Source organism: Pecten maximus, chromosome 16, assembly GCF_902652985.1.
Source record: "Pecten maximus chromosome 16, xPecMax1.1, whole genome shotgun sequence".
Taxonomy (NCBI): Eukaryota; Metazoa; Mollusca; class Bivalvia; order Pectinida; family Pectinidae; genus Pecten; species Pecten maximus.
The window spans coordinates 4,085,914-4,374,271 of NC_047030.1; the positions used below are offsets into that span (position 1 = coordinate 4,085,914).

The 288,358-nt window shown below is 35.9% G+C and overlaps 17 protein-coding genes across 20 annotated transcripts; 10 read left to right on the forward strand and 7 right to left on the reverse strand.

Annotated features, from left to right (window-relative positions):
• Positions 1-10,858: 10,858 nt before the first annotated feature.
• LOC117314636 (poly [ADP-ribose] polymerase tankyrase-2-like) lies at positions 10,859-18,468 on the reverse strand. The gene is made up of 7 exons (XM_033868715.1): positions 17,666-18,468; positions 16,042-16,929; positions 14,655-14,852; positions 14,059-14,157; positions 13,093-13,416; positions 12,169-12,285; positions 10,859-11,879 (listed from the first exon to the last, which is right to left on the reverse strand). The coding sequence occupies exons 1-7, from the start codon at positions 18,065-18,067 to the stop codon at positions 11,724-11,726; spliced, it is 2,184 nt and encodes a 727-aa protein (XP_033724606.1). The 5' UTR covers positions 18,068-18,468; the 3' UTR covers positions 10,859-11,723.
• A 19,699-nt stretch (positions 18,469-38,167) lies between these two features.
• LOC117314641 (probable S-adenosylmethionine-dependent methyltransferase At5g38780) lies at positions 38,168-61,206 on the forward strand. Its single transcript, XM_033868719.1, has 9 exons — positions 38,168-38,358; positions 43,666-43,778; positions 44,161-44,271; positions 55,759-55,857; positions 56,775-56,916; positions 58,591-58,718; positions 59,769-59,896; positions 60,266-60,436; positions 60,855-61,206. Exons 1-8 carry the CDS (start codon positions 38,351-38,353, stop codon positions 60,383-60,385), a joined length of 849 nt encoding a protein of 282 aa, XP_033724610.1. The 5' UTR covers positions 38,168-38,350; the 3' UTR covers positions 60,386-60,436; positions 60,855-61,206.
• LOC117314637 lies at positions 44,412-50,671 on the forward strand. The gene is made up of 5 exons (XM_033868716.1): positions 44,412-45,050; positions 45,688-45,770; positions 46,391-47,123; positions 47,540-47,646; positions 48,077-50,671. Exons 1-5 carry the CDS (start codon positions 44,462-44,464, stop codon positions 48,458-48,460), a joined length of 1,896 nt encoding a protein of 631 aa, XP_033724607.1. The 5' UTR covers positions 44,412-44,461; the 3' UTR covers positions 48,461-50,671.
• A 7,200-nt stretch (positions 61,207-68,406) lies between the features above and the next one.
• On the forward strand, positions 68,407-78,069 carry LOC117314635 (serine-rich adhesin for platelets-like). Its single transcript, XM_033868714.1, has 3 exons — positions 68,407-71,850; positions 73,886-74,093; positions 76,823-78,069. Exon 1 carries the CDS (start codon positions 68,750-68,752, stop codon positions 71,213-71,215), a length of 2,466 nt encoding a protein of 821 aa, XP_033724605.1. The 5' UTR covers positions 68,407-68,749; the 3' UTR covers positions 71,216-71,850; positions 73,886-74,093; positions 76,823-78,069.
• LOC117314542 (zinc finger protein 569-like) lies at positions 71,223-77,094 on the forward strand. Its single transcript, XM_033868607.1, has 4 exons — positions 71,223-71,443; positions 71,697-71,850; positions 73,967-74,093; positions 76,823-77,094. The coding sequence occupies exons 1-4, from the start codon at positions 71,223-71,225 to the stop codon at positions 77,092-77,094; spliced, it is 774 nt and encodes a 257-aa protein (XP_033724498.1).
• Positions 78,070-79,826: 1,757 nt separating the features above from the next.
• On the reverse strand, positions 79,827-84,059 carry LOC117314643 (echinoidin-like). The gene is made up of 4 exons (XM_033868721.1): positions 83,933-84,059; positions 82,221-82,502; positions 81,757-81,933; positions 79,827-79,954 (listed from the first exon to the last, which is right to left on the reverse strand). Exons 1-4 carry the CDS (start codon positions 83,988-83,990, stop codon positions 79,857-79,859), a joined length of 615 nt encoding a protein of 204 aa, XP_033724612.1. The 5' UTR covers positions 83,991-84,059; the 3' UTR covers positions 79,827-79,856.
• A 515-nt stretch (positions 84,060-84,574) lies between these two features.
• On the reverse strand, positions 84,575-84,979 carry LOC117314543. The gene has a single exon (XM_033868608.1). It carries the CDS (start codon positions 84,977-84,979, stop codon positions 84,575-84,577), a length of 405 nt encoding a protein of 134 aa, XP_033724499.1.
• Positions 84,980-87,093: 2,114 nt separating this feature from the next.
• Positions 87,094-89,263, forward strand: LOC117314651. Its single transcript, XM_033868726.1, has 2 exons — positions 87,094-88,401; positions 88,468-89,263. The coding sequence occupies exons 1-2, from the start codon at positions 87,214-87,216 to the stop codon at positions 88,516-88,518; spliced, it is 1,239 nt and encodes a 412-aa protein (XP_033724617.1). The 5' UTR covers positions 87,094-87,213; the 3' UTR covers positions 88,519-89,263.
• Positions 89,264-90,153: 890 nt separating this feature from the next.
• LOC117314650 (serine/threonine-protein kinase mTOR-like) lies at positions 90,154-140,112 on the reverse strand. The gene is made up of 54 exons (XM_033868725.1): positions 140,013-140,112; positions 137,109-137,394; positions 135,538-135,773; positions 135,167-135,268; positions 134,862-134,960; positions 134,411-134,545; positions 133,603-133,665; positions 132,987-133,154; positions 132,644-132,756; positions 131,822-132,001; positions 131,393-131,521; positions 130,633-130,796; positions 129,957-130,040; positions 128,554-128,672; positions 126,977-127,073; positions 126,420-126,625; positions 125,963-126,085; positions 125,219-125,302; positions 124,862-124,954; positions 121,625-121,759; positions 121,129-121,267; positions 119,364-119,611; positions 118,764-118,850; positions 118,071-118,238; positions 114,861-114,973; positions 114,361-114,616; positions 113,195-113,338; positions 112,501-112,643; positions 111,997-112,159; positions 111,433-111,566; positions 111,224-111,302; positions 110,763-110,902; positions 109,281-109,381; positions 108,779-108,894; positions 108,316-108,393; positions 107,937-108,044; positions 107,354-107,479; positions 106,654-106,785; positions 105,429-105,547; positions 104,592-104,709; positions 104,275-104,469; positions 103,845-103,942; positions 102,937-103,132; positions 102,465-102,587; positions 101,970-102,152; positions 100,513-100,647; positions 96,982-97,156; positions 96,459-96,594; positions 95,513-95,660; positions 95,081-95,203; positions 94,108-94,190; positions 92,514-92,661; positions 91,493-91,628; positions 90,154-91,095 (listed from the first exon to the last, which is right to left on the reverse strand). Exons 2-54 carry the CDS (start codon positions 137,332-137,334, stop codon positions 90,758-90,760), a joined length of 7,485 nt encoding a protein of 2,494 aa, XP_033724616.1. The 5' UTR covers positions 137,335-137,394; positions 140,013-140,112; the 3' UTR covers positions 90,154-90,757.
• A 195-nt stretch (positions 140,113-140,307) lies between these two features.
• LOC117314652 (ubiA prenyltransferase domain-containing protein 1 homolog) lies at positions 140,308-142,283 on the forward strand. Its single transcript, XM_033868728.1, has one exon. The coding sequence runs from the start codon at positions 140,398-140,400 to the stop codon at positions 141,367-141,369; it is 972 nt and encodes a 323-aa protein (XP_033724619.1). The 5' UTR covers positions 140,308-140,397; the 3' UTR covers positions 141,370-142,283.
• Positions 142,284-148,732: 6,449 nt separating this feature from the next.
• LOC117314653 (E3 ubiquitin-protein ligase TRAIP-like) lies at positions 148,733-154,912 on the forward strand. Its single transcript, XM_033868729.1, has 4 exons — positions 148,733-148,859; positions 150,447-150,551; positions 151,601-152,126; positions 152,804-154,912. The coding sequence occupies exons 3-4, from the start codon at positions 151,607-151,609 to the stop codon at positions 153,628-153,630; spliced, it is 1,347 nt and encodes a 448-aa protein (XP_033724620.1). The 5' UTR covers positions 148,733-148,859; positions 150,447-150,551; positions 151,601-151,606; the 3' UTR covers positions 153,631-154,912.
• A 5,019-nt stretch (positions 154,913-159,931) lies between these two features.
• LOC117314613 (beta-1,3-galactosyltransferase brn-like) lies at positions 159,932-168,005 on the reverse strand. Of its 2 annotated transcripts, none has more exons than XM_033868682.1 (2): positions 167,742-168,005; positions 159,932-163,427 (listed from the first exon to the last, which is right to left on the reverse strand). In XM_033868682.1, the coding sequence occupies exon 2, from the start codon at positions 163,390-163,392 to the stop codon at positions 162,136-162,138; it is 1,257 nt and encodes a 418-aa protein (XP_033724573.1). In that variant the 5' UTR covers positions 163,393-163,427; positions 167,742-168,005; the 3' UTR covers positions 159,932-162,135. The 2 variants fall into 2 exon arrangements, with proteins under 2 accessions (XP_033724573.1, XP_033724572.1); XM_033868681.1 differs by lacking the exon at positions 167,742-168,005 and adding an exon at positions 165,086-165,222.
• Positions 168,006-169,402: 1,397 nt separating this feature from the next.
• On the reverse strand, positions 169,403-183,164 carry LOC117345228 (endoglucanase G-like). The gene is made up of 10 exons (XM_033908252.1): positions 182,962-183,164; positions 179,826-180,039; positions 178,946-179,116; positions 178,363-178,707; positions 177,927-178,038; positions 177,010-177,160; positions 175,476-175,620; positions 174,790-174,955; positions 170,124-170,314; positions 169,403-169,508 (listed from the first exon to the last, which is right to left on the reverse strand). Exons 1-10 carry the CDS (start codon positions 183,142-183,144, stop codon positions 169,462-169,464), a joined length of 1,725 nt encoding a protein of 574 aa, XP_033764143.1. The 5' UTR covers positions 183,145-183,164; the 3' UTR covers positions 169,403-169,461.
• Positions 183,165-189,126: 5,962 nt separating this feature from the next.
• On the forward strand, positions 189,127-197,242 carry LOC117345246 (endoglucanase E-4-like). 3 transcript variants are annotated; one of them, XM_033908281.1, is made up of 12 exons: positions 189,127-189,198; positions 189,893-190,101; positions 190,843-191,056; positions 191,564-191,734; positions 192,178-192,362; positions 193,586-193,745; positions 193,939-194,053; positions 194,341-194,491; positions 195,119-195,263; positions 195,689-195,854; positions 196,381-196,571; positions 197,160-197,242. In XM_033908281.1, the coding sequence occupies exons 2-12, from the start codon at positions 189,898-189,900 to the stop codon at positions 197,195-197,197; spliced, it is 1,740 nt and encodes a 579-aa protein (XP_033764172.1). In that variant the 5' UTR covers positions 189,127-189,198; positions 189,893-189,897; the 3' UTR covers positions 197,198-197,242. The 3 variants fall into 3 exon arrangements, with proteins under 3 accessions (XP_033764172.1, XP_033764170.1, XP_033764171.1); XM_033908279.1 differs by lacking the exon at positions 197,160-197,242 and adding an exon at positions 196,919-197,050; XM_033908280.1 differs by lacking the exon at positions 197,160-197,242 and adding an exon at positions 196,919-197,050 and having other exon boundaries at positions 189,127-189,153.
• An 8,287-nt stretch (positions 197,243-205,529) lies between these two features.
• LOC117345247 (endoglucanase G-like) lies at positions 205,530-215,796 on the forward strand. Its single transcript, XM_033908283.1, has 12 exons — positions 205,530-205,632; positions 207,141-207,338; positions 209,130-209,334; positions 209,754-209,924; positions 210,986-211,170; positions 211,766-211,925; positions 212,116-212,227; positions 212,820-212,976; positions 213,523-213,667; positions 213,973-214,138; positions 214,911-215,101; positions 215,708-215,796. The coding sequence occupies exons 2-12, from the start codon at positions 207,147-207,149 to the stop codon at positions 215,743-215,745; spliced, it is 1,722 nt and encodes a 573-aa protein (XP_033764174.1). The 5' UTR covers positions 205,530-205,632; positions 207,141-207,146; the 3' UTR covers positions 215,746-215,796.
• A 5,335-nt stretch (positions 215,797-221,131) lies between these two features.
• Positions 221,132-230,035, forward strand: LOC117345187 (endoglucanase 15-like). The gene is made up of 11 exons (XM_033908193.1): positions 221,132-221,318; positions 222,031-222,346; positions 222,598-222,765; positions 223,020-223,207; positions 224,072-224,231; positions 224,498-224,609; positions 225,298-225,448; positions 225,878-226,022; positions 227,375-227,546; positions 228,997-229,181; positions 229,804-230,035. The coding sequence occupies exons 1-11, from the start codon at positions 221,139-221,141 to the stop codon at positions 229,860-229,862; spliced, it is 1,836 nt and encodes a 611-aa protein (XP_033764084.1). The 5' UTR covers positions 221,132-221,138; the 3' UTR covers positions 229,863-230,035.
• A 14,239-nt stretch (positions 230,036-244,274) lies between these two features.
• On the reverse strand, positions 244,275-256,791 carry LOC117314544 (extensin-like). The gene is made up of 2 exons (XM_033868609.1): positions 256,555-256,791; positions 244,275-245,408 (listed from the first exon to the last, which is right to left on the reverse strand). The coding sequence occupies exons 1-2, from the start codon at positions 256,789-256,791 to the stop codon at positions 244,275-244,277; spliced, it is 1,371 nt and encodes a 456-aa protein (XP_033724500.1).
• Positions 256,792-288,358: the final 31,567 nt, after the last annotated feature.

Consider the following 288,358-nt stretch of genomic DNA (forward strand, 5'->3'; position numbering starts at 1 on the left):
TTTAGTTATATAAAGTAGGTTTGTATGGTTATTATTTTGCCTTAAAAGGGCCGCGGTGGCCGAGTGGTTAAGGTGTACCGACACTTTAACACTAGCCCTCCACCACTGGGTTGCGAGTTCGAAACCTATACGTGGGGCAGTTGCCAGGTACTGACCGTAGGCCGGTGGTCTTTCTCCGGGTACTCCGGCTTTCCTCCACCTCCAAAACCAGTCACGTCCTTAAATGACCCTGGCTGTTGATAGGACGTTAAACAAAAACAAACCAAACAAACCAAACCTTAAAAACATCGCAGGCCATCAATTGCAGGTCGATGTCTGTGACATATTGCCAACTTTGTCTTTATTTTATTGAATTCTCTTTTTAAAATTTGATGTTCCTGGTGTAAACACGCAGGCTCTCGTTAAACAAACTTCTATTATTTTGGTGAATAGACATTTATTAAACAGCGGCGTGGGCGAGGAACATGAAAATTTAAATTCTGTTTGGGGATCCGGAATATGTAAATAAAGTCAAGAATATTATCACCGAAGTTATAGCACAATACAGAGTCGATAACGATAATGATTTAGAAAATGCAGAATTTAACATAAGTGATCAATTATTTTGGAAACCTTAAAACTAATGATAAGTGGAAAAACAATTACTTGTTCATCATTTAAGAAAAGGGAACGAGAAAAACTGGAGAACGATTTGGACACTGAACTAAATAAACTGTACAGTAGATATCATTCACAACATAATTTACAATTACTCTAGATATTTCAGAAACAGAGGGAAAATTGAAAATATTAAGGGATAAAAAAAATCAAAGGTATTATTACAAGGGCAAAGGTAAGGTGGAAGGTCGAAGGCGAAAAAAGTACTTAATATTTCTGTAATCTTTAGAAACGTCAATACAGTGAAAAAAATGATTCCAAAACTAATTACTGATAATGATGCTTGATGATGATTCAAGGTCCTTAGCTAAATCTTTATATCTGATCGACATCTAAGGAGAATGTTCTGGTTTTAAAAACAAATTTTGATAAGTCACAGGCAGTATGGATTGAGGTAAAACGGGCTGCGGAGATGGAAACAGAGCATAATTTAGCCTGGAATCGTGACGGGGAATTTAAGTTGTTAGGGGTAAGATATGATTAATCAAAAGATGATATTTATGAGGATAATTTTGTAAAAAAAATAATAAAATCAGTGGAGTCGCTTCTCAGATTTGTCGTTTAGGAATATCATTGAGAAAGTGTCTGTTATCCAAACACTAGTATTTCCTATTATTGTACAAATACTAACTGTTATTCCTAGTCCAAATGTTAGGATCCTAAAACTATTTTAAATATTATTTTTTAATTTTATATCGAAGTGTAAAGTTGATAAACTAAAAAGGAACCTTTTGATTTGTGATTATAAAGATGGAGGTTTGAAAGTTGCGGATATATTTTCTTACAGTAAATCATTAAAAATAATGTGGATAAAGAAATGTTTGGATCCAAGAAATCATGCAGATTGGGAAAGATTATCAATTGATGACATAGAACATGTTGGAGGAAATAAAGTATGAAGTTTAACAAGTTATTGCCTAGAGGAAGTAGTTAATAAGTATAATTTGATAAATTTTGGAAGGAAATTATGTCTATTTGGGGAACTCTTTACGAATCCTTCCCGGCAGCCCGAATTTCCTCTGGCCCTGACACCATGTCTGGTGTAGGGCCAGAGGAAACTCGGGCTACCTTCCCGGCAGCCCCGGAATACGTTCTCTCTCACCCTCTATAGTTTAATAAAGAAATAAAAGTTAATAGACAAACTATTTTCTTCAAACAATTATGTAATGAAGGCATCTTTTATGTTATAGACGTAGTAGACGAGCACGGTAATATTTTGTCTTTGGACAGTTTTATTCTGAAATACAAAGTAAATATTAATTTCATTAATTATAATAGTCTTAGTGCAATACCGAGAGGCTGGAAGGGAATGATATCTAATTATGGAAAAAATATTGAAAATGTGTTAAATAATAATTTGACGTAACTGAAAAATATTGAAAACCATCTAAGTATTTTAGTTTTCCGGTATAAGTAACAGAATTACACTGTCTCTAACAGTTTGTTGGTGTTGACACGAAACACTGGGCTGACGGTTCGAACACCGTCAACACGTGTTATCAACACTGGGCAATAAATACTCTTTATAAACCAATAAAATTGACATGTTTCAATCGACACTCGTTCATTTTCCATACCCACTTGAGTAAGCCACACGACGAGTTTACGCCAATTAGCGGTCAGTTGGTATAACTAGCCAGTGGAATTGGTCACTACGGGCCTCCAATTAGTGTCAGCGTGGTTCTCCCCGGTGGTCAATTGATAAGAAAACATGCCCGCTCAAGTGTGTCTACGTAATAACAAGGCCAGATAAACTGATAATATGGACATAAACAAAGAGATGTTAAACAATACTCTGCTACTTGTTTTTACACCAGGGTACCTTGTCGACGTCCGGTGTGGTTTTATAGTTTTACACCAGGGTACCTTGTCGACGTCCGGTGTGGTTTTATAGTTTTACACCAGGGTACCTTGTCGACGTCCGGTGTGGTTTTATAGTTTTACACCGGGGTACCTTGTCGACGTCCGGTGTGGTTTTATAGTTTGACACCAGGGTACCTTGTCGACGTCCGGTGTGGTTTTATAGTTTTACACCAGGGTACCTTGTCGACGTCCGGTGTGGTTTTATAGTTTTACACCAGGGTACCTTGTCGACGTCCGGTGTGGTTTTATAGTTTTACACCAGGGTACCTTGTCGACGTCCGGTGTGGTTTTATAGTTTTACACCAGGGTACCTTGTCGACGTCCGGTGTGGTTTTATAGTTTTACAACAGGGTACCTTGTCGACGTCCGGTGTGGTTTTATAGTTTCACAACAGGGTACCTTGTCGACGTCCGGTGTGGTTTTATAGTTTTACACCAGGGTACCTTGTCGACGTCCGGTGTGGTTTTATAGTTTTACACCAGGGTACCTTGTCGACGTCCGGTGTGGTTTTATAGTTTTACACCAGGGTACCTTGTCGACGCCCGGTGTGGTTTTATAGTTTTACACCAGGGTACCTTGTCGACGTCCGGTGTGGTTTTATAGTTTCACAACAGGGTACCTTGTCGACGTCCGGTGTGGTTTTATAGTTTTACACCAGGGTACCTTGTCGACGTCCGGTGTGGTTTTATAGTTTTACACCAGGGTACCTTGTCGACGTCCGGTGTGGTTTTATAGTTTTACACCAGGGTACCTTGTCGACGTCCGGTGTGGTTTTATAGTTTACACCAGGGTACCTTGTCGACGTCCGGTGTGGTTTTATAGTTTTACACCAGGGTACCTTGTCGACGTCCGGTGTGGTTTTATAGTTTTACACCAGGGTACCTTGTCGACGTCCGGTGTGGTTTTATAGTTTTACACCAGGGTACCTTGTCGACGTCCGGGGTGGTTTTATAGTTTGACACCAGGGTACCTTGTCGACGTCCGGTGTGGTTTTATAGTTTTACACCAGGGTACCTTGTCGACGTCCGGTGTGGTTTTATAGTTTTACACCAGGGTACCTTGTCGACGTCCGGTGTGGTTTTATAGTTTTACAACAGGGTACCTTGTCGACGTCCGGTGTGGTTTTATAGTTTCACAACAGGGTACCTTGTCGACGTCCGGTGTGGTTTTATAGTTTTACACCAGGGTACCTTGTCGACGTCCGGTGTGGTTTTATAGTTTTACACCAGGGTACCTTGTCGACGTCCGGTGTGGTTTTATAGTTTTACACCAGGGTACCTTGTCGACGCCCGGTGTGGTTTTATAGTTTTACACCAGGGTACCTTGTCGACGTCCGGTGTGGTTTTATAGTTTCACAACAGGGTACCTTGTCGACGTCCGGTGTGGTTTTATAGTTTTACACCAGGGTACCTTGTCGACGTCCGGTGTGGTTTTATAGTTTTACACCAGGGTACCTTGTCGACGTCCGGTGTGGTTTTATAGTTTTACACCAGGGTACCTTGTCGACGTCCGGTGTGGTTTTATAGTTTTACACCAGGGTACCTTGTCGACGTCCGGTGTGGTTTTATAGTTTTACACCAGGGTACCTTGTCGACGTCCGGTGTGGTTTTATAGTTTTACACCAGGGTACCTTGTCGACGTCCGGTGTGGTTTTATAGTTTTACACCAGGGTACCTTGTCGACGTCCGGTGTGGTTTTATAGTTTTACACCAGGGTACCTTGTCGACGTCCGGCGTGGTTTTATAGTTTTACACCAGGGTACCTTGTCGACGTCCGGCGTGGTTTTATAGTTTTACACCAGGGTACCTTGTCGACGTCCGGCGTGGTTTTATAGTTTTACACCAGGGTACCTTGTCGACGTCCGGTGTGGTTTTATAGTTTTACACCAGGGTACCTTGTCGACGTCCGGCGTGGTTTTATAGTTTTACACCAGGGTATCTTGTCGGACGTCCGGTGTGGTTTTATAGTTTTACACCAGGGTACCTTGTGGACGTCCGGTGTGGTTTTATAGTTTTACACCAGGGTACCTTGTGGACGTCCGATGTGGTTTTATAGTTTTACACCAGGGTACCTTGTCGACGTCCGGTGTGGTTTTATAGTTTTACACCAGGGTACCTTGTCGGACGTCCGGTGTGGTTTTATAGTTTTACACCAGGGTACCTTGTCGACGTCCGGTGTGGTTTTATAGTTTTACACCAGGGTACCTTGTCGACGTCCGGTGTGGTTTTATAGTTTTACACCAGGGTACCTTGTCGACGTCCGGTGTGGTTTTATAGTTTTACACCAGGGTACCTTGTCGACGTCCGGTGTGGTTTTATAGTTTTACACCAGGGTACCTTGTCGACGTCCGGTGTGGTTTTATAGTTTTACACCAGGGTACCTTGTCGACGTCCGGTGTGGTTTTATAGTTTTACACCAGGGTACCTTGTCGACGTCCGGTGTGGTTTTATAGTTTTACACCAGGGTACCTTGTCGACGTCCGGTGTGGTTTTATAGTTTTACACCAGGGTACCTTGTCGACGTCCGGTGTGGTTTTATAGTTTTACACCAGGGTACCTTGTCGACGTCCGGTGTGGTTTTATAGTTTTACACCAGGGTACCTTGTCGACGTCCGGTGTGGTTTTATAGTTTTACACCAGGGTACCTTGTCGACGTCCGGTGTGGTTTTATAGTTTTACACCAGGGTACCTTGTCGACGTCCGGTGTGGTTTTATAGTTTTACACCAGGGTACCTTGTCGACGTCCGGTGTGGTTTTATAGTTTTACACCAGGGTACCTTGTCGACGTCCGGTGTGGTTTTATAGTTTTACACCAGGGTACCTTGTCGACGTCCGGTGTAGTTTTATAGTTTTACACCAGGGTACCTTGTCGACGTCCGGTGTGGTTTTATAGTTTTACACCAGGGTACCTTGTCGACGTCCGGCGTGGTTTTATAGTTTTACACCAGGGTACCTTGTCGACGTCCGGCGTGGTTTTATAGTTTTACACCAGGGTACCTTGTCGACGTCCGGCGTGGTTTTATAGTTTTACACCGGGGTACCTTGTCGACGTCCGGTGTGGTTTTATAGTTTTACACCAGGGTACCTTGTCGACGTCCGGCGTGGTTTTATAGTTTTACACCAGGGTATCTTGTCGGACGTCCGGTGTGGTTTTATAGTTTTACACCAGGGTACCTTGTGGACGTCCGGTGTGGTTTTATAGTTTTACACCAGGGTACCTTGTGGACGTCCGATGTGGTTTTATAGTTTTACACCAGGGTACCTTGTCGACGTCCGGTGTGGTTTTATAGTTTTACACCAGGGTACCTTGTCGGACGTCCGGTGTGGTTTTATAGTTTTACACCAGGGTACCTTGTCGACGTCCGGTGTGGTTTTATAGTTTTACACCAGGGTACCTTGTCGACGTCCGGTGTGGTTTTATAGTTTTACACCAGGGTACCTTGTCGACGTCCGGTGTGGTTTTATAGTTTTACACCAGGGTACCTTGTCGACGTCCGGTGTGGTTTTAGATGCATGGTGTGTCTAAGTCGTAGCTTTTCTTATTAATTCAGATGAATTTTGTATTTGTTTTGGGAAGTTGCAAAAACTTGTGACCAATCCCTTTGTACGTTTTGACAATAAAATATGTTTGAATCAATCAATTACAATGTAGTCTTATTTTAGCAGCACACGTAAATAGAGTTGATGACGTATGATTGATTGTAAAATATTGAAAGATTTTTGTCGGGAAGTTAAATCAGAGTTAGTAGCATTCGATTGTCACCCTACAATAAATCATTAGTATTCTCTGTCATCAAACACGTTTATCTCGTGGATTATGAAGTTAAAATGATGCATTAATTCAATTCCTACAGGCTGGCTTGTTGGTATTATAAGTAGGGGATAAATAAAAACTTTTAGAATGTCATTCATGGGATAGCATTACAACAAACATTTTAGCTAAACATTCTTACGCGTACATCAGGAAGTCTGTAAGGTCGCCAATTCTATACATTCTCATGCGTACATCAGGAAGTCTGTAAGGTCGCCAATTCTATACGAATGTATACGATGCAGTTTAGTTTGGTTTGTTTTGTTTACGTCCTATAAAAATTTAACATTTAAGGGCGTGGCTAGTTTTGGAGTACCAGGAGAAAAAAATCACCGAGCTCGTAACAGGCAACTGTCCCACGTGGGTTTCGAACTCGCAACCCAGAGGTGTCGGGACACCTTAACAACTCGGCCACCGCGATCCCCACGATGTCTACACGAGCCTTAAACGTCTAAAAGTCGTGTACTATTTAGTTTGCTATTCGTTTTCGGAAATGTGTCACTCATAAAGCTGATTTTTATTATCAGCGTCAAAAGTAAATGAAGGTTACAATGATATATACCAGCAATACTAGCAAGCCCAGGCATTCAAAGTTCAACTAGGCTAATTGCAGATTAACAACGTTTTCAAAACTACGAGAACTTATTTTTTGGTAAAACTAATTTGACTAAATATTACACAACATTAAAGTACTCTTCAGGTTCCGCCTACTTATTTAGGGCATGTCAATTCATCTGTCTTTTGGCCACTCTACCTCTTTGTGATTGTATTTCCTATATTGCCTCATGTGGGCCGGAAATACGTTAATAAAGAATTGTATTGTAATGTACACACGCTGGCTCCTCCTACCTTCGTATTTTAGGTTAACACACGAAGGTCTTGAAGTAAAGGAGAAATGAGATTTTCACTAATCAAGTGATTAAACTAAACCATCTTTTGAACAACTGGGCCCAGAACATAAAGATAAAGCGTACAGTAATAGGGGGTAGGTTTGAGTGTCTATACTAGAGGTCGAACCTTCCCAGTAAGTGGTAACAGAATCCTCCATAGCTCCTTAATAGGTCTCTAGGGCAAAAACAAGGCAACCTTTTTCACTTTACTTACTTTTAAACATATTTTATTTCAATTAAGGAAAAGGGATTAGGCACAAGTTATTGCAACTTACTAAGGCCTTCTCCCATTACACATATAAACACATGTATATTACATATAGAAATAGGCATAAAGTTTGAATGACTATGAAAATTTAATACAAACACAATAGTTCACAAGAACTTTATAAATATTTTAAAATCTGTTGCTGGATTTTATGAATAAATGCACAAGTCTAAAAATACGACAATTTAGATCTACGGAAAATTGAGTATTACCATACAATAGAAGTTTTAAACTAGGTTCTGTTCCAAAGGCATTTATATGTTGTAGCATAATACGTCTTTCCTGAGCATAAAGGCGACATTCAAATAAAAAGTGAAAGGCATTCTCACATGGATATCCACATGAGCAAGCTGGATCATCAACAAGATTTACACGATACAAATCGTACTTAAGTGGACTACACTGGTGTCTTAGTCTGGTGTGCATAATATTGAATTTTCTTTCACCCAAACCGAAATAGATAGGTGGGGATGGTTGCACGTTTAAAGCCAAAGAATTTACAAATAAAGGTAAAGAAGGTAATGATCGTCCGGATAAATCTAATGAATTCCAACTACGAATAGTAGATGGTATAAAAGAACTATTTGTAAGAGAAAGCCGAAATGGAGGAACTCTGTAATTATTATTATTTCTAAGAGGATATCGGTTATTTCCTGCTACTGTAGATGGTAGGAGATCATTCAAATAAATTGGTGTTAAGTTATTTTGCATTTTATATAAAAGTTGGAGTTTTCTTCGATTTCTACGATTTGATAGGGTATCTAAACCTTTTTCACATATATGCTTTATATAATCTGAAGAAAAGTTAGCATACCGGAATGGGAAAATCCTACACTAAAATCTCCGATATATTCTTACACGGTCGGAGTCTGGATCCGGGCAATTAACATGACAAAGTGCGTGTTTATAAGCAAAGTAAGTAAATATCAAGCAGTGGAATTGACGTCTGCTCCTATTTAGACTGTCAGCAATTCGTAACCCAATTAGTCAATTAGTGACACATTGTTTGTATCTCCGCGACTGAAGAGTTCCATGGGAAAATTAGCTAGTAGCTAATTATGTACCGGAGACGTATCACATGTCAGCTCCAACAAGTTAGGCATACATGACATGGTGGATTTATGGCAGGATTGGGGTGATAAAAGGCGGTCCCCGAAACATGAGAAATGGCCATAGCGGACCACGATACAGCGTATAGACAGAGAATACCCCCACCTTCCTGACAGTCGTCAACACCTCACCACCACCTCCTCCGGTATATCTCAGAGGTGAATCAATGTAACAAGCATGTAGTGCTTCGATTTTTGTGATTATACAAACGGTTATACATTGAAACCTCGTTATTTCGAAGGGGGGGGGGGGGGGGGGGGGGGGGGGTATTTCAAGTTTGAAAAACTCCGAGAAGTCCCGAGTATTCGATAGAAGTCCGTGTTTTTGATAAAGAGGACTGTCATGATTGTAGTTTTGTATTAGACATTATGATTTGATAACAAACGCACGTTCATATATTCCATATAAATGTATGTGTTGTTTCGATACGTTTTTTTGTGGGGAAACTGATCGGGAAATTTCTTTCCATAGAAAAGTTTTTGTGATTGTGTTGTTACACCTTTTATGTGATCACCTTTGCTTTTTGTCTCATATCTTACATTTTATTTAACGATTGCCGGCACTTTATAAAAATGAACTGGTTATAATGAACACCGGGGTGTCATTTTTACCGAATTTTGATCCAATAAGTCTGAAGATGTGCTAAACACACTAGGGAAGTTCAAAATACACGTGGACTGTAACATATTCTCAGGTCCCTGTGATACACACTAGGGAAGGTCAAAATACACGTGGACTGTAACAAATTCTCAGGTCCCTGTGATACACACTAGGGAAGGTCAAAATACACGTGGACTGTAACATATTCTCAGGTCCCTGTGATACACACTAGGGAAGGTCAAAATACACGTGGACTGTAACATATTCTCAGGTCCCTGTGATACACACTAGGGAAGGTCAAAATACATGTAGACTATAACTAATTATATTATAATATTATCAAATACCCGATACATATCACTATTATCAAATACCCGATACATATCACTATTATCAAATACCCGATACATATCACTATTATCAAATACCCGATACAAATCACTATTATCAAATACCCGATACATATCGCTATTATCAAATACCCGATATATATCACTATTATCAAATACCCGATACATATCACTATTATCAAATACCCGATACATATCACTATTATCACATACCCGATACATATCACTATTATCAAATACCCGATATATTTCACTATTATCAAATACCCGATACATATCACTATTATCAAATATCCGATACATATCACTATTATCACATACCCGATACATATCACTATTATCAAATACCCGATATATATCACTATTATCAAATACCCGATACAAATTACTATTATCAAATAACCGATACATATCACTATTATCATAATATCCTATACATATCACTATCATAATATCCGATACATATCACTATTATCATAATATCCTATACATATCACTATTATCAAATAACCGATACATATCACTATTATCAAATATCATATCACTTTTGTCAAATGTATATCGTCAAATCAAAGTTAAACGAAGGGAAGTAACTCTGATAGATCAGAATGCCTCGGTTGAGTCTAGTGCCGGACAGCTCCCTCGACAAACACAGGCGCGGCTAGGTGGCCCTTCTTGGTCCTGTGTCGAATTCTATACGACATATTTCCCTACTAAACATTACATATAACGTGTCAGCTTTAGTTATTATACATAGAACTATCTATCAGAGTTACGTCCCTTCGTTTGACCTGTCGTATAGCGATAGTTTGATAGCCGTTGGAGACCGAGAGTGATAAACCATGATCAACTAGAATTTTCACAGGATGTCAAACTGGAGAGGACGCCATCTTATTGTATGATGTTATGCAATACAGAGGGAAATGAAACACCAGGCATGATGTTCTTACCCTTAGACTCCATATCATAGAATTTTATTGGAAAAGTCTCAAAACATTGTACAATAATGTATCTGTCTGTCACCATTTTTTTCTGGATAAAACGCAAATACAGACATATTAAGACCTAAGATCAATGTATGTTAACAACACTCAGGTCATTTGAATTGTTAGTAAGAAATAAAGACAAGATACATTTTTATCAAACTTCGATCTAAAGTGGGGCTCAAAACTGTTACATACATTGGGGAATGATTTGATGTAGATAAAAATGAAAATTGGTAAAGCTCAAAGGATTCATTAAAATTTGGAGTAGAAGAATTCTTACTCTATTTGGTAGAATTCGCTTAAAAAAAATCTTCTGATATCCCAGTTTGATAATTTTTTTATTTCTTAACCAAATCCTTTTGGTAATTTTAGTAACAAACTAAACTACTGTAGAATTGGACAAAGAGATGTTACGATAAAAAGCTATGAAGAAACAGGTAAAATGGTCAATATTACAGCATTCATTAACTCCTTAAAGCTAAATCAGACGAATATATGATTAAATATACGAAATCCATGTATATTTGGACAACACGTTCGAACATTTCAAGCAATATAATGTTTGTGAACTAATGCATAAAAATGATCATAAAATCATATGGTTATTTCGTCTCTATTTTTCCTTATCCGGAAGTTCAACATATCCTCTGTCTAATGATACAATGCATGTATGGACACTTTGTGTTGTCCTAAATAATGTATGTATGTGGTGCTCGAAATAATGTATGTATAGACACTTTGTGTTGCCCTAAATAAAATTTTCGGACTTTCGTTCGGAATGTCTTAGTCCCTTTCCTATATTGTATTTGCCGTTCATTATGACCGTCATTGGTGCCACAACACAAGGAATCGCTCCTGTCGAATTTGTCCTTGTACGTAATAAAGGTATTTGGTTTAGACAATGAACACTATTTTGCGTTTAATACTCTTTTAGAAAAAATATAGTTACTGATGCTAGAATATACTAGTTTTGGTTGATATAATTAGCGGAAGAAACTGAAAGGAAAAACGAAACGCAATTGGAAATTGCCCGGTTAACTACGGTTTCCCCGGGATATAAAATATGTCTCAGAATGATTGGTGTAACTGAAAGATCGGGGGACCACTCTGTAATCTGTGGACATTCCATCATCCATGTAACTGTACACATCAGCCACTTAAAGTCATAATCCAACACACCAAACAGTAATCACAATATATCACAAGAGCAGCTCTTCGGTGGGATTTCACTGACACTTCCCGCCGCGACACTTGACTTCCGGGATGTAGATTGCACTTCATTCATGGCGTCATCAGTTGACGTTCCCAATTTTTGAGGTTTTATAGACGCCCGTCTCGCCGAAATCTGAAACGAGAATATTTTATTTATCTAACCGGACTTGTTTGTAAGTCTACTAATTCGGCATGGGTCAGTTTTCACTTCACGTGGAATATTGTATCAACTCGGGACAAACAAATACCCATCTACTGCAATGTATGGTAATGACGTCGTATTTACTGAACCAGACAGTGTGTCACTTTTAAATGGCGGGTTACAACACGACATACTTATCGAATACTGCATCGCTTCAGACAATAAAACAATATCGAATAACAACGTGGTTCATATTTGGAATAGTTTAGATCATACTTACCTTCGGCGATTCGTGTTTTGGCTTTTCCAAAGTCCGTTTAATCCAGTCCGCCATTAGATGAAGCCCTTTCTCCGTGACGACATCAAGTAAGGGAATTTTCATAGTACCATCTGAGTACTGAAATAGCAAAAAGGTCATACACCAGAGTACACGGGATAGAATATACCTTTACCAAACTTTAGATTTGGTTGTAAAACACACCCCACCCCTATACCCAGAACCCAATTACCAAACACACCCACCCCTATACCCAGAACAATTACCAAACACACCCCACCCCTATACCCAGAACCCAATTACCAAACACACCCACCCCTATACCCAGAACAATTACCAAACACACCCCACCCCTATACCCAGAACCCAATTACCAAACACACCCCACCCCTATACCCAGAACCCAATTACCAAACACACCCCACCCCTATACCCAGAACCCAATTACCAAACACACCCCAACCCTATACCGAGAACACAATTACCAAACACACCCCACCCCTATACTCAGAACACAATTACCAAACACACCCCGACCCCTATACCCAGAACCCAATTACCAAACACACCCCACCCCTATACCCAGAACCCAATTACCAAACACACCCCACGCCTATACCCAATACCAAATTACCAAACACACCCCACGCCTATACCAAATACCAAATTACCAAACACACACCCCACCCCTATACCCAATACCAAATTGCCAAACACACCCCACCCCAAACCGCCAACCCAACTCCCACCTGTTATCTATACAACTTCTGTGTATGGTCTTGATTATTTTTCTGACTTCCCTTTAGAAGTTTGACAATCTTGACTCCTACTTTTATTGAGGACTCCTGGAACGACGAAACTGAGATACGGTTCAGTTCCATCATCAGCTTTTATTGTACTAACAAGACACCGTCATTGGAACCCTACCTTGATATCCCAGGAAGCACCTTCCTCCAGCAAATATTCTCCAATCATATCCTCATTATTGTCAACACATAGGGAGACAAGATCTCTATATGGAGCCTCGACTTGGTGCATTTTGTTTGGCACTTCATCCAATGTGACGTCACTAAACATGAACTTCCGAATGTTCTTGACACTCGGAAGGTCTCCAGATGTTATGGCTTTTGACATTTCCTGATAAATCTTGAGTAAGTAAACGTCCAGGCCATGGTCTGTATTACGCTCGGTCACCATCGACTTGTACATAACATCTGACTCCTTCCTGTAAGCTGCTGGAGTCTTTCCATCCTAAAACAAACAAAAATCTTCCTTAATTAGAATACCACTGATGTCCAGAGAGAGGTATTGCCTTTATTTATTGTATTAAACATGGAGACGAGCAGTGTTATTTTGATGAACTGAATAACCGAATCGGTTTAGTTATCATCAACATATGTATATGTTTATAGAGATAAAAGACTTCCGTAATATTACTATTTGCTATGTGGAATTGTACAGAGGGACTTGAGAATTTGTTACAGTCTACATGTATTTGGACCTTCCCTAGTGTATATAGCACATCATTTTGAGACGTTTTTTGGGGGGGGGGGGGGGGGGGGGGCAGGATAAAAATTCGGTAAAAATTGAACACCATATGAACATCTTGGGTGTCATTTTTACCGAACTTTAATCTAGCCACCCAAAACGCCTCAAAATACACACTAGGGAAGGAACAAATACATGTAGACTGTAACAAATTCTTAAGTCCCTGTGGAATTGTATATGTGTCGTCAGCATAAAGATATTGATGGACCATCCTGACGTCACTGAAATATTTGCTTTTCCAATTTCGCGACAATATTAACACGTGATTCGAATGAGAAGCTTAAACTGACATAACATGGCATTCATAATCCCATTAACGACAAGTTGAGAGGTTGAATAGTATACCTTATCTACGGCCTTGACATCAGCGCCAAGATGCACGAGAACTTTCTCCACTTCCGGTTCCTTCAGACAAGCAGCCCAGTGAAGCGGAGTTCTGTGGCACTGTAATACAGCATGGCTATTTGATATTTCGTACGTCAGTAATATATTATATTAGCTATATCAGCTCGTCAATCATGACAGAGTACCATCGATCAAAATCATTAAAGTTATTTATAAGCAAAATCTGACGCAGACATGTAAGTTCAGTAGAACAGAGTGTTGTCGACCGAAGGACAATTGTAAACTATTCGGTGATCGGAAGGTTTATATAAACATATTCTATATTAATCAAAGAAACCCACATATTGATTTAAACATACCACATGGCTTAACCGAGTAGTAACAGATATTCCAAGTACAACGAGTTTAAAACTGTTTCTGATGCAGTTTAGTCCGACGTTCTAACGTTAGATGAATAGTCGTTGATTTTCCTAAATATGCCGACATACAAACCATACCAACACTTTTTTTTTTAATTCGGTTAATGAACGATTTGGAATTTCAAAATAAATTAAGATGCTTTATTATACCAATATCAATGGCAACAGTTTACATACATTATCACGAATCTTCATGGTGGCCGGAAACTCTTTTAACAAGTAGGAGATGACGTATTTCCGCTCAAACATGACTGCTTTGTGAAGTAGACCACGCCCTCCCATGTCACGACATACCGATAACTTGGGTGTAATATCCTCTTTCAGCTTTGCAAGGTTGCCGATTGTAACAGCATGATGCAGCTTTCTTATAACGCACTGTAAGTAATAATTCCGTTAAAGATTAAATTTTTACGGTGTAAAATGAATGGTTATTGTCTAGGTTCATCGTATGTTGTTGTTTTAATGCATGTAAGGGAAGGGCGGTTCAGAAGTTTTAATAACTTGTTCCGAATCCATTTGTGCATTTACTTGACAATTTAACCTAAAAAAAAAAAAAAAAAAACTTACAAGTATGAGAGTCTGTTGTCTGTACCAGTTACATAGCTATGTCACTCCGATATATACTTATGTTGTTTCTTCTATAATATAACATTAAACGATTGTTTTAATGACGGGTAAAATAAAAGTATCTGATAATTTATTGATTGCTATAGGACCCTCGGAACAAATCTGTTAATGCTATAGTTAAAAAGGACTGAAAAGTATGATTGCTATAATTCTATCTATGCGTTAACATATAGCAAACTAAACAATCTGTATTATACTAGAGGATTTACGTGCTAATTTATTTATAAAACCGTTAAACTCAAGGAGTTTTTACTTTTTTTTTCTCGAATTTTGTGGTATGTCTCTCATTATGATATGATCAATATGTTTTGTCAATCTTCTTAATTGACTAGATGTTAGTATCATTGTTGTCTAACCCCACCCAGCACATATATCATATATATATTGTTGCTTTCAAATAGAATGGTTAGCAAATGAAAAAAATGTTTTCGATTATATAATGAATTTGTTTGGCTTTGACATATAGCTTTTATTGAAGTCGTCTCGAGGAAACTTTGATTTAATGAAGTTGATCGACCTTTAACCCATGTGTTCCTGAAAATTTAAAATTGTGGAAGTCTAGGTATGAAAGATATGTGGAGAATGAAGCAAATATATAGTTTTGTAAAGAATACATTATTTTTACATTAAATAACTTTATTTCAACTTTTTTGTCAATGCTTCAAGGTGCTTTCTCATATTGCAGCAGATTTATACAGGATAGAGGGTGCGGAATTGGCCCAAATCTTGTCGGAATGGTTTGAACAACCCTGTCAACATTCCTCCGAATTTAACTTTTTTTTACCATTTTTACAACTAAATTGGTAGCTTAAAGTAAAAAAAAAAAACGTAATTATTCATTTTTAGGTTATCCGTTTTAGCAGTCTTTTTTAACTCATTAATATGTTATCATTTTTCGTAAATGGCCTTGTCATGGTTCATAATTAACTTTATTTACCTGATACTCGAGAAGATATCCCAAGATGTCGACCATATGTGCATTTTTACCGTCTTCCATGATGATACTAATCAGGTCTTTTCCGTTTTTGTCTTCCACCGATCTAAGGTCATAGGAGTCATTTGCAAGCTTTTCCAAGAATTGTACATCCCCCTCCAGCGCCCGGTCGATGATAAGCTGGTTGACAAATGCCATACGGGTCCGAAGAAATTGTGGATCAGCATCGACATTTTCTAGATAGATCAGATCTGTTAAGGAACGTCCATCCTGGTCTCGTTCGAAGAACTGTAGTCCTTTAGAGGTCAAAAGGTCAATAAGAAATGATGGATAATCTTTATCACTAATAATGTTGAGAATTTCCGAGGAAGATGATCTTATAAATTTATCATCAGCATTTTCTAAAATGATTTCCAAAATCTCAAAGGCATTTGTAGTCGACGGCAATGTTCTCATTAGAAACAAAAACAGGGGCTCAGAGGACTCTGTGTCATCCACCGTTTCATTGACATCGGCTCCATAGTTAATCAACTTCTGTATCATACTGCGCATGTACAGGAAGACAGCCTCACCAAGCAACGGAAGTGCTACTTGCCGTCCATACGGGTCGATGTGTGTCATGTTTTTCATATTCACATCTAAAGTTTTGTTCGATTTGAGAATCTTCCTTACAAGTTTCTTGTCCTTGGCCAAAACCGCGTGTGCCAGTCTGTACACAGGGACACTGTTACGGAGTAGGTCCTGAGTTTCCTCATCACAAACTAGACTACATACATCCATCAGTTTCTTGCCGTTGCGTTCATCGTCAGTCTTACACCAGGACCCAATCAAGATCATAATAGATTCGGTAGATCTTTCTATAACAGCTTTCCAAATACCCTGTTGATAAACCTAGTAGGAACAATGTAAAACAATTCACAAGTATCACCTACAAAATAATACCATATATATTAGTTTGCGTAACAAAAAATACAACTATGTTGTTTTGCTGAAAGTGTGTACTAACAAATATTTCTCATATGCTAAAAGCTCAGCATTTCCATTTTTTTGACATCGTCTATTAATTATCGATACGCCACATCTTTGTTTTAAAATAAAACAATGCAATGGGAAACATATTCATTCCTGCCCACGTTTATTCGATTTTGAGTTTGAATTATGGTTTTATTATGTTGGTATACTTCGTTGTTTTTGTCATGAAAGCACAGCCTCCGAGATCGACACTTTCATGTGATTGTCTTTACATTATTCTGTCTTTGTTATCATTGGGAAATCTTGACGTTATATATAAATTCTGAATCTTTCCATTCGTGTATTTTCGCATATCGGCAAAAGTAAAATATGGACATTGATATTTCGCCGATTGTTCAAATAGTATGCTTTAAAAGGTCAACAGGAATAAGACAAGGTATAAACGTAAACGGCGGTCTACCAGATAAAATTTACACATTATGTAACCGACTTGGTATAATTGTCAGGCACATATACTTTAATCAGATAGATATATTATTATTTTTGGAATGTGTCAATTCAATACCCGGATAAAACGGATGAACGTATAACAGATGAGTGTTTCTCTTTCTTTAATTCATATTACATTCGTATTAGAGTGACGTTAATAATATACCTTTATCGTCTTGAAGCTATATGGATCACAATCCTTTGCAAGCTCCAAAGCTGTTTTTCCCGAGGAGTTCCGAATGTTGGGATCTACTCCGATCATTAGTAGTGATTTCACAAGTTGATGACCTCCAAACCTAGTCGCTGATATGTGAAGCGCTGTAGCTCCCTCGGTATCCTGGATATTGGCTCGAATCCCGGCATTCGATAGTTGAAACACAATTGGTACTAATGTCATTGCATCGCCCTCTCTTTCGTAGCTAGTGGCAATATGATGGAGAAAATTTCCTCCCTTCAAACTCCGCAGATTAACATCTAATCCATTTCTTATGATGTGTAGACTTAGATTGGGAGTATCGGGTGATTTCTCAGCTATCACCGCAAATAATTCTGAACACTCAAACTCCATAGCGGATATAATTTCTTTAGTTTGTTTTCATTCAAATTAAAAGCACATTATTCATTGTCATTATCAAATGTTAATATATTTATAATGATTTTGATATGACGTCACAAACTTTAGGCATATACACATTCGTAATCATTTTGATATTCTAAACAAGTCAATAACACATACATGTAGTCGTTACAAAACATCGCGTCTTCAATTTGGAAACTAACGACCGGAGATTTTCCCCATTAGGGCCTAATATGGAATCTGAATTCAAACCTAATTCAATAAGTCCACGATGTATACACAAGTCCTGGAATCGTCAATCCATTGTAAATTCATTATTTTTGACACATCCAATACAGCATTATTATACAACTCACATATCCTATACTATTATATCCAGTAATCCCAAGATACTTTAACTGTCACTTTCTCGTTTCTTAAATAAATAGAAACCTGGTGGAATGTTCCGTTATAAGTCACGTGACTTTGGACAACTTTGTTAACGGCTATGGTTTTCATTGATTTTCCTAATACAAAAGTTCACAAGAATTCCTTCAATATGTTCGATAAATTTCATTTATTAGTGTATATAGGTTTTCCTGTTAGTTTAAATACATTTTTTTCTTTCTGATATTTATTCATGTTAAATGTTTAGCAACTCAAAACGTTAAACTGGTATATTAACAATAAGGTAGCAATGGATGTCGTTCTTGAACACTACTGTATTTGTATCTCTAACATTGTGGTTGAATTGGATATATACCTATTTAAATTGTATTGACTATATATCGTCTTATTTGCCTTTAAACTAGGTCATAGTTAATCATGGATATCATACAATGAAATCAATACCACAACGGTCCTTTATAATGGGACAGGTTGAGATCAGAACTGCAAAGTGAGACGTAATTTCAACACATTTAATTTTCTTACATGTTGGTCTTTGTTTAATGAGGTTGTTAATTTTAGATACGCAAAAGATATTCCACTACACAAATTGATTTTCGTTAAAACAATGAAAACAAATAAACGTAATGTTGTGCAATAAATTTGGTAGAGTTACGCATGTTTGGTTTGTTGTGTTAAAAATAACTGTTAAGAATTTAGAAGCTGAGTGTCAAGTAAGATACAGAGTGGGTTTAAGTTAATGTATTACCAGTACAGTATCTGTTGATCCTCTATACTGGAATACAAAATACAGTGAAAACAATAAATACAATCAATAAATGGTGACAACAGTTCGAATTCCTAAATAATTTCACAAGTATAGTTATATAAAAGTTCTTGATCTTCTCAGGACCTATCCAGTCGGTTTTTTGAAAGAATTTACTGTTGGTGCTAAAACAAGGTTTCTAAGTCGAGAATGCAGCGGAAATAACTGTTTAACAGGTCCTCTTGTTTCCTGTCTTTGGACGTCGTCACTACAGAGTTTCAGAAAAGTCCGCAGCCTAACTATCGCTGATATTGCTGGTCAATTTGTAGATTTCAATCACATCGCCCCTTATCCCTCTGAAAGTGAGTGTTGGTATATTGGAATAGGACATGTCCCCCAAATCCAGGTTACTGTTAGTTGTCCTCCGTTGTACAGCCTCGATCATATCAGTATGTTTAACTTTATACGGGTGCCATACAGCATTTCCGTATTCAAGAAGGACTTTAACTAGTGTCTGGTACAGCAACGAACGGGAAGTTGTATTCATTAAGAAAATTAAAAGACCGCCTTGTTTATCCAAACATAGAGTTTGCTTTTTTTTTTAACTTGGGTACTTATATGTTCATCGAAAGAAAGAGATTGATCTATAATTACTACCAATTCATTTTTATTGTCGACTTCGTGTAATTCTTCATTTTTTAGATAATATTTCCATTCATCGTTGTGCCTGCCAATGTGCATTGATTTGCCTTTTGGGGGATGAAATTTAAACAGCCATTTATCACTCCAAGATGACTGATGATCCAGGTAATCTTAAAGCTAACTTACATCAGCACTTCCCTGTATACATCTCAATAATTTTGTGTCGTCGTCATCAGAGAGATACACATCCGACTGAATAGTATCAGGTGGGTATTTATGTAGATCTCGAAAAATGTTGGTCTGAGTACCGATCCCTGGGGAACTCCGAAGGATACATTGCTCCTGTAGGAATGTTTGCCCTTTAGAGTGACTCTCTGTTTCCTGTTGATAATGAAACTGGCCATCCATTTGATAAATTCCTCACTGATTCCATATGATGAAATTTTGCTTAAAAGTCTTTTGTGCGGAACAGTATCGAATGCTCTCTGGAAATCCATGTTTACTATCGATCGAATGTCAATTATCTAATTGCTCAGTCCATTCATCTGAAACTTTCAGAAGATGTTTTCTACTATAAATACATATTATAGTATATACCTTCCACAATACCTATAGTCGGATAATAATTTGATAATTAGAAACAAAAATGGGATGGGTTTTATCAAATGGCAATAAAATCCGGTTGCTTTCAACGTTCAAATTTAAACTGTTGTCTTATTTCAGCGGTTTTTATCGTCCAAAGCATGTTGTTTACAACCGCATTAAAGCTCTGATAGCCTGTCGCTTACAAACACATTAAAGCTCCGATACACTGTTGCTTACAAACTTATTAAAGCTCGGTATCGATGAAACTTTGTATTAGCTCGTTAACAAACGTTTTTATTTAGCATTTCTATTGCATTTAGTTATCTAATCTTCCTAAAGTAGTACGTGAAGTTCTCGTGATAGCAGATTAGTATTGTCACAGTTATATCTACATAACGTATGCCAACCTCCACTATGTTACCACAAGATGTATATACCGTACTTCCATTATTCACAGATTTGTCTCAAGATTTCTCTGTCACCCCTAGAGTGTGATATCTCTGTCACACCCTAGAGTTTGATATCTCTGTCACCTCATAGAGTTAGATATCTCTGTCACTCCTAGAGTTTAATTTTTCTCTACCAACACCCAGGGTATGACAGATATCACGTTATGGCATCAATGCAATCACGTCACGTGGACATTTAAATCAAGCCAAATTAGTATCACGTTACATGCCTCGGGTTAGACAACCAGGAATATCACACCGAGAGTTGGACTTTTCCCCGTCACACGAGGTGTAATACAACCAAGAACATCACCCCAAGAGTTTGATATCTCTGTCACCCCCCTAGAGTTGGGCATTTATCTGTCACGCGAGGGGTTAGACAACTAGGAATATACGCTGTAACACCGAGGGTTAGGTATTTTTCTGTCATGCTTAGGGTTAGATAAATTATAAAAGATTTTACATGTATATTTGTTTATTTCAAAACAGGAAACTGAGTTACTCTTTTGTTCTCATTACCAAGTAACTTGTTTGCAGTATAAAATCAATACAATCTTACTTAATACGAGTTGTAGGAGAGAGTGATCAATATTAACGACATGCAAAACAAACAACTGCTATTATTAGCACAAAGAATGTCAATCTATTATCTTATAGAACCTCGGTCGCATTTCTTTGTCTAGTTTTATTCAAGACAGAATGGATGTGAGAAAACAAAGAAACGAACATAGCTGTGTTTTTACCATATTGGCTTCTGAACCAGGTCTAATTCTCGATATTGAATTGGATCAATAACATGTAAAACCCTACCATATGTCCATTCAGTGAGATTACATGGCGTTTCACAATGTGAAGAGAATATATTTTCATTATCGCGTTCAATTTTATCTGGTATTCTAGGGAAGACAAAATATCAGGACATCCTATATGCAAAATGTAGTTGGTGAAAATTGACAGAAAAAAGGAAAGTTGAAATATCAGTGTACACTAAAAACTCGAAAACAAGCCCACCTCAAAAAATAATTTGATTCGAAAAGTTTTTCTCGTGTTATTCCAATATTTTTATTCCTAACATATTGCAACGAAATAGTGTGGATGGCACCTTTATCATCGGTCTGTATATTGCTACTTAATGGACCGTAGGGATTCTAGATTTGTCACATTTCATCAAATTGCAGAATATCGGTTATAGTGGACCGTTTACTATATAAACTGTATCAAAATGACCCTCATTTGAAAATAAGCCTTTCCTTTAAAAAAAAATAAGCCTGTATTTGATAACTATTAAAGAAAATAAGCCGCTATCCAAGATTATACAGCTGTTATCAAAACTACAAGGAATATCGACATTAGGGTAAAGATGAACAAAATATTTTTTCTTTAAAACCCCTCAATTAAGTTAAAAGGATAAGACCAGATGATCCTAAATAGTAAGCGTCGTCAGCTTTGATAAAAAGGATATGAGCATATGCATATAATTTAGCTAAGTAACAAAGTCGCCCGAGCATCTTAATATGAAGTGTATATCAGTTTTGGAGCTAGCGATCCAGAAAAACTTTGAGAACAGAATGTTACCATTGTAAGTACAGTTTTTGTCTGTAACAACTTATACCAGGGCTGATTGATATGGTGTGAGCCTCGTATTGAAGGAGGTACTCATGGATGTTCTTGAGACTGGTCTCATTCGGTAGTTTATATCGACTAGGCAGCACTCTAAAGTAATCAAGACAACCAATCGGTTAGGGTTAGGGTGAAAGAGTCTGCCATTGCCATGGCTGCTATTTACGATTGTGGCTTTAAATTGATTGAGCATCTGCCTTATTCATCTGATATCGCTCCGTCAGACTTTCATCAATTTCCCAAACTGAAAACAGCTATTTCAGGCACTCTAACCCTATCCCTAATCCTAACATGCAGTGAATGACTTTCTGAAGAGCCAAGAAAATGAGTTCTATAAAAGTAGCATTGAGGCACTTAAATTCCGCTGGCAAAAGTGAATAGATACTGAAGGGGATTATGTTGAAAAGTTATACAATATGTCCGGCAAAACTCAAATCCTTCAATGCGAGGCTCACAACTTATCAACTAGCCATCGTACCTTTGGTATAGCATCTATTAACACACTACTAAAATATTGAGTTATTCATCAAATAGTGAAAAAGAAAAAAAAACAAATAATAAATTAATTCTTTAGGGTGTTGCTCTAAAATGTCCCTGGTTTAAGGACATCCTCGTGAGTTCTGGAAACAGAAGCCTATCTTATTGTAACCACATAACTGATTCACCCATGCTATATAAACTATACTTATCATTTCACTATCCTCAAACAAAATATATTTGATTAGTAAAGTGATTTAGTGTGGGCCAGCTCAGCTATTCAATTTTCATATACAATATTGGTGAGCTGAATGTAAAAAGCTACAGTATGTTCACTTTCAGAAGATTCCAAACCATTTATTCCGTTGGTGGTATAGTAGTTTCCATTAATAATCAGTCTCTGTTATGCAAATTAATCATCGATCATAGCAAGAAGTAACAAAAAAAAAATTGTGAAAGCAACAAGGTCGAGGCTTATCAGCTAAATGGACCTGACAAGATATCTTCAGATTTCTGTCGCACTTGCATCAAAAAGCTGATGGAATGGAGAAGGGAATTGCAATGTTGTGTGTTTTTCTCTTTTTACGGTTAACAAGCTCAGGTAAGCAACGCTCAGGTCAAATTAATATATATAATATGACTACTGTATCTTAAAACATAATAATTAGCAGTCCTGAAATGTAGAACATTTAAGGTTAAACTGTTTTAGGGGGTTCGGTTGGTTGTATTTATATCTGTTGTATTTTTTTTCATTTCTTTTCTTTTTTTGATATCCATTGCATTTAAAAAAAAGTTTAAAAAATTCTTTCGTATAAACAATACCTTTAATGAGACAAGTCGCTCTTTTTTATGTTATATATATTCCACGTATATATGTATTCTGTAAGTAACTTTAAAGAGTTTCTTTGACGGTACTAAGTTATTGTTTATTAGGGGTTAGCATCTGAGTATCATTTTTCACGAATTCTTCGTGTAGTACGATGCTTTGGTGTCGTAACGGATACGAGAAAGAAGACACTCGAAATGATATTTAAACTTGTTTAAATATTATTGACCGTGATTTGAGGTTCAAAATGATTAAATAACATGAACTTTTCATATTTGCCCTCGTGTTCAGTACATCTATTTTTTTGTCTTTTCTTGCAATTTCTTTGTTTTTGATACTACTAACATTTTGTGTGCATTTTGCACATTCCTTTGAGATTGTCGGGAACAGACACCGCTGGTAGAATAGATTGCCAAGTGTTTGTGGTATCCTATATACCACAATTCAGAATATACAGGTGTGACTGACGTTTTTTCAAATCTAAAAAAAATCATTACATGTATCAAATTCTTAGGCTATTGCACCTTCCTATCCTGATTTTGACATCTCTTTGGTTGTATTTTGAGATCCCTCTCTCACCTCCCCATCACGATATTGACATCTCTTTGGATGTATTTTGAAATCCTTATCTCATCGTCTAGGTATCATTACTTTAGGTCATTAGCATCAATGACTCCTAGAGGGATGTAACAGAGGAATGATGTAGTTTGATTCATCTTGTTAACTCTATAGTATCTGTTATCAGTAAATCTGATTATGTTTTTGGAAGCGTCTATACATGCGTATCATTTGTACACTCATTCGATGCATTATCTAACATACATGTTAAAGTAATCATTTTTATTTGTAGAATTCCTGGAGTTCTGTTTTCACGAAGATGATAGATTTGCAGACATCCTGCCATTAGCGAATCCCACTTGGACACTATCCGGATTAGGTTTGACCGAATGTGTACAGGCATGCAGTCTCTTGGAGAGATGTTTAACAGTCGTGTTCGGAAATACGACGTGCTATGCATACAGACGGAGAGCACACTCAGCGATCGAGAAAATCAGCCAAGCTAACTTCGTTCTGTATGAATCAAAGGGTAGGTAATGACTTTAAATGAACTTTGAACTGTATGTTAATATATTTACATTGCCTCTAAATTCGACCATGGTTGTATTACTATATTAACAATATTTACGGCTACAAAATGCCGATCCTGGATTATGTTTGTATTACTATATTAACAATATTTACGGCTACACAATGCCGATCCTGGATTATGTTTCGAGATTGCAGTTTATGGACTACACTACCTGTTTTTAAAATGGACCACAAAATAAAAATAAAAAACCGATGTCATTCTTTTACATGTTCCATGCACATCGACACACTTCGGGAGTCTGTTCATAAGGTATTTCGCCTTTTGGTGAAAACACTTATTTTTTGTTATGTTTGCTTTTTTTCCTGTTTTATTTATCTCCAATCTGTGTTTTGAAAAGTAGCAGGTTTGTTAATAATGCTGAAAGTATATTGTGGGTCTAGGTTTGTTCTTTTTATAGTTCCATATAAGTTAATAATCCAATATGGTTGTCATGACATCACGACTCAATTATTACAAAAATACAATGTATATCTGTAGATATTTGTCATTATGTTAGATCCATTGCAACATCTCGGGAAATTCTTCATCTATTTTATTACAAAGGTATGCCAATATGTCCTTTCGACTTCCGTCGAAAATGCATGGGTATGACCTAATTTCAATGTCAAAGGGGTCAAATGAGATAAATCATCAAACGAATACTTTTGTTGATAACATAGTCCTCGAGAAACCTGATTTGGGTTTGTAGCATGTTTAGATGAATGAATGCCGAGTTTGGCCATGTGTAGGATCTTGTCCAACGTTAAAGGTTATCGCGTCAAATCAATCATTCTCATTAACGAAGAGTCAAAGGGGCATGCCATTTGGCGTGTAACATACTGGCCGTAAAAAACTACGAATAGTGTTCATATGAATGACCCTGGCGTATTTTCAAATTCAGAGGGTCCAATGTGTTGAAAACATCTTATTTTTCATAACAAATAGGCTCATATTCATTAGAATTCTTTGGCATAAGATATACATTGATGGATGAATATCGATTTTGTTCACATGGTCTTACTAAATCTTCCCAAATTGCAAGACTCCTAAAGTTGAGGGAAATTCGATATGTAGCATATTTAAATGAATGGTTGACAGGTTGACTTATGAATGAAATTGATATTTTTTTACGATCCCTTTGGACATATGTGCATTTTCATAATTATCAATAATACTCTCATTGCTTTGATTTTCAGTAAAGGAATTACAGTTTTATTGTAACCCAGTAATGTTTTTTATTTATTTGAAAATATAAAGCCTTTAAATAATTAGTGTAAGACAGGTAAATCTTGCTCATGAGTCGAAACGGATGTGATAAAAACACAAACACTGCAACCCCAATGCGTACAACCGCTTTGCGATATTTTACTGTCAAAGATAGCAATGCCTTTTGAGTATATAATGTTATGTGACATCCCAGGACGTTACCATTTATGTAAGCACACCCACAATAAAAACTCTACCTATTTAGATTCACGTCTACATGTCAGAGCCAACAGAACGATACCGTATCCTTGTGGCGTGCAGTGTCTAAAAGACAACATTGAAAACAAGCAGCTTACTTTATACCTTTATGACAAAACACCTCTTTTATCAATATATTGACTGTTACGAACTTTAAAAACGGATATTAAACCAACATTTCAAATCTGATGTAACCACATGGTATGTTAATTTTACTTTTCTCCAATTGATAACAGTAATACAATAACATACTTAGTAACCTATACTAATCGTCTAGTGGAGAGAAATGTTCCGTGACGTAGACTCCATTACCGTAACCATAGTGACCATAGACCAATCTATAAAGTAGTTAAGTGGTGGGAATTGACAAATGAAATCGCTATTCACGTAAACCATTAAATGTTACTTCTGTTTTTGCATCTAATTTAAATAAATAAAAGTAAAAAGGTCATGTTGCGTTAATCATGAAAGATGCTGGTATGGAATTATATGGAAATAACGAAATATTCTTTCCATGATGATTTTAATATGCATATATATATAAATAGATATCATCATGTCAAAGATAAAAAAAACCTTTGGCTACCTTGTCAACTTCACTAGACAAAAGACCAGTGAATCTTCAGGTGTTAAATAGCGTCCAAGTCAATTCGGCTACATTGTATGTCTTGATTTAAAACTGATCCTATCGTCTATAGGTTTCCTCGTTCAGATTTAGAACAGCCCGATGATAATATTTAAAAGTATCTAATGTTACATATAAGGTAACCTTCTTAATTGGGTTAATTACAAATATTTATATTGATATGTTTGTATTTACCTGTCAAAGGTATCTATGGAAATCTGGCTGAGAACAAGCCAGCATCTCAGAAGTCAACGTATAACGATTCGTCACCCAGGCTGCACACAGCCGGAAAAGCCGTGGATGGTGTGCGGGGCCACCGAATAATCAGCCCGTATGACTCATGCGCAGTGCTTAATAAAGGTGTCGCCATCTGGTGGCAGGTTGACTTGTTACAGGCCTACACAATCACCAGTGGTGCCATCTTGGCTCGACGTAATATATGTAAGAGTATATTTTTTGTTGAGGGTAACATTTTTTTATTCTTTATCAATACGTTGTCAGCGACATAGCTGTATAATGATATTGCTATAAAACATCTATACTTTATAAATATAAAGTTTAGATGTTTTATAACAATATCATATCAACGTACATCTACCATGTTGGCCCGGATACAACCGCTCGTTGGTGTTATTGTAGTAGGGAAATAGAGTGTATGCAGAAACCCCGCGTGGCTGCGCAGACGATCCAATACTTTTCATGGAAATTGTTAACCTACCATCCCTTTTTTGTAACGTCCCATATATATCATATGATTTTTGTGAAAGAAATATAGACAATTAACATAACATCTGTACTTATTTACGTATTTACGTACGTATTTATTTCGTTTTATGATGAAAACAATGTAGTTTCCGAGGAAATGATGACACAGAACCAACATGTTTTGCTCTTATAATTCATATTTAAAACCTATTCTTTTTCTCGTTTATATTCTCCTAATGAAAAATTACAAAACAAAACCGATTTCGTCAATGCTTTCGCTATGTAGAAAATTAAATCTTACCATATTTTAATTTTCAGCTGATCAACTAATGAACCTTGACATTGATGTTGCATCACCTGGACCATTTACTCCCTGTGCCAGAATCGGTGGACATGCAGGACAGTTGCGTTTTTTCACCTTTACCTGTAGTGTTCCAGTGTATGGTCAGTTTGTCAAAATCACAGACAGGAATGATCAGCAAGTAACTATCTTATGTGAGGTCGAAGTGTATGGAATCTGAACTGAACACAACGATTAGGGCTGTGAAGTTGAATCTATAAACGATATACGTAGCTTCATGTTGCTTATATTTCCCTGCAAGACAACAATCGTTAATAGTTTCGAAACCATATTTTAAAACTTAAGCGAATTAAATCGAATATCCCCTCATGAAGCTCTGTCCGTTCATGTTGGAAAATAGATACTGGTGGGCAAATAAGGTGAAGTGACTATAGGAAGTATAAATATTGTTTTCAGCCCGTATTTCGAATCATTGTAAGGAAATAAGTATTTAATGTTTGTAACTGGATCATCACACTCAGTCTTTGATTAAATTTGACATTTTTATTATGAGCCTTTTGTTGCCTTACTATTAAACAAAGAACTCAATTGCTGAGATTTCTTTTTTTGTGGGTGGGGGCGCGGAGGGGGGTATCGCTCCGTGAACAGTCAGTATCTTTTGAGATGGGGTCCCCTTGTAGTACCAACTAACTCGCTGAACAGCATACAGCAGGCCTGTCGCATGCCACTCAGAGCTGTGCTTTGCCCGAGGACACAACCGCGACAACACAGCTCCCCGAGACACACAAGCCAACAGGGAGCATGGAACCACGCACCTCGGACCTTCTCCTGAGGTTACACGGCTGGCGCTTAAACTGCAGAGCTGCCCCGGCCACTTTTTTTCGAAGCGAATCGGCCGAGTTCCGAATTCAGTTTTCACAGCCGATCTAAACACTTATGTGATCAGCGTTATACATTAGGAGAATAACAAATGTACATGTGGAACTGAAAATAACGACTGTGAAGCCGAAGCGTGCTTGATGTTTGCACTTTACACATAAATGATGCCATTAAATGTCACTCTTGCCTACAGAATTCGGACTTCCTCGAATGTGACTACGCAACATCACATGTGTTTGAAGCACAGCCGAGGAGTTCCAAGTGCACCTCTAGCTGACCAAGCTGTCGCGTACGATGGCCGACAGCGGACTGTCAAAATGTTGCTTGACTAACGACTTTTTGTACCAAAATATGTTACAACATTACGTAAAACCAGCTATTAGTGATAGCGTTTTCTGTACATATTACAACTAGAATAATTGGTACAAAAATGTTGTTATTAATGACATTTTGTACATAATCATTTAAACACAATTAAGTACAAAACGCTGCGAGTGACGACATTTTTTGTACATAATACACATTCAACAATTAGGAACAAAAACAGCTGCATATCCCCTCCCATCTCAATACCAGTTGTATCCCGTTTCTTCGGGTGTGTCATTAATAATCCTGATAAGGTGTTGACGAATGTCCACTTGCAGCGTTTTGTACTTAAGATGGTTGCCTACACCTGCATGTACCATTAAAATTTGACTGTGGATGGAAAATTGGAAGAGTCAAAATTTGAATGAAAAAAGATAATTGGTCTATTAGATTATTTTACAAAAAATCCAAAATATGCTCGTCTTATTTCGCGTATACAAATACGGTGTACACAAAGTCGATATATTTAATTATCTTGAGTAAAGTCTGTGATAACCCTTCACAAAGTCAATATATTTAATTATCCTGAGTAAAGTCTGTGATAACCCTTCACAAAGTCAATATATTTAATCATCTTGAGTATAGAATATGTGATAACCCTTCACAAAGTCGATATATTGAATAACCCTGAGTATAGTCTGTGATAGCCCTTCACAAAGTCAATATATTTAATTATCTTGAGTATAGAATCTGTGATAACCCTTCACAAAGTCGATATATTGAAGAACCCTGAGTATAGTCTGTGATAGCCCTTCACAAAGTCGATATATTTAATTATCTTGAGTATAGAATCTGTGATAACCCTTCGCAAAGTCTATATATTTAATTATCTATTTATAATTTATGTCGGATGTATAAGCTTCAAATTGTTCTACCAGCTCTCCCAAAACACTTACCCTACCTTTCCTTCCCACTTCCTTATGCTCCCTGTAGTCCTATTTTATCCTTGTAGGACTCGTCAATGCTGCCAAGGGCCTAAAACGTTTACGCTAGGAGGCGATAAAAATTGTCAAAATAGACGAAATAATATGTCATTATGTGATATCTGATTAAGATTTATTCATATAAATACAACTTTTGTATTTATGAATGTTAGCAAAGCTGACCCTATCCTTAGACTTGGAACACATTAATAGTACATTTAGTATTCTCATATCTCATACACATTCCCTTTGTAGTTTGATACGGTGTAAGGCGATTTGTGTTGTAAATGTGATGTAACGACTAGACTCGTTGTTAAGTTTTACAGACCTCCGGAGAGGGTAAAGAACTGCAAAGATATAAACAAAGATATTATGAAAAGATTTTGACTGGAATGTAAACGAATGTTAACGAAAACGAAAGTAACGACAGTTCGACTAAATAGTCCTACTTGGACTAATTCAGGGCATAAACTATAGATAATTGTTCATAAATCTGATCATATATCAATCATGCACACATTAATATCATCGTCACTTACTCTGTGGTTGTCAACAATGACTTGGTTACTCATATGGCAAGCCGTTTTAACATTTAATCCCATTTCCTCTTAAGGTAAAATATGCTTCAAATTTATTACATGTACCTTAAGGTAAAAAGACTTTTATTGCTGATGTTGAGTAGATAGGACACCCACTGTCATGACTCCAACATGGACTAGTCCACCTATTGACCAAGCATTGGGTGTTTAATTTCTGACCGATTCGACACCTTTTCTCTACTCCATTTGTTCTTAGTAAAATCAATATTATATCCCATATGTGATTTACTTTCACTTATGTTTTATTTCCATTATGTTTTATTTCTATTATGATAAGGAATAGGAACGTGTCATAGTTAAAGTTTAATCACACGGTTTCTTAGTTCACATAACATTGGATTACAGTGTTTAATGGTTGTAACAATATCGTCTTTGTCAAAATCAGTTATTATCAGTTAAAAGAGAAATAGAACATAAGAAAAATAAAACATAAGGGAAATAAAACATAAGGGAAATAAAACATAATGGAAATAAAACACAAGGGAAATAAAACATAATGGAAATAAAACATAATGGAAATAAAACATAATGGAAATAAAACAGAAGGGAAATAAAACATAAGAGAAATAAAACTTAATGGAAATAAAACATAATGGAAATAAAACATAATGGAAATAAAACAGAAGGGAAATAAAACATAAGAGAAATAAAACTTAATGGAAATAAAACATAATGGAAATAAAACATAATGGAAATAAAACATAAGGGAAATAAAACATAATGGAAATAAAACATAATGGAAATAAAACATAAGGGAAATAAAACATAAGAGAAATAAAACATAATGGAAATAAAACTTAATGGAAATAAAACATAATGGAAATAAAACATAATGGAAATAAAACATAATGGAAATAGAACATAAGGGAAATAAAACATAATGGAAATAAAACATAATGGAAATAAAACTTAATGGAAATAAAACATAAGGGAAATAAAACATAATGGAAATAAAACATAAGGGAAATAAAACATAATGGAAATAAAACATAATGGAAATAAAACATAATGGAAATAAAACAGAAGGGAAATAGAACATAAGAAAAATAAAACATAATGGAAATACAACTTAATGGAAATAAAACATAAGGGAAATAAAACATAATGGAAATAAAACATAATGGAAATAAAACATAAGGGAAATAAAACATAATGGAAATAAAACATAAGGGAAATAAAACATAATGGAAATAAAACATAAGAGAAATAAAACTTAATGGAAATAAAACATAATGGAAATAAAACATAAGGGAAATAAAACATAATGGAAATAAAACATAATGGAAATAAAACATAGGGGAAATAAAACAGAAGGGAAATAAAACATAAGGGAAATAAAACATAAGGGAAATAAAACTTAATGGAAATAAAACATAATGGAAATAAAACAGAAGGGAAATAAAACATAATGGAAATAAAACATAATGGAAATAAAACATAATGGAAATAAAACATAATGGAAATAAAACATAATGGAAATAAAACATAGGGGAAATAAAACAGAAGGGAAATAAAACATAAGGGAAATAAAACATTAGGGAAATAAAACTTAATGGAAATAAAACATAATGGAAATAAAACAGAAGGGAAATAAAACATAATGGAAATAAAACATAGGGGAAATAAAACATAATGGAAATAAAACAGAAGGGAAATAAAACATAATGGAAATAAAACATAATGGAAATAAAACATAAGGGAAATAAAACATAAGGGAAATAAAACTTAATGGAAATAAAACATAAGGGAAATAAAACTTAATGGAAATAAAACATAATGGAAATAAAACTTAAGGGAAATAAAACATAATGGAAATAAAACATAATGGAAATAAAACATAAGAGAAATAAAACTTAATGGAAATAAAACATAATGGAAATAAAACAGAAGGGAAATAAAACATAAGGGAAATAAAACATAATGGAAATAAAACTTAATGGAAATAAAACATAAGAGAAATAAAACTTAATGGAAATAAAACATAATGGAAATAAAACTTAATGGAAATAAAACATAATGGAAATAGAACATAAGGGAAATAAAACTTAATGGAAATAAAACAGAAGGGAAATAAAACATAAGGGAAATAAAACATCAGGGAAATAAAACATAATGGAAATAGAACATAAGAAAAATAAAACATAAGGGAAATAAAACTTAAGGGAAATAGAACATAATGGAAATAAAACACAAGGGAAATAAAACATAATGGAAATAAAACATAATGGAAATAAAACATAATGGAAATAAAACAGAAGGGAAATAAAACATAATGGAAATAAAACATAAGAGAAATAAAACTTAATGGAAATAAAACATCAGGGAAATAAAACAGAAGGGAAATAAAACTTAAGGGAAATAAAACATAATGGAAATAAAACATAATGGAAATAAAACATAAGAGAAATAAAACATAATGGAAATAAAACATAATGGAAATAAAACATAATGGAAATAAAACATAATGGAAATAAAACAGAAGGGAAATAAAACATAAGAGAAATAAAACTTAATGGAAATAAAACATAATGGAAATAAAACTTAAGGGAAATAAAACATAATGGAAATAAAACATAATGGAAATAAAACATAAGAGAAATAAAACTTAATGGAAATAAAACATAAGAGAAATAAAACTTAATGGAAATAAAACATAATGGAAATAAAACATAGGGGAAATAAAACTTAATGGAAATATAACATAATGGAAATAAAACATAATGGAAATAAAACATAATGGAAATAAAACATAAGGGAAATAAAACATAATGGAAATAAAACATAATGGAAATAAAACATAATGGAAATAAAACTTAAGGGAAATAAAACATAATGGAAATAAAACATAATGGAAATAAAACATAATGGAAATAAAACAGAAGAGAAATAAAACATAAGAGAAATAAAACATAATGGAAATAAAACATAATGGAAATAAAACATAAGGGAAATAAAACATAATGGAAATAAAACATAATGGAAATAAAACATAAGAGAAATAAAACTTAATGGAAATAAAACTTAATGGAAATAAAACATAGGGGAAATAAAACTTAATGGAAATAAAACATAAGAGAAATAAAACTTAATGGAAATAAAACATAATGGAAATAAAACTTAAGGGAAATAAAACATAATGGAAATAAAACATAATGGAAATAAAACATAAGAGAAATAAAACTTAATGGAAATAAAACATAATGGAAATAAAACATAGGGGAAATAAAACTTAATGGAAATAAAACATAAGGGAAATAAAACTTAATGGAAATAAAACATAATGGAAATAAAACTTAAGGGAAATAAAACATAATGGAAATAAAACTTAATGGAAATAAAACATAAGAGAAATAAAACTTAATGGAAATAAAACATAATGGAAATAAAACAGAAGGGAAATAAAACATAAGGGAAATAAAACATCAGGGAAATAAAACATAATGGAAATAGAACATAAGAAAAATAAAACATAAGGGAAATAAAACTTAAGGGAAATAGAACATAATGGAAATAAAACACAAGGGAAATAAAACATAATGGAAATAAAACATAATGGAAATAAAACATAATGGAAATAAAACAGAAGGGAAATAAAACATAATGGAAATAAAACATAAGAGAAATAAAACTTAATGGAAATAAAACATAATGGAAATAAAACATAATGGAAATAAAACAGAAGGGAAATAAAACTTAAGGGAAATAAAACATAAGGGAAATAAAACAGAAGGGAAATAAAACTTAAGGGAAATAAAACATAATGGAAATAAAACATAATGGAAATGAAACATAAGAGAAATAAAACATAATGGAAATAAAACATAATGGAAATAAAACATAATGGAAATAAAACTTAATGGAAATAAAACATAATGGAAATAAAACACAAGGGAAATAAAACATAATGGAAATAAAACACAAGGGAAATAAAACATAATGGAAATAAAACACAAGGGAAATAAAACTTAATGGAAATAAAACGTAATGGAAATAAAACATAAGAGAAATAAAACTTAATGGAAATGAAACATAATGGAAATAAAACATAGGGGAAATAAAACTTAATGGAAATAAAACATAATGGAAATAAAACATAAGGGAAATAAAACATAATGGAAATAAAACATAAGAGAAATAAAACTTAATGGAAATAAAACATAATGGAAATAAAACATAGGGGAAATAAAACTTAATGGAAATATAACATAATGGAAATAAAACATAATGGAAATAAAACATAATGGAAATAAAACATAAGGGAGATAAAACATAATGGAAATAAAACATAATGGAAATAAAACATAGGGGAAATAAAACTTAATGGAAATATAACATAATGGAAATAAAACATAATGGAAATAAAACATAATGGAAATAAAACATAAGGGAGATAAAACATAATGGAAATAAAACATAACGGAAATAAAACATAATAGAAATAAAACATAATGGAAATAAAACAGAAGAGAAATAAAACATAAGGGAAATAAAACTTAAGGGAAATAAAACATAAGGGAAATAAAACATAATGGAAATAAAACATAATGGAAATAAAACATAATAGAAATAAAACATAATGGAAATAAAACAGAAGAGAAATAAAACATAAGGGAAATAAAACATAATGGAAATAAAACATAATGGAAATAAAACATAATGGAAATAAAACATAAGAGAAATAAAACTTAATGGAAATAAAACATAATGGAAATAAAACAGAAGGGAAATAAAACATAATGGAAATAAAACATAATGGAAATAAAACAGAAGGGAAATAAAACATAATGGAAATAAAACTTAAGGGAAATAAAACATAATGGAAATAAAACTTAAGGGAAATAAAACATAATGGAAATAAAACATAAGAGAAATAAAACTTAATGGAAATAAAACATAAGGGAAATAAAACATAATGGAAATAAAACATAATGGAAATAAAACAGAAGGGAAATAAAACATAAGGGAAATAAAACATAATGGAAATAAAACTTAAGGGAAATAAAACATAATGGAAATAAAACATAATGGAAATAAAACATAATGGAAATAAAACATAAGAGAAATAAAACTTAATGGAAATAAAACATAATGGAAATAAAACAGAAGGGAAATAAAACATAATGGAAATAAAACATAATGGAAATAAAACAGAAGGGAAATAAAACATAATGGAAATAAAACATAATGGAAATAAAACACAAGGGAAATAAAACACAAGGGAAATAAAACATAGGGGAAATAAAACTTAATGGAAATAAAACATAATGGAAATAAAACATAATGGAAATAAAACATAAGAGAAATAAAACATAATGGAAATAAAACATAATGGAAATAAAACATAAGAGAAATAAAACATAAGGGAAATAAAACATAATGGAAATAAAACTTAAGGGAAATAAAACATAATGGAAATAAAACATAATGGAAATAAAACATAATGGAAATAAAACATAAGAGAAATAAAACTTAATGGAAATAAAACATAATGGAAATAAAACAGAAGGGAAATAAAACATAATGGAATAAAACATAATGGAAATAAAACATAAGGGAAATAAAACATAATGGAAATAGAACATAAGAAAAATAAAACATAAGGGAAATAAAACTTAAGGGAAATAGAACATAATGGAAATAAAACACAAGGGAAATAAAACATAATGGAAATAAAACATAATGGAAATAAAACATAATGGAAATAAAACAGAAGGGAAATAAAACATAATGGAAATAAAACATAATGGAAATAAAACATAATGGAAATAAAACATAATGGAAATAAAACATAATGGAAATAAAACATAATGGAAATAAAACATAATGGAAATAAAACATAAGAGAAATAAAACTTAATGGAAATAAAACATAATGGAAATAAAACAGAAGGGAAATAAAACATAATGGAAATAAAACATAATGGAAATAAAACAGAAGGGAAATAAAACATAATGGAAATAAAACATAATGGAAATAAAACACAAGGGAAATAAAACACAAGGGAAATAAAACATAGGGGAAATAAAACTTAATGGAAATAAAACATAATGGAAATAAAACATAATGGAAATAAAACATAAGAGAAATAAAACATAATGGAAATAAAACATAATGGAAATAAAACATAAGAGAAATAAAACATAAGGGAAATAAAACATAATGGAAATAAAACTTAAGGGAAATAAAACATAATGGAAATAAAACATAATGGAAATAAAACATAATGGAAATAAAACATAAGAGAAATAAAACTTAATGGAAATAAAACATAATGGAAATAAAACAGAAGGGAAATAAAACATAATGGAATAAAACATAATGGAAATAAAACATAAGGGAAATAAAACATAATGGAAATAGAACATAAGAAAAATAAAACATAAGGGAAATAAAACTTAAGGGAAATAGAACATAATGGAAATAAAACACAAGGGAAATAAAACATAATGGAAATAAAACATAATGGAAATAAAACATAATGGAAATAAAACAGAAGGGAAATAAAATATAATGGAAATAAAACATAATGGAAATAAAACATAATGGAAATAAAACATAATGGAAATAAAACATAATGGAAATAAAACATAATTGAAATAAAACATAATGGAAATAAAACAGAAGGGAAATAAAACTTAAGGGAAATAAAACATAATGGAAATAAAACATAAGGGAAATAAAACATAATGGAAATAGAACATAAGGGAAATAAAACTTAAGGGAAATAAAACATAATGGAAATAAAACATAAGGGAAATAAAGCATAAGAGAAATAAAATATAAGGGAAATAAAACATAACGGATATTAAAATCTGTTTCACTTTACTTTCATGATGACAAAAAAAGTATCTTCAAGTTATGGTTGTGGATATATAAATGTAGTATATAACCGGTTTGGAGACAGGTCGAAGGGGAGGGTTCATTCCATTATACAATTGGGTAGATAGGAGGACAGAGTGGCAGTAAGAATATATGGTCAGTTTTATTTACCTTAAGATTAAAAGAATTTAACTTAAGGGACAAGTATTTTGCATTATGTCTGCACATCATTTTTTTTCACTTAAGTGAAATGCTTTTTGTCTTAAGGGAAGTAAACATTTATTTGCATAATGTTTTATTTCACGTACGTGAAAGTGAATAATTTGTTTGCATGATGATTTTTCGCTTAAGTGAAAAAAATATCCCCTTAAGAGGAAATTGAATTAAATGTTAAAACGGCTTGCCATATACTCATTTTGACAGAGAGCGATAAGTCTTATCATGTTGTCTCTTAGTTCCTGTCAGGGGGGGGATCACTCTAACCGAATGATAACTCTCAGGTGTCAATACATGTGATGTGATTTATAGTTTGAGTTTGAGTTATAAGAGACATATACTAACTCATTCATTTCATTGACGATACTATCAGATGTATCGCAAAGTGATGTGCCCACGCATTTCACGTTTTACATCTGGTTCAAAGTCCTGAAACAGGTCACTGACTTTTACTTTTGATGTCAAGTCAAAGAGACAGAAAAACTGAACTACCTGAAAAGATCACGACACAAGGACTATGGCGAGGTATTTGTTGTTGTTGTTGTTTTTTATACTATTGATATGTTTTTAATTGATACTAGTATTTATTTACCTTTGTATTTGTAAAATGCTATTTTTTAAATGTATATAACTGGATGATATATCCGGAATACATGTAGGTATTTTAATTGCTTATAATACAATTAATATATTTTTTTATGATTGGATATTTTTATGAGGCAAATAATTTTACTGAATTAATGAATGGAGATCATTTACATATATTCAGTTATTGGTGTGAACTGTGTTTGTCTGTGTTTTAACCTTATCCATTCCTACGAGTCCAAAAATCGACCAATGTCAAATTGAATTTGATTTCATTAATTCTAAGTATAACCCCGGTTCTCCCTTCATAAGTAATAGGCCATCACAAAATTTACTTTGACTTTCAGTTACGAGAGAATTCGTTTTATGAACATATTCATTATTTTTATTTCTATTTATATATACTTGTACAACTTTTCATAGAAATTACGTATAGAGTTAAGAACTTCACTAGGCTCTGATACTACATTTCATGCTTCATCTTTAATTCTTCGTATTAATCGTTTTGCTTGTTCTAACAAAGAATGTCTGAGGATGCAGAATTTTCAAGATTGTTTACTACTGCACGACTCGTTAAATCAACACTGCTTATGGAAACTAGCAATTTATTACCCAAACTGTCTCGACAATATAAGTTATATAACCAAAACAATTGTTTCCATTCGAAATGTAGGTTTAAAATCCTAATGTCCTTAGTGTGGATATATTTATACTGTTATTGTGAACCATGTAATTTTAAACTGTTCACTAACACAATCACGTGACAAATTGTGGTGTACACCTGTATCTGTTACAGGTAATATTTCAATTTCTACTCAAGTTGGACTCAATGAAACTACCAAACTTAATCTGTTTCATTTGCTCATGAATTTGACCAGATTAACACTGATCAGTGCGTATGAATACATGCTTAAAATCCTTTCGCGAAACGATTTCACTTTTTCTACATTGTTGTGATAAACATGGAATACTTATTAAAATTATCAAATTTATAATGCATTCTTGTATTTTATGAAAGACCAGATATGCTAAATACTTCTATTTTGACAAATTAATGCTGTTTTTAATCCTAATATTGCGGACTATTTTACTCGACCGACTAGACATGCACAATCCGGAACTCCTCGGGCTTTTCCGCAATTGGACTTTCACAAGCTTCCAGACATTAAAATCTAGACCGACTTTTTTATTCGAAAAAAATAACAATTGAAATATAAGGATTGAATCTTGATTTGGTCGATTTCATGGGATCATGAATTGAGTTGCTCTTGAGACAAATTCAACATGAACTGCTTCGCAGTTCATTAAATTTGTCTCAAGAGCAACTCAATTCATGACTCCATGAAATCGACCAAATCAAGATTCAATCCTTAATTGAATTTATCTCATATTTGTATTCATTGCCAGAATATATCTTAGTTCACATTTTATTGGGGAGGCCCTATGGCCTATCAATCGGAAACCTATATACAGTCAAACCTCGATGATTCGAACTTCGTTGATTCGAATTTCTCGCTGTATCGAACTTTTTGCTTGGTCCCGAATTTTTTCACTATATAACACTACTAACGAAACTATGTATGATTCGAATTTTTATAAATCGAAGTTTTCGATGTATCGAACTTTTTTCATGACCCGTTAGCTATGATATTATAGGTAATTGACATCTCATGATTCGAACAAAAAATTTACCTGTACTGAACACTGGACAGGTGTTTGTCGTGACCCCTGCGGCAAGATTTCACACCTCTCCCCCAAATGCCCTGACTGACAATAGGGATAACGATAGCGTGTGTTGTCACTCCCGGTCATGGGGTTAATTAATAATCAGACCAAATTGATAGATAAAAGGTGTATTTAGAAGCCATGACATTTAATCACTCCGGTAAAACATTTCGGTAGTCGTCTCTGATAATCTCCGCCGCCATTGAAATCAGCGGTCGGTGAGTAAATTTTACGGAACTGTAAAACAACCGGACCAATTTTAAACACAAACAATTAGCGATAGCTTCACTCATATTCAAAGTGTCACGTTTCAAACTTATACATAAATATCCAAGTAAATCGATTATTTGTCATTCAATCATGCTTTCTCCAACCGATCGGCATTCCGTATTTTATATGCACAACGTAAACGCACATGTCTTTAGCAGAAAAGCCTAACGACTTACGTAAGTGTGCATTGTACTTCTTTTGCTTTATCTGTTAAACGCGATATAAGTGTTTTGTAACCGATACATATTTTGTTTAATTAATAAAATGCTTAGGTATAATTAATGAAAAGAATTTTTATTTTGTTGTGTTTGAGGTATAAATTAACTAAACTTTTCGATGTGAGCCTGACAGGCGACGATCAACACGAAGACACTGAGGACATGTAACGTTAACAGATATGGTCATTATCAAGAAAACATCGATCTATTGTCAACCATGAATAATTCGAAGTCCCGCTGTTTCGAAGTTTTTCTGTTAGTCCCTTGAACTTCGAAACATCGAAGTTTGACTGTACTAGAACAGTTTAGGTTGAATACAATATACATGTATTATGTAAAATGTATGCTTGACCTGTACGGCACTATTCAATACTAGCTTCTTCAAAAGTAATCTATGTAGGTCCTGCTTATTGTCAAACTTAAACAAATCATTATACCATTTATGTTTACCAAGCGTTTAGATATTCTATGTTGATTGATCTTTATAACATGAACTGAATTTCTTAAAACTACCACTACACCGATGACAATGGCGAGCTAATTTGTATTATTACTTATATGTTTGTTGTAAGTTATTTAGATATTTTGATTTTGTTTCATTAATTTTGTGACATGCTTTCCAATTCATATAGATATATCGCAATAGCCTTTTTTTCAAGTTTAAATATGTCTATTCATACCAGAGTGTCAGTATTTTAATTGATTATATTTTAACAATTTATATCAAAATAGATATTTTTGCCGTGGAATCATTGTATGTAAAATTCGTTTACTGTACTGTTTAAAGGAAGGCATCCACGTGTATTTTGTTTATTTATACGAAAAATGTATGTTGATAATGTGAAATTAGTGTTTTAAATAATACTGACTAACGTCTTTCATTTGTGACAAATCCTTTTATGGTTAAAAGTCAGACCTTGACACAAAAGTGTTATGCAATCCTTTAATCATTGAAAATATCAAGTGGCATTCCACACCATTGGGTATATCCTCAATTACATGTTATTGTCATACATACACGTGACACAGACCTGTCAATGCATCATTGATCAAATGTTGATAGGCAGTCACAGGGCGACATCCACTTATCAGGTCTATCTCGTAGACGAAAAGGGGCATTATTGAATACATACCGGGGTATTTAACTCCATTAAGTTATATTTTTAAGTTTCTGTTTATGAACAAACAGGGTTTTTTTTCTTTTTTTTTTCTTTTTTTTTTTTGGTGAGAAATTCCGTAAGGAAGACTAATATTTTCATTATTTTGTATTTTGATTACGAAACATATTAACATATATTTTCATTGTTTGTATTAATCATATGTTGAATTATGGGTGACAAAGGGATCATACAATTATTTTGTACTTCCAGCACGATGCTTGAAAACAAAAACGGTATGAAAATCCATAAGGAAAACTAATATTTTCGTCATACTTTTTAATATCCTCGAGAGCGAACGTTAGCATACTTTTTACGGGTTTCAGCCCCTATTATCAGTAATGATACTGAATATCCATATTAGAATGCGTATATTTTCAGTCTTCTCGATTTTTGTTCGTGTAATATAGATAAAAAAATCAGTCTTCTCGATTTGTGTTGGTGTAATATTTATTTGATAAACAGCGGGGCTATATGTAATTGTTTATATGTTCGAGCAGCAAATATACCGCCAACTTACAATAAATTATTTTCATAATGCAGGAATCTTTTGAATCAACTCAACACCAGGTGAAACTAATATGAGAAAGTTTACATGCAATTTGACAACAGGCTTAATATTTCTTTCAAACTTACATAAACCATGTTCTTTTACAAGCAAGGTTGGGTGCAAGCTACAACACTGTTTCCTAATAATGTAATATACAATGGATAAGTGCAACAAACATGTTACTCCCGAAGGTGCATGCGGCAAAGACCTGCAAATGCCTCACAGAACAATAGGCATCCACCCCTCAGGTCATTCGCGAAGCCGAAAAAGTTAACAAGAGCATGCTTGTATACTGAGATTATATATCAAATTAGCAGATAAGTCCCACCCAAATAAAACATGTACCATAATCACTGGACGGAACCAGGAGTTAAATGCCTGTCAAAGCACTAGTTTAATGTGACATGTAATCGATCTCTCCTCAATAACCACGACACTGAGTCAAGATATTGGGCCAATAGCATGCTATGATTAACGGCTAATCAATTTGTTAAATGAATGACCTATTTTCAATGTTACATGGTTCAAGTGTTTTAAAATCTTTCAACCTCTTCTCAATAACTAGTAGATCAATGGTCAAGATATTTGGCAAGTAGCATGCTGGGGAAAATAACTTCAAAAAGTTGTTAAAATAGAAGACTTTGGTTTACCTTCAACTCACAGAGGTCAAATGTGTTAAAATATTTAAACAATTTCCTCTCGCTATGTTCTGCTTGTAACAAAGTAATTAGAATGTTCGATTAATTATCAGCTTTATTTATCGATAAACCTTCGGATGAACTACAGGGCACACTGTATTTCCGCCGGTCTCTAGGAATAAGTTATAAACAAGTTTACTGTACATTACACTTACCAAAGAGGTTTGGTCGTTTTCCGCTATCCTGACCTAGGCCACGGACAGCGATAGTCTGGGCTAAAAATACAGGTAAAATAGCAGGTGACCCCAAGTGATTCCCACATTATCAAAATAGATTGCCATGGTCCATTGGCGCGCAGTGTGTTGTGAACGGATTCATGTATATAGTCAATCAATACCATAGGAAATCAAGTTAAATTGACATGTTAAATTAAACAGGAATTTTACACTACTCATCCATGTATGTCTGTGGTCGACGCTGCAGTTGATTTACATTTTACTTTGAATGGTATGGAGTAAATCGGTTATGGTTTCACTCTTATTTTTGTCCAAGTGAAAATTAAATATGCATTTAATGTTAAAAAATCTTTCAAATATCTAATGATGATGTGATTTAAGGGAAAAAGTTTTGATAATTTCCTTTCTTTGTATTAATTTTCATAACTGTATTAATTAAGTCTTCTGTTTCAGATACTTCCCAACCATGAAGATAAAAAACATTTCAAATGGAGAAGTGGACGACATGTACAATGTTCATGGCCATGCCCTTAATCTCTGTAGGACGCCAATATTGACTTGTCTAAGTAAATATATATTCACTGGTTTTTTTTTACTTACAGTAGAGGTGTTTTTGTTGTTGGTTTTTTGGGTTTTTTTTCTCGATTATCTTTCGATTTTTTTCTTTCTTTTTTGAAACATTTAGACTGTTATGTCTAAAAATCATTGATTTGTATTTATTATTATCTTGATTTTATCTGTTTCTCATTTTAGATGAATTAAGAATGAATGGAATGAATGAAAACGTGATAATTGATTTTCTGAAAAAATTATGTATATTTGAAGTTATCGGGCATACATGTAATAATGTACTCCACATATGATTTCGATTTCGAGATAAAATTATTCAAAATGCTTTCATAATAACACAAAGATTTAAATATATCACATTTATTTTTGTATATATAGGAAGAATAATTGATTTAAAATCAACGTACAAAGAGGGGGATCCAGTGCAGATTGCAGATTTCGGAACAGCAGACGGCCGGGCGTCTCTAACTCTCTTCAATGAAATGATAGGTAACCAGAACAATGAGTCTCATAGAGTACAATAAAACATACATAAATATGTATTTCATTAATACTCCTCCTCGTACGTATATACTTGTGTTAAACCTTCATATAGCATGAGTTGTCAGAAGACAGCATAGCTCGTAAATTGGGTTGAAATTAAGAATTAGATTTTCCAAGTAGGTAAAAGGTCACAGCGATGTGTTTTGAAGGTACATGTCGGGCAAAAAACATCATGGTCAAAGTCCGCTGGTCCGCAATGCAGTACCCATGGAAGGGTCTTAAGACAATGAACACACACATGTATGTGAAATATGAAAGCCCTTATATGGTTAACATAAATTGTACTGGGGTCAAGAAAAACTTCGTAAGGCAAAGGTCACGGTCAAAATTAGCGAGTCTACAAAATGTAGTACCAATGGAGAGGACTTGTCACAAGATGCACACATGTGAATACTCAAGCAGCATACTCCTTAGAATTGACACAACACTGTTATATATATATATATATATGGCCCACGGTGACTCCTTTCTTAATGAGTTCCTCATAAATATTCATGACGCGTCGAAAACGAGGCTACCGGTGTCTCTGGTGTATACAAATATGGCGGAAGCGAACGTGTCAGAAATCACCAACAACTCAACGCGAGATTTGCGGGCAGTTCCTGATGAGATAACGTTCGGATTTGTAGAGAATGCCATTAAAACATCATCTTCAAGCACCGGAAGCAGGGAGGTATCGAAAGGATACAAATACTTCAGTGAAAAGTATATCTATGATATAAGAGGTTAGTCATGAGATCGTTTTAATTTTACTTTCACTTTGTCTTTTCGAAGTCGTGCTAACAAATTCGTAACAAACACATTCCAAAGTTTCTTACTTTTCCAATTATATAGCAATATCTGTTTCTCTGGCTTGTAATATTTATTCCTTGTCTTCAAGTATTGTTAAATTTGTTAAATATTGCAGGACATAGCAAGAACGGTACACTGTGCGTGATTGTTTACAACACGTACGTACAATTTATGACCAATGTACGCCACCCACAGGCGTCTGAAGTTCTGACAGTAAAGTGAGATATAATACCATATAAAAAATAAAAGTATCTACTATTAAAAAAGATACTCTTATTGTTTACATGGTATGAATTTTATTTTATTATTTTTGTGACATCATTTAAAGTGCTTGTAGCCTATATACTGATCAGTTTAACTTGAACCAAATCTTGCTAATGGACCTCATTTCCAAGTCAGGATGCTTATCTGGTTGTTATTTCATTGATTGCGAGTTTCTCTGTGGTATTCTATTCTCCTATTACACTGACATTTTGGTTTATAAAGATATTGATTGCATAAGGGGAATTAATGAACCAAGTTGTCATATCAAAACATCATATTTAACAATGATTTTTTTTTTTTTTGTAGTCCATCAGATAGATCAGGGTTGCTTAATTCGTGCCAGATCCTATAGATCACAGCGGAAAAATGAAGCTCCACATGATGTAGAGGTAATTATCAATTGGTAGAATATTTTGACTGATTATTTAGGACTTGTGCAGCTCAGATGCACTTTTAAAATTTGCAGATTTTGCATTCTTAACCAAGTCATAATTCCTGTAGTAGCTTTGATTTTGTCATACTTTAAAGAAGGTCCACAACTACACAAAATTTATAAAATTTTAAAGTATAATATTTTTAACATGAAAAGTGTAGAGAATGAATTTCCTTACAGGTGTAATCCATCAGTTGAGCAACAATACATCTAAATGTACCAAGCCATTTGATAGCTTAAACACACGTTACGGTTAAGGTCATACATGCATGTCAAAAAGTTGAAGTAATAATTAATGGTTCTAGGTAATTACATGCTGCGAGTGCTGGAATTGAAGTTACAAGTAGGAAGTTTTTAGGTTCCTAAGATACATATGTAAAACCTGCTTTAGCAACCATCTGTGTATAAAGACCTCCTGCTGTTCTGACTTTTTTTGTCTCGAATGTAATATTTCAATACAAATTGACCTCAATATAGCATCATCCTCCTTAGTCTCGTTATCTCCTGATTCTCATAGACAGGTTAAATGTTTTTTCTTTACTCTATTGGTTAATTTTTTCTATTATGTTACTACAGGTTGTTATCAGAAATGGTCCATCATTTGATAGCAGTTCCAGTAAGTGTTCCTGTGCTATTGGCTCTGGTGGCTGTTGTGGACATATTGCTGGTGTACTCTATTCTGTTGCCCATATGAAAACAACTGGAGTGTCAGCAGTACCTTGTGATGTAGCAAAAACATCTCTACCACAAACCTGGCACATTCCCAGAGGTGAAAAGATAGGTGGGTCTGTGTCAAGTGATGTAACATTGCAAGGATATGATCCTAAATGCCCACAGCGTCAGACCAGAGGATTAAGGTCAACATTATATAATCCAATACCTTCTGGTGTGGAGAAACTTGATGTCCAGAAATTGTGTGAAAACCTGTACAAAGTTGACAAAACATGTTTATTCTTATCAAATGTATCTTTAAGTTCTCAACAAAAGGAGATTGATACAAAATATGGAAAGTTTCCTAAAGGCTCTCCACTTGCCACCCAACAAAGACTCCACAGTGACTTTGTGTTAAATATCTTAGATGCAGGAGATTTTCCTAAACTACCTATGCAAAATCTCATGGTTAATGAACTAAATGTGGTACTTGAGTACAGCAAGAACATTCAATTTAATTCATTGATAATCTCGGAGACTCAGTCATTGGAAATTGAGGAAAGCACCCGTCTGCAATCCCAGGATCCCAAATGGTACAGAATAAGGAGAGATAGGATTACAGCCTCAGTGGCGGGAGATATCGTAAAAAGGCAGAAAGGTATGTTAACAATAAGTGAGATACCACATACAATTCATTTCATAAATTATATTGATATTGTTTGTGTCAATAGCACTTAATTTTTAGACACTCAGTTTTTGCTTTATTATATATACCATCTACATCTGACAGTTGTATAACTTCAGTAATATCAAATATTAAAATACCTAAATGCCAATGCAACCTCCTAATGTCACACGTAATATCATAATCAAGTCTACAACTCTATCAAAACAGAAAAAAAACATGACTAGATATGTTTATATTATGTTATATGTGAGACATGTTGTTGTATATAGAACTGTATTATAGTAATCAACTATCTCTTAATATGGAAAAAATGTTGAACAGTTCACAGCCTAGCCTTTTTCAAGTTGTTTTAATTTTTTTTTCGTAAATGCACTTCTATTTTTCAGAGTGTGATCCACTCATTAAGAGACTCCAGTCAACCAGAAAGGTTGTAACTGCCAACATGCGATATGGGATAGCCAGTGAGCCTGTTGCAGCAAACGCATATGTGGAGGTATACAAATTAAAACATCTTTAACAACACAGGGATATAATATAACATTTCTTTTTCATTAGTTACGAGTTACTAGTTGGAAACAAATTTCACTAGTAAATAAGTCTTATGACAGATATTTACCAGTTACACAGACAGTGTCCATTCCTCAATCTCTCTCTGAATTATATTGACTTTTTAAAAAAATATATAAACAGAGTTATGAGATATAAGAAGGAAAAAAAATACACTTTCTTAAGTTGAAGATATTGATATAAGCAAATCATGGAAAAAACAGACAAAAAAGGAAATGATGAATTGAATGTTGTACATGTGTTACAAGTTTTAAATTTCCATATCAATTTATCATAATGCATTTTATCAATTTAACTAACACATCTTTCTAGCTGATAATCTGAATCAGTGCTCCTTATTTCAATGTATTTTTCAGAGGTTGAATGGGGAAGTGAACATTTATCCGTGTGGATTAGTAGTGAGTCCGTGGTCCCCATGGTTGGCTGCATCTCCAGACCGCAAAGTCTACTGCCCAACACTGAATCCAAAGTATGGTCTGCTGGAGATAAAGTGTCCTGTAAACCCTTTGTCAGAGTGCCAGTACCTCACCAAGGATGAAAATGGATACAAACTGAAGGAGAGGCACAACTATTTTTACCAAGTTATGATGCAGATGGCAGTGACAGGGATGGAATGGTGTCACTTCTTTGTGTGGACACCTGAGGAAAGTCATTTGGAACTCATTCTTTTCAACACGAATACATGGAAAGAAATGAAGGAAAAGCTTGATGATTTCTTTTTTTACCACTACTTAAGTTAGATAAAATTTGTAGCAAGATACAGTTTGTAGTTAGATACAATTTGTAATATGTCAATTGACTTTGTTATTGAGAGCTCAATAACTTTCATGAATCAAACTTAAAGAACATTTTATGACATACATGTACAAATGTATCATTCATACTAACCTTACTGTTATTTGGCTAGTACTAATCCAGGGTATAGTTTATAACAATACAAGATAGCTTACTTCCAATCTTTGACAAGAGGTCCCTTGAATAATGTTAACATATTTGCAACTGTCCATATTTGATTAATTGTTCCTACCATACTTAAGGGGATGATACTATCAAATAGGTGATACTCCTTGACTCTTCGGATATGCCTCTCAATATGTATCCTCAATTTAGCAATTACCTGAGTCTGCTCCACTTCCTGTCTTGTAAATTGACCTTGACCTTGAAGGAATGGAGGTGTGTTCACTGAAATACCTGTACCTTCAAGTACCTTGTTGAGTACAAACCCTTTGTCTGCCATAATTGAATCTCCCCTGTCCAGGAGTTCAATTAAGCCAGAAAGCTTAGTAATTTCTACATCTGACATACTGCCTGTATACAAACTTGAAACAAATGTCAGAGCTCCATGTGGAGCAATACCAACAAGACCTTTCCATGTATGTGAGCTTTTATATGATGAGTAACATTTAGAGCTAAGTAAGAGAGAAGATGGTCGCTCTGCTTTTAACTCTGTGCAATCAATTATTACCCTGGTAGATGGATACATAGTTCTGAATTGGTTAGGCATTTTCTCATCGATAGATTCTCTAGTTGGCCAAATATTTATGCTTCCCAAAGCAAAGTACAAAAAATTTGCCCATGTTATTATTTTTCTACTCACTGTAGATAAGTGACAGTTAAACCGTACAGCTAAATCCTGCTCCAAAAGACCACATCTTAACCGACATAGGAACATAAACAACTCGTCAATCAACAACATATTCCGTTGTTTGCCTACTAACCCCTGTTGGTTGATTCTGTCGGAACATTTATAATAGTAACTGGTCATTGTACTAGCAGCTGGTTTGATAAATTCAAAAAAAGCTGAAAACATCAGCATAGAAGCAAAACCTGTATAAAATGAAATCATTGCATTGTCATTACAAAATCTTTGAATGCCAAATCTCTCAATCTCTAGCTGTTGTTGTAACTTCTTAATTTCATCTTCCCTTTTCTTTAATAAATCCTCCAAGTCTTCAACATTTCTTGTCTCAAACTGGTTTGTTTCTTCATTCACATGGCTATAAACAATAGATATTTCATTATAAGCATTCATCATTTAATTTTCAGACTAGATATGCATGAGATTTGAAATAATTTACATGTAATATTATCTTAGAAACAAAAGTAAAAGTCAACTAAACAGATTCATTGCCAGTGAAAGAATACCCCAACCCTCTTTCTAATAGATTTTTGTCTGGGTGTCATGCCATGGTGAAATAAAACTTATGATGAATAAATAGAAGACAGACATACATGTATAATTAAAAAAAAATCCCAATATTTCCAATAGTTAAATTAGTTTGGAATGATACAACATTTCATACCTCAACAAAGATCTTGATGATCCAGCATCATACTGTCCAGCAGCATTGATCTTGTTGTGAGTTGAATTATACAAAATAGTTAATACAATTGCAAACCAGCATTAAATAAAGACTGACGTTTGACAATTGATTAAACATTCTGAGAATAATTCACATTATGTTGGGTTAACACACTCCACATGTTCACCGGTATGATAAAGACGCGTTGAAAAACACTTAAGCTTAGACTAAGAATCTGAGAGTAATATTTTATCAAATGTAATTATATTTATTTTTATTTCAAGTGTTTACTACTAACTAGTACACTCTCAGTATCATGTAAATGTAAGTTATACATTAGAATGAGAATTCTGCAGGCTGCATAGTTTAATTCATGTATGGTAATAATTTATTTCTATACTTTGTACATTATCATAGGGCTAAAGATATACTTTTGGAATTGAAAAATAGAAACAGTTGAATGGAGGAAAACCTAGATGTATATTATACATGTATACAACTATTAATTCTGAATAGTTTGAGACTGGTTGGATATTCTAATTTTCAAATGAGTATATTGATGCAAGTTTATTCAATATTGAAATTGACAGTGAACTGAATAACAAATTACCTTTCTCTGATCGAATTAAAAGTTTCACATGAGCTTGACTCTGAGTTGTTGTTTTCCAGTCTACGTAATTTTTCTGGAACTGAATGCTTAAAAACCTCCCGACGTACAGATATTTCCCCCGATCTCCAGCTAAATATGGAAGGAACAACATCTTTCCTGAGTGTTTTCCTCACCGGATTCCATTTGAAGTCATCCTTCTTAAAATGTCTTGAACAGACAACAGTTTGATCACAGATCTATGAGAAAATAATCATTGTGATTCAAATCAATATGTTTTCTTTATGGATATTCTCATCATACAAAAAAAGACAGTATTTTCCATAGTTTAATCCATGAAATTTATAATTAAATCTAATGTAGCAAGTACAATCATACCACAGGAGCATGTCTAGTTTTATATTTAAAAAATGTCAGAAATACCTATAAATTGACAATATATATATAGGCCTAAGTATTTCTGACTATTTTCTTAATATAAAACTAGACGTGCCCGTGATCATACTGAATCAAGTGAATGACTCAATGAGTCTGTAATCATTTAAAACAATATTCCTCTCAACATCATTCCACACACAAAAAAAACACCTATTTGAATGTTTCTATCAAACGATTGTTCAACACTTCATGACTTATAGCGTCATAATTTAGTAAGCGAAAATAAAAGGGCCACACTAAAATACGCCATAGGGAAATATACGCCATAGGTACGCCATAGGAGTTTTTCGCACGCCATAGCAAAATGTAACCGATATATACACAAAATAACTTGTTTTTTTCATTGATATACCTATTTTACAGGTTCTGATAAAGTTTCATTTCAAACAAATGTGTACTTTGTAAGAAAATCGGTCTTATTTGCGTAGTCAGTTTCAAGCACTATACGCCATACGTGTTTATGCACGCCATAGCAAAGTTCAGGGGTTTTTTCTGCAAAATCAAAGAATTTTTCACATTGTATGTGTATTATACATGATTTAGTAAAGATTCATGAAATAAAAATGTGTACTTTGTAAGAAAATCGGTCTTATTTGCGTAGTCAGTTTCAAGCACTTTACACTACTAGATCCTCTACAGTACGCCATACGTGTTTATGCACGCCATAGCAAAGTTCAAGGGTTGTTTCTGCAAAATCAATGAATGTTTCACATTGTATGTGTATTATACATGATTTATTAAATATTCGTGAAATAAAAATGTGTATTTTGTAAGAAAATTGATGTTTTTGTCTATCGCAATTTCAGGTCGATTTCAAGGGAAGTAACTCTTGCAAAATGATTAGAAGGACACTATTAATTGGTATATATATGAAACCAAAGATATATGTTGACATCTCTGAAATGATATATATATTATATATATATATAAATTATGTAATTTAATACAGAAAATATTCTGAAATTTTCAGAAGATGAAAGATGGAAGCATGGAAGATATTAATCTATATATCTTAAATCATGTTTACTTATATATAATGAGCACTAAAAGATTTCAACTATTATGATTATGTTGCTCATCATTATTTTTCATGTCTTCCCTTTATGAAATTGTATGTAAGTGAGTGTGAAAGGTGTGCTGTTTAGACTATGTATAATTATTATACCTATCTGCAACCGGTCTATGGAAAAGACTTATATAGGGTAATCCTGTTGTCTGATCCTATTATTTCATAACGGTATATAAATATTTAAAATAAAACTTAACAAATGATAATAATATACATAAATAACATTTAAATTTCTAATATAATTATGTTTATTGATTGTATGGATATTGAACATGTATTTGTATATATTTGGAATAATAAAATAATTTTTGAATTGAAATGGAAGCATGTATTGTACAGACATTATTACACTACACCAGAAACATATATATATACATCTGTATATATGTCTCTGACTACACATAATATCATACATGTATTAAAACAACTTCAATTTCAAAAGGAATCGCACAATAAAAGTTTTATTTTCAACATTTTATTTTGTGTTTTTTTTTTTTTTTTATTGATTTTTCCACTGGCAGCAATGTTTCCATCATCAAGGTACACTAGTATTTGTTGTTACAAGAATACTGAACACTTTTCATTACCTTTACCTGTACAGTTAACATCAGTCCAAATACTTAATGCATGTGTTAATGAACTTAGTGATTCAATGCTGTTCACATATACACATAATCCCAAACCATTAAACAATTTGTGAACAGTGTTTTTCATTATTAATGAGAGTGGTCAAATAAATTATGTGTTGTTTACTAAATGAATTAATATTTTCTAATAAGTGTTCACAATTACATCACATTGAATAGTGTGTAAACATAGATACTCATAAACAGGTTGATGAAGGATGTTGATAAATGAACTTAAAATCAGGACATTCCATGAGCAATTAAAGAAAATAAGTTTTTAAAGGTAATTAAGCTGTCCCTGTATTGTGTCAGATGGTATAAATAAGACCCTTTTCAATTTCTGTTCATTCTATTACCTTCCCCCTACAAAGAAACATTCATACTCATCTATTACCCAGCAATGGCCAAGTTTGCAGTATTTGGGAGCAGCTATGTTACTCGTCTTGAGAGATATTGTCATGGTGATCTTAAGGTAAATAATGATAGCAAATGTGTTTGAGAATAGAATAAATATCAAAAACTCTATTTGTTGGGTAATTCCCAAAATGCAAGTAATATTAAAAAAAAAAAACAATAATAATAACTGTCAAAGTTGGTATTTGAATTTAATTTTTCAATCTTGTTCACTAATATGAAATATTATGCTTATTCATACTATTGTTTCTTATGCAGGTTCCTGGCACCGTCAGATTCTTCGGGAAGGGTGGCATGCGTTCTGATTCGATTCCAAGACAACTACTTAGAGACCTGATAGAGTACAACCCTGATGTTGTACTCATCCAACTAGGAGGAAATGACATCTCAGCGACATCATCCCCCAACGACATTTTCCAGAGACTTCTGACACTGCAGGTGGACCTACATCATGCTGGAATTCAGGAGGTGTACTTTACAGAGATTGTGCGACGTGGTAACTTTGACAAGTCCCCAGGCCTGACAGCGACGTCTTTTGAGAAACAACGGAAGAAGATAAATCGACTACTGCTGACTAGACTGAGATACATCAAGATTATAGAGTTAACTTTCCAGAGGACTATGACCGTGACCAAGTGCATTTCAATGACTCAGGACTCAGGACCCACTTCCATGCTTTGAGACGACCATTTTTTGCATAATTGATTGAAATTGATAAACACCTTTTATTATGTCATGTTACGCTTTGTAATTTATAATATGTTTCAAGCATTTAATCTTAAAAATGATTGATTTATTGATAATGGGTAATAGAGACAATGTTATAAAACATATACTTTAAGTGTGTCACTATTCGCTAGATTTGAAAATTTATGACATTGTAAAATAAATAAAAAGGTTGTATTAAATTTATGTAATTCATTTTGAAATAGAAGCTGTTTTGATATATATTATGTATATTGTTATAATGTATGTCATATGTTTCAATATTTAATCTGTTGAAAATGAAAATACACATGCATCATAATTCTATGTGTACAATAATGATTTCTTTAAATATATCATTTGTAGATTTGATAGTAACATGAATTTGAAAAATTAATATTTTTATTTTACTACAAAAAATAAATAAGTTTTCAGTATTTAATTGCAACTGGTCATTTCTAATAATATATGATTATATCACAATTTATATTTGTTTATGTTATTTGTATTACTAAATACAAATTGTTTTACAAATGTTGTATATATTACATTATGATTTGTGTTTTCATAAATAAATAGGCCAGTGTTTCATAGTGAGTCAAATATTGTGTTGTTCATTTTGTAAGTGTAAGAGTTACTTCCCTTGGGATTGACTCGGAAATCGTGATGGACAAAATCATCGTTTTTCATACAAAATACACATTTTTATTTAATGACACTTTTACATATCATGTATAATACATATACAACGATGAAAAAACATTGATTTTGCAGAAATAACACTTTGATTGTTCTATGGCGTGAATATACACGTATGGCGTATTTTAGTGTAAAGTGCTCTCACCTGGCTGCGCAAACAAGATCGATTTTCTTACAAAGTACACATTTTTTTTCAATGAAACGTCATCAGAACCTGTAAAAGGGACATACCAACGCAAAAAACAATTCATTTTGTGAATATATCGTTTCTATTTTGCTATGGCGTGCGGAAAACCCCTATGGCGTACCTATGGCGTATTGATTGATTGATTGATTGATGGGGCTTAACGTCCTTGTTCCGGTTATAACCGAGCCTAGGACACTCCTATGGCGTATAATTCCCTATGGCGTATTTTAGTGTGGCCGAAATAAAACGACCAGCTAGCAGTGCACTGACTGATGATGACGTGAGACCTAGGCCTAAGAGTAACACGTAGTCTCTGTGTGTAATAGGAAGGAGTAATGAAAAATATCCTGTAATAGGAAGGAGTAATGAAAAATATCCTGTAATAGGAAGGAGTAATGAAAAATATCCTGTAATAGGAAGGAGTAATGAAAAATATCCTATAATAGGAAGGAGTAATGAAAAATATCCTGCCCGTGTCGGGCTTCAAACAAGCGACCAAATTCGGTCTCGAGGCAAACATCCTACCAGTCACTACACTTAACACTAGTCAGTAAGGTGACCTTACGACCTTACTCTACGTTTACATGTGTATCGTTGGATAACTTACTGTAAACAGTGGACTCGGATCCCTCCGTATGGCATGTATCCATGCTTTGCGAAGCTCTTGTCTTTGCGGAAACTGGTGAAATGATAACTCTGGATGGCGGCGCCCATTTCCGTTACATAATGGTACACAACAGTGTCTACCGTTCACAGAATCCAAGGTCGCCGCCATCTTGTTTATGATGGTTACACCGGTAGCCTCGTTTTCGATTCGGAGGCGCGGCTTATGAATATTCTTTGAGAAAGGAGTTATAATAACCCCCCGACTTCGTCCAAGAGAGCTAAAATTGATTTTTGTTTTGTTTTTTGAAATAGAAAATACAAATTATCTGACATTTTTGAGAGTCTTACAGACCTATTATGAATGTATAATATATTTCTTTACAGATATAATACAAGCAGACCTTGGTAAAGACCAACCCATTGTAGTGTATCATAATGACCAACCAAGAAACGACTTCAATATCCTGAGTAGTGTTATTCAAGGTGTGTTACTTGTGTCGTTCTAGCTTGATGTACAGATATTTCTATTGGAAAAGTCAAGATGAGTTTCTAATCTTATAGTCATATTTCCCGTTCTGGCGTACAGTATTAAACCAAATACTGACATTCACCAATAGTTTGAAAGGTTCTTTGCATGTTTTCATCTTTTTACGTTACGTCATTTTGTATATAACCTATATGTGCTACAATAATGCATTTTCTTCAGAGAAAATACAAAATTATATATGTAGGCATTATGGCTCATTGTATAAATCATTCCTGTCTTTCGTTAAATCATTGATATAAAAAAAAAATCTAATTCATCAGAAATAAGAGCAACTGAGGACCTAGCAGTATACCATTGTATTAAGTCGGTGTAATAAGGAATAGAAAACAAAATCAACAAAGAATACTGACATAATCACGAAATTATATTTCAATCACAAAAACGAATATGAAGGCGAAATATGAGCACAAATATAGATTTGAAGGGAAACCCTTGAAAAGTTCAAGGTAATTAGACCAGGTGTTTCGAAAGAGTGAGCGTCTTCTGCTGCTTCAAACGATGCCCGCCACAAAAAGCATCGAATAGATCGCATATCTTTATCAATTTGGTCTCGCCTCTTGCTCTACAGAACGAGGGTAAAATCCCCATGTTTGTAATGTTCATATTTATATATGTCTCCATAATAATGATAAAATACCCGAGTACGAAAACACGGATCATGACATTAAAGCGTACTTCTAAACCTAAGCCGATGAAAGAAACGATCTCAAAATATGTACAAAGAAAGAGCACCGCAGACGTTAAAATCACACAATAAAACTTTCAAGTTTATCTGTGACCATTATGTATTTGAATACGTTACAAGATAACAACGTTTATACTTCAAACTAATTCCTCTCCAAATTTTGTTCAGGTGACGAAAACAGTTCCGGACTAGCGATTTCCAGGAATGTATATCCCGTTATGTTAGCCAGGACTATGTATGAGCAGTGTCTCCCTAACGACACCCTGGACCTGTCCATCTCCTCTATAGCTGGGCATTATCTGTCTAAACAGTACGCAGTCAACAATTATCACATTAGCATTTTTTTTCAATGATTCATTTTATTTCATTTCATTTTACTCATGTTCTGATAAGAAAGTAACAATTATTCACACATGTTGTTATTGTCTTGTATAACGTTGATATCTTCGTAAAGTTTAGTGGGGAGACTTATTGCTATTCTTCTTTTTTGTCCGTCACTTATCTCCGATAAATTCTGATCATTTTTACATACATTCTCATTTCTTAGTATGAAGTTGTACACCTTGCTCTTTTCTTCTCCTGGTCGAGCATTCCAGATAACAGTAGCTGCCTCTGATTGGTTAAATTCATATCCAGTAATAACTCTTGTTCCATTTGATGGAACATAATGACCTTGGTCATAAGTTTATAACGGGACAGCGGTCGTTTTGGACCAAAATTAAAGGTTGTCATAGTGACAAAATGGCCGTCAAACGCAGGCTTTCAATGGACGAAATTTAAAATCAGCCGATTTCAAAGACATTTTCCATGTAAATGTAGCGTGGCACTACGAAACCACTGTTGTGTTCGTTTAAGCGTTTTTACAAAATGGCTGCTATTTACTATCATATGATGGGTCGTTTTTAAATATTGTCCAATTAGGAACAAATGGTACGTGTAACTTTCTTTGTTTTTGAAGTAACAAATGAAACGTGGCAACGGTTTTCTTTTGTACAAAAAAGGCGATTTGTTAACAAAATGGCAACCAAACGGTTGTTTAAACTTCAGCTTTCTAATGTAGGTGTGGTATTGCGCTGCAAAAACATTGATATTTTTCGTATTGTGATATTGTTAATTGTCTCCATTTTGTGGTCTCCGATTGGTCGATGAATCGAAGTATTCTATGATTTCAATGACATTTCGTATGCAGGTCAGCGATCACTTCCGTAACCTCAGCTTCACACTGTAAGGCCTCTGATTGGTCGATATTTAATATTTTCACATATTTTAACAAAATGATCGCCATTTGTAGCCTCTGGTTACTCGGAGTTTGGATATTGTCCGATTTCCATCAAATTGGGGATATAGGTATAGTAAGACACCACGAACTGTTCCGGCTTGTCAAGGTGGTTGTCGAGACTTGTTGGGGGGACGAAATGACATCAGCTATTTCTCGCAGTTGCAAACTTAGTTGAGTTTGAATTTCATTTTCATAAGGATAAAATGAAAGCTAGATATTAAGAGCTGTGATGTTTTCATATTTCTATATGATTTATTATGATGAAATTAGGTATTAGCTGCCTTTTATTTATTACAAAAACAGCTGATACCGATGAAATAAAGAATCCGTAATTCTAACTCCACCTCAAAATCGATAAAACAAGGTAGAAATACGAACAAAAAATCTATTTGCACGTAGACCCTAGAAAACTTACAAAGAGAATACGACGGATATTCCTAGAATTTCCGTTTCATCAACGACACTGAGAACTAGGGTGAGGACAACGGAGCCAGGATCAACATCGACCACGTGACTTTATATCCGTCAAGGAAATAGAATATATCCAGGTGATATCGACCATTAAATTTTCGTAGGAAGTCGACATCGGTCACACACTTACAATATAGATCAATAACCGTGAGGATTAAATAGAGATACAACGATATTTACATAATGAGATCATCTATGTATGATGACTACGATAAAATTGTTTTGTTTTTCCAGTGTCTGCCAAATCAAGAACGGTGTGTTCATGGGCGAGGCAGACGAAAGTGAACAAACTTTGATGAGGGAACAAGGAAAGAGTGACTGGCGAGATTTTGTGATGTCAAGAGGAAGAGAACTAAAACCTGGTTTGTAATTGGTGACTCGGCATATTATATTTTGTTTATTGCTTTTGATACAATACATCAAACTAAACATCATATGGAAATTGGAGAGTATTGATTAGTTAATTCCTTGATGACCAATAATTACGAGTGGAGCGAATATTTGATTTTTTTTTTTTTTTGCTTAAATGAAGTAATCACGAGTAAAAAAGGAAAGACGTAAAATATCAAACCGGACAGAAATACTCTTTTCTTTATTACGGTTTCTTTGGGAAGATATGAAGGTCGGTGATCCGTGTGAGGTTTTTCAAAATTAAATGTTTCCCTTCCGATTGTTTAGCATTATGAAATAATAATTAAATTATTGCTTCTCGCAGCACAAAATCGCCAGTAGATGTAATCGATTGTGACGTCATAATATAGACAATGGCGTGAGGTCATGAATTGTAAATGGCTGTATCTGTTGGATCTTGTCCTCCACATTTTGATTTTAAAGTTTTGAATGTTTTCTGAGTTGTGTTATGAAAAGTAACCTAAATTTGTTTTCATGACAAATGAGATTTTATGAAACTCGTCTCGTAGCTCGCAAAATGAAAACTTCTAGGACTCGTTTCATCAAACCTCGTATGAACCCATTATGTCATCTATCGAATGTATAATGACATACATTTATACGTAGCTATATAAGGTAATTTTATTTACAGGTGTCACTGTTGTTTATTTCTACTATTAATTCTAGTCACCACATGTATATATGTCTATTGGTTTTAATTGTAACCAATAAATATCATTATTTCATTTCATATTGATGTAAGGTGTTCCAGTTCGAAGATTTATATTTGCCTTTGTATGTAAATGGGAAAGGAATTAATATAAGCTCTAAGCTTGTTTTCCCATCCTATGAAAAATATTTGTATATGTATTGATTATTTTGATTAATGAATAAAATATTGTTTAAACTAAACCTCGTATGAAATGAAAACCCTCATAATATCCTATATGGATGTAGCAGGTTTTGATAGATAATAATTAACCCCATTTTATGCTGATACACCATGTCTTTATATTTTGCAGGTGGTTTTCTGATAACTATCAACGTGACATCAGATGAAGAAAATAATGTTGTGTCTCAGTTAGACAAAGGCATGCATCACTTAGGGAGTTTCGTGACCGATATGACAAGAGAGAGGGTCATTACACAGGTATCAACAGATCTAATATATACCACGCTCTTGTTGTCCATACGTCCTTTTGTTATTTATGTTGTCTTTTTTATAACTTAGTTGAAAACTCGCGATAGTCATACATACACTTTAAAACAAACCATTACTCTGATATCATACCTTATAACGGCTTAACAGTTCAGTGAGGGGGGGGGGGGGGGGGGGGGGGGGCATGTTCACAATGATATGCCGACAGACCATAAAACGAACAAGGGACGTCACAATAGATTCGCGCCATTTGATAATCCCCTGTGGAGCCAATATTATCACCTCTTAGTACCCATGTGTGTAGGAAGTCAGCTTTCTATCATATGATGTATCAATGTATGCTTTTATTTACATTAACAGGCGGAATACCTTGCAATCAACTTCAATGGTCATTACTTGAGAAAACCGGCTGATTTTAAGGAGCCGTTCACCAGTGAGGTACTGAAGTACGAAAGCTTGGACTGGAATTGGTGTCTGTAAAATCAATGAAACACTACTTGTGTCACCCGTCGTTTGGTAAAGTAAACAAAGGTAGGATATGTCAATAACACTATAACTAAAACCGAGGTCAAGCCAATCCATATGATGGAGACAGCATCTCCAGAAGTGTAATGGATTCCTGGACCACGTTAGTCAAATTGTCGTACATAGCACACCTTTCCCATATGTTTGTAGTGCCAATCTTAAGGACAAAATTGAATGAAGCTTTAGATTATTTTGATTACTACAATATTTATAATCAGTGTGCATTTTCTAGAAGAATATCATCAGGGTAATACTATGAATATAGAAAATAAAAGCACATAGGAATGATTAAGTGGCTAAAATTACTCTCCTATTGTAAAGCGATATATCATAAAGATCTAGCCCTGGTAGAGTCAATATGACATATCAAAAACACGACGGTACATAAAAGCTTTTATATAAATAAACTTAGCATTGTTTGCAGATACAACGGAAAGAATAGAGTACAGCCGCCAAATAGTAGCGTCAGTCAGATCATGGATGGATCACGTGATACGAGGAGGACTGTCGGATACCCGAACGGAAGACGAGAAACAGTCCATCTTTGATAATTACTTGGATAGAATAAAGACCTATTCATATTCTCATTCTGACCACAAACCATATTTGATACTAACAGAGGTTGTTATCATGAAAAAAATCCTGGTCTGAACTTTACGTAAAAGAGCTATGGTGTCATCATTCTCCGTTAGCGGATTACATTTCTGTTGGAGAAAGATTTCAAGATTCACATTTAAATGAAGAACTCAGGTGAATAAAGAATGCTCATTTGTGTATTGAAAGTTTTGTGGTTTTTTTTCTCTCTCAATAATCTGTATGGGAAGTACAGTCTCGTTTACTCTCAGTGAGCGACGCCACTAAGAACCTTATTTTTCCGTACAAAATCTCCACCCACCTATATATAACTACTACCGATCTGAAGACTTCAGTCTATCGGTTCATACACGTGTTATATATGCAACATCCATCGTAGTGGTTGAAATACAACATTAATCAGGACACGCGACAAGATTTCCAGCTTCCCAGCGCTTGATCTTCACCTGGACTAGACATGCCCCTGTGGTTTACCTGTAATTTTCACAGAATAACATTAAAATCGTAGCTTATTGAGACGTAAGTTCCCTTGTACAAGTACTTAGTATATCAGATTGAAATTCGGATGAGATAGCCCCTAGGGTCAAACACTTTTGCGATAGAAAACGGACTCTGACTTATTTAGCAGTCGTTAATGGCTATTCGTTGGCTGTTAACGATCTTAATTGGTGCGATCAGGTTTTACCGCATAACAAGATAGAAATAGATTAGCATCATGACGAATTGGCGCACAGATAATATTTGCTTTAGAAAACAAAATTAGGAAACTAATAAACGCAATCATAGTTTATCGAATTGTTGTCTGCATGAAGAGCACTTAGATAAGGTAACCACTAAAACAAAATTACCACTTAAACAAAATTACCTCTTAATTAAATTACCTCTAAAATAAAATTACGACTTAAATCATATTACCGCTAAAATAAGATTACCACTAAATCAGATTCATTATTGCTAAAATAAGATTATCACTAAACTCATATTACCACTAAACAAAATTACCTCTAAAATAAAATTACGACATAAATCATATTACTGCCAAAATAAGATTATCACTAAATCATATTAATTATCGCTAAAATAAGATTATCACTAAAAGATATTACCACTAAACAAAATTACTTCTGAAATAAAATTACCTCTAAAACAAAATTAAGACTTAAATCATATTACCGCCAAAATAAGATAACCACTAAAAACATAACCTCTAAAATAAAATTACCTCTAAAACAAAATAACGACTTAAATCATATTACCGCTAAAATAAGATTAACACTAAACAAAATTACCTCTAAAATAAAATTACGACTTAAATCATATTACCGCTAAAATAAGATATCACTAATATCAGATTGCCGCTAAAATAAGATTATCACTAATATCAGATTGCCGCTAAAATAAGATCTTCACTAATATCAGATTACCGCTAAAATAAGATTATCACTAATATCAGATTACCGCTAAAACAAGATTATCCCTAATATCAGATTACTGCTAAAACAAGATTATCCCTAATATCAGATTACCGTTAAAATAAGATTATCACTAATATCATATTACCGCTAAAATAATATTACCACTGAACAAAATTAGCTCTAAAATGAAATTACGACTTAAATGATATTAGTGCTGAAATAAGATTACGACTTGAATAATCCTAATAATTTTACTATGCGGCAGCATTAATATTAATTACGTTGACCCAATAACAATGTCCCTACATTCATAGCCATGTGAACATATTGGTGATTTTTATTGGCATTTGTAAACGACTTAATGATTAATCACGTACGCGCCACTAATTAATATTTTTTATTGCTGAGTGTTTTTTTTTTCATTAATGTCTACTTGGCATATCTAATACATTGTACATATCCCTAGTGGTCCATTTCAACGCTAAGAAATGCAATATAATCGAGACAGGAAAAAAATGTTCTTAAAATATTATAATCTAATTTTTTTTTCACATCCATTAGTATGAACAAGAAATAATTGGACACAGTGGTTTGTTCCGTAAGGGACTTTTTCAGTAGTGCAATCAACCGTGGGTATACGCGTATAATATAATGGATACATATTAATATATTACTATTATATTAATATTATGCTATTATACTTAATAATACAATATACGTTGCTGTATTTATCGGAGGTCCGGAACCTTGGTCGTCGCGAACTGTCTTTATATATGTGTGAATGCGAGAGTGAAAATATTTTGTAATAATTAATTTTTCTTTGTTTTCATGGTAAATACTCAAATGTGATTGGTCGAAAAATTCTTTTCATTAAATTCTATAATTAATTTTTCTTTGTTTTCATGGTAAATACTCAAATGTGATTGGTTGAAAAATTCTTTTCATTTAAGGATTGAATTTGTCTCAAGAGCAACTCAATTCATGACCCCATGAAATCGACCAATTCAAGATTCAATCCGAAGGATATTTCAATTGTTTTTTTTTTCGAATAAAAAAGTCGGTCTAGATATTAATGTCTCGAAGCTTGTGCAAGTCCAAATGCGGAAAAGCCCGAGGAGTTCCGGATTGTGCATGTCTAGTCGGTCGAGTAAAATAGTCCGCAATGTTAGGATTAAAAACAGTATTATTTTGTCAAAATAGAAGTATCTAGCATATCTGGTCTTTCATAAAACGCAAGAATACATTATAAATTTGATAATTTTAATAATTAATCCATGTTTATAACAATGTAGAAAATGTGAAATCGTTCGGCGGAAGATTTTAACCATGTATTCATACGCACTGATCAGTGTTAATCTGGTCAAATTCATGAGCAAATGAAACAGATTAAGTTTGGTAGTTTCATTGAGTCCAACTTGAGTAGAAATTGAAATATTCTTCTATGAAAGAAATTCCGAGAATGGCGCGAAAAATGTGACGTCACAATACGACAATTGACGTTGCGTATTGATTTGAGAAAAAAGAATCCCATTTAAAACCAGTAAAATTGTACATACAACATGTTTTAAATTAGAAAATCATTTTCAAAAATTAATTATAAGCGTTGATGTAAATTTTTTTTTAGTTTCATCGGGGTATGAAACAAATTTTGTTTGCAAACTTCTGTAGGAATCCGCTACGCGATGAAACTAAAAAAAAATAAATGACATCAATGCTAATTGTATCGTATTTGTAGGTCTGTTCGATGATAGTAAAGAAAGAAAGAAAGAAGCATCCTCTTTGTTGATGTGGTGACTGCCGAGGTATCGGTGACAACAACTAACTTATTTTACCATTCGGAGAACAATATATTAGATCTATACATATGTACATCTTGACGTTTTAAAATAATACAAAATTCATCGGTTTATATCATTTTTTATTTATTTTATATCTATTTGATCATTATCAAAATTCTTATTTATAATTTTTAAAGGGGCAATCGTTTGTTCAGACAAAATTTCTATTGATAAAATCTATGCCCGGATGAGGATTATATGAATTTTTGTTTACCGGTAATGAAAATAACGCCGAGATGTACAGCAAAAATGACGTTTCGTACACAAACACCGTCTGCCTTTGCGGTGATTACTTCGGGTCGAGTAAAACTGCCGTATTAATACAAAGATTATAACTTTTACTACTTGGACAATACTCTTTTCCCATTAAGTTTCATTTTGGCAACATATACTTTATTCAAACGAAGGAATGCCCCTTTAAAAATTCCCTCCGTCAAATTTCATGTTGGCGCCGTTGAATAGGAAATCTCTAGATTTGGAGGTACGATTTTCATTCCTACGTTGATGGATCGCGGGAAACAGACATACTTTGAGCAAGATTCTATGCTCCCGGACACATTGGTACAGTATATTTAGTTGAAAGTTTCTTGATTCTATCAGAGACCTATATATGATCTAGACTTTTGTTTATCAATTCATGTTTCGTCTTCCGTGCTGAATTTTCGTTCAAGCGTGGAAACACGTGAGTGCCTGTGGAATTCCAAAGAAGTGACGTGATTAGGACTTATCAAATTACAGTGGATGCTAACAAGCAATTTAAATTATTATGACATTTATTAAACATATGATAGCAACCGATATTACAAGTATAGAAATCTAGTTACACGATGTGTGTATGTACATGTATGCTTGCCAAATGCCCGCCCCGTCGCGTCGCGTAACGTCCCACCTGTCCGATGCAATCTCCGGAACAGCTGATTCGATCACTACCATCCAGTGACAGTGGGGCCATTTCAATTCTTTGTATTTTGTTTTATCTTTAAACAATGTGTCAATGTCAAAACAAAAAAAAGTCATAGGTTGAAAAAAAAAATAAAATCAGTTTGAAAACTTTACTTTTTAATAATATCTGTACAACTTTTTTTGTGCTACTTTTTTCCGTCCAAAATTGCCTGGTAATTTTCTCTGATCTGCTACATTTTGACAAAAAATAAGCAGTTATTGTAACAGCTTTTTATTTCAAAGTTAATTTTCTGCTCATGCTAAACTAATCTAAATATTGACACATGGAGTGCAAACGGACTACCTATGTTCAATGTTTTATGTATAAAGTATATTTTCCACAAAGTTTTGTGTAGGAAAAATAGGGTGGTTCGGTTGGGTGAAAAAATGTTAACTTTCAAGGGTGATTGCAGCTGCGCACCGATAAGCACACCTTTCTTCAATTTCAGGGGGAAAAAAACCCATTATATACAAATCAAAATAATGTGACAAGTGACAATTGTTTATAGATCTACCACAAGAAAAGGGTGTTACATGAATAATATACTCATAAAATACTAGCCCTTATACTATATTTTATTTAGTGTGAGAACTAACATTTTTGTAAGTGTATCAAATTAATATTGAAGAACTTCCAATTCCTGTGTATTTGTAATATTAGTTCAGGATTGAGTCAACTACAGGGGGCTTGGGCCTTACACAATTTATTTATTACAACAAGAGCAAGTTGAAAATAGCTGCTTATTAGCAAAATGTAATCACAAAAACTTACAATATTCTTTATAAAATGTCCATCCAGAGACCTATAATACTGTTGCCAAAACAAAGAATGATATGATAATTGTGATATTGCACTATGGGCTGATTTGTAGATCCAAATTTCAGTTAAGTTTACATTTGATACAGTGATCGATATTCAATATTTAACGAGTAAAACAATGTTAATAGTTTTTGTTGATAAGACTTTTTTTTACCAATCAAATATTGAAAATAAAACCTTTTTCTCGGTCTTATTGCATTACAGAAGACATCCAGACACTATAATACCACACCAGTAGTTATAAATACACATAAAACCGTGATAATTGTGTCTGTAAACTTTAATGGCAGGTGGTCAAATCATGTTTTCATGGGGCTGCCATGTTGGAATTCAAAATGAGGCCAGGTAAAAACAAGAGGGGTAGGGGCAGACAACTTGTATTAAATGTGTACTTTGTCACAAGAAGATATACCAAATTCAAGAATGAGTATCTTTATAAAGGTTTGAAGTGAATCATTAACTAGATTTAAACTTTAGAAAGGGCAAAAACCCATTTTCCTAATATTTCTCTCGCTGCCTGTTTTTCACCCAGAAAATATCATAAGTGCTAAATTAAATAGTGAAGGCACTTGCTTAAATATTCCATTAACCCAGAACAATAACATTTAGAACAAAAAAATAGATTTCATTGTGTAATCAATGTTAACTTCAGCCTACCACAAACGCCAATTTGATGTTGATTGTCATGACTCCAATATAAAGTATCGCAAAAGTTATGTCCCTTTGCTTTGGCAATCCTAGTGTATGCATCATAAAAAAGATTGTATCGTGCAGGCAAATGTGTGAATGATCGTAGAACGAAACAAATGTGTACAATAGGTATTGTAGTTGATATCATTCAAGGAATTTATTATGAAAGCCAGTCGTTTCGTACCATAACATTTTGTGCAATATACAAAAACCTTTTTGTACCATGTCCATTTGGTACATGTACCAATGCATTTTTGAATGATATGGAAAAAAATGTCTTGTACAATAAAAAGAATTGTCATCGACAATATATTACTGTCTTAGCTAGCACAACTGACTTTATGGAAGTAAGTGGATGAGAAACGGTTTTGTCAAGCTCAAGGTCACTGGGTGAAAAGTAAAGGACATTTGGTTGGAAAGGTCAAGGACAAAGTGGATCACTGATTTTCAATGTCTTCAATCTACTTACTCTGTTAAATGATCCATTAATTGCTCTGAAATTCCAAAAGTTTGCAGTTTTACTCCTGAAAATATCTTTCCCAATTCACTAAATTTTCTTCCCAAAATGAGACAAAAAGGCCCCTTCCCAATCCAGTGGGAAAAAGCCCTGTGTTAATGTTGAAAAGCGGGGTGATTAATTCATATCACTTGAAATGCCTCATTCCGGTCCATTGAGATTTGCTTTATATTTGTCTTTTTTTTTATTCCAGATAAAAATGAAATCAAAAGGGATGCTGAAATCAGTTTGTGAGTCCAGTGGCAGATTGGATGGAATAGAAACTTTAATGAACTTCCCATCTGAGCCACTGGATCTCAGTTTAAGTACAGGACAGTCTGACACAGTGGGCTGGCAATCTGCCACTCATCATACAGTCGTCGACAAATCTAAACATTCAAAAAATAATGAAGTGTCAAGCAAACTTCAAACATCAGCAAGATATTCTGAAATGGAGAAAATCCACCAGGATTACAAGACTCCACAGCATCCAGCCCAACAACAAATGTCCATTTTACATCCCACACCTATCTACTGTTGTCAACCAGTGAATCCAGCGGTTAGCAACACTATTCAATGACAATTGTCGAAGGAAAACCTTTAACCAACATGCCTCCATGTTGAATTCAGAGAATTTGTACAGCAATAGCATTAAGTCCAATGTATCTTTAACACACCAATGGAATCCAGAAACACAAGTTGGCCAAGGAATATTAGGAATTTTCAGAAGGAAAAGAAAACGTGAATTGATGAAGTTGGATCGATGGAATTCTGGGCCACTTTTAAGTAAAGAAGTGATTAGCATGGTTTATAAAAACCCTGAATGTAAGTTGATGAAATTTGAAAATAAAAGGGATAAGAATAGATTGAAGGATCAATTATGGCCTGGTGTGGGTGTTGAGAGAGATAATGACAATATAGGTGTCAGCAAATCTCTTGACACTTGTGAAGAAATTTCTTCTGATGGTAAGAGCAGAGATGACCTAGACCAAGAAAAATGTCAGGTTGGGTTGAGAGAAGGAACAGACACCTCATTAGAGGTCGGTAACTCATTCGAGGTTTTATATGAATACCTGACAAACAGAGATGGACAAAGCATCTTAGAGACATTACTATGTGCTGAAAAAGAGGAAAAGTATGGATCAGAACAAAATCTACCTGTGCTTGAAGGGTGTGAGGAAATTCTAGATCCTGAATCTCTGAAGGAGAGATTGAAGGAAGGAGAAAGACTTCCGGATCTGGTGGAACCAACAGTATCACTAATCCCGGATTGTAATGAGGGCTCTAATAGTTTCAGTCCTTTTTCAGTGGTCAACCAATCCTTACAACTTTCCAAATGTTCTGATCAGATTCTGTATCCATCGGCAACGTCTCTGACATCATTTGAGGAAAAAGGTGAAAAAGCTGCCAGATTTGCACCACAAAATTTCAAGCCTATTGCTTCTGTTATCCCATTTCAAGAGAAATCTGCCTCTAATCTTTTCAGCACATGATAAAATATCTAGGGCATTTCCTAGAGACGGTATGGTACAGACGCCAGTGACCTTTTCAGTAGAAGCTAGTGAAGGGAATGCTGCATTGGATCTGTCCACAAGCAGAGATCATTCCTCTTTACCTATTCCCACTGTGCATGCTGACAATACACTGACGGAAAAGGCACACAACACTCAGAAAGAAAACTTTTTGTTTGCAAACACACCAGCAGTGTCATTTCTTCAGGGAAGACCAACAGAAACATTTGTGTCTTCATCTCAAATGGAATCAACCTCTGTTTCTGGTGCAGTATCAATTTTGCCATCACTATATACGGAATCAACCTCATTTTCCAAAAAGGAATCAATTTTGCCACCACTATATACGGAATCAGCCTCATTTTCCAAAAAAGAATCAATTTTGCCATCACTTTACCAGGAATCAACCTCATTTTCCAAAAAGGAATCAACTTTTCCATCACTATATATGGAATCAACCTCATTTTCCAAAAAAAAATCATTTTTGCCATCACTTCACAAGGAATCAACCTTATTTCCCAAAAGAGAAACAGTTTTGCCCTCACTTCACCAAGAATCAACCATATTTTCCTGTAGAGAACCAACTTGGTCTTCACTTCATGGAGAATCAACCTTATTTCCTAGCCGAGAATCAAATTCTTCATCATCACCTCCAGATTCTGCCGTGTCAACATCTAGTGTAGGTTCGAGGATATCATCCTGTGGGAAGGAACAAACTTTATTTCCTGGCAAATGTTCAACAGTTCAGTCATCATTTCAACAAAACCTAAATATGTCACATCTTGATCAGGAATCCATCTCGGCTTTTCCTGACACTGACTTTGTTCAAAGTAGTGCTTTAATTGACCTGAGTTCATTTGTACAAGAACATGTGACAAATTTGGAAAGAAAATCCTCCTCAACATTGTCCATGTTATGTGAATCCAATAAGACAAGTCACAGAAATACAGAAAAGATTAATTCACCTTTTAGAATCAACTTTAACAGGGACATAAAAACACCATCTTTATTTTCTGCTGAGGAATTTCACCAGAGAGTAACACACGAAGTGACAAACTCCCTCCTCACCACCTCGAGTATCTCCCAGGCCAAAATCACTGATTCACTCACCACCTCGAGTATCTCCCAGGCTAAAAACGCTGATTCACTCACCACCTGGAGTACCTCCCAGGCCAAAATCGCTGATTCACTCACCACCTGGAGTATCTCTCAGGCCAAAATCGCTGATTCACTCACCACCTCGAGTATCTCCCAGGCTAAAATCACTGATTCACTCACCACCTGGAGTATCTCCCAGGCCAATAATGCTGATTCACTCATCACCTGGAGTATCTTCAAGGCCAAAATCACCGATTTACTCACCACCCGGAGTATCTTCCAGGCCAAAATCGCTGATTCACTCACCACCTCGAGTATCTCCCAGGCCAATAATGCTGATTCACTCACCACCTGGAGTACCTCCCAGGCCAAAAATGCTGATTCACTCACCACCTGGAGTATCTCCCAGGCCAATAATGCTGATTCACTCAAGACCTCGAGTATCTCCCAGGCCAACATCACTGATTCACTCACCACCTGGAGTATCTCCCAGGCCAAAATCACTGATTCACTCACCACCTGGAGTATCTTCCAGGCCAAAATCACTGATTCACTCACCACCTGGAGTATCTCCCAGGCCAAAATCGCTGATTCACTCACCACCTGGAGTATCTCCCAGGCTAAAATCACTGATTCACTCACCACCTGGAGTATCTACCAGGCCAAAATCACTGATTCACTCACCACCAGGAGTATCTCCCGGGCCAAAATCACTGATTCACTCACCACCTGGAGTATCTCCCGGGCCAAAATTACTGATTCACTCACCACCTGGAGTATCTGCCAGGCCAAAATCACTGATTCACTCACCACCTGGAGTATCTCCCAGCCCAAAAATGCTGATTCACTCACGACCTCGAGTATCTCCCAGGCCAAAATCACTGATTCACTCACCACCTGGAGTATCTCCCAGGCCAAAAATGCTGATTCACTCACGACCTCGAGTATCTCCCAGGCCAAAAACGCTGATTCACTCACCACCTGGAGTATCTCCCAGGCCAAAATCACTGATTCACTCACCACCTGGAGTATCTCTCAGGCCAAAATCACCAATTCACTCACCACCTGGAGTATCTCCCAGGCCAAAATCACTGATTCACATACCACCTGGAGTATCTCTCAGGCCAAAATTACTGATTCACTCACCACCTGGAGTATCTCCCAGGCCAAAAACACTGATTCACTCACCTTTGATGCCAAGCTCACCAATTCTCATGAGGCCAAATATGCCGGTTATTACCCCTTCTTTGCCAAACTCACCAAATCTTGTCATCTCCGTACCAACTTTTACTTCATCACCAAACTTTCCAATGTCTTCATTTTCATGTATGCCAAACAGGCATGTTTTCGGCTCTTCACCAAACTCACCAAGTCACCTTAATGCTCCCATGCCAAAGATGCCTGGTCTGACGTCTGTTGTGCCAAACTCTTATCCATGTCTGAAAACCTCCTCTCCATCAAACTTGAAAATGGACATCATCCCTTCTGTGCCAAATATACCTGACATATCTTCTCCGCCTTCCTGTAACAATGAGAAGACGACCCAACAAGGGATAGGATTATCGACGCCCCTTAAACATAAGCAGATCATGATAGAGAAATACAAAATGTCTGTTCACACCGACAACTGTACATCAGGAATCAACCAATACGATAGATTCCTCTGTGAGAATACTAGTGTAGAAGAACCAGCTGTTGATTTTCCTGTGGCAGGAACAGAAACAAAAAGGAGAAAACTCCAGCTTTTTCAGAAATGACCAAAATCACGCCTTTTCTAAATCAGAGAAAGAGTTGGTCTTTCCTGAAGCCAAACAAATTTTGACTCGGGAATATTTTGATTTTACTCAATGTTCTGCCATTAGCCACTCTTTACAATATGATCATCTGGATCCATGTGAAACATTTTACTGGTGTCATGTTTGTGAGAAATCTGTCAAGAGTGAAAAAGATGCCAACCGTCACATGACTACTCATGGTTTCAGCACCAAGGCAAATCTCCTCCTCTACTACCTACAGGTGAGTCAGTGTTATGTATAAAAACAATATTAAAGTAAGGTTTTATGAAATACACAAGAGAGCCATTAGGTCACAACGTCAAGGTCATCACACCAAGGTCATCACACCAAAGTCATCACACCAAGGTCATTACACATAGCTATTAAGGGCATCGCACCAAGGTCATCACAACAAGGTCATTACACCAAGCTATTAAGTTCATCACACCAAGGTCATTGCACCAAGTCATCGCACCAAGAACACCACAAGGTCATCGTACCAAGGTCATCACAGCCAGAACACACACCATCATCACACTTTGTTCACATCAAGAACACCACACCAAAGTCATCACAAATAGGTTGCCACACCAAGTCACCACATCAAGTCATCACACCAAGGTGACCGCAACAAGGTGACCGCAACAAGGTCGCCACACCAAGTCATCACACCAAGTCACCACACCAAGTCATCACACCAAGGTTGCCACACCAAGGTCTCCACATCGAGTCATTACACCAACCGCACCACACCAAAGTCGCCACACCAAATCGTCACAAAAAGGTCTCCACACCAAGTCTTAACACCAAGGTCTCCACACCAAAGGTCACCACACCAAGGTCGTCACACCAAGTCTTTACACCAACGTCGCCACACCAAGGTCATCACACCAAGGTCATCACACCAACGTCGCCACACCAAGGTTTCCACATAAAGTCACCATGCCCTGTAGGTAGGGCATAAGAATTGTACCTGCAGCACCCCTGATAGTAAGAAGCTCTATTTTCTTAACAACTTTCTTCTTCCCTAATGTCTCCTTTGACAATGCCTAATTTTTTGGCCTTGGTTGAACGCTTGCCCCTGTGAGGAAGGCTTTGGGTTGTGTCCCCTGGCCGAGACATACCAGAGTCTTTAAAAAAGGTAGTTGCTACTCCTGCTAAGTGCTCAGCATTTTGGGTGTTGGAGGACTGGTTTGTCCATTGTCAGTATGAGGTGACTGGGTAAGGTGTTCTACTGGGTGCCTTTGCAAGTATGCTTCAAAGAGGCAGCATTATAAATCGGCAAAAGTTCCAGAGACTTAACACGAACATACCGCAGCCTCACAAATACACATATGCACTCATCACATATGTTGCCGCAGGCACAGGAGGCTGTCCTTAAATGACGTTAGCTATTGATAGGATGTTAAACAATAATAAACCAATAAATACCAAGTCACCACACCAAGGTCTCCACATCAAAATAACACCAAGGTCACAGCACCAAGTTAACAACACCAAGGACACCACATTAAGTTAACAACCCCAAGGTCATCACATTAAGTTAACAACCCCAAGGTCATCACATCAAATTAACAATATCTAGGTCAATCAGCTTTACACCAAGGTCACCACATCAAATTAACAATATCTAGGTCAATCAGCTTTACACCAAGGTCACCACATCAAATTAACAATATCTAGGTCAATCAGCTTTACACCAAGGTCACCACATCAAGTTAACAACACCAAGGTCACCACACCAAGTTAACAACACCAAGGTCACCACACCAAGTTAACAACCCCAAGGTCATCACATCAAGTTAACAACCCCAAGGTCATCACATCAAGTTAACAACCCCAAGGTCACTACATCAAGTTAACAACACCAAGGTCACCACGCCAAGTTAACAACCCCAAGGTCATCACATCAAGTTAACAACCCCAAGGTCACTACATCAAGTTAACAACACCAAGGTCACAACATCAGCTTTGCACCAATGTCACCACATCAGCTTTACACCCAAGGTCGCCACATCGAGTTAACAACACCAAGGTCATCACATCAAGTTAACAACACCAAGGTCGCCACATCAAGTTAACAACATGTAGGTGGATCAGCTTTACACCAAGGTCGCCACATCAGCTTAACAAGAATTATCCATGGATGCATGTCTAAACTAAATGTTATATATTTGATTTGGTGATCTTGCATTTGAGTGATCATGTGATTTTAATGTTATGCTTGAGTGAACCTTCCTTTGTATGACTAATGATACAGTTGGTTGCCTCTATAGGTGTATGGTTGTGTGACAGTACATTGGCGCGGCTACAACCGGTTAGAGAAGTGTGTTTATCTGTGTGGCCTCTGTGACCAGACCATTCCATACATCAACGGATTCAAGCGTCACATCCAGAAACATGGGAACAATATCGTTTGTGACGTGTGTAACAAATGTTTTAATGATGCTGAGAGTCTCCTTGAACACAAGCTATCACATTCCGGTAAGTAATTTCAGATTATTTAGTTACAATTTGACAGTGTTTTCTTGGGAAATTGCCAGTCAGTACCAGTGGTGCCGGTGGTGGATATTGGGATATTGCCAGTCAGTACCAGTGGTGCCGTTGGTGGATATTGGGATATTGCCAGTCAGTACCAGTGGTGCCGGTGGTGGATATTGGGATATTGCCAGTCAGTACCAGTGGTGCCGGTGGTGGATATTGGGATATTGTCAGTCAGTACCAGTGGTGCCGGTGGTGGATATTGGGATATTGCCAGTCAGTACCAGTGGTGCCGGTGGTGGATATTGCCAGTCAGTACCAGTGGTGCCGGTGGTGGATATTGGGATATTTGTAGCAAAAGTATAAAATAAGGAAAGAATGGGGAACACATATTGCTGGGTCTCTTGTCCTCTCATTAAAAATTATCAGATTTCGAGATTTTGGGAATTTCAATGCTATAATTGGTAAAGATAAGAACAACATACACAACAGGAAAAAAATTAGTACTTTGTTTAAGGCAGGAAAGACACTATCTTGTTAGGTCACCTGACACTATGGTTCATGATGATCTATATAGGTACCCTGCTTTGTCTGCCTTTGTCCGTCGTGTATAAACTTTTCATTCAAACGATTTCTTTTCAATAACCAGAAAGCCCAGGGTACTGATATTGTGCATGTAGCATACCACGTTTGTTCAAATGGATGACCTTGAGCTTCCTTTAAGTTAACTTGGGTCAAATAGGCTAAAAAAAAATCAAGCAACCTTTTTCTCAATAACCAAGAGGCCCAGGGGCTTAATATAAGGCCTGTAGCATGCTGGGGTAAAGGGCTACCAAGTTAGTTCAAATGAAAGACCTTGACCTTCATTCAAGGTCACATGAGTCAAATGGGCTAATTTTTTAACAACTTCTTCTCAAAAACCAAGAGGCCAAAGGACTTGATATTAGGCCTGTAGCATGCTTGGGTAAGTGGCTACCAAGTTTGTTCAAATGAATGACCTTGACCTACAATAAAGGTAACAATTAATCAATTAGGCTTAAATCTTTAAACAATGATTTTTTGACATTTGAGAGACTCCTGAGACCTGATATTAGGCCAATAGTATGCTGGAATGAAGGGCTAGTAGACAATTTATTGACATGAGTAAACCTTACCTACTGATGTTTGAATAAATTGGTAATCAGCTTAGTATCTGCAGAAATGACCTAGATCAACTTCAAAGTTGCTGTAAGGCCATTTAAGCGATACGGGACCTATTGTGCCTCTTATTAGATTTACTAGTGAGTGCATCATAGAAATAAAACTTGCTGTCTTTACATAAATACGACAGCTTCACTCACAAAGTAAACCAAAATTCCCTCGCATATTAAGTCATAAACATTCTTCATTCGCCCTGAAGCATCAATAATGACCAAAAAAACTTGACATTTGTTTGTGTGCAATTCATTCTTTTCCTGTACATTTGGACGTTGATATCATCACTAGTCTGCACTATCACTCATCAAATCCTTCTTTCCATCAATAGAATTTTTGTATCTTTCTGATCTCGCACCAAGAAATGCCCCTTTATTTACTTGCTATAGTAGTATGATTTTCTCAGGGTAGTCAGATGACCATTAAGACCCATTGGGCCTCTTGTTTCATATATTACAATATGATATTGAGGTATTATATTCTTATTTAGTAATTTTATTTATCTTCATTATTATTTTAGAAAAATAAATTTTACAGGGAAGAAAAATCATTATATTTCTATAATGAAAATGAATTGTTAAATTTCCCCTTTTAAAATACTGAGAGAATGTGATGTTACACAAGATTTTCAGTATACTTGTCCCTAACATATAATTTCTTAAGTTTATAAATGCAGATACTCTGTGTGAACAATGTGTTACACACATACAATGCAACATGCTTGTGTCTTTTGTCAAGGTCATTGTCATTGTTCAAGGTCAAATGACAAATCTTGCCTGGTAAAAACCTGTCTTGTTTTAATCTTAACTGATTAACTATTACATCAATACAATTTTACACCACATATATATATATATGCATATTCCAAGACAGGATATTACCGCCCTTTGTGTGTCTTAGGTCAAGGTCAGGTCAAAGATGGTTGTAAATTCTAAATTTGGTTAAATAATCTTAACACCTTGTTCCAGGATTTAATCATTGTTGCAAATACAAGATGTACATGAAATAAAATTGTATGTATACATATCTCCCACTACATCCCTGTTTCAATTTATCCTGCAACTGCCACCGCATTGTCGGAATACACCCACCGTATAGATTTTTGCTGTATACGGCAGTGACGGAAAACAGCTGTATTTTGGAATCTTAGCACGTGCGTCAATTCGACTGACCTACTTCAAAGTGAAACAACGTTTAAAAGGCGAACATATTTCTGCCATTTTTGACACTGTTTCACTTCAAAATGATTATTTTTGATGATTATTTTTTTATTGTTGCAGGATAAATAGAATACATGGTCAGTGTCTTAAAATATAAGCTGTATTTTTGGCTCGATTTATATTTTAAGACACTGACCATGTATTCTCTATATATGTACAGTACATTGGTTACTGGTAAACAGCTGTTTGTTGTCATATTCAAAACTGTATGATGCCTTTCCATTTAATATCAACATAAAGATATTGTTTCTTTACACTACAGGCTGGGTCATGGCTTCCTTGTCTTGAAATGCTCTCTTTATATGTTTTCCAATCCAGAATCCAAATCTAATGACCATGAGGGTGGTGAAGGGTTTACCAGCAGGGGAAACAGACTAGCAAGCAACTCCCGGACATGTTCTTCTGACACTGTCAAGTGTAGTTACTGTGGCAAGTTCTTTTCCAGTCGGGGCAGTTTGACCATCCACGTTCGACTCCATACTGGACAAAATCCTTACAAGTGTCGACTATGTGACCGAAGTTACCCACAGAACATTCAGCTGAAACTCCACATGAAGTCACACATCCGACTTGGTGATATCAAAGAGTGAGATTTACAATCATCCAACTTAATCCTCTGTTATGGTACATTTAAAGTGAACATAATTTAGAACCAACTTGAATGTGGCTGGTGTCATTATTTTGTTTTACAAATTGAAATCAGAATGTTGTGGAGTTGATACCTGACATATATAATGATTTACTTACATCTCTTTTATAATTAAATATGTTACATTTACATTGTATGTACTTCTGGCAGGTTATTTTAAATGCCGAATATTTTGGTTCTTTCATAAAATAAATGTTAAAATTTGTCTGTTTATGCCCCCACCATGAAATGGTGGAGCATGCATATAGTGTTACGCATGTCCGGTCCCGTCCTGTCCAATTCCGTCCCGTCCCAATGAAATGTAACTAGCAAATCACAGGAACTGCTATTTTAATCCTCACCAAACTGTGTTTCAGGGTGTCAAGTGACAGTGGGGGCATTTCTATTTTGTGATTAATTTTTCTCATTACTCTGCCCTTGGAAAGGTCATTTTATTGTTGTTTTGTGAATGGTTACTGGAAACATTTTTCTCAAGTTTCATGTGTGTGTTCCTCTTGGACACTGGATTTACTTACTCATTTTCTGTGTCATTTGAGTTTTGTTATAATATGGTTAAGAAAGAAGTCTATTTTTCACTATTTCTCAGAAAGTGCTGGATGGGTCTTTTTCAAATTATAAATGCTGTTTTAAAAGTACCAAGTTTAACTTTATATTGACCTTCTGTAGACAAAATCTTGCTAAACAAAATCTTTATTGGATTTAAAATTATCATTCTGCAGGGTGTATGTGACTGAACTTATCAAAGTGGCCAGCACATATTGAAGAGATACATATTAGTGAGTTGTTTGTATTGTTTGTTTCACAAAGTTGTTGTCAAGGTTACCAATATATCTTTTTTCAGTGTTTCATACTTAATATGTAGTACACGTTTCTTATTGTTACTTTATTTTCAAATTAAAATTGTTTTCCTTTTGTATCAAAAGTGTGTTTATTAGATTTGCGCTGTCTCGTAGAGAAAAAAATTCAACTAACTAAGATGCCTAATGTCACAAAACATTTAATTCTGGAATGTTAAAAACATGTAGATCCAAATTTGGCTTGTTAATTTTGGTCTTAGGGTAGACCTCGTCCTAAAGTAAACAGCCATCTACACCAGGTCTCTGTACCAGTGTGACGTCAACATTTAATTCTAGAAAGGACATTGCTGAGTTTTAACTCGTTAGCCGAGCGGACAAATGTTGAGTTTTTACTCGTTAACCCAGATGACAAATGTTGAGTTTTAACTCATTAACCCAGATGACAAGTGTTGAGTTTTAACTTGTTAACTCAGAGGACAAATGTTGAGTTTTAACTTGTTAACTCAGAGGACAAATGTTGAGTTTTAACTCATTAACCCAGATGACAAGTGTTGAGTTTTAACTCGTTAACCCAGAGGACAAGGGTTGAGTTTTAACTTGTTAACCCAGATAACAAGTGTTGAGTTTTAACTCGTTAACCCGGATGACAAGTGTTGAGTTTTAACTTGTTAACTCAGAGGACAAATGTTGAGTTTTAACTCGTTAACCCAGATGACAAGTGTTGAGTTTTAACTTGTTAACCCGGAGGACCAGAGAGCATATGCCATGGTCTGGTGTCCGTTGTCTGTCCAGTGTCAAGTTTTCCCTTCTACTCAATAAGTAATTTAATAGGCTAGTTGTATGGTTGGGTGAAGGACTACCAAGTTTGTTCAAGTAAATTGCATTGACCCACTTTCAAGGTCACAGGTGTCAAATGTGTTCAAATCTTTCAACAACTTCTCAATAACCATAAGACCCAGGGTCAAGATACTTGGACAGTTGCTGCATGCTATGTTGAAGGGGCTACCAATTGTGTTTAAATGACTGACCTTTACATACTTTAAAGGTCACAGGCCTAGAGCTCACATGATAAAGTCTTTAAATGACTTGCCATTAGCCAACACACACAGAGTCACGACATTGGACAGGGCTACCAAGTTTGTTCGAATGGATGACATTGACCTACACTCTTCACACACCTTCTCACTTACCCAGAGGTCTTTGATTGTTATACTGGTCCAGAAATATGTTGGCATGAAAGGCTATGAAAATTAAATAAACTTGACATTCTTTTAATGAAGAGGTAATGTTTTAAATCCAAAAGATAAAAAAAATACATAAACCAATTTTGAAGTTGTATGTGGACAGTACAGGCCCATTGGGCCTCATTTTGAATGGCTAGTTTTCCACATTATAGATAACACTTAGGGTTATCAATTTTATTGATCGTTAGATAAATATAATCAAATAGATATACTGTTGCCTTGTGCTATTACTATAACCAGTGATTTGACCAGTCCTCTTTACATTGTTTAGCTTGTATGTGAGAGGAGGTTATATTTTGATTAGATTCTCAATCCTATCCATGATAATTAGAAAAAATTGCCTAGCACTCCCAGCCTTCAAAACCTGGATCAATTAAAGATCACTTCGGATTTCATAGCTAGATTTTAAATTATTTCATCAAAATGTACAATGGCATGAAAATTTACTTTTAACGACTGTTAGAAGGCCCTGACTAGTTCTACAGCCCTTGGTGTATACTTAGAACACTTCATCTTGTAAAATACTTTCAATAAATTTTGATGTGCAAAATTGTCAATGAAATAATGCCTGGTGTGTCTCTAGGCAGGTGACATAGAATTTAAAGCATCAAAAGAAAAGGTATTCAATATTAGTGATTTCAAATAAGTTTAATGTACAATGTCTATACAACCGTGGCCATGTCTGGACTTTGTGTTGTCGCTACATGTGTTGTCGCTACAACAACAGGTTTGGGTGTAGTTATCACTTCTGGTAGCTTATCTGAAAAGGTTTAGAATGAAAATATATTAAGTGTATCAACATTGACTATAACCGTTCTCAGTTCCATAACAGCATATTTCTTTGTTTTCAGGCATAATCCTAACCTTTGTTCGCATTTCTCAACAAATGAATGTGTCTTAGAACTTAAAATAGCTATGAAGTACTATTTTAGGATTTATTCCTGTTAAGTGATAATTACTTGCATGTATTGTATCCTGAAAAGAATAAGTTATATAGACAATAGAATACCCGTAAGTTATATCGCCAAAAGAATAAGTCGGAGAAAATAAGAATAAGTTATATAGCCAATATAATAAGTTATATAGACAAACGAATAAGTTATATCGCCAATGGAATAAGTTTTATTGTCAATAGAATAAATGATACCGCTAACAGAATAAGTCATACCGACAAGAGAAGTTATGTCGCAAAAAGAATAAGATATACTGTCAATAGAATAGCTTACATCGTCAGCAGAATAAGTTATATAGACAGTAGAATTAACTCTATCGCCAACAGAATAAGTTATATAGACAGTAGAATAAAGTCTATCGCCAACAGAATAAGTTATATAGACAGTAGAATAAACTCTATCGCCAACAGAATAAGTTATATAGACAGTAGAATTAACTCTATCGCCAACAGAATAAGTTATATAGCCAGTAGAATAAAGTCTATCGCCAACAGAATAAGTTATATAGACAGTAGAATAAAGTATCGCCAACAGAATAAGTTATATTGACAGTAGAATAAACTCTATCGCCAACAGAATAAGTTATATAGACAGTAGAATAAACTCTATCGCCAACAGAATAAGTTATATAGACAGTAGAATTAACTCTATCGCCAACAGAATAAGTTATATTGACTATACAATAAGTCACAACGACAGTAGAATAGGTTATATCGCCGATAGAATAAGTTATATTGAAAACAAGAATAAGTTATATGGCCGATAGAATAAGTTATATAGACAAAAGAATAAGTTATATAGAAAATAGAATAAGTTATATCGCCAAAAGAATAAGTCAGAGAAAATAAGAATAAGTTATATAGCCCATATAATAAGTTATATAGACAAAAGAATAAGTTATATCGCCAAAATAAGTAGAGTTTATAGAATAAGTTACATCGCCAAAAGAATAAGTTATAGAAAACAAGAATAAGAATATAGTCAATAGAATAAGTTATATAGACAAAAGAATAAGTCAGAGAAAATAATAAGTTATATAGCCAATATAATAAGTTATATCTACAATATAAGTTATATAGACAAAAGAATAAGTTATAGAAAACAAGAATAAGAATATACTCAATAGAATAAGTTATATCGACAAAAGAATTAAGTTATATCGACTATTAATAAGTTATATCAGGGACACATTTTATGTTTTAATCAACAACACCCAAACACTAGTAGTACTGGTAAGAACAAAGAGACGGACTGTACGCTCGTAACGGCGCCATCTTTTGGCTTATATCGAGGGCTGTGATAGTATCAAGATTTTAAATTCACAAAATTATATTGTATAATGAAATTCTTGGAGATCAATTAAGGTCAAACTACAGAACACTTGTACATATTTTAATATAGTATGTTCTTTAAATTACTTAATAATTGTAATATGTCTACTTCAATAAACCTTGAGACAGTACCGTCACTGATGTCGAACAGAGTTATCTGATAAGAACTGACCATAAACTCAGGCTCACGAATTCTGCTGACCGGTCAGAATTTAGCACTCCGCGATTATTGTCAGTTATAGCTAACTAAAGTAGTTATTATGAAAATACATAATTACTGAATTTGCAAACCCAGCCATAATTTTCTGGGATAAACAAGATGGAGGAACAAGGATAGTCGTGCCAGTGGCCGGAGTCGCGATATTTCATTAGGGTGCAGTCTTCCTGTGCGGCTGCTATCCCTCCCAGTCCGGCCGGCTGTCCACTAGCCCAGTACGTAAAGTCTACAGGACTACCTGAACAATAAAACGAAACAAATAACACAGACTCTCGATATATAGACACATTGCAAGGATTCATTTTTGGAGCGGGGATGTCGGTAAAATGAGATATCATTAATACTTTATCTTTTTACGTCCATGTTGAAGAATTGATGAAGAAAACTCGGCCTGATTTAAATGTATCCACCTCTGTAAGATAACGGACATGGACAAATCAAAGTCAGCGATGAGAGAAAATGTGTTAAAATTTAAAATCACTTCGGTTTTCAATTGTCTGTAATACACATTGAGGAGTTGTTTACCGTCAGCCCAGATAAAGGTTCCCTCTGTGTTCTGATCCGTCAGCCCCAGCCAAACACCGTTCCCTGCGAAGTTTAGAGACCCTAGTGTTGACATAATGAAATTCTGCTCCTTCGATGAGTGGATTGTCAGAAGATGACCACCCTTGGCCTGACAGTCGTTATTAGCGTGAGCCCAGTCCTGGTGATGGTGAATTTCAAAAAGGTAGCATTGATCCTCGAAGCTTTGAAGGGAAGGTCCCCTCTGTAGGTTGATAGGACAACGTGACACATCTGTTTGTGTAGCTTCCCATTTGATGGTAAAAGAACAAAAAAAATATGTATTAATGTGGCTGTGGTGTCGTGGTGTAAACTGCAGGCATTTCTGGCTAGGTTATTGGGTGCCGTAGATCGGGAGTTCGAGGAGCGGTCAGGGTAAAATTGTCTATTAAACAGTAGATATGTACTTACAATGTATACTCTGGTCAAGATTTGTAACTGTATGATTTATATACATTTTTTTTTCTCGTTACATTTCCACCGACTGTTCGCTTGATGATGTAACCGAAGTATTTGGCAAGTCATGGCATAACAACCTCAATCACCCATGGCTCGTTGATTTAAATTAGATATTGTGCCACCGACGGGTGATGATATTGTACGACGACCATTCAATAAATCCAACCATTATCAGGCTCAAACAGACAATAACATTACGCAGAGCCTTGGTAGGAAAAATAAATCGCAACGAACGGTCAAAAGTTAAATAACCTAACAGGAAGTGAGCAAGTTATGCATTGATGAATGGTATGCATTCCTGATCAGTGACTTTATTGTGAATGTTAAATAAATCAAAGTTAAGACTAAGTATACTTGAAAAACAGTCACAATGTACATGCAGATTAGAACGAATATTCATATCATGCCCATATCCCGAGCCCCGGTGTTGTCTATTTCCCGGACCCTAGTGTTATCTATTTCCCGGACCCCGGTGTTGTCTTTTCCCCGGACCCCGATGTTGTATATTTCCCGGGTCTCCATGTTGTCTTTTCCCCTGGCCACGGTGTTGTCTATTTCCCGGACCCCGGTGTTGTCTATTTCCCGGACCCCGGTGTTGTCTATTTCCCGGTCCCCGATGTTGTATATTTCCCGGGTCTCCATGTTGTCTTTTCCCCTGGCCACGGTGTTGTCTATTTCCCTGACCCCGGTGTTGTCTATTTCCCGGTCCCCGATGTTGTATATTTCCCGGGTCTCCATGTTGTCTTTTCCCCTGACCACGGTGTTGTCTATTTCCCGGACCCCGGTGTTGTCTATTTCCCGGACCCCGGTGTTGGCTACATGTACTATCTTATCTTGTTGGTGTCGGCTATATGTAGTTTTTAATCTCAAACATTGTGACCGTTTTATTTCTACATTCCTACCAGCGCCGTAAATAACGCCCGGTCATGTTGTCCAATTAATGGTCATGTGACAACAGGATGAATCTATCGGAAATACCGGCATGACTATGACAGTTCTAATGATAATATTTGAATGTTATACAAGCTATGAGCGAGTATCCCTAGGACTAGTCGGTATTACTGTTATAATCTCTAACATATACGGGAAAATATCCTACCGCGTTATCTTCAATTAAAAAATATCCAACTATATCTGAGATTAATGGTTTAAAAGATGCCGGAAATGTAAATACATGTACAACCAAAAATAACATCTTACAACAATTAAAGAAATACCTGCAAGTTGTAGACCCACTAACAGTAGAGGAATGCTTAGAAGCGTGAGTGAGGCCATAGTCCTAGTCTGATGTTCAGATGTAGCGCCCTACACTGGACTCAAAAACGATATCGTGTGATCAAGTTTAAAGATAAGCATTGTCTCGTGTTTAGTGACATGCGATGTTAAGTTCTCACAACCATTGATAAGCCTAGGGAGAGGCCATCGAGAGAACACCGCCTCTAGTTTGTTATATTTCTATCAACCCGAGTTTCCTCTGGACCCGACACCAGACTTGCATTTTTGACATATATATTAAAGTGTCCAAGTCTGATGTTAGGGTCTTAGGAAACTGGGGCTATATGCATCACTACTGTCCAGCTGACAATTTTGTTTTCTTTGCCTGTTAGTCTGTAAAACTGAAATGAGTGAACTGGGAAATATTATATACATTTTAACTATAAGACATTGAACGCAAGTCAGTGTCATTTATTTGAACAAACGTGTCTTTCTACGATAGTCTCGTCATGTGTCTTCTCCATGGTAGCCTCGACACGTGTCTTCTTTACAGTAGTCTCGTCATGTGTCTTCTCCATGATGGTCTCGTCACGTGTCTCCTCCACGATAGCCTCGTCACGTGTCTCCTCCACGGTAGTATCGTCTTATGCATGTGTCTCCTCCACGGTAGCCTCGTCACGTGTCTTCTCCACGGTAGCCTCGTCACGTGTCTTCTCCACGGTAGCCTCGTCACGTGTCTCCTCCACGATAGCCTCGTCACGTGTCTCATCCACGGTAGTATCGTCATATGCATGTGTCTCCTCCACGGTAGCCTCGTCACGTGTCTTCTCCACGGTAGCCTCGTCACGTGCCTTCTCCACGGTAGCCTCGCTACTTGTCTTCTCCACGGTTGCCTCTTCACGTGTCTCCTCCGCGGTAGCCTCGTCATGTGTCTTCTCCACGGTAGCCTCGTCACGTGCCTTCTCCACGGTAGCCTCGCTACTTGTCTTCTCCACGGTAGCCTCGTCACGTGTCTCCTCCACGGTAGCCTCGTCACGTGTCTCCTCCATGGTAGTATCGTCATGTGTCTCCTCCGCGGTAGCCTCGCTACTTGTCTCCTACACGGTAGTCACGTTACGTGTCTTCTCCCTCGTATTCTTGTCACATGTCTTCATATGGTGTCGTCAGTTGTTTTCTCCATGGTAGCCTCGTTACGTGTTTTCTTTACAGTAGTCTCGTCACGTGTCTCAATGATGCTCGTCTTAATAGCGACAACTTCTAAGACTCGTCTTTATATGTGTAGTTCTTCAGGATTTTAGTATTGGTGGGATTAATGGTATGAACCGTGTTATGTATTTCTGGGATCTCGATTGATGTTCTTTCAGTCTAATGGTCTGCCTGTTTCCCCCACATAGTCGTTGTTACAATGTCAGTTTGATCTTTCACATGCGTAAGTTGTTGTCTGATGGAATTGTAAGGTTTATGGTAGATGTTTACTCCATGCTTTCTGAGGAAATTACGTATTATACAAATGAATGAATTGTCCGATACCTTTTAAATGCCTTGTGGTTCCGATGCCACTACTCTAGCACGTTTGACTACTACTCTAGCACATCTGACCACTACTCTAGCTCAGTTGACCACTACTCTAGCACGTTTGACCACTACTCTAGTACAGTTGACCACTACTCTAGCACGTTTGACCACTACTCTAGCACGTTTGACCACTACTCTAGTACAGTTGACCACTACTCTAGCACGTCTGACCACTACTCTAGCACGTCTGACCACTACTCTAGCACGTTTGACCACTACTCTCGCACGTTTGACCACTACTCTAGCACGGTTGACCACTACTCTAGCACATTTGACCACTCCTCTAGCACATTTGACCACTACTCTAGCACATTTGACCACTACATTTCCTATCCTTATTAGTCCTTAACGCCTGAGTGGATTCTGATGAAATTAATTCATCTGAAGCATTATTGGGCAAAGGATAACTAGTGCTGTATAAACTGAGGGTGTGGCTCTCTTGGGCCAGAGGAGCGGGCCCGATAGGGAAAATCGAGGTAAATCCTTAAAATCCCTACTAGTCCTTAACGCTGAATGGATTTTGATGAAATTTGGACTGGGGCATCATTGAGCAAAGGAGAACTGATGTTGTATAAACGGAAGATGTGGCTCCCATAGGACTGGAGGGGCGGGTCCAATAGGGGAAATTGAGGTTAATCCTTTAAATCCTTACTTGTTCTGATCTCCTGAATGGATTTTGATGAAAGGTTATCTGGAGTATGTTTGGGGAAAAGATAATTAGAGTTGTATAAACAGAGGGCGATGCTCCCTTGGGGCCCAATAGGGGAAATTGAGGTAAATCATTTAAATCACTACAAGTCCTGAATGCCTGAATGGATTTTGATGAAATTTGGCTTGGATCATCATTTGGCAAAGGAGAACTACGTGATGTTGTATAAACGGAGGGTGTAGCTCTCTTGGGGCAGGGGCCCAATAGGGGAAATTGAGGTAAATCCTTTAAATCAGTACTAGTCCTGAACGCCTGAACGGATTTTGATGAAATTTAGTTTAGAGCATTATTGGATAAAGAAAATCTAATATTGTACGAAAGGATTTTGAACCATTGTTGAGAGAGGCAGTTCAAAAGTAGGAAAATATTTGAGATACTGTATAACTTAAATTAGAGTATTTTACCACAATTACTAAAACATCCAGGTGATCATTGCAGGCTGTCTGGGCCTCTTGTCATTGTGGATGTTAATATGTGAAAGCCAGGGTCACATTGTGTAAGATTCTTCTTGTAGTAGTTGGTAGCTAACTCACTGTACGACATACGAAGATCATGGAAAACTATGTAGAGTAAATGGTGTGACAAATTGTCTTGCCCAAGAAAACAACTACGACATCACGGGATGGTCTGTAATCTCAGCAAACTTGGGAGAGATCAAAAGACATCCTTAACTCATTCACCCCTGAAGACACATTTGAACTCTTCCGATTCAAACATTGGAATAGTTCATTATGACACTTCAGGGGTGAATGAGTTAAACCCTCAGCTAAAGTTTCCATTAATCCAATGATCATCCAACTAAGCTATCATGGCCTTGTAATCAAAATTCAAGAATTCGAAGTCAATGTCAACATAATTTTTATTTGATTTCACATCAACAACAAAAACAAAGCATTGGAATCTAATTTGTATCACAACATACTGCAGCACTCGATAACAGACTAGCTCCATGACAGGATATTTAACACAATAGTAATACAGTATCGGCCTTGTGTTAACATGATAGTAATACAGTATCGTCCTTGTGTTAACATGATAGTAATACAGTACCGGCCTTGTGTTAACATGATAGCAATACAGTATCAGACTTGTGTTAACATGATAGTAATACAGTATCGGCCTTGTGTTAACATGATAGTAATACAGTACCGGCCTTGTGTTAACATGATAGTAATACAGTATCGGCCTTGTGTTAACATGATAGTAATACAGTATCGGCCTTGTGTTAACATGATAGTAATACAGTATCGGCCTTGTGTTAACATGATAGTAATACAGTATCGGCCTTGTGTTAACATGATAGTAATACAGTATCGGCCTTGTGTTAACATGATAGTAATACAGTATCGGCCTTGTGTTAACACGATAGTAATACAGTATCAGCCTTGTGTTAACATGATAGTAATACAGTATTGGCCTTGTGTTAACATGATAGCAATACAGTATCGGCCTTGTGTTAACATGATAGCAATACAGTATCGGCCTTGTGTTAACATGATATCAATACAGTATCAGCCTTGTGTTAACATGATAGTAATACAGTATCCGCCTTGTGTTAACATGATAGTAATACAGTATCGGCCTTGTGTTAACATGATAGTAATACAGTATCGGACTTGTGTTAACATGATAGTAATACAGTATCAGCCTTGTGTTAACATGATAACAATACAGTATCAGCCTTGTGTTAACATGATAGTAATACAGTATCAGCCTTGTGTTAACATGATAGTAATACAGTATCAGCCTTGTGTTAACATGATAGTAATACAGTATCGGCCTTGTGTTAACATGATAGTAATACAGTATCAGCCTTGTGTTAACATGATAGTAATACAGTATCAGCCTTGTGTTAACATGATAGCAATACAGTATCGGCCTTGTGTTAACATGATAGCAATACAGTATCAACCTTGTGTTAACATGGTAGTAATACAGTATCAACCTTGTGTTAACATGGTAGTAATACAGTATCAGCCTTGTGTTAACATGATAGTAATACAGTATCGGCCTTGTGTTAACACGATAGCAATACAGTATCAGCTTTGTGTTAACATGATAGTAATACAGTATCGGCCTTGTGTTAACATGATAGTAATACAGTATCCGCCTTGTGTTAACATGATAGTAATACAGTATCCGCCTTGTGTTAACATGATAGCAATACAGTATCAGCCTTGTGTTAACATGATAGCAATACAGCATTGGTCTCGTGTTAACATGATAGCAATACAGTATCGGCCTTGTGTTAACATGATAGTAATACAGTATCAGCTTTGTGTTTATATAAGCTCCATGTATTAAGAATATAATCCACATCAAACATCTTTTGTTAAATCTGGTTTAGATGCCTTATCCATAATCTTGTATAATACTGAAGAGATAGTTGAATACAATGGACTGTCTTTTAAAGATAAAATCACAAACTGTACATGTACATTGTATCACAAGAATGATTTATGTATGTTTACAGACAATTTCTAGAATTCAGCAACAACTCAAAATGGTTGGACAGTCAGAACAAAGATCAAAGGAGTGGCTGATATACACTGTGCCTTTGACCTTGCATATAATTTTCCTGCTTAGGAAAATAGATTATGCATTTAAAATATATTGAAGTGTTTATAAAATATTCATTAGCAATTAATAATCATTTAATAAGTTAGTACAATTTACATTGAAATATTTTTTGTATTTTTCCACAATATACAATCAAACCATGATATCTGGAAGTCATGATCAATGTGGTTGTTAAAGAACTTTTGAGATATTGCGTTAAACATATCCTACTAACACATTATTTTACCTTGGGAACTGAATGTTTACTTTGAGTTAAGCAGTGTCTTTGAGTTATCAGAGTGAGATATAACCAAGTTTGACTATTAAACAGTGTTGTTCATCCCAAAAGTGCATGTTTTAATTGTTTTCTGGGAGAGCCTTGTACAAAATAACCATACCACTTCTTCTTCAATCTTCCTGTATCATCCACACCGAGTCTTTGTTCCCAAGCATGCAGTGAATCCAGATATTGGTAAAGGTAAGTACAAAACAAAAATGTTTCACAGTTTTTGTAAAATGAAATTTATGTTAATATCAACTTCACCACCGAGACTCGCTCCATTCAGACATGTCCGACTTAGGAGAAATTCAACTCTTTAATCACTTCCAGTTATTAGTCCATGAAATAACAGTGACTACATAATTTGGAATTTCTAACATTAATTTAGATTAATCAGAATTAAAACCATTATCGGTTTGCTTTATTGTACAAATCAATCAAAAGTAATTAATTCAAGCAAGGGTAATAAACATGGATCAAATTTTACAAATACAGTATTAATGGGACATCTCGTTATCCAATTAAGAGGTCCAGGCCCAGGGTCATTCCAGGAAAATATCTTTCCAACAGGTGGTCTAAAGTTTGTCAAGCAGGGACCACCTATAGAAGTGAACATTTAATCATACACTTTAATTACAATAAAAGGAGTTTTCTCCATCAACTGCCATACATATAATTACTTTATATCTGGCGTCCTCCCTTTGGCTTTCTGAACCATGATATTTTCATTTTCAATTTCTTATGTATCAGTCTTTTCTCATGATCAATGTTTACTTTGCTCCTGTGTGACCACTCATCTGAACACTAGATATCTGTTCTCTAAGTTAAATGAACACAATTACAGCACATTGTACTTGTAATCAAAATAGGTTTTATCAATATTTCACTACAAATTACCAGGTAATTCTCTTGGATTTTCCATGCATTTTGTCGATAGTATCAAACATGTTTCGAATACCAGGTCACTATTAACAAGACCAAAATGATGTGTCATGATGACCTTGATCTGTTAACCATATAAAGTCCAGTTGACAATCATGTCATACAGATTACATCCTAAGAGTAAATTATTACTTGTAAAAATGAAAAAAGACATCAAGTTCTGGGAAATGTATATTGTATCTGATAATGCTTATCAAAGGAAAGGCAGGTATGCCCAGAAATACACATAAATATACAGTATCATAAAATAGTATCCCTTGTAATGTTCAAAGCTACAAGCAATTTTTGAGACCATATCATGATATCTTAAAATTCCTTTGCCTTCTGTAAAATCATCAATGGAATTGTCAGCCCAATGGCATATAGATAGGCGAAGATAACATTACATTTTGGAAAGTTTCTGCATCACAATAGCATGATCCAGTTTTTACATGGAATTCCAATGAAAATGATTGAGTTCTCGCAAAACCTCTTGGTTTTACTACAAAACTACTCATGTAGGTACAAGAGCATGTCATATATGCTGCATGCTACCAAGTTAAATTGTCTACAGTACAACGGCGACCTTATCAACAACTGGCACCTGCCAGAAGTGGCCCACATTGTTTATTCTTTTCAACAAGTAGCATTCTTCATCATTTTGAGAACAAGTGCTTCCATACATTTTGAAAAGACATGTTCTATATGATCAGTATCGGTGGTGAGTCTGACTAGCAATGATATGATACAGATTTCGTTACAATGGTTAGACTATCAATATCATCACCAGAATGGACACCAGCCAATGTAACACTGACACAGATTTTCATGTGAGGTGGCCTGTTTGATGAGAAGTTCCACTTGAGTATTAACATCTATAGAGTCCTTAGTCGGGAAGTCCTTGCCGGTCAGTTTGTCCCTTACTCTGTGTACAATCGATATTGCCTTTTTGTTGAGTACCTCCGCTTGAGTGTTGTCACCTCCTGCCGACCCGGGTCCCTCAGGGGCAGTCTTCTTGTGGCTAGCCGCGCCCATTTCCACACTGTCCAGAATATCTCCCTTCTCCTGGCTTCCCGTAAATGAATCTGATCGGTTCGTCTTTGTTTTTGTTTTGGTGGTAGCTGACAAACATAAAGAATGTATATAAGGGGTGCCACTCTCTAACTAATGCTTTATAGGGCAAATAGAAATGGGTTGAAGGAGTGGTCATACAAATTAACGATATCGTGATATATATGTTTATTTAGACTATTTCTGCTTTCCTTTAATTTTCAGATTTACATATCAATCTCGAGATTTTTTCATGGGTTCCAATTTCTGGAATTTTTAAAGAAAGATTTTAAACAAAAAGGTGTATTTTTGCAGATATTAAATTAAACATGACTTTTTCATAAAGTTTATTTTTTTGAAATTATCTATTTTATTATCTCTGCGAAAATATCTGAAAATAGAACCTGTTGTACAAATTAACCAATAAATCAGACCGTTGAATGAATCTCAGTGTTGGGCTGTACTTACTGTCCATAAGTCTCCAGTTAAGGAGAGGATCATACACGAAGGCTTCCAGCACAGCCATCAGGCTGTCCTTGTGTTCACGAAGTACCTCCATAACACTCTCACAGGTCATACGGTAGTTACCATCAATACCCGTCACCTACAACATATCAATATAATTATCTCATTGGGCTCGCAGTTAGTTATCTTCAATACCCGTCACCCACAATGTATCAATATAATTATCTCATTGGGAAATATTCCATACCATTTTAGGATATGAAATTTGGTGTGTTTTAAATTCACGATTGCTCGCCCAGTATAGTTTTGTCTTCACTCCACATGTTCTCTTCTGGAAACTTAACAATATGAGGATTACATGGATTTGTAATATATTTACACATGGAAGGTGTCACCGCAATACGTGGATTTGTAATATATTTACACCTGGAAGGTGTCGTCACAATACGTGGATTTGTAATATATTTACACCTGGAAGGTGTCGTCACAATACGTGGACATGTGATACATTTACTCATAGAAGGTGTCATCAATGAAGCATATGATGCTTACTCTTCAGAAACACCTGGTCTTATTTCCCTTTTACCTTTTACTCATAATTTGGCAGAGTTTTATCTTATTTGAATAAGAGTTACAGTGTTTAATGTGCTGATTTTTCATTTAATTTATTTCAAAATAAGTTGTTGAAGTATTCCATCTTTTCGTAATGCAGAGTTACTGTCCTTGTGAGCAGGTATCGATCGTTACTTAATTTGTTTTTGAAAGTAACATTACTAATTTGTGAGAAAACAAATGTAATTTTCGCATGCAAAATAATGAAGTAACAATCAATACCTGCTCAAAAGAGCAGATAACTCTGCATTATGAAATGATAGATTATATCACAATATATATTAACCTATTCCCTTTGTATTTTTGAAAGTTTTACCCTGGATTTCATGTCAGCATTCATACAAACAATCACATTGCTGTAAATATCTCAATGTTTTGTTCTGTGTATGTTTGAATATTTATGGACCAGTACCTCCATAGCACTGATAAGCATTCTGGTGAGTCGGAATGGGATCTTCTCTGGAAATTTCTCTCTCACCATGGCAACCTCAAAACAATCCCCAAAATCGATGTGGATGACCTTGCCACTGACTCTATCCAGCATCAGGTTAGAAGGATGCCTGAAATAAAACAAGATCAGGTTACATCAATGTTTTATATCACTGATACGTACATCAATGTTTTATATCACTGATACGTACATCAATGTTTTATATCACTGATACATCAATGTTTTATACCACTGATATATCAATGTTTTATATCACCACTGATACATCAATGTTTTATATCACTGATACATCAATGTTTTATATCACTGATACATCAATGTTTTATACCACTGATACATCAATGTTTTATATCACTGATACATCAATGTTTTATATCACAGTTACATCAATGTTTTATATCACTGATACATCAATGTTTTATATCACAGATACATCAATGTTTTATATCACTGATACATCAATGTTTTATACCACAGATACATCAATGTTTTATATCACCGATACATCAATGTTTTATATCACCGATACATCAATGTTTTATACCACAGATACATCAATGTTTAATATCACAGATACATCAATGTTTTATATCACTGATACATCAATGTTTTATATCACCACTGATACATCAATGTTTTATACCACTGATACATCAATGTTTTATATCACCGATACATCAATGTTTTATATCACCGATACATCAATGTTTTATATAACCGATACATCAATGTTTTATATCACCGATACATCAATGTTTTATATCACCGATACATCAGTGTTTTATATAACCGATACATCAATGTTTTATATCACCACTGATACATCAATGTTTTATATCACTGATACATCAATGTTTTATACCACTGATACATCCATGTTTTATATCACTGATACATCAATGTTTTATATCACTGATACATCAATGTTTTATATCATCACTGATACATAAATGTTTTATATCACCACTGATACATCAATGTTTTATATCACTGATACATCAATGTTTTATATCACCACTGATACATCAATGTTTTATATCACTGATACATCAATGTTTTATATCACCACTGATACATCAATGTTTTATATCACTGATCATACATCAATGTTTTATATCACCACTGATACATCAATGTTTTATATCACTGATACATCAATGTTTTATATCACTGATACTGAGACATCAGTAAATGGACAAATCAACGAAGTAAATAGTACAGAAAGTAAAATTGAATGATTTGCTGAAAGGAATAATTGGGTGGTTGGTTTGCACACTCGCCTTTCACCTAGGTGGCGAGGTTTGATTCCCTGATCGAACGTGAAAAAGTTAGAGGTCAACACACCACGGGGGTTTTCTTTGTGTAGTTTGGTTTTCACCCACAGTTAGACCTGTTGCACGCTTTCATCTTGGCCAACAAGCATGATTAATATAAGTTGGTATAGCTTGTTTTGCAAATGTTGAAAAATAAATAAAGTTTATGTAAATGGTTACAAATGAAATATGAGCCATGATTATAATGTACATTAAGTTATTGGTGTGTTTTAAACTCTTACCTGTCTCCCAATCCTAGCACATAGCCTACCATAGACATCACAGCCAGGGATCGCGTGTAGTTGGTTCTGCGATCAAACCAAACCTTGAAAAAGAGTACAATGTTTTAGAATTAGATTCAGTTTTCTTCAAACTTCACAACATTAATGAAACACCTGGCAGAAAGTGCCTGGTGTGTGAATGTGGAAAATATCCTGTTTTATTCTCCTTATACTTTTTCTAGGATGATCAAGCACGGCTATATTTTGTTCTTTTTACAGTTGTTTTCATCAATTTTGAGTTAGAATTACAGTTTTGTTGACATTTTGGTATTTTCTGCTGTTTTTTCTGTGCCAGGTCATGCATTTTAATAGATAGTCTACTGTTTTTTTCTGTGCCAGGTCGTGTATCATAATAGATAGTCTACTGTTTTTTCTGTGTCAGGCCGTGTATCATAATAGATAGTCTACTGTTTTTTCTGTGTCAGGCCGTGTATCATAATAGATAGTCTACTGTTTTTTCTGTGTCAGGCCGTGTATTATAATAGATAGTCTACTGTTTTTTTCTGTGCCAGGTCGTGTATCATAATAGATAGTCTACTGTTTTTTCTGTGTCAGGCCGTGTATTATAATAGATAGTCTACTGTTTTTTTCTGTGCCAGGTCGTGTATCATAATAGATAGTCTACTGTTTTTTCTGTACCAGGTCGTGTATTATAATAGATAGCCTACTGTTTTTTCTGTGTCAGGTCGTGTATTATAATAGATAGCCTACTGTTTTTTCTGTGGCATACCATGTATTATAATAGATAGCCTACTGTTTTTTCTGTGGCATACCATGTATTATAATAGATAGCCTACTGTTTTTTCTGTGGCATACCATGTATTATAATAGATAGCCTACTGTTTTTTCTGTGGCATACCATGTATTATAATAGATAGTCTACTGTTTTTTTCTGTGCCAGACCATGTATTATAATAATAGATAGTCATCTTACCTCAGAGCTAGGACTTTTGTACCAAAGTATTTTTGCAAGATCATCTCCTTGTGTGTGTTCTAGAGCATGCTCAAAAACTTCCACCTTCTGCATTAGTGTCAGGTGGTCATAGTCCGGTGCCATCTGTTGGGAGACAGTGAAACTATAGAGTGACAGGGGGAACAACTTCATCTACATAACAGCACTAGGCAAAGGTATGGTTGTCAGATAAGAACTGGTTATACAAATGTCTTTGAATATGCACACAAGTGATAATATGATGTGGAGGGCAATTTGACTTTGACATCAAATCTGCAAACGTTGAAATTACCAATTAGAAATAAAAACTGAAAAATACGTGATTTTCTCATAATTGAGAATGTGATGCGTTAAAGTCTAATTTATCATTTTATAAATTAGTATTATAATGACAGGAGAAATTTTGATATTTACCCGCAGCATCAAGCGGTGTTCGATATTCAGAAGGATCTTTTTCTTCTCACGGTAATCCCTGATCAAAGCGTGGAAAGTGTCTGTATGGGGGACCCAGCCAATCAGCCCAGAGTTGGTGGATAATGGAATCACAGAGAATCGCTGGATCCTGTATTAGGTACAAACAAAGTACTTATAAATTAAAATAAATTTCGTATTCCAACATTAAACACAAAGACAGGAAATACACCAAATTCAATTTTAATAGGAAATTGAGTGTGTTAATTAGCCATCACAGAAGTACAAACTAAACAATTAAAATGGTTTTTGCTTTTAACATTACACAAGATTTAATCTTCAATTTTGTTGTAGAAATCCAATAAACTAATCATCTGTTTTCTTCATCGATTTCTTATCAGGCATACTGAATGTACACAGTTGGTCATGCGAGGAATTAGATTTGCTATATACTTGCAGTCATTAAATAGCACAAATTACCCAGCAAATGGTAACATACACAAAGTTTAGATTGACTGAAGTAGTGAAGTGCTTACTGCCAAATATTTACATTCACTATGGTTGTGTGTGAAATTGAATAACGACAAACTAGGTCTGACTGGGACAACCATGAAATATTTGCTAAACTAAACTCTACAGTATATACAGGTATTATTCAACCATAAATGGAACTGAATGCAAAATTTAGTAAAAAATATTTCAAAATTTAACATAAAATAGTTTTTCAATCTCACGCAAAATATCATCTATTACTATTAACGTGTGTACGAAGAATTCTGCAAAACTTTGAAACCAAACTTGTGACTTACAAAAGAAAAACACTATATGCATGCCTCTGATCACACTGGCAGGGACCAAGAAAATACTCCAAACTCTCCAGTTTTTATTTTTTTTATTAATGAAACCCAATAGTGATAACAGTAATTCTAATATCAATATTGCTACTCACGTGAGGTTTCTTCTCAATGTTTCGGGATTGTTTAGGAGGAGTGAGTTCACCAGTCCGAACAGCTGCATCACACGTTCATCCTGTCTAAGATCTTCGTGTCCCTTCAGCAGGAACATGTACTCCTGTCCATTGTTTCCTGCATAGTCAACAGTTTATCACCACTTAGAAGTTGAGATTAGTTTAGTCAAGGATGCCGGGGTCATTTCACCATGATTCAAAATACCATGCTTCATTGAGTACGTTAATTTATATAAGAAATTAAAAGGTTGTGTCTTTACCTGCATTGATTCCTTGAGGAAAAGTAATAAAACCATTTGTTTCCATGGTAACCATGAAAATATTGAAACTGAAACCACTCCATAGCAAAAGGTACTACTAAACCACTTGAATGAATTATTGATGTGCGCAAAAAGTGTTGTTTACTTTATATCGTGAATGGTTTTGGAAATGCTCCAGAGAAGCGACCAGACAGTAGTATATGTAAGTAAATGAAAAAAAACATCAAAATAACCACCCATCTCACCAAATATGCTGAGTTTTCTCGGGCGCTGTTTTGAGGTGATGACCTGTAGTGAACTTTGCACCCTCCTAATTTTGATGACAGGTTGATTGGGGTCGTAAGTCCCTGGCACAGCCAGTTCTAGATCCTGACATCGTAATAATTTTGGGGAGACATACTGTAATTCCAGGGATGTCAACTGTAGACATGAAAACAAGATAAACAATATTAATTAGTAAACAAAATCACTATTAAAGAGTTTTGAATTTTTCTTCAAATCTGCATACTACTTAAACATCCAGCCTGAGGCTCAATAATTGACATAAAAGAAAAATAAAGTTGGTGCTTTTCTTTGAATACATTTATATACGAGGGCTGATTATTACGTTGTGAGCCTCATATTGAAGGATTTGAATTTTGCAGGACATATTGTATTATTTTTCAACATAATCCCCTTCAGTATCTATACACTTTTGCCAGCGGTGTTTAAGGGCCTTAATGCCACTTTTATAAAACTCCTTTTCTTGGCTGTTCAGAAAGTCATCCACTGTATGTATGACGTCATCATCAGACTGAAAGTGGGTGCCTGAAATAGCTGTTTTCAATTTTGGAAATAGATGAAAGTCTGATGGAGCGAGACCAGGTGAATAAAGCAGATGCTCAATCAGTTTAAAGCCACAATCGTGAATGGCAGCCATGGCAATGACAGACTTGTGAACAGGAGCATTTTTCTGATGGAATAACACACCTTTAGTGAGCTTTCCACTGCACTTAAGTTTAATATTTTCCTGTAACTGCCTCAGAACTGAAACATAGTATGTGCTATTGATTTTTTGTCCCATTTGGAGATAATCCAATGTTGTTCCATTTTGCAAAAGCCGCTTGGCTTGTTTACTATAGAGTGCTATTTCATCAATATAAACTAACCAAATGAGACCAGTCTTTGGGTACACGACCCTATATATACATGTAGTTAGAGAATATTATGACTTAAAAAGAACATCCTTGAGTACCTCCTTCAATACGAGACTCACAACATATTAATCATCCCTCGTATATATAATGCATTTTATGATGATTTTTACAACATATGTAACTGTTAGTCAAGACGATGTGGACATTTCGAAGCACTTTAAATTCAATGATTTATTGTATACGTGTAACTGAAGTATTTGTTCAACATGTCATCATTATGAAAACCATACCTTGACATAAAAAGTATCCCACTTAGATACAGAGTAATCACTACTATCATGCAGACCAGAAACCTTAAAATTTCAATACCATGATTTGTATCTCAAACACAGAATATTGAATAACATGAAAAGTTGACAGAGAAGCATTTCTTATAACTTGATATTCTCTTAAATAAAAGTCCAATCAAAAATATGTCAAAAACATAAAGTGATCCTAAAAATATATACCCCATGCATTTTCAAAATTAAATGGTCAAGGAGTTATCAATAAGAAAAAAATACCCAACCAAGCCCTCTTTCAAAATAAAAAAAAGAAATAGAGCCTTTTTTTCATAGCTCTGACTGCCACCACATACCTCTGGGAGTGGCTTGTCCCCCTGCAAGTCAAACTGGACATGTTAGACCAAATTAAACTAAATACACTACACTTTAGCCCATGCCATGGGGATTACCACTTTTTTTTTGCACTTTTTTTTTGCACTTTTTTTTTTTGCACCATGCCATGGGGATTACCACTTTTTTTTTGCACTTTTTTTTTGCACTAACAAAATAATACTTCTTGGACAATTGTTGTAAATATGGGGTAGTCAGACAGTGGAGGACATGTTTGCCCTTCACCACCAAGGTTGGGGTACGATTCTCTGATAGAAAAGTACAGGGTTATCTGCCGAACTGTATGACTTCGCTTTGTATGTATGTACCACTGATTCATTCTATATTAATCAGCTCCTGCACACTAACGTCCGAGCTAACAAGAGTAACTTTACATTTATCAATTATAGACATTTGGTGAGGACAGTATAGCGTTATACCAGTTTGGCATAATGCTTGGCCCTCAATCAATTCTACCATTTCAGTATAATAGCAATTTGACTGAATCAAAGATCATTTTAATTTTCTTATTAAATCTTATCAGATATATAAGATTTGTTTGCAAAAGTTTAGAATTGCATTGTGGTTCGGTCAATAATACCAGGTCGGTATAATGCCTGGCCCACAATCAATATTTTATTCTACCATTTCATTATGATAGCAAATTGACTGCACCGTTATATTTACCTTGATAACAAGAAATTTACACTAGGGCGTTGCGATGTCACAATGATTATGATATCATAAACACAATACTGACTTGGTGTTTCTATTTGTCAGGTTAACATCTCAAAATAATGACCTGGAAGTGACTATATTTTAGCCAATAAGAACTGAGGAAAAATAACACCATATCTAATATTGGTGGATAAAACAAGATCAATGTAATGCTATCTTCTAAACAGGTGCAATGTTCTAGGATATTGAAGTTGGTGTAATTCCTGTAGTACAATTAGCTGACTTTATGTTTGTATGAACCTACTACTACTAAAACGGTTATGAATAGTCGTGTTACCAAGGCAGGAGTGGAAAAGAATATGCTCACTCCATCTAACTGCATGTGTGAGTGTCAGTGAAGTAATTGTTAGGCCCCCTGTATGATCAGAGATGGTTTATCCTGTGTCTTAGGGGACAGGCTTGTTAACTGAAGAATAAGGACAGCTGTTGATTATAAGACACAGCTAAACAGTCGTCTACTGCAAAATCTCAAGGGTTTCCTTCTATCATCTATTAGGGGGCACTGAAGTGACGATCTACATTTGTTTTTGCAATGTATTCCATTTACTTATTTACTGCACAGTCACTGTCAATTTGCTGTTTTACCTGATTTACAAATACATGCCTAAAGATATAAATAATTATTTTGTGCTTTTGACAACTGTTGATATACTGCTTGATTAATGAAAAGGAAATATTAACATGCATCATTGAACATTTAAATTTGATTAAAATGTTAATATCATCACTATCAATACTTTGAAAATCTGGCAGTCAGCTTTGGGTAAATCCCCGATGGGAAGTTAGAGGTTATATAGCACTTGTTTCGCTGTATTGAACCTCTAACATTGTTGGAGTAAAACTTTTAAAAGGTTAAAATCCTGTTATCTGGGATAGCTGGAAAAAAAAACTGATGCCCTGAAAGGAACTGGTTTTTAAAAAGGTCACAAACAATCTTGTTACTTGGGGTAGCTGTTTGGAAATGATCCTGATGTCTGAAAGGACAATGAATTTTAAAATTGAAAAGGTTATAATCCTATTAATCATCAGGGGTAGCTGTTTGGAGATGTATCTGATGTCTGAAAGGACATGTATTTTAAAATTGAAAAGGTAATAATCCTGTTAATCATCTGGGGTAACTGTATAGGGATGTACCTGAAGACATAAAGGACAATGTATTTTAAAATTGAAAAGGTTATAATCATTTTACCTGGTGTAGCTGTTTGGAAGGACATGTATTTTAGAATTGAAAACGTTATAATCCTGTTACCTGGGGTAGCTGTTTGGAGATGCGTCTGAAGACATGGTAGTAGAGATCCCAGGCCTGAGTCAGGTCCTTCACATTACCAGACCTCTGATGCTTCCTACACCACTCCTGGGCATCCATCAGGTCTCTTCCATAAGCCTGTAATATCATCAAGTATTGGTCAAGTGTTCTGTACAGCTTCAAACAACATCAAATATAATAGGTAAAATAAAACTGTAACTTCTTGGTTAGATATTTACGTGAAAACCATTTTTTTATTGGTTTCTTTCAATATTTATATTAACCAATGAATGACAACATGTTTTACACTAAATAACAATTGTCTGCCTTAGAGTTCATTTGTCTGCCTAGAGTTCATCTGTCTGCCTAGAGTTCATCTGTCTGCCTAGAGTTCAATTGTCTGCCTAGAGTTCATCTGTCTGCCTAGAGTTCATTTGTCTGCCTAAGAGTTCATTTGTCTGCCTAGAGTTCATCTGTCTGCCTAGAGTTCATCTGTCTGCCTAGAGTTCAATTGTCTGCCTAGAGTTCAATTGTCTGCCTAGAGTTCATCTGTCTGCCAAGAGTTCAATTGTCTGCCTGGAGTTCATCTGTCTGCCTAGAGTTCATTATTCTGCCTAGAGTTCATCTGTCTGCCTAGAGTTCACCTGTCTGCCTGGAGTTCATCTGTCTGCCTAGAGTTCAATTGTCTGCCTGGAGTTCATCTGTCTGCCTAGAGTTCATCTGTCTGCCTAGAGTTCATCTGTCTGCCTAGAGTTCAATTGTCTGCCTGGAGTTCATCTGTCTGCCTAGAGTTCATTATTCTGCCTAGAGTTCATCTGTCTGCCTAGAGTTCATCTGTCTGCCTAGAGTTCATCTGTCTGCCTAGAGTTCAATTGTCTGCCTAGAGTTCATTTGTCTGCCTAGAGTTCATTATTCTGCCTAGAGTTCATCTGTCTGCCTAGAGTTCATTTGTCTGCCTAGAGTTCATCTGTCTGCCTCGAGTTCATCTGTCTGCCTAAGAGTTCGTCTGTCTGCCAAGAGTTCATTTGTCTGCCTAGAGTTCATTTGTCTGCTCAGAGTTCATTTGTACGCCTAGAGCTCATATGTCTGCTTGGAGTGCATTTATGTGTTTAAAGTCCTTTCAGATAAACTAAGTGGAGTTCCAGGTGCATAACTTAGTAATTGGGATTCTCTGATAATCTCTTGGGAATAATTAATTGGGTTATTCGAGTCTCTGGCTGGGACCTCCTGTGAATGACTAATTGGGATATCCGAGTGTCTGACTGGGACTTCCTGTGAATAACTAATTTGGTTTTCCAAGTGTCTGACTGGGTTCTTGCTACAGACAGATTGATATGACCCATATTAAGGCCAGTATCCTCTGTACACCACTTACTGGCTGGGTTCTGTTTGAGGGGACCAAGAGTGACACTATGTCAGACTGTAAAAACTGTGGGTTAGTTACTAATCAGAGTGTGTACCTGGTTAAAGGACGTTTCCTTGAGTGTCTGAGGTCCTCTCTCCATCATGGCATGTAGAGGCTCCAGTGTGGCAAACATTCCTTTCACGTCCCGCTCCCCAAAGTACAGACGTGATGCCTCCTCCAAGCCCTCATGCCACAGTTCATGCCACAGTATAGCCACACGAATCAGTTCCTCACTCACCTTAAAATAATTCAACAGTTATCTTCAAACACATCAATAATTTCTCATCTTTAAGTATTCTTTTTAAAAGATTCTTTAGGTGGTTATTTTTTCAAGTTTTCTTTTGAACTTTTTATCTTTTGTTTTATTTTTTTCATCAAGTTTTCTGAACTAATTAACTGGTTTTATTTTGAGATTTCTAATTGAAATTTTCATATTATGTTTTATTTTGATTTTTTTTTAGTTCAAATTTGTACATAGAAACAATTTCAAGGACTGTTTTATTTACTAAGACCAAATATTGCCAAAATGCTCCGATATATTCACGCTTACCAACATGGCCTGTTGTACAAGTGTGTTGCTGTGTTCACACATACTCTTCAGGATCTTGTTGGCCGCAGACTGTCGAGCCGTGGCATTACTCTTGGATGCCACAGTCAGAGGGTAAATCAGTGCCTGGAATTATGAGGTCATTGTAACCATGGCAACAGGTCAACAAAGACAATCATGTATTACTTTGTGATGTCATTCAGATAAATTTGTTTACAAAAGAAACATTCTGAAAATATGAACGATTCTTAATTTTTTCCATTTGGGATTCCCTTTCCCCCTCCCCCCCAAAAAAATTAAAATGTGAATTTGTTGCATAAATGGTCATGGTTTATAACTATTTACCAAATTTAAGTAAACATTTTGCAAATAAAAATATTCTACCATAACAAAACATTTAAAATCACTAAAACAGCAGCACAATTTTTGTATATAAGCGTACATTTCACAGCTGGTGACACGACAATATTCCTACCTGAGGGTGAGTTTTACCGACGTCTATGAGCAGCTGAGAGATGAGGCGACCCACCAATAGTCGAGGGGTGTCAATCCTGGCGATAAGTTGTGGGATAACCTGTAGCCAGTTGTCAATCTGTATGGTCTTCAGGCCTTCAACTAGAGCCTCGTACACCTCGGCCCACTGGCCATAGTCAAACCAAAGAGTCAGAAGTCTGGAGAAATAAAACATGTTATTACAGGCCTTCGTCTAGAGACAAATACACCTCGGCCCACTGGCCATAGTCAAACCAAAGGGTCAGAAGTCTGGGGAAATAAAACATGTTATTACAGGCCTTCGTCTAGATACACAATCACCTGGAAAAACCGACCGTAATCAAACCGAAGGGTCACAAATCTGGAGAAATAAAACATGTTAATACAGGCCTTCGTCTAGAGACACAATCACCTGGGCAAACTGACCATAATCAAACCAAAGGGTCACAAATCTGAGGAAATATAAACCACCAAGAATTATTCAAAGCCTTCCTCTAGAGCCTCATACACCTGGGTACATTGGCTGTAACCAGGTCACAGGGTCAGAAGTCTGGAGTAAACAATAGGTGGAGTATAATTAGTCTTCCTCTAGAGCCTCATACACCTGGGTACATTGGCTGTAACCACGTCACAGGGTCAGAAGTCTGGAGTAAACAATAGGTGGAGTATAATTAGTCTTCATCCAGAGCCTCATACACCTCCGCCCACTGGCTGTTATCAAACCACAAGATCAGATAAGTCTGGGAAAAATTAAAAACCCATCGTATCGGACTTTACAAATATGCTGTATCTATTCTGTAAAATTTTCCTCAGTGTGTGGAGTACCATTAATGAAAGAAATTTATATTTAAAGTTCAAAACGAAAACATGACCACATATATTTTAATATACCTCAAAGTGTCTTGAAGGCTGTTTTGCTGTGACAAAGAAATGGATCGGAAGAATCCATGTACAGCTGGAACACAGTATTTATGCATCTTAGCCGTATTCTGAAACATTCGAATTCAAATTATTTAGCCACAAACATATTGCAAATATATTCTCAATGACAAGATCTGCTGTTCTTGTTAATATCTATATCTACCTCTCAAATTATTGCAAAATCTTTTATAGTGCCAGCACTGCTTGTGGCATTAGCTGTGGCAAACAAGGCCACTTTGTTTATCTGTATTATTCTTCGCAAGTCTTTTAACTGTTGTGATATAGTCCAAAATAAAGAAGAAAATTTGGGAATGAATCAGATTTCATGCTTAATAATATTAACACATTGTCAATTAAACAAGAACTAAATAAGCACAGAAATACATGGGAGTCTACTTACTGATTCAATCCTGGGAGAGCCTGGGGTATCACTGGATCTTGACAAGTCCCCTGGGTTAATGACAGCCCGGCCAATGTCCCCAGGGCCCAGAGAGGCTGCCGAGGAGGAGGAACTAGAGGTTCCATCTCCAATCTGGTTTTGTTGTTTGTAGAACAGGACAGCCTCATAGTTCATTAGAGCCCAGGCATGACTAGCCTACAAGGAACAAACATTAAACTGTCAGTTAAAACAAGTCCTTCAGAAGGAGATATATCTGCCAACGGAAATTCTTCAGAACTGAAGTGAGAATTACACTACTCACTACATTAACTACCTACCTTGTACCAGGCTTTGTCATGCTCAGTTGCTAGGCTGTAGTTCTCCAGTACCTGGGGGATGGCTACCTCATTGATGTTCATTATAGCCTCCGTCCACTCACCCAGTTTCAGATAGCACCTGTTATTGCATTAAAGTATATTGAGTGACTTCAAAGTCTATCAAATGTTTGACACCTGCCTTACAAAATACTGCTGACACAAACAACTCTATGTTTTGCTTGATGTGTTTTGCTTTACTTTGTTCATTAAAATTTTATACAGTATATAAATATAACCAGAAACAAATGGATCATGTATTGTTGATCAATGACAAATTTCTTGATTGCAAGTGTATGGAAATTAAGTCTTGTTTACTAGATATATACTCTATGATTATTTACCTAGTAAGTAATTCACTATTACATTTATTGCTTTAAATAAAACTGAATCAGCTCAAAAGGTTTTTAATATCAATTATGATTTTAAAGATTTTGGTTTGTTTGTTTTTGTTTAACGTCCTATTAATAGCCAGGGTCATTTAAGGACGTGCCAGGTTTTGGAGGTTGAGGACTTGACTTTCATTTCATCATTGACATTACTCTTAACTTTGACTTACCTAGCCATGAATGACCTTGACCTATAAATACATAGCCATAGATGACCTTGACATGCAAATACCTAGCCATGAATGACCTTGACCTATAAATACATAGCCATGGATGACCTTGACCTGTAAATACCTAGCCATGGATGACCTTGACCTATAAATACCTAGCCATGGATGACCTTGACCTGTAAATACCTAGCCATGGAAGACCTTGACCTATACAAACCTAGCCATGGATGACCTTGACTTACCTTGCCATAAGTTTATTGAGCTCCCCTCTCTGCTGAGCATCCTCTGGAGCATTAAGCTGCATGGAGCGTGTTAGCAGTGAATGCTGCACAAAGTGTTGGAGTTTACCATAAGCCTCTTTCTGTAATACAAAACAAAAAAGTATCATTTTGCAAGTCTCTTTTTGTAATAACTCTTTTTGTAAACTTTAAACAAAATTCATCATTTTTGTAAACGTTGGTTGTTAATGTACAATTACATCAAGTTCAATATAGTCTGTAGACAATTACAGAATTTGTAAAAGCCTAGCTTATATTTCATAATTTTTGAAATCCAAGATATATCATCTACCAGTGTCAAAAATCTAATCTGTATTCCAATATTGTATATTTATACATCAACAATGTTTGTAGTACAGAAATTATTACACAATCAAATCTTTTCACAACCATTATGAAGCAAGTCATCGAAAATTTATTTTCACCATTTTGTGACATAGATGAAATCATAAATGGAAGCTTGATGAAGAAGGAAACCCAATTAGCCAGAGAAAACCCACGTGATGAAACCCGAGTGGCAAGAGAAAACACACATAATTGGGCAGGTAAGTTCCATACCTTTTTTCATGTCCAACCAGTCTTGATTGACATTGAAATTATTACTGCTTTCACACTCCATTTCTTAATACAGATTATATCAACTCCATATAATATAAATAGTTCTTGTTGGCCCAGGTGGTAGTGGGCTTAGGAAACCCAGATAGTTAGACAAGTGACCACCTACATGTTCACGTCTGATCAGAGAATCTAACCCCGGTTATTACCCAGAGAGGCGACCACCTATATGTTCACATCTGATCATCAGGGAATCGAACCCTGGTTGTTACTCAGAGAATCAAACCCCGGTTGTTACCCAGAGAGGCGACCACCTACATGTTCACATCTGATCATCAGGGAATCGAACCCTGGTTGTTACCCAGAGAGGCGACCACCTATATGTTCACATCTGATCATCAGGGAATCGAACCCTGATTGTTACCCAGAGAATCGTACCCCGGTTGTTACCCAGAGAATCGTACCTCGGTTGTTACCCAGAGAATCGTACCCGGTTGTTACCCAGAGAATCGAACCCCGGTTGTTACCCAGAGAATCGTACCCCGGTTGTTACCCAGAGAATCGTACCCCGGTTGTTACCCAGAGAATCGTACCCCGGTTGTTACCCAGAGAATCGTACTCCATCCCCACTTACCTTCAAGTTACTTTTCCACATGTGTTTCATATAGGCGAAGGTGACTTGTGGGTTGACAGTAGGTATTGGCTGGTCCGCCCTCTTACTTGGGTCACCTCCCAGCAATGTCACCAACATTTTGTGGGACAATGCCTATAAACAATACAGAACAACACAGTAAAACCTTATGTAATTTACATACTTTTTTGGGGTAGAAATTCCAGTGTTGGGCACAGTAACTGTTAAGTTATCAAGTGAACAAGAACAATATATTTGATGGTCTGGAGTAGCTTATGGCTACTTACTTAAGGCCACTCTATCAGCTATTCCGAAAATGCTAATGCTAATTCATAGTGTTCAAAACAATTGAATGGGTCTGTCAAAAATATCTATTCCTTGAAACAATCAAGGTTGAATGGATTGGTTGGTCAGATTATTTTTTCTGTTTGTAAAGAATATTTGATATAGAAAAAACACAGGCTATATTATTTGAAAATATCACATACGACAGCATACAAACTAATAAGTTCACTCACTGTGTTATTTAGTTAAGCTTATTCAGTCTCGGTTTAAAACTAAGGCATCTGACTGCAAAAAAACCAGTATTCTTTTTGGAATGCTAATTTAATACTCAAATATATGAAATATTTTATAATCTTTCTTTCCAATGTAACAACTTAAAGCAAAAATATTCAATGTTGTAAAGACATAAGGCACATACAAGATGTCCACTCTTGCGACACAGGCTGGTGTACTTGAGCCAAGTCTTCATGTCCTCAACAGGGGAGACAACCAGTGAGCGCACCTGGATGATGCGTTGCCAATCTTCCACCACCTTCTGACATCCCTGTAAACAACAAATGATATACTTCTGTAAACCCAAAGATATAACCAAATCCCCTGAGGACAAACATTTTTTATTATTAATCCATAATTAGAGCTACCCCGAGTATTAATATTTCATTGTTAACAATTATTTTAAAGTTAATTTAATTGGACGAAACATTATAGAAAAATGTTTCACAGAGTAATCCACACACAAATTTTCTTTAAATCCATATTTCATCCTTAAAAGGCTTGAGGGACTTATTAATAACAGATTTGGGGGATGTCTTTACTATTTCATCCAATGGGTATTAGGGATATCTTCATTATTTCATCCCAGCAGTGTGAATCACTTGATATATTGCATTTATATTCCATTGACCCACAGCAACTGCAAATTAAAATATTTCAGCTTCTGAGAAAACAGGGCTATACCAGTGGACACAGGACTATCCCTGTCTGGAAACACATTGTCGTACCTGTAATCGGTCCCACCACATGGCCTTGATTGTCTCCCTTCTCTCCGGCACTAGTTTGTACTGAATCACCTCCTCCAGCTCCGACAACATCTGTACATTGACCATAGCCTACAATAGAAATATGACCCCTGCATATTTATGTTATGACCTTGGTCCGTAAACTACCATATCATCAAACACATCTACATATCATCATTACACATCCGAGTGTCAACATCAATTCCACTGCAGTCCACCTAGGTACCATATTTATTGGTAAGGCAATTTGGTGTCAAAGTGTGAGCTTGAAACCTAGACAGGGCATGTGTAAAAATTGTCTTCTTTCATTATTTGTGTTTTATGTGGTATGTCCATTATATATAAAGGATTGAAGACTTACCCCGTATGCACGGTTATAGCTTTCTCCGACCATGGCCGTCAGCTCTGTGTCCAAAATATCACGGGCTTTGTCAATACACTGCAAAACCACATCTATTCAGTCAAACAACATTTTAAAAACACATATCTGTACGAACTGTAACAGCTTAATGATTTAATTCCTTTTTCTGTTGGAGGCGGACTTTTGTTGTTGATTTTTTAGCATGTTTTCTTGTTTTGATATGACATTCTTTTCTCAATACAATACTGTGTGCTTACAAAACATGTAAGTGGTCTTCTTACAAAAACTATGTACAGAGAAAAATTTCCATGTGAAGTTTAGGTAGAAAAAGTAACCCCCCCCCCCCCCCCCCCCCCCCCATTTATGTTTTCCATTAGCACACCCATCCTCTTTCCCTGATTTAAACAGCTTATATTGTTAGGCATGAAATGTCACCATTATTTCCAACACTCATTATTACTACCTGTTGAGCTAGTTGGTAGTTTTCAGAGTGTAAGGCGAACACAGCTCTGTAGAATGCACCATCGTAACTCGTCCTCGGGATAAGGCAAATATACTCCTCCATACTGTCCCACTGACCTGTAATACAAGGTCACACACAAGGTCACAAACCAAGGAACTTTAAATTCAAATGATGTTGAGCTACATGACCAGGAGACAACTGTGCAAACTTCTGCTATTTGTAAACTCTTGTTTTCTAAAGTCGTTATTAAGTTTTGTGTAGTTAATAAACTGGTATATTTTGTGTAGATAATAGACTGGTATATTTTGTGTAGACAATTGACTGGTATATTTTGTGTAGATAACAGACAGGTATATTTTGTGAAGATAACAGACAGGTATATTTTGTGTAGATAACAGACAGGTATATTTTGTGTAGATAACAGACAGGTATATTTTGTGTAGATAACAGACAGGTATATTTTGTGAAGACAGACAGGTATATTTTGTGAAGATAGACTTACCAAGTCCCCAGGATGCAGCAGCTGCCATTCTGGCCATCTTTGCACGGTTTTCATCACTCACTGTAGGCCATTTATCACAGGCAATCTGGTGGAGCTGGTTCCTGTTTAACACAATGTGGAATTAACATCTTATAATAATGTTCAAGGATAATTAACAGTTGACCATCAACTCAAAAACATTTCCTAAGATTAAGAAGAAGAAAGAAAGAAACAGAGGACTATTCATATTGTGTCTATGGACCGCCTTGGCATAGAAAAATTGTGCGCCTTCTGAAAATGAGAAACACTTTTAGTATAGATCTTCAAATTAGCATCTAAACTGTGATACATATAAATTTTAGTATGAATTATAATGTTTAACAATCTCCTGACAAAGTCTTTTAGATATGGATATAGAGGCATTGTTTTTGCCAGCATCCATTATGAACTTAACTTATATCCAATGAAAGGGGACAAAATAAAGGGATTTGTTCTCCAAAGATGGAATAGTTTATATCAGACAAGAATATTTAATTCTGAAATGTGTAACCATTATCATGATTTCTCTTAATGACATAATTGACCATTTGGGACAATGTAAATGTTGTCTTTTTTTGTTTTGTTCCAATTTGCAATGTTTTATCAGAATTTCAAGCACAAAGAATCTAAAGAATGTACAATATTATGAAACAGGCCATACTTTTTTTCTTGATGGTATTTTCAATTATATATTATCAGTTACTGTTAAAAGTAACTTCCTTGATTAACATTATTGACACATGAACTTTTCGTGTACAATTAGAGATTTCTGATGCTGATGGACACGGAGAGATGCAGGTTGATTAAGACTATGGGGTAGTTTTATTTTATTGGTAAATATGCTCGTTTCCTGTATGATATAAAGTTCCATGGGATTTTACATGCGTGAGATCTATGCTAAAACCAACATCCTTGAAACTCGCTTAAGTCATAAAATAGCAGTCTAAAAGGAAAACCTTAACATTGAAAATAATATCTCATTTGAGGTTTTTCCAAAACTCCTTCAAATCATCGAAAAAAAATACTAATTCAGATATCAGAATTTTCATCAATAGTGTTTTAATCTGAACACAAATTGTGTATTTGAGCATTTTGCTCACGAGCATTATACAATGTACATATATTATATATATTTTGCCTTTGTTTCAACACTTTTCTAGACAAGTATCTTAATTTTGGCTACATGTCAGTAGTATCTTATTTTGCAAACATAAATCTGTTGAGGAAATCATATGAGTGTCGACAAGGAGATTTCTGTACATACAACCTTATAATCAACCCAACGTTATCTTGGGAAGGAATTTTTAAATTTTCAGAAATAGACAGCAAAGGAATATGAAATGACAATTTATCACACTTTTAAATTTCCAATCTTCACCATATAACAAATTTGTGTGTGTGACTGTTAAGAGTAAATCATTAGGATACTTTTAAAGAAGAGACAAGCCTGGATCAGGTACATACCATTCTGCAAGTGCTTCTAGACAGCGCATCTTCCCAAGGGTAAGATTGATGTCATCAGCGGCCATTTCTTGTCGTCGATTGTAAGCATCTAAGGCCTTATTCCACTCATGTAGTTTCTCATACCAACCCTCTTGGATTTTCTGCAATTTTTCATTTAAGGTTACACTATTTTTAATATTTCAAAGCCTTCAGTTATTTCAATTTTAATTATTACATTTTTACCAGTGAAAAACAAAATTTAGAGCACTAGAAAATTTCTATATGAATGCCCCTGCTACTATACAAAGACATTGGTGTTATGATACTATGGTGTAAATATATATCAATCAAATCTATTGAGAGGTTCTCAAGGTATGGCATGAATCTTAACGAGACAGGACACATCATATCCCTATTATGAAAGGTAAATGTCACGTTGGGCTGAGTTATCTCCCTTAACTAGTAAATGCCCTACCACTCACCAGGTCAGCCCTGTGGTGCTTCATGGCATACTCCAAAACTCCAGCTGCTGACTCCGGCTGTTGTAACTTGTTGTTGATACTGAAGTACAAAACAAACAAAAACAACCATATATATTACAGTATACTATTCTGTTTTACATTTGGTTGAGAATTGAGCCTTGTTTTAATATGAACTTTTTAGTAGGAAAAAAAACAATATAAAATCTAACCTGATGAGGGCTTCCAGGGTTTCAGTGTTTGGACCCCGATGGAATTCCTCCTCTTTATAGTGCAGGGCTTTAGCATAGGCTCTGCACCTCATGGCCCGACCCCCTAGTAAGGATGTATCCAGGGGCAGGGGACCCTGAAACATAGTGACGGTTAAACAACTATAAAACTTGGGATATCTAAAAAGTAAAGCTCTAATATAAAACTAACCACGCATTTATGTCTTGCTGTTCTTTGCTCTAAAAGATAATGATAAAAAACGAAAACAAAAACAAATCAGAAACAAAATTAAATCTGACTGAATGAGCCAAAAAATCACCTCAAATTTAAAAGTACTTTTAGTATTATGATAGAGTTTATTACATGTGTGTATAAAGCAAGTCAGCAGAACTAGCTGTGTTCTAGCCAATTTTCAAAATACTCAAAATGTCTATTTTCCTCCTGATCTGACTTGTTCGCCTTTCAATTAACCTACATATCAAATTTAATTGCCATACATAGTACTTAACAGAAGTCACAAACAATAGGGAGAGATAGAATAATTATGTGAGTGCTTGAAAATTTACCTTATCACAGTGTTCCATGAATTCTGCCAGGTTAAGCAGGGTCTGCATGATCTCTGGAATCTCCTGAGAGGTCAACGCTTGTTCTAAACTCTGAATCAGCTCATCCTGCTGGGTCTCTGTCAGCTCTGTCCAGCACGAAACAAACGCTGCGTTGAACAAGTCCCTGTCAACAGTAAATAGATATTGTATTATTCACAGTGGGTTGTGGGTCTGACACGAGACACTATCTGAGGGATGGGGAGGAGGACTTAGCCAGTGGGTTGTAGGTCTGACATGATAGACACAATCTGAGGGATGGGGAGGAGGACTTACTTAGCCAGTGGGTTGTAGGTCTGACATGATAGACACAATCTGAGGGATGGGGAGGAGGACTTACTTAGCCAGTGGGTTGTAGGTCTGACATGATAGACACAATCTGAGAGATGGGGAGGATGACTTACTTAGTCAGTGGGTTGTAGGTCTGACATGATAGACACTATCTGAGGGATGGGGAGGAGGACTTACTTAGCAAGTGGGTTATACGTCTGAGCTAAGGCCCAACACGACCTGAGAGCAGGCGAGGGAGACTCCTTCAGAAGTTCAATGCTCAGTCTCCTTAGCCACTCCATCCAGTCTTCCTTGGACTCTCGGCGTCCAGCACCAAGTGCCTGAATATGAGGAAAAGTTCTTATTCCTCTGTAACACTTCATTAGTATTACCTTCTCATTTTGGGAAATTCAAAATTTCTAGTTAGTATGGAAATTAACAAGAGGCCAATGGCCTTGAAGCACGATGGTCTAGTTAATTAATGATCTGTCAAGAAATTATTCCTTTTAATTGTTGAGAGATTTGAGTAAGTCATCACTGAAATTACTTTATTCCTTTTAATTGTTGAGAGATTTGAGTAAGTCATCACTGAAATTACTAAGGGTATTGTAAAGCTTACACCAACATACTGCAGCCTTAGCTCCAAACACTCAGATAGATAGGGATGCTATTCTTTATTGACACTTTTTTGGAAAAGATGACACAGTGACCTAATTTTGAAGAAAAAACCTAGTGTATATTCAGTACAGATAGACTACAATACCCAGTGTAAATTCAGTACAGATAGACTACAATACCCTAGTGTAAATTCAGTACATATTAGACTAATATGTTAGTGTAGACTATGGCACCCTAGTGCGATTTCAGTATAGATATGCCTTTACTGTATTACCTTCTGTAGGTTAGGAAAGCTGACATGTAGTTTCTTAATGGTGGCAACCTCAATGCTTGCCTCCCCCGTTTCCGAGACCTTCATCTTATTCCTTCGATGACTAGACAACATTGGGTCCTCCTCCTCCTCAGCTATAGTAGAGCTCTACCAATAAAAATAGGTCAAGGTCATTTATATGAGGATGAAGAATTTCATAGCATTCCATGGTAGGAATCTACTGGCCAAAGATGAGTACCTGGGGTCTTTAATAATTTGAGAATAAGATCTTTTTGGCCCGTCTAACTTTGAAAATAGGACAAGGTCATTTGTATGAGGAAACTGTATATCACTCTATAAGTTGCTTACAGTTTTCTGTGAGCTAAAAGTCCAAGAAGACATTAGCTAGTTTTAAATATTGCATTCAAATCTCTGATTCTGAACTATTTTTTCCCACTAAAATTCATTATAAACCAGTTTTACTGCATAATTATTATAATATGGTACACTAACAAATAATATAATGATATAATGATAAAATATAAATTTACCTTCAGTCTTAAACAAGTGTTTAATGTAAAGGGGCCCATTACAGAAGTCACAAAATCTAACCCCCCTCCCCCCTCAGTTGATAATTAAGCTTAAAGAAACCACTGTGACAGTATTATTCCTGAAGTTGAAGTCATAATACCTTTAAACACCACATTTAATCAAAATTGAACAGCTAAATTTTCATCAATCTAAAGATTGCAAAATGGCAGCCATTTTTATCATATCCAACGATGGAAGTCAAAGTTGTATTTGAATTGAATTATCATGAATCATTGACATACCAAATTTCATCAGAATTGAACTATATCTATATTTTTGACCAATTAGAGGCTTCCTTTTCATTACCACGGCAACCATTGTATCATCCATCCTTCAAAACCTGTATGTACCACACTGAATTTACCTAGTACCAACTTTCACCAGCAAACTTTAAGCATGGCTGTGAATAGTGTGGAAAACTGAGTAGACGGATGGACAGACAGACAGACAGACGCTACAGGAGGAAACCTATAATTTCCCAAGTTTCACCAGTAGGGGACTAATAATAGTCTTAAATAATCAAATTATGAATGGGCTGTCAACAAAACAATACCCTCATTGTAATAGACCTAAATAATCAAATAATGAATGGGCTGTACCTTCATTATCCGGCAGGTCAGGATTGTGTATCTCTGGTGCATGATTTTATTCTTGGTCATAACTTTGTAGACCATAGGAAGAAAAATGGCAAACTTTGTTCCAAGCTGAACCACCAGGGCACACAGTGTGTCCATAGCTGTTGGCTGTAGTTCTGGACAGGAGTCCAAAGTCCTAACCAAGGGATGGATGATCCGTGATGCATAATCTGTCAGGTCAAGTGTGTAAGTCAGACGGTCAAGCGTTTCTAAAGCCACTCTAAAACAAACATATAAAAACATATATATATAATTATCTACCAATAATAAGCAAATCCTTATAAACTGGCAAGATAAGATTTTCGCACTCCCTTCCCAAATGTCTAGGATACTAGACAAGGCTTTGAGTACTCCAAGTTTCCCTTCCCCACTAGCTAGTATACTGATGTAACAGGAAAGCGGATACCCAAATCTATTCCAGTATCCTATGGGGAACTCATCTCCTAGCTGGTGACACAACTTACTTTCTGACAGGAAGTGGAACATCTGAACCATCCAGCAGTCTGACCACTGGCGGCAGAATCAGGTGGAGATAATCATCCAGGTTAGCACCAAACAGTTGTAGGGCATTCAGCAACTGTGAAATAGTGAAAACTGTTATGTTCATCATACCATTTAAAATGAATACATTCTCAACTCTCAGAGATTAAATTATGTTGACAACATTTCTAAAGATCCCTTGCTATACACCATGCATAATGAATAGCCAGCATTTTGTTTAAACATTATCAGACCCATTACTTATACAGCCAAACTTTGGTCACATGTGATAACATGCCCCCCTGTGTAACAGATAAATGATAACAAGTCCGCCTGTGTAACAGACAAATGATGACATGTCCCCCAGTGTAACAGATAAATGATAACATGTCCCCCTGTGTAACAGATAAATGATGACATGTCCCCCTGTGTAACAGATAAATGATGACATGTCCCCCTGTGTAACAGATAAATGATGACATGTCCCCCTGTGTAACAGATAAATGATGACATGTCCCCCTGTGTAACAGATAAATGATGACATGTCCCCCTGTGTAACAGATAAATGATGACATGTCCCCCTGTGTAACAGACAAATGATAAAATGTCCCCCTGTGTAACAGACAAATGATAACATGTCCCCCTGTGTAACATATAAATGATAACATGTCCCCCTGTGTAACAGACAAATGATAACATGTCCCCCTGTTTAACAGATAAATGATAACATGTCCCCCTGTGTAACAGATAAATGATAACAGGTCCCCCTGTGTAACAGACAAATGATAAAATGTCCCCCTGTGTAACAGACAAATGATAACATACCCCCCTGTGTAACAGATAAATGATAACATGTCCCTGTTTAACAGATAAATGATAACATGTCCCCCTGTGTAACAGATAAATGATAACATGTCCCCCTGTGTAACAGATAAATGATAACATGTCCCCCTGTGTAACAGATAAATGATAACATGTCCCCCTGTGTAACAGATAAATGATAACATGTCCCCCTGTGTAACAGATAAATGATAACATGTCCCCCTGTGTAACAGATAAATGATAACATGTCCCCCTGTGTAACAGATAAATGATAACATGTCCCCCTGTGTAACAGACAAATGATAACATACCCCCCTGTGTAACAGATAAATGATAACATGTCCCTGTTTAACAGATAAATGATAACATGTCCCCCTGTGTAACAGATAAATGATAACATGTCCCCCTGTGTAACAGATAAATGATAACATGTCCCCCTGTGTAACAGATAAATGATAACATGTCCCCCTGTGTAACAGATAAATGATAACATGTCCCCCTGTGTAACAGATAAATGATAACATGTCCCCCTGTGTAACAGACAAATGATAACATGTCCCCCTGTGTAACAGATAAATGATAACATGTCCCCCTGTTTAACAGATAAATGATAACATGTCCCCCTGTGTAACAGACAAATGATAACATGTCCCCCTGTGTAACAGACAAATGATAACATGTCCCCCTGTGTAACAGATAAATGATAACATGTCCCCCTGTGTAACAGATAAATGATAACATGTCCCCCTGTGTAACAGACAAATGATAACATGTCCCCCTGTGTAACAGACAAATGATAACATGTCCCCCTGTGTAACAGACAAATGATAACATGTCCCCCTGTTTAACAGACAAATGATAACATGTCCCCCTGTGTAACAGATAAATGATAACATGTCCCCCTGTGTAACAGATAAATGATAACATGTCCCCCTGTGTAACAGATAAATGATAACATGTCCCCCCGTGTAACAGATAAATGATAACATGTCCCCCTGTGTAACAGATAAATGATAACATGTCCCCCTGTGTAACAGATAAATGATAACATGTCCCCCTGTGTAACAGATAAATGATAACATGTCCCCCTGTGTAACAGATAAATGATGACATGTCCCCCTGTGTAACAGATAAATGATAACATGTCCCCCTGTGTAACAGATAAATGATAACATGTCCCCCTGTGTAACAGATAAATGATAACATGTCCCCCTGTGTAACAGATAAATGATAACATGTCCCCCTGTGTAACAGATAAATGATAACATGTCCCCCTGTGTAACAGATAAATGATAAGATGTCCCCCTGTGTAACAGATAAATGATAACATGTCCCTCTGGTGAACAGACAAAGTGAAAAACATTATACCTGGCTTCCACTTTAATACTGAAAACAAAACTCAAGTGATTTTGCATGAAATATATAGATAAGATGTTAGTGTAATGTTGTTTGCTCAAGAATATATACTCCCACACCCTCATCAACAGGCAAACTGAACATTGCTAAAAGTGATACATGTCCCCTACCGACCCCCACTAGCTACACTGCAATAAATTATATAGACGTTGTCCTTAGGTGTTAATTTGAGAAAATGAAAAGTATACAATTAACTTGTACGGTTTCTGATTTTAATGTAATGATACAAACAATTGTAAAGTTCGTATTTTGACTGAGAAATCATACAAATTGAAGGGGGATTTCCTAGAAATAGTAACGGTGGCAACAACCTTACCAGCCTGAAACTCAAAAAATATTAATATCATGGTCTTTTATAAATGAATGAAGTTTTTCAAACTAACTCAAATGATATTATCATGGTCCTTACTAAGTGTCTGAAGTTTATCAAACTAACTCGAATGATATTATCTTGGTCCTTTATAAGTGTCTTAAGTTTATCAAACTCATTCATTAGTAAGCTACTAGAACACTGACAAAGATTTTCTAAAAATAGAAATGGTGACCTTGACCCAATAACCAGAAACTGAAACTTGTCTAAAATATAATGGTCCCTAATTAGTCTCTGTGACTTTTGATTAAAATACCTCTGAAAGAATGAAACTGCTAGTGTGCTGACAATGGTTTCTAAAATAGTAAGGATGACCTTAACTTTGACCTAACAACCCTTAAACTTGGAACTTGTTCAAAATTTTATGATCCATCGTAATTGTCTTAAGTTTGATAAAAAAAATCCCTCAAGTGTTGACAAACTTTCATGTCACATAGTATTAAGTACAAGAGAGACAAAGAGAAAACTTATAATCACTGTGACTAATAAAATAAATCTGTCACAGGGCTCATGAGATATCCTGTACAAATGCTTATCATGGACATATGGACACACTTCAACGAATAAGTTTCAGTAAGTTATGAACCTTGGCAGTGACAACACGATGCTGGCTTGTGTCGTGCATGAAGACTTTGAGCATTTGCGGTACAATCTGGGGAAGGTAGACCTTGAACTCAGTTCCCAGGGCGGTGACAATCTGTTCCACCAGTAGAATAATGGTGTTCTGCATGGAGCTGTTTGGTGTCCAATAGTCCTACAACAGTACATTATTCTATGTCATTACACTGTTGTTAGGTTGTCAAGCTGTTGATAGGACGTAAAACAATACAAAACTTAAACGGGTGCCTTGGTAGCCGTGATCGCTAATGCACTGACAGTCGTCAGTGCAGTCTTGCCTGAGCTTCAGACCACTCTTCCCTAGAAAGTGGTTTCGAGCCGCAATGGCGGTAAAGGGTGATGTCTGCTGGGTTCGTAGTTTCCCCACCGATGGCACGTTGGTTTTCCCCACGTGGGTGTTCTTCCAACATTTAAAACAATATTTGTTCCCTCAGCGGTGTTGTTATAAAAGCTCTACTGGGTTATGTTGCTTGTTAACTATGCAATACGATAAATACAGCTTATTTTCATTTTTCGAACCTTCCAATGTGTAGACATTTTAATAGAATAGCCCTAATTAGTAGCAGCATAATTCTAGACAAACAGTACATAGAGACATAAAGGGACATAACTCCTGTATCAGCTAATTGGGAAAACACAAAGGTAACTAATATGTGCAGACCTTGATAAGACTGAAGATGTCGTCCAAGTAATTCCTGATGTGCTGTTTCACAATGGCGATTATTACTCCTAGTTGTTGGAACAGGAACTGAAAAGAAACAAACATGTGTCATGTGTATACCTTGTGTGTAATTCAGGTTGAAATATGACAAAAGTTGTCTGTTTATAAAAATTCCTATCATGTGCCATGTGTATCCCTCGTGTGTAATTCAGGTAAAAAATATGACAAAAGATGTCAATGAAAATTTTCATAAGATTTTATGGACTACTTTGTTGCCAATCTTTTTTTTACACGCATAAAATGTTTCAAGCTCCAGCTACACTGATAAAATAGAAGACTATTATAACAATACACTTGTGGTTATGTATTATAAAATTTAACAAACAAGTCCAATAATTTGATATACCATGACAATGAGCCTTTAACTGTGTAAGAGTATAGAGTATATAGTCGCCTTACTAACTCAGACTAGTGGGAATTTCCCTTTAGCCTAGTGGTGGGATGTTTGCCATGAGAGCAAAAGTTAGACGCCCGGTATGGGCAGGTATATTTCATTACTTCTTCCATTACAACTGAATGGCGTATCAAATAAACACATACCTCCCTAAAGTTTGACTCTGCTGTGCGTATAACAGTGAGGTATGCTGGGATGACCTGTTGTATGTAGGGCACACACTTGATGCCCAAACTTTTGAAGATAAACGTGATCGCCTGTACGCCCATGGTGTGGTGCTGGGACAGTGTAGAGTCACGGATTATCCTCATCAGAGTTCCTATAGCAATGGCCGGGTAGAATTCCTCCAAGGTTGTTGTAGCACTCATATTAGCTAACATCTCGCTTGTATTTTCTACAACAGATGATGTACTGACTATTCAAGTATGTAACATCTCACTCGTATTTTCTACAACAGATGATGTACTGACTATTCAATATGTAACATCTCACTCGTATTTTCTACAACAGATGATGTACTGACTATTCAATATGTAACATCTCACTCATATTTTCTACAACAGATGATGTACTGACTATTCAATATGTAACATCTCACTCATATTTTCTACAACAGATGATGTACTGACTATTCAATATGTAACATCTCACTCGTATTTTCTACAACAGATGATGTACTGACTATTCAATATGTAACATCTCACTAGTATTTTCTACAACAGATGATGTACTGACTATTCAAGTATGTAACATCTCGCTTGTATTTTCTACAACAGATGATGTACTGACTATTCAATATGTAACATCTCACTCGTATTTTCTACAACAGATGATGTACTGACTATTCAATATGTAACATCTCACTCGTATTTTCTACAACAGATAATGTACTGACTATTCAATATGTAACATCTCACTCATATTTTCTACAACAGATAATGTACTGACTATTCAAGTAAGTAAATAATAAGACTGAACTTAAGAACAACATCACACCTCTACATGTAGTACAGTATGTTTAGATATTTTACTGAACAGATGATGTACCGACTATTCATTGACAAGTATGTACAGTTCAGTTTTATATCAAACACATCATTATGCATCTACATTCAGTACAGCATGTCTAAATATTTTATTGTACAGATGATGTACCAACTATTCAATTATGTACAGTTCACTTTTATATTCAGAACAACATTACTCCCCTACATTTGGTAGAGTATGTATATTTTGCTGAGATGGAAATTTAACAGGGGGAAAAGCAGCAGCTAAAATGATTTTAAAAATAATTTTAAAATAGATTGGTAATAAAGAAAATAAATCTTATTATCCTCTCAGAGCTATTCCATTAAAATATCTACCTGACCCCAGGACTCCACATTAAATCACTTCTATACATGGTTGGAAACCCTTCCTATTACTTCTATGTAATTTATTCAATAAATTCTATGGGTAGTACCCCTTACCCAACCTGGAGTCCTGGGGTGGGGTAGACGTTTTACTGGAAAAGCCCTCAACTTATTCATACCTGATACTCTGGTTCCTACCTGGCTACTGATTGCTCTGGTACCTACATGGTTGCCTGCTGCCCTCGTACCTACCTGGTTACTGGTTACCCTGGTACCTACCTGGTAGCTAGTTACCTTGGTATCTAACTGTTTGCCGGTTGCCCTGGTACCTACCTGGTTGTTGGTTTTTTTGGTACTTACCTGGTAGCTAATTGCCCTGGTACCTAACTGGTTGCCCTGTGTACCTGGTTGTTGGTTGCCCAGGTACCTACCTGGTTGTTGGTTGCCCAGGTACCTACCTGGTTGTTGGTTTTCCTTGTACTTACCTGGTAGCTAATTTCCCTGGTACCTAACTGGTTGCCCTGGTACCTACCTGGTTGTTGGTTGCCCCGGTACCTACCTGGTTGCTGGTTTTCCTGGTTGGTTTTCGGGTCAGACATACTGAGTACAGCTGAGGCCTCTGTCTGCTGGATCAGGCCAAGGTTCAGTTTGTGTTTGTGGGGATCCAAAGCACCCAACAATCCCAGCACTCTGATCACCTGTATTCACAAAAAACTTCCTCCTGAATACTAGTTTCACTTCTGTTACAGATTACATGTATTGCTGTTGCTTACTGTTCTACCTTTGATATTATTTCACAACAAATTATTGTTGAAATCTGTAAGGGCCATATTATTTTTATAATGACTGATCCTATTACAGGAGATTCTGTGAATGGCAGTGTGAGGCTGCTTTACTGCTTTATTTGATGTATACTGTATCTACTATAATATAATACAATACGTCATTATTATCAAGTATGTAGGGTTTTGTACAGCAACTTGTCTGTCAGGACAAATGTACTCCACAACATATATGTACTAATTATCTTCTATTGTCCGACAGATCCCCCTTACCTCTCTGCGAATCCCTGGTGACTGTTCTGTTTTAAGGAAGTTCAGGAGAATTTCCAGAAGGCTTGGATATTTCTTGTACAACTCAATAACATAGCCAGTACTCTCAACAAGCTGTCCCAATGTCCACAGTGCAGTCTGAAAAAAACAGTAAGTTTAACACTGCTTCATTGTATAACTGGTGATGATTTATTTTCAACCCCTACTTTCCAAACATTAAGTAAATGATAAAAGTGCTACATACAATACTATAATTGTTTTTGTTAAAATCATTATTTCTTGCATAAAAAGTGACATTCGTTTCAAATAACATTGCATATCTCAAATTGAAGTAATCGCTCATTACATAAAATTTCAAGTGATACTTCATCGAAATGGCTCAGTCATATAAATATAAGCAAACTACATAATTATCATTTAATTCTATAACTACATATTCAAAAAGTGAATAGACAAATCGAAAGATATATACACATGAAGAAGGATGACGAATTTTCATTTGTGCCATATCTAGGCCTGGAATCCCACTACTGCCCAGCAAAGTCATTACAAATCTATTACAAACCCATTACAAACCCATTAAAAACACTGATTCCATTAAAATTGGCCATTATTTCTCGTTTCCATTTTTGGGACAAACCTGGAGTTAAGTAATGTAATGGGCATTATTTTTCTAAATTTCAATTACTTTCCTATTAATATTTTCTTTGTAATGGTCATTAACAAAATAATGGCCATTACTTCATGTTTTGTATTTTTCTTAATGGCCTTTATTCTGTTTGTAATGGCCATTAGAGTGGAGTCATCATAATGTTATGGCCATTACTAACTGTGGATTTTATGTACTCCCATAACATTTTCCATTTAATGGCCACAACAAATTATGATCACAATGTAATGGCAATTATTTATTGGTAACTTCATGTAATGCCCATTACATTTTCCATTTAATGGCCATAACAAATTACGATCACAATGCAATGGCCATTACTTATTGGTACCTTCATGTAATGCCCATTACATTTTCCATTTAATGGCCATAACAAATAATGATCACAATGCAATGGCCATTACTTATTGGTACCTTCATGTAATGCCCATTACATTTTCCATTTAATGACCATAACAAATAATGGTCACAATGCAATAGCCATTACTTAATGGTACCTTTATGTAATGCCATTACATTTGTTATTCCGATGTGCAATTCCTCTTAAGTAACATTTTTTTTCTTGTAATGGCCATTACAAATATTACAAATATCATCACATCATATTGTAATATATATGACAATGTTTAATATACTACCATGAATTGTTGACCTTAAATTAATGTATTATTTCAGTATCTTATTTTTCATTATATTGTTATTGTTGAATTCCATGTCTATATTACAATTTTGTTGTTGGCTTAAAGAAGAATAAGGAAACTGTACAGGCTTACTAAACCCCTTCACAATAAAAAAAACTTCAAATTTCCCGCCAAATTTTCCCGCCAAATTTTTCCCGCCCAATAACTTCAAGCAGGAGAGTTCCAATACATGGCAGCCATGAGGCTTTTCTCACACATATGAACAACATGTTATTTTACAAATGAAGGGAAGTATTTATCTTTAATACCTGGTTCATGATTAATACAAGACTACCAGGAAATGAAATATTCAACTCTGGAAGTATGTCAACCTGTTTATAGGTAAGAATTAACTTAAAACCAATCACCATGCATGTGACCTAAATTTACATAGTGTACATTATATTCAAACAGCTTTGGCATTTCTTAAATTGTATTGCCTATTCAACCAAATTGTACAAACACACATCATATGTACATTGAGAATTAATGCAATAATGAACATAAATCACTCTTACATGTATCTGAAGAATATTAAAAGGATTTTGGGTCCACATGATTGTGTACTGTGAATATCCATTTTTGAAGCAGTTATCAATTTGAAACAAATGATGGATCACTTGGAATGCAATTTTTAATGGAAGGACTACATGTACAACGATATTGTAAAACATGCATAGTGATACAGTTCATGATGAACTTTGATGAAATTAAGTGGTAAAATGCATTTTCTAAATTTTCTGAATGCGTCTAATGTAACGGTCACATGTAGGTACATTAATTTTGTATACCTGTATATATATAATGGCCATTACACTTTTGTTTGTAAAAACGTAATGGCCATTACCATTGTGTTGATCTTTAAACAGTTTTTGTACTTTAAAAGTAATGGTCATTATATTTGTAAAAATTATGGCCATTAAAGTGTATTTTCTTGTAATGGTCTTTTAGTTTTGTACACCTTTAATGGCCATTACACCTTTTCTGACGAAATGTAATGGCCATTACAGAGTACACTTCAGAAAGTAATGACACCGTTAATGGGCATTACAAAAATGGTTTTGCTCCAAACCTAATGGCCATTACATTACACCAAAATGTTTCATGCCCATTACACCATAAGGTTTAATGCCCATTACATTGAAAACTAATTATTGATGGCCCTATTACATTGCAATGGCAATTACTTAGTGAAAACTTTAATGGGTTTGTAATGGGCAATTTGACAGTAGTGATAAGAGTTAATGACTATTAATGTTTTTGTCAAACCATTAAAATCCTTAAAATGCATTTAAATTTTATTGTTTTTTTTTCAGACCCATTAATTTTGTACATTTAATAGTCATTAATGTTAAATTAAAAGCCATTATTAAAATAATTAATGATCATTATAAATGTTTTGTTAATAGCCATTAAAATGTATTAATTAAGTACCATGAACTAATTGATTTGTCTCAACCCTTTGATGATCATTAAAATTGAAAACTGTCACATTTAAAGACTATCAAACTTGTATTAAAATTTTTCAATTAATAGCAATTAAAGGTACAAAATTAATAGCATGATTGATGGTTTTATGATGGGAAATTTTAATGGGGTTTTTAATGGCCGTTTTAAGGGCTTGGGTATGCAGTAGTGATCCGCAGCACACAATTATCTAACCAGAAATATCTGCAAGTTTTTTAACCACAGCACCACAATGAAAGATACATATTTTAAATATTATACCTGTAATGTACTTTGTGGAATCACAGAAGTACAAAATTAGGGCAGAATTAAATACTACAACCTAATATAGCAGAATTTACCAGTTTATGTAACAGTTGTTATCATTTTTGTTACACAAAGAGTTAAAGAATAAGTTCCAATTTCCTGTAGACAATGACTTACCTCCCTTTTCTGTAGCGAGGAGGAATCCTGTAGCATATCAATGATGATAGGGAGGAGTTCATCCATACGTTTCCTCATCTCTGTCCCAGTCACCTGTTTACACAACATAAAACATTGATGGTGCTACCAGGTCACCTGTATACATAAAACATTGATGGTGCTACCAGGTATTTATATATTAGTAAGCTCATTCCTATTTACACAACATAAAACATTGATGGTGCTACCAAGTATTTAAATATTAGTAAGCTCATTCCTGTGTTGTATTTGTGCCGGGTAACAAGCTCATTTTTTTCTGTTTCATATTCCTATTATTGATGTTAAATCATATGATGATGAATCCTTATCATACTTTACCTGAGCGAGTTCACCGATAGCAGCCAGCACACTGATAGTTACACTAGGGTTATGGTCCGAGTCCTTCAGCTTTGGGATCAATACCTGGACAATCAATGATATGTATTCACTTATTTTTGAAAATCAATCTGAATTTTGAATGTTCATTTTTCATATTAAGACCATCTTCAAAGATTTTTTAATATCTTTCAAGACTTTTACAATAGAATAGAAATTCATTTGTGAATCATTACTAATTAAATAAAAATATTTCAAAATAAGACATGAATTGGACATAAGCAGTCTTTCATTAAATTCAGTAGAAGATTTTTAACATAAACTATCTATTTATTACAATTTACATGTAATATTCCATTGTGGAATTTCAAATTCATTGTCTATGTCATCACCTACATATAAATGAATTATTCTGATGATAGGAGATGGCTTAAAAGTTGCTATAAATTGTACCAAATCCATTATACCAATTTTGGACAATAAAATATGTTTAATGTAAAAAGACATGAATCAACGATGAGGTTGTGTTCCTAATCTCTTTTGTACAATGAAGACAAACATTCATGACTATAATGAAATAAAACATTGTAATTCTCATTATCCTCAAATAAGAGATCATCTGTGATTAAGTTATTGGTACAAGTCGTTAGTATGGACAAGGAAAGGTCAGTTGTTTCCTCTTTTAATTTCTTTTCATGAAATTAAAACTCTACATTTTTCTTTAGATTAGAAGATGGCAAAATATACCTTCAATATAGGCTCCATATATGGTCGTATGAGCCGTGCTGCATTAGCAACAAGATGTCCTAACATGCGGGCAGCCTGTTCTTTGTTACGACCAACACCGCTATGTTCCAATTCTGTCAAGATCTGTTATCAAATGGAAATCACTCAACATAGAGAACATAAAACAGAAGTACTTTCTAGAGTAAGAAATACATAGGCTGAAAAATATGTCTGATTTCTGAAGGTGAATCATTTTATCATCACTTTGTTGGATCCAAATTTTTCGGAAATCACAAATACCAACATGGATGAATCTGTCTTTTATTCAATATTTTTATTTTTGGATTTCAAGTGTAAATGGAATAACATGAATTTCCAATACCCTGTAAATATGTCCTCAACTTTTTAAGAATATCTGTCAGTAATTTTTTGGAATTTTACTTCTTTTGCAAAAACAATTCCACACCAAGTCATTTACCTGTATGAGAGTTTTACGTAATGAAGGCATCACATAAGCTGGGTTTTTACTGCTCAGTCTGCCAATCATACAAATGGCCAGCTCCCGGATGTCAAACACCTCATCATTTAGAGCAACAAACAGTGCACTCAGATTCTCGGCCTGGGCCAAGTGGGGGTCAAACCTCTCGTCCAGTGACATCAGTACGCAGAACCGAATATCAGAATCTGTCAAACAAACCACCAAAGGATCTTGGTAATATGATGGAATTGGCAATCTCTGTATTTAAGATGGATTAAAGTTTATATCAGTACAGAATATGAATATAAGAAAAATTTCTGATTGTTTAAAAAAGAACGTTTGTAGAATTGATATTGGCGTCATAACTGGCAGTAGCCGAGGTAGCCACATATGTCAGCTATTTCAATTATCCTGAAATCTGCCATGTCACCCACATAAAATCTTTGTCCATTGTTATCCAATTAAGGGATAACTGAACAAAGTCTGAGTGAATGTAGCATTCCACTTTATAGTTTTCTGACTAAATATCATGTAATATCACAGATTATGTAGGTTACCTGTGTCTGTGATGCCAACCACAAGAAGCTTGTGAAGGACTTCGGCCACTGTGTTCATGGCAGCCATACTGATCTGCCCTTGATTTGAGGCCAGGAGCTGTAACACATCCAAACATCAGAAATCACCCAAAACCAGCTTCCAATATGGTCATGTATTTGCAGTACTACCTGCAGATATTTTACATAAAACTTTACACAAATTATACTTAGAAGTTTCCTTTCAACCTTACACCATCCATTGAAAAAAGGCTATGGTCCTTTTTTCATTTTTCAAATTTTTTCATATCAAGTACATTAGACATGACAAAATACATGTACAACACACAACATATTCATCAATTATCAATACTGAACAAAAATCATATCAATACTGGAATGACATTTACTAACATAACAAAAAAACGGTAATACAGTGCAATCTGTCCAAACCGGACTCTGTCCAATCCGGATATTTGCCAAAACCGGCCAAATAATTTGGTCCCGAAAATTCCCTTCTTTATTTATAGTAAATAAACTCTGTATAATTCGGACTCTGTCTATTCTGTAATACGGCCATATATTCCAGCCCCGTTCCCTCTGTATACTAGTAAATCTACTTTGTATAAACCGGCGTCGGTGCCATTGATGTTTCCCTGGTAGCGGTAGCTTCAGGGGCTCCCGACGAGTGTTTATACAGTTGCCATTGCCGCATAGGTATATTATTAATTGACTGTTAAACGTCATTGTCCACAGGTGGCTACGGCTGGATAATCACCTAAACGGTTGTTAGGTACATTAAAGAATGCATTTTTGTCAATTTATACCCATAATGTTACGTGTTTGTAAATGTATCGTAATTAAGTAATGTTTCATGCTGGCTGGCTTTCCCTTCGCGGACCTCATTACAGAACGTACCCGGATGAGGAAGTCAGAGATGATGGTGACGACATACCTTTTGTATTGCTCCGTCTCTATTATCAACAAATATGGATCTCACGACAGTCGCCAACATTAATGACCAATTAGAAATTGAGGCTTATTCCTCAGATTTGGGAATCTGCACTTGTAGAAAGTGTCGGATCGGTTGATTGTTCGGACTCGGTGGAAGGCCTCTTAATGTATATATATTAAAACAAACAACAATCAGTGATTGTTTCAACCGATGTAACATAATGTCATATTGCCAGTGTTGAATTAAATTATGTTATTCAGTTCAAAGTTTGTATATGCATGAATAATGCACAATGACATCTTCTTTGTAATATATCTTTTATTATTAGTAATTTTTTTTGCATTCAACAATGATATTAAGTAGAATCTCTACAATCCGAAACTCTTTACAAACTGGCTTTATTTTGTGGTCCCAAAGGTGTCCGGTTTAGACAGAGTCCACTGTAGTGGAATTGTTTGTTTTAAATTTTGCTAACATTTAGACAGAGTCCACTGTTATTAAAAGATTAGAGAGTGGTTGGGTTTAAATGAGAACATCCAATCTGTTCCTTGCAATTGAACCAAAACATAAAGTTAATTGGCTCCTGCTTCACTTGTATGTTTACTATTAGAATGTAAAAACATGTTTAATAATAGTTGGTACATACAACCAGTAGGGGAGACAACAGTCTAGCACAGGTACGGACTGCTTCCATCCGAATGTCTTTAAACTCACTGGAAAGGTAATGTTCTGCACAGTGCTTCACAAACTGGGTCAAAGAATGACCTAAAAGTAACGAAAATATAACCACAAATTGTCAGAAAGAAAGAAAATGTTGCATACAGTGCTTCAAAATTTTGATAAAAAACCAGTTGGAAGTAGTTAACATTACAGTAATTCTAATGTTTGTAAATTATCAAATGTTCAGGAAACCTGTTAAATACTAGCCAAACATATCACTCGGCTAGACAGAACTTCTCAAACTCGATCAGATAGAGTTAGGCTGGTAATCTTAAGGTCACAGTTGGATTCCAAATGGAGGCATTGAAATAAATTTAATTCTCTGGTGCACTGGTGCTTATGTAGGGACAACACTAGTAAGCTACTAGGTCCTAGGTTTGATCCCTAGAAATAAGTTTAATTTATCATGTGCAGCACAGCTGATGCACAGAATCAAAAGTTTTTCATCATCTTAGATGTTTAATGTACTATTGATAATTCATGTTCAATGTATAATGCTGATTGATGATCTGTATCACAAACTGTTGATCTGTAATAATTTGATCTGCATAACAAATTATTGATTTGTATAACAAACTGTTGATCTGTATAACATATTGTTGATCTGTTTAATAAACTATTGATCTGTATAACTAACTGAAGATCTGTATAACTAACTGCTGATCTGTAATACAAAACTGTAGATCTGTATAACAAATTTTTGATCTTTATCACAAACTGTAGATATGTATAACAAATTTTTGATCTTTATCACAAACTGTTGATCTGTATAACAAATTTTTGATCTTTATCACAAACTGTTTATCTATATAACATATTGCTGATCTGTATAACAAACTTGATTTCTAATTCAAAACTGTTGATCTGTATAACAAATTGCAACAAAATGTTGATCTGTATAACAAAGTGTTGATCTGTATAACAAATTGCAACAAAGTGTTGATCTGTATAACAAATTGCAACAAAGTGTTGATCTGTATAACAAATTGCAACAACGTGTTGATCTGTATAACAAATTGCAACAACGTGTTGATCTGTGTAACAAATTGCAACAAACTGCTGATCTGTATAACAAACTGCTGATCTATATAACTAACTGCTGATCTGTATATTAACTAATTGAAGATCTGTATAACTAACTGTTGATTTGTCATACAAAACTGTTGATCTGTATAACAGATTTGGGACAAATTTTTAACAGAAAACATGTTCCACTAATAAAATAATGTTCACAAAATTAAATTAGTAATTAACCTTCCATTTCAAATCACTGTTCTGCAAATATACCATATATTAAAATAACATTGAGGAAAAATAACTTGTATTTACCTTCAAAATCAAAGCTTCCAAGGGTCTTGAGTGCCAAAGTTATACTAGTGACATCCTGTGTTTCTGCCAGGTTTCCCACAGACCCTGGGTAAAATAAACCAAACAATGAGAATACAGCAAATTCTCATAGTCTTCCCATGAATACTGGCATTTCCGTTTATGAGTTAGATCAAAATCTGTTTTCATTTTCAATAAAAGTTTGATAAAAAGTTTCTTTTAAGAAATGTTAGTTTCCTTTTAAAATCCGTTTAATACCAATTTTTCTAGCATGACTTTTTCTGTCCAGTATTAATTTGAATTTCATATACAGTGAACTCCACATATGAGAAGAACGTGCTGACAATCAATTTTCTCTCATTAAAGTTTGTTCTCATTATAGACAATCAAACCCAACATATCAGTTAAAACAACTTCAATTGACATCGTGGAATTTACTACATAGAAGAATAGAAAAAAGTTGATACATAGAAGATCAACATGGACTTGCGCTGTGAAATGAACTTTTCGAGATAAAGCTTAAACTACAATAAAACAATTATCAGAAAAATGCTATTTGAAATTAGCAAATCATGATATACATAATTCACCGAACAATTAAGTTTGAGAAATTAACCGAACAATTAAGTTTGAGAAATTAACCGAACAATTAAGTTTGAGAAATTATATCATTTTTCACCTGATACTGGTATTGGCATTGTTGGGGAGTTTGGAGCCCCTGGATGCTTTAGAGGACGTCCAATCAGAATCAAGGATAAACTTTTCAGCAGTCCATCCTGTATTTCCTTTTTGAGTTGAGGGATTTGAGTGGCTAAGTCTTTCAGAGCAGCAGTGAGAGCAGGACTGAAACAAATATAGATCAAATGGTTTTCTTGTTTTGTTAAACTGATCAAAATAACATTGCTGATCAGTGTCCTCTGAGCAGCTTTGGTCATTTAAAAGTCAAATGATATCTTTTCAATAATGACTTATTTTCATTTTATACCTATTAATCTTTTTGCGCTGGTCAATTAGCGAAGTGGAAAATGTACTTCACTTTTACCAAGGCAACCTGGGTACAATGGAGTCAACATCTACCCAATCACTTAACTTATAGTAACAGAGGCCTCAATTTTGACCTAAGTGGGTGAATCCTGAACTTGTACAAGAAATGATGGTTGTAAGTGTGTGAATTAATGTAGTCAGTAGGGAAAGGACATTGTTTGGTTACGTACACACGAGCCTATCTCTACATCCTCGTCGAGAGGGGACAACAAAATCTAATTATGAATATAATATCAACCTCATTACCTTTTGAAAATCTTGTCCAGGGAACATACAGTGAAGAACACTTTTACTTACGTTTTTATTTCTTACGAAAAAATAAAACATCAATCATGAACATCAACAAATTATGCTATTTAGTAAAATTTTGTGAAGGATTGAAAAAGAAATATCACCTCAGTCCTGTAGCTAGCATAGAGTCCAGCATATCTCGTACATCCTTGGTCATCCTTGGCCCAACAGCTCGGGCCAGCATACTGATACATGTAAATACTGCCGGATCCACCACAAAACTCTTGTGCTTCCTAGAAATAAAATTGATGATAATTCCCATTAAGAAACAAGGATCTTTCTGTCATAATTTACAGGGCTTTTTCTTACTGGTTTGGAAAGAGGGCCTTTTTTGTCTCGGTTTTGGCAAGAAAATTGGTGAATTGGGGAAGATTTTTTCAAGAGTAAGCTGCAAATTTTGGGAATTTGGCTTAAATATGAAATAATTTCAATTGGAAATGGGGCCCATTAACAGCCCCAAAAGCCCCCAGAAAAAGCCCTGATTTATCAAACTTTTCTTCACTATAATTTTGTTTTAATGGCAGACAACTTACTTAGCAGGTAGATCTTTGGAGGGGAGGGAGTTCTTGAGGACCTCCATGATCTTACTGAGATGTTTAGACACATCTTCTTCCACGGAGATCGACAAAAGGCCTAAAGCTTGAAAGGCTGCCGTCCTCTCCTTAGAGTTCCTCAAGGTCAACAAGAGGAAGTTGATTGTTTCTTCAAGATACCTGTAATGTTGAATTGTTATAAACTTGATTAAACATTTCTACTATAATCAATATCTTCTTTTGTACGGAATAGAGATTTAGACTGAATAAGACATTTCTGAATATCTTAATTAGAAAATATAGAACCACTTATAATGATTGGAACAACAACAAATTAAACCAAAGTGAATGGGGTTCACATAGATACACTCACCACCTATATATAGCTACCTCATGTTAAATAAAATAAATCTGTCCAGAGGTTCATAAAATATCTTGTACACTTTTTATTTTCATCAATGATGGAACATGCATGCATATACATACAAAGTGATATATATGCACATGTATATACAATATACATCAGTTCCTCCTTTTGGGGGTATTTGGTTTGTTTTTGTTTAACGTCCTATTAACAGCCAGGGTCATTTAAAGACGTGCCAGGTTTTGGAGGTGGAGGAAAGCTGGAGTACCCGGAGAAAAACCACTAGTCTACGATCAGTACCAGGCAACTGCTCCACGTGGGTTTGAAACTCGCAACCCAGAGGTGGAGGGCTAGTGACAAAGTGACAAAGTATCAGGACACCTTAACCACTAGGCCACCGCGGCCCCTTTGGGGGAATAATGATTGGTACAGGGAGAAGAGCTATAGAGGGAACTCACAGTTTAGAGAAAGTGATGTGATTGAAGGCAGCTAGTCTAGGAAACACTATCAGTAAAGTCTGCTGAACGTAAGTGGAGCGACTTCCTTTGTTCCTCAGAATTAATGTGCACACCTGTAGACAGTAATAAAATATACAGGAATTACTGGTCAATCTTGCTTAAACAGAATCTACCAAACAGAACCGTAAATCAAATGTAACTTTATTTATGTTATAAGTCTACGAAAATTTCAATGAATCGTTAAAAAGAAGCATGAAAAAAATTATTTAAAGGAAACACATCCTTATTCATACCAAATCCAACAGTTTTCTAAGTATGACAAATTAGGGTTATATTTTCCTACCTTATCAAAATGTGCAGTCATTAAGTCTTTACATGAATGACTTTCAAAAAATGGTATTTTCTGTGGAATTTGGCGAGATCCCATGCTAAAGTTGGTCAGGGGTGACGACTTCTGTTGTAGCTGTTGTATAGCAATGACGTTTCCTTGTGATTTGTGTTTGGAAGTTTCCTAGCAATAGAATTAAACAGTCATCATTATTCACACATGTTTATCATATTAACAGACATACATATTAATGTGCTAACCATAGGAAATGATCATTGACAACTGCGGGCATACTACCATATACACAGTCAAAATGAGGTACACTCCTTAATTATGACAACAAGCCCAAGAATGCTTAATTCAAGATCTGGATGAAATCAATATGTGTCTACGTTTCATGGGTAGGGATGAAGAAAAAGACTGGGTCCAAGGGGTTGGACGTGGCATTATAATTAATATTAGCAGCATGATTGTGTTTCTCTCTTCATAACTAGCAAGCACACATGGAGAAAGGACCGGGATCCCAACATCTTCATGTTATGCCACAGAGATAATTCCCCTTTAGTTGTCCTGTAGACATAACTTGTGATATACGGTCAGCTGTATGAAGAAAGGATTTTACAAACCTCACCTTTACAGTCTTTTCATGTAGATATTGTTGAACGGTGATTTCTTCCATTTCTATTCTCAACCTCTGAAAATAAGAAAGGAGCACTTTTTAAATAAAAGTGAAAAGATTGGTGACTCAATAGATATATCTTCTACTCAACTCATCAATAAAAATAAATCTGGTTACTGAGAAATCTGTCCAGAGGTTACCGAGAAATCTGTCCAGAGGTTACTGAGATATCTGTCCAGAGGTTACCGAGATATCTGTCCAGGGGTTACCGAGATATCTGTCCAGAGGTCACTGAGATATCTGTCCAGAGGTTACAGAGATATCTGTCCAGAGGTTACTGATATATCTGTCCAGAGGTTACCGAGATATCTGTCCAGGGGTTACCGAGATATCTGTCCAGATCTCTGTACAGTGTACTGAGAATGACACACCCACATATAGTAGTAAACACATATATAATATAGTAGTAAACACATATATAATATAGTAGTAAACACATATATAATATAGTAGTAAACACATATATAATATAGTAGTAAACACATATATAATATAGTAGTAAACACATATATAATATAGTAGTAAACACATATATAATATAGTAGTAAACACATATATAATATAGTAGTAAACACATATATAATATAGTAGTAAACACATATATAATATAGTAGTATACACATATATAATATAGTACACATATATAATATAGTAGTATACACATATATAATATAGTACACATATATAATATAGTAGTAAACACATATATAATATAGTAGTAAACACATATATAATATAGTAGTTTTAGTACTGTAAATACCTCTCCCTCTACATTACTACATCGTAGTAACTCATTGATGATAAGAAGGGATCCATGCGCCCAATCATCTCTGGATAGTTTTTTCTCACGACTCTGTAATTCATCATACTGCTTATCGGCTTCATCGTAACATTGCTGTGGATAATGAAAAAAAAGGAGCTTAACTTTGTTAAAAATAAACCTATTCAAAATTTATCTTTGAAACAAGTCTTTTAAAAAAAATAGAGTAAATGAACAGTACAACACGGAGAGGTCAATAGATTTACTCATTCTGATTTTTTGTACAAACAAAGGTCGACAGTGGATCAATTTTCATTAGCATCAGATAAAAACAGTTAAAGTATTATCACAGCTCATCGATCAAGAGCTGATCATTTAACAGAGAAAATTTACCTGAGTTTAAATTGCACCTTTATGTGTTTCAATAGCTACCACAGAAAGATTTACCTACCCTGTACCACTGTGACCTCTGTGTGGCCTTAGATTCTCTCTGCGACGTCACAGCAAGGGCAGCTCTAAGGGCGGCAGCAGCTCCTTCTCGTATGATTGGCTATTGACAACAGGTAAAAATGAACAGTGTATGGTTTAATTACTTTTTATCATTTTATTGTTGATCAGGTAAAAAAGAATTCAAAATAAGAGAACTTTGTCATTGTAGCTCACTGACCATAACACAATAATGTCATATATGCACAGTGACATAAGTGGTTATAATTAATACAAAGTAGATTACATTTATGATTTTTGACCTCCTACCTTTGGATCCCTGATGGCTGTGAATATCGAGTCAAAGAATTGCTGAACTTGTTGGAAGAAAAATGTGGGTGTACACACAGCCAGTTCTTTAAGGACAAGCACCTGTTCAACACAAATACATACAATATAACTTCCCACCTGTTAGAGTAAATATCACAAATCGGCATTGGCACTTATGTTTAGATCATTTTCAAGATAAATTGTTATACCTCCACAAAAATATCAAAAGAAAGTTATTCCATGATAGAATTCTGCTCCAGTCACCAGTCTTAAGTTGAACTCAAACAAGGCAAATCAAAGTTTTAACACCATTTAAGGACCATCAAGATTATGGCCAATGATGCAGCATAAGACTTAATTAACCAACTTACAGCAGCATGTCTCCTATTCTCCTGTCTGTCACCAGTTAGCCATTCCAGTGCACGCTTCACCTCAAAGTCAACATAATCAGCAGCAGAAGTGCCCGATGACTGAGCTAGAATCCCTACAGCTTTGGCCGCCATTTCCATAGCACTGACATCACTTGATGGTAACAAGTTTCTCAAGTAGTTGGCAAAGCGACTAATTCTTGTAGACATATTACCCACATCTACTGCAATCAGACTCACTGGGAAAGAGGATATGTAGAGATTATAATCAGTTAAACTGGAACTTATTTTAAGATGATTGTATATGATGAAATAAGGGAAAATATCAGGTACTTGCTGTTTAAATCACACAAAACAGCATTGACCTGTTAAAACAACATCTGTACCAATCAACGGTAAAATTTATTCTGCTGTTACAAATATTTACAGCTCATAATTTGATCTAGAAACTATCAAACCTAGGCACATCTTTACTAGTCTCATACTGAGTGATCTAAAGAGACATTAGGTAGGATGTAGTATTTTCTTGTGGTGATGATGTGATATATAGAGGTTACACAACAAGTGGTTGTTGGATATGGAATTTATTTCACACGAGTAAGTTATTTTTTAAAAGTTACAAAAGACACAAGCTTTAGCGAGTGTTTTTTGCAACTTTTAAAAAATAACTTATGAGTGTGAAATAAAATCCATATCCAACAATTTCGAGTCGTGTGACCTGTTTCTACCACAATAATATCGGCTTGAATCAAAGGGAAACGTGGCCAAGTATAATTTCGCGTATGCAAATAAAGTGTACCGGTGACGTCCAGGACCCGGAGATGTGACGTCATTAGATTATTGATGACGTCAATAACAATTGCAGCTTGGGTCAAAGTTCACCGTGTTAGCCAATCAAAATGCGTACAGAGTTTATACCACATGTGGTATAAACAGATTGTTAATCAACAGCTGTAATGATTAACTGATGGTCTGAGAGTTGAATAACACAGGGTATTGTGGTAGAAATATACATATTACAAATATGCAACCAGAAAAAGACATAAATGCCCCCGCTGCCACTCAACACCCCAAAACCTCAGAAGCTCCTGAGATTAGCTAGTTACATTGCATCGGGACAGAACGGGATGGTATGCGGCGGGACAGGACGGACATGAGTAACACTATATGACTTTCATTAGATGGCAGGGGGCATAAAAAGGAAATATCTGAAATAAACGTACTTCACCAGCCAAACCACTTTTTTTTAAAAATTATCCCATGGTGAACATGCATGCATAATTTGTTTGGTTTTCTAGATATTATCTAGTAGAGTATTGCTATACACCAGCTGAGGTTGAAACAGGGGTTATATTTGACTTGTGTAATTCTTACATTTGAGATTGCCAAGATTGAACATATTTACTTGCATGTGTGTATTTGTGAAGATTGCTGAGGCATAATAAGGCAACACAGTCCCTATTAGTATATGTGTTAATTACAGGAGCAAATATTGCTAAGAGAGAAATAACCTTGATAATTTAAATCAGTTTAATAAAAGGTAGATTTAATAAATTAAATTGTTGCATTATTACCAATAGCTAAGATGCCGCCCTTCCTCTCATTAAGGTCTGAGCTGGAAACCATTTCAAATATATGATGATTAAACTCGTCCATAAATGAAGTGTGTTCCTCTAACTGCATTTCCCTCAACTCTGTGCTGACAAAATGGTGGAGGTCATTAGCTGCCTTCACTCGCACATCTTCTGATCGGCTCTTAAGCCCAGCAATGAAATGGTTCATTGCAGCGGTGTTCGCCATGATGGTGTTGTTCTGATTACGAACAGATCATCCAAAATGTTGTCAGCTCATCTTCTATGTCTGAAATAATTTAAATGCTTTCATAATATAATATTACTGGTATAAAATCATAAATTGTACAATCATAATAAAAAGTTAGCATGATCCAACTATTCATTCAATACATCTTATTAGGTATAATCACCAGATGAATTCATTATATTACTTGTCAATATTTTGAAAACATTACATCCATTTATGTTGTGTTTTGCCTTTTTTTAAAATCTGATTTGAGGTAATGTTTCGTAGTAATTTGTTTAAGCTTTGATTATAAATATTACATATATAAACTGTATGTTCACATTTATGTATTGGGATTTCCTAAGCTCTGAGCAATACAAGCTTGTTTACCTCAAAGCTAAACTGGCCCACAGCCAACGACATATGGACAGGTCTGTGGTAAACCAGTGAATAGCTAATACCCTACATCAACTGCTTGCTATATTTGTCAGTGCTCAACGATAGTTTTACAAGTTGATTTCAATTGATATGACCCGAAAAATATCCTATGCTACATACTTACGGAGGCCATTTGACTGCTATGAAATGCTTTTCTCAGTTATGTATGATATTAATTAGAACACCAGTACTCTCTAATATTATTTCATAAATGATATGTGACGTGTACATATTATTAAATAAGTTTCAAAGAGATCAGATAAAAAAATGCTGGGAGGAAATCAAATACTGAAATGAACAAAGGACAATTTTTCGCAAAAATAGTTGAATCAAAGGAAACACAACAACATAGTAATTACATGAATGATTATTTAGCCTACCAAGTTTGAATTGAGTCAGTCAAAAAATGTAGGAGTAGAGCTCGAGCCTCCCGACAAAATATCAGTTCGGTTACGCTACACATGTAGCAGAACTGAACTGGGCTGAACGGCAGTGGCCAGGCAGCTCAAATGGTTAAAGCATCCATCTTAAATTCGCAGGTTCGAGTCCCAATATGTGTGTGTTGCATTGTTTTAGCAATAACAGGCTATCTTTTTTAATTATAGGAAACATTTCATGTTATACATTGTTGGAAAGGTCTTTATAAATAGAGTTAAATGGTGAAAAAAGACTCTACCTTCAAAATTGACAGAGTTATGGCACTTTGAAATGTAGGAAAAACAACTGGATTCTGCCATCAAAGGATACTTTCCTATTTCTTCAAAAAATAAGGCAACTATATTCAGGAAGATGTGTTTATTGTTATAGTTCAAGTCAATATAATAGTAAAAAGTTCAGTTGTCTCTTAATTTGAAAACACTCACTTTATACAGTAGGGTAAATAAAATGTTCATGAAGTACAAAGTTTCGCCGACAAAATTTTTCATGATCGAATGACACCGTTGAAATTTGTCAAATTTGCATACACTGGCAGTCTGGTGTTCCCAAATTAAGAAATTTCACGTTTTTCTGTATGAAAATGGAAATATATTTGATTATTGAACTGATTTCTTTGTGGAAAAAAATGAGTTAAGTGCAATCTGAATCTGCATTTAAATTAAAGAACATACTGTTATATTATAACCATCCATAAAAACTAGTGATCACCACTCAAATTGACCATTTTTTCGTGTAACAACGCTAGATTAATAGGCCTACCGTACGTTTTTATATTCCATAAGTAGTACTAGATTAGAGTTATCCCCCCTTCGAAAATCATGGCGAATTACATTTCAGTGTGGAATACTCATCTTCTTTGACCCTGCGCACGGTTACGCTTCATTCTAAAGTTATGTTTTCTAAAAGAAAAGTGCCCTAGGTTTCATAATATCACTGTCAAGGGGCCGGGGTGTCACAAAGGGTAAATAAGGAAATATTAACGATTTTATCGGTACCTCGTCTCTCCGATCCAGTTTCAGTAGCCAAACTATTTTCTATTCTGGTTTACCACATGGTTAGATATTGCTTTGCATTCCTATTAAGTCAAAACACACAATTGATTCCGATTAACACGTGTCTTTATATATATTTTAGGCCTCTTTTGCTATCACATGACTACCAAAATAGCAGTAATGACGCCATTTTTACGCTGTGGGAGGCTATGAATAAAGGCGTTTTTGCTGAAGAAAACATCGATAAACGTAATAATCATATGAAAGACAAGTAGAACATATGCTTCATTGTGATTACTGTGTAGTGAAAATACAAAGAACGACAATTATAGCTGGTAAACATGGAATTCAATATTGACCTATTTAACACGGGGCAGAATGGGAAAGTGCTATAACTTGCGTATGCCTGTCATTGCTAATGTTTCTCTCCAGTCACACTTACTATAATTTTGGACACTCCAAAATAAGTTAAAAAGCTTATGGCAGAAAGGAGGCTGCTCAATCAAAACTTGTTAACAATTCTAGCTCAAAATTAATAAAACGAGGGCAAAACATAAATTGAGATCATAAAAAAATGCACAAGACCATGCGTTTCAGAAGAGTATGCGCCTTCTGTTTCGTTGAAGACACCCACCTTTAAATTTTTAATCCTAGTTTTAAATAAGCCGATGTTTTCGTTTTTCGCAGTCCAAACGGACTACTTGCCAAGAGTTTATTGACAGTACGTGAATACGGGAAATTCAAGTTTGCATACATGCGGAAACCCAAAAACATATTCCATCATAACGACAGTACCAAATAGGTCATCACCTTATAAATGGCCCGGAGCATGCAATGATCAGTCGGTCTTGCATAGTAAACAGTCTGCTCTCTCGTGTTTCTGCCGGAAGTGGTTTATATACCATAATCTCACGAGACTTCAGGATGCAGCATGTTCCTTTATCTTTTCTAATTACATATCAAAAATGGTTTTCATAGACACCGGCCCTTTTTTAGCAAGTAGACATAATTATTTAAACTGTGTAATGACATCATGATAAAGTATTGTGAGGCAAAATTGTAAATAAAGCTCTACCATAATTTATAGTCACGTGACAACTTGCGCGAGATTTTATAACTTAGATAACTTCCTGTTTAGAGCATGTAGCATCACCGGTGTCCTGTACCCGTCCTGTGTGTCAGAAGATAGTCGAGAATGGCGTCAGTGCCGAATGGTGTTGAGAAACCAGCTCCGCGGAGCAATCAAGAGACTCATTTTCTTAGCAAAGAAGCTGTATGGAGACAGTTTCAGCGCTATGTAGTCGCATTGAGGCCGTGGTCGTTTACAGCTTCATTTACGCCTGTAGCTCTTGGCAGCACATTAGCTTACAAAACATCAGAGGAGTTTAGTTTGTCTGTATTTATCATCACCTGTTTGACAGCCCTGTCTGTCCATGCTGCGGGAAATCTTGTAAACACATATTTCGATTACGTCAGGGGAATTGACAAGAAAGTCAATAGTGATGACAGAACTTTGGTAGATATGATTCTCACTCCCGATGATGTAGCAACCTTAGGCGGTGTGTTCTATATATTTGGATGTGTGGGATTCTTTATACTGACTCTCATCTCCCCAGCAAGGATGGAACATTTAGCATTGATATACTTCGGAGGCTTGTCAAGCAGTTTCTTGTATACTGGAGGATTAGGGTTGAAATATATAGCACTTGGTGACATCTTAATCATGTTTACATTTGGGCCACTGACGGTGATATTTTCCTATTTGTCACAGACAGGATACCTTTCCCTAGTTCCTATGTTATATGCATTTCCACTTGCACTGAACACTGAAGCCATTTTGCACTGTAACAATACACGTGACATGGTATCGGACAAAAAAGCAGGCATTGTAACACTTGCCATTTTATTAGGAAAGACAGGATCATATCTTTTATATGTGGTGTTGGTGTTTGCACCATATACAATATTTTGTCTGATGGGAATTCATTGTTCAAAGTGGATGTTTCTTCCAGTGTTGACAATATTTATGGCTTTCAGTGAAGACCGAAAGTTCCGTCAAGGGATATACAGTCCAAAGAATACTGCCAAACTGAACTTGTTCCTGGGCTTATTGTATATATTAGGATGTATTTTATCAGACAGACTTGCATTCAGAACTTTGCTATAACAATGCTATGACTGTAGATCTGTTTACTTAAACAATAAAGGATTGACTTGGAAGTTGGAAAAAAATGACCCTTCCTTTTGATTTGTGTGACAATCAGTTGCATGTAGAGTGTATCTCATACATTACTACACAGCAAAACTATTTTCAGTCCTGGAATATGTTTGTGACTAGAGATATATTATTATCATATTACATGAATGTTACTCTGAAATTAAATTCCCAATTACTTCATGATAATGACTTATATATTTTCAATGTGGATTTCTTCAGGATTATAAAATGTTATATTTATAATCTGAAATATAAAAAAAGTCAGTACGAAATTAATTATTTATTCATTATTTCAGATTTAATTAAGATATAAACAATCAATAATTAGCCATAATTTTTAAAGGAATTTCCAAACAAAATTATTTTTGATATGATCTATCAAATCAGAGACAAATAGACTTAACATGGTATTTTTTAGGCTTTAACATAATTTTTTCAATTATTTTGATAAGGATACATTCCAGGGTCAGCTTTATGAATATCATTAGCATCTGCAATGCATTCTAAATTGAACTTTTATTTTTGTATTACTTTAATACCAGGCATAGAAACACTGCTTGTTTCTGTTTCTCTACTAACACTTTTTGTGTGCCTTAACTAAACCTTTTTTTTTCAATTTGCAAATAAACACTCTTAAAAGTCACTCTCCAATATAATCTAAGGTTTACAACAACAAAAAAACAAAAAAATAATACAGTGTACCTACCTGGTGTCTGAATTTTTTCAAATGAGTTAAATGGTTTGATGGCGGAACGTCCTGACTCGCAGACTTCCAGCTGGTCTTGGCCAACAAGAGTGATACGTATACAGTGTCATGTAATTTGATTTGTTGTAAAATAATTAAATGTTTATTTCAAACAAAATCAAAAGCAGGTTGTTCTTACTGTTCATGCCATACATACATCCAGTACCCATGTACTTCATGTTGACAATGTTACATTATGAAATTGCTCATATATACAGACTTGTATCCCTTCCACATTGTATATTCCATTATGAGGGATATATACAAAAATAATGTATGTGTTATAATCAAATGCTTATTATTTTGTCATCAGAGAATGTCAGACTTTATGAGAGTACAATGATGGATAGTCTCATTGAAAAATAGGTCTTTTGTATACAGAGTAATGTCCCTTTGTTCATTTTTGATAGAATTTTGACTTGGGGAGGGGGGTGGAAACATGACAGCTGCTTTGTCAATATCAATCAAAATGTGGTCACATATTGTATAAAAACTTATATTTTGAAACCATTACAAAGAAATATTGTTTAATATGCTTAAAATGCAGTCGAAACTCTAAAATCCTATACATGTATCTTTATATGCCTATACATAAATTATCTTTGAAATATAATTTCAGAAATTTCTAAACCAACAGTAAATTATGTTTTTACCAGTGTATTGTGTGCTGCATATTAATATAATTAATGGCTGTGATATTGAAACATAATCACATAAATTATTAAATTTTAATACCTCAAATTAAAAAATGAAACTTGTTCCCTGTGATAGGCACATTAAGAAATTGAAACTTTTTTTTTTAATTATAAGGATTGAACCAGGAAATAAAATCAGTTGGTCTATCAATGACTGAAAACTAAGTTAAATGTATTTACATAACCTGCTTCATCAAATCAAACTATTATCTACAATGTAGTATCGTTCATTAAAAAACAACTAAATAATGATCGTAATTAAGCCCTTATGTTTCAAACATACTTTTCATATCTTTAACAGGAAACTTTGGTTTTATTATCTATTTGTCTCAACTGTGAACCTAGTCCTTATGGACTTGATTATAATAATATCAAACTTCTAAGTTCTATCTGGGCCCAGTTGTTCAAAAGGTGATTAGGCTAATCACATTTTAACACTATTATTCAAATCCTGATAAAATAATTTCTGGTTGAACTAGCTTGACAAAACTTTATGAAATTCTGTAATTCTTAATTCTCTTTCAACTGGCATAGTTTAAAGATGATATACTCACGGGTTTTGCAACAAATGAGAAATGAAATTTTCACTAATCACCTTTTGAACAACTGGGCCCTGTATGAGGACAGGAAATTAATATAATGTATTTGATAAATTCAAAACCTTTTTAGATTTTTCAACATCATTTAAGACTTTGTATGAATGTGTAGCTAGTCTTTCTGAATAACAGTTATCTAACAGTTACTGTTTAAAAGTTCATCTAAATTACAAGATGGCAACCATAGCCATTTTCAGTAGTTCAGCTCTGAAATATTACCTTGTGAATTATACATTTTTACTTGATTTTGTGGACAGTATAATTCAAGACAAAAACAGAATTTCAAATTATTTTTTGTGATGTAGTCCACCTTGTGGTGGTGAAAAGGAGGATACAATTTGGGGTAGTTGTAATGACTTGTAGTAGCTGGTGGCTACCTCACTGAACTACATACAGGGGACATGTCAGTTGTCTCATGCCATGCAGAGTAATTAGGGTGAAGTGTCTTGCCGATGGACACAACAACAACACAGACCAGTCCTTTTCTCCCAAGAATCACAATAAATGTGTACGGGTAGGGAGAGTTGAACCACGCACCTCGGATAATCTGAAGTGGCATAGGCTGATACTGTAACTGATTACACTATAGCATCCCCCACCCAAAGACAGGAACTCTCATTTGACTACTGACTGTGTACAACTTAACTTCATATGCAACTTAAAATTTGCTGTAGGAATAGTTGTTAGGGGCCCAAGAAGAGGGCAATATTTTAATTGACTAATTTCCAATTAATAGAAATAAAACCCTATCATTTGATTAAATTGTTATTATGTTATTGTTATATTATTGATGGATAATTTGACCCTTGACCTTTAGTGGCCTTTATATTGACCTCTGACATATAATTTACCATTGTTATGATATATGATAATCCAATGTATACCTAACCATATTGACAGCACTTTAGGAAGTATTTGAACGGTGACCTTTGTAGATCTATTTATCAACTTTTGACTTAATTCTGCAGTATAATCATATGTGCTATTTAATTTCACATGACACTTTCACTGACCATATATATATAGGTGTTTGGTTGTAAAGGGTTTACGCTGTCCTTATGGGTCACCTGAGACAAAAACTCAAGTGACCTAGCTATTGCAATCATCTTTTGTCTGCCGTCATGCGCTATCTGTTGGTAAACAATTCAGTTTTGACTTCTCAATAACCAAGAAGTCCAGGGTCATGATATTTGGCCAGTATTATACTGGGATGAAGGGCTACCATTTTTTTTTTTCAAATGAGTGACCTTGACCTTCTTTCAAGGCCACAGGCTAGGGGTCAAATGTCTTAAGATATTCATAACCAAGAGGCCCAGGGTCATGACATTGGGCCAATTGCTGTGATGAGGAGCTACCATGTTCGTTCAAATAAATGAAAGGTCACCCAAGGTCAATTGCCTTAAAAAGTCTCTAATAGGTACATGTATCTCTTACTTAGGTGTAGAGCAATTATTCCTCCATCTATCTTGTCAAGTGAGCTTTTAGGCTTATTGGATATTGTGTCGCCTGCAAAGCAGAAACTCAAGAGATCACTATATCCATCATCACGCATTGGCAACAGCTTCAGTCACACTTCAGTTTTCCCGACATTTTTTTCCTTTTCGATTGCTACATAAATTTATAAATTAGTATGAGGCTTCGTCCTGTTTAATTTCAGTTTGAGTTTGAACCCCCTGTCAATAGTCTAGTCCTGTGGAATAAATATATTTTTTTTAAATAAAACTGCAATTTCTCCTAGTTAAAAATAAAGTATTTTCAATATCTGTCACAGTCCTTTATTTTACATGTGCTACAATATTTACCTGTATCCACTGAATTCACCTTTGTCATATTTTGCATATGTCACTGTGTAATGAATGGGCTGTTTTTCATTGGCTGCCACAGTCAGAAATAATTGGTTGTGATGTCATAAAAGGGACAATGTTATGGCGTCGTGAATGAAAACAGCGCAACAAAATGTCTACATTTGACCTTGTCCTCCATGTTAACTTAAAAAACCTGTAAAAACCTGTCAAAATGTCATTTTTCTGAGTTATGTGATAAATCTTCTTTTTTTCCCCCAAATGATATGAGATTTTATGAAATTTGCTGTGAAGTTTTAATTTTGCTCACCAGGGCACACACAAAAAAAAACTCATGTGAAATGAAAACAAAACATTGAAGATCATATATATGTACATCTGTACTGATCAAAATTCGTTAAAATCAATTATATAATATGGTGTGTACTTTTTATCATATTACATATGTTTGTTTTTGTTTTAAAACTTGGAAATAATTTGTTTATTGCAGCAGCCAGAGATGTAAATTAATGTCCCTATATGGGAGACCTAACTCACATTTCATATGGGGTATTATATAGAATGGAGGAAGTTTAGTGGTTATTGTGATAATCGCATCTCAAATATTAACTAATAAAACTTTTAAATACACTGGCAGAAGACAGTACAGTTTTATTTAAACAAAATGTTGTTTCTTGTGACAAAAAAAAAAGAGAAGAAAATTCAGAATAAAGCAATTTTTAACATTGTGTTCATATTTAGAAATTATTTTGAATATTTTATGGTGCTAATTCATTGAATAGCAGCTTCAGGATGTAATAAGATACATTTTATTTGGAGTGAAAATTTATATACCTGGTAATCTCAAAACTTCTTTTTAAAGAATATTTTCAGACTAACCAGAAACGCAGTTTCAATATACTAAAATGATCAGGAAACAGTATTTTTCAGTATCATACAGTGTAATGCTTAACCCTCATTTTATTGAATCGTATATTAAATGTAATTAGATGTCTTGTGATATCAATTAAATGTAACGGTGAAAACGGAATTGTAATTTCTGAAATAGAATAGTATTTAAGAATATATTTTAATTGAACAGATTCGTTGTTAGCAATATAGTGTTTGTCTTGTATGCTTACATGCAAGATAGTGTGCTCGAAATGCTTACAACTCTGCACACTGAACAATAAATAGATCTGAAAATTGTATCATTTGTTGAATTGTCTTTCAATGGGGTAGGAAACACTTACACAAATTTGATGTACAATTGTATCCCATCATCGCTAGCCAAGGCTTCTGATAACACTCCTCGCGTTTTCGCATTCTCTCATTTTCAATCTAAGGTCGAGAGAGCAAGATTTGCCATAGCTGATATTTGGCCCTAATGAGTCACCATTGAAAACATCACCACTTACCACACAAAGATGGCAACAACCATAGCGCAGCCTCCCAAAATGCACGCACCTCACACACAGGGAAGGCCATCCTAAATTACCTAATTAGCTGTTGATAGGATGTAAAACAATATCAAACCAAACCAGCAATTAACCCGTTGAGATCTCAAAAAACAACATATCAACCCAACACCATCTCACCACACCAAACATATATTAAAATGACATGATAATGAATTAAGGCACCAACCATTCAACTTCAAGGTAGGTGGGGGGGTTGCAGCTATGGAGTTAAAACAAGCTTTGATCTGTTGAAGAGACGAAAAAACATTTGATTCTTGAGTCTGTGAAGAGCAAAAGAACCCACAATAATGATTAGAATTTCAAAATTTCCGAGGGCTTTGTCCCCATTAATGCTGTAAGTTTATATTTAAAAACTGTCATTGCTTGTATTGTAGTATCAAACTTTATCAAATTGTTGTATTATATATTACATTGTAATATTAAATTTTTAATAAATTAAAGTATACTGAAAAATGTGTTTCTTCGATTCAGACTGAATTTTGATTTATTTGTTATTTGTTTTTTTTTTAATATATTCCACTGTAAAAAAGTAAACTTTTATTTCTCAATTTCTCTCTACATTTAAAACCAGACAATGGGAAATAACTTATTGTTTTGAGTATAATATTTTTATATTCAAAATCAATTCATACAAATCATTATAGTCTAGATCAATACTAAAACAACGGGTAAGGACATTCACGATTCTTAGCTACATGTACTACTTTTCATGCTGTTTACTTAGAGAACTGAAATAAAAGTTAATTGGTCCAGACAAATCACCAACCAACCGATCCCCCCCCAAAAAAAAAAAAAATCTGTAAGATCTTTGGCTTAAAGCAAACTATACATATAACATATAAGGTTACGTACATCTCAATGTTACAAGATATAATAAGAACAGACGTTAAATTAATGTTATGAAATGGATGTTTTGAATTATTTTGGAAATGCTGCTAGATGATCTATACTGGAAAGACAGCATTACTTCTTTATGAACATTAATTTCATTCAGCAATTGCACCAAACTGATCAATATGAACAAAAAAACTTGTGAAATATTGATATGAATATATAGAGGCTATGTAATCCTAAATGATTGTATTACTCGGTCGTGTACAGCTACATTATGTAACATTTTGCTAGTGCCCGGAACTTATTTTCAGTCAACGTTTCTTTTTTAGCTCACCTGGTCTGAAGGACCAAGGTGAGCTATTGCCATACTGTTGCGTCCGTCGTCCGTCGTCCGTCCGTCAACAATTGACTTCTTCTTCATAACCACACATCAGAATTTGACCAAATTTGGTCAGAAGCATCCCTATGGGTAGGGGACTCAGAATTGTACAAATGATGGGGCTGACCCCCTGGGGGCCTCTGGGGCGGGGCCAAATTGGGTCATTTTTGCGCTATTGATATAAACGACTTCTTCTCTGAAACCAAGCAATGGCTATCACTCAAAAAATTATTTGCCTGATAGCATCACTATGGGGTGGGGATTCAAAATTGTACAAATGATGGGGCTGACCCCCCAGGGGCCTGAGGGGCGGGGCCAAATGTGGTCAATCTGGCTGAATTGATATGAACAACTTCTTCTCTGAAACCAAGCAAGGGATATCGCTCATATTTGCCTGGTAGCATCCTTTTGGGTAGCGATTCAAAATTTTATAAAGGAAGGAACTGACCCCCACTCCCCCCGGGGTGCAGAAGGTGGGGTCAAAAGGGGTCAATTGGTTTAAACAACTTCGTTTCTGAAACTAAGCAATGGATATCACTCACATTTGTGTGGTAGCATCCCTATGGGGTTGTTCCAAAAGTTGATTTTATTTCATGGATTAATGCATTTTTTGACATCAAATCCTCACGTAGCCATATAAAATGCCTTTTGATATATTGACATAGCAATACCAGTGACAAATATACTTAATCATCATTCTTGTTTCATATCACATGAAGTCAGGTGAGCGATACAGGCCCTCTGGGCCTCTTGTTTCATATACCGGATGTTAAGTTTACGCATGCGTTTATTACTTTCTGCGCCACTTACGAAACAGGACGAGGACTGTGTGGCTTGAACATCAAGGCTTTGTCAATAGCGATCTCACCGTAGTGAACTTTCGCCATGGAGTTTGATCATGTGGCTCCTTTGACGACCAGCAGACGATGTACGTGCTAATGCGATTATGGTCATGACTCGTGAACATACTGGCAGTGACACAAGAGTTTGTCGTTCTATGATTCTATCCTGATATTGACAGATGTACTGAGCCAGAACAGTTGAAACTAGCCTAGTGGCCATGATCCAAATGTTTGCAGTTGTATCTTAATTTAACCATGATATAACACATGCCACATCAATATTAAATGCAGCCTATGCTTATTCAACCGAGACATTTCTATGTCTATATTTTGTATACCGTTGTATTAAAACCGGAAGCTTATTTTACCATACTAGATCTACATGTATATCTATTTAGTGAAGAAACAACCAATCCGAAGTAGCTAAACCTCCTATTTGACAAACCTCATTCTGTAATGACATGGCGAGCCTTTTAAGGCTTACATCGATGTCATACTGTGATTGCTGATTTAGAATAAGATATATGGTGTACTGGTCAACTTCAACAATTTGAAAGAGAAATGTCTGAGAGGAGTGAAAACGGAGAAAGCTTTGTTGTTCTACAACATTTTCTATGTATATTAAGATAAAAGCTTGATAAAACATTTGGCTCTACTTGCTGATAGTATAATGACGGTACATTGGTAATTTGAATGAGTCGGGTGGAAATTTCTTTCACTCGTGAAGTTTTTTGAAAAAAAAGTGATGTTTTTCTATTCAGAGTTTTGGAATGGTGTATTTGAAATGAGAGTTTGTGACTATGTCTGGAATATACCTAGTAAGGGATCTGGAGTTAACCTATCGGATTTCATTATAGCAACTTTGTTGTTGAAAATGTTATATAACATGGTCTGACGAGCATCTCTTCATCTGTCTGCTAGGGGGCCGGGTGCAATTTCAGGCTAGGTGGTCCACTTCAGACATGCTGGATGTGCATAGCCTGAGTTTCCTCTGGCCCTGACACCATGTCTGTTGTAGGGACCAGAGCGCACTACTATATGAAAACGTGGAATTCTCCAACACCGTTTGGTGTCACTAAGATGTTGGTGCAAACACAATAAAATCAGGTGTGACATAACACCTTCCTTAAATATATGGATAAATGAGATATTTATTTACCACAGAACACCAATTAAGTCCCATCTAGGTGTTTTAACTTTTATTCCGTCAGTATAGACCCTCGCTTTACGCTAGTCAAAATTACATACCGGTACTCGATCGACGCCAACCCTTGCCTGGACCTGCAAACTCTTGACGGACGCTCTGACCACTTGAACTACCTTGTCACCAGCATTAAGCCTAGTTCAGTTCCTCTGCAATAAAATGACCAGTCCATCTGAAGAACTGGACATTTCATAGCTTTTTCAAAAAGGAAAAGTTCTTGTCATTTCTAAACTTTTAGTTTACTGATCAATCATGATCATGGATCAGTTAAATTTTCATTTCATTGTTTGAATGATTTTTTTATTTTCCCACATCAGCCCATCACTAGCATTACCTGCACGCCATAATATATAATTGTATGTAGAAGTATCAACACCATATGATTTTAACTCTTGCTTAAAGATTATCAGTGAAATTAATATTGTTTTTATCTACACTGTTTACTCTATATCTCGGATGTATTTTGCAGTTACATGATACATCACTGAGGCTCAGGAATCGCAGACCTGCATGAAACTGCCGTACCTTTCAACAACATTGGATTTATCCAGGAGCTATGGTTAAGTGTTAGAATGTAAGTATTCTTCAAGGTTACCCAAGATTAAGTCTATACTTATTATATGACAGACTGAGGATGCAACAGTTACCCTTTGACATTGTTCTCTAGTGATGTCACGGTAAAGAGTTCATGTATCTAGTAGGATACAACAATTGCCCCTGAAAACTGCTCCCCAGTGAAGTCGTGGTAAAGAGTTGATGTATCTAGTAGTGTTCTGATCGTTTCCAGTTTTTAATGTGTTATTGTAAGTTGAAATGGAGTGTTACTGGGGCGGGCTGTCTCTGTATTGTCTAATATGGAGGTAATGTTCAAAACCGGAATCTAGAACAAGTTCGACTCGTGTTTAATTCCCCCAATGTTTTATGAGTTTAGAGCAGACGATCAGGTAAACAAGGTATTTGGGGAATGTAGCTCGAAGTCATATATGGCAGATTTACAACAGTTTTTGCTGATGAAGCATTCACAATGTAGACTGCAATTGCATGATTTGCAATTAATGACTTGGTAAATAAGAGTGAACATTAGCAGAGCATGGTTTGAGAGAGGATAGTGCTAAGACCAAGCTAAGGTGTGGGTTGTACGTCGTTTAAGTAGACTAGAGCATATCGCAGTGGTATGCTTATGTTAAGTAGCCCATTTTTCGGTTGGAATAAATCAAAGCATTCTGTCATGTGCAGAATAAACAGTGCGGTAGGTATCTAGTGTATATATTATAACTGACATATGCTTATAGATGACCTTTCAGTTATATATACCGGTGAAAAGTTATTTATTACGTTATATATGGTCTATAATATACTAAGATTGACTTCGTTATTAAAAACTGGAAAAGTCCTGTCTTTCTTCAGCAATTAATTAGTTTTAGCAAAACTCAAGTACATGTAATCAGACCTCCCTTCAACTAAAACTTGTGTACTGTTCACATTGTGCTGCTGTCAAGCCATAGAATTTTAATTTTCTGTAAATAAGCGAGTGAGACTGAGAAGAAAATCAATCCAACCACTGAGAGCCCTGTACTCATTCAATAAAACTTTAGCATATGTTCTTTTTTTAATGTATTTCAGGTAACTATGAAGGCCCTTTGCTGTATTTGCTCCGATTTATTTGTGAATGATGCCAGCATCAGTATCTCTGCCACACCATGTGGTCACACCTTCCATGAAGAGTGTCTCTTTAAGTGGTTGGCCACTTCCAGTACGTGTCCCAGCTGTCGATCTCGTGTTAATAGAAGTAACATCATTCACAAGTTGTTTTTTGACATTGGGGAGGAGGGTGATGATGGCGCCAGTGACCCCTGCAAACTCACAAATGAAATCCAGGATTTGAAACTTAAAATAAACAAACATAACAAGGAGAAAAGTGATCTTGTTGAGGGAAAAAATGCAGCAGTACAAAAATGTCAAGATATTGAAGAAAGTAAGAAAGATATACAACGCTTACTTAAACAAGAGCAGACAACCAATGCATCTTTAAGGAAACAACTCCACTACTTCAAAAGCCAGGAGGATAGTTTAAAGATGCAAAAGGAGGAATGTCGCAAGATCAAGAAAAAATTTGTTGATCTTCAAAATGTTGAGAGATTGGTGACAGGTAAAAAAAATTCTTTGTGGGGAAAAAATATGAAATATTAATAAATAAAAGTAACCCAAGTCAAAAAGTAAGTGTGACTTTTGTATCATGGAATAAGTGAAATTATCATTAAAGGTTATTTGGAAACAAGGGTCTACAAGAAAAAGTCATTTTAACCACAGAAATTGTCTAATGAGAGGTATTCAGATAATGCAAGTTCAATGAAGTGTGGTATCAATTACTGTATCTTGACATTCTATATACAGTATTATATGTCTGTTCAAATATGATTTATTTTAATTCTTTCAAATTATTTCCAGGGTCGACTATTCCAGTAAAATATATATTACACTAGAGGACTTCAGAAATAAAACTATTCTATGCATGATGAGAGAAAATATGTCTTATTATATGGTAATATGTCTTATTATGTGGTAATTTGAATAAATTTTTGGGTCATTGGGTAGATTTTTGTCCTGAAATAACCCTCAAAATAGAACCTGTCAACTAATGACTATAGAAATAAACAACCTCGCTGAGTACCACGGTATGAGAATATGTGTTTTGTTAGGTGTACAAGGTGGTTTAGATTTTGGTTTGTTTTTTATGTCTTGTTACATAATAGGTCATTTAAGGATGGGAATCTGATTTGATATTGTGTACAATTAATATATACTGGGAATTTTGTGTTTTGACAGGATCAGAGGAAGAAGTTCAGAACCTTGTTCAAAATTCTGGAGAGAGTGGGTCAACTCGGCAAATGGCTACATACCTTGTGGTTATGAAACGTGAGTTTCAACAGGTGAAAGATGAAAAGAAAAAGTTAAAGTCTGAGTACGACAAATGTAAAAGACTTCTTCTGACAAAAGATCGTGAATTAAGTCAGACAACTACGGAACTATCAGCCATAAGAGAGTACTATTCAAAATCAGAAGATGATCTGAAACAGAAAGAGAAAGAAGTTGAGTCCTTAAAACAAAAACTCAGTCGTTTAAAACGAGCAATAGTTAGTCCTTGCACCACTGCAAGCAGTGCTAGTTCAAGCTTTGTTGAGACCCTGATGGAGGAAAGCCCTGCGCCTGGGACTCCACTACAGCTGAAACCGTCGTCAGGGGAGATAGACCTTGAGTCAAACATGGCATCACCTGATTTTGTTAAACCTAGCCCTAATACACATAACCGATTTCATTGCGAAGAAAACCAGATGAAATTTGTTAAGATATCATCAGCATGCTCGGAAAACCCGGCTAAAAAGGCCAAGAGAGATATACAGGATATCAGCAACATAACTGGTCTTGGTAATTACAACATTTTTAAGAAAAAAACTGGTGCTGGAGACTTTAACAGTGTTTTCCGTAAGGGATACGATGGACTTGGCGGACATACCTCATTCACTCAGCACCAGGGCCGACCTGGTGCAGCTAAACCTACCTCAAAGACAGTTTCCCGTCTTCTCAGTAAAAATGGCAAAATGAAAAAAGTGCCCCCTTTGCCAAGTTTGGACCAGTTTATAAACCTAACTTGAATTTCATGTGATAGCTTTCTCAGTAATAGACTGACACTTTCTCTCTATTTAGAATATTGATACAGTGTATATCTGAATCATGTTAACATGTCTGTTACACAGACATACCCTACTAGGGGAAGTTAGTTAAGTGTTCCTCCTTCATCTACTCTGTCCGGGGATCCGTCATCAATTGTTTTCAGGAACATCCTCTCCCAAAAAATATTTTATATGATTAGCAAGTTTCAATTTATGAGTGGTCAGATATATAAAGCTGTAGAGAGGGGTTGGATTAAAAAGCTCTAGATATAGGGTTTGGAATTCCTGATCCCATGTGAAAAGCTGTAGAATCACCTTCCTATGATTTTTTTGAGGTTTTCTATGAATTTTACTGGTTTGCTCTAGATAACAATTTTTGAAGGACAGGATTCAACGAGAATTAAAATTGTGTAAAGAAGGAGACATATCGTTTTCTATATCAGGACAAAAGGGTTCAAATTAATTGCTTCAATTTTTAATTAACATCTTTTAAGCTACTGGGTATGTTGTGGTAAATGTTGTACAATGATTAGACAATAATGATAACTTTCAATAGAGTTCCTCTTCCCCAAGAAGCATGAATTAACCTTAGGGACAGATTTCAACATCTCAGCAAAAAATCACTTCCTACATCTTTACATTTTTAGGTCAGTGTTGTTATTTTTCTGATCCGTCCAAAATCTTTAATATATTTGCTACTGAGTATGTATACTACAATTGTACCAGGGTCTTTGAGTCAGATGACCATTAAATTAAGGCTTATGGGCCTCTTTGTTTCATTTTCAAAACTTTGAAATTTCTTTCAATACTGCCTATGAAAATAAGTTTAAAGATAAATGTTTACAAGATGCATGGTGTATGTATTGTTACCTAACTTATCCAGCATGTGTATTTCCTTTGATGCTTTTAAATAGATTTTTAGTTCTTAAGGTAGGAATTTTGAAGTTTTTAGAAACAGGTAAAATATATATATATATATATATATGGCTACAGCTATTCGATGTCTTTGAATATCTCTTGTCATGACAGCACTGAATCATAGCGGTTTGTCAGATCTATGGCTTATAATGAGTATCTATACCAGGTAAAGTACATATGATCATAGCAAGGAAGTTATCAGAGTTACTTCCCTTCTGATATCTGGTAGAAGATTTCGTCAGGTGTACATGAACCGTATTTGACCTAATAAGGGCGCAGAGCGCGGGTAATTGACAGTGAGGGCGCCCTTATTAAGATTAGTTGTTCTGAAGTTTTATGAAACAGACTATACCTTATAGCAGAATACCCAAGGCTGTGGAAACGGTAAAATATTCAGTCATAAATATATTCCAGATGAAGATATCTATTCATTATCATATATTAAGCTTAAATATCACTTGAATATCCCTGTAAACTTGTAAACCATGTCAGCTGATCTTTAGACCAGAGAACGTGTGTTCCACCATTTATGTTCAAATGGAACTCTTTTGTGTTCTATTTATAGACACAGGTGATTTCCAAGATCATACCAGACATCGTTTTTTTGACCTAATAATTGATTTACAATATCTTTTACTAGCTTTCTGTTCTGAACAAAAGTTATTTATCAACAAGAATGAAGTCTTTTACTTTATCTACAAATATAGATGGTAAGTTGTTATTTGTATGTGTGTTTAGTTTCGGGTGCACTTTAATTTGCACTGATATGTCATCTGTAGGAATAGACAAAAAGTGGCGAAAACTTGTGTTCCAGTTACTTAATTTGCAAAAGTAGCAAAACATTTCACAAGAATTATTACTCTTGACCACCATTTTGACACTCGGTCAAAGATTTATTTCCTTGAAAAAAAGGTAGGGGCACCCTTATTAGGTCAAATACGGTACATTATATTTTTAAGTATATATATTTTGGTGAATTAAAACAGCTCACTTTTCACACTGTGATGGACCAAATTTGAAACATTACCAGGTCCATATATTAAAGATTATAGAAATATATCTCAATTTATACATTTGTATAATATGTTGTTTAGAAGTCAAAATAGGAAATTAATGTTTTACAAAATTGTAATGGATCAGTATTTAAAACTAAACACGATGATAGTAAGATTATCCACAGTACGAGTGCTGAAGGTATAGTATACATACCCTCGATATGTACATTGTTTATAACATGTATGCTGTTATCATTTTGGTTTCTCTTGACTTTTGTCTTTCCTGTCGGGAACTATTTTGAAAGCCAGACTATAAGTGGGTTACTTTTCCAGTGCCATCATAATTGCATTATCAACATTTCAGTTTGAACTCTATGGACATTTAACTGAGCTTTTTGTTCAAGTACCAAACCTTGATTAAGTTCATGTATAAATATGGTCATCTCAATCTGTCTAATATTGGTAAATCAGTTGATATTGAAATTGGCTTTAGCAATATCAATACATATATTATACCTATATCTGGGCTCTCATTTTGTCATGCAGAAAGATCTGGTTGTCGTTAATGTAGTTCTTGTTTATGAACTTATAATCCTAGTCAACTATAACTAGGTATAAATAAGTGTTAATTACTATTTCATAAAGGATTAAAATTCATTGATCTAAGAAAATTGTTCAGTATACACATAATTCATGCCTTGTTTGCTTTTTAAGGAAATTATGTTTGTAGTCACACAGGACTCAATGATGGGGTCCTTTAGCTTTAAAGCAGTTGGATATGAATTACATTTGTCGAAGCAAGTGTAAATCTTTAAATCAGACTGAGGTAAGGTTTATAAACTGTGTTCAGGACACAAAAAACCTTGTCTAGAAAGTTGAGAATACCAGATATATCTTCAAAATTTAATTTGAAAAAACTTAAGAAGGTTTACCTTCTCTTTCAAGGATAGATGCGCAATTGAGAACATTCTCATTTCTCAGAATCAGAGTTATGTACAGGTATCTTATTAATTCAAAGGTTGCAATTAAAATGTCTAAAACATCATTAATCTGAAAAATGAACAACATGGGTTTTATGAATTTTTTGAAAGAATTCACCCCTTGATAAGAGTATTCAGAACATTTAATTGGAAACCAGATCTGTATGAATATCTAAATTTAAGATTTGTTGTAATTATATATAATGTGTGGAAATACTAGGGTAAGTAGATCTATTCCTCATGGTACATAAATATATATTGTCTGTTTGGTATATGGTTTTCCATCCAAACCTTCCAAGAATATTGACATGCATACAGTTGGTATGGCCTGGTTATAGATTTATCATCATAGCATTGTACTGGGATGTTGGTATTTGAAATGGAGGTTTTCAAAACAGAAAAACATCACTCACTTGTTGAAAATCCTTCACCGCATGATTTCAATTTTTACCTTAATATTCTCTATAAATATAACATATTTTTAATAAGATAGCAATACGTCAATTCCTCCATGATCAACCAATCATATCAAATCAAATATGTAGGAACACCAACAAGTCTGTTATCATTATATTTCTAGGGAGATTTCACATTGTCCATTACTGATTCTTTAAAGTTTACATATCGTGTTGTAAATTATTAAATGTTTTATCAGAAAAATGTTTGTTTGTTTGTTTGGTTTTTTTTTTCTTCTGGGAAATATTGTTCAAACAAATGACCTTGGCCAATTTTCGAGGTCACATGTGTCACAAAGGCCCATACACTTGGCCCATAGCATTCTGGGATGCGATCAAGTTTGTTCAAATTAATGGACTTGTGTATATGTACCATTTTCAAGGTCACAATTTCAAAAGTAACAACTTTTCAAGAGACTTAAGTGCCTCGGAAATTTTACTATAGTATTTGTTAGCTAATCTAGCTGGCTGGTTTGGTGTTTGTAATCCAAATGTCTGAGGTCATCAACATTTCCCTTTAACTGACTTAAAAACCAAATACCTAGAACCATGATATTTGGCTGGCATGTTCCTGGGATGACGCCCTACAAAGTTTGCAGAAAGAAATGACCTTGTCCCGTATTCAAGGTCACAGGTTTCAGATTTAGCATTCAAATAACTAAAAGGCCTAGAATCAAGATATTTGTGCACTAGGCTTCTGGGATGATGCCAAACAAATTTGTAGAAAGAAACCATCTTGACCGATATTCAATGTCACTGGGGTAAAATTTAAAGCACAGAAACAAGTTCTTTTGACTAAGTGAAAGGCAGCTGCAGAAAATCCTCAAAGAAGTGAATACCAGGCCCATTGGGCCTCTTGTTTTATTACCTGATGGAGATTGATATCCTGATGAATACTTGGTTGAAGGGCTGTGTTGTTTAAATGAACTATTCTCGCCAATTTCAAAGGTAAACCTTTAAAAGGTAAGATAAAGGTAAAAGGTAATATCCCAACACCTGTAGCATACTTGGCTAAAAAAAACTAACAATGTGGATACATGTAAAAGCAAAGTTGATTTTTGTGAAATTGCTCTTTGTATGTTACTTGCCCATTCATTCATCCTAAAACAATTCTAATCACTATTTCGAAAGGTTCTGAATTTGACAGTTGAATTTTTTTGTTATCGCTTTTTCTCAATAGTTCCTTGTTCAGGTAGTCATGGTCACTTGTTTTCATTGTCAGTGTCTAACATTGGAACAATGGAATAGTGATCGATTGTCACTTGTATTTACTACCTAAGATCACTTGTGTTTATTGCCGTTTAAGGTCACTTCATCATTGTCCTTGTCATTGTATTCGTTGTCAAAGCCTGCTGACTACACTTTCCTGTTAAGGTCATTTGTCTTTGTTATCTCAGTTGGTCACGTTTGTTTTCTATCAATGTAACTTGCCTTTGTTTTCTTAAAGGTAGTTTTCCTTTGTTTTCTATAAATATCGCCTGTTTTCCTTACCAAAATTATTTGTCTTCCTTGTCTGTTAAGGTCCCTTGTCTTCCCTTTCTGGTAGGCCATTTGTTTTCTCTGCCAAGGTCATTTGTCTTTCCTGTCTGTCAGAGTTACTTATCTTTTCTGTTTGTCAATGTCACTTGTCTACCATGTCAGTTAATGTCATTTGTCTTCACTGTCTGTCAAGGTCATTTTTCTTCCTTGTCTAGGAAGGTTACATGTACATTTTGTATTGCCTGTGTGTCACTAAAGGTCATTTATCTTCCTTGGAAGAGTGACTTGTATTCTCTGTCTGTAGAGGTAATTTGTCTTCCCTGACTGGCAAGGTGACTTGTTTTTCCTTTCTGTCAAGGTCACTTCTCTTCTCTGTCTGTTAAGGTCATTTGTCTTCCCTGTCTGTCAAGGTAATTTTTTCCCTGCATGTCAAGGTCACTTGTCTTCTCTATCGGTCAATGCGATTTGTCTTCCTTGCATGTCAAGGCCATTTCTTTTCACTGTATGTCAAGGTTAATTGGCCCCATGTCTGTCAAGTAAATCTGTCTTCCATGTCTGTCAAGGTTACTTGTCTTGCCTGTGTGTCAAGGTCATTTGTCTTCCCTGTTTGTCAAGGTCACTTATCTTCTCCGTCTGTCAAAGTTACCTGTCTTCCTTGCGTGTCAAAGTTATTTGTCTTCAGTGTCCGTCAAGGTCATTTGTCTTGCCTGTGTGTCAAGGTCACTTGTCTTGCCTGTGTGTCATGTTCATTTGTCTTCTCATTCTTTCATTGTGACTTGTCTTTCGTTTCTGCCAAGATGACTTGTCTTCTCATTCTGTCAAAGTCACTTATCCTTTCTGTCTGTCAAGGTCATTTGCCTTCCTTGACTGGCAGTGTGACTTGTCTTCTCTGTCTGTAGAGGTCATTTCTTTTCCCTGTTTGTCAAGGTCACTGGTCTCACCTGCAGACCCTCGTAAAATACTAAATACTGTCTAAGTAAGTGTATTATTTCGAAGCTTTTAATACGTTACATTTATATTTTTATTTGTATCAACATAAATCGTTCTAGAATTTCGACCAACTTTCAGCGTAGTGGCGCGATTTTCACACGTATGGGCCGACTTTTGATTTGTTGAATGGCCAATGGCGAAATCACAAAGCATTTGACGTTTTGTGGTATGTATCGGCGAAAGGTAGAAATAGTTCTCCTAGGTTTCCAGTGCTAGTTTTACCAGTGGTGGTTACACCTTCTTAACGACACATTTGGGCACGTGCTGAAAGTCACTGTTTATCAATTCCTATATTGTCGGTCTGCGTTTGAGGAGTATTTTTTTTCTCTCTTTTTACCAAACAACATAACCCCTTAATTACGAACGCGATTAGGTCACCAATAGATTTACAACATTATACATAAGTTTAAATGTTTACGAATCCAATACTGATTGATACCGTGTATAGATGACAAACACTTCACAATGTAGAGATATAATGATTTTATATCTTTTGACATATGTAGTTTACAAGCTAAATATTTTTGGCATTCATATATATTGTATGTGCATATGTTACGGTAGCGTGACTTCTTTTATACTATTACACCATGTTTCTTAATAAGGACACAATGCAAAGCTGTTTTTAGGATGTGGTCGAAAACACAAATGGTTTTGCCACTTATGAGTACAAATAACAGAATGGATAATGGGCCTTTAATAAAGCATTATTTAATTCTTTCCGCCGGGCTCTTGAAGCCATCCTGGATCACCCGCTAATTCCTGGATATTGCACTTCGGCACGGAATTCAGCCCGATCTAAGTGAGAGCGGCTGATTATGTTTATTTCCCCCAGGAAAAACGTACACACCTTGCTGTTGAAGCAAAACTTGAAATATTGAACTTAATTCTAACTGTGCTATAGCAATGTTCTGCGAATGGCGTTATTGTACAGGTAAAACATTACCGGTATAACTCGCTGTAGAGAATATCGATAAATACATGTTTCCATTGATATTGTAATCGACTGGTCTCTTGTCGCCAACCACACACGAATTAACATTCAATCTCCTAGGATTTTATGTTATATGTACAATTAACGATTTTCCCCGCCGACTTTAGATTGAGATTTGAGTCATAGTGTAACATTATACATGTAGTTGCCGGCTTTACGTTTGTCTCGATATATTTCGGCAGAAATTGTGGAAGCCCGTGTCTACTTAAACTGAACCATCATTGTAGTGTCGGATATTGAAGTGAAAAATGATTATTCTTCGGGCCTCTCGCTCTACAAGATATGATTTTTTTTTTAAATCTTTCAGCGACCTCCGTAAAATGAAACTCTTTTTTCCGAAAAAGAGGAAGGTACATGTACGTCGGTTGATTAAAAGTTGCATTTGCATAAAGTAAACAGTTAGTGAAATAAAAAAAGAAGAAGATCGTAGTCTTGGCGTAGTGGTTACGAAGTCGAATGCATTTCTTAGCTGGAGATTTGGCCGTCGCGAGTTCGAGGTCCGGTAAAGCAGGGATCATGTCGTATAGCCAAGGGCCATCGGTGTTTTGATGTGAATTCCCGGTCATAATTCCACAGTGTATGTGAAATTGAATATTTAAACTGTTCGGTTCAATTTGCAGGGAAATAGATATAAGGATTTATGTTGAGTTAAAATAGCATCCGATACGTGTTGAAACGTTTGACATACAAGTGAATCTCGGGCCTGAAGTCTGCTGAAATTTATTGTACTCCATGTAATTTCAGCATTCCTATAAGATCCTGATCTGTTCCCAAACTACATAATAATAATGTAGTTTCGAATTGAACGCGTGTATTGCCTAAATGAGAGGCTTATATGAATGCCAACATTTTAATTTCCCAGCAGAGCAGTTTACAGATTGCCAGAACATTGGCTTTTTTTCACAGCTAGTCTCGACTGCAATGCAGGACCCGAGAATGTATTGCAGTCTAAATATATTTGCACCTATATTCCAGTGTGTATCACAGGGACCCGGGGACTGTACTGATAATTTGTTACAGCTTAAATGTATTAGGACCTATTCTAGTGTATCACAGGGACCTGAGAATTTTGTACAGCTAGAATGTATTTGGACCTATTTCACTACAGCATGACGTATTTGGACCTTTCCTAGTGTGCGTCTCAGGGACATGAGTTGACAGTCTCAGTGTATTTGTACCAGGGGAGGTTAACATGACACCCCTACGTGGTATACACACTATGGTACATACAGGTCTAAAGACTTATTGGTTCGTTGGTTGGTTTTTGTTTAACGTCCTATTAACAGTCAGGGTCATTTAAGGACGTGCCAGGTTTTGGTGGTGGAGGAAAGCCGGAGTACCCGGAGAAAAACCACCGGTCTACGATCAGAACCTGGCAACTGCCCCACGTAGGTTTCGAACTCGCAACCCAGAGGTGGAGGGCTAGTGTTAAAGTGTCGGGACACCTTGACCACTCTGCCACCGCGGCCCCTAAGTCTAAAGACACCTAGACTGTATTTCTACCACGGTATCCGTGCTTAATATATACTGTATTATATTTCCAACATGAACGTGAAAGTTTATATAGGAAAAGCATTTTTGGTCTATTTCTTGGCCTATTTATGTATCACTTGGCATGGCCATGAGGATTATCGAAATCGTATGCTGAATGTTGAGATGAAAATCACTTTGATAAGCTAAATGGCCTTCACACTATAAGCACGAAGATTCTTTCGACCATACTTGTGTAGTTGTTTGTTTTGGTGAATCCACCAGGCCCGTTCTAAGGTAGATGCCCGATCGTATCCGTGGGAGGCAATCACGTGTAGGAACCCCTCTCGACTGTACGGAAACTTGTGTATATGTACGCCCTTCATATTCGACGGACTTACATGCAACTTATAAGCAACTATTGAGATATACACATCGTCAAATATAAACTTCTTAGTAAAAGGAATTGCTAAATCTAGATCTATAACAAAATCAATAGAAAATAACATGAATCCCGCTGCAATGAAATCGGGGTAACGATCGAATGGATAATCCTCCCGGGAAATATACCATTTATTGTGTTCATTTCTGATCGGACGTCCATTTTCCCACATAGCTCCTCTGTAAAAGGAAGTCCTTTCATACTTCTCTACATTTTCAGTGTAATACACCAAGCGGTCTGGGGCAATGTAAAAATCATCATCAGTAAATAAGACGAATTTTGATTGGTTGCAATGATTTCGCGCCCATTTAATTCCACCAACCGTCTTCAGTGTATTATTGTAGTAGTCGTCATAAAATGACATCTGTATGATGTCACCATAACTGTTATGTTCCCGCTTTATTTGGCGTTGATACATCACGTGCTTTGTTGACCCTAACAGAAACAGGGTCACTATCCCTGAACTTGTACTTGTGTTGTTTCCCCAAGTGTTACGGATCATTTCCCGTCTTTTAAAATGGGTAACTCCAGATTTCACTACAATCAGCAGACGAACATTCCTTGTTTCACACATCCATGTAGGAGATTTGATAAAAGTATGTGGATAGGTGAATATTGGTTTAGCAGATACATCCCTGTTAGTCTTTAATTTGGATACTAAATCGTTCATATCAATTTCCAGAGGGTATTCAAAGTTATTGAAGGGGATATAGCCATGAACATCTGTACCACTTTTGGAATTTGCAGAATTTATTTGACACAAATTAAAACTTTTCATCGTTGAATTCTGATTGACGCAACTTACTGAATCATTCGATTGAATGATGTCAGTCCTTGAACCTGTAAAACTTTTCTTTGAATTCATGAAGGTTATCCACTGCAGCCAGTACGCTGTCATGTGATGTTTCCGTGTGTTTCTGTCTGTCAGTTTAAGGTAAAGAAGGAAATATGTGAACGTAGCCAATATTATTAAGCCCCACACCAGTCCAGCGTGTTTCCATGGGCACAGGCGTGACGTCATGGCTTTAGACGTCACGACTCTCACCGCACATTGATCTGTGGAAAACAATAACGGTATGTTAGTTATATTTGTTACCTGACCCTCTATTTAAATGAAAATTAAGTATTTACGACTGATGACTGTCAATATTTTAACTGTTAACTGGCGAGGAACATCCACACGCGCCCAAACAAATGATTACGTTTAGCCTAAGCGTCTTTCTGTCGTGATTTGAAACAGTATCTCAAATAAAGTCCGACCATATACCGCCCTCACCATAAAATAAATACAGTCAGACCATATAGCCCTCACTATAATACAAATGCAGTCAGACTATACCGCCCTCACCATTATGCAAATACAGTCAGACTATACCGCCCTCACCATTATGCAAATACAGTCAGACCATACCGCCCTCACCATTATACAAATACAGTCAGACCATACCGCCCTCACCATTATACAAATACATTCAGACCATACCGCCCTCACCATGATACAAATACAGCAAAACCATATAGCCCTCACTATAATACAAATACAAAATAATGTACAGTCAGACCATAGCGCCCTCGCCCTTTTACAAATACAGTCAGTCCGTAGCGCCCTCACATAATACAATTAAAGTCAGACCACAGCGCCCTCACCATAATACAATTACAGTCAGACCACAGCGCCCTCACCATAATATATTACAGTCAGACCTTAGCGCTCTCGTCATAATACATCATAATAAATTACAGCCAGACCTTAGCGCCCTCGTCATAATACATCATAATAGATTACAGCCAGACCTTAGCGCCCTCGTCATAATACATCATAATAAATTACAGTCAGACCTTAGCGCCCTCGTCATAATACATCATAATAGATTAGTCAGACCTTAACGCCCTCGTCATAACATCATAATAAATTAAAGTGAGACCTTAGCGCCCTCGTCATAATACATCATAATAAATTACAGTCAGACCTTAGCGCCCTCGTCATAATACATCATAATAGATTACAGTCAGACCTTAGCGCCTTCGTCATAATACACCATAATAGATTACAGTCAGACCTTAGCGCCCTCGTCATAATACACCATAATAGATTAGAGTCAGACCATAGCGACCTCGTCATAATACATCATAATAGATTAGAGTCAGACCTTAGCGCCCTCGTCATAATACATCATAATAGATTACAGTCAGACCATAGCGCCCTCGTCATAATACACCATAATAGATTAGAGTCAGACCAAGCGCCCTCGTCATAATACATCATAATAGATTACAGTCAGACCTTAGCGCCCTCGTCATAATATACATCATAATAAATTACAGTCAGACCTTAGCGCCCTCGTCATAATACATCATAATAAATTACAGTCAGACCATAGCGCCCTCGTCATAATACATCTTAATAGATTAGTCAGACCATAGCTCCCTCGTCATAATACATCATAATAGATTACAGTCAGACCTTAGCGCCCTCGTCATAATACATAATAAAATATTACAGTCAGACCTTAGCGCCCTCGTCATAATACATCATAATAGATTAGTCAGCTCATTGTATTTTGACCATACCGTAATTACAAACTATAACTCCCTTGTAAGAGAACAATCACGGAATGAAACCAAAGTGCCCTCGCGATGCTATTATCAATGTAATCCCCCTGACCAGAATACACTATTCAAACAAATCATACAAAAGGTTTATATTACTATACCTTATAAACCTGCTGCTGGCCGATACAATGCGCCACGTGTCTTTGCTATGGGGAAATGTCTTGACAGAGATAATAATGAAATGATATTTCGGACTCGTATTCCCCATCGCCACAAAACATATGTACCAGCCTCAGCACGTGGCACCGTGCCTGAGGAAATGTAGAAGCCGCATTACAGGGACACAGCACACAGACATGTATCGATTGCCAGCTGTTCATAACGTCAACACACTCACAGTATCGATGTTGGTTTTGCCATTTCCGTATAAAAGTTTCTTGGATTTATATATATATATATATAAAGCTATATTGGTGTTATAAAGAGTTATTGGTGTTTTAAAGAGTTATTGGTGTTTTAAAGAGTTGTTGGTGTTTTAAAGAGTTATTGGTGTTATAAAGATATATTGGTGTTTTAAAGAGTTATTGGTGTTATAAAGATTATTGGTGTTTTAAAGAGTTATTGGTGTTTTTAATTAAAGAGTTGTTGGTGTTTTTAATTAAAGAGTTGTTGGTGTTTTAAAGAGTTATTGGTGTTATAAAGAGTTACTGGTGTTTTAAAGAGTTATTGGTGTTATACAGACGAAATCTGAAATGTTACTCATAATAAAGCTTCTTTAAAGATATATTTTTGAGTAGCTATATAACAGGTGCGCTATGTATTTTGTTTTAATATCATGTCTCCAATTTCAAATACCCCGGTATAACGACTCATTGTTTTTTATGAAGGATGTTGTTCCTTTCTTGCCATATGTTTTTTTTTAATCTTACAATTCTACGCTCATAGACCCTTTTTTGAGTTTATAAATTCTTTAAACTGATATAGAAGCTTATGGTAACGCTTATCATTCTCATTTCCATGTGAAAACAAAGATTTTTCTCTGAAATCAAATAATGCTTTTTAACGAAAATCTTATTCAACGGATCTGGGGCCTACCTACCAATATTTCGATTTCGACGTGGAACCAATTCTATAACGTTTGATTCTAAATATAGAAGTATACCTTAATGTTCTGTAGAGTAATCAGTATAGGGTTCAACAGTTTCAACAATGCCACAAACAGAAAACAGATCTGTATCACATGTAGAACTTCATTCTATGGTTCAATATGATGTGTATGTATCAGACGTAGAACTTGTGTATCAGATGCAGAACTTCTTTTTACAGTTTAATATGACGTGTATTTGATTTATTTTATGCATGTTATGAAAAGTAGTGTAAATGGTGAAGAAGCACCCAAGTCAACAGATCAGGCTAAACCGCACAAACCAGTCATGCTCTCGCCAGTCGGCTACTTTAGATTTGTAAAATGTCAAATTTAACATTGTTTTGACACCACTTCGTCGGCTGACCGTGTCTGCCTTACCTGATCAAATGGTACTCTTGAAGAGCTATTTGTACAATCAACATGATCAACCGCTGTGAGTCAACGAAGACACTGCTGCACACTGGGCCAGGACAAAGTCGACGCCGGTTTACAGGGTAGATTTACTAGTGCAAAAATGGAACAGGGCTTGAAATAGGACCGAATTACTGAATAGACATAGTCCGAATTAGCCACAATTATACCACTATAGATCAATTCGACCGGTTTAGACAAAGATCCCGATTGAACCGAGTTCGGTTTAGCCCGAGTTTCCTCTGGTCCTGACACCATTTATAGCCCGAATTTCCTCTGGTCCTGACACCATTTATAGCCCGAATTTCCTCTGGCCCTGACACCATTTATAGCCCGAGTTTCCTCTGGTCCTGACCCCATTTATAGCCCGAGTTTCCTCTGGTCCTGACACCATTTATAGCCCTAATTTTCACTGGTCCTGACACCATTTATAGTACGAATTTTCTCTGGTCCTGATACAATTTCTGGTGTAGGGCTATAACCCGAGTTTCCTCTGGTCCTGACACCAATTATAGCCCGAGTTTCCTCTGGTCTTAACACCATTTATAGCCCGAGATTCCTCTGGCCCTGACACCATTTATAGCCCGAGATTCCGCTCTTGCCCCGATACCATGTCTGGTGAAGCCCTACACCAGAAGTGGTGTCAGGGCCAGAGGAAACCCGTTAAAATTAGAGATATCTGAATAAGAAAACCCCAAATGGCTTGCCATAGACCGGTTTATTTATGTTTAACATGGCGGACATTGTTTTGTGAACTTACGGCTGTAACTAGCATCATAGATATTAACAAAATGATATTGATTGGATTACTCTGCGGTTATTGCAATGAGATTTGGAAACGAAAGTTAACCGATTAGAAAATTAAGCTATATAATTTATAAAGCACATATCTTGTTAGTCATAATTTGAGTAAAAAGATCTATTTACATATATCTCAAAATAATTTATTATCAACCTAAAAAAATAGGTCTTATAGTCTGGTAACGCGGGATATTTTAGACTTATAATAGGTATTTAAATTGAATGATGTCGGTCTGTCTTATAAAACATATATTATTTACATCCAAACTAGGAACCATCTCTTACCTGTGAAACGAATAAATTACACCAGCTACAAAAGATGTCCTTGGAGAATACATAATTTGGCCTTATAAAACGCGGCCAGTTTCCAAATATAGCATGTACATGTATATGATATCTTTTTATTATGCCTCACGTCATTAGAAGTCGTTAGCGAACGAAGGCATTGTTGTACTCACCGTGGATTTCGGCTGCAGCACACTGCAGCACACGCTTACAATACGGTTTTAGACGACATTGATCACACAGGCTTCACCCAAGAGGACCGTATACTAAAGTACGTAAAACGTCATTCCAAGCTATCACACATGTTCCACTCCCGAGGACTGTAAACAAATCCAACATATCACACAGGCCCCACTCCAGAGGACCGTGCACGGATGCAGCAAGGTTCTAGACGACTGATCATTCAGATAACTGCGTACTGATGCACCAAGGTTCCAGATGACATTGATCACACATGACCTACTCCCGTGGACCTTGTACTGATGCAGTAAGGTTCTAGACGACATTAATCAAACAGGTTCCACTCCAGGGGACCGTGTACTGATGAAGCAAGGTTTAAGACGACACCGAACACACAGGTTCTACTCCAGAGGACCGTGTACTGATGAAGCAGGGTTTAAGACGACACCGAACACACAGGTTCTACTCCAGAGGACCGTGTACTGATACAGCAAGGATCTAGACGACATTGATCACACAGGTCCCACTTCCGAGGACCATATATGCTTGTGAAAGGCATACGTTATTTCATGTTGTATAGAGCATGAATGTAGATATTTAGAGTTAGAGTTTTTAGAGTTAGGGTTAGGTGACAAGTTTCTTGACGACGTCGAATAAACACCATTCCAGACGACCAATCACTATCAATCGGAACACCTCGCCTTCGTCTGCCAACGTAGAAAATGACGAAGGGTTCCGATTGTAAATACTCTGAAAAACTTTTGAGCGACGTTGATTATATGCATTACTCCCGAGAACCGTAAACCTTTCCGGCGACCATGGCCATCAGAATTGAGCAAGGTCACGGACGATGTTGACGTACACATGCGTTCTATTTCCGATGATGTAATGTAACTTTATTGGTTATACCCGTATCAATTACGCTTGTTGGCCCGGATGGAAGCGATAATCTTTATCGATGGGGAAATTAATACCGTGGGACTTTGTGGAAATTATAATAGAAAACATGTCTCCTACACCGAAATATATCTCGTATCTACTGCTTATAATATGTGTGTTAATAATAATTAACGATGGATGGGTGATTGAATGAAATAACAGTGATGGGAATAAAATCTACAAAATTCCATCTAACTTGCCTACCCATCAAATATGGATTTTATTGTTGCCAAATGAAACTCTTTAAATAGATACTGTGCGGAATGCTGATTAATTATGTAGACTTGTGACCCTTTTAAAAAACACAAATCTGCTTAACTGCGAGTCTATGACGCACACGCCCTGCCAGGTATGTATATCTGAACCTCGTATCGACCGGTTCTAATGCAGCAAGTGAGTGTGGGTTGTTTTGTGTGTTTGCCTTTCTTGAATCTACTGGCGATATTTCATACTTGAAATCTATCGATTTTTCGTAGCGATGCTTCCTGATATCTTCATTAATAGTCATTAATACAACCGAGGTAATTATTTTTAATTACTGAAGTAAGGATCGAACTAGGGAAATCTGGCTTCCGTGACTACCGCTGCACCAAAGTGTCCAAAGAGAGACTGTCCTCAGCCGAATCAGTAGGAAGTAGCTCGTGTCTTGGTTTAATGTACCATGGTAGTATTCATAAAGTTGGCAGGAATATTTAATTTAAAATTAACAAAGATATGTATTTCTCAGTTTTTAATGATTAAAAAAATAACACACATAGAATCTAGACGTTGTCTTTATGGCGTTGCCGGAAGTAGGCCTCTCAGACTTAATGACTCCAATGCTGCCAAACAAAAACAAAAACAAAATAAAATCTCCAAAGAAAACTTAACTGTTCTTAAAATGTCGTGATCAGGAAAAAAGGTTACACCACGTTTGACCACCGATATAAACTCCTGGTAATAATTCCTGTCATATCATATTTCTAATAAATCCTGTCACATGATTATTTCCCGTGAAATACTTTAACCTAGCGAGTTGTAATATGACCACGGAGACAAATTATCTGCATGAAACCTGCTTTAACACCTTTTTATAAAGTGAACTGGATGTGTATGACCTCTGCAATTCCCTATGGCATTCAGCATGTTCCTTGACAACGACCCTATGACATTCAGCATGTTCCTTGACAACGACCCTATGGCATCCAGCATGTTCCTTGACAACGACCCTATGAAATTCAGCATGTTCCTTGACAACGACCCTGTGACATTTAGCATGTTCATTGACAACGACCATGTGACATTTAGCATGTTACTTGACAACGACCCTATGGCATTCAGCATATTCCTTGACAACGACCATGTGACATTTCCCATAATAGTACACATTTCCAATATATCCCTGACATAACCTTTGAATCAATGTTTTTTTGACTTCACGACCTATGACCTCCCACCTGAAATAGCTCCCTGGAAGCCGGAATTGTAGTCGCAGGCCACTTCGTTGTTGACATAGTTCTCACGATCATCCTTGTAGTCATCAGAACCGCCAGGACCCCCAACGAGGGCGCCATATAGAGTATGAGGGCTTGGTCCAGAATTCTTTAGATCCGCGTGGGAACATGGAGCTGGCATCGAGGGACAGGAGCTGTTCATACAATATATAGCTAATAAAACAAACGGTTTATCGGACATACACCCGGCACATTGATTGACCATAAGTGTGCACACAACAGTTAATCAATCAACTATTTATTATAATATTAACAACAACAACGTAAGTTTGTAATTTGTGTAACATGACTTCTTCAGCACAAGGTCTTGGGTACGGGTGTTTTATATGTAAAAGTCTTACGAATTGACATATTTCATTTTTCGGCCAAGATTCTAGAACACCCTTCGGCTTTATAGATATATCTATATTTGAACAGTAATGATTTCCCTGTGGAATTTATGCCAGAGAAACACGTATTACCTATTGAGTAAACATTGATGAAGGATGCGGGGCATTGTTACTAAAAGATTTTGACTTATTGTAAATTCATTTTTCGAAGCTGTTAGTGCAATCTATATTTAGATCAGGTGATTAAGTTTTTTTAATTTTCTATAACGATAAATGATACCACACTGTTACTCTTCCATCGTTACAGCCTAGATGTCTTAATTTGAGTCCGTTTACTTTAGAGTACCATCCTTCTTGAGGGTTTGGTCTCGACTTTATGCACATACATTGGTTTAACCAACCCTCTCACTCTAGTTTTTATAGATACGTTGATATCCGGGTGTTTGATTTATATCTAAACATAGCCTGGCATAGATCATAAAATTTTATAATAAATAAGACCAGTTCCCTCCCTTTGTTCTTTACTCTCCCCAGGGCTGCGCCATGTGTACCAATCGATATCCGGTGACGAACGTAGAACTAATTTTAGAGGTGGAAAACCACGATAAACACAATGATTTTCAGTTAAGGAGTAACTATGCGCTGTGATCGGTAACAAACAGTTTCCTGTCCATTCTGTTGATGGTAAGAGCGAGTGTCCATTGTGTTTATGACAAAGATCGAGTGTCCATTGTGTTGATGATAAAGATCAAGTGTCCATTGTGTTGATGATAAAGAGCGAGTGTCCATTGTGTCTATTATAAAGAGCGAGTGTCCATTGTGTTTATGACAAAGATCGAGTGTCCATTGTGTTGATGATAAAGATCAAGTGTCCGTTGTGTTGATGATAAAGAGCGAGTGTCCATTGTGTTTATGACAAAGATCGAGTGTCCATTGTGTTGATGATAAAGATCGAGTGTCCATTGTGTTTATTATAAAGAGCGAGTGTCCATTGTGTTTATTATAAAGAGCGAGTGTCCATTGTGTTGATGATAAAGAGCGAGTGTCCATTGTGTCGATGACAAAGATCGAGTGTCCATTGTGTTTTTGTCAAACCTCGAGTGTCAGTAAAGAATTACAGGAAAGAATTTGTGACCGTCAGTCATCAATGTAAACAACTGGAATCATGTCTCACTCGCACTCAGATTTAGGATCTCGTCGGTCAGCCCGACCTAGAACTTTAATTCCAAACGGAGAAAGTCTTTATGAAGAGTCTGTATAATCTTACAAAAATAAACTGTTTGCTCTGAGACTAGAGTCAGGCCTTCTACAAACTCGGTAACTTACATCAAAGTACCAGAAGTACTCAGAGATATCAGAGAACTTTTTGAGGTTTTTACGAAGTGTACGGACAGATGGGAGCGAATTAGAAGAAATATCTCATAGAGTAGTGGAAAGCGCCTTAAAATCAAAAATAGATATTGCATCGAAGGCACTTGAGACAGAACTAACCGGAAGTTTCACCTTTGAATCTTCATCAGCGCACGCGAAAACCAGCATGTCCGGATGTACAGCTACGACTAACTCGCGTCGTTCCACATCTAGTAGCACTAAGTCCCTGCTAATGAAACAGCGAGCCAAGGCGGAGGGAGCAAAAGTAAGGCTTAAATTCATGGAACAGGAAATAGAGCTTAACAAAAAGCAGTCTGCTTTACAGGCCGATATGAAACTTCTCGCATCCAAACGCGACCTTGTCGAGGCAGAAGCTGAACTAAAGTGTACTACGGATGTCATAGATGAGGGCTCAGAACTTGACTTCAATCCATCAAGTTTTGGAGGTGCTTCGACGATCTTGAAACAAGAAAGTACAGAACAATATGTTCTTGAGCAACTCAAGAATATATCTTTGCCTTGTCGGTCCAGGCCGCCGCAACACGCTGATGATTTCACACACATTACGCCTTCACCGACTGTTCAGCACCAAATATCACAGCGAAGCGCTGATGATTTCCCACACATTACGCCTGCACCTGATGTCCAGCACCAAATACCTTAGCAATGCCCTGATGGTTTTACGCGCTTGATGCATACGCCTAGTGTCCAACATCGAATGGTAGAACCCCAAACTCACACTTCGGATAAGGCGACATACTCACACCAACAGCCTTATGTGGATAAATGTCTACATAGCGAGATCAGTTCCAAACAAGAAAACTAGAGAACTACCCACCCATTTTACAGGGTACCGCCTCTTTGAACCTAAATGCCTTTGAATTCTCCACAGCAAGCCCCAATATATGCTCCGATTGATTGTTTATTGTGAAGAACGATCTTCTTCCATCTCGCCTAACTACGTTCTCGGGTAAATCAGAGTTGTTTTGACAAAAGGAGAGCCACATTAAAAAACGTGATGTCTGAATTAGAGGTCTCCCACTCGAAGATATAGATCTCTTGGTCAAATGGCTTGGTCTGGAGTCTTCAAAACATGCACTGAGTATTCTTTCTGCTCATTCGAACAATCCAACGCGTGCTTTGAGGTGTATTAGGGAGAGACTTAAGGAACGTTACACGAGCCCCAAAATGGTGGAGAAGGAGAAGAAAGAGGACACTGTGAGTTCAACCTGTGCTCAAATCTGCGGTAAGAGCGGCGTCGGCAGCAATTCGTGTGCCAAAACACTTATTGTTCGAGTTCCCTGAAGGAAATCCAAACCTGTCTTTATTGACATGTGCGATTATTGACGATCAGAGTAATCGTTCCCTTGCATCCACTAAGTTCTTCGACTTCAACGAGTGTGTTGACGAAATGGAATACACACTTTCGTCTTGCTCCGGCTACACTACCACCAGAGGCAGAAGAGCTGCTGAATACACGATCCAATCCTTAGATTGAACTGCGAAGCTCACGCTACCCAGATTGATAGAATGCAACCAAATTCCTTACATTCGTGAGGAAATAACTACGCCAGACGCCAGGCACCTCCAAGACAAAGTGGAACATATCCCTCCTGTAGAATCGGACGCTGACATCACGTTTCAGATCGGACGTGGGTGAGTTGAAAATCCAAGTGGATTCCCCATGGCAGGAGTATGGGGAAGGATGATCGAGGTTTCCCGCAGAATCTTAGATTCTATGCTGTTAGAGCGCAACAAAAGGGATCTCATACATGAGGTTCTTTGCACCTTCATGGCAGAAGTATGTACCATAATCGACGCGCGCCACATAGTGTCGGTGTCATCGGATCCTAAATCACCCTCGGTCCTGTCACCAGCTATGTTGCTCACCCAGAAGCACTTCTGAGCCGTATGCTCACTTAAGCATTAAGAACGTGTATAAGTCACAGTGGAGGCATGTTCAGTGCTTGGCAGAAGCGTTCTGCAAACGGTGGCAACAAGAGAACATGAACAGCCTTCAAAAAAGACAGAAGTGACACCAGGAGACCTCAAATCTAAAAGAGGGAGACGTTGTGTTGATGAGAGACAGTCAGTGTACGAATAAGAACGACTGGCCTATGGGAATAATCCTGAGGACCTTTCTAGGTGATGACGGTCTAGTGAGGAAGGTGGAGGTTCGCGTGTCTAGACGTGGTGGAGAAACCACTACATTTGTTAGACCGGTGTCTGAACTCGTTTTACTTGTCGCAGAATAGTTACTTGGTTAGCTGTCTGTTTTCTGATGTAGTCAAAGACTGTACATCACATTTATGATAATTCTATTTTGATGTAAGGTGAAGTGATTTCCGGTAGAATTGAAGAGGGGAGTGTAATGACACCTGAGAGTTATCATCCGGTTAGAGTGATCTCCCTTGACAGGAACTAAAAGGCAGTATGGTCGAACTTATCTCTCTGTGTGTTAAAATAAGTAATCAAGCCATAGTTGACAACCACAGAGTAAGTGACAATGATATTAATGTGTGCATGATTGATATATAATCAGATTTATGAACGATTTAGATAGTGTGTGACCTGAATTAGTCCAAGTAGGACTATTTAGTCAAACTATCGTTACTTTCGTTTTCGTTTGCATTCCAGTCAAAATCTAGTGTCGTTGTTTATACATTTGTAGTTCTTTACCGTCTCTGGAGGTCTGTAAAAGAACATGTAATCAACTCCGTGATAAAATAACATCCGCAATAAAGACGCTCACACAACTGGCTAGTACCGACGTTTCTCTGTGTATCATACGTAAGGGAAGTAGAGGAAGGTACCCGTCTATATTATATGGATGTACAATTACAATTCCCTGGTTTAGAATTCCCGGAATGTTCAATACAGAGTACCCGGATATACAACATAGAACTTACGCAGCTCTGTGATGAGGGTGAGTTGGTGGGTTGACTCCATAGCCAACGACAAAGCTCCTTCCGGTGTCCCCAAGAGCGTAATGAATTTGAGACATTGCCCATGCGCGGTAAGCATCACTGTGAATACCATCCTCAGCAGCTAACAGAGCCATGAATGCCATGTTCGCTATATAATACATAAATATGCCCTAAAATCAATCGATGAAATAAAGAGATTACACCATTTATTGACTTATTCCTAAGACTATTATGAGATAAGGCAATGCTATTTGACATTTTTGTTATAATTAAAGCACAGCCTACATGATATCCAGCGTTCTTGGTTAATTTGTATTTTCTAATGTTAATTAAACTTTGTACGAACCTCATAAAACATGAATTGTGAATAATGGCATTTTAATACTAAACACATACCTGTTTATTGTAATGTATAAATTAACTCAGATTTTCGAATCTAAGATGAACGATAATCCCTTCTTTTTAACTACAATGACCTTACGGATACTACTATACGATATTATCGTATTTATTATTTAATTTATTAACATTCGCAAACTTACATTAAAAATCAAACTGATATTCTTTAATAATTATGTCACAGAGTATTCAGGAATCATTAATGAAACTCCGTGAGTAATTTTTTAATTTTTGCGAATTTTAATTTTAGGCTCTGGTCAGTTACTTACAAGCATATCTGAGAGCTCCCCACTGGAGTCTAAATGCTAGTCCCTTTGGAGTATACGGGACAGTCCCTCCAGGCATCCAATCCGTGAATGTGCTTTCAATATCGTTTAAGTAAGCATCCTTTCTTGTTAGTTCGTACAGAAGAATCTGAAGAAAAATTCCAAGCGTTAATTTTACAAAACAATACCATCTTAATGCCAAAATAAAGGAAGAGAAAGTCCATTAAAAACCAACGAACAAAGAGCGGAACAACGCTTAAATAGTTTTGGTCATATGACTATCTCAGAAGACTAAGGTCATGAACGAAGAAGTGGCCAGTCAAACAGATTACAGATCATGCGGAGCAACACGAAGGCTAGTGTCATAGCCAAACTGAAGTTTCAGGTATCCGCTTCCTTGCGTGAAGAAAATCCGAGTGCTGAAGTTTCAGGTTTCAGCGTTCATGCATGAAGAAAATACTGGAGCTGAAGTTTCAGGTTTCAGCTTTCATGCACGAAGAAAATCTGAGAGCTGACGTTTCATGCATCCACGTTCTTGCTTGAAGAAATCTGTGCCATCGACAGAAGAGCGTCAAATGGAAATCAAAAGACCTTTAGATGGAAGCGCGGAAACTAAAACAATATAGGCTAAAGCTAAACGATACGAAGGTCTGTCCATAGATAAACGGAAGCTAGGTGCAATAGCTACATGACAATGCTGCGATCGGGTTGTCAATATTAAAGATAATGATTTGTTGGACAAAAAGAAACATTTTCAGAATGACCCAAGACTCATATTCAGATAGAGTTCATCTGTTCATGCTGGTGTATAAGAATTTCAAGCCTGATTAGCATCCAAGTGTTTCGCTAAATCTTTCAGCCACGTCCTTGACGGCTTCGACGTCACCCCAACCTACCAAATCATTTTGTAACGAAAGAATGGCCAGCTGTATGATGCAGTCTGATCCATTATGGCTCTACGGTATCTCACTCACGAACGGTTTTGAAATGTGTCTTTTTCGCAATCCTTTGACATGTTATTACAATACCAGACGTATACGTTTCATTTGCTACCCATGTAAATAGATTTATCGTATGACTACCGTGTAATAAATCGTCAGAAGACGCCGGCTGATAGTCCTGCATAACAGCGACTGACTGGTGAGGAATGTTTTGTTTTCGCGCCAGGTGTCAACCTGTGACGTCACAATATTAACAGTCGCCTGTTTCATATGCAAAATTAAGATAAAGAAACTGCACTATGTACTAAAAAGTTAATTTTACAAGAAGTTCGTTATGCACTTGACCGACTTTTGGTTTTTAGTGATGCGATTCAATCCGACACTGATCAGTTTACCAATCAGCTGGTTGAACACTCCATACGGGAAGAAACGACAGTAAATAGGAGTCGTATAATAAATATATTTTGTCATGAGTTCCCCTTCATATTAAACTGGTGTTACTGGTTTTGCATTTTTCATTTTTGCGAGAAAAATATACTCAATACAAAGTATCTTTAGTTTATCACGTCAGTGCGTGGTAGGTGGTAGGTTGTTACCGAAGAGCTAGCGATTTTCTCGTCCCATGACTGCCCCCATGCACCGCCAGTAACGTAGTACTGTTCCGCCTGAGTCAGGTACTTCGTTTCGTTGGTGACTTTGTATAACCATGCCCCGGCCCAAGACAGTTCGTCCTCGTATGCGTCAGACCTACAAGACAACGAAAGGCACATCAGCTGTTAAGATATCCACAAAAACGTCATTAAACTTTAGAAGTACCACGAAGCCCAAAGACTGCATCGCTCACATGGACATATTCATGATAGAAAACTTTGCTATTGCCAATTTATTTTATATTGTAAAACCATTTAAGGTTCTTGGATCGAGGCCGGGTAATGAAGGCAACATGAGTGTGTTCCTTTCTACATATCAATAACCTTCTTTTTAACCCTGGGACTAAATTGCTTAGCTGTGAGGTCAAAATATGGGTCAAGTTCTTACATTATGAGCTTTTCATTTCTCTGTAATCGTCAATTGTGAAATTGGTACGTGGTTGGATCTCTACTGTTGCTATATCATATCCCATGAACTAAGCCCTCAGTCGCGGCGAAGAATTCCTTATGGCATGATTGTGTGTCCTTGTTAATACCCAGCAGTTTCATCAATGGTAATAACGCTACAATCTTATTCTTTCTTTCTCATTTTTGTCATGCGTGGGTTTGGTACACAGTATATTGTTCTGGTCGAGGTAGAAAAGTTGTCAAAATAACGATAGACAAACGAACGGACGCCACAACATGCGAGTTTAAACAGAAATTGATAGCTTCAATTTATCACATTTTAAAAACCTATTGCAATGCTATTTATTTATCAGAATGATCCCCCTTAAATGTGTACCTGTAAATTCAGCTTATTTATTCAGTGCTTGATGATAGGTGACGTATGACGTCATGGGAACGTGAATGCCATTCTTTACCTGTAGAAGCCTGCAGCCGCGTTCACACTGTCGCTATAACGCCCAAGGTACTTGGTCGCGAAGTCGTTCAACTGTTTGGAATGGCTTAGGAGTTTCGCAGCGAACTCTGGGTCTTTTAAAGCAAAGGGAATTAAAACATATTTGTTTCATTTCTTAATGTTTCGTGAGGCATATGATCTGATTTCTTTATTAATACAAGATTTTAGTAGAATTTAACACAACCTTATCTTTCAATCCATAATAAGAACATTTACGAGTTCATCAATGTTATGCCACAGGACTGAACAAATTTCTCACTTTGCTGTCCGTTTGTACTTATTACCAATTAGATACTGACGGTTAGGGATGTTACATGTTCAGCTCATATGAAAATTCTTATGATTTCAACCTACCACTGGCAAAACAAAGACTGACGTCCCAGGGAATATGTACATACCTTTGTCCTTGAAAACCAGATAACTAGCAGCCATGGCAGCAGAATATTCAGCGGCTACGTCACTTCCGGGTTTACTTGAGTCCACTTTATATGCTGGTCTTGCCATGGTCATATCTTCTGGTCTTCCCCAATATGCATGATCGGGGCCACCATCTCCAACTTGGACGTAAAGTTCTTCCGGTGCCGTGTGGCATTTCAACATCCATTCAAGGGGCCACCTAATGCAATCGTATGCATAGTCCTTTTGTCCTGCATGCTCGTAAGCGTCGCCAAATCTCAACATACTCCATGCCAGCAGGGTCACGGTCGCCGACATTGGCAGACCGAACTTAATATGGTCGCCAGCTGAAATTAATGTAAACACTGCCTGATGATGACGGACTGACGACCCAGTTATTAATGATAAAAATTGCACCCTAATTAAACCTAATTATTTATATGCACAATGAATTATTTACAATGTATTGCTAACTTACGTTTAAACAGATCTAGTCTATCTACACATACTACAGCGTTTTCTTTGCATTTCAAGCGTTTCTATGATTCATTATAACAATAGGAAGTGACGTCATAGGCCACATACCGTCATACCAGCCACCCGTAAGATCCTCTCCGTTTTGTCCGTGATCGGTCAAAGCTGAGTCCCCTCTCCATGGTATACGGTTTGTAGGAGGTAGTTTGCCGGACCTTTGAGCCTCGTAAAACAGAATAGACTTCTCCAAGATCTCATCGTAATCGTACTTTGTTCCCGAGGCTAAAATGATATTTGGACAACATCTTTGAATTTTATCACATATTTTATCAGTCATCAGTCTATCAGATATTAGCCATATTAATGACTTCCTAACGACATAAACAGAGTTATTATATTGGTATGTAAAATTCCCTATACAAACTATAATAAAAAAAATAAGCAACATTTTTGCAATTATATGTTGCAAACAGAAAATAGCTTCCCCGGCCGGACTTTTATCTTGTACTGTCCACCCTCGCGTGATTACCAAGATAGCATTTCGATTTTCCCGCGATCCAGAGTAAACTTGCAATTTGATTGGCTGATGTTTCAAGAGTCTCCGGGACCTTGCACGTAATGTTGACGTGAGTCAGCTGGTTTCCGAATTCCGGTGTAAACAAACATGGAAGGCTCATATAAAATATTGAATGACAGAAACATCAAAAACACTGCCAATGTAATCAAGGTTGTTATTAGGATCCTGAAAATTATTTGGCCAATACTAAAGTGCCTACATCATTGGATGATCTACGATCTTATAATGACGAAAACTTGAAAACTTTTTCGTTTTAGTGTTTTGTTCTCAATATTCGAGCTGTAAGTCTAATATAACTAGATAATTATTGACTTCCCGTCGGGCAATAGTCAGGATCTTATGTGCTAACAAAATCGCTGTTGCCCTCACTCCCAGTCAATAATTGTATACTATTTTGTAATACCAGATACTAACATGGTATAACTGTCGGAACCGTTTGTCCATCTTTCGCGAAGTTGATAAGTTCGGCCACTGCTGTAGGTGCTGTATTGCCTGAGAATTGTCCCTGAAAGACAATGTCAAGCGTCGTTCCGGGAAGTGCAATTCCGTATTCGGGTCTGTTGCTTATAATCCACAACAAGCCGTCGTCAGATTTCTTAACGACTTTGCCGATCTTGTCATCCATCTCCTGTAGGAGTAAAATGGCCAAATTTACTTACATCTACATATCTATATTTCAGGTAAGTCGAACTTCGTTATCACTCTTTCAAGTCTGCAATATATCTGCGTACATATTTTCGACATCAGGATTTTTTCTCTTTTTTTTTGTGAACGACAATGAACAAACCTCGTTAATATGTGTGTTGATTTCATGGTCACTTCTCCGGTTGGCCTTTTGAGAACGTGACATAACTAGAGGCCTAGATTTAAGTGATGAGAGCAATATTGATAAAGTGTAAGCTTGAGTACGAAAAATATATAAACAACGTAAAAGGCGTCTATTCTGTACCCCTTTAGATTTACTAGTGTATAACGAGGATGATACCAATAGGCACGATTCGTTTAAATAATTTCAGTCACCTAAGTCTCAGTTTAAAATGCCCCCCAACCCAACCCAAGCTAATGAGCCACGACCTTTAAGGGTCTAGAGATTGGCCATTCGAGAAGGATGGTAGGATTTCTCAATATCAATAACAGATTTTCGGTGGATTTCGTCAAGACTCGGAATTCCGAACCTTGATGGAATTCTGCGATATTCTTCAAGACAAGAATTTGGAAATCAATCATTCGAATCGATGGAGATTCGCGTAATTCACATTACAAAAAGTAGGCAAACCTCCAATTCAGTAAACACGTGTCTGGTTGTTAATCTTGTAAACTCCATGAACAGATTTGTCGGCTAAAATGTGTTATTGTATCAAAATGCGTGGCTCTATCTCTAGGATTCGTAGCTAAGGTATCCTTTATCAGATATTGATAATGACACCAGGATCGCTTCGATCTCAGAGAGTACTGTGGCCGAGCAGTTACTGACATCATACATTGCACGCGAGTTTTAATGGGTGCCAACGGACCTACATCACTATGGCAATTATCTAACATCACTAATTTCGCGCATCAATGTTTTAAATGTTTGATGTTAACTTCAGCTCCTTTAGATGTTTAGGGTGGGTTCGTGGTACATTTATCTTCAACTTATTTCAATGCGTGATTAATACGTGTCAGTTAGCTAATCAGAGGGAAATATTTATTTGGAAGTAAAATACTCACACTAATTGCAATATGTTTACCATGCCGAATATGTTCAAGTGGTCTCCAATGCTTGAATTCGTGTACTTTTCCAATTTATTCATTTAGAAGGATTTATAAATCACTTTTTTTTTTCTATTAAGCTGTCCATCAAGCAATACAAACAACACTATATCTATACCAGCTTTACCTTTGTATAAAACAAGTTTTGTTTTGATGCTGTCTCATTGGTTATGATGAGTTTTCTCTGATACAATCTGCAGATATATCACAAGTTGTTTATTGTATTCAAAGGAACTCATTTCCCTTAAAACACATGAACTGCAGGGCTGTGACTTTGTTTGGCTTGAACGTTAACATAGATACCGTATATGTCGTATGACATCGTTTCCTGTTGTGACACCAATCCGTTTGGAATTTGAGGAAACAATATATCAGCCGAAAATAAAAGTTTAAATAAAAAGAAAGTTATTTGTTTTGGTCTGGTAACGTTTGTTTTGAAATGTGAAAATTTTCCAAATTTCTAAGTGTGAAATGTTCTTATTTCAATATTCAACGGAGTAACGTACATATCTAAAAAAAAAAAAAAAAAAAAAACCCACATACATTTATAGATGTATTTGGAAATCAGATCATGTATTTTTTATTTCCTTATCCACGAAATTCCGGTGTTGTCTTCCTTTCGGTCTCTAAGCATGAACGTGCCTCCCATCACACACTCGATCAGATATAGCAGAATCTTTACCAGGTCTACGAAGGATAGAGTGTGAAATTGAGAAACGAAAATTAAACTTTCTAGGTTCAATCGCCAACCTACCATCGTACACTATATCAAAAGATATATTCATACGTAGACTATACCAAATTCGAAGAGATCATTCGAGTTCACAAATGGGTTTTATTGCGGACGTGCTTCAGCTACTACAAAAGTATAAAATTTCTGACATTTTAGATATATACATAGACAATGCGACATTCCCATCAAAAACCTTATGGAAACAAAAGGTTAGAAAAGCAATACATCATTCTGAAAATGAACTTCTCGCTCTAAGAATGCACCAGGATAATGACTTTTTACGCTTCCATGACGTACATGGCAGTTATCATCCATGGACAATGTGGACAATTCCTTTAAAAAGTCAGTATGAGAGATCCGCCATTAGATATATCAGCAAAGTCCTGTCAACCATACCCAGTTGGACAGAAGGTCTGTGTCTTAAATGTGGACTCTTATACATTGACTTAATTTTACACATAGCGACTACTTGTGACATCACACATAACATCAGATGTGAATATATGATATCAATTCTAGACAAATGTGGTGAAGAGTTTGGTGTGTACTTAAACAATCTGCCTCACGAGGATTTCTTGAGGTGCATCTTAGGTAAAAAGACTGTACAGTCATCACCAATCAAAGATACAAATACATTTTACCTAGAAAGTGCGAAATATGTATTCAAGGCAGCCAAATTCTACTTTGAAAATAAGTAAATGTCAGTTTTATATATGTGATATTCAATTATCTGAATATTATATCTGTTACCTGTAAATATGATGAAGAAAGAAAAGACTTTGCCAGTTAAAGCTAATGTAACATAAATTTTGTAATAACTTTTCAGTATGTTTAAAAATTTGTATCTCTAGTCAAGAGGAATAAAAGAATTGATTGATTGATTGATCTACGTACGGCGTAAATGCATAAAATACAGCAAATCTTTGCAAAACCTTTTTCGTTGTCCTTCGTTCGCCACATTCTTATTACGAAATCCTGTTGTCCTGGTGTACACGTACACATTGCTTACTTCCCCACAGGACCTACCGGCCTATACTGACGCTATGACCGGATATAGATCCATACCTGAATTCTGACCATAGGCGAAGAAAACTTGATGATGAGTTCCCAACCGTCAATCAGCTCATCGGCATGGAAGACAAAGTGACCTTTGATGTTATTTCCCCAGTCGTGACCGCTGGTCATAGGCACGTGGGCCATCTGACCACAGGTCAGTATGACCGCGAGTACGGTGTAAAACAGTATCATCTGAAAGCTGAATAAGTAATAACTGAGGTCAACATGGCGTCATTAAAATATGACTGGATTTGCTACCTTATCCGGGTTTTGTCATTTCAGAGAGGTCACGCTTTTATTCACGGAGTCGAAATTCACACCTCCGCCATCAGTAGTCTACGAACATCTTTTTCATACTTTTCGCTTATTTTCTCATGAATATGACTTATACGATAAGAAGAATCTTATCCCCCTGTCAGTGTCAAAAAGCTCGTGATATATCAAAGTAGTTGAAATCTTTAAAGGGGCATTCCTTTGTTCGAACACCAGAGTGTATTGTACATTAATTTATAAGATTTATGAATGAAATTAGCTTACACTCATATTTATGATTAACTGTGATGGTATAAATATCTTATGTAAAGGAAATACGCAAAACTCTGCCGCTCTGCATCCGAACTGGAACATCTAGATATCACGTAACACCATCAGTTCGCCAAAAGTTACACCATGAGGTAATATTTTGTTATAGTGATTTGTCAGCACGGTAACAAGTGTATCTTCAAGCAGAAGTTTATTACGAACCTGTCAGTCTGTTGCGTCGACTATCAATTTATCCCGCAGAACTTTCCAGAAGCAATGCGAATTCCTCGTTCGACTCGACTGACTAATCGCTTACTCGGTGAGCCATGTACGCCATTTTCGTTTATGTTCGTGCGCATGCTCGTATTAATATTCGATGGCGGCAATTAATTTTCGCACATCGGGTCGAAGTCACATTTTTCAAAAACTTTTATTTTTAAGAACTTTGGGTTATCTTCTGGCTTTGGGTGTTGTATTACGGTAAAGTTTATACTTGGACTAGTTTAGAAAAATACAAGATTCCCGTTTACTTTTGTTTTTATAGCATAAACTCATTTCAACGACGGAATGCCCCTTTAAAATTTTTGATAATGTTTGATCATATAGAGTCTATACATCGAAAATAAGGGGGAAGGGCGATAACTCCCACTGGTTTCGGATGTCGGGCAAGCATTTGTTTTTCATAAAGCATGAATAACTATAGAATGTTCGTTTTTATATTATACAAAAGGCTGTTCATGAACTGATGATATTTATATTCAGACTTGTTCCAGACTTTTTTTTCGAGCCTTTGCGAGCAAAACGTAAAACGTCGAGACGAGTTTCATTGAAAAAAAATCTCATATTAATTAAAAATAAATTTGAGATATTTTTTCACCACACTAACTCAGGTCTTACATTTTAACAGATTTCAATTGGGAAAGTGAGTTGGGGGCATATTACGTAGGCTGTCTTTTTTCTGCACTTTCGATTAAGACGTTACAACGTATAATGCGATTGTACTACTATTCTACAGGCCGATAATGTGATTGTACTACTATTCTACAGGCCGATAATGTGATTGTACTACTATTCTACAGGCCTATAATGTGATTGTACTACTATTCTACAGGCCTATAATGTGATTGTACTACTATTCTACAGGCCGATAATGTGATTGTACTACTATTCTACAGACCTATAATGTGATTGTACTACTATTCTACAGGTCTACAATGTGATTGTACTACTGTTCTACAGGTCTATAATGTGATTGTACTACTATTCTACAGGCCGATAATGTGACTGTACTACTATTCTACAGGCCGATAATGTGATTGTACAACTATTCTACAGGCCTATAATGTGATTGTACTACTATTCTACAGGTCTATAATGTGATTGTACTACTATTCTACAGGTCTACAATGTGATTGTACTACTATTCTACAGGCCTATAATGTGATTGTACTACTATTCTACAGGCCTATAATGTGATTGTACTACTATTCTACAGGCCGATAATGTGATTGTACTACTATTCTACAGACCTATAATGTGATTGTACTACTATTCTACAGGCCAATAATGTGATTGTACTACTATTCTACAGGCCGATAATGTGATTGTACTACTATTCTACAGGTCTATAATGTGACTGTACTACTATTCTACAGGCCTATAATGTGATTGTACTACTATTCTACAGGCCGATAATGTGATTGTACTACTATTCTACAGGCCTATAATGTGATTGTACTACTATTCTACAGGCCTATAATGTGATTGTACTACTATTCTACAGGCCGATAATGTGATTGTACTACTATTCTACAGGCCTATAATGTGATTGTACTACTATTCTACAGGCCGATAATGTGATTGTACTACTATTCTACAGGTCTATAATGTGACTGTACTACTATTCTACAGGTCTATAATGTGACTGTACTACTATTCTACAGGCCGATAATGTGATTGTACTACTATTCTACAGGCCGATAATGTGATTGTACTACTATTCTACAGGCCAATAATGTGATTGTACTACTATTCTACAGGCCGATAATGTGATTGTACTACTATTCTACAGGTCTATAATGTGACTGTACTACTATTCTACAGGCCGATAATGTGATTGTACTACTATTCTACAGGCCTATAATGTGATTGTACTACTATTCTACAGGCCTATAATGTGATTGTACTACTATTCTACAGGCCTATAATGTGATTGTACTACTATTCTACATGCCGATAATGTGATTGTACTACTATTCTACAGGCCTATAATGTGATTGTACTACTATTCTACAGACCGATAATGTGATTGTACTACTATTCTACAGGCCTATAATGTGATTGTACTACTATTCTACAGGCCGATAATGTGATTGTACTACTATTCTACAGGCCTATAATGTGATTGTACTACTATTCTACAGGCCTATAATGTGATTGTACTACTATTCTACAGGCCTATAATGTGATTGTACTACTGTTCTACAGGCCGATAATGTGATTGTACTACTATTCTACAGGCCGATAATGTGATTGTACTACTGTTCTACAGGCCTATAATGTGATTGTACTACTGTTCTACAGGCCGATAATGTGATTGTACTACTATTCTACAGGCCTATAATGTGATTGTACTACTATTCTACAGGCCGATAATGTGATTGTACTACTATTCTACAGGCCTATAATGTGATTGTACTACTATTCTACAGGCCGATAATGTGATTGTACTACTATTCTACAGGCCGATAATGTGATTGTACTACTATTCTACAGGCCGATAATGTGATTGTACTACTATTCTACAGGCCTATAATGTGATTGTACTACTATTCTACAGGCCTATAATGTGATTGTACTACTATTCTACAGGCCTATAATGTGATTGTACTACTATTCTACAGGCCGATAATGTGATTGTACTACTATTCTACAGGCCGATAATGTGATTGTACTACTATTCTACAGGCCGATAATGTGATTGTACTACTATTCTACAGGCCGATAATGTGATTGTACTACTATTCTACAGGCCGATAATGTGATTGTACTACTATTCTACAGGCCGATAATGTGATTGTACTACTATTCTACAGGCCGATAATGTGATTGTACTACTATTCTACAGGCCTATAATGTGATTGTACTACTATTCTACAGGCCTATAATGTGATTGTACTACTATTCTACAGGCCGATAATGTGATTGTACTACTATTCTACAGGCCGATAATGTGATTGTACTACTATTCTACAGGCCGATAATGTGATTGTACTACTATTCTACAGGCCGATAATGTGATTGTACTACTATTCTACAGGCCGATAATGTGATTGTACTACTATTCTACAGGCCGATAATGTGATTGTACTACTATTCTACAGGCCGATAATGTGATTGTACTACTATTCTACAGGCCGATAATGTGATTGTACTACTATTCTACAGGCCTATAATGTGATTGTACTACTATTCTACAGGCCTATAATGTGATTGTACTACTATTCTACAGGCCGATAATGTGATTGTACTACTATTCTACAGGCCGATAATGTGATTGTACTACTATTCTACAGGCCGATAATGTGATTGTACTACTATTCTACAGGCCTATAATGTGATTGTACTACTATTCTACAGGCCTATAATGTGATTGTACTACTATTCTACAGGCCGATAATGTGATTGTACTACTATTCTACAGGCCGATAATGTGATTGTACTACTATTCTACAGGCCGATAATGTGATTGTACTACTATTCTACAGGCCGATAATGTGATTGTACTACTATTCTACAGGCCTATAATGTGATTGTACTACTATTCTACAGGCCGATAATGTGATTGTACTACTATTCTACAGGCCTATAATGTGATTGTACTACTATTCTACAGGCCGATAATGTGATTGTACTACTATTCTACAGGCCGATAATGTGATTGTACTACTATTCTACAGGCCTATAATGTGATTGTACTACTATTCTACAGGCCGATAATGTGATTGTACTACTATTCTACAGGCCGATAATGTGATTGTACTACTATTCTACAGGCCGATAATGTGATTGTACTACTATTCTACAGGCCGATAATGTGATTGTACTACTATTCTACAGGCCGATAATGTGATTGTACTACTATTCTACAGGCCGATAATGTGATTGTACTACTATTCTACAGGCCGATAATGTGATTGTACTACTATTCTACAGGCCTATAATGTGATTGTACTACTATTCTACAGGCCTATAATGTGATTGTACTACTATTCTACAGGCCGATAATGTGATTGTACAACTATTCTACAGGCCTATAATGTGATTGTACTACTATTCTACAGGCCGATAATGTGATTGTACTACTATTCTACAGGCCGATAATGTGATTGTACTACTATTCTAAACCAATTCAATACATTTTATGAACAAATTAAAATTAAACCTTGACGAATGTATGCAATAAAATTATTCAGAACACAGACAATTAATGAAGGTATGTACATATGACTGACCCACATGACAATCGTCCTTACCTGTTTGTCTTCGACAACGATCACCAGAAATGTGTCAAAGATGTCTATCACGAAAAATTCACTACCTGATCACGTGATAAAGATTATGAAAGTTCAAATGGCCATCGTTCCAAATAGAAATGTTTACATTCGTCGGTTGTATATTTGTCCTATAATGTCTATCGGGGTGACTTAGAGCAAGTTATCTCTGGGAATACCTCTGTTACGAGTTAGCTAGATCGCTGTTCACTTATATAACACGGTGTCCCGTGGACAGGTCTGTGTCTGTACATTTAATACCAATTACATAATCGTAAAATGGTCAGTACGGATGCTCAATTAGTTGGAATAATTCAAAACTGGACAAACGTCAAAGGGGGAAATGTAGCAAGAAGTCGATATATGCCGTTTTAATTAAAGGTACTTGGTATATATTACCATAATAAATATCCGACCATTATAATCCGACGCCCTAGGAACTCTCGCCTGCACTTTCTGAAGAAAACAAGAGACTAGTCTAATCTGATATGCACGTGTCGGCATTGAAGAAAACGTATGCCTTGCCTCCAAAACCAGCGACTGGGTTTTATGAGGTCATCAATATTTGGTTGCTGAAATTATTATGTCATATTTTATGAAGTCATGCAAATGGATATACACTTTGTAGAAAATTTCTTCAGGATTTTAAACTTTTATTATACAGTATATGTTACAGGGATAGTAAATATGATATAAACGATAAAAATGTTAAAATGGCATCAACACGAAATAATCGTGATATTTTCTTGTTCAGAATTGATTGATATTTTCTGCAAAAAATACATTAAAAACTAGCAAAACCACACGAATTTGTCCAATTTTGCCATAGTCACATACAGCAATTATCAATAAGGAAATTAAATTCCCGAGTACTAAGTAAACACCATTTAAACATTTTAAAAACTGAAAAAAAAAATCCATCTATAAAGTTCAGATAAATGAATTTTTTCATCAGGATATTTTAATTTGATATTAAGTATCTAATTTATAATTCTTGTTACTCTTCAATTTGGAGGTAAAAGACAATCAGAGTTATGTCTTCTGTGTTGAGGTCTGTGTAGATAAGGTGGTGGTAGTGTTAATGACGCCTTATCTCCACAGGGCTACTGGTTCACGAAGACAACAGGTACAGAACTCTTACAGGACGAAATAAGTACTAGTAATTACAGAGGTATTATTTAATCTTGTTTGTACGGGGCTCATCAATTTCCATTATTGATAAAAAGATTACATTTGTCTCTTAGCGTATATAGCGTATAACCCATGGTAGTTTTAGAAGGATAGCCATGCAGGGGAGAATAATAATGAATTTGTTGTACCGCAGTTGTCCCATTCTTCGCATGCATTTTCAAGTAGAAGTCGTATATAAGTAATATACATTTTTTCTAGTGAATTTCTGTTTAAAACAAGTTTTGTTTTACGAAGGGTAGCTATATATTTAGCTGCTTTATTAACTATATATTCCTCTTGAATGTTCCATTTACAATCATTGGTAAGTGTTTATGCTGGCTAGTGACATGGATGGGGGCAATGTCATATGTGAAACACGGAACAAATGGAAGTTTTCTATTTGAGATAACTAGGACCTCAGTTTTGGTAGGGTTAAAGGACACCAGTCATTTATTGGACCAAACATCAAGTTTTCTTAGATCACTTCTTGCTTCAGCTTCATTAATATTCAATATTTATTCTGATATTTAATTACCTTACCCAATGTAGGGCTGGGGCAGATAAAACATGTTTAAGTTCAGATTGAGTGTTAGTTCATGAACATCACTAACCACATAAAACAAACATCGGTATGTACAGAATCTTCGTCTCTCTATAATGAAAATCCACACAAAATTATGTTTTGACCTTTGCAGAAAAAATGACCTTGTTCGTTGCTGTGACACTGATATGTCTGCTGCCCTGTCTACATGCCTCTTTACCGGTCATGGAGACTGTGAATCTTACTGGAATTCACGACTGGGGAAACAGGTTTGAGGGCATGCTGGTATTTCCTATTGTCGAGGATGTGTACGGTTGGGAGGTTACGGTCCATTTTAACTATCCTGTCATCCTTCAACGCAATGTAAGTAGGCCATTGCGCGCCGATCATCTATCCGGTTCAGCGAGTGCACCTGTTTCCGCTTTAAGGGGTTGGCAAACTTGATAAATATAAAATATTACAAAACCTTTTTTTTCGTTTCTGTAGGAGGAGGGAAACTTCATCTTGTAGTGTATCCGATATTCTGAATTCAATTTGTGACGTGGTCAGGTCTATGGAGGCTGGTTATGGCAATCAAGCAACCTCGCAATCCTCGACTTTAGATCGACAGAGTGAGGGAGCGAGATTATAACGGCGAACGAGCGAGATTAGGCTGAGAGAGCGAGATTACAACGGCGAGTGAGAGAGATAAGGCTGAGGGATCGAGATTACAACGGCGAGTGAGAGAGATAAGGCTGAGGGAGCGAGATTACAACGGCGAGTGAGCGAGCGAGCGAGATTAGGCTGAGGGAGCGAGATTACAACGGCGAGTGAGAGAGATAAGGCTGAGAGATCGATATTACAACAGTGAGCGAGCAAGATAAGGCTGAGGGAGCGAGATTACAACGGCGAGTGAGCGAGCGAGCGAGATTAGGCTGAGGGAGCGAGATTACAACGGCGAGCGAGCGAGATTAGGCTGAGAAAGCGAGATCGAGAGGTCTTCAGATGGCCCTAACCAGCCACCATAACATTCCTCCTTTTTAATTGCTTTGGTAATTTCGTGTTGAATTGGAATTTGGTTGTTTTGTTTAAAAAAAATGTTTTGCTAATGCACATGCACAACAGGCCGAGACAACTATAAACCGCATCTCGGCTGATAACAGAACGTACGTATTGGTCAATAAGCTCAGTGACGGCAGTAAACACAATCACACCACAACATCGATGACTATCATTGGTCGGTACAACCGTTTGACCTCTGACCCGCCGATTGCAGCTACCGCAGCCCTGGTAAACCTTATACACGACGGACAAGTCACGCCTTCGACACCGCCAGCAGGTACGACGTCACAAAACGATAAAAGAGACCGATTAAGGACTGATTTTCATTTTTTGTAGCTGCATCGAAATGTAGCTACATTAGGATAAGTACATATTCCTTGTTGCGCTTTTATACGTTGAAAAGTGCGTAATGAGGCCGCCCGATATCGATGCGCAAGCCTATTCACCGTGCGTGATTATCGAAAATTAATAACAACAGTCTTTCAAAAACGCTCTTGAATCCTTTTTTGGGGTTTCTAAATCAAAATACTGTTTAACTCGCATTTGTTCCAGTTGAACATTAGAATAGTAACGAAATAAGAATGCATTCCGTATGTACATGAATTTGAAAAAAAATGCTAATAAATAGAAAAAAAATCTGCTCCAGAAACCTGGTTAAGCTCTGCCTGATGTTGACATTCATTCAGATTGCACGGAGCTCAATTAATATAATTTCATTTGCCCTTCACAGAGAACAAATACAATTTATCTCTTTTTATGGCGTTTTAAAAATGCCTTTTTTCAGTCGCGTCTGAGAAGTACAATTATGCCGAGGTTCTGGAGAAGTCCATTCTGTTCTACGAAGCTCAGCGGTCAGGGAAACTACCTTCCACCAACCGGATACCGTGGAGAGGTGACTCAGCCTTGACCGATCACGGACAAAACGGAGAGGATCTCTCGGGAGGCTGGTATGACGGTATGTGTACTATGACGTTATATTCATATTTGCTGTTTTTACTAAAAGGACCTGGTTGGAAATGGTAATAACCTGTTTGTGGTTTGTGTAAGTGCTCCGTTTTTCTAGTGAGGGCATGTGCTGTTGTATACGGTCATATATAATACAAGTAACAATTCCGTTCCTTATATTCACTTTCAAATTCATAGCCGGAAATATGTGTTGTATTTTCCTTTTGTTCTTGGTGGATAACAATTAGCTGTTTTGCGAAAGGACTGAGCCGTTTGCTGCAATGCTGGCTAGTCGAAACTATTTTCACCACACAATTTGCTATATCTTGATAATAGTTTGTTCGAACATGGTTAGTGTAATGTAAATGGCGTATCAAACTGAATTGGACGTTAAAAACCCCTACCAAAAACAGGATTAACAACTACAAAACAGCTTCAATATGTATGTTTCAGCTGGTGATCACCTCAAATTCGGGTTTCCCCTGGCTGGAAGCGTGTCGATGCTAGCATGGGGACTCATCGAGTTTAAGGACGCTTATGCTGCTACTGGACAATTGGACAACATGTACGATTGTATTAGATGGCCGTTAGAGTGGTTGATGAAAGCACATACGGGTCGCAACGAACTTTACGTCCAGGTCGGTCAAACGTTTGTAAGAAGACATTTAGCGCAAATATTGCAGCGCAATTATTTGATCGGTTAATCTAGGTCACAGAAGCGCTGTTCAAAAGTTTATGTTAACTAATATTCTCTTCACGTTCCAATCAAACGTTTCTACGACGTCCTTCCTCTTTACGCTAATAGTTCAATATAACTTTACACCAAGTTAATAATTGAAACAAGTGCTTGACTCTGTTTATAACGTAAACTAAATTTGCTTTATATACTTTTGTATATCCGGTAAAGCAATTAACAATTCTCAGACCGACATGAAATAAAAAAATAATCGATATTTTTAGGATATCTATTTTCCTTGTGATATTATAAGGCTATTGGCAGTCTATGACGTAATTGTGATGTCGCAATGAAAATAATTAATATTCCACCAATCACAGCTAAGCTAGCTGGTTTAAAACGTGATTTCATAATATAGATCGGTAAGATAGACAGCAAGTAAAGGCTCATATAGATTGGTTTCCTTTCTGTGGTTTCCTGTAATCAACAAGAATAAGAATATGTAAAATTTGTTTTTATTAGTGTTCCCACACTTGTTCTCAAGCAAACCTGAGTCCTAGAAAGAATGACGAAACAGTTTAATATTCAGAATTCAGAATTCCGTATTCACTTTATCTTACTAAGTTTCACTTTATTTTACTGAAATTTCACTTTATCTTACTAAATTTCACTTTATTTTTACTAAATTTCACTTAATCTTAATAAAAGTGCACTTGTTCTTACTAAAATTTGACTTCATCTTACTAAATTTCACTTAATCTTACTATCATTTCACTATTTCGTACTTAATTTCACTTTACATGTATCTTACTAATTCTTACTAAACTTTCGCTTAATCTTACTAAAAATCACTTAATCTTACTAAAAGTTCACTTAATCTTACAAAAAAATCACTTAATTTTGCTTTTACTGAAATTGAACTATTTCTTACTTTTAACATTATCTTACTACATCGTACTTAATGTCATTTCACCTCACTAAAATTGCACTTTATACTACTAAATTCAATCTATCTTACTAAAATATCACTTTATCGTTCTCAAATTTCACTTTATCTTACTAAACACTTTGTTTTACTAGATTTCACTTTATTGTTCTAAATTCACATTTAAAGGTGTTACTAGTATTTCCTTGTGTGGCGTTTGTAAATTCTAATTGTTCAGCAAAGGTCTGACTTTTCTGTAGGTTGGAGATGGTGACCTTGATCATCATTTCTGGGGAAGACCGGAAGACATGACAATGGCACGGCCATCCTATAAGATTACTGAAGATAAACCCGGAAGTGACGTCGCTGCCGAGTACGCCGCAGCCATGGCTTCGGGATATATTGCGTTCAAGGACAAAGGTGAGAATTAAAGAGAAATCCTGTTGACCCAACAGAAAAAGCAAAGGAAACACAACCGTCAGCTGACATGTCTATTGATTTGGTTTGAAGTGTTAGAATTCACGCCAAATTGAAATATAGAATTTTTGCTTGTATAAACTTCCTGTTAATTCACATTCTAAGATGGCAAACTAAAGAAAACTTTATGTTTCAGAACCTGCATTCGCTGCAAAGCTCCTGACACACGCCAGGGAGATCTACGCCTTCGCTTTAGAGTACAACGGTACTTATAGTAAGAGTTTACCTCAGTCGGCAGCTCAGTTTTATGGGTAAGTTTACTAATTACGACTACATATGCGCACCCACTCTAGTACCACACTTGTCAACATCAGGACTATTGTGTCATGTCGACTTCAGTTGTAACTTTCATTATCTACTTCCCCATTTCCGGAAGAACAATAACTGACACAATCTAGTAACATTTGACAGAGCGCAAAAATGTCAGCTCGCCAAAATATCTATACAGTACTTATATCTATACAGTACTTATATCTATACAGTACTTATATCTATTAGCATTTAGTATCCATGTCAACATCAAATAATCGGTTTGAAGCTCTTCAGATTATGACGACGAAATGTGCTGGGGAGGTGCGTGGCTATATTTAGCTACTGGTGAAGACAAATACCTGACACATTCCAAGAACTACAACCATCCTGGTACTAGCTGGGGACAGTCTTGGGGAAACAAGGATATTGGTTGTAAGGTAAGAACGTGTTGCTGTAACAAAGTGGAAAGAATCTGGATATATTTATCCATCCTTTTGATCACCGTCGTAGTTGATGGTCAGGACTCCCTCCAAATAACAATTATCGAAATTTTGATGACTATTCGACATATCGCTATGGCAGGAGATCTGATGTTTGTCGGCCCATATCAGAATTTTAAATGGCCGATGAAACAGAATCTTTCGGATTGTAAGTATAACGTCATTGTTTTGTGTAACATATCTGACCAAAACGGGTTTATTATGTTCTACGGAAACATGCATTTCTCGCACATTTTACCAAAATTACAAAAAGGGAAATTTCATGACAAAAGCAAGGTACGACCGTACTAATTAATAAAGTGATTAGGGCGAGACAGTTTCTAATCTAGAAGGCCCTAAATAGAAAACTAAACAGTAAACTATAACAACCGCCCTTTAAGCTACAAATAATGTGAACACACTTATTGTAACATGGGGTAAGCAGGTCATTACACAATGGAAAGTATACATAACACAATGAATAGTATACATTACACAATGAATAGTATATATTACACAATGAGTAGTATATATTACACAATGAATGGTATATATTACACAATGAATGGTATATATTACACGCAGGTGCTTCTCCACAATGTGACCGGTGAAGATAGATATGCTGCTGACATCACCGGAACATTTACCAACTGGATGCCAGGAGGCAATGTTCCATACCTTAACAGTGGCCTCGCCTTACGTAACGAATGGGGATCTCTTAGACACACCGGTTTGTAGCTATATATAACCTGGTGCGTTTATATGAAGAATCGCTGAGATGCGACAAAAGCGTTAAAGACGAGTTGTCGAGTTTTTCTTTATGTATTACTTCGTCCTTAAGGGTCATACTTAACGATTATATATATAAACAGATAACATCGACTTGGTATGGAAACCAAACAGTGTTTTCTGACCCAGAATCGATAAAATAAGGGCCAAAATATGACCATCGAACTATCTCCTGTGAAATCAAAATAGGAATACCAGTAAACTTGTTATGTAGTACCATTTATGTATCTATCTAGCCATATGCTCCATACACAGTTATAATGAACAAGGTGATTCCCAAAGCGCTTTCTTATATATATATATATAATCATATAAACATATGGTTAGGAACATGCAATACATAATCATGTTTTCTGCTTTTTTCAGCGAACATGGCGTTTATAGCATTAGTAGCCGCAGAAAACGGTTTAAATAGTGCAGAGTATCGCGCATGGGCGAAATCTCAGATCCACATTGCCCTTGGTGACACCGGAAGGAGTTTTGTTGTTGGTTTTGGGGTCAATCCCCCCAGTCATCCTCACCATCGGTCAAGGTCAGAATGAGATACCTAAGTGGACGGATTTATTTACATAAATGCTTCAGACGTATTTACAGTATACCAGCGTTCGATTAAATTGTGGGAAAAGTGTTTTTTAACGTTTGCCCATATCATATGTTGACCTAAGTTTCCTCGTGGATTTCCACATTTTGTCCACTGACATTACTGAATCGCTAAGACGAAACAGCTCTGTGATGAAGTTTTAATTAATTGTTCTGTATCAAACTTTATATTTAACATTGTTATTTTGAGACGTCTCTTGTACAGTTGCTGACTGCATGTATATATATGGGACACATACAATTTATTGACAATGACAATACGCTTGTACCGATTTACAGTGATTTCTTCTGATGGTCCAGCTAATGATGATATATGAATAAACACATTGACAATATCTTACTTATGGAATGGCATTTATACAGATATTGGTATATAGAATTTGCTAAAATTTAATAGTCGACAAGATGCGTTGTTGTAGAATGGCTTGTAATAAATGTCTGAACGTTTCGCTTTTCAGTTCTTGCCCAATGATGCCGGCGCCCTGTTCCCAGGAGGCGCTGTCGAGGTCAGGGTCAAACCCACACACGCTATACGGCGGGCTGGTGGGTGGACCTAGTCGTGAGGGTAGTTACAAGGACAACAGACAGGATTATCAACAGAACGAGGTTGCCTGTGATTACAATGCGGGCTTTCAATCAGCCGTCGCAGGTCTGTTTAAACGTCTGATTAATCATAAATATCCTACTTAAAACAGGCACTTATTATTGATACAGTCGAACTGCGTTATCTCCGAGTCAACGGAGTCTTGAAAAAAAAAAAAAAAAAAACATCGAGATAACCGAGTATGACTGAGGTGAATTAGTCGTCGGGTTTTCAGAGTTCAAGATAGCCGAGTTTATTCTATATAGAATTAATACTGTCTGAACTGATTTTTTATACTTTGAGTGAGTCAGTCGTCGAGAGTCTCAGAGTTCGAGATAACGACGATTGACTGTACACTTTTTTTATGGTAAACACATGTCGCAATGTAGTTGTTTCCAACCGCTAATTTTCAGATACCTGCCTATACCTCCATATAAAGTTAAGTGGATGTACACTATAAAAGAATTAGCCCTTGCTAAAATGTTTAAATTGATCGTTACGTCAGTCATACTCGGCAGGGTACTGTATATCTAAGAATCCATTATTGTACAGTTGTTGTTTTGTATTTATCACGTGTGTAGTTACTATTCGGTACTACGAGTTTACATGCTAACCCTGTAATACAAACTCTGATTTGATTCATTCTATTTGTAGGCCTGAAGCATCTCTCTATAACTGGACAGCTATCCTAGATTTTATGCTGACAAATTTGAAATAAAATGAGTGCACTAGATACAGTTTCGAGTCATGTTTTGAGAACAGAAACAAAACCATATTATTCACAACATATGTTCTGTAGTCAGAGAAAATCACACGGTATACGAAACTATCCAGTTTTAGATACTAACCATTTCGATACAATAACTATTCATTCATTAATACTTTTTTGCTACACAGAAAAAAAACAACTTATTTTAAAATGTTTGATATGCATTGTGGCAGAGATAATAAATATATTTTATACATTACTGCATGAAAATTTATAAAATGCATGGGACATAAGCCAAAGAAAAGAATGCAACACAAAAGCAATGACCAAATAGATGAACAATAGTCTTCCTACCTACATTTGTTAAAAATGATTGCTTGTGCATGCATTAAAAACTTATGAGAATAGGATTTATGTTCAGTTTGAGATTCCATAGAAGAACATTTCTACACTAAATTAGGTATGCTATCATATGGGGGACATATTTGCATAATATTGCTTTAACACAGCTCCAATTACTAGATATTTAAACAACAATCATAGCATGTGGAGGCGGAAATGACGCAAAGTATTAACCACATTCTCCATATTGTTAAAAATGTTTCAAGGTAAATATACTACAAATGTTTGAAGGAAAGCAAGCATGTTGATTCTCAAAAAATTATGATCTGTTTCCTTTATTGCTTGATTACGTTCTTGTTCTAAATCGATTGCACACGATATATATATACAATGTATATATATTCAAAAGAAGATCACTTTTGAGGTCAAAATTAATGTTAGTTTTTGTTTTTGTGAGGAGAACTTCACTACAGTACTGTGCACAGTTCTCCATGTTGAACAGTGAAAAATGAACTGAGTAAATGGTTAAATGGTAGCACCATAGTGCCATAGTACCTGTGAAACATTCACAGATTTCATGCAAAGCATGATGTACCAGGTATGTTTTTAGTGAGGCAAACGAAATTGATAGGTCACAGAGTGTAACAGGTAAAGGTTTACCTGGAACAGTGGACTTGTTGAACAAAAAACCTGTGTAATAGTCAAGTCTAATGATGCCATGTTTAAAGTATGAGAAACACCTCAAACTGTGGAATAGTCAAGATAATGCATAGTTCTCGGCTCTGACGGGCCTCGAACTATCCATTATCTTGGCTATTCCACAGTGTTCGGTGTTTCTCCAATACTTATAAATACATTATTAGCATGGATGTCAATAAATTTTCAAGTTTCATTTCATTTCAATACATTTTATTGACACAAGGACAATAGGATTGGACAGTAGGCAAAGCCTATATAAGTCCTCTCCCAAAACAGTAACATACACAATGGTACAAACATGGACATAATATAACACATTACATATTACAATCTCAATGCTTAACAAAGAGGCAGCTCCATTAGATTAGTATTAATTTTGTTTTATGAAGAGAATACTCTAACCTTTTAAAGTAGGTAAAACGTTATTTAAAGCAAAAAGACAGAATAGGCATTTATGTCCTAATTGAATAAAATTTAACATACAAACTGTATGGAATAAACATCTGATGATGTTGAATTTCCTTATCCCAACAGATACAGGCCACATAGTCCATTTTATCATCACACTGGCCATCCACTGATGAAATTTAGAAATTCCATATCACCAGATAGTTTATATTGTTTGGGTTAAAGGTTAAATATAAAGTTTGAAATGATTATTTGACTGAGAATAGTATTTAACAGGAGCTTCCTCACAATATTTACATATAAGTAGAAATATATATACTTTGACCACCAAGCCACACTCTCCATAGTAAACAACCATGTGACTTATATATAGAAAAAAGTAGGCAGAAGCAGGAAGTAGCATTAAATTATATAGTACAAGTTTCATGGTATCAATATATATATACCATCTTTGTAAATATTCATTCATTACTACTAGTATATCACAATACATGTATACAAAATGTACATCATTTTTATTTATATCTCACTACACATTCATATTTTGTTAAAGGAAATAATAATAAATAGTAAATAATAATAAATATAAGTATGTCTTTTATATCATAACATGCTTACATACATGTACATTTTGTATATGTACTATACTAATATGGGTATAAGTAATCAAGTATGAAATTTAAATCTTTTTGAATCAGAAATGTATTTAGATACTGCAGAGAGAATAGCTAAATTTTCAGTTTCATTACAATTTCAACAGCCGTTGAGAAAAACATCTAGTAGTAAGTGGTCATGATGAATGACTTGTGTAGTATTTTGACAGAGAATGATACGTATATCATTATATCTAGTGCATTCAAAGAAGAAGTGGTATGCAATTTCAATACTATCATTACAAGAACACAGGTGAATCGGATAGATGATCTTGAAAGAGGTCGAAATTAAGATTGCTAGCATTATTTCTTAGTTGACAGAGAAGAATGTTCATCTCTCGATTTCCTAATAGTTTGAAAACATCAGTAGTATTTGAATTTGGGATATAGTGCTGAGAGATTAATTTTTTAAACTGATATATATAGTGAACATTTTCTAGACTAGAAGCAATGTTATTGAATTCATTAAACATGGAAGGAAAGAAACTATTAAAATAATTAATTGTTCTGCAGAAAGGTGGATCAAATAGTCTAACTGATCTAAGTGGATATCCAGATAGGTTTGGATCATGAAGATAGGGTTCAACAATATCATTCAAATAATCTGGTGATTCATTATGGAGAATTTTGTACATCAACAGTAGTTTGTGTTGTTTTCTTCTACTTTCTAATGTTACCCATCCTAATTCTTTGTACAAAATATGATGTGAGGTACCTCTACGCAATCCTGTTATTATCCTAGCAGCATCAAGTTGGACAGATTCTAAGAGATCTTTTAAGTTTTGTGGGCAATTGTTCCATACCACAACAGCATATTTGAGTATTGGTCTTATATAAGAAATGTAAATAGTATTTAATGATTTTCTATCCAGCTGATGTTTCATGATCCTTAAAATATTTAACCTTTTACTAGCTTTTTGAAAAATGCCATTAATGTGATCATTCCATCTAGCATCTTCACTGAATGTAAGGCCTAAATGTTTATGAGTACGGGTCCAAATTACTGGCTCATTATAAAAATATATGTCTGGATGAGTAGAATTTTGTTTTGTAGAAAAAATAACAGATTCAGTTTTAATTGGGTTGAACTTGATATCCCATTTCATAGAGTTGATACATTTTTTTTGTAAACTGTATGAATCCGCGTGGCGGATTGCCAGGTACTTGATTTTATTGGAGATTTATCATAGCGAGAACGCTTCAAAAATTATACTGTAGACGAAGAAAAACAGACAGACCATTGTTCAACTCAGAATTACATATGGAAATTAGGAAAATGGTTCAAAACACGCAAATATCATCATCTGGGTTACTTATTAAGAGTCAAACACCAACGAAATCGGGTTAACAATATGAAAAAAATGGCTAAACTATCAATTTTTGAAAACATATATGGTATTATTTGACAGTTTTTGTGTACATGATTCAAAATCTTCATGGAAATTAATGCATCGACTCATTGGAAAATCATTCCTATCTTTGATATTTATCAACAATATATCTAAAAACTTGCTTTCATTGTCAAGAATATTTGTTGACGATACTTCAATCGCATACCCGTTAATAACAGACTGGAAATTGAAAACCATATAATCATGATTTAATGTTTATAGAATAATAGGAAAAGCAAAGGAAGGCTAATTTCAATTCAAATAAAACTGACGGTTTAATGGTGCACTTGAATAACTTCATACTAATTTACAATTTAATAAAGCAGTGTTGACGAGCAGTAATCTACAATAACACTTAACAGTAACATTGAATGAAAATGGGAAATGGGAAACGCATATTTCAAATATCGCTATCTCCGCTTCACGGCATTCGTCAGTTTAACGTAAGCTGAACTTTACATCGAAAAATGAAACATTGCCTTAAATATAAATTGTATTTATACGACCTTTGTTAGAATATACGCGTGAAGTATGGGATGGATGTACCAATGCAGATTCAGAGAAATTAGAAAAAATAAAATTAGAAGCAGCAAGAACAGTTACAAGTTTAACCTCCTACTAAAGTAGGCACTCACTGATAGAAGCTGGGTTGGAAACATTGGCTGAAAGAAGACAGCAGAAAAAAACCTGTTTATGTTTTTTTTTTTATAAAATGCACCATTATATTGTTCCATACTATTCAAACATTTTGATCAACAGAGTTAACGAAAATGGTCTTGATAACTTAAAAAGTAATCAAGGTTATGTACCACCTAGACTGGTGCTATTTGAAAAATCAATTAACAATTTGGAATTGTGTAGACATTTCTGTAGTATCTTTAAAAACTATATCAAAATTAAAACTTAAAATAAAACGGAATAACTGTATATAAAAAGTGTTTTCAATTTGAAATAGTTTCAGAAATTAATTATCAAGATTTGTTTCATTGGGGAATGAAAAATAAATGTTTGCAAACTTTTGTGATAATCCGCAGTTTGCAAACATTTTTCATATCCTTTTAAAACCTTAAAAAAAATTGGCACCAATGCTTTAATAAATAAATAGTTAATAAATAAATAAATAAATATATAATAGAAATTGTGGTGTGATGTACCGTTTCAGTTCGCCTGACCTGATATTATGGTGTGATGTGTCAACTAAGTACACCTGACCTGATATTGTGGAGGGTTATACCGGCTAAGTACGTATGACCTTATATTGTGGTGTGATGTGCCAACTTAGTACACCTGACCTGATATTGTGGTGGGGTATACCGACTAAGTACGCCTGACCGGATATTGTGTTGGGGTATACCGATTAAGTACGCCTGACCTGATATTGTGGTCGGGTGTACCGACTAAATACCGGTACGCCTGACCGAATATTGCTGGCACATATACTCATACAACTAATTCAGCCAATCAGCTGCTGCTTCACAAGAAAGAAATCGCAAAAGAAAATGTGTGTCTGAGGTTTGTAGGAATTGTTCTAATTAATAAACATATGGAGTGGGTACTTCCTATATACAAAAATAAAGAATATTATTTTGAGGACACTCACCAGTACCTTCGCCGTCCAGTTGTCATAAGCTTCATACTATTTTTATTGGACGAGTCATACGGAATATCCTTATACACAAAAATAAAACTTTTAGACCAACCTCTAAATTAATTTTTAAAACGTATAATATGCTTTTCTATAAAAAATGCATTTCATATTTGATATTTATTCAATTTACGTTAAATGTTGCCATTATTAGTAAGGAATATGGGGATTTATCTATTCTAAAAACAACCCGATATTGTAGTTTTGACTGATTTTAATAAACAAACATTTGCTACATAGCAGGCACTGTCATCACACTGTTATAACTGGCGTTGTTACTTAAACATAAACATAACGATATTATTTGTTGTTACTTTAACATAAACATAACGATATTATTTGTTGTTACTTTAACATAAACATAACGATATTATTTATTGTTACTTTAACATAAACATAACGATATTGTTTGTTTTTACTTTAACATAAACATAACGATGTTATTTGTTTTTACTTTAACATAAACATAACGATGTTATTTGTTTTTACTTTAACATAAACACAACGATATTATTTGTTGTTACTTTAACATAGACATAACGATATTATTTGTTGTTACTTTAAGATAAACATAACGATATTATTTGTTGTTACTTTAACATAAACATAGCGATATTATTTGTTGTTACTTTAACATAGACATAGCGATATTATTTGTTGGTTCACCTTTGTCTTGATAAAGGAGCCGATTTTCTCGAAAATTCGACAATTTACCTGTCTGTACTGTCGTTATTACTGCATGACCATATATTTTATATGTATATAGTTCTTACAACAGTATCAAACTCCATTCATGTCATAAAATAGTGTACAAAACTCGTAAAGAGTATGAGGAACATGTTAAATAAAAGAAGCAAACTATCCTTAAAGTGGTGGTTTTATAGATGTAATACGATGATTTAATACATGCAATTAATCTAACTAGTGACTATCGTATCCTGGCAGACATCGACGTTACAATAGCAATACATGGTATAAAAGTACAATGATAGACATTGGTATAATATTTACATTCTGTGTTGTATTTACCTATATGTCGTTAGTAAACCAAATTGTATTCATGAGACTGTATACTACAATTTACAGTGATTCGGTCAGAGTAGGGATACAGCCCCGGGTGTTGCTGATCAAAACAATGGCCGCCAGTTACTTTCGGCCTGGAGAGATTTCGAATGCTAGCATTTATAATCCACAACACAAAAAATAAAGCAACTTCACAAGTTATGAGAGTAATACTTTATAATAAAAACAAAATGTAGTCAACACAAAATAACTATAAGCGCCGTTCTTGATATAGGAATTATCAAATTGTCAATGTCGTCACACTCACAGGGGCTCGTTTCCGAATTTTCAGAAATGTAAGACACGACAACATTAAATGTCCAGTATTTATTAAGAAAAAAAATTAAAAAAAAGATCTTGTGAAAAATCGGGAGCATCGACATAGTTTCCGGTTGTGTATGTATATTGGATTTTAGTTTTGTGGTTATTCACTGATGTTAAAGGCCTACCTTACAATATCGAGCCCCTGTGAAGTTGAAAATCGTCTGCTAAGCCTAAGATGCGACTGGTTAGACTTGAATCTGTTCCGAACGAAACATCTTTCGAATCGTTTTCACCTACTGTCAAGACGACTTTCAGGTAGAATTTAAGAACTGATATTCTTCTGAAAATAACGTAAATCCAGTCGATAGAAACTGAAGTATTTCCGAAGAATCGAGTCTGTCCTGTGCAATACCCGTTCAAAGCCGCATCACTTCTAAATATTTACCGTATAGCATTGCGCCGAAAAACGGCTTGGATTTTAAACGATCAGAAATTATGCAATTGTGAATAACTTGACGATATCTACAAACGTATATAAAATAGAAAATAAACCCAAATTTGTGCAAAACCATTGTATGTGTTTGCTATTAATAACGACATGAGGGACTATATTAATCCTTCTGGAAGTTTCGGCTGTTCCGGTATTTGAACATGATGACGTCAGAGATAGGGGAAGCGGCAAACTCAAACGCGTCTTAAGGTACATTAATTAAAAAAAATTATGAATGTAAATATAAGCATTGAACTGTTACCAAATGGTAGTATTCAGTCGATATGAATACAATTTGGGTGACAGATAAATATTTCATGTAGCCCTAACGGGCGACATTCTATTTATCGGTCACCCAAATTGTATTCATATCGACTGTATACCACCATTTGGTAACAGTTCAATGCTTAATTAACACACAGAGGAGCTGCTGTCTTTATTTAGACAATAATAAGTTTTCTTTCATCAATCAGACATAAAATGAAAGTTTACTAATACGTATAACCGTTTAAACAGTCACGACAACCACAGGTGGAAATATAACTTTTGAATCGGGTATAAAACCTCTTTGCAATGTGTCATTTGGTTTCATGAACAGGCATGTCGCATTTCAGGGGGAATTAATGGTTGTATTTGTATGTGTACTTGTGACAGAAAGCCATTTAATCTGTGAATATATGACGTTAGCGACTAATTCATAGTTTGAATCGTTAACGCCCTTGTTGCACTAGGTGCTACAGCAACACAGCATCGTAACTTGATGTATCTATACAGAATTTGACATAACTCGGCGTTTTGATTCCATGATAAATATATTTAGGGTTTAACGGCTAATGGCCCAGGCTAACATGTCAGTTACTTATAAAAGTTCAAACATGGATTCAAAATTAACATTCAATGACGCATGTACTATTTACGTTTGTACGTTCACCAACTACAAAGAAATGTTACTGGTATCTTAAAATGCCTGTGTATTTATCATGTATACATCCAACTGTAGGAGATTATTGAAGAAAATAAATATTGAAGTATTTTATGTTCAATCATGTGGATATTATCAAAATAAATATCAAAGCAGTAAAAGTTTAAAGTTGATCAGTTGCATACGTGGAGGAAAGGACTAATAACGAAATATTTACCTAAAGTTTACATTCAGTTTCTGGTCAGACATTTTAAATAGATTCTCAGAAACATTCGTACGTAAGTCTTGTTTCTGTTGTGGGAACCAAAATAATTAAGATAACATGAAAGTTTATATCTTTACAGCATGCCAGTCCTTCTATATATTGTTAGGTTTTGATTGTTATCTTTATACCGTCCATGCTCGTCCTCACCTATTCCACTAGTTGGCGTTAGTGACTAAACTGGGCGACCTATATACTGACTTTTCCTGATAAGGAGACGAAACCATCGAGTTTCCCAGTTTTCATATTTGCAGTTGTCTAAAGGAAAGGACTTGTGGAGGTAATCCATATATCATTACTATCTATAAGATAACAGATACAGCAGTGCTGAGTTTTAAGTTTTAATTTAGAATCGAAGTAATATTTTGAAATTCATATTTTGAAGCTGCAAATATTTATTTAGTGATGTAGATTAATTGAAGTCCATACCTTTCGATTTAAATTAGTGGTTTTTGTTAATGCATTGTTTTATATATATTTACCATGTACAGATTTCAACGTATCCAAATGATCTGTTATGTGATCAATGTGTTATTTAAGGATTAACATTAATTATTTTTTCTGTTATACAGTCATAACAGAAAAAACTGGAGTGTACTCTAAATAAACCGCGAAGCGGTTTATGAAGAGAGTACACTCCAGTTTTTTATGTTATGACTGTATAACAAAAAAAATAAGTAATGTTAATTCTTATAATTTAATTTCGTCTTATACACATCAAGATATTTCACTTTCTTTGGCGAACTCTTTTCTGTGATAAATTATTACGCAACGTCATCAGCCAATCAAAAATGACGTTACATTTCGCAACGTCAAAAATTTTGTTATGGAGGTATAACAAAATTATTTCAGCCAAAGAAAATGCGTGTTTCATACAAAATTAAATCATATATTTCCACAAACGATCTCACTTCACGTTACATACAATTCATGACGAAGTATTACCTGTTTATGTCATTTGTCTGTAATCTTCTGTCTTGATTTGGTATTTTTAATGGCGTTAAACCGTTTAGAAAATGGCATATCTGTTGTTGTCATGGTATTTAATACAGTTTCCTATCAAAAGCTTATTTATACATATACATCATTGTGATGATTGGAGCATTGTGTTTTGTATTACGATTTCACAAGACCAAACCAGTCGTGATGTTATTTATATCGTTTTCACAGCTTAATTGATGTCATTCTATTCAAAAATATTTCATAAAATTGATACAAGTACTAGAAATGTATTATTCAAAGGCAGTAGCGGTATTCAATTATAACAGATTTTATTGTCTAAAAGTAAATTACAAAATCTTGTATTTACTAGTTACCTGGATAACAATAGTACGCTCTCTCTAAATCTCATCGTTTGTCTGTTATCATGCATGCCAAGTCTATTGTTTTTATAGTTGGTGACATTAGCTCACAGATGGAAACAAATGTATGTGTTCTGTTCATCATATAGGTGATACCTAATATGGTTGTGGTTGACCTCCATTAGGTGACGTAAGAACGTTACGTTAAGAAATTGAAAAAACAATCCAATCAAGGGTTTCTGAGGCACAGGGTAGTTTTGCGATAAAAAAAACCAAACTATTCCACAGTACTTATCGCATTACATGTAATTTTCTTTAAAAAAAATACAATACTTCGCTGTTTTTTCTTCAACATACATACTTCTATGCCTTTATAGAAAGAAATACTGAATGTTTTCCTCTTTACCACAATGTGACTAACGTATATGCAAATGTGCTGTTAAAACATTTAAATTTAATAAATATACAACAATATTGTTTTAAAAAGCACAAAATGGCGACTGCTCAGTTCCTTGTATTATTGGTGAGCCTCCTGGTGGCGGGAAATGAGTCTCTAGAGGTACCAATGACTGGCGTCAATGATTGGGGAGGAAGGTTCGAGGGAAAATTTGTCTTCACTGTTCCAGAGGAGGTAGCAGGATGGGAGGCCATTCTACACTTTGATGAGCCGGTAACAGGAATGACAGTAAGTAAACTGAGTCATTACACTCGTATCTGACTTGATCAACTTTTGTCACTCAATTCGACGTTTCTCTGTACAACAAAAATGAGTGAAACAAACCCATTGTTAATCTGGAATGTAAGTATTGTCTTCAGATGGCCAGGCTTGAAAGTAGAGAAAATATATATGCTGGGTCTCACATAGAGTGTAATAAAAGAGAACTAACTATACCCTGGACCTTCCAGGATCAGGGGTACACTTCCCCGATGTCTTCTGGTCAGCGGGCATTGGAAACTCTACAGACCCAGACCTGATAGATCTCACTGCATGTTGATTGTAGGGTGCAACTTAAAGTTGCATCATGCAGAGATAAGGATTGATTTCAGTGCCTTAAACTATTTGTGATGAAATCAAATTTATTTTCTAATTTATTCCGCTTCACATGCAGGTCAATATCCGTTGTATATTTCGGAAGAAACCATTCACTGTGTTATTTGTATACTACCAGAAAAAAACCCTAAAATTTAATTTTCTCAGAAACTATCGAACGTTAATACCACGATTGACAGGAAATGAGCGTTTGCGGGTAATTGGCATATTTAAGGCAGGAAACATGACGCCGCACAATGTGCATAAGAATACCATTAGTCTTTGGCAAGACGTTATCGGCAATATAGCACAACTCGGGATAGGACGCGTTCACGACGTCCCCGTGCAACGCCATGTCAACAGGACTATCACATTCGGTTAAAACATCTTAAAAATCGTTTCCATATGGCCAGTTTAACGTCTATAAATTTTCATGGACTAAGAAAAATCCACCCCGACTCGTCCGTAACCTGCTGAGAGAACACGGAATCCGGCCGCGACGCCCCACCATACGTCCTGTATCGCTTCAGCGTCATCGCCAAGCACGATTAGCGTGGTGTCGTAGGTATATTCGATACACCCAACGCCAATCGACGGGTATTTTATTCACGGATGAGTCAAGAGTACACTTAGATAGGAATGACGGCCGTAGCAGAGTGTATCGTCGTGGGGGAGACATATTCCGAGATGCCCGTTACATAGGATGACGTTCTTTTGGTGATGGCAGTGTCATGGTTCGGGGAGGGATCACTGCCCATAACATAACCCCTCTTTTGTTAATCCAAGGTAATTTGAATGGAATTAAATACAGAAATGTAATCATTACACAACATGCCCTTCATGCGTGCCCAACAACGTCGAGTGACGTTACAGTAAAAAAAATTCCCGTCCGCATGCTGCACGTGTTGTTACCGACTACTTAAACCAACAGAACATGTTCTTCCATGGCCGGCCGTTTCGCAAGATTTGGCACCAATCGAGCATGTGTGGGACGAGATAGAACGTCGTCTACGTCAACTGCCTAATTGGCCATTGACGTTAAATCAATTCGGCCAAGACTTGATCAGAGTGTGGAACAATATTCGGCACGTTCCATGAGACGTCGTTGCCAAGCTTGCATTGATGGACACACTCCATATTGACACTGCGAACTCGGTTTAGACCCCATATGGAATTGAACCCCTGTGAAAATGAATTGTTATTCAAATCAATTTCAAATTCCATAGTGATTTTGTTGTAATGAAATGAATAAACCAACATACAAAATTTCCACCTAATATATTAAGAATTGTCGATTATATAACGTTTCCCTGATGCACACGAACTGTTTTCCACTAGTATATATATATTTGTCCTAACACGAACTGTTTTCCACTAGTTTATATATATATGTCCTAACAGGAACTGTTTTCCACTAGTTTATAATTTATATATCTGTCCTGACAGGAATGGATGGGAGATATAATTAAGACAGCCAATGATAACACAGAATACATACTGGTCAGTAAACCCCACACGGGGATCCAGCACGTCGGTCAAACCTTGACAATCACCGTGCAGGCTGCCTATTCCGGAAGTGCCCCGCCAACCGGAAAGGGAACTCTTGTTAATATGGCGCATGACGGTCAGACTGTACCCCCAGCTCCCACTGGTATGTCTCTTTATTTAAAAAAAAACTTGTATGTATTTACATTCATGCACTGAACATATGAAATATAGAACAATGTCGTATGTCGATATGGATTGTAATCCTTACAATCAACCGGATGAAGAATCAATACAGGGCATGGATGATTGGGCATTAAGAAGATCAATGCAAACACTTTATAACAACCTACGCTTTAAGATATCTCCACTGATACCCTCTTTACAGTTTATACAAATAATAGAAAATTTATATTGATATTCGGCCTAAGGAGGTTTAAATGAATATGAATTTCATAATAAATGCACTATGGTACCGAATATATTTATGATGATGATATTGACACTCAATAGCCATGCAAAAAATCATTTTATTAAAGAAAAAAAGTGAAATATGTATATAACTTGAATATTTCTATTTTGCAGTTCCAGGCTCTAAATACAACTATGCTGAAGTTCTTGAAAAGTCTATACTTTTTTACGAGGCTCAGAGGTCCGGCAAACTGCCTACCACCAACCGGATACCATGGAGAGGTGACTCGGCATTGAGCGATCACGGACTTAACGGGGAGGACCTCACGGGAGGCTGGTATGACGGTATGTGTACTGTGACGTCATATTTGCTATATATATTATAATTTAATTTTGTATGAAACGCGCATTTTCATTGGCTGAAATAATTTTGTTATACCTCCATAACAAAATTTTTGACGTTGCGAAATGTAACGTCATTTTTGATTGGCTGATGACGTTGCGTAATAATTTATCACAGAAAAGAGTTCGCCAAAGAAAGTGAAATATCTTGGTGTGTATAAGACGAAATTAAATTATAAGAATTAACATTAATTATTTTTTCTGTTATACAGTCATAACATAAAAAAACTGGAGTGTACTCTCTTCATAAACCGCTTCGCGGTTTATTTAGAGTACACTCCAGTTTTTTCTGTTATGACTGTATAACAGAAAAAATAATTGATGTTAATCCTTAAATAAAAGGTAATCTGTCTATAAAGGTCGCCAAAATGACAAACCGTTATACAGACTCAATACTGTCTGGTTGGATTTTTTCATGATTCTTAACTCATGGAGTTACGTGTACACCAATTTGTCGATATATTCACTGCCCTCCAAAAGTCCTGTTACAATTATTACGTAAAATACAGCGAAATTAATCTCGAAGTATTTATTACAATTTGTTAGAATCATAACTTCTTAGGATATTTTTGTTCATGATTTCAAATGTTTATTTTTCAACAGTGCATATGTTTTGTTACAATAGAAATCCTCAAAAGGCAACATTCTGGAAATTTCCCTCTTTGTTTAATATAAATTTCAAAAATGCAATTCTTACATTTTTTTTACTGTTAATCAGTGAAACAATATTTGTGTCAGTAAAAAAAACCCAATATTTTTATTTGTTTTTGAACATTATGGAAAATAGGACCATCCATTCCCTCTCCCTGCAACTTCAAAGAAGTGAGGTGTTTTTCAATAATTTGCAATCGTCACTTACAAATGGACTATCTTACGGACATTACAATACTTTTTCCTCAAATTTTGTCGGCTAGCCATTCGCTTTTAACGTTCCAAGTGTAACAGGACTTTTGGAGGACAGTGTATATAAGGTCGATAATTGTGAAAAACATGACTGTCCACAGCTGGCGACCATGTAAAATTCGGCCTTCCTATGTCGGCCAGTGTTACAATCTTAGCCTGGGGATTTCTACAGTATGCCGATGCCTACGAAGCCGCCGGTCAGACAGAGTATATGTATGACTGTATCCGCTGGCCCCTCGAATGGCTGGTCAAAGCTCATACTGCCCCTAATGAATTATACATCCAGGTAAGTTTTCTTGTATATAACAGATATGACAATCACTTACCGTAAGTTTAATATTGATGAACAACGAACGATAGGGTTTTTCCGTTTATAGTGTCATCACACTGAAATACCACACCTGAACACGGTAGCGTGGCACACCACCCGCTCACATAATACTTTAAAATGACAATTCCCATTGCCCTGATTAGGATACTCTAAAGCGTCGAATATTGTCCAGAAGGCATGATTTGAAAAGATAAATTGTTCCAAGTGTTATTCATTTACAATTGTTTCTACACTATTACAACGAAATCGTCGGTAGGGACAGAGGTAATTGATACTTCATGGACCGTAGGAGTTGTTGATTTGTCATATTGTACAAAATAAATTATATGAGTTCAACTAAAACGTTAGCTTCATAATCCTGTTCTTGCTTACTATTTAAGGAAATAAGGCGCGTCATATTATCGAGTATTACGTTATTCTTGCCATTTACATTTTGAAAGAACAATTGCTTCGTTGAGAAGACAATTTTAAAGATGTCAGATAATTAAGTTAAATTAACGAAGCATCACATTTCTTCCTGTGTTCTGTTATTCCATCCTCCTGAAAACAGGTAGGAGATGGGGGGCAGGATCATGGGTTCTGGGGCAGACCGGAAGACATGAAAATGGTCAGACCGGCATTCAAGGTTGACGCCACTAAACCCGGAAGTGACGTTGCTGGCGAGTATGCTGCTGCAATGGCTGCCGGCTACCTTGTTTTTAAAGATAAAGGTAATTTAACAATAGTGATTGTTCTATAGGTAAATTATTCTTCCTAAATAAATGCATACTTCAGAACTGTCAGTTGATATCTGTGAGTTATTTCCCAACTGGCTGCTCATCTTGCACGCAAGGACTATCTCAGCAATATAGGTAGATAATATAAACTGTTGTAAATGCTTCATTTGACCTCTGCACACAGATCCAACGTTCGCTGCTCAGCTACTGAGTAATGCCGAAGAGATTTACAAGTTTGCTGTGACGTACAAAGGTATATACAGTAACAGTGTCAATGAGGCCGCCGCCTATTACAGGTAAAACTCTCAAGGTTGCCTTTCCTAAAATCACGTGACAGACTGTCTGGTGTGTTATTTCATTTGCATGTCTATATGGACTGAATCACGTGTGCCCATTTGGCAAAAATTTTCTCATTTTAGTGACACTAATTGTTCTCTCCCATGTAGCCTAACATTTTTTGGGGTTGAGGTTTCACATGGAATTTCCTGGTACCACATTTATTATTTATTGCTTTACCATATTTATTAGTTATTGTGGTACCACATTTACAAGTTATTGTGGTACCATATTTACTCGTCTTATGGTATCTCCTTTCCATGTTTTTTAAGACTGTCTTTTCCTTATGGAAGCACATTTCGCTTTGCGCCCTCTCCTTATGAAAACATCTTCAGTTTCCCCATTCGAACTATATATGACTCGTTTTCCTCACAGTTAGATGTATACCATACATTAACCGTTTACGGTAAATGACGGGGTAAATTCAAATGACGTCATTAACTTATATTTTCACTGATATAACAATTAATGTTTCATTTCGAAGCAATTAACAAGAAGATAATACCACTTGTATGACTGATGGTCACATTTTTTATGACTGCTTGTTCAAAGGTCATCGGCTTATGAAGACGAGCTTTGCTGGGGAGCATTGTGGCTTTACATGGCAACAAACAAGAGTTCGTACCTTACCGACGCTAAGACCTACTACCCGTCTGAGGCAGGGCCAGACTGGGGCCAGTCATGGGACGACAAGGGCGCTGGCTGTCAGGTATTTTACGTATTAAAATATCATTATAGCTCTGTGTTAATAATTCCTTCCCGATGTGTTAACAAACTATAATTATATACCCAGGTTAATAAAAGGACGGCGGATATCATACTAAATGGAAAAGGGGGCCGCGGTGGCCGATTGGTTAAGGTGTCCCGACACTTAATCACTAGCCCTCCACCTGTGGGTTGCGAGTTCGAAACCTACGTGGGGCAGTTGCCAGGAACTGACCGTAGACCGGTGGTTTTTCTCCGGGTACTCCGGCTTTCCTTCACGTCCAAAATCTGGCACGTCCTTAAATGACCCTGGCTGTAAAAAAACTAAATCATACTTAAGGTACATCGGTTGTGTACAGAAGGATACCTTGATATGACCTTGCTGTATAATCAACGTCTACTCAGATTTATGATACGAGTCTATTTCATTTAATTAGCAAGATACATGTAAATCTTGTTATCGTTAGTTTTTGCAGTAGGCCATATCATTAGTACACGTTTAAGTTCAACCATTATAAAAAGTAGTAACACTGCTATGTGTTATTCCTAGATTCTAATGTATAACATCACTGGAGAACAAAAATACAAAGACAACATTGAGGCGACGTTTACCGCTTGGTTGCCCGGCGGATCTCTGCCTTACAGCCCCAAGGGTCTCGCCTTTCGCTCCCAGTGGGGTTCTCTCAGATACGCTTGTGAGTATGAAACCAAATTATTGTCCGAAAGGTAACGAACACGTTGAATCAAAACATCATTGCTACTTCGTGTCTCATTTAGTTTTAAAAGAAATCATTATATAATATTCTCTTTTCCTTTCAACAATTGTTGAACTTCTATGATACAAATAAATATAAACTAGGCACATTGCTGCCTAGAAAAATAATCGTATTTTATATAGATTAACTGTAAATACTTTTTTATTGATGGGTTATCACAAGGTTTGAAAGGTCTACATGATCTCGTATGTATGGTTTATAAAATAACTTTTTATCCTTCAAAGCAAACATGGCGTTCATGGCTTTATTAGCGGCCGACAACGGAATCCGTACTAACGAATACCGCGCATGGGCAAAGTCTCAGATCCACTACGCCCTCGGCGATACCGGAAGGAGTTTTGTTGTTGGCTTTGGAGTCAACCCACCTACCCAACCACACCACAGAGGGAGGTAAGTCAACGTTATACTGTCCACCTATCCGACCACTCTACAGAGGGAGGTGAGTCAAAGTTATACTTTCCACTTACCCAACCACACCATAGAGAGAGGTGAATCAATATTATACTGTCCATCCACCCAACTACATCACAGAGGGAGGTGAGTCAAAGTTATACTGTCCACCTACCCAACCACATTACAGAGAGAGGTAAGTCAACATTATACTGTCCACCTACCCAACCACATCACAGAGGGAGGTAAGTCAACATTTTACTGTCCATCAAACCAACTACATCACAGAGGGAGGTACGTAAAAGTTATGCTGTCCACCTACCCGACCGCATAACAGAGAGAGGTGAGTCAATAGCATACTGTCCACCTACCCAGCCACACCATAGAATGAGGTAAGGCAATGTTATACTGTCCACCTATCCGACCACTCCACAGAGGGAGGTAAGTCAACATTATCCTGCTCACATTCCCAACCAAACCAAATGCGACGATAAGCCAAGTTCTTTCTGAAAAGCATTTCTTTTCTAACATATCTGTGTGTGTAGCATTCTCGCATTGTTTGAAGGGAACACTTTTTAAAGATTCGGATTCATCAGAAGTTCGCGTCTTTTGATAGTCATGTAATCACGTGACAATTGTTTTTGTTAAATGCTTTATCGTAAGATATTTTGTCTAGTCTTCTTATCAACAACAAGTATTATAATGAAGACACTTTTTGGCATTTCTCAAACAGATATTCAATCAAATATGCGTAACTGCTTCTATGATTTAGCTCTTGTCCGATGATGCCAACACCTTGTTCATGGGAAGCCCAACAACATAAAGGACCAAACCCACACACCTTATATGGAGCCCTCGTTGGGGGTCCCGATGGTAGCGACTCCTATACCGATAGCCGTGGCAACTACATCAACAATGAAGTCGCATGCGATTACAATGCCGGCTTTCAGTCCGCCGTAGCAGGTTCGCATTTTGACTTCTGTAGAATACTATAGCCAATACTAGAAAGGGCATACTGTTATATATGGATATTCACAATTTTTCCAGTTTTCTAATCTCACCATAGGATTTAGACAAGCTATAAGTGCTCTTCGCACGTTCTCAACAATTGTATGATGTCGCAGTAACAATAAAATGACGTCACAACAATAATACAAGAACGTCACGTCGACAATTCAATCACGTCACGTCAACATTGTCTTGCATTGATGTAACGGCAGTATAAGATACTTACGAGGGATAACAGGTAAAGCAAAAATGATCATTCACCCCCTTGAGATTGAGACCATGGGATCTCAAACCTCAGGGTAAGATTCTTAAGCTACCAAACACTCGGCAAGCCTCGTGTTTTGCAACTTCAGAATTCTTCATATCATGTTGAGATCCCCCTGTCTTACTCCCAGTGTGATGAAAGAGTATATTAGTCCCATGATTCATTCCATTTGATGAATTTGAATAATATATAGATAACCTTTAAAACGACACCAAATGGTTTGGATATTCCGTAAAAATAAAGATGTCATACCATACTGTGTTCTCAATTTGATATCTGACATTTTGTCTTTTCAGGACTGATGCATCTTACTATGGCTGATGAACTACCGTAGTACCAATCCTCACTATTTTATTATCAGAAAATAAAAATCATGTAATGTTAATTGTTTTACCTCTTTTTTATACAGAGCTTAATCGGCAGCGTTTATATACAATTTGTAACTTTGGCAGCATATTCTTTATTCTGCTTTTGAATAATGAATTTTTAAAATGTTTACCGTAATCTTGAAATTGTAAGTTACTTGACCACAGTTTGATGAATGTTCCTTAACTTAAAGAAACTCTGTAACTTAATTTTCAAATATGAATGCAATATTGGAGTTAAGAAAAAAAAGCTAGTTAAGGAACTTTCCTTACATTCTGTAATACTTTCCTTCAGGAGTTCATTAAAGGAATATTAATGACACAAGGTCATGCAGGACAGAACGAATACATAGGTCATATACCACTATGAGCTGACAAATGGTTATTTCATCTTAAAAGTCACGAGAGGACCTCTTAAAATAAAGTATAAATGTTACGATAGCGGTATTCTCACTTTGACGCTTTTGGCGCTGGAAGCATTCTCGTAATTGTGATGGCCCTCTTTACACTTTCTTTACATTATTTCTACAGCAAATAATGTTGATGCGCCACTTAATGACTGCGCAAATCTCTTAAAATGTAATGCGCTCGAATGAGTGCGTTTACCGCATAAAGATGCGTTTACGTAGATCTCCTGAGAGAGCTTTTGACAGAATGTCACACTCGGTCAGAACGATAATGAGACGTCTAGATTATCAGTGCTAAATGTTCAGCTCGAGTGCATGCATTCGTAACAGAAAAAAAAAACAAACAAACAAACAAACAAACAAACAAACTGAAAGCAAAAACTGTGTTTGATCTGCCTTTAAAGGATCACATTGGGAATTCGGAGAAGATGAACCTTGCGGAAAAGTTGGAAGTTGTCCGATCGGAGTGGATAGGGCAAGGTTGACAGATATAAATCATGAGGGACAAAGGAAGTTTGGAAGACTGCTTTGATTCCTGGCTGTGGTATTGCTGAATGTAATTCGGAATTGTATCGAAAGAAGCAATAAAGTTTATCCGTACAAATGATCCAGCTACACGACATTTAAAAAACATACTTTGCAAACAAAGGAACATATGCTATCATGATGAGTATGTTATAAAACTGTGAATGCTATCACACCACCTCAATCTCTTTACAAGTTCCCCTGTGTGTTCTTACAGTTATGCAGACCTATTCCTTTGATTACAAAGTACCCAGAGATTCCTATGAAATGTGATGATTTTGCAGTTATCGATTTTGTACCAAATCTAGAGAACGGGTAGTTACTTTTCCTGCTTTCCTGGTTTGAAAATAATATAGACTTCATTGATAACAAAGGAAAATCTACATACACATTATCTAATTTTTAATAGATCAACTGTTAGATAATAATACGTCAATATCGTTATCCTTCAAACTGATTAGGATGTAGAACTTCTTCCTTTATATTGGATTGCTAAACCCCTTAAAAACCCTATAACCGTTTTATTGCATTATTGCATTAGTCCGTTTCTTGCCGTTATAATGCTTTATATGCACTTCTTACTATCATTCTTTTATATATGTAATACATAGAAAAGAAATTGATCCTTCTTCTGCAGATATAAGAAGACTTCGTCTAAACCGTCCATGGATGAGGTCAAATTAATTATGTATAAACGGTGGGTGTGGGGGTACGAAGGAAGGAAGGGGTGTATCCATATTCGGGGAATTAACACATCCATTTAAGATATAATCTGTTCAGCTAGCTTGTGACGATTGTGGTCTAATTAGGTCTGAAACATCTTTAACCGAATGAAAATCATGTTTGTATCATTTTTATGTTGATTAGGGTTAGCATTTTGCAAAAATGTTATGGAGCATTGTTTGGTAAAAGGATGCCATCTTTTGGATGACCCTCCACCCTTTGGGGCACAGGTACCATGATAAAAAGCAGAAATAAATATCTTAATATTAAAGATAATTGCTCTTGTTTACATACAAAAGTACTTTGTTTTTTCAATTTCTGATTATATGGTTAGGAGGAGGAAACTTCATGTCGTAAAGAGGGATAGTTTGATTCCGCTTTGGCTACCTTTGTGGGTCCCACTGAGGACAATAGTCATAAATTGTTTAAAGCCTTCTTCTTAGACGGTAGAGAGGTTATGATCAAAACCTCTCTTGAGAATTAAGGATACATAGATGTGGTGTAAATGGTGGATCTATTTAGAAACACGACATAAAATGCTATATTTGAAGCGAAATTATAAATGGGAATGTTAAGCAATGTTACAAGCCCTGTATTTTTTATTTATTTTTTTATTCAAAAGTTCAGTCCAATATGAAACTAACCGGGAATCATGTGTACTGTTTTTATTCACTTTCAAAATTAATCTTATAATGTAAATGTACCGACCACCGGTTGGTTTATTTAGTTTAACGTCCTATTATCAGCCAGGGTCATTTAAGGACGTGCCAAGTTTTGGAGGTGGAGGAAAGCCGGAGTACCCGGAGAAAAAGCACCGACCTACGGTCAATACCAGGCAACTGCCCCACGTGGGTTTTGTCCTTACCGACCACAGTTGTTATAAAGCAGTATATAAAACACCGGGACAATAAGTACAGCGATCTAGGGAAATCCGACGTAGTATTACGAAAGCGACATGTGGCAAGGTCAAGGGCGCATATTAAGTCAAAGTACTAAAAATTCGTACAATATAGAAATATAGGACAGGCGGAGGCAGGTAACTGGGAAATAAGATGGGAATTAGTACAACCATGGTATAAATCACAGATGGGATCAAGGTTGACACACAGATAGTGTGAAAAAGTCTGGGCAGGTTACACACCGACGCAAACCTTCCAAATAGTTTTTACACAGATTAAATTATCTAATTTATGGCCGGTATGAACATACTTAATATTGTCTGAAGCTCATATAAGAGACATACACAGTAATGCCTCTATAAGGCCCTCTGTTAACGGCAATGAAATATAAAAAATCGACATAATTCCCGTCTTCAATGAGATATATAAGCTCGATATAATGTTTTTATGAAATATGAAAACTCGATACAATGCCCATCTTTTACAAAGTTTTATGAAATATGAAAACTCGACATAATGATCGCCTTTTGTAAATCATAAAATCTCGACACATTGCCCGTCTTTTAAAAAATATCAATTATAACATCTCGATATAATGCCCGAATTTTATAAAATATAAAAACTGGAAATAATGCCCGTCTTTAATGAAATATAAAAACAAACTTGATCTAATACCGGTATTTTATGAAATAACGTGCCCTTCTTTTATCAAGTCTAAAAGTTCGATATAATGCTAGGTTTTTATGAAATAAAAAAGCTCCATATAATGCCTGTCTCCTTTTTTCGAAACAAGTGAAATATATGTAATATTTAACCATTCAATAACCCCTATTTAGGAATGATAATCGTCTTCTGTCTCACAGACGACGCGCGTCCGTCTAAGTCATTCCTGGTCCCATTCTGAAAACGAGAACTGCTTAAGTGATCATGACCTAAGCTGTTAATAGGACGTTAACAAAATGAACCAAACCAAATTAAGTGATAAAGAATGAGTTTTATTTATTTTCTCTTGAAAATTGGTTATGTGATGGTACAGTCGACTGCTATTTTAATTGAATATGTCGACACCTGTCATTTCCTAATAGTAACATCCTGACGCTTCATTAACATAATTAACTATAACACAGTGCCAAATACGAGGATACAATTCTTTAAAATGGCGGCGGTCACTTTCATTATTTCATCGGTTAGCCATATTCAATCAATGCATGTATTATTATGGTTCATGTGATTGCTTAATGGACCAAACGCATGAAAGTCTTAACCCATGCCAAAGTGCTTTCACTTTTTCTTATCGGCCAACGAAGCATTGTGACGTTCTAGTACACTCTTCCGGATCACAGCCAGGAACTGTATCAGTACATTAACTGACAACTTATGAACGATGACAAATATCAAATTGGCGTTGTTCATTTTGTGTTTTCCTTAACTTGATTGTGTTGCTACCGTAGCTAATATCATAGTTACCAACTTGTTTTGTTCTAACAGCGTTTTTGGAATGTAAAAATAAGCATTGAACGTTATTTTTGATTGAGTATAGGGTAGAATGAACACATTTTAGGACGGGTATACGCTGTTTAAAACACATACTAATTTTTACCTCTTGAAATCTATAAGACATAATGGTAAGGCTGATCATATCTGCTAGTCGATGAATGTTTTCTGTCTCAAATGTGTTTTGATAAGCATATAATTGACACACTATTACACGAATCACGTGACCCGAATTTTTGATGATGAACAAATTAATCTAAATGGTACTGTTATATCCTCTGTGCACCTTGAGACCTAGACGTACTTGGAATGTGTGAGTTGGTACATTCCTGTGTAGGCGATCGGCACAGATAAAACGACCTAGATTTTCAACTTAGTACAATGTAACACAAGTATTCTATTAGATAAGGACGTCTACAATGTTGATATATATATGACTGTGAAGACCCTGTGATCATTGTGTGGCGGACTTCAATGACAGTACCATCTCTCATGTAAGTATACCCCCATGGTGGCTCTCCTTTAGAATCAGTGTCTTCAGAGTAAATGTTGCTAAGTATTATTTTACTGTTGGGACTAACGTCATGATTTTATATGTTTGTTTTTAAGTTTATTTAATGTATGTTTTTATAAAATATCTTAAAATAAGCATGTTGATTTAAACATGGTCTCTTAACTTTAAATCCGATTGAATTTATTACCATGTTTGCAATGTTATATTATTTATGCACACAAACATATGCTAGTGTATTCCTGCCACCACTTACTTTTCGCCGTGATGATATTCCCGCCAAAATGATCTATTTTTACACATTAAGCGATTATATCTTTGAATATGCCAACAATTCACATATCAACGCTCTGTAGAATCCTTTTATCATACAATGTATATTTTGCATTATTTCCCGTATTAAGTATTGACGGCAAAGTCATTTGTTTTATCTGAGTGTGATTCAATGAGTTCAAATAACAAAATATCCAAAGCGGATACATCATGACATGTATACAAGTCTTCTATGGGATTGGGAGTAGGATTCATTCAGGCATTGCATAAAGAAAAACAAATCTTATCCGATGATTTTAATGGTTATACACGTAGCAAGCAACAGAAAATGTTGACATGTCGTTATTCTACCTAAAAAATAGAGAATAACATCAGGTGTTCCTGAAGGAAAAACGTATTCTGCGATGACACAGCGAACCCGCGCATTTCAGGACAATTCCATCTAATAGCTTTATAATAACCTTGACCTTGTAATCGAGCAGGACTTTTTAACTAACACAGAGTTGTGACTTTTAAAATTTCAGTTGAAGATGCTGCGTTTGTTGATTTTCGCAGTAAGCGTGACCCTGGTATTTGGGGCCGCGACAAATGTACAGATCACCAATGAATGGCCAGGTGGCTTCCAGGGCACCTTCACCATCCATCCTGACAATGAACTGCACGGCTGGAAAGCACACCTTCAGTTCTCCAAACCAGTCGATAAAGTCGAGGTAAACAAACAATCGTCAAAATTGATATAAGACGTGTGGCAGTGTGGTGGTCTCTTAAATTACACTTGATTACCCGATTAGCACATGACATTACTCTCTGCTTACTTGCAATTGTTGATATTTGCCAGTTTATAAGCGTAGAAACGAAATACAATGTATTACGGCAGGCAATCTAGTCTCTCAGTCTGTAAAATACAACTTTACACCTACTTTTTAAAAGAATAATCTCGTTCAACATTCGTTCTAATAAGTGCACAAATTGAAAGTTATATCTAAAGAGGTGTTTGGGTCAACTCCATAAATTAGATCTCGTGAGATGCTTGGGTCAACTCCATAAATTAGATATCACGAGGTGTTTGGGTCAACTCTATAAATTAGATATCACGAGGTGTTTGGGTCAACTCCATAAATTAGATATCACGAGATGTTTGGGTCAACTCTATAAATTAGATTAGATTCGATTATTTTTCCACTGACGATACATGTCTGTATGAGGTGCCATATTTTACCACTAACGATACATGCTTGTTTAACGTCCCTTTTCCACTGACGTTGTTTTATTGCGTTCTACATTATGAACACTCTCGGTATGATTTGTTTGTCACTCTGTAGTTCATACTTTCACAACATCAAATCTAATGATCAAGAAAACTAAAATGAGCGCTATGTTTGATATCACAAAGTGAACTTATTCTAATTTATCGCACACCAGATCTGGAAGGCATCTGTCGTCGCCACGACCAATAATAACCAGGAGTACGTAGTACAAAACGTCCCTGGGGTTGGTGACATTGGCGGTGGGTCCAGCCTCGATGTTATATTTGTTGCGCGTGCCTCCGGAGACCATGCTGGCCCAGTCAGGGTTTTTGTAGAAGGAGTTGATGCAGGAGGAAGTACAGGCGGTGGTAGTACTGGTGGAGGTGGCAGCACTGGAGGAGGTGGCAGTACTGGTGGTGGTTCTTCCGGTGATGGCGGATCTACGGGAGGATCAGGTACTCCCATTTCCGGTGGATCATCATCACTTGGATGTAAGCATATTTTGATTATATTTATCAAATAAAATTTGGAATTGATCATATTTCTCCTGCTTCGCATTCGTATTATATTTTATCCAAACGCACGAAATATATTTCTTCTCACTTTATTAAGATTTCACGCCTTGTCAAGCTACACAGGCCTTTGGACTAATTTGGGAATGTAACGCATCAATGAGAAAGATTACAGACAACCTTTAGATTGTGCGTCGTGAAAAAAACCCGTCTAATAATTTGTATTGCAGCTTCGACAAAATATGACTATGGCAATGCCCTCGGACTGTCAATTCTGTTCTACGATGCTCAACGATCTGGTAGACTCCCTTCTAACAACCCTATCCCATGGCGATCTAACTCTGCTCTCGGAGACGGAAGTGACGTTGGAACAGACTTGACCGGGGGGTGGTATGACGGTAAGTGCTATTTTTTTTTTTTTTCATCTAACTATTTCTATTTTTATTAATAAATTTGATATATCTTTTTTTTAATAAAAAATAGTTCAAACATCTGTGCAATTGTTTATCAAAGGGAATCTTACATTACTCCAATAATACGATCAAATGGTATTTGATGGCATCTTTGTCAAAGAACCCATTTTCACTCCCCAAGCCATATTCCGATACCAAAGTCAATAATCATAAATTATATTTGTTTAACATGTCAACAGCGGGAGACCTTGTTAAATTCAACTTCCCAATGGCTTCTACTACCACAATCCTGGCATGGGGACTGATCAGATGGAAAGATGGCTACGAGGCGGCTGGTCAGTTGGAAATGATGTACGATTGTATAAAATGGCCACTCGATTACTTCTTGAAGTGCTGGAAACCAAGTCAGAATGTATACTACGCTCAGGTATGATTTAATTGAGACTACTGACGATACTTTATGGAAGTCAGAAACCCAGGGTTAGGGTTTAGTTAAGTATTGGTTGACGTCCTATCAACAAGTAAGTTCATTTAAGGACGCCCTCCACTGTGTGCAAGATGCATACGCGTGGTAAATTTGTGTGTATTTTGGGAGGCTGCTGTATCTTCATGTTAAGTATTCTTGTGATGGCGCGTACCAGATGCCGCCTTCATAGTGCTACCTCACTGAAGCATTGAAGATACCCAACAGGACACCCCATCCGGTCACATTATACTGACGAATCAGTCCTTCCATTAAAAACATACTGAGTGCTAAGCAGAAGTTACAACTACCATTTTTTAGATTTGGTATGTCCCGGCCAGGGGACAGAACACAAAACCTTCCTCACAGGGGCGAACGCTCAACTCAAGGCCGTGCTACAGTGTAAAGGGAGACATTAGGAAGTTGCTAAAAAGAAGCGAAAAGCTAAGATCCAAAATTTAGTCGCCTCTTACGGTTATGCAATGGGGGTAGCAGGTACAATTCATACGCCCTACCGGCAGGGCAGCATAAACTCAGGACACTTTTCAAGCAAGCAAAATACATCGTTATGTTTGTACGAAGTTTGTTTAAACAGACTTTAAAAAAACCTTCTGCATGAAACTATTTTAAAATTGTATTTGGGCAAAGGTAATATTGTGGACAGATATTTTACATTCAGTACTTAAAGATCTCAGATCAAGTGAAATAAGATTGTTCTATTTTTGTACCATGCGTGTCATTTTATACAGTTTTGTTATAAGCTGTCGGCGACGTAGAATCAAAGCAAAACAAAACAAAAACAAAAAATCTTCGATGTTTTTATCTTAGGTTGGCAACGGTGGAGCTGATCACGCAGTCTGGGGCCGACCAGAAGACATGCACATGGGTAGACCAGCCTACAAAGTGGATACTGGAAGACCCGGAAGTGACGTTGCAGGGGAAACAGCAGCTTCTCTTGCCGCTGGATCTATTGCTTTCAAAACCAGAGGTTAACCCCTTACCAGTATATTATGCTTACTGGTTAGATAGCTCAATTCTAATAATTGATAAATGTTGTTTAATTAAGTTTAAATGGTTAAACAATGAAAAGATAAAATCAAATCTAATATCTTAACAATTACATCATGAAATGGAATGTGGAGTGTGTATAATTGTTGTTAGGCCATACAGTTACATTACAATTAATCTTACTCTGAATAAGAAAGAAAGACTGTTGATTGATTCTTATAGATGCCGTATATTATAATGTTACAGATGCTGGCTATTCTACTAAGCTTTTGACAGCTGCCAAGAGCTTGTACGAGTTTGCGAAGAATCACAAAGGAATCTACTCACAAAGTGTACCAGACGCTCAGAGCTATTACGGGTACGTTACCATAAATAACCATTTCAAAGTGCCCAAAACAAAATCATCAATTGGACGGAGTAGTTAGATATTTCATTTTGTACCGCATTATTCTTCAAACAGGCTAAACAATGCTGATGAAAAGACTGGATGCGAAACATTGAGAGAGAAGAAACGCGATAAAATTTCTTTATTAGCTCCATATCAGGCATAAACGAACTCCGTTTATTATGCATGAAGACCCACATTATGTGCCTCACGAAGCACGAGTATGTTAGTCTATCTTACATGGACTCATTATATGTTAGATAAGACATAAAAGAATCACAACACAACTTTTCTTGAGCACAAAACAAGTTCGTATATTTACATGCAGACGTTTAAGAGTTTTCGCCTTAATATAGACTTTATTTCATTTAGGAATATTTAATTGCATAGATCTGAACGCAAGGGGAATCGGGCATTGTCTTAACAAATCCTCTCCTCATTATGATAACGGTGTATACACAGCATATTATAGATAGAAATATAATATATATATGATATAATTAAATATCGAATAATTATTTGCTATAGAAAGTTATTGCTTATCATAGATATAGGGTAATCTTTTTGAATGAATAAGCCGTTATATTGTACGATGTTAGCTAAGCTTGACGCAAAAAAGGATTTGACATCAATCAGATAATATCGTTTATGCACTTTTCAGATCTACGGGCTATAATGACGAACTGTGTGAGGGAGCTATGTGGTTATACAAGGCTACACAAGAAGGACACTACCTTGACGATGCCAAGGGCTTTTACGAGGCCGATACCAGCTGGGCCTTGTCCTGGGATGACAAGAAGGTCTCTTGCCAGGTAATTATAAAGGGTAACTTGCCTCAGAACTGATGATTAACTTTGTGACCTACTGTACATATTCTTCTTCTGCCAATAGCAAGATTATACAGGGAGGATACTTACGAGAAGCAAATTCTGTCAGTTATTTTCATCGTTAAAATGTTTGGAACTCCCTACATGGTCAAGTATTTTCAGTCATTAACCGTTATAACGCATCTTACTTTTCACGAGGACATACAATGTAGGTGTTAATCGCTAAAAGTAAGTTTTCTTCCTTGATATTGGTGTAGAATGTAAGCTGGAGCTTAACACAGAGTAATAGTACGAATTTATGGAACAGAAGCAAATAAGCATAAAGACCACTCAGTATAACTGGCTCAAAAGATATGGGAATTAAACATGTGTGTTATCTTTGTTGATAGTAGAATTATGAAATTCGTGTTTCAGCTGCTATTGTGGGAGGAGACACAGGACGCCAAGTACAAAGGAAACGTTCAGGACTTCGTCAACAGCTACAAACCAGGTGGCGGAATCACATACACACCATGTGGACTCGCCTGGAGAGATCAGTGGGGAAGTCTTAGATACGCTGGTGTGTATATTTCTCTTATGAAAAAAAATATGAAAAAAGTAGTTTCACATACAATTTATAGTCAGGCGAAGGTATTTCCATTCGATTTACTCTTATCAAAACTATTTAGAAAAAAAAGCTTCGCCTACAAATTGGGTTGAGTTATTTCCCTTTGTTAGTCCCCTTTCGTTGAAACCGGGGTGACTCTATTTTCTCTATGTCCGTCTTGTACGTACGTACGTAGCACGGATGTTTGTCAGCGCTCTGGCGGCCTGATTCCTTGAAGAATTTTGAAACAAAGAACACAGATACAAAGAACCGTAAAATCTATTCAGAATTGTCGGGTCAAAGTCAAAGTCATTATTACTATTGTTAGAAGATCCTTCGCTCTCGTTGCTCTTGAGAAATTGTGATCACACTTCACATAAGCGTGCCTTTTCGAATTATCGAGTCAAGTTCAAGGTCTTCGTTACTATTTTTATAAGATCCATTGTCAGCGCTTTAGCGGCTTCATTTCTCGAGGGATTTTGATCACACTTCATAAAAATACAAAGAATCGTAAAATCTCGTACAAGTTCATGTTTCGGTGTTGTCGTGTTAAGGTCAAGGTCAATGTTACTAATTTAAAAAGATCCGTCAGCGGTCTAGCGGCTTAAATGTTTCAGGGATTTGGATCAACCTTCACACAAAGACAATCTGAATTTGAAGGTTGTAGTTAAGATCAAGGCCACTTTCACTTTTGGTAACAAAACATCCTGACAAGTTGAAGCCAGTGAAGGATTGTTCTCAGGAAATTATAATCAGCTGACGATTGGTTTATTATCCCTTACTTCCTCTTCCGGCGAAATCGGGGGGACTATATGTTTCTTCTCCGTCCCTCTTGTGCGTATGCACGTACGTATCGACAAAGCTTGCCAGCGCTCTGGCGGCTTCATTCCTTGAAGGATTTTGATTAAACTTTACACCATAAAAAGGGACCCAGTAGCTTGTTAAATGTAAAACATAGAGAGTTCTCAAATAAATTGATAATGAACCATTTACCTTTGTTTTCACTCTTTGAATTACATATTTCCCTTCTATTTGTTGAAATAAAAGTCAGTGATATCAGAGAATAATCAAAATGTCTGCCGTAAATATGTTAAGTTTTACATATTATTTCCATATTTTCGATTGGTCGGTTTGGAAAATAAAATCATGAAAACTTTACCTATGATAGCAGAGAAAACTGCTGCCTGTTTCATTGTACCTGCTAAAAAAATATAAGTTTTTTTTCCACTCAATCCGCAGATACAACATTTACAACAAATAATAAAATCATCCAGATGTTCATATTCGGTATTTGATTCATTAACGAATATGTTTACTTTGTAAAGCTAACGCTGCCTTCGTGGCACTGATGGCGGCCGAAGATGGAGTGGGAGGAAATGACTATAAGACATTTGCGCTATCACAGATCAACTACATCCTCGGGGACAACAGACAACACATGAGTTTTGAAATCGGGTTCGGCAGCAACTATCCTAAACAACCTCACCACAGAGGAAGGTAAACATCCAATACTGTATTCTCTACTTTATGTTACGTATTGTGTACGAGAAAAGCATCGTTAATCTCGCTTGCTAACAGGCAATTGCAACTCGGCCAGAGAGAAAGTTTCATCAGCATTTCGTCACCTACATAGTCTTGCTCCAATGAAGCCTATCATCTGTCTACAACAAACACCAAATGGTAGCAAATGTGGAAAAGGATTAATGAAAAATACACTGTCAATGCCTGGGGGCTCGAATAAGCTACCTCTTGATCGCTAGGAACACGTACGTTGCCGTCAGGCTAGAGGAATTCCAACTAGCCTCCGATAGTAATACGATATCTAAAGGAAATACCGACTAGCCTGCGGCGGTTAGACGATTTACAGGATCGGGCAGGATCGGGCAGAGACGGACAGAATCGGGCAGGATCGGGCAGGATCGGGCAGAAACGGGCAGAATCGGGCAGGATCGGAGTAGAATCGGACCGTTTATGCTATGCCAGTGCATTTATTTTGATTTTAAACGAGCATATTTTAAACGTTATGGCGTAATTTATAAACAAAATTATATAAATTATTGAGTATTTTCCAAATAAACGTACTGCGCGCACCGGACCAAAAGACGATTTAAAGGATCGGGCAGAATCGGGCGGCTCACTGACAAGATCGGACCTTTCAATTATTAGTGATGCCTTTAGTTTTATTTTAAGCGAGCCTATTTGGAACATAATCGCCTAATTATAACAAAATTATATGAATTATTGATATTTTTCACATAAATGCACTGCGCGCACTGGACAAAAAGACGATTTACAGGATCGGGCGGAGTCGGGCAGCTCACAGACAAGATCGGATCTTTAAATTATTAGCGATGTATTTAGTTTGATTTTAAACTGGCATATTTAAAACATTATTACATAATTATAACAAAATAATATGAATTATTGAGTATTTTACACATAAACGTACTACGCGCACTGGACCAAAAGACGATTTTAAGGATCGGGCTGAATCGGGCGGCTCACAGACACGATCGGGTCTTTAACTGTGATTATGCTTATATTTTGTTACTAAATAGTCAAACTGAAAAAAATATGAACTAATTCCAACAAAGTTATACCAAATACTGACACATTTTCACATAATTGTACTTGGTCACGCTGGACGATTTACAGGATCGAGCAGAATCCGACGGCTTACCGATGCATTGAAATTAAAAATACTCCAAAATTACAATCCAATCATCATTTACTAATTTTCTCTGTTCATGTTTTCAGTAATCAATCATCCTGCGGTAGTAATACGATCTATTTTCAGAGAGTTAATGACGTAGACACTATGCGATAAGTATTTCGGGTTCGCCGAACAATCGTTGCGATTAAATGCAATTTTGTGCTAAATTTGTGTGCGCCAAAACTACGTTTACAGTATACATAGTTAACATATGTCTGATGTCGTTTTCTACAGTTCATGCCCCGGCGCTGGATGCGGATGGAATGACTACAACAGCGGTGGTGCCAATCCACATGTCCTAAAGGGAGCGTTGGTCGGTGGGCCTGACCAAGGAGACAATTACGCCGACAAAAGGTCTGACTACACCAAGAACGAAGTCACGTGTGACTACAATGCTGGATTCCAATCGGCACTCGCAGGTATATTTCTTTTTTCATCTTTTGGAATATATTCTCGTTAATCATTTTTCATTTCTTTTTCAATACTTTCAATATTTTCTAATTTACCAGAATTGAAAAATACTTTTGTTATCAATATAAAATGAATAAAATCTGCATATTTTATCAATCAGCGCATGCTCACTGTTTAGTGATGAATGTTAATCACTGTCTTGAGGTGTCATCTGTAATTAGATAAATGAGGATAATTTGATCAAAAGTCTAACTGATGGTAGATACGGGTTTTATTAATATATTTCTGTATGTATATGCAAAGAAGTAAATATGAGATATTTAATAAATATTGTACTTATGCTGATTACCCAAATACGTTAATCGAAGTGTATCTTTATGGAAGTAAATGGTAATGTAATGCATTACCTATTAACATGTAAGGTTATATCGAGGTGTATCTATATAGAGATAAATGTGGAATATTATACTGATAGTGTATGATAAGGTTAATGATGATGTATACATTTCGGTCGTAATATCGAGTGTACCTCTATAAATATAAACGTGGTAAAATTCATTGATGTTACACTTGAAGTGATTACATATCAACACGTCTTATCTAAATCTGCCTTTTTCCTTTCCTCAACAGGTCTATCGTCATTTGCCAAACGTGGAGAACTCCCAGGCTCTCCTGCCGCTAAATGTTAAAGTTGTAAATAGTGTGATCAATACAATATCTTGTTTTTTTTAATAGTGTTGTCATGTCTTAACATGTATACTTCAAAATAGTGCACTGTGCACCGATAATGTGCCAGAAATGAAAAATAAAAAGTCATTTTAAAATGTGTTCCCAATACTTATTGGTTAACATCTTTACGTATGTACTTCAGTGTCAGTATTTATGTCATTTGACTTCAGTGATATGCCGTAAATCATTGTACAAAAGACACACAAGAGAGCAGGACCATTTTAAACAAAGTTGGACTTACAGAAGAGCCAAAATATGAATTGCACAACAAAATACAGATTGTTCGTCTTTCTAGGATTCGTCGTAATATTAAGGGTCTCACGTCAGTTGGTAACTGCAATATGGCTTCGAAAACTGACAGGACTTGATGGACAACGCCAAGTGTGTTAACATGTTTGTAGAAATATGCCAACATTATAGATTAAAAAGAATCATTAATTTTTATTTGATCTGCGTATCAATGTTTACGGGACAATGCACATCATTGTCTTAAGTCGGATAGGTACTGGTGAAACTGCCAGCAATAATGAACTGGTGCTTTTAACACGTTATAGACCAGGTGATCAGTCAATGATTAAGGCGGAGAGATGTTTTATCACACCGGGGGATTATAAGTTATTTTTCTTTTGAACGACTGGACGGCATTACATAGAATAATATACAACTAAATCAGAAATGTAAATGACGTCTTTAGAAAAAAGGGTTTACTATTTTCTCGTTCTTCATAAAATTGATTAACAACCAAAACAGTTAGAGTAGTCATGGAAATTGTGCATTATTAAGACTAAGGACCCAACCGGACGTTTGTTATTGTGTGGCATTATAATCATCGTCATAGCATGGGCGGAAATCAATGCAACCCACACGACAGAACATAAGGCATTGTCAAATACACAAATGTCAATTTTATGACTCGTGCCCTGACTGGGCACCCAATCGCCTTTCAATGGCGCATTGATGGTCGGCCTGATTCTCTCACATGATCATATCGACACGTCGTCTATTGGATGATATGAATACCTGGATCGCAATGTATTTACAAACATGGATGCGAATTGTACACATATAATGAATATTCATCACAGTACAACTACGACAGGAAATGCAAATCTTTTCCTTCGAATCACCAATACATTATGTATATGTTAACACAAATGACGAAGGAAGGCAACTTTATGACTCGTGCTCTTACTGGGACTCGAACGCACGATCTACGGAAACCAATCGCCGAGTCAGAAATACCATCAGCTTATACCACTGAGCAACATCGGCGTTCTGAAAAAAGAACGTTTCAATGGCGCAGTGATGGTCGGCCGAATATATGAATATAAGTATTCCTCAAAGTACAACAACGTTAGGAATTTCAAGTCTTTGCCTTCGGATCACCAACACATAGGACATACGATACATTGTGCTAATAATTAGATACAGATGACTCGAACACACGATCTATGGCACCAGATCGAATCGTACAGATATTATAAATATTCATCATAGTACAACTACTACAGGAATTTCAAAAATATACATTTGGTCTAGTAAGTAATAACGACAGTATAAATTGCCATATCTCTTTCTTCTCCCAGGCCGTGTTGCTGACCCCATTCAATTAACAGTAAATTGTTACTTTCCAACTCCTATCATACAATGTATGATTTTATGTATAAAATGATCCGATCCTTCCTTACCCATCGGCTCCCCTCTCTCTTACCTCCTCTCCTACCACACCTCGACCTTTCCCCTGTTTCCTAATTGAACACAAATCATACTATAATAGCATACTCCTTCAATTGATGATCTATTTGAAAGATATATCGACTAATAATACATTATGTATGTGTATGAATTAATTAAATGAGTATGTATGTATGTGCGTGTGTGCGTACGTGCGTACGTATTACGTGTATGTATTTATGTATGTATGAATTGAATTGAATTGAATTGAATATATTTATTTCCTCCAACAAGTGAAGATTATGAAAAATAATACAATATTGAAATATATATGACATTTACGTGTCTTTGATTGATATATTATTGATATTTACATTACAATTTTTTTTCCCTTTAATTCATTACATTTCTCGTCACGTTCAAATGTTATTATCTATTAATTGAACTATTGCTTGACTTTATATATATATATATATTCACACAGTTCCAATATAGATACACCACTACAGTCGGTGTAACCAATACGTTAATGCTGGTTTCATTTTGTAAAACGTTTTCCACTCCGATTTGCACCAGCGTATTTCTGTACGTCGTTGCGAACATTCCTTAGATAGCCGCATCGTTAAACCGGTATGTTCTGCGGTTCAGCGTTAAGATATGGATGTCATCTGTAGTTGCTGCAGAACCCCCATACCAGTTGTTGACAATTTATTTCATTAATAGTCCAGCACACATAGACAAAGCCGTTTCTCCAAAAACATTACGTTACATAAAAGTACGTGCCTTGTGCTGAGACAAGTATTTAAGTATCGTGGCCAAAACAAGTTGATTACCTGGCCCCCAAACATTACCGCCCTCTCGCCAAAGGAGCACGCGCTGGACGTGTTTCTTCGACTCATTCGAACGCACCGAATTCACCAGAGTTTCTGCCCGCTTTGAACTAGTCGCTTCTGTAAATGGCAGAATATAGAAATGTCACTTAGTAACCGTTTTGTTTATATGTACAGAATTCGAGCAGCAACAATAGCAACCTGACCTGGCTCTCTTTCGCTTTATTTGATAAATGATCCAATAGAATTGATAATGGTGTATATACAAGCTAGTATTGTAACCCGTGTTATTGTCAGTATATTACAAAAGCCTACGCTTGATGATCATATACATATCATACTGATCATTGACGCGCACGATTTACTAGGTTATTGGGTTTTTACGTATATAGCTTCATTAAAAAATATAAAAAACCACACCTATATCACTGAATAAATATGCTTATTCATAATGTCACATAAGCGGCATTATCTGCAGTTTTCATCAACATATTATGTTCTTTTATGTATAGCTATATATATACATATTCGTTTACCTGTATACAGGATTGCAATGAAATATTAATACTTAGTGAAGCTGATCAACCGTCAACTATTTTATCAAAACATTGCGTTATACGTGTATAACAAAGCAGGTAAGCAGCAAATGACGCTAAAACAGAATTTACCCGTGACGGAGCTTGGAAATAATTTGCTTGCCGTATCTCCCAACATATCGTAAAAGCCGAGTAATTGTGGGGTGTCTTGCTGGGTCGGGGTTGTTTTTCCAATGTCTTCTGTTCAGGGGACATTTGAGAGCCCTAGAATAAGACCCACTGTATCTCACTGCATGGTTATCGTAGAAGGGACCCTGATGAATTAAGGTCTTCTATAAGGGGGCATTAAAGAAACTCAAATAGTCCCCATTTCAACACATGGCATCTTAAACCTGTCCTTCCTTTCATCACTGGTTTGACTTTGTGGGCTTTGTTTCCCCCTATATATGTCTCCTTGACATAAGTCCTCATATGAACGTGGCTAAATCGAAGAGTTCCATCTTTGTTTGTTTGTTTTTGTTTAACGTCCTATTAACAGCCAGGGCCAGTTAAGGACGTGCCAGGTTTTGAAGGTGAAGAGGAAAGCGGAGTACCCGGAGAAAAACCACCGGCCTACGGTCAGTACCCCACGTAGGTTTCGAACTCGCAACCCAGAGGTGGAGGGCTAGTGTTAAGTGTCGGGAGACCTTAATCACTCGGCCACCGCGGCGCCGGCTGAATCGAGGAGTTCCAACATTTCAAAGCAAACAAATAAAACTGAAATTGATCAGCCGAGTATAAATCCTCTATCTGTTTTGTCAACGAATCTCCATTGTTGAATAATCTAATTTCTGTATTTCCATATATTATACATTTAGATTCTTATCAACGCATGATTCATTATACCATAGTTCATGATTCCGTTGAGGTAATTTTCTATGGCCTGCCAACACAATTTTTAAATTCATTTAACTTTTTTGTAAAATATGAGATAAATTTTTAATTCCAATTACATGATAATACATTGATTGTACCTAGACAGTCATGACAGGTGATGTTGATGAAACAAAACAGCCACGGGAGCCATACTCACAAATACAGTCGGAAAATGTCAATGTCAACCCTCTCTTGACTTTGCTCTCTCTCTATAAATACAAGAGAGAGAGAGTTCGTTTTGGGAAACATATGCATTTAGTGTACCATTTCACGTGAATGATAACCCTCAGGAGGGCGCATTGCAACCTTTATAGCAAACAAACAATCGTTAATATTTTATTTGTTAGCTCCCTTTCATGCATGTTAGATTCTTAATATGGAATCCAATATGGGATAATTAGTCTCTAGGTGATATGTTTATGAAACTTTGATAAATATGTGATGTCGTTAGCTAAACCACCTTTTCACTCAGACCTTGTTTATTCAGTTTTCCTTGCTAGCCAAGAGAAGGCCGGTTTGGGTGATTAAAACACAAGTTATTGCTTATTAAAGCTCAAGAAAATAAGGAAACACGCTACAAAATAACACTTGTAAATTTAATATCATCTCAATAAATGAAGCTCTTCCTCTCATAATGTGTATAACACTATAAATTACCTGAAAGTGTTGTTGACAAGTGGTTTTAAAAATACGAACATTGACACGGAAGGCTTTCATCATTTATTGAATACGATGTTATTGTAACTTTAAAGGGAGAATTACCAATGGTTTTCAAACCATTGTTATTTTGTTTTTCCTTTTGAATGTTTTTACCTTTATTGTATTGTTTATTGTAATATTGGCAGATTTCTTTCCGCAGTGAGTGTTTACAAACGTCATTCGCCAGTATCATATCAAAATCAAATCATTTTTACTCAGAATACTGCCGCCCTTAAATGGCCTTAGCTGTTGATACGATATTAAACAATACAAAACCAAGCCCACACAGGGGAGACAATCCTAAAATGAACTAAGATGCCAGACCCACACAGGGGAGGCCGTCCTTTAATGACCTTAAATGAACTACTGTGGTGACCAACGAACCACTACGCATATCAAAACGAATCAAACTCGTCTGACATATGGTACGAGCAAAGCATACAACGGTCAAACTAAACTGAGCATTATCGTCATATCATCAGCATTTAAAGTAGACTTTATCAACAGACATTGAATGCACTTCAGCTTGACGTAGATTTATAGTCGCAACATCAGCTGCGCACTACTGAGATGTGCCAAAGTGATTAATTATATATGTATTACCATTACACTTCAGGACAGAACGCAACTTCTGCGATCCTGAATATTAGTATGATAAAAATACGGATACTATAGAAAACTCTAGACTAAATACAAAGTCATTGAATAAAAGTATTATTTATAGATGTATTTCCAATGCCGGTCAGCGTGAACGAATTGAAACATTCACCACTACCCTTCGTAACATACCTATATCCATAAAAAATCCCAAATTTATTCCAGTGCTTTCAATCACCATTGCTGACTCAGTAAACGTGTATTGTGTTGAATGACGTCAACCAATAAAGAAATAAGATATTGAACATTGACGAGTATGATCTTGACGATATAACTTAACTATAGAAAAGTGGTCTCTAGATCCACACAGAAACCGCCCCACAGAACCCAGAAGGAGAGTTAATAAAAAAATACAATCATACGTGCTTCAATTACATGTACATGATAAAATAATGTTTCAAGTGTAATGCAATCATATTAATCTTACAAATCAACTTACAGTTATCAACTGCGCCTGTTGACTGTGGCATCAGATCACATTAAGTGTTACTAAAATTCAGTGTACATATAAGGCATAATATGGTATCGTCTATTGAACGATACTGTGTATGTACCAAGGATGATAGGACAACTCGTTTTAAAAGGATGATTTTGTTATCATTATTTTGAAAGCATCAAGTTACAAGAATGAATCAAATAAATGCACACCAGATTGTAAGATGTTATGCGCTAATAATCTTAACTTATTAATAAATCTATTTTTGATAGCATGTATAGTATTTCAAATTGTTGTTTTTTTCTTTTTTCTGTTTCAAAAATGCATCATCCTTTTTTCCTTAATAAGCTTGACTGTCGATGTCATTTTAGATACATAATATAATACTCTGGCTGTCGATGTCAACTCTGAAAAAGCAACCCTCATATGATCCTGACTGCTGGTGTCTCCTTGACACCCGTCCTCATATGACCTTGACTGTTGGTGTCTCCATGACACCCGTCATCTTATGACCCTGACAGATGGTATCTCCATGACACCCGTCCTCTAATGACTCTGACTGTTGGTGTCTCCATGAGATCCGTCCTCTTATGACTCTGACTGTTGGTGTCTCCATGACATCCGTCCTCTTATGACCCTGACTGTTGGTGTCTCCATGACACCCGTCCTCTAATTACCCTGACTGTTGGTGTCTCCATGACACCCGTCCTCTAATGACCCTGACTGTTGGTGTCTCCATGACACCCGTCCTCATATTACCCAGGTAATTAGTGTCAACTTAGAACACCATCATATCCTGTCGTCAAAAGGTTAGGTTGTTATTCACGAGTTATTGACGGACCTATCCAGGCACTGTATTGTATGTTACACTACGACAGCCGCACCAACTACGACGCCAGTCTACTACGGAAAGGCCGGTGTTGGTCACATTAAAACAGGGATTTCCTAATTATGGCAATATTTTATACAGTGTTAATGATTCTGCAATACAGATTACTTTTTCTGAAATTCAGTGACGGTAAGTAAATTTTGTTTATAAAACACAACATAATATCTATGGGGAATAGCGTTTCTTCTCGTTGTTCTTGTTCATGTATTGAATGCCAGGAATGATTTACTACTTTCTACGGAATATGTTTATTGATTAACTGCAAGCTAACTTCACAAAATGACAATTATATCGGTGCTTTATTTGGTACCCTCTTTCAAGCTAATTTTTCTGATATAAATTGTTGGATTGAAACCATAGACTCTAATTATTGTGTGTTATATACTTTGTTGGTCTTGACTTTTATAACGTGAAACGCTGCTATTTGATTACGAGTTTCATTTACAATGTATACGTGTTGATGAAGTATCGTTTTTGATATATTCTTGGAAAGTCTGTATGTAAGTCATCGACATGACCATATTTAGGACGTAGTGTTGGAGTGTCATCAACATGACTATAATTAGGACGTAGTGTTTGAGTGTCATTGACATGGCTATATTTAGGATGTAGTGTTGGAGTGCCATTGACATGACTATATTTAGGACGTAGTGTTGGAGTGTCATTACCATGACTATATTTAGGACGTAGTGTTGGAGTGTCATCGACATGACCATATTTAGGACGTAGTGTTTGAGTGTCATTGACATGACTATATTTAGGACGTAGTGTTGGAGTGTCATTGACATTACTATATTTAGGACGTAGTGTTGGAGTGTCATTGACATGACTATAATTAGGACGTAGTGTTGGAGTGTCATCGACATGACTATATTTAGGACGTAGTGTTGGAGTGTCATTACCATGACTATAATTAGGACGTAGTGTTGGAGTGTCATCGACATGACTATATTTAGGACGTAGTGTTGGAGTGTTATTGACATGACTATATTTAGGACGTAGTGTTGGAGTGTCATTGACATTACTATATTTAGGACGTAGTGTTGGAGTGTCATTGACATGACTATATTTAGGACGTAGTGTTGGAGTGTCATTGACATGACTATATTTAGGACGTAGTGTTGGAGTGTCATGACATTACCATATTTAGGACGTAGTGTTGAAGTGTCATTGACATAACTATATTTAGGACGTAGTGTTTGAGTGTTATTGACATGACTATATTTAGGACGTAGTGTTGGAGTGTTATTGACATGACTATATTTAGGACGTAGTGTTTGAGTGTTATTGACATGACTATATTTAGGACGTAGTGTTGGAGTGTCATCGACATGACTATATTTAGGACGTAGTGTTGGAGTGTCATTGACATGACCATATTTAGGACGTAGTGTTGGAGTGTTATTGACATGGCTATATTTAGGACGTAGTGTTGGAGTGTCATTGACATGGCTATATTTAAGACGTAGTGTTGGAGTGTCATTGACATGACTATATTTAGGACGTAGTGTTGGAGTGTCATGACATTACCATATTTAGGACGTAGTGTTGAAGTGTCATTGACATAACTATATTTATGACGTAGTGTTGGAGTGTCATCGACATGACCATATTTAGGACGTAGTGTTGGAGTGTCATTAACATAACTATAATTAGGACGTAGTGTTGGAGTGTCATTGACATGGCTATATTTAAGACGTAGTGTTGGAGTGTCATTGACATGGCTATATTTAAGACGTAGTGTTGGAGTGTCATTGACATGACTATATTTAGGACGTAGTGTTGGAGTGTCATTGACATGGCTATATTTAAGACGTAGTGTTGGAGTGTCATTGACATGGCTATATTTATGACGTAGTGTTGGAGTGTCATCGACATGACTATAATTAGGACGTAGTGTTGGAGTGTCATTGACATGACTATATTTAGGACGTAGTGTTTGAGTGTTATTGACATGAGTATATTTAGGACGTACTGTTGGAGTGTCATTGACATGACTATAATTAGGACGTAGTGTTGGAGTGTCATTGACATGGCTATATTTAGGACGTAGTGTTGGAGTGTCATTGACATGATTATAATTAGGACGTAGTGTTGGAGTGTCATTGACATGACTATAATTAGGACGTAGTGTTGGAGTGTCATTGACATGACTATATTTAGGACGTAGTGTTGGAGTGTCATTGACATGGCTATATTTAGGACGTAGTGTTGGAGTGTCATTGACATGACTATAATTAGGACGTAGTGTTGGAGTGTCATTGACATGGCTATATTTAGGACGTAGTGTTGGAGTGTCATTGACATGACTATAATTAGGACGTAGTGTTGGAGTGTCATTGACATGACTATATTTAGGACGTAGTGTTGGAGTGTCATTGACATGACTATATTTAGGACGTAGTGTTGGAGTGTCATTGACATGACTATATTTAGGACGTAGTGTTGGAGTGTCATTGACATGACTATATTTAGGACGTAGTGTTGGAGTGTCATCAACATGACTATAATTAGGACGTAGTGTTGGAGTGTCATTGACATGACTATAATTAGGACGTAGTGTTGGAGTGTCATTAACATGACTATAATTAGGACGTAGTGTCGGAGTGTTATTGACATGACTATAATTAGGACGTAGTGTTGGAGTGTCATTGACATGACTATAATTAGGACGTAGTGTTGTAGTGTCATTGACATGACTATATTTAGGACGTAGTGTTGGAGTGTCATTGACATGGCTATATTTAGGACGTAGTGTTGGAGTGTCATCGACATGACTATAATTAGGACGTAGTGTTGGAGTGTCATCGACATGACTATAATTAGGACGTAGTGTTGGAGTGTCATTGACATGACTATAATTAGGACGTAGTGTTGGAGTGTTATTGACATGACCATATTTAGGACGTAGTGTTGGAGTGTTATTGACATGACTATATTTAGGACGTAGTGTTGGAGTGTCATCGACATGGTTATATTTAGGACGTAGTGTTGGAGTGTCATTGACATGACTATATTTAGGACGTAGTGTTGGAGTGTCATAAACATGACTATAATTAGGACGTAGTGTCGGAGTGTCATGACATGACTATATTTAGGACGTAGTGTTGGAGTGTCATCGACATGACTATATTTAGGACGTAGTGTTGGAGTGTCATTGACATGACAATATTTAGGACGTAGTGTTGGCGTGTCATCGACATGACCATATTTAGGACGTAGTGTTGGAGTGTCATTGACATGACTATAATTAGGACGTAGTGTTGGAGTGTCATTGACATGACTATATTTAGGACGTAGTGTTGGAGTGTTATTACCATGACTATATTTAGGACGTAGTGTTGGAGTGTCATCGACATGACTATAATTAGGACGTAGTGTTGGAGTGTCATTGACATGGCTATATTTAGGACGTAGTGTTGGATTGTCATTGACATGACTATAATTAGGACGTAGTGTTGGAGTGTCATCGACATGACCATATTTAGGACGTAGTGTTGGAGTGTCATTGAATGGTTATATTTAGGACGTAGTGTTGGAGTGTCATTACCATGGCTATATTTAGGACGTAGTGTTGGAGTGTCATTAACATGACTATATTTAGGACGTAGTGTCGGAGTGTTATTGACATGACTATAATTAGGACGTAGTGTTTGAGTGTCATTGACATGACCATATTTAGGACGTAGTGTTGGAGTGTCATAAACATGACTATAATTAGGACGTAGTGTTGGAGTGTAAATTGGGTTTTAAGAGATGCGTCATCATATCTTAAGTAAATTTGACCGGATTATGATACGAAATGAGGCCGTTATATAAAGTCAAATGGTCATTGATAATAACTGTGACGGAGAAATAAGTGTTCTCCACTCTTCAATGTCCCATTCGAAACTTAAGTTACACATTCTTGTGTTGAGAGCTTTCTTTCCAAGAACGGCATACAGCGTTACAAACGTATTTGTTCGTGGTTGTGAACTATACTGGACATACTTTTATGTTGTTTAACATACGACTAAGTTCCTAAGGGTATCCGCCGATGATATGTAACAGCGGGAATGACTGATTTGGAACAAACTCTGCCCCATCTTCACCGACATATTTTTTTTTTCATTTAAGGTCTGATATCTTAAAGAGCTTATCAGAACAGACAACAAAGACCTAATTTTACTTGCAAATGTATCGACCATATGGTGTCCTAACATAAGTTGAGATAAACCCTGTTGAACTTGAGATCCAGGATATTACATACATTTCATCGTCAACTTAACCAGCAGGGACAACATATGACTGATATGTATGATAAGCGTGATGATATTTTTTTCCAATTGTTAAGTTTCCATTTCTGGATAGTAAATCCCTGCCTACCCGATAAACATGATACTTTTGATTCGAAAATTAAAGTTCTTGTCCCTGCTATGGCTATTACAGTTGGAAATGAATTTCGTAAAATACTTTATGAGATTAAAACAAAATTAATGTAATTCTTCATCCCATACCTAGAAAAATTGATTATGTCCAATTTTTGAACTCAAAATGGAGAGAAATTTATCAAACGGAATTTTGTTACGTCATTCATAATTCATTGTCCGTATCATGAATTTGCAATCGATTTCTGACGACTGGCACAACCACTTAAAAAGCGATCCATGTATATTACACCAGTGACATTTGCAAAGATACAACACTGTCGAATTCACTGGATAGCAGGCCGATCCTGTGACAAAAAGTCATCATTGATCGTTACCTCTTGTATTTTGTTCATGTTGTTGGTTTGGATTATGTAATGGGAACTCACACTATATCATGGAGAGTGTACAGTGATCAATGATATATAGGAAAGACACACAAGTCATATCGGTAATACAGAATAATGAATACAAAAATGCATCAAACTGCTGTTTCGTCATTTCATTTCAGTTTTGTCCTTGTAAATTTCCAACAGAGAGGACATTGCATAATTGTTCCCTGTATACAGTGCCATTAGAGGCAAATAACAAAGATCGAAGGACATTTTTATGACATTTTAAAACAACCTCATTTCCATTAGTGATATTGATATATTGGTAGCCGCCTAACTGTGTTGTTTATTGGATGCCTTGAGTAACAAGTCTGAATCAGTCACAGTAATGTTTAATTCACGAAATCGCAGCTATAAATAAAATGCATGAGTGATCGTAAATATTTATTAAAGAAAATCCGTTACAAAATTGTTCAAATCTCTGTACAAATATTGCGTTAGAGCCGACCTTTTTGTGTATTATCTAATCAAATGTGTTGAAATAAGTAATATACCTTGCGTTTGTAGACATTTTCTAATTTTTGCATTTTTAAACCGATTAGTGTATAACAACAAATCTAAAGTATATCCACTCCCTTAAGGTACATGTGTATACTTTATACTTTACTTAATGTAGATGTATGTATGTACAGCTCTCATCTTTTCCAAATATCTTGCAAGAATTTTAATATAATCTCATAATCGGAACCATGACAACAGGCAGCCAATCACAGTTTCGCTTTTCTGTATTACACGTATGTTCATAACGTGAGTTGTAGTGGGTGTTTTTTTGATTGATGGTACGTTTGTCATAACAGCATTGATCAAAATCAGAAGATCCATTGAATATGCTTGTGTTATTTTTCAGCCACTGTGACCGTTGTTGTTTGTGAATCTTTATCAACTACCATTACATGTGGCGGAGGAATAGAAGTGATTGACGCACGATATGGGAGATTTGACATTGTCACTTGCGTTCATAAGGCTATGGATATGGTTGGGTGTGGCGCCAGCGGCGTGTTCGAAGACATCCAAACTCAATGTGACGGTAAAACATCATGCAACCTGTCACCCTCCAACACAATTTACGGAGACCCATGTCGAAATACATATAAATACCTGGAAGTCACCTATGAATGTTTGCCAATACGTAAGTATATGCAAAACAATAGTTAATATCGTGTCGTTAAACTGTCATGTCGATGTATTTAAATCAATGTGATAGAGAAAACGGTCGATACCACAAGCAATATAATTTTGGGTTGTTTAATTATTGATGTAACAGATGTAAACGAGGTAATATTTCATAGCTTTATGATTTTGGTTGACACATGGTTTTACTTCATCCTCGTTTGAGATTTCTTACGGTTGATAAATCATTGTATCGACCTCAACAAAAAACTATCATGTTACAGTACATACACATTGGAAAAGGGAAAATGTACTACAATGTGATATATTCACATTTTCACTACGTTCCGCCTCAATGAACAGAGTAAGCTCAGATCACTTCATTTCCCGTTGAAGAATTTGGGTCGCGTGCTTCTGTTCTGAGAGACGAATCACTTTCTTGCCGACGTGTGAATACATTCAGAGTTTATAATGGCGATCGAGTTCTGTACCGCCTCAGACTTGAATGCAATTTCATTTTGTGAATTGTGTAACATTGTTATAAACGTATATAAACACAAGTGGAATAGCCGCTTTATGTGCTAATAAAAATGCCAGTATAATGCAGACAGTTTAGAAAACAGGATCTGACAGAACACTGACACTCCCGATAGCACCGAGCTCATGACCTACGCAGCGCAGTAGGTCTAACGTTAGCTGTATCTCGAATGACATGCTTGATACCATTTTAGTGGTCACAGAAAATAAACCTCAATTTTAACACTATTTAACAACACAAAACAGACGGTAGCAGCAGTATGCTATATCGAGCACATGGACACATTATTGTCGTAATTTGACTCAATCTAAACATATGGAGGACACAAGTTTCCAGCTGTCGAATACCGCCAATTTTCAAATCAATGTTTCTTTACTTAATATTATCAGAATTTACATCCCAAAACGTCAGTACGACAATGAAATCCAATATTTCAAGAGCACCATGTACATCATCAGCTAACCTGCGACTAAATTCCACATTGTATTCCCGGCTTTTAGACTGCATCACATACGGTCACAGGGGTTCGGCGTTAAATCTTGAGAAACATATGATATCTATAAATAATCGAAAGACTAAAAATCCAACATTGCTCATTTTCTTAACCGAGTCCCTGTGTCTCGAGTGACCAAATCACACTATAACCACAGGTGCCTGACTCGTTTAAAAAAATAATAACATATATAGAGTACATATAAATGAGAAAGATTCTGAACTCCCCCCAGGCTTGAAATCTGATGTATTTATTTCTAAGTACCGTAGCTTCGGTTGTTTTGGGTGGATTTTTTCGAAGTAGGACTTAAATTGAAGAGAAATGATCAATCTTTAAAATAAGCCATAACATGTTGTTGATTTCTCGATATTAGTTTACGAAATCGGGCGTGAAACTTCAAAATCCCCTCGATTTTGTTTAGTCGGACAAGTTGACGTATCGGGGTCACCACACTTTGACTCTATTGGACATAGCTTTAAATACGAAGCCCACGGGTTAATCAAGAGGTACGCTTCATCAGATCACCGAATACAACTATTACATACACTTACTTTATGTATACGAGCACCCTATCGACGGCCCCGGGACTTTTTATGCATACTGATAGCAGATTTTCCCCTTGAGTAGCCATGTTGTGTCAGCCGCGGTAAATTTGAACAAGCATTCTGATTGGTTAAATAACCTTTCTCATTTATATGTACTCTATATGTTATTATTTTATAAAACGAGTCGGGCACCTGTGCTCTCACTGACTATAGGATGTTGATTGGATAGGATATTGAGGATGTTGATGGGTATTATGGCGAATTGAGGGTGTCGAAAAGTGGGATTGGGGGTGTTGATGGGATTGGAATTGAGGATTTTGGTGGGACGGAGGAGTGAGTGTGTTGATTGGAAGGGGGATTGAGGATGTTGAAGGGAGGGGATGGAGGATGCTGATTGGATAGGGTATTGAGGCTGTTGATGGGATGGGGCATTGAGAATATTGTTGGGATGGGGGATTGAGGATGTTGATGGGATGGGGGATTGTGGATGTTGATGGGATGGGGGGGATTGAGGATGTTGATGGGATGGGGGATTGAGAATATTGTTGGGATGGGGGATGGAGGATGTTGATGGGATGGGGGATTGTGGATGTTGAAGGGATGGGGAATGGAGAATGTTGGTGGGATGGGGGATTGTGGATGTTGGTGGGATGGGGATTGTGAATGTTGATGGGATGGGGGATTGTGGATGTTGATGGGATGGGGGATGGAGAATGTTGATGGGATGGGGGATGGAGAATGTTGGTGGGATGGGGGATGGAGGATGTTGATGGGATGGGGGATTGAGGATGTTGGTGGGATGGAGGATGGAGATGGGATGGGGGATAGAGGATGTTGATGGGATGGGGGATTGAGGATGTTGATGGGATGTGGGATTGAGGATGTTGATCTGATAAGGTGATTGAGGATGTTGCTGGGATGGGGGATTGAGGATGTTGATGGGATGGGGGATTGTTGCTGTTGGTGGGATGGGGGATTGAGGATGTTGATGAGATGGGGGATTGAGGATGTTGATGGGATGGGGGATTGTGGCTGTTGGTGGGATGGGGAATTGAGGATGTTGATGGGATGGGGGATTGTGGCTGTTGGTGGGATGGGGGATTGAGGATGTTGATGGGATGGGGGATGGAGGATGTTGACGGGATGGGGAATTGAGGATGTTGATGGATGGGGGATTGAGGATGTTGATGGGATGGGGGATTGTGGCTGTTGGTGGGATGGGGGATTGAGGATGTTGATGGGATGGGGGATTGAGGATGTTGATGGGATGGGGGATTGAGGATGTTGATGGGAGGGGGGATTGTGGATGTTGGTGGGATGGGGGATTGTGGATGTTGATGGGATGGGGATGAAGAATGTTGATGGGATGGGGGATGTAGAATGTTGCTGGGATGGGGGATGGAGAATGTTGATGGGATGGGGGATTGTGGATGTCGGTGGGATGGGGGATTGTGGATGTTGGTGGGATGGGTGATTGTGGATGTCGGTGGGATGGGGGTTGGAGGATGTTGATGAGATGGAGGATGGAGAATGTTGATGGGATGGATATTGAGGAGTTCAATAGGGTTGGGGATTGAGGATGTTGGGCGGGATTGGAGATTGAGGGTGCTGATGTTGATTCATATTGTAGTTTTTATTGCAGACGTTTCTTGCATTTGTTGACATTTGTCATTGTCATTATAAGATATTTACATTCTGTGTTGCGTTTGCCTTTATATCGTTAATTATCAAATTGTAGCAAATGAAACTATACTACAATTTCCTTTTTTATTTTTATTTTTTTTTCTAGTTTTGCTGTCAAATTCAACGTATAATAAAATATGTACTATAATTTGGCATATTTATAAGCCACTGTATGTATATTACATATATATATATATCTTTAAACAAATACAGCTTATCTTCATCTTGGAACCATTTACAAAAATCAGCTTCAGCAAAAACAAGCATAAACATTCATTACATCCATTATAATCCTTCATTAAGATTTTTGGCGATAGTACACTGCACACACACAATCCACATGCCCAATATAAACCGGAAATGTAAGCATGGCGGGTAATACAACGATACGGTCGTCGGATAAGCGGATTTAAAAAAACAACACAAAAACCGTGTAATATATTTTTAATTTTTTTTTTTAGGCCTAGTCAATAGATATATAAGGTACAGTACACAATATGGAAACTAGTAAATTAAATCAGTGTGTGAATGAAGTATGACGAGTGAGAGCCCTCTTGTGAGAGGACAAATATTGTAATGTGTATTGCTATAAATCTGAGTGAATAAAATGTTTGTTTGAAAAAAAAAAAAAAAAAAAGATTTTTGGTTAATGATTTAAACCAAAAGAATATATCAATCAATTATGTTTACAGCACCAATTATTTGTCTAAAGCATTTAGTTATATAATATAAGCCACAACAACAAAGATAAAGCAAATTCATTATAAGAAATGAAGTTGTTATGTTAGTATAAGCGCAATAGATACGAAATTAACAAAATTGTCAAAATTATTACAGGGGCTCGGCTTCGAATTTCGAGAAAAAACTTAGCACTTATATATGTGTATGGTCAAGGAATGGAAATGGCAATATATTATCTACCCATTGCAATGGAACGTATATGTGTTTAGAAGAGATATATAGCTGAAAGTTAAAAACATGATCCAAACAACAAGCGGAAGTCACCAAACTAGGGAATCGTAATGATGCATATTAAATTATCTATGGAATGATAAACCGTGCAATACACGAAATACGCCTCGACCAATAAGGGATTCAAGTATAAAATGACATAACGCAGCTAAGAAAGTCAGCGTTTACTTGGTCAAAGGCACCGGTCGTACACCTAAGTTATAGTCATTGTAAAACCCAGATTTCCCCTAAACGAAAATAACAGAAGCGAAAGAAAAACAGGAAGGTGAACCAGTGTAATGTATTTACAGAGTGTGGGGACAAACATGGGACAGACGGGTCATTCGTTTTTAATAATAGTTACAATAACTAGGATGTAAGTAATTGGAGATACAAACGCATTAAATGAATCAACTCTATTAATACATTAGATGTGGATCGATGCATGTCTGCGTCCATTGGAAACTAACACCAACTATAAATACTAGATAGGTGAAGATACTGGTGTGATGATGTTGATTGTTTGGTTGTCGGGCGGCCTGTTCATCGGTATGTGAAATGGCATTGACGTATTGGCTACGGGGGAGTAGGTTAGGTGATGAAACTATTGAAATTATAGTTATCATTGGATTGGATTAACATATCTTTGTTCAATTCAGAATTAAAATATTTGCAAAAACGTTGAGTTTCATCACGAAAATGAAAACTTTATTAATTTATTTATGAAAAAATATTTAAATTTATCTACGTCATTTAAATGTGAACCATTTAATCAAAACAAAAGCACAACGGAGAAGAAATATCATTACATAATCTCTAGCCCTAACCCAACAGAAATAAATGTACATGTAATTACGGAATTCTTTACTAGCTTGCCATTTTAATAGTCATAAATTCATCAATTATCTATCAGTTGTTCATTTTAAACATCATTATTTGGATATTGTCATGCTTTTCAATGGCCATAACTTCACCAATTCTCAATCTATAATATTTTGTCCATTATAAATATCATTATTTGTGTATTGTTATGTCCATTGATTTCAAGCTAGACATTACAAAATATCACGCCGAACCATTGAAACGTTTGAAGGGAAATAATGAAATATATGTCTTTTATCGATTTTCTCTGTATTTGACCCAATGCCACACTATTGACATTGTCCCATATTGAGGACAGTATCAAATTATATGCTTTACAAATAATGACGGATGAAAAGTTGTTTCCATTAATAATGGAAATACTTCACTCTAAGTCACTAACTAAGTAAGATCGCAAAATAAATATGGATAGTTTGAAGAATTGTTCCTCAAATCTGATTAATTTAAGTTTTGAACATTCACATATATTAAAAAAGGTATTAAAATGTGATAATCACAATTGTTAATCTTCTTAATGAAATCAACTATGAATTTGATATTTTTTTTTATATCTATTTGAATCTAAATGATAAGGAAAAAACGAAATAGTTTCCTACGCCTGCCACATAGAAATTGTTTTGTTCTAGAATTAGGTTCATCTGAATGCTTATATCTTTTAAATTTCCGGAATTTGTGAAATCGATAACTTTTTGTCAGGCCAGTATTTATACAAAATGTATAGGCCTCTTGTTCTACACTTCAAAGTACTTTAGAGGGTAAATAAAGTTCAAATATTGTCGCCTGCTCTTTCTCATTGATCGGATATATTCAATTATAAACTCATTATCGATTTGAACGTTCATGGACTTTTACAATAAACAGTGGCTATGTGTTTTGCGTAACTTACTTCGCTCTTGACATTGTCCAAGGTTTGGAACAAACACGAAAGTAGTAAAGTTGGTCATACGTATAAACCCGTTCTCTAAACGGCTGAACACCCATTGATTCGGGGTCTGTTCTCTTAACGTATCTTTCATTAAAAAAATCAAAATGGAAACAAATGGCTAGAGCACCTAAAACAATGAACCAAAGATATTTGCAAATGGATATCACCTATGAATTAATATGAATTAATTTATTAAAACTAATAAAAATAAAGAGCTTTATAACGACAAACCGTGGGGACTTAAAGTACGCCAGATGTTAATGACAAACCTCGGGGACTTACAGTCCACCAGTATGTTAATGACAAACATCGGGGACTTACAGTCCGCCAGTATGTTAATGACAAACCTCGGGGACTTACAGTCCACCAGTATGTTAATGACAAACCTCGGGGACTGACAGTCCGCCAGTATGTTAATGACAAACCTCGGGGACTTACAGTCCACCAGTATGTTAATGACAAACCTCGGGGACTTACAGTCCACCAGTATGGTAATGACAAACCTCGGGACTTACAGTCCGCGAGTATGTTAATGACAAACCTCGGGGACTTACAGTCCGCCAGTATGCTAATGACAAACCTCGGGACTTACAGTCCGCGAGTATGTTAATGACAAACCTCGGGGACTTACAGTCCGCCAGTATGGTAATGACAAACCTCGGGGACTTACAGTCCGCCAGTATGTTAATGACAAACCTCTGGGACTTACAGTCCGCCAGTATGTTAATGACAAATCCTCGGGGACTTACAGTCCGCCAGTATGTTAATGACAAACCTCGGGGACTTACAGTCCGCCAGTATGGTAATGACAAACCTCGGGGACTTACAGTCCGCCAGTATGTTAATGACAAACCTCGGGGACTTACAGTCCACCAGTATGTTAATGACAAACCTCGGGGACTTACAGTCCGCCAGTATGTTAATGACAAACCTCGGGGACTTACAGTCCACCAGTATGTTAATGACAAACCTCGGGGACTTACAGTCCACCAGTATGTTAATGACAAACCTCGGGGACTTACAGTCCACCAGTAGTGTTAATGACAAACCTCGGGGACTTACAGTCCGCCAGTATGTTAATGACAAACCTCGGGGACTTACAGTCCACCAGTATGTTAATGACAAACCTCGGGGACTTACAGTCCGCCAGTATGTTAATGACAAACATTGGGACTTACAGTCCGCCAGTGTAATGACAAACCTCGGGGACTTACAGTCCACCAGTATGTTAATGACAAACCTCGGGGACTTACAGTCCACCAGTATGTTAATGACAAACCTCGGGGACTTACAGTCCACCAGTATGTTAATGACAAACCTCGGGGACTTACAGTCCACCAGTATGTTAATGACAAACCTCGGGGACTTACAGTCCGCCAGTATGTTAATGACAAACATTGGGACATCGTATTACAGACGGAAATTAAAGAGTAAGATAAAGATAATAAACTGTGTTACACACGAAGTGACTTACTGATAGATTAACCACTGACGAAATGATGAATTAACCACTGACTAAATGATGGATTAAACACTGATTAAATGATGGATTAACCACTGACTGAATGACGGATTAACCACTGACGGAATGATGGATTAAACACTGACTAAATGATGGATTAACCACTGACTGAATGATGGATTAACCACTGACCGAATGATGGATTAAACACTGACTAAATGATGGATTAACCACTGACTGAATGACAGATTAACCACTGACGGAATGATGGATTAAACACTGACTAAATGATGGATTAACCACTGACTGAATGATGGATTAACCACTGACGGAATGATGGATTAAACACTGACTAAATGATGGATTAACCACTGACGGAATGATGGATTAACCGCTGACCGAATGATGGATTAACCAATGACGGAATGATGGATTAACCACTGACGGAATGATGGATTAACCAATGACGGAATGATAGATTAACCACTGACGGAATGATGGATTAACCACTGACTGAATGATGGATTAACCACTGACGGAATGATGGATTAAACATTGCCTGAATGATGGATTAACCACTGACGGAATGATGAATTAACCACTGAAGAAATGATTGATTAACCTCTAACGGAATGATGAATTAACCACTGATCATTGGTGAACGATGGATTAAACACATGAATACTGCCAATAATGTCATCATGACATCATAATTGATTACGTCATTACTAAGACACTGAGTGCTCAGAACTATTTGCCGCCATGTTAAACATAATTTGACGTATTTCAGTGTTATCTTAAATTTATAGTTATATAATAAGAACAACAATAACAACTTTTTTTTTTTATTAATTTGACGAAAATGACCTTAGACCATTTTTATGCTTTTATAAGCAACTGAAAATTCATGTCCTTTCGGGCGAATACATTTATTCATACACTTACAAACGTAGTTTTCTAAGGTAAAAGGTGTTATTACTTAAAACAAAAAAGAAAAGAAAAAAATCCACGCTACATTTAAGTCAAGTATTCTCAATGATATTTTCTGAATATCTTTAGCCTATACATGTACATGGACAATTAACCTTAAGACAGATCGTTAAATCCTGTTATATTACAGCGGGTATTAGCCTTGATTAAAATGAAACCTACACATGATTATAATCAATTTTGATTAATATAAAAATAGTCATCAAATAAACGATATAACGCAACCGGTTTGATATCTACCTGTGTCTTGTCCTGTTTAAATTCAATGTAAATAGTTTTCCTGATTCTCAATAGATCTTGTGGCAGTATTGATGTATGTATGAACAATTGCTTCTGTTACACAGTATAACCTATCATACATAAAATAAAACCTTGATATTGTCGTCAAGCCTCTGTTACACAGAATAACCTGTCATAGATAAAATAAAACATTGATATTGTCGTTGTTAAACATTATAACCTGTCATAGAAAAATAAAACCTTGATATTGTCGTCAAGCCTCTGTTACACAGTATAACCTATCATAGATAAAATAAAACATTGATATTGTCGTCAAGCCTCTGTTACACAATATTACCTGTCATAGATAAAATAAAACCTTGATATTGTCGTCAAGCCTCTGTTACACAGAATAACCTGTCATAGATAAAATAAAACATTGATATTGTCGTTGTTAAACATTATAACCTGTCATAGAAAAATAAAACCTTGATATTGTCGTCAAGCCTCTGTTACACAGTATAACCTATCATAGATAAAATAAAACATTGATATTGTCGTCAAGCCTCTGTTACACAATATTACCTGTCATAGATAAAATAAAACCTTGATATTGTCGTCAAGCCTCTGTTACACAGTATAACCTGTCATAGATAAAATAAAACCTTCATATTGTCGTCAAGCCTCTGTTACACAGTATAACCTGTCATAGATAACATAAAACATTGATATTGTCGTCAAGCCTCTGTTAAACATTATAACCTGTCATAGATAAAATAAAACATTGATATTGTCGTCAAGCCTCTGTTAAACATTATAACCTGTCATAGAAAAATAAAACATTGATATTGTCGTCAAGCCTCTGTTACACAGAATAACCTGTCATAGATAACATAAAACATTGATATTGTCGTCAAGCCTCTGTTATACAGTATAACCTGTCATAGATAAAATAAAACATTGATATTGTCGTCAAGCCTCTGTTACACATTATAATCTGTCATAGATAAAATAAAACATTGATATTGTCGTCAAGCCTCTGTTATACAGTATAACCTGTTATAGATAAAATAAAACATTGATATTGTCGTCAAGCCTCTGTTACACAGTATAACCTGTCATAGATAAAATAAAACATTGATATTGTCGTCAAGCCTCTGTTATACAGTATAACCTGTCATAGATAAAATAAAACATTGATATTGTCGTCAAGCCTCTGTTACACATTATAATCTGTCATAGATAAAATAAAACATTGATATTGTCGTCAAGCCTCTGTTACACAGAATAACCTGTCATAGATAAAATAAAACCTTGATATTGTCGCCAAATCTCTGTTACACATTATAACCTGTCATAGATAAAATAAAACCTTGATATTGTCGTCAAGCCTCTGTTACACAGTATAACCTGTCATAGATAAAATAAAACCTTCATATTGTCGTCAAGCCTCTGTTACACAGTATAACCTGTCATAGATAACATAAAACATTGATATTGTCGTCAAGCCTCTGTTAAACATTATAACCTGTCATAGATAAAATAAAACATTGATATTGTCGTCAAGCCTCTGTTAAACATTATAACCTGTCATAGAAAAATAAAACCTTGATATTGTCGTCAAGCCTCTGTTACACAGAATAACCTGTCATAGATAACATAAAACATTGATATTGTCGTCAAGCCTCTGTTATACAGTATAACCTGTCATAGATAAAATAAAACATTGATATTGTCGTCAAGCCTCTGTTATACAGTATAACCTGTTATAGATAAAATAAAACATTGATATTGTCGTCAAGCCTCTGTTACACAGTATAACCTGTCATAGATAAAATAAAACATTGATATTGTCGTCAAGCCTCTGTTATACAGTATAACCTGTCATAGATAAAATAAAACATTGATATTGTCGTCAAGCCTCTGTTACACATTATAATCTGTCATAGATAAAATAAAACATTGATATTGTCGTCAAGCCTCTGTTACACATTATAACCTGTCATAGATAAAATAAAACCTTGATATTGTCGTCAAGCCTCTGTTACACATTATAACCTGTCATAGATAAAATAAAACCTTGATATTGTCGTCAAGCCTCTGTTATACAGTATAACCTGTCATAGGTAAAATAAAACATTGATATTGTCGTCAAGCCTCTGTTACACAGTATAACCTGTCATAGATAAAATAAAACATTGATATTGTCGCCAAGCCTCCGTTACACAATAAAACCTGTCATAGATATATAAAACATTGATATTGTCGTCAAGCCTCTGTTACACATTATAACCTGTCATAGATAAAATAAAACATTGATATTGTCGTCAAGCCTCTGTTACACATTATAACCTGTCATAGGTAAAATAAAACATTGATATTGTCGTCAAGCCTCTGTTACACAGTATAACCTGTCATAGATAAAATAAAACATTGATATTGTCGTCAAGCCTCTGTTATACAGTATAACCTGTCATAGATAAAATAAAACATTGATATTGTCGTCAAGCCTCTGTTACACAGTATAACCTGTCATAGATAAAATAAAACATTGATATTGTCGTCAAGCCTCTGTTACACAGAATAACCTGTTATAGATAAAATAAAACCTTGATATTGTCGTCAAGCCTCTGTTACACAGTATAACCTGTCATAGATAAAATAAAACCTTGATATTGTCGTCAAGCCTCTGTTACACAGAATAACCTGTCATAGATAAAATAAAACCTTGATATTGTCGCCAAATCTCTGTTACACATTATAACCTGTCATAGATAAAATAAAACCTTGATATTGTCGTCAAGCCTCTGTTACACAGTATAACCTGTCATAGATAAAATAAAACCTTCATATTGTCGTCAAGCCTCTGTTACACAGTATAACCTGTCATAGATAACATAAACATTGATATTGTCGTCAAGCCTCTGTTAAACATTATAACCTGTCATAGATAAAATAAAACATTGATATTGTCGTCAAGCCTCTGTTAAACATTATAACCTGTCATAGAAAAATAAAACCTTGATATTGTCGTCAAGCCTCTGTTACACAGAATAACCTGTCATAGATAACATAAAACATTGATATTGTCGTCAAGCCTCTGTTATACAGTATAACCTGTCATAGATAAAATAAAACATTGATATTGTCGTCAAGCCTCTGTTATACAGTATAACCTGTCATAGATAAAATAAAACATTGATATTGTCGTCAAGCCTCTGTTATACAGTATAACCTGTCATAGATAAAATAAAACATTGATATTGTCGTCAAGCCTCTGTTACACATTATAATCTGTCATAGATAAAATAAAACATTGATATTGTCGTCAAGCCTCTGTTACACATTATAACCTGTCATAGATAAAATAAAACCTTGATATTGTCGTCAAGCCTCTGTTACACATTATAACCTGTCATAGATAAAATAAAACCTTGATATTGTCGTCAAGCCTCTGTTATACAGTATAACCTGTCATAGGTAAAATAAAACATTGATATTGTCGTCAAGCCTCTGTTACACAGTATAACCTGTCATAGATAAAATAAAACATTGATATTGTCGCCAAGCCTCCGTTACACAATATAACCTGTCATAGATATATAAAACATTGATATTGTCGTCAAGCCTCTGTTACACATTATAACCTGTCATAGATAAAATAAAACATTGATATTGTCGTCAAGCCTCTGTTACACATTATAACCTGTCATAGGTAAAATAAAACATTGATATTGTCGTCAAGCCTCTGTTACACAGTATAACCTGTCATAGATAAAATAAAACATTGATATTGTCGTCAAGCCTCTGTTACACAGTATAACCTGTCATAGATAAAATAAAACATTGGTATTGTCGTCAAGCCTCTGTTACACATTATAACCTGTCATAGATAAAATAAAACATTGATATTGTCGTCAAGCCTCTGTTACACAGTATAATCTGTCACAGATAAAATAAAACATTGATATTGTCGTCAAGCCTCTGTTACACAGAATAACCTGTCATAGATAAAATAAAACCTTGATATTGTCGTCAAGCCTCTGTTACACAGTATAACCTGTCATAGATAAAATAAAACCTTGATATTGTCGTCAAGCCTCTGTTACACATTATAATCTGTCATAGATAAAATAAAACCTTGATATTGTCACCAAGCCTCTGTTACACAGTATAATCTGTCATAGATAAAATAAAACATTGATATTGTCGTCAAGCCTCTGTTAAACATTATAATCTGTCATAGATAAAATAAAATATTGATATTGTCGTCAAGCCTCTGTTACACAGTATAACCTGTCATAGATAAAATAAAATATTGATATTGTCGTCAAGCCTCTGTTATACAGTATAACCTGTTATAGATAAAATAAAACATTGATATTGTCGTCAAGCCTCTGTTACACAATATTACCTGTCATAGATAAAATAAAACCTTGATATTGTCGTCAAGCCTCTGTTACACATTATAACCTGTCATAGATAAAATAAAACATTGATATTGTCGTCAAGCCTCTGTTACACATTATAATCTGTTATAGATAAAATAAAACATTGATATTGTCGTCAAGCCTCTGTTACACATTATAATCTGTCATAGATAAAATAAAACATTGATATTGTCGCCAAGCCTCCGTTACACAATATTATCTGTTATAGAGAAAATAAAACCTTGATATTGTCGTCAAGCCTCTGTTACACATTATAATCTGTTATAGATAAAATAAAACCTTGATATTGTCGTCAAGCCTCTGTTACACATTATAACCTGTCATAGATAAAATAAAACCTTGATATAGTCGCCAAGCTTCTGTTACAAAGCATGATTTTTCACTGAGAAAATAAAACCTCCATACTGTTGCCTAGCTTCTGTAACACAGTTTAACCTGTCACTTAGAAAATCGATGTTACATCTAATTTTAAGGGAGATGATACAGAGGTTCATTTGCCTGTGTGCTCGTTTTTTAGCAATTGTTGATCAAAGATTAGAATTTGTGATTTTACGTGAATTCTGCTGTTTTGACCATACACACAAAAAATCAAAGCAATATCCTAAAAGTGTGTCATCAGATATGTATGAATGTTCTTGGAATGGACAAAACTAGCATACTCTTTTTAGATTTTAAAGTTATATTGATGTAGCCAATATTTTTTTTATCAGAATAGCAATTGATGTAACTCCTACTCCTAAGTTTTGAAGTATAAAATATCCAATTTTTCACCTTTTTTTGCTAGATAAAACGCTTAGTATAACAAGTTCTGCAGACAAACTTTTAAATATATTTTGCATATCAAATGGGAAAATGTTTTTCTTTCTAAAACTGATACAAAAATGTTTTATAACAATCAAAGTTCGTTGCTTTTACAAGATATATACCAAGCTTTCGGAATGTCATCCTGTGTCTACCCTGGATTCTTACCTTTCTAATCAGTACTCGGTCACCCATGCTGATGTTTGACTCTCGTACCCGACTGTTGTAAGCAGCCTTGTTTTGTTCGGCCTGTGGACCAGATTCTCGAACTGGAGACTTATAAGCATACTCAAGTCTCTGCCTCATTCGTTGGACAGGAAGAGCAACCGGTTCCATCACTTTTGGTGGCAATATAAGCTTGACCCAGTGCTGATACATAGCTTTTCCAATCAGACTTTTGGTCATCCTCTAAGGTAGCTAGCATCTTATGGAGAGTTTGGTTAAATCGCTCCTCAGAACCATTTCCTATTGGATGGTATGGAGTGGTTCTAACCTTCCTAACCCCAGCAATCTTACATAGGGCCCTTATGAATTTACTACAGAATTGTTTTTCCTGGTCAGACAACAATTTCTATGGGAAATTATTATGAACGATGAAGTTTTTACATAAGGTTTTTGCTGTTGTGGAGGTACGGGACTAATAGGGCGTTACTGTGTAAAATGATAAGTGATTACTAAGATATTCTCATAACCCTCTTTTGATTTTTCAAGCTCGAAATGTCAGCACAAGGCAACTCTAATGGCTTAGTGGTTCAATGAGAACCAACCCAGCCACTGGCCTCACAGGGGTTTTCCTCCTAATACACTTACCACAATGATCGACCTTGTGACAAACATCTTTTTTTTTTAGTCCAAGCCAATAAAATATCCGCCGAGCTAGCCACAGGGTTTTCTCATTTCAATGGTGTCCAACATCGCCCCTTCTCCTTGAGAAACCATCGCACCTCAGGAGACTCATCCTTCAGTCCTTCTCTCCCTGGAAAAGGTTTCCTACTGCAGAGGTGTACAGGTCAACCAATCACTATCCTTGCCCAGTCTGCTCTACTGATATAATTTGGATTTCCACCAGTCCCATATCAGGCAAAAGAGAGGCTAGATTTAATGGTAATGAGTCGGCGAGTGGTACTAAAACTGTGGCAGCCTGGCAAATAGCCTTGACTCTACCTGCAAAAATCTGGGGATAGCGGGATAACCCATCTGCGTCAGAATTGTTTTCCCCCGGGCGGTATGATATTGTAAAGTCATAACTCGCAAAGGCAGCTATACAGCTATGGTCTGTGGCATCTAACTTAGCCTTGTAAGGACATAAACTGATGAATTTTTGTCAGTATTCATCTGATATTTGGTACATAGAGGAAGTCATGAAATCTATCATTGACTGACTATTTTAAAGCCAGAAACTCATGAGCTGGATAATTATTTCGCTGGGTCTAAGTCCTCTACTTGCATACGAAATGACTCTCGGATGACCTTCATGTTCCTGATAGAGACACTTCCCAGACCGTCCCCACTGGCATCAGTGTGTACCACAAATGGCTTGGAATAATCTGCGTATCCCAAAATTTTAGGATTAACTAATATCATGTTCTGAAACCACATGACCAAGATATGTGACAGAGGTCTTAAAAAGCTCACACTTGGTAGTTTCACCCTAAGACCATGGGTTTTAATCTTACCAAACACAGCCTGCAACCTTTTCATGTGCTCTTCGAAAGTTCAAGCAAAGATGAGAACACCATCAATGAAAACTAAGCATTCTGGTAGATGCAAAACACCCATGCATCTTTCCACCAACCGCTGAAATGTCCAAGGAGCATTCGTCAAACCAAAGCCTATACGGTCGCACTCATATAACTCAAGATTACCAGAAAAGCTGTGTAAGGTTTGGTCTCTTTCTCCATCTCTACCTGACAATAGCCTTAACGTAAGTAAAACATAGAGAAAAACTCAAATCTTGGAAGACTATAAGCATATATTCCGAGTTTTTTTATTGTGCATATAAACGATATAGAACCTCAGGGAGCCTTTTTTTCTCACCTGCACAATGTTTGACGAGAGGGAGAAATCGATTCCCTGTTAACCCAAATATAAGGCATTTCTCTCATATCTCGCCATGTTGGATAGAGTTTGCCCATGTAAGATACAATGTAGCTATGTAAGATAAATCTATCTTACATAGCATTTCACGCGCGTGGATTAATCTGCGTTCAAGGGGGACAACTCTCACAACGTCGTCTGCTTGTGTTCACATCCGACAGTCCTTATCGTCGGTGTCGGTTTTGAAACGTTAGACTTAACTATAAAAATACATACATTCTTAGATAAATATATATCATATCAGCAGTAAATCAATAGGGCTACACGGTTAAACGATTAGACATTTCATCTGAGCGAACATATAACTCCGTTACTGTAACAAACAGTTAGACTACGCCTACAGGCCTGTTGTAACAGTTACAGTACAATACAGACTTGCCTACCCGACAGATTTGTCATTTGTCATTAAAAACATGTAAACACACACAATCACCTGGCAATGACAGGAAGTAAAATAAAAGCCATACATAAAAAAAATATAAAAAAGAAAATGTCAAACGTCACAACCTATGAAATGGTTCCGTTTGCGTCAGCAGGGGGCCCTGGAATTTGTTTACTCTACGGTACTGTCAGTAACTGTTAGGCCTACTCAGTAACCTGTGTATTTGGAAGTTGGGAATTGGCTCTTAAATGAACGAACATTCGGTAAAAATGACACCCCTCGATGTTCATATAAAAAATATTTATTTCAATTGTAACTCAGAGTCTATATTTGTGTAGAGTAACCATGAAAACTAACTGCCATCCTAGCCTTTCAATATGATCATCGTTAGCCTATCGACTGACCTACCTTCGTCATTCCATCAAGACAACCGGTTAAACACATATAATCCTATGTCACAGAAAAGATCGAATACTCGTATAGAGTCACTGTTCGCTGGTTCACACACGAAGTTGCCAAAATCACAGTGAATTTAAAATTACCAGCCACGAAACATCGCCTCGTCATGGCGATCGAGATCGACATCACTCTCATTGAACTATGAATGGAATTCCAATGACAGTCGTGACGTCATGCAGTGACGTAGTATTTTATAAAAAAAAATTGACTTGACATTTAAAAGTACAGTGTGTTCTGTGAAATGATTAAATATGTCGAGGTGCAAATCAAATTATATGTGAAGTTGGGAAACTCATTTCAGCGTTGGCTTTCAGTATTGTTGATAGAACTTCTTTTTCTCGGATGTTGACAATTTGATCACGGCCACGTAAAAGTCGGTCAAGTTACGGTAATTTTTATCGGCGAATTGTTCATTCGTTCATCACTTAACCACAAAATGAATGAAATTTGTGTGCAAACATGGTTTGCCAAAAATAGGGTATGATCTTTCAGAATATCATAAGTATATTTAGTAAAAACTTCAACTAAAGAAATTAAAAAATTGAAGAAAATGGATGGCTGAGGGACACTTTCGCCAGAAATTCGGTAATGATATGAGAGAAAAAGACTCTTTCATTATGTGTGTATGTAGGATAGGGATATTCCACCCTCGGGATCACAAAATGTGGTAAAACCCTCGGCAAGCCTCGGGTTTCACCACATTTTGTGACCCCTCGGGTGGAATGTCCCTATCCTACATATACACATATGAAAGAGTCTTATAATCTTTAATATACTGCCTTATATCTTCGAACATACCTGCAAGGATTGTACTCGGTGTCTGGCACAATTAGGAATAGAATATAAGGTGATAGGTGAGTGCGTATGTGTGTTTTGGGAGGCTGCGGTATGTTCGTGTTATGTCTCCTTATGATAGGCCTGAACTTTTGCCGATTTATAGTGCTACCTCACTGAAGCATACTGCCGAAGACACCCAGCAGCACACCCCACCCGGTCACATTATACGGACAACAGGCTAACCAATCGTCCCACTCCAAGTATGCTGAGCGCTAAGCAGGAGTAGCAACTACAATTTTTTAAAGACTCTGGTATGTCTCGGCCAGGGGAACAGAACCCAAAGCCTTCCTCACAGGGGCGAACGCTCAACTTAAGGCCAAAAGCGAGGAATTGTCAAGGGAGACATTAGGAAGAAGAAAGTTGTTCGGAGAAGAGAAAAGAAAAGATCCCAAATTTAGTCGCCTCTTACGATCATGCATTGGGGGCAGCAGGTACAATTCTTACGCCCTACCTGCAGGGCAGTGTTCTGACAAAGTTGTGGCCATTGAGCCACTATCAAATAAGGCATTTCTTCACCATGAAGAACTATATTACTCGTGTTCTTCTCTCCCACCATCTTCTAAAATACTTGTTGCGCTTGCTTTGGTTTAGATGGGTCTCCGCGAGGCCCGCAGCCGAGACCTCAGGCGTTTATGTCACTATGACCACCGCCTGTCTGCACACCCCTACTATTTCATCAGCCTCTTCTTTTCTGACCTTGACCCGACTGACCTCTCTCTGCCATAACCTCGAACTCTACTATGGTAACCTGTCTGGTTCACATTCAAACTGTTCAATATATCTAGCACCTTGGAAAACTGATCATTCAACATTTCTGAAATCTTTTGTCAAGCTTCTTTTCCAACTCCTCTAATGCATTAAGCTGATCTGACCTATTTCCAAGAGCTGAATGTTGTTGGTATCATTTCGAAGAACTTGTCGACGTTTTGATTCAACTACTGTACTACTGTTTATCTCAATCTCGACAATACGAACCTCTTTAAGTAACTGGTCTCAGTCTAATATAGTATCAAACTTAAACCAGGTCTGACTCGTGCTTTCGTTACAAGATAGTGATGACAAGAACTTCCTACGCAGCAAACCATTCTTTGAGTTGTACCCTAAATGACCATGCATAGCCACTTGTAACATACAATATAAACGGCAACCAAAATATGTAGCTATTTTCCCCGGCGTTTGATAAGAGGTGAAGAATTCTTGCATTATCATATCCTTTTTGCGTACCTCACATACAAAATATCAAACTAGCTCAAAATCTCATTGACACTGTGCTTGTTGTCAACTCCCATCATGGCTAGTCTGGCAATTCCCCTAAGAGACCTCCATATATCTTGACCAAAAAATTCCTAGGAAATTCCAGGGTCATTAGCTAAATCCTTGACTTCATACCTCCATTTCCTAAAGGTAACTTCATTACTATGAGTTTGTTGGTCCCCCGATGGGAAATCTAAGGGATGTTACTGTTGTTATGATTTGGGGGTCTCGATAGAGTGGCATCAATAACAAACTTGTATGGTTTAGGAGTGCTTGTTTCAAATTTAAAGCTAGTTTCAACATACGTAACATTCTCCTTCTCCTCCTTGAGAGGTGTGGTTTTAAACTTACAAGTAGCTGTAAGCTTTCTAATCATTTCCATCTCCTCGTTAGTAAGAGACATGATCACTATAGGTATATATCTTAATTGAGAGCAACAGTAACAATTCATCACGTATGATAGGGCAACCACAACTGACTCGTCAGTCAATGTTGTCCATACCCTATCACCGTAACTAAATATATAACTGCTAAAAGTGAAACACACAAAGTTGACCCTCAATTTATCTAGTACAATTCTAGGATGCCAAATAAAAAAAATCATCCAACACCTTGCTAACAACGGTCCAGGGTGTATTCAATCCTTGTATAAACTTAAATGTACACTGACTATGTAAAGAATATTTGATCTTTTGAATTAAAAAAAAATACCAGGATTTCATGATTCTAAGCAAATCACAATTCTCAAAAATAGTCTTCTTCGAAATGTCATCTGCACACAGGTAAAATAAGTGGTACAGAGACTAGTGTAAAAAGTTTGCAAATTGCAATGTATGTTTCTATTTTGAGGCACACACAGCCATGAACGAATATTTATATCAGGAAGCACATTCTAATTACAGGCACCAGACCGCAGTTACTTTCCCTATATATTCTACTAAAGAAAGTATAAAATCTATAGAATTGTGAGAATTTTTACAAGATCATCAATATATAATTGAATCTCAACTTAATGAAACTTGAACAGGGGTTCATCAAGGTCTTGGGGTGTGACACTGACCCCCTATTTTCCGATCGGTCAACCAAGATAACCGTCACATTTTAATTTGCCTATGATTGGTGAAAATTGAGATATTGTTTGATTTCGATAAGAAGTGGTATATAGAGGTATTAGGGGACCGCTAATTCCATCGCATATCAACCATACGGGGGCTTCTGATTGGTCAAAATTGAGATGTTATTCAATTTAGAAGAAAGTTGGTATATAGAGGTATTAGGCAACTTCGAATTCAGCGGCATGGGTTTCATTGCCATAGCAACCACATGGGGGCATAGGATTGGTCAAAATTAAGATACTGTTCCATTTCGTTATTTCGATGAAAACTGGTGTATATGATTGGTATTACGGGTCTGTAAATTCAACCGCATGAGTTTTGTTGCCATATAATCACACTGAGGCTTCTTATTGGTCGAAATTTGGACTGAGCGATTTTGAGAAAAAACAGGACTCGAGCATGGAACCTCTAAACTCGAGACGGACACTCTAAAATCATCTTGAGTATTTGTTATAGCCATGTGTCGTGCACTAACATAGATTTAACCTCTCATTACATGTTATTCTTTCCGTGACAATCCTTAATGTGTCACCTCCTGGTACTCCTGGAATGGAGTTAGTGAGTCTATTTGAATAATATCTACTAGTTCCGTACCTTGATAGCTACATTCCTACTTCCTCTACCGACGGTGTTTGCATGTCCTATTATAAAGATGTCCTTGACAGTAGAAAAAGATTGAGAACATCGGTCTTGAAAGACGGAGATTGATGAAGACCACGAGAAAGCTTTATGGTCGACTCGTTTATCACAGTCGAAGATATAACTTTTTTTTACCCCTTTTGGGATATGAAGTCAGATGTTTCGATGCCTGTTGACATTCCTATTTGTTTCTTTGACGTTGAGTTGGAAGCGCGGCTTCATTTTATGCCGGGATATTCTGTTGTTGGTATATTGGTTACTGATGGTTTGAACGCCTGGTTGGGTTTGATATCTCGGCATCGGTTCAACAAAAGTCAGCTGATCGGGATTAGTACTGAAAACGGGACATTATAACCACTATCTACTGCAGCTCTCTTTCACCTTAAATGCTCCATCTTTAGATCACAGTAAACGGTGTGAAATCAATACGAATAGTATATGATGTTTATCTTAAAATTTCAGAATAGAACAAGGACATGTTTTAAAGCCAATAATAAACCATTTTTAGTTAATCAATATATTGCGGAAGCCAGGACGAAGTTAGCACGGCGCTTTCGAATAATCCCAAGAAGGGTAGGGTAAACGACGACCATATGTAAATGTAGTTCAACCATCGATTGGTATTACATTTTCTGTGTTAAGCCGGCATCGGACGCTATTTAAATGTTTAGAAAATTAATGGATGTTTATATATAACCGTTCACCATTCAGGTACACAGTGATAACAAAAAGAGCATTATTTCGGCCAAATGTTTATTCAAACACATTCCTGCATTTCACTAACTAAATAAGTAGCCTTGATACAGTTCTATGAATCGCAATGTTGGACAATCAATAAAACGCCTCATGCGTATTAGTGAAATTGATTAGGCAGCAGAATGGCTATGGTTTGTGCAAGTCTAAAGCTATTTCACTCTCAGATATAGAAACGATGATGTGTTAGAGAAAATAACCCTAACGCTAACAGGTCATCATTATGAACATCAATATAAGGCAATTTCCAAACCAAAAAAAAAAAAAAAAAAAATATTGTAAGAAATAGCAGTTGGATGTTCGTCGGAATAACGAAAAACTACAAACAATTTCTCTTCCAGCTCTCCATGAGAATTGTTGTTATTTATATGAAATTGACTTTGTAATTAGCCACACAGTCAACTGTTACATGATGATATATATAAAAAAAAACAACATTTTACCATGTGGTTTCCTGCTAACATGTGACAAAAACAGCAATAAAATACAAATATAACAATAATATATTGATTTGTGATTCGAATGTTCGTACATCCTGATTTTGAATGTTTATATTATACAGAACAATTATTTTTAACATCAATCGTCTTTCAATATCTTATTATGATTCTTAATAAATTATTGATATAAAATAGCAAATGTGACGGAAATATGTATTGAAAATCTCTAGCTGTCTAAGCGTAATATGCTGTTTTCATAAGTAATCCCACATTAAATTAAAAGGTTCATCGACTTCTTTGGTGTCTTAAGACCTTACTTTCGCTGACGAATCGCAGACGGACGAAACAGATGTATCATGCACTGTAATTCAATTTACTGTAGCTCAAATGGCAATATCTTTGTGTAGTCTGTATAATTATAAGGGTATCATTTCTGATAGTAAGCTGCATGAATAAAAATAAATAATTATATGTTTTCAGAAACAACAACTCAACCGGTAACAACGACAACAACAAAAGCACCACCGACGACGACAACAACAACAACAACAACAACAACAACTGTATCAACAACTACAGCTGCCGAAACCACCACTACCACGACCGCTGCCGCAAGAACCACCTCAACAACCGCCACCACGGCCGCCTCTGCAACCAGTCCTACCACTGGACAAACGACTGCTTCGACTTCAAATCGCCCAACAACGCTACCTTCAATTACATCCTTTTCTACTGTAGAAACAAATGCTTCATGTACATGCATTTGTCGATATGTGAATGACACGACGTGCGAGACCGGCGATCTCTTATGCAAATTAGCCAAGCTAAAAGAAGAATTATCTCTGGACAAAACCACTCTTTCTTCATTTAAAAGAACAAAAATTAGTGTATATGATGGAAGGACATCCGCAAAGATGATTGGTATGTCAGGTGTAGCTCTTCTTGTGATAACTGCAGCATTAATATTGTTTCCGGATTTCATTAAACTTTCAAGATATTTAATGTGCAGCAAATCTTCAAAAATAGAAACCCAATATCTATAATGATTAAAGACTGACAAATAAATAGATTTAAGATATTGATTGTTGTTTGGAAACAATCTGGCATCATCTAAATGTTTGTGTCCAATGATGTCATCTAATACACGGCATCAGGAGAAGAAAGGAAATTTTGTTATATTAAATATGCGTTGTAAGTAAACCTACAATAAGGTCAAAATAACGAATTAGTGGCAATTGTAATTTTGGAATCAATGCACGTGACGTCACACCTGACAGAAGATGATACATTTATATTGACTCTCTATTGACTCTAATGAAATTCATTATGGATATGGACTTTTACAAACGCAATAGCCTTTTATCGACCTTGAACATTTGCCACTCCAAACGTTTCTTCTGCTATACCTTTATTCCACTCCGTAAGCAGCCATATTTTTATTCTAAATTGACGGAATGCCTTCAAACACGTGTTATAAAAATTTCAAAGAAAAACAAACGGCACAGTATATGGTTGTGAATCATGCCGAAGCTTATTTCGATATACATGTACTTACATATTCGCTGTTAAATCTCCCTATTTTGTGTTCCAAACAAAGTTGATGATTACACTTCGATAAATTTTAGTCTTGCGCGTAGGGATACGTTGTTGACAGCTAAAGCTGTTTTGCTTATTTTTTTGCGTTTTACGTCGAATGAATAACGATTTTTTTTTAAAGTCGCATAAATTTTAACAAAAATTGTCAAAAAATGTTAACATAACAATTTTTGTTGTTGTTGCTTTCTGTGCGTAATCATTAAAAACTTATTTTTGTGTTTTTTCTCTTCATTTAAGCTTTGAACTGTTTTTGTATGGTATTTATGATTTATTTGAATGCTAGAGCTCTGGCATTCAAATAGATCACAAATACCATACAAAAACAGTTCAACGCTTATATTTACATTCCTTTTACTTAAAAAAAAATTAATGCTATAATTCATATTTAGAATTCATAATTCCCGCCTAACCGACAATCAGCAGATGTTGTGTCAGTCGTTGGAACAGCCGGAACATGGTCGTATGCTTTTTGGCAAACAAAATAGCACATGAAAAATTTAAAAAAAAGAACTCAATTTTGTTTATCATTTTATTATCAACGTAATGCGCAAATGACATATTTTTTATAACAAATAATGTAGACAAAATAATTCGTCGTTAAACTTAATTATCCTGGATATTGTAGTTCCAGTCTGTGTTGTATTAATACACTGATAAGTGTAGCGCGTGATGGATGGCATTTAAACGATCATCAATACCAGAGCTCTCAAACAGAATATATAGTGACAATGCCAGAGAAATGTAAATATATGTATATATCATCTTTTTGTCAGACTTGCAGTATCATATATCACTTGGCATTCAAATATATGTTTATATATGGTCCTAACAGTTTGTATATGAAATAGGCCTGCCGCAAATGTACAAAGGATTGTTTTAAACATACATCATGGATGTCTCTGAAATTGTTACAATCAGCATCTGGTTGTGGACAAATTGATTTTTGGGCAAAATTCCATTGTTCTTATCAACCCACTTGGGACCTTGCTCCTATAATCTAGGGAAAATGTTTTATCGACTAGTTCTGTTTTTAGAAAAGTGCAAAGAATGTTATTTCTTTAAATAATAATGTCTTTTAAATGATATACATATTTTTACTGTAGTAAGGAGGTTTTATTCGGTTTTTATTCGTTTTTAGGTCTCTGTTTTGACAACCTAGAACCGTATACTTTAAATAGTGGTAGTGTGTACACTGGAAGTGCAATCATGTTACTACGACTGCTTAAAATCTAGAAGATTGTTGAAATTTAGGTGGATGACGACAAATGTCAATGTGAAGTGTACACGGATTAAGCTAGTTGATCGTGTATCAATCCATTTCGGAGATATTGACAAATATATTCATTGTCCTTATGAAACGTCTAACTCGGTGACGAGTCATCCTCGCTACAAACGTCCACGGCGAGAGCTACATGTAGAAGTAGTTGTTGATATTGTAGCCGGCAAACTATTACAAACTATAAAGATAAAAGAAAAAAAACGAGCAAGTTGATGTTGTATGTATCCTCAATTTAACTTGGTGAACTATAACATTTGACCAGATACTGTTTGAGTTGTATATTGACATTATGAACAAAAAAAGAAAATAGCATGGGTATTCTGAAATGTGAAGAAGCAAATTGTCAGAGACCTATGAAACTACTTTTGGGTGTATATTTGGGGTGCTTAGGTACAAGCTATTAACACCATAAACATTATTTAATTAGATTATTAAAAAAAAAAAAAAAACTACATGCATTTTTGACATTATTTTTATTCCGAGTAAAAGCTTCTTTCCAGGATCAAAATTGCTAAACGTAACAAAATTGTAAATACAACATATCGTTGACGGTATGTCTTTTTTTACAATCATCATCCATATTGGCTTTTTTGTGATTTTGTTCATTTGGGATCTATAGGGAATTCTTACTTTGAGGAAACCTTCAGCGAAACACATAACTCATCTAAATGATAATAGGCAAAAGTTCATAGTGAGAAAATGTTAATTAATATCATATCATTTTATTCGAGAGGAACCTGACATATAAGAACTTACTTTATAAGAAATAAAAAGGACGGTTATAAAACAGAGGATTATGGTAATTCAGGATTAATACCATGTGTGTTTAGACAAAAATGGGTCGGAATACAGCACTAGATAACACTCTTTGAATCATCTATATATAAGAACCTACGTATTCATATGTATATCAGTTTAAAAAGTGATGAAATATTCACTTGCTCCTACATTCTTTTAACGGTTTTCGAAAATACAAAAGTTTGAACGCTACACGTTTACAACATGTACCGCAACAGACGGTAGGAGTTTAGATATATACATATCATCAGAGACTGATATATCACAAATGGTAATCAATTTCGTGGTTGTTACGGTTTTTTAAATTTGAGATTTGATTCAGAGCCAATACATTTATGTAACAAAGGCACTTGCACATCGCGTTAAAAATGATATAAAAATAAAATTAAAAAAAAACCACGTTTATATGTGTCTATGATAAAACCAGAGGGCGCTAATTATGGGCAAAAAAATGGGAGCAATGCTGCCTACACACAGAGTATGGCAGAGGGATAAATATATTCCTACTACATGAGTTATCAATTATTTCTAGTATTTGATCAGTTTTTCTCGTTTACTTACAGAAACATTACATGAAATAAGTCTAAGGTGGGGTTTTGAAATGGCCTTAGACGTAAATACAATAGATTGTATGTGCTATTGGTAGCCTCCGTAGTCCTACATTTTAGTCCAAACATTTACATACGGAAGAAAATGGCACCCTTTTTAAATACTGAAAAAAGTATGGTTTTTATGGGAAAATGGTACAAAATCAATTCATCATTTTTGTTAAGAAAACTAAATATTAACATGTCGATAATGATATATTAGATATCATACATGCAAAGCAAGAAATTACAATCTTGAATACACTAGGGACAGAAGATAAAAATGTGATGGATGTTAAGTAAGAACTCTTTTTTCATTAAGCAAATTTTTCTGAAGGTCAAAATATAACTTCCAATTGTAGTCCATTCGTAATTATATGCTAAAAACATCTCCAAACAGTATAAAATCAATAAAAATAGTAATGAGGAGTTTTATGCAAAGTAATTAAGATTGCTCGACAATAGTGCTGTTTTTAAAGTAAAAACGAGCATCAGGGATAATCTGTTTTGCATTGACATATTGTAAAATGAAATGAAATGTAAAAATGACCAACAAATATTATATGTTCTTACAACTGCTGAATCATTTTCTTACAGGAACGCTACATGATAGATGTCTGTTGGTTTATGTATTTAACCACCTTATCTGAAATCCTATATGGCTATATGAGTGGCCATGTCAGTGTTGGTCTATATCTTAGACCTGAATTTCCAAGTTGACCATACCTTATACCTCGAAAATGATGGCTGGTAGCGATATCTACATTCATTGAGGTTTAACCTTTTGACTTTTGAATGCAAAGGCTTACTGGTTTCCAAATGTTGTAGTATCCTAAATAATATGTGATACTGGCTATGTAGGCACATAACCCCATGGTTCTCTTCCATCAAACCATAATTTTAAAACATATCTGGATGCCTTTTATTAATAATACATCCACAACGTTTCCCTCCATTTTGGTTTTTGTAATCTATATATATTTGACTTTCTGTTTATGATCACTCAATAATCATTCATCAATTTTTTGAGAAAAAGAGATGATCCGTCATGAATTTAGAAGTGATTCAGATCACTAGCCGTGCTTTGAACGCTGTCATATAGCTAGATAAACAAATTGTAATTTAATGGCATCAATCAATAACATCGTGTAATTCCATGCTTATTTTATTGACTCGTCATTGGCTGAGCTTAATACATTTATACACTCTACAATACACTACATTTTCAATTGTTTGATCTTTGGTGTTGTTTGTAACTGTGGAACGAGCGACGCAGCCTTCTATACAGTATATACACATTTATTCACACACTATATAAAGATAATATATAACTTAATTTAACATATCACATACTTACACATACCCCCCCCCCCACACACACACACACTCACACACACACCCACACACACACACACACTCTCTCTCTCTCTCTCTCTCTCTCTCTCTCTCTCTCTCTCTCTCTCACACACACACACACGCACGCACGCACGCACACGCACGCACGCACACACACACACACACACACACACACACACACACACACACACACACACACACTTTTAATGAATGTCTTGTGAACTCTCTAACACCCTACTCCTCTGTAACTCCTATGGACGTAAGAACTGTTTCACTACTCCAGCTGTGAGCTGAGGCTTCGGCTACCTCACATTATATCCTCTTCATATCAAAGTAAGAATCAGAATCAGGTCAGAATCTGTCAACAAATATGTCTTCATGTCTGCACAACTACTCGTAACCAGAGCAGTTGTCTCACAAAAGACTATTATATACTTATAGTCGAGGAAACTGTTGGGTATTTGGGATGGTGTACCGCATATATATCATTGTAATGTCAGAAGTGTTGTCGGCTGGTCTGATCACCATTGTCCCTCAAATAATCCAATAGTGAAAAGCTGGCAAAAGATGTAAAATCATTCAGAATATGGTAAAAATCCATAAAAATCCACGAGAATCCGCTCACGTTGAATGTCACTTGATATAGTTTAATTATATATTTATTCCAACCACGCGTTTCCATACTTTTATAATTCTAACACACTGAGTATTACAATTCCTAAAATTATATGAATATTAAGAATAATTACATAATTGAGGTCACATAGAACACACTAAATGCTGAATAACATACTAATCGAAATTGTAGCAAATCAGCAATTAAGAAGTTGTGCGGGTCCACGATATATGTCATCTATAGGCCTCCGTACCTACAGCTAATGCATAAGCACAAAAAAAGCATAAAACAATTTATGCATGCTCCACATAAAACTAAAACCAATGATTGAATTGAAAAGGCCATCTTATACAAGATGAATAAAATACAAATTGTATGACAAATTACATCCTTAGGTGGGTATTCGACAGAATTACGCCAAAATACAAACCGTATGACAATAATCTTAGGTGGGATATTCGACAGAATTACACCGAAATAGAACAAAATACAAATTGAATGACAATTTACATGTACATCATGAGTGGATATTTGGTAGAATTACCCAAAACCGTATTACTTGTAAAAGAGTGGAATGAGGGTGGGCTTCGAAATAGCTTAATTTTAGATTTAGTTCTATATGCGTAAAAAAACAAAATGGCGATGATGAAAAAAAAATGTTCAAGTGAAGAAAACTAAACAGCCAATCACCGAACAGCAAGTGCTGTATGCTCTGGGGCCCCTAACGGGATTAAAAGGCCCCATAAAGGGACATAATCCAAACAGAATAAAATTACAAAAGAAAATTAATGTGTTACAGCATAAAATCAGCTATTTGCATAGCTTGCATATACAATAATAATTAGATAATTTGTGCACACCTAACACACAACTATCTTCATAATAATACTAATACATATATGTTGATTATTACAATTAAAACACGAAATGCTTGACCGGTCTCCACCAGGTAATTAAAACCATCCAAGTGGTTAAACTACACTGGCTAAACAATCAAGGGTCAAACACTTACCACAGTCAGCTATCTGTACTTTTCTTCTGGAAACGGCCTGTCAAAATGAATCTATCCTTCGTTCACGACGTGCCACGATTTCCCTTCGATTCCCTAATGTCTTTTCGAAAATACTCTCCTCGTCGCGCAATCGGAATACCTTGCCTCCGTCTGCGAACGTAGTTTCGAAGAAAATTGCGAGGAGTTCCGATTGCTCGTCGCGACTTCGGCATTCTAGGTTGCGTTCCACCACTTACAACCATACTCACGTCATATATACAAAACATAGCGAAACGCCTACTAACTTCATTGATACATACATACACATATATGCGAGTGTGACGTTGTACACCCATAATCTGGGAGCATATTTGCAACATATGCTAATCATGTGGTTAGGGTAAGAATGTGTTGCATTGCAATACCTGAAATATAATGAGTCCTTATTTTTCAGTGACACCAACGATACTATGTTGCAATATGATAGAGTACGGTATGATGCAATTATACTACCTATCTACACCATAACAATCAACATAACCTGACACTAACCCCAAGGGTTATATTATGTTGCATGCGGGATATCAAGCTTTTGCAACGTGACATGCACCTAATGTAACATACATAATTCCAGGCTTAACTTATGTTGCAAATTAGTCTGTTGCAAACAAGAAGAGTTAATGCAACATAACTCTTACCATAGCCGCAGAGTTAGCCCTGGGTTCAGTTATGTCGCAATATAGCAAAATGGTGATATGTATTGATTTTTCTTTTCTACACTGATGATTCGTCTGATGCTGTTGATCAGTTCGTTTGGAATTTGAAATGTATCGATCTGTTTGGTCTTAAATATGAGTATAGTGAAACGAACATATAAAGAAAAAAAAACTTTGTTTTTATTAATATTATTGAGGGCATCTGTCACAGAAAGTGAGATGCACTAAGGTAATAAATACACCTACAACTATACAATACTGATGCGTATAATGACTAGTGAGTGCTGTAAGCAGAATTTGTTTTTCTTGTGTGTGTTTTTAGGTATTATGTTGCAAGTCAATATAAAATACATGTATTAATGATAATGAATGAAGTGATGTTTATGATTTTTGATTACATTTATACATATGAGGCTTTTACAAATCAAGTGCTTAGAAATTCAAAATAGCAAACCTGTTCATAATTTATATTGAAGAATGCATTTTTGGTATACCGGCCTATCAATGATATTCAAATATGCAATGAATGAAGATGAAACTATAAAACAATAATGATAAAAAAAGATTAATATGATGAAAATTCCATCATTTACAATGTAAGAAGGTTTTTTTTAGAAATGTTTTAAATGTATTCTGTAGCAAATCCTCACTTTAAAGATAAAAGATCTATTCTATTGAAAAATTACCCTTTTATATGCTGCTTGTGCTGTACTGAAACGATCGGCAAATTGATTTAGTGTTCGGGTTAACGTTCCTGGACTCCATCCATATGTGCCGTAGTAGTGTTTTGTGACTCACCTGTGTTGTCCTGTGGTGTGTTTTTACATGATAATCTAACCATTAACTTCAATCTAACTGTGGTATTTGCTACATACTATATTTTTTGATAAATCACTAAATACTTAAATAGGGACGCTGTTGCAATGATCTTGCTTATGAAGAAACACGTGTTTTTTTCTACTTCCTTGTCGCTTGTGTGAAAGAAAATGGCTACAAAAGGTAACAAGCAACATAAATTAATGCTAGTATTAACTTATGTTACAATGGGTTAAATGTTACATTGCATCTAGTTATGTACAATGTAGCATGCAACATAGTCTAATCCAAGCGTAAAATTTATGGAGTGATAAAAAATAAATGTTCCAAATAATTGTTTTCTTACTGATGATTGCTTTATTGGAGCTAACTGTTTTATGGTAACACACCAAATCCCAATTAGAAAATGATATGTTATCCTGAAATTACCGAGTTATGTAAGTTATTTCTAGTCAAAGAGATGCTATGTTGCAACATTATTGTTTTGTTACAAGAAATATACATATTTTCACATGAATATCTTTATTGACCGAATCTTAACATTAAAAGGTATACAATAATAGATGTTTGATGTTTCTATTACAAGAAATAAAAAGGTGATTTTTCGGATTTCAAAACTTTCAAAAGGGGCTAACTTTGTGATAAGGCCTTCTAAAAATATCTATTGTGTGCCAACATTTTGGAAATCTTGCATTGAAAAACATTTGATGTGTCTAAAGACATAATATATAATATAATGGATCGAAAAGAGTGAAAACCTTAAAGGTATATGTTTTTCGTTTTTTTTTCTTTATGGCATTCCAAACCGGAATCATGCGAAATATTACATCCCGTTGACTATACCGTGGAAACGGCAAATTGCCGGTGTTCAGGGGTCGATATATCCAACGATATTTTTATTTTGACGTTTTGATAGAGCGCAATTTTTTTAGACATCCTTGGGGTAAAAAAAACGTCGACATTCGTCAAGAATAAAGGGAATTATCGACTTTGAATGTAAGTTCGCTATGCGCCAAATGCAGGCAGTCCAAACCTTTACCAATTCTTTTGTCAGGAAGTGGCGTTAAGTGGACCTTCTATCAAGTAAATATTCATATCTTTACATTTATTATTTTTCTGGTCATATAAACGTATAAACATATACATCTTATAGGTCATGTCATTAATATAGGTTGGTGAGGTAGCCAGTAGCCAGTAGGACAAAGGAACAGCAATATATTATGATATAAAGTTATCGAACAGAATAAGATAAAATAAAAGGAAAATATGTGATGCAAAAACGTGAAAAGCTTCCGTGTATTTATGCAAAGTGTCAAGCCAACAATTTTACCTTATCATAGGATTCATGAGGTTAGGTTTAGGGGTAGTGTTTGGATACATTTGATTTGTTCCATTTTAATCCTAAAAACGTCTCCAACGAAGAACAACGGTCATATTCAGAGATCTGATTTGTCCTTGACCTTTTAAACCAAATATCCTTTACTTATAATCCAGTGACCTTAAGGCTATGGGTTCATAAGTTCTTGACAACAAAATGTTCATTAAAAACACACACACAAAGCCAAATATTGATCTTTGACCCAGTGACATTTACATTTGGCAGGAGGCATCCTTGTTTATAATCCAACGAACTTCGTCTTCATAATCGCATAACAAATGTTAATCAGTGATAACATAAATAAGGTGACCTTGGCCCCTGCCCAGAGACATCTACACTTTGGTCATTTGTTTAATTCTGAACAGCTTTGATTCATCATGTCAACACAAAATTTTCAAAAATACAAAATGAGACCTTTACATCTGACCTAGTGACCTTGACATTTAGTCAGCGGCCTCCTTGTTTATCTGTGATCAACTTTGCTTTATAATGTCATCTCAAAATGTTCATCAGAAAAAAAAGATACAGAATCTGATCAGAATACTTTACTCAGTAACCTTGGGTGCTTGTTCAATTCTTATTTTGTTTATAATGTCTTAACAAATTGTTTATCAGTAAAAAGATGCAATATCTGACCTTGGCCACGGAACCAATCACCTTGAACTTTAGTAAGTTGACCCCTTGTATATTTCTATATACAAATACATGTGAATTTAAAACATAACCCTGTACTTCTCAAGAAATAGCGATAGCAACCTGCAACTGTCAAAATCTAGATCAGACTCAATATCCAATGGGCACAACAAGACCACACACAAGACCAAGAACAGCCTACATTTAAAGTGAATAAAACTACGGACCAAGGTGAACGTACCAGTGAGAAAAATCCCTCCAGTTCTTCTCAAGAAATAGCGATAATAATCTTCAATTATCAAAATCTTAAAAAGCCGCCTGTCGCCCATGTTGTTTCGTGATCAAAATCAAATGAGAGCAACGACGGTCCTAGAAAGGCCCACATGTGAATTTTGAGAAAAATCCGTCTTGGACCTTTCCAGAATAGCGATAACAAGGGCGACCGACAAACGACGGAATGACACCGGATTCAGGGCGATTTGAATAAGCCACAATCTGATGATATTGGACTAATAAAACTGAATCAAGCAGCTGCGATAGGACTTGTCATTATGTCGAATATTTTAAAACGAGTATTAAAAAGTAAATTATCGAGTTTCAAATACATTTTATTAGCAAAGCGTGACAAAAGAATTGGATATCAGATAACACAAACTATTTAAGTCCTGTTCAGAACAACAACACAGTGCTACAACACAAAGCATTTTAACATAAACATCCATAGCGTTGAATAGCAAAACAACTCATCATAAGAGAAACAACTCATTTATACAGTGTTACATTAGTGACTCATTATACTTCTAATTGTATGATTATGTTAAACGCATATAAAAACGGACCATATAAATGTTAATAAGTGAAGTACATGTTTTGATATGTGAAGTACGTGTGTTAATATGTGAAGTACATGTGTAAATATGTGAAGTACATTTGTTGATACATGAAGTACATTTGTTAATATGTAAAGTACCCGCCTTCATGCTAAACAGTTGTCAAAACATATCGTGTTCTTTTGCCTATCGTCCCAGTGACATTTATGAATAAAGATGTTATGTATCTAAAATAAGAATAGATAATTACATATTCAATATCACATAAATTACCAGTTGAAAATACGAATAGAAAATGTTAAATATATACTAATATGTACCTAGTGGTACTTGCTGACACACACCCATATATATTTATACAATATAAACATCAAAATCGGATTTAACTAATAACAAAACTGGAGACAGCAAGAAGGTCTTCGATCCAGTAAGGACAACGTCAATTAATAAATGATTGTGAAGTTCATGTAAGACGTTTTGGTAAAATGTAACTAAAATATCTGTGAAGTTTGATTATTCTAAGAAATGCGGTGCTGTTACTTCAGTAATTTCTTATTGACCATAAAACGAAGTTGACATCTTGTCTACTGGTAAACTTCTACACATATGTAGTTCTTTTGTTTGATAATTGGACTGGTGATATTGATATTTTGATAAACACGCCGAACATTAATAGATCTTACACACTATTATTTAAATTAATTAAACATCGATGCCTCTATGTTATAGACACTTTATCACTAGGCCTTCACCTCTGGGTTGCGAGTTCGAAACCCAAGTGGGGCAGTTGCTTCGTAATGACCGTAGGTTGGTGGTTTTTCTCCGGGTAATCCGGCTTCCTCCACCTCCAAAAGCAGTCACGTCCTTAAATAACCATGGCTGTTGATAGGAGGTTAAACATAAATAAACCAAACCAAACTCCATATCATAGAAATTGACTGTTCGACAAAGAAGGGTTCAAATATTCTGTCATCCTGCATTCACCTGGTGTTAGCAACTGCTTGTACGTAAGAGGCAATTTGATACTGTGCAAGAGTTAACGCCAAATTTAATTTATGTTTAAAGGCTTATTCCTTAATATTTATCAGCAAAAAAACAAAATACGAAATCAACAGAAATGCCTTATTATAGTAATTTGCGATTTTGCATTTAGTAAAAAATCGTCACTTTTTTAGAGGGCATTCATGGTTGTCCACATAATATACTTTTCTGTCAGATTTTGTTGCCAATGGTGTTACATTGAATGACTTTGAGGAGTACAGGTGGCATCCATTGGTGTCGAAATCAAACATAAAACTTCCACATGACTGGTGTGTGTGGCAAGCTTTCCACACAATCCATTGTTGGCTGCTGTTATCTGTTGAAGAACAGGAAGAACAACGTCCGGTACGCCAGTTTTGCCAGCCCAACTCGATGTACCTGAAACTAATGTGAAACAATATGGTGACATTTATTGCAGAAATTGTCGCCATGACATTTACAATCGACCAGTTTTTCTACTGAAGAAATATAACAAGGTACGTTAAAGTTAAGGCGCTGTCTATTAGTAAGTTGTGGTTAACATGAAGAGCTACCTATTAGTTAGAAAATATCGCTCATTTAAAGAGCTGCCTATTAGTTAGAAGGTATCGCTCATTTAAAGAGCTACCTATTCGATATAAGGTATTGCTCAGTTAAAGAGCTACCTATTCGATATACGGATATGGCCCAATTAAAGACATATCTATTCGATATACGGTATGGCTCAGTTAAAGAGCTACCTATTAGTAACTAAGCTATGATTAAGTTGAAGAGCTACATGTACCTATTCTACGTCGTCATTCGAACATACGTTCGTTAGGCAAACTTTTTGTTTGTTTTCTTTTCCGCTGATGAAAAATAATAAAACAACGATGACTATCGACCATTTAACAAAACCGTAATTCTAACTAAACATCGGTTAACAAGGGCAAAATACGAACAAAGATATATATATATATTTACGTGGACACCCTTGAAAAAGGACCAAGTGTTCATGGAATGATAAGCGTCGTTCGTCTGTGTCGTTTTAACCACTATACAAATCTAGGTTAAATACGGGTTAAGTTCCATTCTAAAAATTATTACTACGTTGATGCCAAAAGAACCACCAGACATACCAGGAAGCATCGGAATCAGATGGTTTTATATCACACACATGGAAATTTCCAAATGAGATCATGATGTCAAACATCCGGTCTCAAGAATTCAAACTTAAATGATAGCCTAGATGGATATAACATATCCATGTTAATATTCTAAAAGTAGTAGGGCTATTATTTGTAAGTGAACGAGGATAGAATCATTGAAAGAAAACTAAACACGGAAGAATAACAGACATCCCTGTCATTGATACTGAGATAGGATGCCCGATAACTTATGTTAAGCTGAATTATATCAAAGAGTTGTAAGTTCCGATTCTTACTAGGTATTAATAAATCGCCCATAGAAAATAATAGTGTTGTTTCTTCTGCGATCGCAGGACAAAAGTGTCCAAATCGGAATCAAGTCAATACCCAAAAAATGAATAAATAACTTAATACGTACATCCAAGAATTTCCAACCGAAATGAAGGCCAGTCATACCACGTTTCAGGATAAATTCGAACAAATTTAGTCACAGAGATCTCAGTTACAGTCCTTGTCACCTGTGTCGTACCGTCGGTGTTTGTTGTAAAAATCTGTGAAATGACAAAAATGAACACCAACATTGAGTATTGCTAAAGAAAAAAATTCATGTCATAACCCAAACCTACAATTCATTTAAACGGTTGATAACACACTGATGTTGTTATTTTGTTGTCGCGCTGCGCTGGATCATCGCTCCCGGTTCTAGTCCAACAAACCCCTATCCCCAGTCTTCGTACTCCTTCCACATACATACTAAATAATTCTTGTCGTTAATCACTACAACACTGACAACAGCGAATCTTCATCTTTTTATGGTTTGTCTGAAACGGTATCCTCGGTTCTCCAGACTCTACTTCACATACGCCCTCTTCACTATGTGGTCGTTATCTCTAAAGTATCGAGGATGCTCGACCGCGAACAGGTTCAAAGCCTTCCTCGACTGAACGAACGGTCAACTAAAAGCCATAAGTGAAGCATTGTCAAAAGGGATATTAGAGACAAAAACTTTGAAAAATGATAAATGATATCAGATTCAAATTTTGGTCTCCTATGAATATGCAATGGGGACAGTAGACACTAATTACAAATTGCATGGTAACTTCAGCTTATTCTTAGCTATTTTTTTTGTTTTCCCTGCAATACCCCTCCTCATGTGATCCATGTGAACCACCCAAAAAGACAGTTTTGAAATCAGTAGAACCTTTTTATATTCGTTCTGATTAATATACAAAAATCTGAGACCGTTGGGAGGATTGATAAATTAATTACATAATTTAGTTATGTACAATATTCTCTATCAAATACCTTTCTATCTCCTGAATTGTTGGTGACGTCTTGCCAATTGACTCCATCCAGGCTAATTTTCATTGTGACAGACTTTGTAAATTGGCTGATCCTCCCTTGAATTATGAATGCTGTGACTGTAGACATGCATCTCAGCTCGACCTGAGAATTAATTTATTTGCTGTTTTATTTGTAATTTATACGGAGATACAGACCCGTGTACATTCGCAGTTCCGATTTAAGCGTAGCGTTTCCGTAGCACTTCCGTAGCATTACCGTATCACTTCCGTACCATTTCCGTATCACTACCGTAGCATTACCGTACCATTTCCGTAGCACTTCCGTAGCATTACCGTACCATTTCCGTAGCATTTCCGTAGCGTTTGCGTCCACTTACCGTAGCATTACCGTAGCATTTGCGTTTACCTATTTTCACTCGCTGACCGTCTCATAACCGTTCGGTAGAAAATTTTGCGGAGTGTATTTTTTATCGAAACGAAATTTAGTTAAATATACTTACCGAACGTCACTAAAGCATAGTAGCGACAGCAAATAATTTAATAAGGAGGTAAGAATTAAATATATATGGTTATACATCTTTCTGTATCTTTGTTTAGAAAAAATAACACTCTCACAAAAACAAGTCAAGTCACATGGTCCATCGATCTTAGTGTGATAAAAAATGGCGGATCCTAGTATAGTAGTCGACGCATTACGATGACAACGAAGATGAAGATCGTGTCAAATAAACAATATGTCCTTTACTGTGCTATAGTCAAACCTTTAAAACAGTTCCATGTAATATGCACTGGTCACGCTACATGTATAGGGTACAAATGGTCCAGACAGTATCACACAGGTAAACTAGGGTAGTTAGACTTAATTGTCAGCGATGATACAAACAACACAGCATGTTGTACACTGGTCAACTAAAGGTACGGTATTCTGTGGACCAAGTGATACTAAGTGTGAAAGGTAGAACAATAAGAGATAATTATGACCTACAGGTAAGGCTATAGACTGCTTCATAAAACTTGGCTTCCAACATTAATGAGAATGTCATCGTGATCTACGGAGTTATTCATTATTTATTTCAGTTTTAAAACCCAAAGGTCTAACACAAAATTGATAACACATGATAAAATCAGAGACCGTATAAATGTGATATATATTTCTCTCGGTAAAACTACGACAGGAAATTCAAATCTATATCTTCGGATCATATGTGATATATATGTATGGATCTGATAAGTATAACAAGAGTAAATTAATTACAAAGTAAGAGCAAATACGTGCATACACATGTGAAATAGAACTGATGTCCTAAATAGAAATCATCCAGATAATCAAGTTAGTCTTGTTATGAACAGTAAAAAAGAGACTTAATTCTGAAAACAAATCTTCGTCCGACATAAATCTCTCAAGTGAGACGTTAAAAAAACTGTCAGGAATATGACAAACGTAGTTTTAATCAATTAGGACTCTTTTAAGAACATTACAATTTCTTACAATAATCCAGAATTTACAGGGATAAAGCAGGGTTGAGCTACTCGACCTAGTCAAAAAAAGATGTGGAACTAAAAAGTTGAATTATCCTGTACAAGTTCGATCAAGCAGGCTATGTAAAGATTTGAATAAAAATATATGTATTAATGCCTACATACCAGACTAGGTAAGTTGAATTGTGTACAAAACATGTAATATAGACTATGATCGTTTAATTTTGATTTAAAACACGTAAAAGATGTAAAAGAGAGGGTGAATCATTTGAATCGCGTAGTTTAAGGACTGATATTATACAGATATTTTTTGTATCATCACACTAACATCATCGTCAAAGTTGGAATAGCAAAAACTTTTCTTCGTGGCAACGTTGCTTTACTTCATTAAGAAACACATCCGCTGCTAGTTTGATAGAATTTTATAATTATTGGTATGCACAAAAAATATTTGCTTTGGTGTCTTTTCTAAAATTGTTATTTTGTAAAAAAGAAAATAAAAAAAAAGAAAAATAACACACACACCCTCACACATATACACAGATTTAAATAACAGTCATACAAGACACTTGTTAATACTTCTATTATAAAAAGCATACATTTGTAATTTAAACTCTTGAGATGGTGATGGTTTCATGATATATGTAAACTTAATAAATTTCGATTTTTACTGTGAATTTCTAAGATTTGTTATAAGTAGCCTCTATAAATTCATTTGAATCATTATTGTATAAGTCATATTCAACTTGACATTTTCATATTTTCTTTCATGAAAGTAAGAACAGGCTACTGCTATAGTTTAAACTCACTCAGGTGTAAAATTTGACATGTTGGCCAGGTAATACAGGTAAATTTCTGTAAGTTGGCTAAGTGAGAATAAGCCATAATTGGACCCCGGGGGTTAATTGGGGACAGGTCACCTGGCCAGGTATACCACGTGCCAGACATAAAAGAGCTAGACTGATCGGCATCTTACAGGTAAAGTGTGATAGGATGCATGTCCTCAAGGCTGTGGGATTGCATATTGCGCCCAGTTGGCCATTGGCAACAGGCCTTTCATAGATGTTTGGCTTCAATGTAATGTACATGTGGTCTGGACATGTACATGTCTCAAGATCTGTCGACAGAACATACAATGTATAATATCATATAGATAACTTGTACTGTAAAAAGCCTTTAAGTTGAGAATAACAATGTAAAAGAAACTTTAATAAATTAACATTCAATGATCGCAAACAGCATCAAAATTAATTTCAAAAGTAGATTCTTCACTCTACACTGTTGAAGTCTTTATATATTGAATCAAAGTATTACCGGGTTATGTCCTTTGTGATAATAAGTTTAAAAAAAAACTTTTGTGCACTAATTATACGTTCACTTCAGTACCTTAAATCTCGTGCACTCCTCACTTCTCCTAGGGTGCAAAGATTAACTGATTGTCACTCAACTGTAGTCGTAGTCCATTAATAAATATTTTCAGAGTGTTATCCATTATCACGTAAACGTGTGATATCAGAGACATATATATGTCTCTGGTGATATACACGTATCTGATTGCACATGTACATTGTATAGTCTTAAGTATATAATTATTGATGTTTTGTTTTTAGTTTTTATCCCTCCCCTGCCAGAGTTTCCTCTGATCCGACATCAGACTTTTAAACAAATCGTCAATGCTTACACACCATTAATATTACCAGTGATTGTTATATATAGACTTGCCAGGCATGTACATGTACTTGACTTAATTGTCCCCCTTACTTGTTGCCATGGGTACTAATCTCCCCCCCCCCCCCCCTCCCCACCACCATCAACTTCACCTGATGGCCATGGATATACACTTGATTAGGAGTCACCGGGCTCAGGTGTGTAAGTCATAACCACACCTGGTCAGTTTCTCCTTTTTACAATTAGCCCTAGGCGGGTCTATTCATAGCCTGGTCAATCTGTGTTCAGAATTCTTGATCTGTTTACCTGTACCTAAATTAACACTTTGATACAAGTGTTACAATTCAATTAGTTTATTACTTAAACCTTAGGGTTTATCAGTACAAATGCGGTGAATAAATGCAGTGAAAATATAGATAAATACATAAAAACAAAACGATAAAGTTCGGACACACAGAGACAACACATACGCGACCGCAGCGCTAGTGTAGAGAGTGATTTTATTTTAAAATTAAATACTATCGTCTTTTGTTGCCGAGAAGAATAAATTATGACCTTAATATTTACGGTTTCTAAAAGTTGTACAAATTCGCGCAAACTGAGGTTTTCTATAGTAGTACAGTTTGATAAAACGTTCTTCCACTTCCCGATACAACATTCACTCCATCAGACACCTTTCACTGTTGTTTCTACGAGTTCGCTTCGTCTAGGATCCGCTTTTTATAAGAACCAGATAATTTATTCAGAAACGGTCGAGTATTTGTGAGCGTCAACCGTAGCATTTCCGTAGCATTACCGTAGCACTTCCGTAGCATTACCGTAGCATTACCGTACCATTTCCGTAGCATTACCGTAGCATTACCGTACCATTTCCGTACCATTTCCGTAGCATTACCGTACCATTTCCGTAGCACTTCCGTAGCATTACCGTACCATTTCCGTAGCGTTTGCGTTTAAGACGGAACAGCGAACGTACATGTACACGGGTCTGTATCATAATCAATTTTAAGTAGATATAATCATTAATTAAGAGATTCATCTGAGATTTGTACTTAAACATAACAATATTCATTTACTGTGTTATCTGTGATTTGCACGATGATACATTAATTAATTCTCTGCTCGATATTTGATTTGTTCGTAGATATATTATTACACTTACTGATTTATCTGTGATTTGTACGCAGATTAATATACTCTTACATAGGTCTGTTCCTTGGACAAGGATATCTCAACCAGAGGGTAAAAGTTTGGCTAATCAGCGAGAGGCTTGCCGAGTGCTAAATTGACGACGTCATCATTAACGATTTGATTACTCAACGTAAAATGATGACGTAACGTTATTGTGAGAATGTCATATAGTGCGCATCTGCTGTCTTTGCCCCGGTGGTTGCTAACACCGTCAAAAAATTGAGACTCTCCATTTCCGAGGGTGTTCCCAACGTATTAAAATACCTGATAATTCATTCTTGTCTGTAGCAACAGTGATATCATGATAATGTTTGTTAAAGAAAAATAGAAAAAAAAATAAAATAAAAAAAAAAAACCCACAAAAACAAAAGAAACAAAAAAAAAAACAAAAAAAAACGACAAAAAATAATAATAAGAAATAAATTTAATAAAATTAAACCGACATATAATCGGCATACATGTGGTCCTCATCAAAAATTCAAATAGATCGTGTTTACCTGCAGGTATTCAGATTTAGATGCAGTGGCAGGACACCATGCATATGGATAAACATGTCCGATTCTGACAAATTTTGGCAGGCACTCGTCCTCGTTATACCATGACGAGGCTGTCAGTGAAGTGTTCCTAACACCGTTAGGTCCGTTGATCAAAGTTCCGACACAGCGACAATCTACAACAGATAGAACTGGTACTTTCATCCCAAGGAAAACTAACGGGCAGAAATTTATTTGAAATGTTTATCAAAATAGTGAGTTACACAAGTGTCTACTGATAATTTATGACAAGCTTTGTTGGAATGTGTCAAGTAACGATAATACCGCAAACAAGAGTATTAGTCTTGCAGGTATAAACCCTCTGTTTAAGACCTTTTGTTGAAGGATGTCATAAGATCACTGGATTTCAAATGTATACTGATCGTGGGCTTATTAGTTAGGTATTGTTTAAAAATGACAACGGACAGTCAAAGAACCACGATTCATGTAAAGAAAACAAAAACTAGAAGGGACCAAAAAACGGAAAATCACACAAAGAAGCCCAATTTCAGGAATTAGTTCATTAAAAGTGTGCCAAAATTTATGGAGCGTCCGATCAGACTACATCTGATTTTTCAACAAAGGGTCATATCAACAACAAATGAAAAAGTAAAAGTAACTCCAAAACAAAATAAATAATTCGAAAATAAAAACAAAATGTAGATTTATATGGGGACCTCGAGACCTTGATATACGCATACGTATAAAGTCATATCAAATCCGCCGACGAGTTTAGATGTTTGTTTCCGTTCGCAACAACTTCCATAGGAAAGAAGAAAGATAAATTTCTAAAAATCCCACGTGGTTCAATAGTGCCAGAGTATTTCAATCACAAATCATTGGTGTCTGTTCTGCTACTCCATTGTAACTTTGTTTTCATAGATTTTAGTTTCTTTTTTTTGTTGTCCCATCGTCCCTCAGTGCTGGTGAATGGACGTAAATATAACATATGATAATACTTAAGATATACTGAAACATTGGCTTTTGCACAAGATAGATTCACAGACGTATATTTACATTCTGTGTTGTATTTGTATATATGTCGTTATTAAACCAAATTGTATTCATGAGACTGTATACTATAATTTACAGTGATTCGGTCAGTGTGGGAATACAGCTCCAGGTGTTGTAGGTTAAACAATGGCTGCCAGTTACTTTCGGTCTAGAGAGCTTTGGAATGCTAGCATTTATTTACAGAAATCACAACGAAAAATAAAGCATCGTCACAAATTATGAATGATTTTATAATTAGAAAAATGTAGTCAACACGAAATTACTATAAGTGCCATTCTTGATCTATACGAAATATGATCAAATTGTCTATGTCGTCACACTCACAGGGGCTCGTTCCGAATTTTCAGAAATGCAAGACACGGCAACGATAAAAGTAAAGTATTAATTAAAAAAAAATCTTGTATAAATATCGGGAGTATCGACATGGTTTCCGGTTGAGTATGTGTAGTAGGCCTAGTGGATTTTAGTTTTGTGGTTATTCACTGATGTCAAAGGCCTACCTTACAAAATCGAGCCCCTGTGAAGTTGAAAAAATCGTCTGCTAAGTTAGCGACACTGAGTTGACCGGTTAGACTGGAATCTGTTTCAAACGAAATATCCTTGAAATCGTTTTCGCCTACTGTCAAGACGACTTTCATTTAGAATTTAAGAACTGATATTCTTCTTAAAATAACGTAAGTTCAGTCGATAGAAACACAAATGGTTCCGAGGAATCGAGTCTGTCCTGGGCAATGGTCGTTCAACGCAGGATCACTTCTAAATGTTACTGTATATCATTGCGCAGAAAAAAAAAACGGTTTCGATTTTAAACAATCAGAAATTATGCAATTGTGAACAATTTGACGATACCTGCACACGTATATGAAATTTAAAAAAAATAAAGCCAAATTTGTACAAAAACGATCTGATGTGCTTGCTATTAATAACATCATCAGGGACTATATTATTCCTTCTGGAAATTACGGCTGTTCCAGTATTTGAACTTGATGACGTCAGTGATAGGGTAAGCGGCAAATTTAAACGCGTCATAACCTACAGTAAACAAAAACAAATTATGAATGTAAATATAAGCATTGAACTGTTACCAAATGGTAGTATACAGTTGATATGAATACAATTTGGGTGACAGATAAATATTTCATGTCGCCCTATTCTATTTATCTGTCACCCAAATTGTATTTGTAACAAACATGGCTTTCAATTCAATTCTTTATTGTGTCGAATGTGGTATCATAAAGATACATACAACCTACAATGAAACAACAATACATCATAAATAGAATATACTTAAATGGACAAAACATGGACGACTGATATACGCTTACAGTGTTAATTGCACAACTGACCAAGATCATTTACTTATAGTACACAATGAATTGATGCAAATTCATTCATTTAACATTATACATATATATTATCACTTTACATTACGATAGCGGTGCAACGCTTTATTACGTAGATACATAGTATAACACATTATAATACATCATGATCTCAAATATATGTACCTACCCCAACAATGGGCCAAAGGTATTTAAAATCATACTCTACATTATCTACATCTTCTGGTGAAACTCAGAATAAAGACTACAATACAAATATATACATGTAAAGTATCATTTACATGTAACGTACAGATGTTGGTCTCTGATATAGTTGCCAAAAGTTCACAAAGTTATTTATAATCTTATTGATTATATAGATATTACAGAACGATCATTAATAAATCTCAAAAAGGAGTTAACAAAATATAGTGATAACCTATATTCTCCACATACTTGATATAATATAAATAATATAATCCCAATCTTAGGACAGTGGTCAGTAGTTGTGCGTCTGTACTCGTCTCTTGTCCGTGCTCTTATGAATTTCCGCGCTAAAATCCACACAAAGACTTAAATCCACACATGCGCATACATACTAACTTACATGTCGAATACATACTTACAGACAGACAGCACAGGTAACAATCACGTGACACACTATAGAGGTAAAAGTATACACAATATTGACGATCAGTGAACAATACTAGACAAACGCACAGGCGCACGGCAACATAAACATCGAGAAATTATTAAAATATAAATACAACAATATAATTACCCTGCTACATATTCATATCGACTGTATACTTCCATTTGGTAACAGTTCAATGCTTAAATAAAACACTAAAAGTAGCCAATATATACTACCTATGTTTGCTATCAGCACCATCAAGTTTATTATGGTCCACAGCTGTAGCTTCATAACACGTCTTCTTGTCAGCAACATGTCTGTCTCGAATATTATCTGCAAAAATATATTTCAGACTAAATATAGACAGACTGCGGTCATTTCTATTAGAATGAGAAGGATTCAAAAGAATGTCCCGGATTTCTCCTATTGGATTCCGCATTTATATCACTCATACAAAATGAATGTCTCTAAGCATCTTCGAATTCCTGCTGTTTCAACTGTATTTCTATAAATCCTTGATCAGAGAAAGGATAAAGTCCGTTTTGGGGTGAAATCGGCCCCAGATTTGCTAAAAAATAAAATCCAGTATCTTAACCATGTGTTGTTGATTTTACCTTCTAAAGTACGTAATATTTTTCGTAATTAATTCTTTTGTGATTATTATTCGCCGAAAGAGGAATTTTCGCGTCCTTAGTTTCCATAGGAACCAGCGTTTTTCTGAAAATCTGCTGTTTTGCAGACCTTTAACTGCTGTTTTATTGTTGGCCGCAGGTGTGCCCTTTTATCAAACTTTGAGAAAAAATTTATCATGCTGTAACTAATTTATGGTATCAGTTTGGTAGAAGGGCACGCCTGCGGCCACATCTTTTTTTCACTTTTTGTGTCAAAAATACGATGCGATCGGTACTCAGTGTAGTTATAATAGCATGATCGGTTTACTAGAAATCCGGACTGTAAAACAGAAAATAATATATAATTATTTGGCTGCATGTCAGACATCAAATTATTTAAAATATTGTTTTCACAATCATACATACCAATTTGCACGCACAAATAAACCATATAACGCATGCAGTTAATTAAATGAATTGTATAAATTCCGTGGCCA

Bases quoted from the DNA above. Each gene is read 5' to 3' on its own strand.
- LOC117314542 (XM_033868607.1), top strand. From the start codon at position 71,223: ATGCCAAAGATGCCTGGTCTGACGTCTGTTGTGCCAAACTCTTATCCA. The intron at 71,851-73,966 runs GTGAGTCAGTGT...CTCTGTGACCAG, and splicing joins TCCTCCTCTACTACCTACAG to ACCATTCCATACATCAACGG. The intron at 74,094-76,822 runs GTAAGTAATTTC...TTTCCAATCCAG, and splicing joins ACACAAGCTATCACATTCCG to AATCCAAATCTAATGACCAT.
- LOC117314544 (XM_033868609.1), bottom strand. From the start codon at position 256,791: ATGACCAAAAGTCTGATTGGAAAAGCTATGTATCAGCACTGGGTCAAG. The intron at 245,409-256,554 runs GTAAGAATCCAG...CCCCCATCCCAG, and splicing joins ACCGAGTACTGATTAGAAAG to CAACATTCTACATCCCCCAT.
- LOC117314636 (XM_033868715.1), bottom strand. From the start codon at position 18,067: ATGGAGTTTGAGTGTTCAGAATTATTTGCGGTGATAGCTGAGAAATCA. The intron at 13,417-14,058 runs GTATACTATTCA...TGTTTGTTTTAG, and splicing joins ATGTCAAGGCCGTAGATAAG to GATGGAAAGACTCCAGCAGC. The intron at 11,880-12,168 runs GTAAGTATGATC...TTCTCGTTTCAG, and splicing joins CAAAACACGAATCGCCGAAG to ATTTCGGCGAGACGGGCGTC.
- LOC117314652 (XM_033868728.1), top strand. From the start codon at position 140,398: ATGGCGTCAGTGCCGAATGGTGTTGAGAAACCAGCTCCGCGGAGCAAT.
- LOC117345228 (XM_033908252.1), bottom strand. From the start codon at position 183,144: ATGATACTGTTTTACACCGTACTCGCGGTCATACTGACCTGTGGTCAG. The intron at 180,040-182,961 runs GTATGGATCTAT...TTACTCCTACAG, and splicing joins CGCCTATGGTCAGAATTCAG to GAGATGGATGACAAGATCGG. The intron at 178,039-178,362 runs GTATGTACATAT...TTGCTTTAAAAG, and splicing joins TCTGGTTTTCAAGGACAAAG to ACCCAGAGTTCGCTGCGAAA.
- LOC117314643 (XM_033868721.1), bottom strand. From the start codon at position 83,990: ATGGCCTCACTCACGCTTCTAAGCATTCCTCTACTGTTAGTGGGTCTA. The intron at 82,503-83,932 runs GTATTTCTTTAA...TCAAATGGGAAG, and splicing joins AGTGGGTCTACAACTTGCAG to CTACACAAACAGATGTGTCA. The intron at 79,955-81,756 runs GTAATTATGTAT...AAACCTTTTCAG, and splicing joins TGGCTGGGTTTGCAAATTCA to ATAAGCTACCAGAAGTGATA.
- LOC117314650 (XM_033868725.1), bottom strand. From the start codon at position 137,334: ATGGCGAACACCGCTGCAATGAACCATTTCATTGCTGGGCTTAAGAGC. The intron at 126,626-126,976 runs GTAACCTACATA...TTTGTTTGACAG, and splicing joins GGTTGGCATCACAGACACAG to ATTCTGATATTCGGTTCTGC. The intron at 104,710-105,428 runs GTAAGTCAAGGT...ATGCAATAACAG, and splicing joins CTCAATAAACTTATGGCAAG to GTGCTATCTGAAACTGGGTG.
- LOC117345246 (XM_033908279.1), top strand. From the start codon at position 189,898: ATGACCTTGTTCGTTGCTGTGACACTGATATGTCTGCTGCCCTGTCTA. The intron at 194,054-194,340 runs GTAAGTTTACTA...ATCGGTTTGAAG, and splicing joins TCGGCAGCTCAGTTTTATGG to CTCTTCAGATTATGACGACG. The intron at 195,855-196,380 runs GTCAGAATGAGA...TTCGCTTTTCAG, and splicing joins CATCCTCACCATCGGTCAAG to TTCTTGCCCAATGATGCCGG.
- LOC117314651 (XM_033868726.1), top strand. From the start codon at position 87,214: ATGATAGTAATACAGTATCGTCCTTGTGTTAACATGATAGTAATACAG. The intron at 88,402-88,467 runs ATGATAGCAATA...CCTTGTGTTAAC, and splicing joins AGTATCAGCCTTGTGTTAAC to ATGATAGTAATACAGTATCA.
- LOC117345247 (XM_033908283.1), top strand. From the start codon at position 207,147: ATGGCGACTGCTCAGTTCCTTGTATTATTGGTGAGCCTCCTGGTGGCG. The intron at 209,335-209,753 runs GTATGTCTCTTT...TCTATTTTGCAG, and splicing joins TGTACCCCCAGCTCCCACTG to TTCCAGGCTCTAAATACAAC. The intron at 212,228-212,819 runs GTAAAACTCTCA...GCTTGTTCAAAG, and splicing joins GAGGCCGCCGCCTATTACAG to GTCATCGGCTTATGAAGACG.
- LOC117345187 (XM_033908193.1), top strand. From the start codon at position 221,139: ATGCTGCGTTTGTTGATTTTCGCAGTAAGCGTGACCCTGGTATTTGGG. The intron at 223,208-224,071 runs GTATGATTTAAT...TTTTTATCTTAG, and splicing joins AGAATGTATACTACGCTCAG to GTTGGCAACGGTGGAGCTGA. The intron at 227,547-228,996 runs GTAAACATCCAA...CGTTTTCTACAG, and splicing joins CAACCTCACCACAGAGGAAG to TTCATGCCCCGGCGCTGGAT.
- LOC117314635 (XM_033868714.1), top strand. From the start codon at position 68,750: ATGGTACAGACGCCAGTGACCTTTTCAGTAGAAGCTAGTGAAGGGAAT.
- LOC117314653 (XM_033868729.1), top strand. From the start codon at position 151,607: ATGAAGGCCCTTTGCTGTATTTGCTCCGATTTATTTGTGAATGATGCC. The intron at 152,127-152,803 runs GTAAAAAAAATT...GTGTTTTGACAG, and splicing joins TGTTGAGAGATTGGTGACAG to GATCAGAGGAAGAAGTTCAG.
- LOC117314543 (XM_033868608.1), bottom strand. From the start codon at position 84,979: ATGGAGGAGACACGTGACGAGGCTACCGTGGAGGAGACACGTGACGAG.
- LOC117314637 (XM_033868716.1), top strand. From the start codon at position 44,462: ATGTGTTTTGAAGGTACATGTCGGGCAAAAAACATCATGGTCAAAGTC. The intron at 45,771-46,390 runs GTAATTATCAAT...ATGTTACTACAG, and splicing joins AAGCTCCACATGATGTAGAG to GTTGTTATCAGAAATGGTCC. The intron at 47,647-48,076 runs GTATACAAATTA...TGTATTTTTCAG, and splicing joins CAGCAAACGCATATGTGGAG to AGGTTGAATGGGGAAGTGAA.
- LOC117314641 (XM_033868719.1), top strand. The intron at 55,858-56,774 runs GTGTGTTACTTG...AATTTTGTTCAG, and splicing joins CCTGAGTAGTGTTATTCAAG to GTGACGAAAACAGTTCCGGA. The intron at 58,719-59,768 runs GTTTGTAATTGG...TATATTTTGCAG, and splicing joins AGGAAGAGAACTAAAACCTG to GTGGTTTTCTGATAACTATC.
- LOC117314613 (XM_033868682.1), bottom strand. From the start codon at position 163,392: ATGACGTCACGCCTGTGCCCATGGAAACACGCTGGACTGGTGTGGGGC.